The 231,720-nt window shown below is 31.0% G+C and overlaps 25 protein-coding genes across 41 annotated transcripts; 12 read left to right on the top strand and 13 right to left on the bottom strand.

Annotated features, from left to right (window-relative positions):
- Positions 1-11,550: 11,550 nt before the first annotated feature.
- LOC125065734 (28S ribosomal protein S7, mitochondrial) lies at positions 11,551-13,205 on the bottom strand. Its single transcript, XM_047673521.1, has 4 exons — positions 12,944-13,205; positions 12,651-12,845; positions 12,079-12,313; positions 11,551-11,971 (listed from the first exon to the last, which is right to left on the bottom strand). Exons 1-4 carry the CDS (start codon positions 13,015-13,017, stop codon positions 11,753-11,755), a joined length of 723 nt encoding a protein of 240 aa, XP_047529477.1. The 5' UTR covers positions 13,018-13,205; the 3' UTR covers positions 11,551-11,752.
- Positions 13,206-13,814: 609 nt separating this feature from the next.
- On the top strand, positions 13,815-15,538 carry LOC125065750 (DNA-directed RNA polymerase I subunit RPA43). Its single transcript, XM_047673547.1, has 4 exons — positions 13,815-14,075; positions 14,385-14,576; positions 14,902-15,054; positions 15,133-15,538. The coding sequence occupies exons 1-4, from the start codon at positions 13,897-13,899 to the stop codon at positions 15,434-15,436; spliced, it is 828 nt and encodes a 275-aa protein (XP_047529503.1). The 5' UTR covers positions 13,815-13,896; the 3' UTR covers positions 15,437-15,538.
- Positions 15,539-18,489: 2,951 nt separating this feature from the next.
- Positions 18,490-23,139, top strand: LOC125065858 (dual specificity mitogen-activated protein kinase kinase 4-like). Its single transcript, XM_047673706.1, has 8 exons — positions 18,490-18,731; positions 18,810-19,002; positions 19,485-19,637; positions 20,406-20,550; positions 20,635-20,804; positions 20,874-21,003; positions 21,089-21,309; positions 22,054-23,139. The coding sequence occupies exons 1-8, from the start codon at positions 18,698-18,700 to the stop codon at positions 22,235-22,237; spliced, it is 1,230 nt and encodes a 409-aa protein (XP_047529662.1). The 5' UTR covers positions 18,490-18,697; the 3' UTR covers positions 22,238-23,139.
- A 28-nt stretch (positions 23,140-23,167) lies between these two features.
- Positions 23,168-24,653, bottom strand: LOC125065857. Its single transcript, XM_047673705.1, has 2 exons — positions 24,323-24,653; positions 23,168-23,526 (listed from the first exon to the last, which is right to left on the bottom strand). The coding sequence occupies exons 1-2, from the start codon at positions 24,600-24,602 to the stop codon at positions 23,231-23,233; spliced, it is 576 nt and encodes a 191-aa protein (XP_047529661.1). The 5' UTR covers positions 24,603-24,653; the 3' UTR covers positions 23,168-23,230.
- Positions 24,654-25,025: 372 nt separating this feature from the next.
- LOC125065969 (transducin beta-like protein 3) lies at positions 25,026-27,804 on the top strand. The gene is made up of 2 exons (XM_047673834.1): positions 25,026-25,163; positions 25,422-27,804. The coding sequence occupies exons 1-2, from the start codon at positions 25,141-25,143 to the stop codon at positions 27,790-27,792; spliced, it is 2,394 nt and encodes a 797-aa protein (XP_047529790.1). The 5' UTR covers positions 25,026-25,140; the 3' UTR covers positions 27,793-27,804.
- A 188-nt stretch (positions 27,805-27,992) lies between these two features.
- On the top strand, positions 27,993-44,105 carry LOC125065933 (pH-sensitive chloride channel 2-like). 2 transcript variants are annotated; one of them, XM_047673793.1, is made up of 8 exons: positions 27,993-28,192; positions 39,371-39,563; positions 40,087-40,399; positions 40,545-40,697; positions 40,787-40,942; positions 41,485-41,650; positions 42,646-42,847; positions 43,268-44,105. In XM_047673793.1, the coding sequence occupies exons 1-8, from the start codon at positions 28,122-28,124 to the stop codon at positions 43,514-43,516; spliced, it is 1,503 nt and encodes a 500-aa protein (XP_047529749.1). In that variant the 5' UTR covers positions 27,993-28,121; the 3' UTR covers positions 43,517-44,105. The 2 variants fall into 2 exon arrangements, with proteins under 2 accessions (XP_047529749.1, XP_047529748.1); XM_047673792.1 differs by having other exon boundaries at positions 27,994-28,192; positions 40,545-40,703; positions 43,268-44,104.
- A 514-nt stretch (positions 44,106-44,619) lies between these two features.
- Positions 44,620-66,354, bottom strand: LOC125065721 (kinesin-like protein KIF19). The gene is made up of 15 exons (XM_047673501.1): positions 66,283-66,354; positions 65,059-65,127; positions 64,175-64,285; positions 63,135-63,320; positions 52,699-52,824; positions 51,284-51,399; positions 50,915-51,088; positions 49,976-50,141; positions 49,478-49,589; positions 49,070-49,367; positions 48,185-48,377; positions 47,758-47,971; positions 47,128-47,257; positions 45,405-45,527; positions 44,620-44,915 (listed from the first exon to the last, which is right to left on the bottom strand). The coding sequence occupies exons 1-15, from the start codon at positions 66,352-66,354 to the stop codon at positions 44,825-44,827; spliced, it is 2,181 nt and encodes a 726-aa protein (XP_047529457.1). The 3' UTR covers positions 44,620-44,824.
- Positions 64,291-73,667, top strand: LOC125065722 (mitochondrial dicarboxylate carrier). 3 transcript variants are annotated; one of them, XM_047673504.1, is made up of 6 exons: positions 64,291-64,306; positions 70,579-70,751; positions 70,847-70,959; positions 71,379-71,518; positions 72,474-72,681; positions 72,783-73,667. In XM_047673504.1, the coding sequence occupies exons 2-6, from the start codon at positions 70,580-70,582 to the stop codon at positions 73,026-73,028; spliced, it is 879 nt and encodes a 292-aa protein (XP_047529460.1). In that variant the 5' UTR covers positions 64,291-64,306; position 70,579; the 3' UTR covers positions 73,029-73,667. The 3 variants fall into 3 exon arrangements, with proteins under 3 accessions (XP_047529460.1, XP_047529459.1, XP_047529458.1); XM_047673503.1 differs by lacking the exon at positions 64,291-64,306 and adding an exon at positions 68,379-68,474 and having other exon boundaries at positions 72,783-73,666; XM_047673502.1 differs by lacking the exon at positions 64,291-64,306 and adding an exon at positions 69,616-69,740 and having other exon boundaries at positions 72,783-73,666.
- On the bottom strand, positions 68,612-75,319 carry LOC125065723. Of its 5 annotated transcripts, none has more exons than XM_047673508.1 (2): positions 75,139-75,319; positions 68,612-69,432 (listed from the first exon to the last, which is right to left on the bottom strand). In XM_047673508.1, exon 2 carries the CDS (start codon positions 69,429-69,431, stop codon positions 68,685-68,687), a length of 747 nt encoding a protein of 248 aa, XP_047529464.1. In that variant the 5' UTR covers position 69,432; positions 75,139-75,319; the 3' UTR covers positions 68,612-68,684. The 5 variants fall into 5 exon arrangements, with proteins under 5 accessions (XP_047529464.1, XP_047529462.1, XP_047529461.1 ...); XM_047673506.1 differs by lacking the exon at positions 75,139-75,319 and adding an exon at positions 70,122-70,265; XM_047673505.1 differs by lacking the exon at positions 75,139-75,319 and adding an exon at positions 69,749-69,965.
- An 808-nt stretch (positions 75,320-76,127) lies between these two features.
- Positions 76,128-80,981, bottom strand: LOC125065703 (diacylglycerol kinase epsilon). Its single transcript, XM_047673476.1, has 12 exons — positions 80,660-80,981; positions 80,421-80,583; positions 80,225-80,346; positions 79,964-80,087; positions 79,812-79,885; positions 79,476-79,610; positions 79,212-79,348; positions 78,873-79,044; positions 78,059-78,236; positions 77,695-77,750; positions 76,754-76,843; positions 76,128-76,568 (listed from the first exon to the last, which is right to left on the bottom strand). Exons 1-12 carry the CDS (start codon positions 80,855-80,857, stop codon positions 76,443-76,445), a joined length of 1,575 nt encoding a protein of 524 aa, XP_047529432.1. The 5' UTR covers positions 80,858-80,981; the 3' UTR covers positions 76,128-76,442.
- Positions 80,982-81,550: 569 nt separating this feature from the next.
- On the top strand, positions 81,551-82,925 carry LOC125065782 (26S proteasome non-ATPase regulatory subunit 10-like). Its single transcript, XM_047673600.1, has 4 exons — positions 81,551-81,930; positions 82,001-82,246; positions 82,362-82,531; positions 82,754-82,925. Exons 1-4 carry the CDS (start codon positions 81,829-81,831, stop codon positions 82,902-82,904), a joined length of 669 nt encoding a protein of 222 aa, XP_047529556.1. The 5' UTR covers positions 81,551-81,828; the 3' UTR covers positions 82,905-82,925.
- A 1,299-nt stretch (positions 82,926-84,224) lies between these two features.
- On the top strand, positions 84,225-92,591 carry LOC125065848 (lysophospholipid acyltransferase 6). 2 transcript variants are annotated; one of them, XM_047673694.1, is made up of 10 exons: positions 84,225-84,659; positions 85,955-86,094; positions 86,381-86,458; positions 86,614-86,705; positions 88,063-88,301; positions 88,403-88,535; positions 90,426-90,646; positions 91,278-91,478; positions 91,832-91,983; positions 92,228-92,591. In XM_047673694.1, the coding sequence occupies exons 1-10, from the start codon at positions 84,576-84,578 to the stop codon at positions 92,400-92,402; spliced, it is 1,515 nt and encodes a 504-aa protein (XP_047529650.1). In that variant the 5' UTR covers positions 84,225-84,575; the 3' UTR covers positions 92,403-92,591. The 2 variants fall into 2 exon arrangements, with proteins under 2 accessions (XP_047529650.1, XP_047529651.1); XM_047673695.1 differs by lacking the exon at positions 85,955-86,094 and having other exon boundaries at positions 84,226-84,659; positions 92,228-92,590.
- Positions 92,592-95,326: 2,735 nt separating this feature from the next.
- Positions 95,327-96,550, bottom strand: LOC125065863. Its single transcript, XM_047673712.1, has 4 exons — positions 96,453-96,550; positions 96,008-96,408; positions 95,625-95,840; positions 95,327-95,536 (listed from the first exon to the last, which is right to left on the bottom strand). Exons 2-4 carry the CDS (start codon positions 96,309-96,311, stop codon positions 95,403-95,405), a joined length of 654 nt encoding a protein of 217 aa, XP_047529668.1. The 5' UTR covers positions 96,312-96,408; positions 96,453-96,550; the 3' UTR covers positions 95,327-95,402.
- A 1,895-nt stretch (positions 96,551-98,445) lies between these two features.
- Positions 98,446-100,778, top strand: LOC125066067 (DCN1-like protein 3). Of its 2 annotated transcripts, XM_047673974.1 has the most exons (4): positions 98,446-98,475; positions 98,571-98,657; positions 98,754-98,972; positions 99,098-100,778. In XM_047673974.1, the coding sequence occupies exons 3-4, from the start codon at positions 98,900-98,902 to the stop codon at positions 100,006-100,008; spliced, it is 984 nt and encodes a 327-aa protein (XP_047529930.1). In that variant the 5' UTR covers positions 98,446-98,475; positions 98,571-98,657; positions 98,754-98,899; the 3' UTR covers positions 100,009-100,778. The 2 variants fall into 2 exon arrangements, with proteins under 2 accessions (XP_047529930.1, XP_047529929.1); XM_047673973.1 differs by lacking the exon at positions 98,446-98,475 and having other exon boundaries at positions 98,487-98,657.
- Positions 100,779-102,794: 2,016 nt separating this feature from the next.
- On the bottom strand, positions 102,795-112,165 carry LOC125066066 (eukaryotic peptide chain release factor GTP-binding subunit ERF3A). The gene is made up of 12 exons (XM_047673972.1): positions 111,808-112,165; positions 111,005-111,285; positions 110,556-110,661; positions 110,328-110,474; positions 109,056-109,201; positions 108,329-108,483; positions 107,637-107,754; positions 107,324-107,527; positions 107,070-107,228; positions 106,075-106,179; positions 105,583-105,751; positions 102,795-105,231 (listed from the first exon to the last, which is right to left on the bottom strand). The coding sequence occupies exons 1-12, from the start codon at positions 112,037-112,039 to the stop codon at positions 105,188-105,190; spliced, it is 1,866 nt and encodes a 621-aa protein (XP_047529928.1). The 5' UTR covers positions 112,040-112,165; the 3' UTR covers positions 102,795-105,187.
- A 659-nt stretch (positions 112,166-112,824) lies between these two features.
- On the top strand, positions 112,825-139,535 carry LOC125066096 (E3 ubiquitin-protein ligase RBBP6). 2 transcript variants are annotated; one of them, XM_047674028.1, is made up of 18 exons: positions 112,825-113,259; positions 113,493-113,727; positions 114,367-114,478; positions 114,988-115,115; positions 115,207-115,373; positions 115,575-115,665; positions 117,717-117,808; positions 118,167-118,232; positions 118,505-118,762; positions 119,156-119,205; positions 119,365-119,436; positions 119,832-119,896; positions 120,895-120,984; positions 121,131-121,382; positions 121,534-121,623; positions 121,859-122,059; positions 122,383-122,451; positions 136,583-139,535. In XM_047674028.1, exons 1-18 carry the CDS (start codon positions 113,094-113,096, stop codon positions 139,353-139,355), a joined length of 4,977 nt encoding a protein of 1,658 aa, XP_047529984.1. In that variant the 5' UTR covers positions 112,825-113,093; the 3' UTR covers positions 139,356-139,535. The 2 variants fall into 2 exon arrangements, with proteins under 2 accessions (XP_047529984.1, XP_047529985.1); XM_047674029.1 differs by lacking the exon at positions 118,505-118,762.
- A 2,175-nt stretch (positions 139,536-141,710) lies between these two features.
- LOC125065733 (sodium-dependent nutrient amino acid transporter 1-like) lies at positions 141,711-150,923 on the bottom strand. Its single transcript, XM_047673520.1, has 14 exons — positions 150,879-150,923; positions 150,690-150,800; positions 148,306-148,567; positions 147,863-148,079; positions 147,639-147,682; positions 147,388-147,535; positions 146,679-146,757; positions 143,961-144,064; positions 143,536-143,728; positions 142,735-142,911; positions 142,528-142,627; positions 142,250-142,429; positions 142,007-142,101; positions 141,711-141,913 (listed from the first exon to the last, which is right to left on the bottom strand). Exons 1-14 carry the CDS (start codon positions 150,879-150,881, stop codon positions 141,746-141,748), a joined length of 1,881 nt encoding a protein of 626 aa, XP_047529476.1. The 5' UTR covers positions 150,882-150,923; the 3' UTR covers positions 141,711-141,745.
- Positions 150,924-163,068: 12,145 nt separating this feature from the next.
- LOC125065645 (sodium-dependent nutrient amino acid transporter 1-like) lies at positions 163,069-172,681 on the bottom strand. Its single transcript, XM_047673383.1, has 14 exons — positions 172,583-172,681; positions 169,396-169,578; positions 168,931-169,204; positions 168,530-168,743; positions 168,413-168,456; positions 167,857-168,004; positions 166,689-166,767; positions 165,860-165,963; positions 165,592-165,778; positions 165,276-165,452; positions 164,697-164,796; positions 164,261-164,440; positions 164,080-164,177; positions 163,069-163,666 (listed from the first exon to the last, which is right to left on the bottom strand). Exons 1-14 carry the CDS (start codon positions 172,583-172,585, stop codon positions 163,493-163,495), a joined length of 1,965 nt encoding a protein of 654 aa, XP_047529339.1. The 5' UTR covers positions 172,586-172,681; the 3' UTR covers positions 163,069-163,492.
- A 6,440-nt stretch (positions 172,682-179,121) lies between these two features.
- On the bottom strand, positions 179,122-188,121 carry LOC125065907 (mast cell carboxypeptidase A-like). Its single transcript, XM_047673765.1, has 13 exons — positions 188,009-188,121; positions 187,595-187,933; positions 187,333-187,514; positions 186,796-187,019; positions 186,459-186,576; positions 186,050-186,218; positions 185,630-185,793; positions 183,584-183,737; positions 183,038-183,189; positions 182,399-182,455; positions 181,717-181,801; positions 179,519-179,634; positions 179,122-179,356 (listed from the first exon to the last, which is right to left on the bottom strand). Exons 1-13 carry the CDS (start codon positions 188,112-188,114, stop codon positions 179,183-179,185), a joined length of 2,040 nt encoding a protein of 679 aa, XP_047529721.1. The 5' UTR covers positions 188,115-188,121; the 3' UTR covers positions 179,122-179,182.
- A 357-nt stretch (positions 188,122-188,478) lies between these two features.
- LOC125065811 (zinc carboxypeptidase-like) lies at positions 188,479-192,822 on the top strand. The gene is made up of 8 exons (XM_047673645.1): positions 188,479-188,570; positions 188,662-188,891; positions 189,021-189,126; positions 189,672-189,883; positions 190,266-190,423; positions 191,345-191,464; positions 191,757-191,895; positions 192,574-192,822. The coding sequence occupies exons 1-8, from the start codon at positions 188,479-188,481 to the stop codon at positions 192,681-192,683; spliced, it is 1,167 nt and encodes a 388-aa protein (XP_047529601.1). The 3' UTR covers positions 192,684-192,822.
- A 150-nt stretch (positions 192,823-192,972) lies between these two features.
- On the bottom strand, positions 192,973-199,335 carry LOC125065810 (thioredoxin domain-containing protein 11). Its single transcript, XM_047673644.1, has 12 exons — positions 198,919-199,335; positions 198,630-198,840; positions 198,279-198,402; positions 198,080-198,186; positions 197,775-197,972; positions 196,920-197,126; positions 196,372-196,844; positions 195,769-196,069; positions 195,264-195,503; positions 194,989-195,179; positions 194,467-194,602; positions 192,973-193,440 (listed from the first exon to the last, which is right to left on the bottom strand). The coding sequence occupies exons 1-12, from the start codon at positions 199,125-199,127 to the stop codon at positions 193,138-193,140; spliced, it is 2,700 nt and encodes an 899-aa protein (XP_047529600.1). The 5' UTR covers positions 199,128-199,335; the 3' UTR covers positions 192,973-193,137.
- A 773-nt stretch (positions 199,336-200,108) lies between these two features.
- On the top strand, positions 200,109-206,569 carry LOC125065710 (nuclear distribution protein nudE-like 1). 2 transcript variants are annotated; one of them, XM_047673483.1, is made up of 7 exons: positions 200,109-200,406; positions 200,487-200,640; positions 200,748-200,884; positions 201,156-201,292; positions 202,000-202,143; positions 202,400-202,482; positions 204,303-206,569. In XM_047673483.1, exons 1-7 carry the CDS (start codon positions 200,333-200,335, stop codon positions 204,726-204,728), a joined length of 1,155 nt encoding a protein of 384 aa, XP_047529439.1. In that variant the 5' UTR covers positions 200,109-200,332; the 3' UTR covers positions 204,729-206,569. The 2 variants fall into 2 exon arrangements, with proteins under 2 accessions (XP_047529439.1, XP_047529440.1); XM_047673484.1 differs by having other exon boundaries at positions 205,871-206,566.
- A 1,104-nt stretch (positions 206,570-207,673) lies between these two features.
- LOC125065896 (phosphatidylinositol N-acetylglucosaminyltransferase subunit Q) lies at positions 207,674-210,590 on the bottom strand. The gene is made up of 7 exons (XM_047673752.1): positions 209,803-210,590; positions 209,216-209,341; positions 209,012-209,147; positions 208,558-208,702; positions 208,186-208,378; positions 207,983-208,097; positions 207,674-207,902 (listed from the first exon to the last, which is right to left on the bottom strand). Exons 1-7 carry the CDS (start codon positions 210,346-210,348, stop codon positions 207,718-207,720), a joined length of 1,446 nt encoding a protein of 481 aa, XP_047529708.1. The 5' UTR covers positions 210,349-210,590; the 3' UTR covers positions 207,674-207,717.
- A 600-nt stretch (positions 210,591-211,190) lies between these two features.
- On the top strand, positions 211,191-217,269 carry LOC125065557 (putative RNA-binding protein Luc7-like 1). 3 transcript variants are annotated; one of them, XM_047673234.1, is made up of 8 exons: positions 211,443-211,460; positions 211,553-211,647; positions 212,016-212,094; positions 213,619-213,717; positions 213,980-214,198; positions 214,327-214,539; positions 214,627-214,808; positions 215,481-217,269. In XM_047673234.1, exons 4-8 carry the CDS (start codon positions 213,622-213,624, stop codon positions 215,614-215,616), a joined length of 846 nt encoding a protein of 281 aa, XP_047529190.1. In that variant the 5' UTR covers positions 211,443-211,460; positions 211,553-211,647; positions 212,016-212,094; positions 213,619-213,621; the 3' UTR covers positions 215,617-217,269. The 3 variants fall into 3 exon arrangements, with proteins under 3 accessions (XP_047529189.1, XP_047529190.1, XP_047529191.1); XM_047673235.1 differs by having other exon boundaries at positions 212,016-212,108; XM_047673233.1 differs by lacking the exon at positions 212,016-212,094 and having other exon boundaries at positions 211,191-211,460.
- Positions 217,270-217,315: 46 nt separating this feature from the next.
- LOC125065556 (protein PHTF1) lies at positions 217,316-231,379 on the bottom strand. Of its 4 annotated transcripts, none has more exons than XM_047673232.1 (15): positions 230,607-230,822; positions 230,241-230,306; positions 229,441-229,586; positions 228,569-228,777; positions 228,126-228,265; positions 227,909-228,055; positions 226,859-227,537; positions 226,691-226,727; positions 225,577-225,693; positions 224,843-225,021; positions 224,354-224,493; positions 221,671-221,899; positions 220,627-220,722; positions 220,186-220,428; positions 217,316-220,105 (listed from the first exon to the last, which is right to left on the bottom strand). In XM_047673232.1, exons 2-15 carry the CDS (start codon positions 230,258-230,260, stop codon positions 219,956-219,958), a joined length of 2,532 nt encoding a protein of 843 aa, XP_047529188.1. In that variant the 5' UTR covers positions 230,261-230,306; positions 230,607-230,822; the 3' UTR covers positions 217,316-219,955. The 4 variants fall into 4 exon arrangements, with proteins under 4 accessions (XP_047529188.1, XP_047529186.1, XP_047529185.1 ...); XM_047673230.1 differs by lacking the exons at positions 226,691-226,727; positions 230,607-230,822 and adding exons at positions 226,474-226,588; positions 231,234-231,379 and having other exon boundaries at positions 217,317-220,105; XM_047673229.1 differs by lacking the exon at positions 226,691-226,727 and adding an exon at positions 226,474-226,588 and having other exon boundaries at positions 217,317-220,105.
- Between the last annotated feature and the right edge of the window lie 341 nt (positions 231,380-231,720).

Below are 231,720 nucleotides of genomic sequence, written 5' to 3'. Positions count from 1 at the left end.
AATATATACTTTTTCATCGGTGGAGGAAGCTGCTTTTGGTTTTTGAAAAATGTAAAAAAAAACTGTTTTATGGACATTCTCGAGCGCGTCAGATATTGATATCATCCATGTCCTATGTATTTTTAAAAATGTATGTATAGTAATCTGATTGTTTTCTTGAAAATTAAAAAAGTAATTTAATCGAGCGCTTCAGATTTGCGAATGTTAAGTGAACCTAAAAAAAGCTCTTATATGTGACTTGGACGTGACGCAAACTCGCGTAGAATGCGCAAAAAAAATCGTCATATTGAAATACTCAAGTGCGTCAGATTAAGATATATATGGTTCGTCACACCACCGTGCCTGAGGACGTCCTACACTACGTTTGCCGAGACGCGGTCTCCACTCTAGAACACTTTTCCCCAACGGTTATCGGTTCTACGACAAATATGGCCGGCCCACTGCCACTTCAACTTACTAAGAAGGTGGACTTTGGTTCTCTGACGGATCACCTCATTTCTGATGCGATCCCTCAGAGATACTCCGAGCATAGCCCTTTCCATAGCACGCTGAGCGACTTTAACCCGGTGGACCAGCTTTGTCGTGAGTGTCCACGTTTCGGGTCCGTATGTCATGACGGGTAGGACGCACTGGTTGAAGACTTTCGTCTTAAGGCACTGTGGGATCGATGATGTGAAGATTCGTCGTAACTTCCCAAATGCTGCCCAACCTAGCTGAATTCTTCTATTCAACTCATCCTCAAAGTTGTTTCTACCTAATCGCAATGTCTGCCCGAGGTAGACATATTTTTGAACAACTTCGAGGACGGTACCGAGCATCGCAATCGGTTCCGGTAGGACATGTTCATTGAACCTTGGTTTTATCCAAGTTCATCCGTAGGCCGATGCGCATAGAAGAATCAGCCAGCTCATTTAGCACCTGTTGTAGGTCCTGCAGCGTTTCTGCCATGATGACGATGACGTCTGCGAATCACAAGTGAGAGATGTATTCGCCATTGATGTTGATGCCACGTCCTTTCCAGTTCCGCGTCTTGAACATATCCTCCATTGCATTAGTGAACAATTTGGGGGTAATACCCTCCATACGTCCCCTTGTCTCACTCCTCGATGCAATGTTATGGGATTTGTTTGCTGATTTTGTACTTGGACGGGCATGGTGGCAGCTTTGTAGAGACATCTCATCACTTGGATGTATCGCCAAACAACTTGGCAACGTTGCAGGGACTCCAGAACAGCCCAGATTTCAACCTAGTCAAATGCCTCAACTCATAGTTCACGAATACAAGACACAAGGGCTGATTATACTCATGGGACTTCTGTATAATCTGCCGCACTGTGTGGATGTGGTCTATGGTGCCGTATCCGCTCCGAAACCCGGCCTGTTACGGGGGTTGGAATTCGTCGAAGACGGTTCGTGATCACTCTTGAAAACAGCTTATAGACGTGGCTTATTAGGGATATGGGTCGATAGTTCTTCAGCAGGGTCTTGTCTCCCTTTTTGAAGAACAGGACGACCACACTCCTACTCCACGCCTCCGGATTTCTCCCTTCGAAGAGGACAAAGTTATAAAGCTTCTGGAGCTCCCTCAGTACGGGTTTACCTCCTGCTTTCATTAGCTCTGTTGTAACGCTATCCTCTCCAGAGGCTTTTCCATTTTTAAGCTGTTTAAGAGCAATCTCGATTTCGCCAATACTGACTTCTGACAGGTCTTCGGTGAAATGGCGTGTTAATGTAGCTCTAGGATCCTCATTTTCGGGATCAGGTCGAGATGCATGCGATGCGTGTAACCGGCCGTTGAAGTCCTCTACTTCCGAAAGAACTGCCGGCTTGAAAGAAACGACTTCTCCACTTGCTGTAATCAACTTCGTCAGGTGGCTCCTTCCAAGGATTGTACGAGCACTTTAGACCCCCCATTCTGCTCGATGGCTCTTTCAATCGTAAGAGTATTGGAGCACCGGAGGTGCCGCTACTGTGTCGTACGCGCTTGCTGATCTCTTGGTTTAATTGTCGTTTCTCTGACGAAGAAGGTGACGCTGCTGTCCGTCACCGGCCTATGGTATTTAGCTATGCCTATTTTTGATGGTTATACCGCCATCAGTCGGTCGCCAGAGCCTCGTTTGCTGGTCGGCAGGATGCACCACTGGCAGGTGAGGTTGGCTTGGGGCGCTAAGGTGTAGTTTGAATTAACTAACTAACTCATGAACTAGTACTGACTTATCAGTCTTGTTAAAAGAACTATATATATGACACAGTGATAACGGCATAGGAGTTATAGGGAAACAAAGTACTTTATCCAGGTCTATACTTGTGTCAAAAGATAGAGCTAATGACCGACCAAATAAATCCCGCTGCAATTTAGTTTCTGTCAAGTTCTTCACTAGTAAGTACATGAGATATGATTTTTGTTTGCGCCCCATGATTTTTAGTCCAACGTTGTCTAGCAGCAATTGAATTTGTAAGGTTAACAATTCCAGTCAGACGACGAGCAGCATCACCATATATCGTCTGCTCTAACGTTAAATTAACAGGCATCCGTTAGAAAGGTCATGGTCTTGGTCATTCTTCTGATTCCAAACGAACCTTTAGCCATTTCAGTTCGGAGGCCTGGATGTGTGTTATCTCCCCGTTGCAATAAATTAATATAGTACACTAGCCTTCGACTTTAGTTGGGTTGATTATAATAAAAGAAGAAGCTGACGATTTTCGCCATGGTGTATAGATACAAATCTGAATCTCCAATTTTAATACTTTTAATGAACCACTAAGTAAAGATTTACAAAATCGATGTACATTGCGTAAATTGCGTTGTTTTTCCCTGCTTGTCGTCTAATGTGTCTTCTGTATATTCGTCATAAGATCGAATGAGATGTCGTGTTTCTGCATGCTGAGCTTATGAAGAGATATCTTTATGAGCCAAAAATGTGGAGCGATATTCTAACACTGATTCCCCAATTGTCAATTGTTTGTTTTCTATGAAATAAAGGAATATAAATGCTTCGAAATGTAATAGTTGCAATGCCAATATCACGATAGAATGTAACCGTTTACATCTGTTGTAATTTTTTCAGCTAGTAAAACCTGCAACTGAACGATTAGCGATCAATTCACATTCAGTCATGATATTACTCAGTCCACAATCTTCAATAAAAGTGCCAAATGAAATTGCCTTGAAAAAAGGCAATTTCAGTTTAAGTAGTTTCAAAGGCCCCTAAATGAATAAATATTTTGTCAAATCTTGGAGATTATTGTGCTTGAATACAATAACTAGTGCAAGCAATAGCTAGATCACAGGTGACCTGTATTTAGAGAGCTTGACATTCATTTACAATATCCTGACTCAATCTAGAGTTTTCAAGACAGTTGAATTGTTGGTGGGAGATTAATTTATGGGTATGAAACTTTTTGAATTCGTGAATTGTCTATGAAAATCTTTGAAATCCAACCCACATTGGAACATACGATATCTTATACTTATTTAATAACATCCACGTAACGTCCAGCTGTTTCGACATACTCAAATTGTCTGAAGCTTTATTAAGCTTTGAAATTTCTAGCTGACTCTAGGTGGTAATTTTTAATTTCTTGTTGCTGTATTCTCCCGCTCTGCAAATTTTTTAACAATAATGTAAAAAAGCTGATGATATCAACATGAAATTGAAAGATTGTTTGATTGAAGAAGTAAAAAATCAGATTCATTCATAATTTTTAAGAGTGTTAAGAGGCCTATCACAAAATTCCATTCTTTAAAATTAGGTATTTACGCACGACGACGATTCGATCGGGCTCTTGAGTTCACGACATTGTACTGTCGCTTAACCAACTTAACCTCTGGCATTGTGGTATACACCGCGGGATTGTTGGTGGTGGAGTCGAATGCGACGTGAAAAGAGGGCCTAATAGATTAGCTTTCTCCTTCGCGGTGTGAGCCATTGACTCACCATCTATGTGCAGAGATGAAAGGGAGAGCTGACAGAAATTCCTGAAGACAACCTTAACAAGAGACCAGAACGCACAGCTCCTGAAGGCAGGCTCACCAGTCTCTCGCCAATTCTACCAATGTATTCTGTCTTCGCCTTAGAAATGACGTTTTTGAACGCCTAGAGGCAGAGTTATATTCCTTTTTGAATGCACTGGTATTTCCATCACGAGACATCGATGCCTTAGCCCAGGCTTGCTTGATAATAAAAGAATTTATCAGTTTCGTAAAAAAGACACAAACACATACTCTTAAAATACTCAACCTACATTCTAGCTTAGTCGGATAATAAAACAAATAGTTTGTTTATCGTATGTTTTTCGGGATTTTCGGTGCACCGGTTTGCTACTACGATATTCTAAAATGTTTATACACTTTTGTAATGTTTCTAATATAAATTCAATTGTTTTTTGCAAAGAAGATTCACCACAAAATACACACTTTACATTAATATCACTCATAGTGAATATTTATAAACTTTCATTCGCATAACTAAAATAAAAATCATAAAATGAGCAAAAACGTTGGAAATACGTTATAAACAACACCATGCCACGAACGAGTCTGTGCGATCAGCTGTCATGCAACAGAAATCAGAGGGGGGACGGAGACGGAGAAGTAAAAGATAGTTTTGTATTTTGTAGGTATTTTTTTTACAACTTTGTAGCCCTACCTCTTCTTTACGTCACCCTCAAATTGTCAAATTAGTGGAATATACACGTGATAGCATGCAACTAACTCACACTACCTTATTCTGACGCGCTCGAGCATTTCAGATGATCAATTTTTTTTTACTAATCTGATCCTTTATCCTTGACAGGCGGCCATCTATATGGGGCTAATAATTGGTGGGAGTACATAACCGGGTATCCCCCTGCATATTAATCTGCCACGCTTTAGTAAATTCCAAAATCCCCGCTTGGGCTCCCCTACTTATATTTTTCATATAAGTAATTACGGCAATTTATTTCAAATAAATATGAAATAGCGAAAGTTATCAATAGAAAACTTGTCCTGCTATTTATTGATCTAGTGGCTGGCTTATGAGGTGTAGGTCGGGTAAATAAAAAGCGTTATTATGTTTTTTTTATCGAGAAATTCTCAGTAGCAATGTTGAGTCCAAAAGATGGTAGTGGTTACTGTAATCTTTATCACTATTGAGTTCTTGAATATTACTTAACTATTTATTCATTATAGTCAAATGATTATTGCAAAGTCTGTTCTTTTTCACGCAATGGAATCCTTCAGAAAAGTACCCACTAAAACCACTGCGATTGCCGTCTTCTGCACGGATCGAAAGGGTACAGGATCGTGTCCGTGCTCGTAGCTCGGCTAAGATCTACTCTGGTGGCAAAGGTGGCGCCCTTAATCACCTCCTCACTAATCCAAACGGCAGCGCGTGACCATTCCAGCTGCTTTCCTCAGGGCCGTCTGAAACAAGACACGCGAAGTCCCCACCACATGCGTCTATAGCTGGAGTCACGCCGGCATCCATCATCTAATATTGCCTACTGGCGTACTGTAAAATATAATAGGTACTCAAGACAATGAAATTTACAATTTTTTCAATTGTTTTATATATTCCTAACAGTTAAACTTCCTTAAAATGTACATTGTTGTAACGAGTCTTGCAATTATTTTAGACTTCTAATACAAAAAAATAGCTAGTATATAGTCAAAGAGGCGATTTGAATTGAAGCATTGAATAAGCCTTTGGTGTTTATTTAAATATTTATTCAAACTTCTTTTTTTGCTTTAAAAAAATAGTGTACGTTCAATTTTGCAATAGATTTACTGTAGGTATATCTGCCAAACTGAAGAGATATACAGTGATATATGTTCAAATATTATTGGTATTATTTGTATTCAAATACTTTCGTAAATAACACTCCGTGATCCTAGTACTGGATAATAATCAGATCCTCTGAAAGATGTCTAATCAGTTCTTCATCTACTTTAAAGTTAGAACATATAACCATTAAACTAATTTACTGCTATGTTTTATAGACCCACCGAAATATAAATTATAAAAATTAATAATAAATTGCTATATTGTTTAAAAAGTTATGCTTTATAATGTGTATAATGCTAATCGTCCCAATGGACGATTACAACTCATTTTTATGGATAAAACAGTTATATATAAATTACCCTGAATTATGTTTTTTTAACAAGTAATTAATAAATTTTAAAAAAACAATAGGACTGTTACAACAGCTCCTATGAAATCTTTTTAATAGAATCTGTTAGACTTTTGTTTAAGTAACTAATAAATACTTGGCTCATAATTCCTTTAAAATTCGGCTAATCTGGCAAAAACGCTCTTAATACCGTAATGTTAGCTTTTCGTTTCGTGAAACAAAAACGTTTTGTGCTCTACACAATCAAATAATTTGGATAAATCACAAAACACACAAATAGCATTCTGTGATTTCTCCCATGCATCGTACAGGTATAGGTATGTGTAATTAGTTTTGCCACTTCAACATCAGTTGTAGTGTAATAGTATTTATACTAAAGTGAACTAGTAGTTGATTTAACATAATTGTTTCAAATATTTTATTCAACGACAGAAGTATATAAACAGGCCTATAATTCCAAGTATCGCTGTTGTCTCCACTCTTAAAAAATAGTAATAGCTTACTACTTTTTAATAAATCAGGAAATGCATCCGAGCACTTGTTAAAAATTAAGACTATATACAGAGCTACATTATAAATAAAAGGTACTATGCACAGAAAGACTCTATAGGTCTTTATTTCATTTATCATTGAAAATTTTTTTTGAAAATTTATCATTGTTTTTCGTGGCACCGACTCGGATTTCTTGGATATTTTTAAATTGGTTATAAAAAAGATTTTCGTTGAGACGATATGTTAATGATAACCTGTATCAAAATAACCTCCTGATTAATTATTTGTATTATAAATTTAATATTCATTTATGTACTTACTAGATAAAACGTGATAATAATTTTAAAGACGGTTTTGTTATTCATTAATTGTTGTTCATAATGAATCATCGGTAGATAAAACTAAAATTCAAATGCTGACGATTAGCCTATTCTCTTTCTATACTAAGTGTAAAAGTGCTTTAGAATTTTGCATTATCCACATAACACATATTTATTGTGGGTACTATTAACAAACCTTGCAAGCTTAAATTAATCCTGTACACGAAAAACATTAATCTACAATAAATTAATAAATTTGATCGGGGCCGTGGCGTATAAGATCAGATTATAACCGGAAATTCTATACCATTAACGGCTGTAACAGCTCGTTAAGTTTTGAATAGACCTAACTGGTGTTTAACTTACATAATTTATATTCCAAAATAAAACATTATAATATGCATAGTTATGTAGATTAAGTAATATTATTTGATGCAATAATTAAATAGCGTGGATCAAAGGTTGCAGAGGGATAAGATAACCCTTTTCTGAGGAAATCCCTCTTTCTCCTATGCTGTCCTCCACCGATTAGACTAAAGGATGGGCCGCTGATATGATCGATCTTCACCCTCGATCAGTGTTTTATTGGGTGGTGGTATTGTTTTACGTTTTATTGGGTACGAAACTCACATAACTCCTTTCCCGCGCAGGGCTCCGGGTGCCTATGTGAAGATTTCGGCTGCCTAAAATCGAAAGAGTATCATCTACATCAGGACAGATTTTTTTTATGATAGTGCGGTAATACAAGTAATCTACTACCAAGAAAAGATTCACTACACGGATTATAATATATTGAATCGCACACTAAGAAGTCATACGTAGTAAAAAAAGGAAATAGATAAAATTGTTTTATAATTATGTTATGATAAAACTATATTGATAAAAAACATTGTTTTTTTAGAATATGAAGTATCTACAAAAAAGTATAAATGATTACTTTGACTTTTATTACGATCGACAAAATCATACATTACCTCTTTAAAATATATAAATTTATCAAATTAGTACATTAGTATTTACGCAACGTATTTTTTTTTTGTTTTACGATAATTACCATCAACCAAAGTAATACATATTTGCAATTTAGTTAAGCTGTAGGTATAAAGTGCCCGCTATTTTTACATCAAATAAAATGTTTTCAGCGACCAATGATAGTGCGTCGGCAAAAAGACATACTGTAATACTTGCTTCTGCCCGCGACTTCGTCCGCGTAGATTTCGGATTTGTGACAGGATTGCGTATCTCAAACGGAAATCAAAATAACCCATAAATATTCAAAATCATTTTTTTTTTTAATAAATAGAAGATGATTTTTTTAAACTTTACGAAAATTATGAAAACTTTATAACACTATACAGATCATGGATGTGATGTAAATAGTTATATTATGACTTGATTTTTGATTTTTGATTTTGTAAACTTATTTACCGACAATATTTTTCTATACATATAATTAAAATGTAAATTGACCGAATCTGTAGGTGTACATTGAATATTTTTTGAAAATTCAAAGCTTATTATATTTTTATACATTTAATAGCGGTCGCCCGCGATACCGCCCGCGTGGATATCGGTTACCGCGGCAAAAAGCCTACCCATGAAAGACACGGTCAGCAAAATGATTCCCAGATTAATTCACAGACACCGACACTAGCATCGACGACGCTGTCATTATCCGTAGGCTGCATACATTGTATTTATGTGGATGTTAAAGTTGTTAATGATGAAAATATTTAAATGTAATTAATACTAAGTTTTCACTTCTGCCGGCAGTCCCGGAGTGCAACCCGTTGTTTTAGAATAGATAACTAAACAACATTGACGTTAAATTATTTTCAGGTAACAAAATATACTGATGGTCGGGAGCCCCAACCCGTGATAGGACAACGTAAAGTTGCGCATGCGTAAAAAATTCTTTTCATAAATCAATTCCTAATTTAAATGTTTGGCCCTGGGATTTTTTTATCGTTAGTGAGTGAAGAATTTTTACTGGAAATTGGAGCCTTTTGAAGGGTATAGGCAAATCAGTAGGAATCATGGATATTCTTGGTATATGAGCTAATTCACCAGCTGCAGGACCGGTGATAAAAATCTTCGCTACTATTAAATTATCTTTTAGCTCCTTTATTAGAAGTCTCGTGTTGTAAATTTCTGAGAAGCATTATCGGCGTGCCAAGTTTTAACGATGTTTATGAGATGGTAGTCCAGCGGGGTTCAGAGAATTTAAAAATTCCTGGGTGCACTGGGTTCTCGATGTTAGTGACGGTGTCTATGGATTTATACTTAACTTCACCCGGTACTTTCTGCATAATTAAATTGTTTATTTCCTTGACTGTTTCATTCCTGGGAGTAATTATTTTGTTAAGGATTAATAGCATGAGTAAAATAAATGCGTTTAAATGTAGTCCAAAAAAATTCAACAGTTTAAAATAAAAAAATGGTTGTTGTGCCTCACTCGACATAGATGGGTATAGTGTGTCGCGGAGTTTTTTGTAGATATTTATAAAATCTACAATTAATTTGAACATTTTATGGTTCTATCTTTTATAGTTTAGGCAGCGTACGCAAAATAAGTACCTTTTTTGGTTGTTTTTTACACCTTGTGTCCGAAAAACCCAAATATTTTATGGAACCTTATTTTCTCCAAAATAAAATTTAATGTAGCGTCGATAATGTAGCTTTTGAATGGTGAAAGAATTTTTTAAATTGGTCCAGTAGTTTTTGAGCCTATTCATTACAACCAAACAAAGTTTTCCTTTTTATAATATTAAGTATAGATTTTGTTACTGTCTAACTACGCCAAGGCAAATACAAGTATTACCTATAATCAAAACAATAATAGGCGCAAAGTTTGGAACAAATAAGTTTGGTTATTTTATAATATTACTAATATATAATATTATTGTATTCTTTTCAAATTCCGAAAGTAGTCGTGACAATTGGTGGGTCATGTTTGCGTTCGACTCACTCCTTTATCGCAGGACGATTGCCCCACGAGTGCACCACTAGCTCCCAGGATTCCCAGCCTCTCCGACCACCTACAAAAGAGGTTTTCGCGTGCCATTTCCCGCGACTGCCAAACCTCACGAGGCTGGGGCCTGTTCTCATCTGCTCTTGCTGCTCTTCTTGCAATATATGAATCGGCAAAGTTAAAAATGTCTGCGGAATTTTATTATACAATGGAAACCTTGCCCCAAGAAGGATTTATTGACTTGGCGGAGTCGGAAACTTGTCGTTATAAGCTTATCCTTACTTCTCGTGCACATAAAATGATTATCACTGATTCTATCAAAGTGTTGTAATTATATTGTGACGCAACAGTGAGTATTCCTACTTTGTTAAAAATATCCCAACGGGAGTCTCTAACTCCAAGATTATAAATAGACCGGAAGTGTTTAGAAGAACCATCCCAAAGATGCGAGCAAAACTCAACGCAAGACCGCATCTGCGTTTTGTACAACAGGAGCTGTTGTTCAGGACCTCGAGTTTCCGTTAGGCGGTTTTCATAACAGTCTCGATATAATCCCTTAGATTAAGATCGCAGCTAAGTTCCATACCCAGTACGGCAATTTTGCTGTGTATCACAAGCGTAGTATTACAGAGGGATGGAACCAGGGAAAATGATGACTTTTTCACTATGAAAGCTCATGTCTGCGTCTTGGCATTAAACACGACAAGATTATCAGAGCCCCATTTAGCAATGAGTTCTAACATAATTTCGACTTCAACTAAAGCTACGGGAGTCATGTCCAATCTGCACAATGCGTTGTGCATCCGCTCTTACAGGACTTGGATTCTTTGTTTGGAATTGCTCTCAATGAGTCAATTTTCATTTGTCAATAATGATGAGATCTGAGTTAGAAATGTAGTTTTGGAAAACTACATTTCTAACTCAGACAAATATGGATACCCAAGATACTGATCTCACTAGCAACAGCAGCTGTGCTAGATGTCGGGTTCTTACATTGGGCAAGGCAAACAGAACGCATTTTCTATTTTTAGCATTTAGATTTATTAATTTTTGTATTATTATCATCATAATAAAAAAATTAACCATTATTGGTCCTTGTAGAATGCCAATTCTTAGTATAGATCCATTAAATTTTATTCTATTAATAGACTCCTGTTGAATTTTTTGTCAAATGAGATCAAGAGCTTTACCATTAACACCGTGATTTTTTAGTTTGGACAAAAGCATTTCAAGCTCAATACAACACAATCAAATGCTATCAAATGTATAAATCACACAACACGCCAATCGCACTCTCTGATTACTCCTTAACCCAAGCCCCAAGCCGTAGTAGCCGTAGTCTCGCTAGACTCGAGTTTGACTCAAATTGACCATGCGTATCTTGCAAATCAAGTAGTATTCCAGAAGGATGATCCGAAGCACATATCGATAGTAATAAAGAATTGACTAAATAAGCAAGAGTTTCAAGAGGCAACAGACTTAAGAATTTGGTGTGATGCAGACATAAGTAGATTTAAATATATAAAACTTAACAAACACAGTATAAATTTAATGTTTGATACAACCTTTCCTGATATAATCCAATATTTTTAACATTTTCAACAACAACAATAAAAAATTATAACTTATATTTAAAAATAAATATTTATAAAAGTATCAATTTTTATTTGAATGAATTACATGTTTACTTGAAATCAGGAATATGTAGTAGAGCATATTTCCAGCTGATAATGAATGTAATACTCAGTATCAGTATCAGAATCAGAAAACAAATCAAATTCCAATTTAATGTTTACTTAATTTATATTATTAATCTACAATTTAATTACAACTTTTTAAACAATATCTTAAACTACTGCCATCTGTAATGTGCATATGCTCTGTTAGCTTCACACTGACGATGTATGTCTTGTTTTCTCTTTACAACTTTGCCAGTGTTATTAGCAGCATCAAGAAGTTCCCACGCAAATTGCTCAGGGAAATGTATTGTTCTCTCCTTATCATTTGTAGCTTCTAAAAGCCATTTTATAGCTAAAAAAAGTGATCTCTTTTCTGTTATGGGACCAGGAACCTGCAAAATAAATATAATGCTAAGCAAAAAAATCAAATTAATGAATAAGTTATTATATAGTTATATATCTAAGCAGAAATATATTTTTAAGGAGTTTAATTGTATACCTGATAAGTGATACCTCCTCTTTTTATTGGTAGAAGTTGTAATAATGGTTTTGAATTTTCGACAGCTTTATGTAGAATATCTTTGGGATTGAGTACTACTTTTGCTTTCTCTTCGGGTGTTGTTGCTAAATGATACCTCTCTATTTGTATTCTTTTAATATTTTCAAATGCTTTTTCAACCAGATTACGGGCCAATTTTTTATTGCCCATTTTCATGACATGATTTATAAGTTTACTGAAAACACACAATTATCTTTTTTTTTTCACAAAGATGTCATCATGAGTACATGTACATTTAACCTATTTCCATTTTATATTTGGTAGAAATTCAGCAACAAAAACTTTTTAACATTTCTTTATAAATAAATAGATGATATGACATATCATATTTCATATTAAATTAAATTATGATATTTCATGTTCAAAAGTTTTAATTTATGTTTAAAAGTTTATATTTAAGATGAGACTAATGTGTATCAGAATCTATATACAGTGGAGTAGCTCAAATATAAACTACATTTAATAGCAAATATCTATATTTTATTTTTATTAACAATAGTATATCAACTCACCTAACAAGGGGATCGTGGTAGACTGAAGATGTCTCATAAGCCGCAGGTGGTTTTACGGGTAAAGCAGCTAGTTTCGTTAATTCATTACTCTCAATCAGTTTAGCTTGGTCCTCTTTCCTAAATATTGGATTTTGAAAGTAGTCAGGAAAACTAGTCGGCCTAGGATAAAATCTGTACTGCATTAAAGTAGACCATCTGTAACACATTAGAAAACCAATCAGTATAGAAAAAGATTAAAAGATGTAAATATATTGAAATGAAATCTTTTAGGTTACTAAATATGGAATACTTACAAATTAGATCTTGGACTTTGAGTTTGAAAAACACATTTTGCTATTGGCCCTACTTTATATCTGAAATTGCTCATTTTGTAATTTATAAATTACGTGCTATTATTTAAAAGTTATTATTTGAATGTAAAATAAAAACAAAACTACAGAATCCAGATTATCTCAATCAATTCCCATTCGTTGTTATAAACGTCACGACAATTTCTTTTAATCTGTTGTTTATAGGTATTAGGTAGTAGGAACCTCGTCAATAAATTTAACATTACATAACTTGTATTTTTTTTTGAACAATTAAATTTACTATTTATTGCTATTTCAATTTGAAGGTTCTGAAAGGCTCAAAAGTCCTGAAAAGACATTCCCAAATACTCTACCTAACAACTGAATACATATACATATATGTAATTCTTGAATATATAGTTCTCTTGCACATTGTATGTTTAAAATTAATTAAATCTTTAATATATTTTTTTCTTTTTTTTCTGCGCTTAAAATCTTCAAGGAACGTAACATATAATAATTTTATTTACATGTTTGTCAACGATAATTAAAAATATATTATCGTATATTATAATTATTATAGAATGAATATAATTATAAGTCTTTTTGGTTATGGTAGTAGTTCAATTATACATAATTGAAGTAATTACTAAAATAAATATTTTTTGAAAGACATAATAAATCGAGGAGTGGTGAAAAACTTCTAACTAACTTCTAACTTCTTAGATCCATTCAGGCTGTCTAGCTCTAATAGAATCAATCTATCTAAATTCTTTCGGCAATATAATTTAATTTATTAATTAGGCTATAAATACTAGTATCCAGAGCCGTAAAATAAATTAAAAAAAAAAAAAACAAAATCACATTATTTTCGATCTGTCATAATTCCAAATGTTATTTACTTTTATTGAATTTCTAAATAAAATGAACTTAAATTTGATAATGCGATTTTAAAAATGTCAACCATAATAAAGTTTGACCTAAAGGAACTTAGAAAGTTAGCCAGTGACAAAAATTCTTGTATCATTGAAAAAAAAGTGACGCAAAACCTAGCATTACAACCATGGTGTCTCGGAAATCTTACAGATTCTATTAAAAATTTATTAGATTATAAAATAGGCAAATTCGATAAAGAGTAAGTAAAGATCCCTAGAGAAATTATTTTTTTCAAGCACTAGTTACGACATTGCTAACGGTATAAACCTCTTATACACAATTGTTTTCGTGCGTGGTATATATTCATTATTTAATAAGTAACGATTCTATCGTTACTTTAAGTGTTTGTAAATATATAACAATTTCTTAAGAAATCGTTTAAAACGTTACTAACTTACCCAGTAAGATTTTGAGTCTGTACCTAGTCAATACAATTTTTTTTCTTTATTATATTGGCTTTAGTTTTTTGTTTCAAGTAAGCATACGATAAATAATTTTGTATTTACAGATTTGATGGGATTCTTTTGAGTTACAAGAATCTTCGAGTTTTACAAAATGTAGGTGCAATACATAATGATAATGCCGACATCCATTTTCAAGTACAGGCTGACTATTTTATATTTCGTCCATATGTGGGCGCGACACTTAAAGGCATTGTTAATAAAAAGAGTACAACACACCTCGGTATACTCATCCATAGGTAATAGATTCTTTGTACAGCTAGCAGTGGATATAATTATAATCAAAATTATTTAAGTATAGTTATATCATATTAAATACAGATTGAATATAGATATAAATAAACCTAAAATTTACAGGTTCTTATTTTGCTACTTTATGCAAGACAAATTGTTATTGATTAATATGTTTTTAATTCTAATGTCACAATATTCCACTTAATTACTTATATCCACTTCAATTTGAGTTCTAATAACAACTTTGCCGACATTCAAAATGGCAATTCAAATCCTAATATGTCCATTCTTACTTATATTCAAACATAAAATTTAATTGATTACTTTTAGAGTTTTTAATGTAGTCATTCCAAGACCTACAGAAGAACCTGGTTATAACTGGATTGGTAATAATATTAATGAAGGGCAAGAAGTACTGTTTCAAATAGTTGTATTAGATCTCTACGGAGCTTTACCATATATTCGAGGAAAATTAGATGAAAGGTAATATTGAAATAGCATGAAGATAGATATACAATCTTGTTTGGTGTTAATTTTATCATATTAAAAATTTTATTTTAGGTGGATCAAAGTAGGTCTAGATGGAGAGGATGAAGCAATTGAAGCGAAATCAGCCAACTCAATAAATGTTTCATATATTAATTTTGACAAAACAAAACCAAATCAAAAACAAGATGTGGACAAGAAACCTACCTCATCATCAAAAAAGAAATCAAGAACTAGCAATATAACAAAAGACTGCAATGAACAAGTTAATGATGAAATTTTAAATCATATATCTGAAAAGAACAAAAGTAAAAGACACAAAGCACATGATATGGAAGTTAAACAATCAATAACAAAGAAAATTAAGAAGATTGGGTAGAAAATTGAATATCTTATCACATCATTTGCCTTAATTATATTTTACAATTGTGTTTTTTACTTATATTAAATACCATAATAGAATGTTGACTATGAATTTTGACATAGGATTTTATTTTTAATAATATACATATTTCACAATAACAATAGTCTATATTGGTGAAGTGTTCTATTTCCTGGCAGTTTGATTGATATTCCCCAATATAAAGGTACTTCATGATGCTGAATATTTGCCACAAGTCATGATATGGCAAGCCTTTATCAGTCACGTGTAGATCGGGTTACAGCACAGACACTTCATAACTTGTAAAATTGACGCGATATTACTTAGATTGAAAAACAAAACCTATTAAGGCATAAGAGCCGAGATGGCCCAGTGGTTAGAACGCCTTCATCTTAACCGATGATTTCGGGTTCAAACCCAAGCAGGCACAATTCTGCCACATGTGTATTCCGCCAACCCGCATTGGAGCAGCGTCGTGGAATATGCTCCAAAACCTTCTCCTCAAAGGGAGAGGAAGCCTTTAGCCCAGCAGTGGAAAAATTTACAGGTTGCTAATGCTAATAATGCTAAAATTAAGGCATAAGTATTACGATTGTTATTTTAACAATGTTGGTATTTAAAAATATATATATAATAAAAAAGTTATTTACTCGCAAGATTGAGATAATTTACTCACGCAGTTGATATTTACTTGCGCATAATTTTCGCATAAGAACATGATCGTAATGAATAAACAATACACCATCTCGGTACCTACCTTTCAGGAAACGGATATACATCCGATTACATATATTTATTTTTGTTTATGAAAAATCAAATCAATGTATTTTATTTAACTAAACTTTATAATGAAGCATTTTTGAAATGTCAATATTTCAACTCTACCGCCGTTTCGGAAAGTATCCTCTGACCTCTAGCGAAAATAAACGCTTAGAAACTCAAATAGTTCTAACTCTTTAAGAAAAAAGAAAAAGATTGATTCACATTTTTTTAATCAGTACCCAGTACTGTACAGTAGAACTGTACAGTACAGGGTACCCGAGTCTATATCCAGGCGTTTTATCCAAATAGTATTCTTTCAAGATTTATTGATTAAATTAATCTTAAGTATTATTTTAATGAATAATAAGATTCATTGATTTATTTAAAATCTATACCGAGATGTTCTTCATAATTTTCTTTTTTGTAATTAAGACTTGAACTCGTAAGGGTGAAGTTCTTTTATCGATGATAATGATAAAGGAACGGCCGGAATTGACACTTCTGTTCCTGATACAGCAGTGTTTCCATGAACTAGTGATGGAAATTAGTTGATGCTATAGAAATACTTTTATAACCACAGCGACTACTTAAATCCGCAATGCTTAAAAATCGAAAATTAATAAAGCTAACCGAGCTTCCAGTACCTACTAGTTAACGCGTGAGTGCGAATTCCTTTTATATAGGCAGAAAAGCCTGTCTTTCTTAAAGAGATTGGAAAAGCAGCCACAACGCATGCATATGATTCAAATTGTTTCATCAAATATTTTACTACGACAAACATTAGCGAAATGGTCTTTCCACACATTTGGCAAGTTACATCTAGTGTAATAATATTTTGTTCACATATGAACGCGATCACCGCCTCGAGTAAATGTCTCAAAAGAGAGAGGAGGCCTTTGACCAGCAGTGGGACGTTAATAGGCTGCTACTTTTTTTTACTGCTTGAAGAACTCTTTTTCTACCATATTCAGATGATTCTGCTTTTACATAAATAGTATCTTGAAGTTTATTATATATTATACTGTTTAGGATTAACTTCAGCTATCTCTAGAGACAAGGTTTGATTGTGTCATCGAGTGATATATTTAAATAGAGGTTGTCTTATTTTTTAAAGATTGAATTCCAAAATGAAATGCATCGCGTGTACTATCATTACATTCATTTCATTCGTATCTGCATCAACATATTTAAAATAACATTATATTGCTAATTGTTTTAAAACCTGTAAAAAAATGTCTCATCGACTCTGCAATTAGCTGTTTCCTTGTTGCTAAATGTGTCTGGCAAAAATAATATTTTTATGTTTTTATAAAAAGGAGTATAGTTGTGGCTATTTCGTACGTAGAACTTTCGCTGGTATGTATGGTATTTTTGGAATATTCGATGATACACGGCTTATCAGTATTTTTTTTTATGAATTTTCTTTTAAGAAATGTAGGTATACCTTTTCAGATATGTGTGAAAAATTATAAATAAAAAGCTTTCGAGTGATCTTTCTCAATGTTTCGCTGCGGAACGGATAAAAACCTACCAAGTTTATCGCTTTCTATTAATGAAAAACGTATCAAAATCCATCGAGGGACTTAATAGACAAAAGTGTGATACAGACAGAAATAGAAAGCGACTTTGTTTTATATTATGTTTGTGTATATAGTAATAAAATGGAAAAGGTTTAATAATCATGATACGAATATCGACATTTTATATCGTACTTATATTTTAACGGACTAATAAGAAACAAAAGTGGATTATTGTTGGCCAACTATAATAGTGAGGCATACAGTATCATAGACATACAACAATGTAGCTTTCTTAATTAATAAGAACTTTTAAAATTGGTTAAAAATAAATTAAGTTCAGCTGCTATAAACAGTGAAATATTTTCACTTTATAATATTAATATAGATGTAAATAAAAAGCAAGGAGGCTAAATATCACTACAGGCATATTGCGTCACAACAATATTACAACGTTTTAACGTTTTCTCTACTCATGTACACTGAAATATCTTATTAATATTTATTCTTTAAATACGATTATTATAATAATAAGTATGTATTAATTTGGTAAATATTATTTATAACTGCATAATTAATAAAAAAAAATGTTATGAGTTTATATTTGAATACCTAGTACCTACACGCTTACAAATAGCTCGAACTCGCGTATAAACTTTCGAACTTTAAGACGAATTATAATGTTAGAGTCTAGTTATTAAACGTAAAATGCATTCTATCATAATTAATAGCCGATGCTCAATGGCAACACTGACTGCAAATTGTCAAATCCTACCGTGTGTTGTGCTGTTGTGTACTGTGTGTGATTATGTTATTGAAAATCCTTAGCATCTACGATGCATAATCTGAAAGAGACATCTTATCGTTTCTTGTTATGAAAACATATTTTTATTGTTATTTTCTAATGGAGAATTTAGTACTAAATACTTAAATAAAAGGAGCGAATACCTTGCTGATTACTTCGCCTTAATCGTTAAAAATGTCGAAGAATGGCGAAGTGTCGTCAAATCAAGGTAAAAACCAAATGATAAAACATTGTTGATGAATAGGAATGTGAAATTATTACTAAGACTTTTCTAATTATGTTTCAGGTCCAAGTAGGCCAAATATGCCGAAACCTGATCTGAGCTTATTTGGTACAGAGAAACGTAAAATATTAAATCTTCAGCTCGGTGGGCCATCAAGTGATACTGCTGCATTTATGCCTTTTACTTCTAATTCGTCGACGCAAAAAGCACGTATACCATCACGAACAATTCGAGATGTGTTACCAGAAAATGCAAGGTATAGTTGGTTTTTGATTCAAATCTGTTCACATAAAAACTATAAAATACATAAATAAAAAATAGACGTCTTCTTACGAATGATAATAATCATATTATGCTTTTTATGTTTTGTATTATATAGGAATCATTTATTATTTATTGAAAAATAGTACTACATTTACTGACAAGACTTAATAATTATCTGCCTTATATTATTATCAACCTTAATCTTTTAGTATTCTTATAGATTAAAAGCTTTAAAATGAATGAAACATATTTTTCTTTGGATCTAATTATATTGATATTGTATAAATCAATTTCACATAGAGATTTTAGGTTTAATATCTTTAAGCTGCTGAACAGAGTTCAAACATTGCCCACTAACTCGAGTTTAGCTGGAGATTGATTATCTTCAATCGTTAATGATATATTTGGAGAGTCCAAATATATAATTAATGATTGAATTATTACATTATTTAAATAAGAATATTTTATTTTCAGAGATAGATGTAGGATTTATCCATCAATGCAATCGTCAGGAAAATTACAATTATCTGCTACTGACATATATGACTTTACATCAGATGATTTGCAAGATCTTGGTGAAATAGGCAGAGGGGCATTTGGAGCAGTCAACAAAATGGTACACAGAAAGTAAGCCATACAAAATTAATGATTATTTTTAAAATAAATGATATTGTTTAAAAACTAACTGTAGCAAAGGTACAATAATGAATCAAAAATTTTAAAATATAATATCTACACCCTATTCCCATAATAAACAAAACTAAGGAGCAATATTAAACTAAACTTAGTTTTATTCTTCTAATTACTTATTTAAACACAACCATTTGAACACAACTTGAAAAAGGCAATTTTTATATCACCAGCAAGAAAAAGGCAATTTTTTCACATATCCATAATTAATACCATTTTTTAGGTCTCAACCTATTGTTTACTCAACTAAGGTAATATTATTACCTTAGTTTTTGTTTTTACTCTTCCTGTGATTGAAATCTATACTAATATTATAAATGTGAAAGTAACTCTGTTACCTCTTCACACTTAAACTGCTAAACTGGTTTAGATGAATTTTGGTATGTAGATAAGTTGAGTCCTGGGGAAGGACATAGGCTATCCATTTTTAATTCCCCCCTCATGGGGGGTACAAGTGGGTGATGATTTGTGTGCTTTAGGTAAAGTTATATAAATTTCACATGGGTAAAGCTGCAAGGTCAGCTAGTAAATTGTTGTTGTTGTATAAATGTTAAACCAACATATTTTTTACATTGAGTCGATAAGTGTTTACTAAATTGTTATTTCAATTCAGTTCTTTGGTAGTATTCTATGTTAAACTATATAATAAAAATTAAAAATACTAATATCTAGTAGTATGTTATGATAAGTATTCAATTATTTTAGGACCAATAAAGTAATGGCTGTTAAACGCATTCGTTCAACGGTAGATGAAAAGGAACAGAAACAATTACTAATGGATCTGGAAGTAGTAATGAAGAGTAATGAGTGTCTTTACATTGTACAGTTTTATGGAGCACTGTTCAAGGAGGTGCGTCATATGTATATTATCATAAACTTATGTTATAGTAATATATCAATATAACAAATAATTCCTAAGTAACTCATATTACAGGGAGATTGCTGGATTTGTATGGAGTTAATGGATACCTCATTAGACAAATTTTATAAATTCATATGTGAAAGGATGCAAACACGAATACCTGAAAACATAATGGCTAAAATAACTTTAGCAACTGTCAAAGCGTTAAATTATTTGAAGGAAAAATTAAAAATAATTCATAGGTAAGTATTATATTAAAAGATGAATATCATATATTTTGTATATATAATTAATATTTTTTAAATGAACAGGGATGTCAAGCCTTCAAACATATTGTTGGACAGACGAGGCAATATAAAGCTATGTGACTTTGGTATATCTGGTAAGCTTGTTGATTCAATAGCGCGAACACGAGATGCAGGCTGTAGACCTTATATGGCAGTAAGTTAATAAATTTCTTCATTTTTGATAGATGATTCAAAAAAATATTGCCACTTATTGTAATTCATACAATTGTACCTTTTAGCCTGAAAGAATTGATCCAGGACGTGCTAGAGGTTATGATGTCAGATCAGATGTTTGGTCACTCGGTATAACATTGATGGAGGTGGCTACGGGATCATTCCCCTATCCTCGATGGGGATCAGTTTTTGAACAGCTACAACAAGTGGTTCAAGGAGACCCACCTCGTCTGACTAACAAAAATAACATATTTTCAAACAATTTTGTCAATTTTGTTAATACTTGGTATGTTGAATTTTCTTTTATATTATTTTGTAAGAAACATGTTTAAGAGTTATAACACTTTTTCAATAATATTTTTATTTCCATTTAACTTTATGTATGATAAAATATTAGACCTTTCCAAAAATGGGCTGAGGTTTCGGCCGCAGCCATAAGTGGCGGTTATTGACCTTTGGTCTGAAACCAAGAATAACAAAAAACTATTTGTCTGATTTTTAAAACTTATGTAGTAGTGAAGTACTTATTTGCTGATAGATATCAATGGATATAATAAATATTATGGATTTTTTATTAAATGAATTTTCAACTTTCGTTAATAAATAACTATTTTTAAACTCATAATATATATATTATTATACTAATTACATTAATTGACACTTTATTTTTCGCATTGTCAAATAGCCTATTCTACAAAATCTGTTAGTTTCACCTAATCTGAGACTTATGCTGTATAAACATTGCGTTAACAACATTAAAACTTTGCTTAAGGAGACAGATTGTGTGTTTCAAATTATGACTAATAATAAATTACTCACAATGATATAATTGTACAAAAAATTTTGATTGATAATATATATATTTGCAATAAGCAAATATATATGCTTTACTTATTCCAAGATCATTATGGATATTGGAATTCTATCTATCTAGATTTATTTTATGCTCTACAGCATAATACTAATACTAATAGCCTTTTTTAGTATATTTCACTTACTACAATTTATATTATATTATCTTTGTTTACAGCCTCATTAAAGAAGAAACGCAAAGACCGAAATACAATAGATTATTAGAGCATCCATTTATTAAAGGTATTGACCAGAGCAGAGTAGATGTAGCTGCATATGTGTGTGAAATTCTGGATGCTATGGAACGTAATGGTGTCAGTCCTTTTACTACAGACCAACCAGCTCAGGCATGGATAGACTAATATTAAGTTACACCAGTTTCATGTAGAAGTACTTGCAAGTGTAACTTATCGACACCTGGTTTTATGCACTTTCCAATTTCAATCATCACATTTATTACCCACAATTGTTTCTTTTTTAATGAAAACTTTTTCAAATTAGCTTGCCTAATAAATGGTATATAAACCATTATGATAGATGCGAAGTTCAAATTATTGTATATTTTATATAATTTTAAATAATAGTTTATAAATACTATTAGGAAAAGTAGAAAAATTCTCATATAGTATCTGTCTGATAACTTATTTGCACTAATATGAAATATTTCATGTTTAAAGTTGGCAATTTAATTATATGGTCTTACACTTAAACTTCTGGGTTCCCATTTTATAAAGTGATATTTACTGATTTAATTTTAACAAAATGTATGTTTATTGTTTAGTGATTATTTATCATGATGTAATTTTGTTCAACTCCAAAGATATATAATCATTGTTAATTAGTTTACAGCGCATTTCAAACAATGTTTTATTATAATTGTAACAGAATTGTGGAAAAAAATGATCTAATAAATGATATACGTTTTTCTGTTAATTATTATATGTGACTTAATTAAGAAATAACTAAATTGTAAATTGCTTAAAAGGGGACCTAGCATTGTTTTGTGACTGTAAATTATTTTTAGATTGTGTTTGTGAATTGCTTGTAGCTAATAAACAAAATATGTATAGATGTAATTTTGTAATAAATTTGTATATACAGACAGATAATAATTAAACGTAAGTAATTAAATTCATAGCAACCATTTTTATATGGCAGCAACACACCTTATAAATTGTTTGATAATACATGCAATTGATAATTTCAATTTTCATGTAATTTGGCTCACTATAATGAATACTGTTTGGTTAAGAAATAGAATGACTAAAAAAAAATCTGCAGTTTTTTTTAAATATATATTTCTTCAATAACTATTTTAAACTATCATATTAACTACTTTATTAGGTATACATCAGTTACTCCAGTATTTGACCCATTCTCTTTGAATCTCTAACAATGCCAAACTTTACAAATAATTTGTATTTAGTTCCATCAGTGAGTTCTGGTCTGAGATAAATAGCATCCATTGTTCTTGGTTTTAAATCTAAAATTGGGATCCAGTCATTTACATCCACAATTCTATCTATTCTCTTTCCTGAAAATCCTACTGAAGATATTTTGACTAATTTATTATCCTCGCTTAAATATAGTTGACCAATTACATTTTTAAAAGGGAGTGTACCTAATGATAAGACTGCTCCTCCTGTGATACCTGAAAATTTTAATATTTTAGCAAAGTTACCACAAAAACTTACACCACAATAATGCCTTTTTTCTCAAGTCTGTTTTAAGTCAATTCTTTTTAAGTAAAAAATATAATCAGATCATTGTATATATATATATAGCAAGTAATTTTTTTTATTTCTATCTAGATATATATATATTGGACAACATCACATATATTACTTTGATCCCAATGTAAGTTGCTAAAGCACTTGAGTTATGGAAAATCAGAAGTAACCACGGTACCACATACACCTGGGTGTATGTGGTACCATAGTTACTTCTGATATTCCTGAGAGTTGGGTCTGGACCCAAGACTACATAGAAAACTAATGAACTTTTTCTATATTGATTTGGCCGGGAATCGAACCCGGGACCTCAGAGTGGCGTACCCATGAAAACCGGTGTACACACTACTCGACCACGGAGGTCATCAATAATATTTTTATGTCAGTAATATAAAGTTTTCGAAAATAAATTGACTACTACAAACCTATAAGATTTAAATTGGATAATACATATTTTTTATTAAATTAATAGTTACTATTAATTAAAATCAATATTTATCTATATACATATATATATAATAAAATTGTAACTGATAGTATTCTTAAATTTAATTTAATATTATTTTATTAAGATGAAAATGTTGAGTTGTTGTCAATTAGATGAACAGATAGATTTCACAATTAACACAAGAATACTGTAATAATCATAGATTTACGTTGATACAGATGATATGACTATAAGATCGAAATTATACATCAAATGTTTAATATTCTTACCAATATATGAAGCAATAAAAAATGTATTTTCTGAGGCAAAATTTAGAAGTTCCATTAAGCCACTGCTAGGTATTACAATACACGATCCATATAAGTGATATACTTTGAGCCTACTTATTAAAGCAATATATTTAACGAAAGGAAATGAGAAAACCGAATCAAACTTAATTGGTTCTGATTCATTTTTTACTGTAGATGAAAACTTTCGGAATAAACAGGGTAGTCTAGTAAGCGACATAGTGAAATCCCTCGTCGATCTAAAATTTAGTCTTCCAAACATGATTTAGTTAAGACTTAAAAATTAAAATCACAATTGTTATTGTTTAATAAAATAACCTTAGTTATTTATGTCATAATAATATGCGTTCAGAAACAATACATTTCGAACTTCTATTATTTTATTATATTACTATTAATACAAGTGCAAGAAAAATATTTTATGTAAAAATTATTTTATTTATTTAAAATAATGCGTTCAATCCAATGTTGCTTAAAATTGACAATTTATTAATCGTGACAAACTGCTGTGTGTTTGATAATATATTTAATAATGATACGTTGACGATGAATGAAAACATTAAAAACCTGCACGATCAGTGAAAGAAGCCTTGACAAGTTATATTCTGTGGCATTTATTTGTGCCGGGAGGAGACAGATTATTTCAACAAATCATTCATCAATTGTCATATGTACTGATTTTCGTTGTCAAAATGACAGTTTTAAAATACACAGGCAACATGTTATATATTTACATCTGACCCACGTGCTATTAATATTACAATATTATATTAAAATACGATAATAGAGGTGCTATAAATATGACTAGCGCATTAAAAGAAATGTAAGTAAATCTAAATCAGTGGTTTTTTATCGGGTCAGTATTATACATTGTTTAGAAACACATTGGTTCTGTTAATGATATCATTTTCTTGGATTTTCTAAAGAAGTATTTTCAGATTAGCTGAAATTATAATACAGAAACACTCTCAAATATAAAACAAAAGGATTTCGTTTAATTATTTTACGAATTATGTATATAAAAAAAGGAAAAATTATAATATCTAACCTAAATAATTGAGTAATATTAACTATATTGCAGATATGAGAAAACAGGCGAATATGAAGCGTTCTACACCGGCGGTGGTATTCAGTGGACAACTGATGGTGGGCATTTCCTATGCCAGTGTGATGACATTATAAAAGTTATTGATGTAAACACACTGTGTAATACTCTTACAATTGGAGAAACAGCAGACGAAAAAGATGACAGTGATCAGATATATACTTTCCAAATGTCTCATGACAATCAAACTGTTGTAACTGTCCATAAAAGTGGATTGTTAAAACTCTGGGATAGAGAAACGGGACAACAACAAAAAGTATGGCGGTGTGGTCACAAAGGAGCAGTTGCAAAGCTAGCATTTGATTCTAATGATGCCAATATTGCATCAGGTGGAACTGATGGTAATATAAGACTATGGGATATTAATTATCATACTTGTACAAGTAGCTTAAAAGGTGCAATGGGTGTGTTCACTGTTCTTAAATATCACCCAGATATTTCAAAACAACTTATTTTTGGAGCTGCTGATGATACAAAAATAAGATCATGGAACTCTAAATCTGGTAAAGAGGATTTGATTTATACTGGTCATTTTAGCAAAGTAACCTCATTACAATTTACCCCAGATAATGAGTACATGATAAGTTCTGGAAGGGATAGAGTTTTGATTCTTTGGAAACTTGGTGAAAGTAAGCCCGTTAGAGTTTTACCTGTTTATGAAAGTATAGAAGCAACAATACTTATGCCACCTTCTTTTAGAATACCTAATTTTAAAAAGAAATTAGACACTGAAGGAATTTTTGTTGCATGTGCTGGTGAAAAGGGTATTATAAAAATATGGAATATACAAATGAGCTGCCTTATGTTTGAGCAATCCAATAGTCTTGTATCTTCATCTACTGAAGAAGGTGGACTTGCAATCACAAATTTATTATTCAATACAGCAAGAAATATGATATCAGTGGTTACAGCTGACCATAATATTATAGTTCATGACTTGGAAACATTTACATGTATGAAACAGATAATTGGATTTACAGATGAAATATTAGATATTATATTTGTGGGGAAAGATGAGTCACATATTGTTGTAGCTACTAATAGTAGAGATTTGAAGTATTATGAACTGGGAAGCATGGATTGCAAATTATTAAAAGGGCATACAGATATTGTTTTAGCCCTAGCTAACTTTCCTACTAGACCTGATATGTTTGTGTCGTCTAGTAAAGACAATACAGTCAGAATATGGGCTCAAGTAACTAACCAAGAAATAAAATGTTTTGGTGTTGGGGCAAGGCATACTGCCTCCGTAGGCTCTGTGTTCACTTCACAATTATCTGATACATTTTTTACTTCTGTAAGCCAAGATAACTGCTTAAAGATTTGGACAGTTCCAAAAGACCTTGATACTGTTGATCAAAAAATTATACCAAGTCATACTGAATTAGCTCATACCATGGATATCAATTGTGTTGCTGTGTCACCCAATGATAAAATAATAGCTACAGGGTCACAAGACAAAACAGCAAAACTATGGAATGATGAATTGTCTTTGTTAGGAGTATTGAAGGGACATAGGAGAGGCATATGGTGTGTGAGATTTTCACCAGTTGATCAAGTAATTTTAACATCTTCAGCTGACAGTACATTAAAGTTGTGGTCTATAGCAGATTTAAGTTGCTTGAAAACTTTTGAAGGTCATGAAAGTTCCGTTCTTAAAGTAGACTTTTTAAGTAAAGGACAGCAAATTGTGTCAAGTGGAGCAGATGGTCTTCTTAAACTATGGAATATAAAATCTTCTGAATGTAAAATGTCTCTTGATAACCATGATGGAAAGGTCTGGTCCATGGTAGTTAGTAAAAGTGAGGAGCAAATAATAACTGGAGGATCTGATTCAAAACTGGTCACTTTAAAGGATGTATCTGCAGAAAGAAGAGAAAAGTTAGCTAAAGAAAGGGAGGAACAAATTATACAAGAACAAGAATTAATGAATTTACTACATGACAAAAAATTAGTTAAAGCTCTGAAATTAGCCTTGCGTATGGAAAGACCTTTTCATGTATTAAAAATTGTAAATGAAGTTTTAAAATTTGGTCATGAAAAATTAACAGATACTCTGAAAGAAATTAACAATACACAAAAAGAAACTTTGTTAAAATTTGCAGCAGAATGGAATACAAACAATAAAAACTGTCATGCAGCTCAACTTGTTTTTAATATATTAGCACCAGAAATTATATCGGGTAATTTAAAAGTACCATCATTATCCAACTTTATTGAAGGTGCATTGCCTTACACTGAGAGACATTTTGAAAGATTAACTAATTTGTTACAAGACCTCAATTTTATTTCATACACTGTTAATTGTATGCAACCTCATCCTGTCAAAAGTATAGACCAAAATTAAAAGCTAAAATTATTACATAGTTTTATTGAATTATAATTTATAATTTTAATCTCTAGAATTAACAATGTCAATAAACCACTTATCTATGGCGCACGTTTGCTCTGACGCACAAAAAACTGTGTCATTATAACTTATACTTGCGAAATGCAAATTTACGTAGCGTGTGTAAAAGCTCATAAACGATAGATGTTTCCGTCGCCTGCGCAACCTTTATAGGCTTTCCGTGAAAACTGCTTCCTAATATGCAGTAGTGGTGAATCGATAACGCGAAGCAGACGCGTCGATTTTCGTGCGCGCTGTAATCGTCGTATTATGTAAACAGATTCATCATGAGCTCAAAAACTGTATTATTTAGTGTTATGATCTTTATTTTAAATAGTGCAAGAGGACAAAAATCATCGTAAGTATATTTATATTCTAAATAATGTAATAAAATTACGTGAAATGTTTTAATCAAAAATATTTAAAAAAAATAGTGCTAAAAAATAGGTAATTGTGAAATAATTGAAATGATTAAGAAAAAGACAATAATTAAACAAAATGTATCTATCTTCTGTATCTAGTAGCCATGAACGAATCTGTGGGTACACACGTTTTAAGCTAGTATTCAAAGATGTCTAAAATTCTGTACAAATATATATCTGTAGAATAATATAATTTTATGGAGAATCCAATTATGTGATTGTATATATATATATTTTATGGATATAGTTTTAACAAAGTAAACAATATCTGGTTATATCATATGAGCATTTATTCATTACTTTCAACACAATTATTATTTTTTAATCCATGAAAACATGGGCGTATATAATTTACTTTTTATTAAAATGTGCGAACGCTATTTTAATGTCAATAATTTTGTGTACCCAATACAGATCATTTACAACACGTACTTAGGTGTTATTAAACAATAGGTTGTAGAGCGACGCAAATGTACGTTTGATGGGTGTAGGACCTAACACAAGGCGTAATACAAAATATTAATAGATATCACGATCAGTTTTAATATTTTGATGTATCAATCTATCGTTAACTACGATTAAACATTTCTTTGAGTAAAAATAAATGTAAATAACATTTACCTCAACCTCAGTTTTGTAATAAGTTCTTAAAGAATACCAAAATATAACAATTTTTATTTCAAAGTCTTTACTCAATGGCGTAACTAAAATCATTATTCATCATAATTAGAGCGATAGCTACCTATTTATGCAAAATCACGTTACCCATATGTTTCTACATCGCTTTAAAGGCGAGAAGATTCTTGTATACCTAATTTTGTGTAATATAAAAGTATAAGTAATTTAATATAATATACATAATATTACTTTTATTATTTGTAGGTATAATCTCTCTCTTTCCACTACCTTGTCGGTGTAGAATCTAGCATACCCACTGCACGGCTATATATCATGATATGCCGGGTTATAAAAATATATCAATGTAAAGAAATATCATGAAATTGTCAGTAACTATTCAGAGTTAGGAAATTAGCAGTGTTACACTTGTCTTGATTTTGTCCGAACGGACTTTGACTGAACGTAAAATAATTTATTCCCTAGATCAAGAACATCTCTAGAGCAAACCCGTGTTGCTCGTGGGCTATAATATACTCCGCAGTTGGCTATTCTTGTTTAGCCTCGCTAAGCCGTAATTCGGCCCATTTCGGTCAGCCAATTCCATCATCATCATGCATTTCTTTTTAACAAATTACGTGTTTTTATTTGTTTCAATCAATTGAACTTTTTTTTTGATTGATTGTAAATTATTAAAAATCTTTAATTACCCATGTCATTTCAATCTGTGAACATTCCAAAATTGGGTAAATCATTTCATATATAATCTTATTGAACAGCCTTCAGGCAGTTTAATTTTTTATTTTGTTTTGCATAAAATAAAAGAGGTGCACGTCTTCCGTCACGCTGTTTTAAGTATCATTGATGCTATTGTGACAATAATGAGGTATGGTCACGAGCTAACTCATTAACAGTTTCATAATTAACGATTGTTAAAGCTAAAAATCAATATTAAGTTTGTTATACAAACGGAATAATTGCTCTATCATGAAAACGTTGTTGATATTATTTTAAACTAATAATAAGTTAGTTTTCAATTATTGTGGGTGGCAAAATATTTGCATTAAATTAATTTATATTTTTCATAATAAATAAAATTGTTATATACCCATATTATAAGAAATAATATGTATTATATATAAACTAACAAAAAGTATGTTTCCTCAAAAACTTGAAATATTAAAAACGCTTTGTATTAGTGTCTTTATTTTATATATATATATATTTTTAAATAATGTACTGAATAAGTTTTTGATAAAAAACAAACACAAGGAAATAAATTAAATTAAACATTGATAGAAATGTAAAACTTAAATATTAGATGTCCCTAAACAATATGTCATGTACTAAATTTTTACAGCAAACCCAAGGATTAAGATCATCACATGCTTATCAGATTATCTTTCGTGAGATACTAATCTGTTAATTAGGTTGATAAGGCCAGTGGCGTCTGGCATTTAAATTTATCATAAACTTATTTTGTCATGTACATTAAAGTAATTAACTGTAACGAAAACTAGCAAGAACAAGCGAGACCAGCTAATTTATAAGTACATAATTATTTTATTAAGATGTTAGTGGAAGTAAGATTAGATACTTAAGAATATTTAATCGATATCGATAAACTAGGACCTATCTAGTTCTGACTAGTATAAAGTAGACACATTGATAATTATTTAAGTAGTTTTAGGTTGAAAGCGAAATGGTTGATAGTATACGTGAAACTTAAGTGAAAATTGTCAGTTTGATTCAGATTCAGATTCTGGTCAGTATTATTTGATGCCAAGTATTGAATGCACGGTGTAGTGTCATGTTTCCACTTCTAAAACAGCATCTTCGTAGATACGCTAAAAACTTGTTTCCTAAATGCTTACTCCCAGAAGTAGAATATGTACAATCTATAATTTTACTTCCAGTCGATTTTACTGTATTTAGCACCTAATTTTTATTTCAACTTAGGAAGTTATAATTTATTGTAAAATTCTTGTGTTAATTCTTATATGTAACTTTAATAGTATTTATTTATTTCCGTAATTGTTAATGCACTTTATTAATAAATTTATAGTCGTTAATATATTTCCTCGAACACTGCAATATTTTTGTTGCTATGGTAATTTGCGAGTTATATATGGCGTCCATCAGGTGATTTAAAATAGTGTAGCGGCAGTTTTCAAGTTCGCACGCAATATTATCACTGTCCTGGTCCAAAGTCACTTTCCTGTGTGATCTGTGTGGCTGTGGTGTGGTGGTGTGACATCATGTCAAAATGTATTTGTATGTGTTTTAAATAAATGAGCGTTTACCTGGCTTACTGAATATCAATCAATGGTTGGAGGATAAGCACTTCAATCCTGAGAAGAACCGAAAATGTATAAGGCACTGTATCTGAACATGATTTAACATTTCAACTATCTCATAAACATGTAGCCTCAAACAAAATACTTATTATAGCGTAATTTGTTTTTAAATGTTTGTTATTTACACTAATTATTTTATTTATTGAAAGGATATTATAGTAATGATGAACGATAAATCAAATACAAATACATGCAGACGGAATGTTATGACGTAAGATATACAAATACTATCCTAGTTATAAATTATCTATGCTGTGTTACATATCACAGGCTATGTTCGAAACTTTTACGTAGATTGGATGTTTAAAATTTGGTAATAGCAAGTTTCGTTGGTCTAGTGGCCGCAGATTGCGAGGTCCTAGTTTCAAACCTCAAGTCAGGCCTATAAAAAGTTATTGGGATACTCTATCGAAACATTCTCACTAACAGCCCGGAGTCTGGAAGTTGGAAGTGTGTACACTACCGTGCCTTGCAAAGTATGTAAAACCATTGCGCCTAAACTCTTTTCGATAGTGTCGGATTTGCCGTTCCATCGGATTATAATAGCGGGGGAACATAAAGTGCACCTGTGTTTGCGCACACACTTGAACAGTCGCCCACGTTTAAAAAAAATAAATAGAAATGGTCTTTTTAAGAATTTATCCCTCCAATTAAGAGTAAAGCTTATAGTAATAAACAGTGGATAGTACTCCATATAAAAGGCGTGACTTGTGAGCGCTCGTGTCAAATATTTATTTCAGCTTCGTTTATGTTATTTTCTATGTGCGTCTCTCTGTCTCTCTCTCTCTCTCTGGATAAGAAATATAGCTAAAAACGGTCTAATTATCTAGCTTGATAACAAATGCCTTCCTAAAATATTATCGAAAATACTGAATTTAATTCATTTAATAAAATCACTGGAATTAATTTAAGCTTAAACAATGAAATTGGAATAAATGTTAAAGTAGTTTGCGATTAGAAATAGCAAAATACGATCGTACGTATATCTAATTCGAAAGGTAGAATAGCAATGGATGGCACTATTTACGTTTATATAACAGTTCTTACGAGTTCCAAATGCAAATTCCTATTAGGTATTGTACTTACTATTTGTCAACAAGTAACCTTTTTAAACCAGGATTAAAGCCAAGCGGAAATCCTTGTAAAATACCGGAAAATGTTTGAAATTAAAAGAAGACTCTTTTTGCGATTTATAACATTTTATCACCTAAATCAGTGGGCCATCATAAGATAGTATTGGAATGAACCATAAGTCAGACCCCTAATTGTAATTATAGGACTATTACTAAAATGTCAAAAGAAAGTTTTAAGACACGGTCCGATAAATCTCTGTAATTGTTAGACACTACATTACAACATTTCGTACTTTACGTCAATGTTAAGTCTCTAAAAATGTTTAACTGTATCATAATATAACCTACAATCTACATTAGATAACTTATAAATATATTATTAGGAATTATTGTTTACTTTTATTTAAATGAATAATAAAAATAATTATATACATTTCCCTATGTTTAAAAACATAAATACTTTTTTTAATCTGTCGTTATTTTTTAAAACTCATACCTCATATCATCGTGTCCTAACGTGCATGAAATTGTTAACTTTTTAACGATCCATGTACATTATAAGATAAACTAAATAATTACTTACTAAAAAAGTTCTTTTGTTAATTAAAACGTTGCAGTAGGAAGCTTGGTTGACCTTATTGTTACTTTTTCACAAAAGACATTTCTAGGTGGTAGACTAGAATTGGTCCATGTTTGTTTGTAATGAATAGCTATTTATCTCTTAGTAGGTATAGGTACATATCTCCAATATAATTTAAGTGCACGAAAACGTTCATTAACCATGAATTAAATTTCAGACTCGATAAGGTAAATTAAATCAAACTGAATAGATCATTTTTAAACATTACAAACAAATAAATCTTGGAAACTGTAAGAGGTGTGGGGGATGGAAATACTACAAGGAAATTTGTAAAATATAAAAAAAAAATCAACTAGTGTGAAGGTTTAAGTCATTTGTAATTTTCATTATTTCGAAGGGGCAAAATCATTATTACGTTGGTTTTTTTATTATTTTATTTTTAAGTGTTATAATATATGTCCCTACTGTAATTACATTCCTTCACATCTTTACTTTTATTCCTTCACATTTCATAATAGCGTACCTAGTGTATGTGTCATTAACCATCACAGTTTTGATACCTAACATCATATTTAGTCGCTCAAGTGTAAACTAATCGAAATCCAGCATTTCGTTAAATAAATTTTATTACATTGAATAAAATAAAATAAATAGTAATAAAGAGTTAAGAGAAAAATAACTTTTATCCACAAAATTAATTAAGATCAGATTGACACTGAGGATAAAATTGTTATTAAAGCCGTTCTTTGGCCTCTCGATTGGTTAGATTAATTGAGAATCTGCGACGTCGTCGATCACATGACTGAGGTGCGCCGTAGTCACAACACAACCAGGGTCAAGGTAGACCGACCATCGCCTCTTGCTAATAGTGTTTCGATTAGTGGTAGTAGGTAGGTAATCGAATTTTTTACAATGTAGTTGAACTTGAAATACTTATATCTAGACAGTTAGTTAATTCAAATTTTTTTTTTGTTAATTTCGCTAAAAAAAACCTCAATACTTTTTATGATAAAAATATCTTATTTCCATTTATTTTAGAATTTTTAATTTTATAAACTTTGTAATGCCTCTAAACTTTGGTTAGGTTTCTTGCATAAATAATAAATAGACTTAATTATTAATCGTTATAAAAGAATTTGAGTTCTTTTTTTACTTATTTTAAATAAAACTCTCAAAGACTTTTTAATATTAGAATGTTTAATAATAGTCTGCATTCGACTTTTTTTTTCTTTCGTTCAATGTTATATTTGTCCTTAGACTTATCTACTCTTGATTAGTAGTCGTAACGTTATGTGATATATGTCTTGTATCCTTGTCAAAGTATCACGAAATAAAAAGTAGCCATCAAGCTAAGTAGATGTGTAAGTACCTACTTGTATTTATCGCAGTTTTATTGTGTCGTTTTGTTCCAAGAACCAGAAACTTGATGACAATAAATGTGAACTAAATGGATTCCATAAACTATACTTAAGTTAGCACATAATGAAGACACATAACCAAAACAAACGTGATTTAAAAAAAATATCACAATGTGATTATTTTTAGATTTAATTAATAAATTTAATATATTAGTTACTTAACTTGATTATTATTTGGTTTCACTTCCAAAAACATTTAAAGATACCTATGCTATGTCTTAATTCAATGGCGTCTTTTTATTATCACGGATAGGTACTATATTGATATTAATGACAAAAAGCAAGGACGATAGTTTTGTTTTAAATGCTATAAGACAATAGTTTATGCATATCAGGCAAGTCGTATAACAAGTGAATAGTGTCAGCGTAACAATATATTTTCAAAGAAAAGAGCGTTAATCTATTTTGATGCAGATGGCTGCGCGTGCTTCGTCAAGTGATCTCGACCTTATTTAACATGAAGGATGATCGATTGAAATCAAAACTCACTATACCCAAATTCGATTTCCTGAATCAATGACCTAGTGATTAAGGTAAAGGCTTCGATATTTTTGCGATAGGAATACTAAATAGTTAGGACCCTCGATACAACGATGTGGGTTGTATTCTAATACCTTATGCATACTTATATGATTTTTAGGAAAAACTTCGCTAATATATAAAAATCAATATGATAAATACAAATGTATAAAAAAAATATTAGTATCAATCAGTCGGGCACGCTTCTCCGACGATACAATAAAATATGGCACTAACATTTTAATTTTTTATATAAACTACTTAAAGTAGCATGATATGTTATTAATTTAGGTAGGTACGTATTATGTTAGGTACATTTTTTAAATTAATTTCAAATCAGTATAATATTGAAAAGGTCCTTAAATGAATTTACTGATAGGTTATTATAATGTGTACCTAATATTATAAAAAACTATATGTGAAATAAATATTTTAACCTTAAACTATCAATAAAATTCTATTTGTTTCTAAATTTGTTAAGTAAATCTTGATGATTATTTTTATTTCATAACTTTGATTACAGGAATAACTAGTCAGATTACCCTAATTTATATAAATTCCCTCAATAGAATAGTGCGCATGTACAATTACAAATTTATTATATCTACCTAGAAAAACCTAAACACAACCTATTTTATAGTAATTACTTTAAATATGTTAGATGAAAAGGATTTACTAATTTTCTTAGAACAAATCACGCTTAGACCAATCTTCTAACATTAAAATTAATTACCTTTTTAAGTTTATTTAGTGTATAGGTTATATATGAGTATATATGTGTTTTTAGTGTAACCGAGTGTGAAAATAGCATATATTAATAAACTGTAATTAGTTTAATAAATTAAAAGACACTTAAAATTTCGAAACAAATATGTTTGAAAAATTAAACGGTTTATCATACCTACTTTAATTATAATATGTGATGACAAATTTTGTAGTATCCTTTTTCATGAGATAAACTTAACTAGAGCAAATTTGCGCGTGCGTGTGAAATTAAGATAGATCGGCAATCATAAATATTGAATGTCATCTATTAAAATAAACCTATCAACGATGTGTTTTTTATCCCCACACCGTAAAGTCAGGTAAGATTACATACTTAAGATGACAAAATATATTTATATAATTAAAATATAAACTAAATTGAATTTGGTTATTCATTATTGAGAATGAACTATTCCGTAGTAGATTTAATACCTAATGTAAAAAATTGTGCGCTGTTCATTCCTCACTCTGATAGTCTAAGAGATCAGATTCAGGACTTTGAATCTGATCTCTTAGACTGATTTCCGAAGCATGGGAGTGTAATATTGATAACTCTTGACCCCGAACTGTCACTTTATAATATTCCTAATCCCAACCTGTATCCGAACTCAAGACCTTATATACCGCGGCCGTACAAGCTAGCCACTAGACCAACGAAGCAGTTGCAAAATTTTTACTCGGTTCTTTAGTCACATGCACTTAAAGATAATTCATATCAGGTTCTACATTTTATGATTATCTTACTAGGTACTTTAATCGTGTTAGTAAATATAGGGTAAGTCAATAAATTATAAATAGCAACAGAACTAACAATAATTTATACACCACACTTAAGATATTTTTTTATACAATTTGAAACAAATAATACGTCATACATGATCAAATTAAATGTAAGGTTGCTAGAGCTACGGAATGTAGATTCTAAATTAACGAGAAAATTCGGGAAATTTAGTTAATCTTCATTCGTACACAAATAATTTATTTTCAATTACAAATACTAATTCTACGTTTTATAATTTATTAATATGACATTTTTTTATAAATTTTGTAAAATCTTTTGAGTCGACATCTAAATTAACCGAAGCCCAATTCAATTCATTTTATTAAATTTCCAGTTATAGATAGGTATATATACATTATATTACATTACAGGTTGAAATGATATATCAGAATCTTTTATTATTATAATTTTACCAAAACAAATGAAATAATAAAGATTAAATTAAAAGCTGTTCTTTATTCTAAGATCGAAAACTCGGTTTTAAAAGCAGTCGACAAATTCTAAGCAAATCTTGATAACAAAAATAGTTAAGGCTTACAACAAATACGGTACAGTGATTCATTAAAACAATTTATGGTAATGAGTCAACTTTATGTATTTACTTGCAAAAAAATACTATCTTCTGAAAGTTTAAATTTATACGTGTGTTTGGATTAAATATTGTGTATATATGATTTAAATATGATACCATGTTATCAGAAACAATGAGGTAGGTAGATTCAAAGTGTTTAAATATAAACACGGTTACAGTAGTGCAGTAATGAACTTAGTTTAAACAATACCTACATTGTACCATATTAAACCTACAATTAAATAATTTCAAATCATCCTATATTTATAATTGTCCCGATAATATAATTTTATTTATAATTGTAACCTCGATTAATGATCTTAATCAATATACAGCATCATCCTAATTTTGGAAAATTAACACAATAAATACGTATTTAAAACCACCAGTTAACACGATGTAACCTTTAACTCTCTGTCAATCTCTTAGAAATGTTTTAAAAAAACGTATACACTATATATTTTTGAGAAAATATGTAGTTACAATTGGCTTCTTCATCCAAACAGTATTAATAAAAAAAGAAAACAGTACCAATTCGATTAAAAAGGATAACCAATCGTATGTACTATTTGCATTATGACGATCAACTGTCAATTTACAATGCTTATAAGACAAGGCACCTACTAATTAATAATTATTAACCTATTTGAATTCGTAGTAGCAATCACAGTATAGATATCGTCATATCTATACTGTGATTGCTACTATGATTATCGTCATAATCTAGAAATTTTATTGTATGTTGGGATTTTCAGTTGTTTTTGCTTTATTCGAAAACTTAAAATTAGAAATATTTTTTATTTGATAATAGGCTTATTTCAGTATTTTACTGCCTCGTTGGTCTAATGCCGGAGAATCAGATGTATTGTGTTCCAGACTTGCTAAAAAAAAATAATTTCGAAATATTCTTAATAGGAGCACGGAATTTGAAATTTGAAAAGTGTGTAACACTCCCGTGCCACGGAAAAAGAAACCAGTTGGTCCACCTGAGCTCTTTCCGGTCATGTCGCCTTTGCCGTAGCATTAGATTATGAATCTGATAGAATCGATGAATGAATGCACCTGTGCAGTATAATATTATGATTTGCGTAGTTATCTTTTCATGAGATTGGTCACCGTGGGTAAAACCGATTAAAAGCTCGACACTATTTAAATTTTGATTTTATACGAATGAAGATGTGTCATATTATAAGTACAATATGTGTTAATTGATTATAAGTTCGAAGCTATAATACTTAGTTTTCTTTCAAGAGAACTATCCGACTTTACAGACTTATAGTCGCACTATATCTCAAGTTATTTCAATTACCGTACCTACGGTTAAGGTTCATAGATCAGTAGAAACCATCTTTTCTGAGATAAACCAATAATGAAGTTCCCACACTCGTTTTTATGCAAAACAACTAAAATACATAATTATAAAAAAGTTACGTGGTAATCCGATTAAATCTTTCTCTTGAGTCTTTAAAAATAACTGTAATCAATTCCAGTTACATTAATAACTTGTAAGGGTTTCAATATTTACAAGTTTTTTAAACTGGCAAAAGCAGATACTGCGGTCAATGTCTACTTCGCTGTAATATAAATACGTAAGAAGATAGTACACATGTAGCAAGCAGCTTAACGATTAATCTTAGAGCAAATCTCGTTGATATCTCAGTTAATTCGTTCACAATGTTATCTAGAACGACAAATATTAGCATAGTTGCCGCTAGTAGTAGGTTCCCTCGACCTTGCAGCTCCATGAATCCATATATTCACTTAGAATAACATCTTTCTTTAAACACTGAGGTATTGTATTAGAATAAGTACTTAATAACCGAATAGCTACCGTGATAAAGCATATTATGTCAATATTAAGATACAACGTCACAAATATTTGCTTTGTGCTCGTGAAGAGTCTGTTATTTCCGTATATATTTAATATTTCTATGCAGTAAAAATAGCTGGAAGTTTGATACTGTTTAGTAGCTGATGCATTTGCGTTGCTTCTGCTTCTTTATTTATTTACTTTTAAATATCCAACACGATTTACGCGCTATACATTCTTCGTTGAGAACACGATGCCAGAAACCTTCTTGCATGTGTCAATAATGACTATATAAAGTTTTAACTAAATTGAATAATTATATAAAAAGCTTATTGGAGGATCAGGAATAATATTTTTAATACTAAATTTTTATTTCTTAGGCTCATAGCAGTCCACAACCTGTTGTTGTTTTTCAACATATTGCGTAATATGTGTTACGGCTCTTGTAAAAAACATAGGCGCATCATTAATATTTATATTTAAACATATTTAATATTTATTTAAGATTTATATTTAGACATTTAATTAATATAATCTTTCCTGTTCCAACCACTAACCTATCGGGTGACCATTACCAAACTGCCTGTTTACTTTAAATAAAAGTATTATTATTTATAAATTTCAGACAGAATGCTTTGTTGGAATGTCCATCACTCGACAAGGGCGATAGCTACACGCAGTCGGAGTTTCTATCACGCCTGGCCCACGAGTGTCGCTACGACCGACTGCTCCTCCCTACTTATCAGACAGGGGAAGTGGTGTATGTACATGCCAGCGCTTACGTATACTTTATACAACCCGCTGAAGCACACGATTTGGTAAAGAAAAACATTATATATTTTAGGCAAATAATATAATTACATGTAATTAGAAAGCTATTGCACTTCTATGTACAGATTAAATTTATTGATGGCGAATCAGACTAATTTATTATAAAAAGGAATTGTTAAGTTTCGTTTGTTCATATATTTTTTCGGATTTCACTAAATAACAGATTTACAAAAACATTGTGTAAGATTTGTAGGTCTTTTTAATATCGACGATGAACTTCTTGAAATCGGAGAATCCAATAACTTTTGTTATTGTTTTTTTGTCACACTATATTAACTGTTATCAAGAGTAACAGTATTAACTGTAAACATTCTATAAATATAAATGACCGATGTACCGCTTTGTAATTTGTATCAATACTGTAAATATTTTTTTGCAAAAATACGTCTCTTTTTAAGCACATTATATTCATTATTAATTAATTGTCGTTAATTTTATTGGGTCTTGTATATTAATTATAATATAAACATTTTTAAATTTAAATTAATTGATTACAATGTATATTTACAGAATTTCAAATTGCATTTCCTTCTACAATTAAGATGGACGGACGCGCGGCTTGCATACACCTTATATTCACCTGAACGCACGAAAATTATCGGAGAGAGCGATCTCCGACAGCGAATTTGGGTTCCTCATTTGTACATGTCCAACGAACAATCGTCAAGTCTCATGGGAACCGACAGTAAGGATGTGCTAATCTCAATAGCACCTGATGGAGAGGTTTTGTTCAGTCGTCGAATGCAAGCAGTTCTATACTGTTGGATGAATCTCCAGAAATTTCCGTTTGACGACCAAAAGTGCTCAATGAACCTAGAGAGTTGTGAGTTTACTTATTTACAATACAAACATAACGATTTTTTAAAATGTAATAAATTATGGATATACTTTTATTTTTTGAAATTACAAACTATAATTAATATTACATAATATTTAGTATTCTGATAAAATTGTAAACATTATTTCAGGGAAATACAACGCTTCTATTTTACGTTTAATGTGGGAAAAGGAAAATCCAGTCCGACTTTCTTCTGAACTACATTTAACTGAATACTCTCTCCTAGACTTTTGGACGAACGAGTCTGTTGTCAGAGGCGATATAGTCAATATGCGCCTAGGAGGTAGATGTAATGTCGTTTTATATGTTTGTGGATGTAATTTAATGATGTACTTTTATTAGGAAATTCTTAAAAAATATAATTATTTACAGCTGGTAACTACAGTGCATTGAAATTTACCTTTAAATTGGGCCGAGAAGTGGGTTACTACCTTATGGATTATTTCATTCCTTCAATGATGATAGTTGCTATGTCATGGGTTACATTTTGGTTACAAGCTGATGCTTCTGCACCGAGAATCACATTAGGTAAGTCAAAACAAAATTATTTAAGATGAAAACCTTAATTATTTCTTTTCGAAAAAATGTATAAATGAAACTTTTATCATCATACTAATATGACATTAACAGCCTGTAAATTTCCCACTGCTGGGCTAAGGCCTCCTCTTTCTTTGAGGAGAAAGCTTAGAGCCTATTCCACTATTCTGCTCCAATGCGGGTTGGTGGATATACATGTGGCAGAATTTCGTTGAAATTAGACACATGCAGGTTTCTTTTTTTATTAACGATTCAAAAACGCGTCATTGTGAAGTTTACTTGAATCAAATTGATTTATTCAGATTTCAATCGTGGGTATTATTTAAAACTCATTTTTAATGTTATGAAAATGCCTTTCAAAATTTAATTAAATCACAATGGATTTAAATAAGGATCAAATAATACTATGCATAACCTCAAAGACATTGACTTATTTGTATCGAAAAATAGTGACTAGTGTTTTACTCGGAAAACTATCCTGTCGGTCCCATACAATTGTTTATAATTTTTTTATATATATTATTACGTTATAGGAACAAGTACGATGCTATCATTTATCACACTTGCGTCGTCACAAGCGAAGACTTTGCCTAAAGTTTCTTACATCAAAGCCAGTGAAATCTGGTTCCTTGGTTGCATTGGCTTCATCTTCTCAGCCTTGGTGGAGTTCGCTTTTGTTAACACAATTTGGCGCAGAAAGTAAGTTACTATTAATTTTATTAAGATGATGATTTTGTATAAAAAACATTTCTTTTAACACATTTTTACTTGGTGGTAGGGCTTTGCATCATATATTATACCGCTAAGTAACAGTACTCTGTATTGTTGTGTTCCGGTTAGAATGGTGAGTGAGCCAGTGTAATCACAGGCACAAGGGACATAACAACTTAGTTCCCAAGGTTGGTGACGCATAGGTGATGTAAGGAATCGTTAATATTTCTTATAGCGCCTTTGTCTATGGGCGGTGGTGACCACTTATCATCAGGTAGCCCATATGCTCGTCCGCCAATCAATGTCATAAAAAAAATAAGGCATATATTTTCATCAGAACACTCACGTTACATTTAGAACTTAGTACTTAAATACTGTCAGTGTTATATTTGAAGATTATGTATAGGACATATATAACCATCAATTATTGTTAGAATAATTAAAAAACTTATGTGATCTACTATATTCCAGGAAGCTGGTTAGTAACTTATTAACTCAAGTGCGTTTAAATTGTCAACGAACCTTGTACTTGTTTTTATCGCATACATGGGCGGACCTTAAAATGGACCACTTGATGGTAAATTTATTGATGTAGATTGCCCATGGACATTAGCGCTGTAAAAAAATAAACATACGTTACATTGCCAATGCGCCACCAAGCATGGGAACTGAAATGTTGTCTCCCTTGTGCCTGTAGTTGCACTGTGTTTCTCACCCTTCAACACGAATCTCTAACTGTAGGTTTGTAAGTAGCAAATAAGAGGTTTTTTTACGTCTCAAAAGCCTGGTCCCAGGAAACCATCCTATCAAATACATTCACAAGGAGGGAATATTTCTCACGGGCTAAGGGCACGGAAATGACGATTATGATCATTAATAGTCAGAAAAGTTTAAGGTTACATCGCAATGATAAAAAAACAACAACACCTAAAATAAGATTTACTTTTTATAATTATAATTTTATTTTTATTTCTTATTTATAGGAAAGTGGTGAATTTGAAGAAAGTGAACAGCAAGTATATTCTTAAGAGCACGCTTACGCCTCGACTGGCGCGCAAGGAGCTGCAGAAGGAGTTGCGGGAGTCGTCGCCGCAGCTCAGCAAGTCGCGCTCATGCTCCTCGCTGCAGCAGGAGACCAGCAGCGACCCCGCCGGACCCGGATATAACAATTACCTTACTGTACATGTGAGTTATATGACGAATCATATTACGTAAAACATCATACTAAACGGTAATCACTTAATACTCAAAAGTTCGCACACTCTCCTATTCAATATAATACTTTTGTTTAGTTAGTGTATTTTAATGAATGTCGATTACTGTTCTTAAGTATTACATGGCTAACCAGAACATTGACTACAAAACATACTTAATGTTCCAAATTGTTTTTCCATAATAATATTCATAAAATACTTGTGTTTATTTCATTTTTCTTGAACTTCTTACCTTAAACATTTTAATTGTTTTATGCAACCACTGCATTGGAAGAGGTAAATAAAGACAGTAACTATATTTATTTATAGTTGAAAAAAAAACAAAATGTAAATGATTTATAACTGTGTTATGAAATGAGGTATTTATATATAATTGTATTTAATAAAACAGAGCTTCCCATCTGCCCTCAACTTGCCAACAATCACAACACAGAGCTACGACGACCTAATAGCTTCGGGCGGCAGGCAACCTCGCAACAACGGCAGCGAGGGTTCTGACGAACCCCCCCAACACCACACTTGGACTCAGATGACCCCGCAAGAGATCGCAACTTGGATAGACAAGCGATCTCGTCTCTTGTTTCCTCTCCTTTTTATATTCTTCAACATTGTCTACTGGACTTTCGTCTATTGTCTATGATTCATTAATTATTTTGTCTTGACTAATGTAGTAATAATGACGATGGAATTTTGTTCCTATAATGTATTATCATTATAAATTATGTTTATCTGTTAAACATGTTTAATTATTTCATGTGTTAAAGATATCATTGTTATTTTTTTATATCTAGTTTTAGTCTTATAGAATCTACTCTCGAATCTTTTAGAAAGTTTTTCGTAAATAGGCATGTTTTTTTATTTAACTTTTTATCGTCTTCGAAGGTCTAGTAACTAGTTGAATTTAAGTAGAAAAAGTCATTTTTTTATTATATTATTGCTAGCTGTTGTTTTTATCTCGTAAAGTAATCTGAGGGCTAAGTAGCTTGAGTGTAAAAAAGTGTAAGTTCAAGGAGGAACAATAAAAACGATAACATTCTCTGAACACATTTTTAACTATCTAGTTCTGTTAATATAACTTGAATATATCTAGTTTTACAAATATTATTCAGAATCTTGTTTAAAATGTGGTCCAAACTTATATTATTTTATATAGTTGTTGAGTTTAATGAAACTCATCGAGTAAAAAATAGTCATATTACTTAGAATAGGTATTTATTATATTAATATTAAAAAATATATGTTGTAAAAGTTGCATTTGTTATGGAATGTATTTAATTAATTATATTGAATTATTATCAATCTGCAGTGCTTAGAAATATGATTTAGCATTCGTTTTATGTTAGATTAGATGTTAGATTCAAAAGAGATTATTTGAAATTAAGTTACCAGTTTAGAGTTTAATAAATAATATTTATACCTAAACATTGTTACAATTAAAGTTAAATAAAAGTGATCTAAATCTCAGTTTTTGTTTTGTTTTTTATTTTCGCTTTTATTTGAGTGTAAAATAAAACATAAATATATTTTTCGCAGTACTTTTATTAACGTAACAGAATAAAGCTTTAACACCAAAAAACACAATAATTTATTACAATAAACTATTCTTCTTCTATAATATTTGATAATGTTTATATAAATTACTACTAAAAGTTTCATAATAAGTCGTCTTTAAATGATATTTGTACAACAATATGCAATTAAAGTCGGTGAAAACTCAAAACTCTACATGCATGGTCGCTAATAGTCACAAATAACACTTTTATAACTAGGATAAAATTTAAGGTTAATTTGTAAAGATTATATCATTTACCGGTTTATAGAAAATAATGGATTTCATCGTTCATACACACGAATGAAAAAAACCACCTTCAAACCATGGTCGATTTGAACATTACAAGTCATAGTTGCCATACCAATGATACGAGAAGGCTCCGCATGTGGATGCAGTTCAAGGCGCGGCGCGGTCGCTCGCGCGCGGGGCGGTGATCACCAAACTGTCGTCGCTCGAGTAACGCTTAAGGGTGGTTGCGCTTGCTTGACTACAACGAATGAGTATATATAGAAGAGATACAAACCATCTACTCTGGATGTATTATAGTGCACAATTTGTATGCAAACAAAAGGACCTTTATTAACGTTCACTGCGACTTCAGGCGCAAGATCAACGGTTTTATAGTGCCATTTCGGGTTCACTGCACCCAGAGTTTAGTCAAGGTTGTCAGTTCATAAAATTTTAGTATTAGTAGTCATTTGTAGCATAATTCTTAGTATAACAAGTAATTTCGATTTTGCTACATTTATTAATTAATATCATTATGATGTTATAATGATATTAATTAATAAATGTATTGCTTCTCAATATATTTTCCCTAAAGAACGTTCGGAAAATGATTTAGACTTATAGTTGATCATTATTGTCATTTTGCGTTCGGAAACAATCTTTATATGTATTCTGTAGTCTTCTTAGTTAGTGTTGGGTTGTAAGTGATTTGTGATATATGTATAATAATTATTGTTAAAATAACTACCTATATCTCGTTCGTGGGCGCGGCGTGGGCGCGAGTTGCGGCAGACGACGGTCTCCACCCGAGCCCGAGCTCGAGCCTCGTCCAGACCCGCTCGAGCTCTCCGACCACGCCAACTCTGACATGCTATATTGTAAAGCAGAAAAAATGGTTATCAGAAACATGCACCATCCGTTCTAATCTAGCGAAAGACTATAGATCAGACATCTATAAACCGTTGACATATCACTACTAAACGTCCCAATGAAAAAGATCTCTCCGTTACTTTTCGTTAGTAGGTTTGCATCTTCTGCCACTACTTGCTCCACCGTGATTTGGTATATATTGTTACTAAGTTCGCTGAATGATAAAAAATAACTGATAATACGGAAATGAGCTTGACCTATTTAAGGTCTTACTTCAACACACTACTGAATACTGATGTAAAATCGTTTCGGTAGTAGAAACTTTGAATTATGTCTAGACGATCGGGCTTTAGAATTGCGTCATCTCAAAACAATATAACTGCTATAATAAACCTTAAAAAATATAGTCATATGTCAAATTTAAGTACAACATTTCATTCCTCGGTTTTTAATTGTATAATTTATTGTACACCATCATTGCTATCTCTTTCAGACAACACAATCTAAAAGAGATCAAAGATAAAAACATAATCCTTGTAGAACCATAAACTTTTAACGTATAGAAGTAGGAAAAAAAATAAACAAACCTTAGATTGACGTATTTCATGCGATTTGCTAAAAACTCAGCTGTATTGTGCGCTACTATTCTACTTAACTTCTTATTTCCACTTTAATTTTACTTCCAAAATTCCGATAAAATAAAAGGCCATTTTTTCGCAAATCCATAGTGAGTATCATAGATTAATAAAGCTCTCGACCAATGATATCGCGTCAATTTGCTGTCAAATGTTGTTTATTTGGCTTTACTGCTCTTATGGATGGAATAGAGTATACATACAAATATTTACACACTAATACTTATACTTGACGGCGTTTCCGTCCTATATCAGGTTGACAAGCTGTCAACCTAGCGAAGCGTCATTGTCGATGTTGAGGCGAGCAGCCATCTTGAACGACACGATCGAACGAGACGGCGCCCGTTTAACACACTTATGACGAATCGCTGTGATTGCCGCCATATTGCCGTTTTGTTTAAAATATCTTATTTGATTTTTGTGTGAAAGTGTTGTGTATTCGAACTATTCCTGTGACTACAGTGATTATTAAATTGTAATTAACATCTTGGACTGGATAGTTTATTTTACCACGCCCATCTACCCGCTCTAAATAAAAATGAGTTCTGGTGAAGGCCCTTCTGAGTTTTCATACTTAATACATATATAAATATTTATATTATATATGACTATTATACACTAATCAATATTTTAACGTAATATAATGTTACAATACAAGGATATTAATGTAAGTCGTATAAATTACCTATTATATACACAAATTCATTTAGATTTTTTTATGTTTTCTGGAAAGGCAATTCGATAAATTTTAGCCTGTACAGTAAAAGAGTTACTGAAAAATTACACAGAGTTACACAGGCATTTTGAGCATAAGGTACCGCGAAGATCTTAATAAGGAAAGGTACCCAAGAAACCCAAATGTTTCCTTTAAATAGATACAAAAACTAACGTTAAATAGTATTATATTTGTATTGTGTTTACGTGAAAAAATATTAATATTATTATAATATCTGTAATAAATTTTACCTCAATGAAATAGGTGGCAAACGATATGGAGTGTAATAATCATTACTGTCAGTGTAAGTAGACGCATGAATTTCTTGTTGATATAATTCGTAGAGTTGAGCTAAATCTTGTTGGACACCGATGCCATATTCTGTAAATAAAAAATAAATGATGATAATCTAATTTAGAATTATAATACAAAAAATGAACATAACGGCGAAAGTAACTGTGTCGGTCTATTGAGCTTTTACAGCCTTACTACTGAATCGATTTTGATGAAATTTGGTACAATACAAACTTTTACCCCAAAAACGGACGTATGAAACTTTTTTCATCCTTTGAGGAATAATGTTTGGGATAAACGATTATAAAAACTTCTGGAAGCATTTAAATCACAAACTGCATTCCAAACGGGCGAAACCTGCTGATTTTTAATTACTTGATGATTATTTACTAATAATTAAGGTATTTTACTTACATGCCAAAAATAAAATTAGTACTTTTAATTCTTTGGATGTCAAATCCATGGATGGAAAAAATCCAGTCAAAAATATATTTGTAAGTATAAGAGATTGTAGTGTAAACATTTATTTGAAATCAGTTCATCGCATAATTCACATTACCATGAATTATTAAAGCACATTAATAGACCTTCGAGTGCGCGTCGCTGTCTCGTGATGATTTCGTCAGTGAGTCGTCGCTGCGCGTCGTGTCGCTGCAACGCGAGGTCCCGCCGGCGAAGCTCGTGCGCCCGTGCCGCGCGCTCGCCCTGCAGCGCCAGCTTGTCCGCCTCCAGCTCATGCACGCGACACACCAGCGACAGCACCTCCCGCTCCGGACCACTCTCAATGTGCGCCGGCAGCTCCTGCAGCAAGCTTAGCGATCATCGTACTGCACGCTGATCGTCCCCGGACGGACAGGAGAGATAAGAAGAGAGACAGTAGAAGATGCCGAAGGGGAAAATCGAGACCGTTTACTTATTGACAGTTAAAATAGCAGTAATCGCGCTTAAACAGAATATATAACATTAAATCTTTACATTACCAAAAAGACGATGAAAATTTTGCTTCCGCCTCACCTGTTCGAGCTGTGCGCCCCGCAGCCGCACCTGCTCCAACTGTCGCTCGATGCGCAGACGCTCTGCGCGCGCAGTCTCCTGCTCACGCTCGACGGCTGCCAGCTCTGCCCACGCCTGCTCCACGGCCACCTCCGCCTCAGCGCGCTCGGAGCCGCTTCCGCCGCTAGCGGTGCTCGAAGCGCCTGTGCCTCCTCTGGGATGATAAATACCGTAAAGTAACGCAAAATAATAATCGGGAAATAGATCAAAACTATTGTTATAACGTAATTTATTCTTCTTATTATTTAGACTTCGTAAAGAAAATGTGAAGTACTCATAGCAATAAAATATTTTATGGTTTTATTTATGTTATAATGTTTATTTATTTATATAAGAAAAAATATTTTATCGTAACACATAGATTTAATTGTATCTACGGCCAATAGAAAATTGGATAATGTCATCTGCCAAGGTCGAAATTTTAATGTTACAGCAAGTTATCTAACTAGCTTTTGATTTATCTTCTAAAGATTAGCCAATGTTAGCCACGTAGGAGTACGAAATCAGTTTTTCGGATGAAAGATCGTCCCAGTTCAGCTATTTCGTACAGAATATTTACAAATTATATATACAAATTACGAACCTTCCTCGCATACCGTTCATTATATGATAGAATTTTATTTGATTTGATCAAAATCTGCTTAGATAAAAAAGCGAACATACATACAGAAACAGAAAGCATCTTTGTTTTATACCATTTACTTTACTTTTTTGTGTATAGTAAATATAGGTACAAATGTCAACCTATGATGTTTCAAAACTAAAAATATATTAGCCAGACAGTGTTTCCTAACAATTACCTTATATACAAAAAGTGTATCTTATACAAAGACAACGTATAGATACCTATAACTTTGCTGCGTGCTTAGCCTTGAGCCAGTGAAACTAATGGGCTTGTAGAGTCTGTTGAAACGAGCTTCCCAGTGTGAGATAGCCGCATGCTGTCTCTCCGCGTCCAGCGCGAGTCCCAACAAGTGACTGTCCAACTCCATTAATCGCCTCCTTAGTCTCATCTGTTGCTTGAACGTAGACACGATCGATTCGCGAAGAGATTTTAAATGGGCTGATTTCTCTTCGGATTCTTCTTTAGATAACACTTCGTTGATTTTTTGTTGTTCATCTCTACTTCTGTTGAAAAAATTTGGGCCCGATGTATACATCCATCAACAAGTATACTTATTAAATTAAGTTAAAATAATTAAGTAACTAATTTTATATAAAACTACTTTAATAATTGTACCAGAACCTACTTTGAACGATCATCTTTCATCTTAGTTTTAAGTCGTGCGATTTCGTCCCTCAGCTCATGAATAACATTACGATATTGTGATAAATGCATCGGAGTTTCAATTAGTTCACGTTCAACCTGAAAATAATTTGTTTACAATTTACGAAAGGTAAAAACTCTAAAGTGAATATGAGTATAGTACATATATTTATAATTTATATCTCGCAACTCAATATGTTATGGCTAGAATATTCACGAAGACAAAATGAACAGCCGATATTTTTTAATCCTGAATAGAGATTTCCCCTCCTCTTGGGAAAGGAGATAAATGAGCAAACAAAAACATTGTGTTTTTTGAAGCATTATTTTATTACGCTACTGGCAAAACTTTATTCGAATCATGCCATTTCCCGCACGATGTTTACTTTCATCGTCGAGCACGACTTGATTTATTCACTGAAATTAGGTCATTGAACCTAGTAAAAAACGTATTATTTACTTATACTTTACAAAATGTTACAAACCTTGTTAGTGATCGCAGAGGCGCGTTGTGCATAATGCAGCGTGGACCGCGTGGTGTCGCGGTGCGTTGCTGCGGGGGACACGTGCGCCACCATGGCTGTGCGACAGCGCCCGCCCAACACTTCGCGCAGCAACCGCGTCAGCTTCGAATCTCGGTAATTTACGTACCTGACAAAGATATTAATATATCGTCACCCTGAAATTCTACAGAAGGTCTTCTTTTTATTTCGACCATAATGGCATATAATAATGTTAGGAAAATAACAATTATTTAGAAGTAGTAAAAAAGTCTCTCATGGTTCTCTTTGATTAGTTATATTTGACAGTACGCCAGAATCTTAGGGTCTATGTCGGAGAACTCTGCAGTATTAGTAATCAGGATATATGTAATGTACCTAATTAGTATTAAACATGACAATAAGTCCTTAGTGATTTGTGGAATTATTTTATTAGAATAAAACTAGTTTTTAACGGATTTAATCGCGGACAGTCTGCCCGTGACCACGAACACTGCAAAGTGCTCGAAACGTCGGGATGTTAAAATAATTAATATACGCGATTAAATCCGTTAAAAACTAGTTTTATTTCAATGTGTAATAATCGCGAAAATCTAAGACAACATTATTTTATTAGAACTTTTATGCATAAGTCATATTCATGTAAATAAGTAAAATGTATACATGATATTACTTATTCTCGTGTATGTGGCAAGATGACAAAAAAATATATATTTATGTATCCGATAAAAAAGGTTAAACCATATTCAGTTATAGTCATATCCTAGAGTGCAAATATAAGTCCGCTCCTGAGTTAATAAATATGATCAAATCCTGGCTGGATTTTTTTTTATGAAATACTTATTGAGAAATTAGTTATGCTTGTCTAAGCCCTTCTTAAAACTAAACAAAATTATAGAGCTTACTATTTAAGTAATCTATTACCTGGCACCGCCAGAGAGCGCCATAATGCAGTTGCCAAGCGCAAGCAGTGACCGATTGATGTGAGCGCCCTCAAGACGTCGCGCTCTTAAACCAGCACGTTCGGATCCCGCTAGATCGATGAGGAACAACCGCCCACGTTGAATACCATTTGAAACTGTTTTGGTCACCGATACGCTAATAAAACAAACGAATAGGAACAATTATGACGTATTTCTATTTTACATCATCATCTAGCTTGTATCAGGTAGAAAATATATACACAAAATACATAATAATAATAGAATTATCCAAAATATACGTGTAATTGACATAACGCTCCATTACTTGAAAAGGTAGAAAAAATATTTAGTACTGTATGCCGATGCCTACCTGAGTAAAGCATGTCCTCTCGACGAATGCTGATTTGCGTAAGTTGCTTCCGCTGTTCTTGAACGATCGCCTCTGGCAAGAAGTTCGGCAACATGAGATGCATCAAGAGCACGTACCTGGGTTATATAAAGGTAGGAAACAGACTTATTTTAGGAAAAAGATAAAGTATTTAAATCGTATCAAAGCACAATCAGAATAAATATTTCATATATATATATATATATATATATATATATATATATATATATATATTTAACGTACTTATCTTAGATAGATACAAATCGGATGCAATCTACCTATAATCATAAACTTAACCTGAACTCAAATTACTATTAAGATCGGCAAGAGTGACCTAAGCTCTCAATAGAAATGATAAAAAATTAAAGACATATTTTCCAGATAAAATGATTTTGATCGTTGACAATAAATGGTGGTAATTGATTAAAAAAACTGTTTTCATACTTATGATGTTATGTGATTTCATTTCTTCATTTTGATTAAATTTTATTTCTGTGAGAAATAAAATTTGACGGCTTATAAATAAGTTTTCTTGCAACTTAATAGGTACGCTGTAGGGCTATCCCTACCTACTTGAGGTAGCGTTTACGCCATTTATCGGTAACTAACGTGTGACTACAGAGCGGGACAAAATATACTCGCTCGAAAAACATAACCCCTTTCTGGGTCAGACGAGTAAAAATTTGTTTATCAACACACAATAAAATTGTTTTAGAAAATAATCCAATCACTGTGTGTGACGTGATCGTAATTTACACGATGCACAAATATTCTACAACACGCGACTCACATCACGCTATCTATCATTTATCCAATACCCAGAATCATTAGATAGCACATTTATTTATTTATATAATTTATATACATGATTATTGATAATTCGACTTATTCCCGTTAAGAGATGACGGAGGTGCGCATGATGCAAAAGTGAACCATTTTTGTCCATTTTTGTTTTTCTTTCTCTCTTAGTCTTCTTAGCTTTCCAAATATGTATAACATCTAGGAACATTATTTATCAAATCAACTGAAAAAAATGACCACAAAGGAAGCTGATGGAAATTCGTATTCGAACAAAACTTAAATTCGCTCTTTAAATGTCTCGCAAATAGTTCTAATGCATACTTAATCAATGCAAGCTTTATTATCATTTTGCGCGTGCATTTAGTGGTCAACTGTTTCTACTGCCTTGCCACTATTATTTCTTATAGTTTCAACAGTCTATCTAGAAACGTACCTAAATAATTAAAAGTTTGGTATTTTTCATATTGATTAAAGCAAGACTGAGTGATTTAGTACTCATTCGAATTCCCAGTATATTTTAAATACAAGCTACACCATAGTAGGTATCAACACTTACATATTAAATGAAATCTCTCATTAATTAATTCAGTACTTACCTCGCTCAATCCTGCAACAACAGGCGGTCCGCTGCCACCTTCATCGCGTAACTCAAGAGGTCCCGCGCCGGGATTCAATAAATCGCGAATATTTTCATTGTAGATCTCGATGTAGGATAGTTTTACCTATAAATATAATATTCGTAGATAATCGTGTCATCTATTTTGTTGTAATAGAATTTTATTGATTTGACAAAACTACCAAAAAATGTTTATGACCTTGGTTTGTTAAGTTATTGTTTATTATTTCACGTTTATGATAAATTCGATTAAAATGAAATGCCACCGCCATTAATTATTAAATCACCCGGTCTCCCTCACCCCTCTTTTCTGAAGATGGAGGTGTGGCTACTGTTAATTTCTATACAAAAAAATATTATTTTAATTGAATGAGTACAAGGCCAAAGTGCGGTTTAAAAAAATAGTAATCAACTCGTAACGATGGTTGAACAGAGTTCATGTAATTATTATACATTTTTAATGTTCTTGCTACAAAAATTTAACAATTGTATTTTATTTTTATTGTATTGTTGAAATGCTTTATATGCATAGATGCGTACGGCATATGAGAAAAGCAGTGCAACTGACCTGATCCTGTTTAATAATTTTCAACCAATTTTAAATAGTTACTATATAACAGATGCAGTTTAAAATACCACCAGTTTAAATGACAACAGTGACCTAATAGACGAAGCCCTTTCCGACGTCGTAGATTAATTTAATTGTTATATTCAATAAAACCTATAACCTCTAAATAACATTAAAAAACCTGTATATTATATCTCAAAAACTCTCATCTAAAAGTTAATTTAAAAGTTCATGACAAAAGTATGTATATTTTGACAATATTTTTATATACACACACTTCTATAGGTATATACACTTTATACATATAAAATGATTGTCTCTATGTATCAAAAAGAAAAAAAATACGTCCTAATTTATTTCCCCGTAAACATACGACTGGTATACTTACGACAAATGTTTATAATTCAAGGAATCCCATTTTTTATACCTAAAATTAATGTTTGCTTCAGCTACAATAAAAAAAGGTAAATCAATATGTGAATGGCTTATGTGGTGGCTCGCAGGCATAAAAATGTTGACTAAAGACCGATGACTAATGATCCCTCTAGCCTTGTCTTTGAAATATCAATGGAACATGTCTGTATTGTCAGTCGAATTTTAAGCTTAAGGTCTAAGATATGTTTTTCCATAATCAGTTTATTTCTTTACGATATTTTCTTACTTAAAAAACTTCTCTTTCTTCCAAAAAATATAAGCTAAGAAAAAAGAGCTAAGCATTTGTTTTAATTAGATTTTATTTTTGTCTGAAGGCTGAAGCTACGTATATTTGTACTATAACTATTTAAAACCTGCATATATTCAAAACATGAATTAAGTATTTAATTCCAATAGATACTAGGTCATGTGTTATACCTTAAATTTCTAATTATGAAAAAACATTACAAACATACTTAGTAAAGTTGAAGCATTCTGCAGTTGGTTATTTAATATTGCGGAGTAGTTTTGAACTGTGGCGTAAACCAGCAAAACCTTATCAGATAGAAATTATGCCGCCCCTTAGCACTATAAAGTTAGCGAGCGGTATCAAAGCACGTTGACCATTCCTTCCATTCCATTATTTCTTGTAAAGATAAAAGTGTAAATTATATATTTTTCTTAACTTTAAATTTATATAATACAATACACATATAATATGTTTAGAATATCCACGAGTAAAAGTACAAAAAATGAATATCAAATAATCTAATCATAACCACTTCTAATATAACAAGATAACATCACAACAATCAATTACTAATAGTGCTTTCCTACATCCGCCATGTTTTATATCACAAACTTTGTGTGAGTTTTTAAGCCAAATTAAAAAAGGCAGTCAGATGCATTTCAAATATTTATACAAGATGAAAGTATTTCTTTATCTAAAATGTAAGAGAAATTTTAATAGTTTTCAAATTGAAAATAACGAAACTAATATTTCTTTTCGTCCAATAATATATAGATATTATTTATTTTTATTTAGCATTAGCAGCCCGTAAATGTCCCACTGCTGGGATAAAGGCCTCCTCTCCCTTTGAGGAGAAGGTTTGGAGCATATTCCACCACGCTGCTCCAATGCGGGTTGGCGGAATACATATGTGGCAGAATTTCGTTGAAATTAGACACATGCAGGTTTCCTCACGATGTTTTCCTTCACCGCCGAGCACGAGATGAATTATAAACACAAATTAAGCACATGAAAATTCAGTGGTGCCTGCCTGGGTTTGAACCCGAGATCATCGGTTAAGATGCACGCGTTCTAACCACTGGGCCATCTCGGCCATTTTTATTTATTACTTTGTTTTATACTATGTATATAGATACATAGTATAAAACAAAGTCGCTTTCCGCCGTCTTTATGCTTAGATCTTTTAAACTACCTACGCAATGGATTTTAATGTGGTTTTCATCAATGATCACGCGACAAGCTTTTATGATCATATAAATTGTGAATAATGAGGTTATAAGTTTTAGAAAATTTTAGAGAAACATTTTATTTTTTCTTTTTAGAGCATTTAAATAAAAGCTTTTTTTTTTAAATAAAGGGTTTTTTGCTTTTGATTTATTGATGAATAAATATAGTTTATACCTATGCTGCAACGTTACCCTAAGTTATTTATAGTTAGACTTAATAATAATGTACATATAAGTATAAGAAAACAATTTATGGTCACAAATGAAAATATGTAATCAACAAGTGTTTTGAATTAATTAATATGCAATTTGCACCGTACGAAATAAATCACTAGTTAATCGCATGTGTTCTGTTACAATTAAAGTAACAAGTGTACTCGTTACATACACTAGATCGATTCCAGTGACTAGTTTAAATTATATTTATACTAGTTGTCGGCTGCGGCATCGCTCGCTTTTTAGGGGGTTGGTTGTCATTTGATAGACAAAAAACTAACCTATGTAACCTTCCTTGGAGTTCAAGTTAACTTTTTATCATATATCATCAAATTCAGTTCATTGTTTTGGTAGAGAAAGAGCGACAGACAGACAAAGTTACTTTCACATTTATAGATATAGATTTGTCTTTCCGAGTTTTCAGTCTTCCATCGATGATATGATGAGAAAACAAACCGATTATATCTTATTTCCGAGTGCCAAGGCCAAAAATTGTCGAATAATTAAAAGATTCTAACGATATTAGATAATTCTTCATCTGAGGATCTCTAATCGATTGCTAAATAACGTCTCCACCGTAGGCCGTAGCACCCTTCGTTGACCTACGCGCAATAGCTTCGATGTATATTTAATATGTGTTGCGTTTGGCATATTAACGAGTCACAAGCGACGTTTGTGTAAAAAATAGAAACTTTTCGGCTACGACAATAGAAGATGAGAAAAAAGTCAACAAAACAAATATGGATAAACATAATTTACTCATATTTAGGAGAAAAGATAAATACAGTAAATGTTCCGTGATAGAAAATAAATTTATAAAAAGCGAAATTAGAGAAATAAGTACCGACCGATACTTAAAAATTTAATAAACCCGAAGATAAACACCAAACATCTGTTAAATTTGCATTTTCATACTCTACCAAACACGAATATAAAACTCAAACAATTATTATTTTTCTTAATTGTGTGTAACGTTTATGTTACCACTTAACGATAAAATAAACATTTAGGTGCACATTAGTTATTAAGTGATCTATAAATCTTATCTATAGAATAATAACATAGGTCTCGAGGCTCTGACTCTGGTTGTGTACTCTCTTTTCCCTCCCCTCCAAGTCCAATACAATATTACATGGAGGTGACAAACCGATAGGATCCCTGAAGGCAAGGCAACCCATAGGATCCCTGTAGTAAGCCAACAATATTTTGTCTTTTCTCTATTCAATTTTATTTAATCTAGCTATTAAGGATATATAAGCAAAAAGCGGTTTTTGTTCCTCAGACTAGTTAGTGAGACTCACTTACGGCCTCTCCGATTGCGGGAGAGAGCTATTCTTACTATTCCTTCCCATTTTGTCCATTCCAAGTATATGAATGTATTTAATGTATTTTTAATATTATATTATATAGTGATATGTCAATTTATATGTAATGCGTAATTTTGTTTATTTATTGTTCCCTTCCAACATATTTCTTTTTTTACAATTGGTATTTGGCCAAGAGATCGATACTTTAGCCACACGGCCGCCTGTTACACCTAATGCAACTTGGTAACTTCCGTAAATTATTGTGTACCTATGTAAATATTTACTACACAAGCGCGGGTGTGTAGTAATCGAATAGTAAGGTTAGATTTTTATACTTCTATTAGATTACTATATATTCCAAAATTATTACTAATGTTTGAAAAAGGCTTAAGGTTGAAATTAGTTAACAGCATGTAAGTAATGCACGCGTTAACTATTTCAATTTCTAAGATAAATTAAAATAACTTTATTAAAAAAATATACCTTTTTTAAACAGTCAACTCTATGGCATACGTATGATGTTATATTCATTGCCTCTGTAATAACACTTGCTCACCTTTTAAACCGCAATATATTATTACAAACTATTGACATTTGTCACTAGAATAACTGATAAGTAGGTGGTTCCAACCCATGGGGGCTTGTACAAAGTCCAACCCTTCGTGTAACCTATTACATTTAAATAAACGTGTGTTCAGAAAATATAAGTTTAAATTACCTCTCAATCATGTGTGACACGTATACCTTAAATGAATGATTGATCTACCATAACATTCTTAACCTTTGAAATATTAAAAAGCTTATATAGCCATTAGACCTGCCAAACATGTTTGATTAAATATTAACGACTACTAACGTATACACTACACACAATTATCGTAAAACTATTACCTTGAAAGTAAAAGTAATAGGCGGTAAATGTCCTACAGCTCGTCTCTACTATCCTAAAGGCGTGGATAAATGTGAAATGGCTTCATTACATTGATGTCATTGATTTCGTTTTACTTTTAAATCATATAATTAACGTCACGTAATAAATTCTTCATAAAAATTTGAAGTAATAGAAAAAATATGTAAAATATCCTCTTTTACTAAGCATAACAAAATTTTTTTATTTACATTGGAATATTAAGTAATACAAAAGCAAAGGAACCGATTTTTCTGCCGAATATCTCTCTAAACATTTTTTTTTACGTAATAAATAAGCGCAAATTGGTGATTTCATCAGTGCGACACGTGAAGTGAGTCATCTTTTTACCCGCTGAAAAACTCATTTACGCCATTTCCACGCAAGTCGCAAGGGATACTGGGGCTCACCGGCAACCAAGTACCCGAATACAGACTAAAAACCGGCGGTATCGTCTCCGTCCCTTCTAAGAGCGCAGGATGAGAAGTTCTGCTGACCGGATGTGTGTCACTACTACACAAATACAGGATGCAGAGAGTTCGAGTTCTCTGCGCGGTATATTTATTGACAACAACCAGTCGCTCTAGGTCAAGGATAAGTGTACCCACCACTTAAGGATAAAGTTTGGTTCTTACTTCATTAGTTGATATGGTCACATTGAATCCGACACGTGCAAGTTTACCTCTCGTTGTTTTCCTTCGCTAACGAGCTAGAGATTAATTAAAAACTCAAATTAAGCACAAAAGACCGCCGTGCTTTGCTTGCCCAGATTTGCACCCGAATATATGTCGTATTCAGGATCATATTGGAAAAAATGTAGTTTTATTTTTTAAATTAGACACCTACTATCTAAATTATGTCTAATTTTATAGGTTCATCCTTGACCTTGAATTTCTATAAAATAAAATAACATTATAAAAACGTAAGTGAAAATCATATAGGTATCTATTATAAAAAAGTGAGAACGTTTAATTATAAGTAATTAATAAAAGCGTCATTGACATTAATAAGTCTTTTAAAAGAAATGCTTTAAATTAAACAACAATAAATTATCAAATTTAAAAAAAAAGCTTTTATGTTATGTTAAAGTATTGTAAGTTGTGTTAAATGTTGAATTTAAAAAAGCTAAAGTAACAAAATCAACCGAGGGGCTATTATCAATAACAAAGTGCATTTGGAAAAAATCTAAAATCAAATATTTTTTTATTTAACCTCAAAGAAAATGTTTTTAGTACCTAATACTTCATCGTTCGTGTTAAACATAAATGGACTAGCTCGTGTAGAGAAAATGGCCCTGAATATTTAACGTAGCCTCCTGACTCCGTTTGGCCTATATGACGTCATAAGATTTCACCAAATAAGACTTTACTTATCGTGTAGTAAATAAATAGCCACAAATTATATGTAATAAGAAGATTTCATTAAATAAATATAGTAAGAAGGATATTTTTGTTACACAAAATTTTATTTTTTGCGGTCACAACGATTACGAAAGTGATAATAGTTATTATTATAGAATTAAATATAAACGAGCTGTTAAAAGCAATGACGTAAAATTTCAAGAAATAACTTATCAAGTTATTGCTAGAAATATCAACTCATTGCTTTCTAAAATTGCGTCTCTGACAAACGAAAATATGGTAACTCTAGTTTTATCAACATGATTTAGTGACTAATGCGTATACACCTACTAATATTTAGTTTTAGAATCAAATTTTATTTTGAATGAATGGAAGTTTATGAAGAAAAAGTTACAATCTATTAATAGGTACACTAAAAATCTATAATTCCAGTGAAGTTGCTTCATAGAATACTCAATTAAAAACAAAATATATAACAATCTAACAAAATGGCGGTGGTAGACATGACGAATGAGTTACTAATATAGCTTAATGTATTGTATATAATTCATTACATACGAGTTACAAGTAAAATAAATTAAGCAGCAATTAAATTATTAACCATAAATATTGCTTGCCCTTATACCGTTATTATTCCGTGGTCTTTCTATTCTAATCTGCCGAACCGTACATGTTAAAAACTGAAACTTATTCTTAATCGTCAAATCTTACTAAATTTGAATGTTAATAAACGGTCATATCAGATTTGCAACAATATCTTTTTATATATACGAGTATTTATTGTATGTATCTATAAGGTTTTAATGAATATCAGTATAAGGCGTATAAGTCACGTCACGTCACGTTGTCACGCTTTAACTTATTTACGTACTTTCAAGTGTCAATCACACAGGTAACCTATGTGGCAATGACCTTGAACCTGTGGGTGGTACGGTTGTTAGAGGGTTGTTACCCGAACGTGGCCAACAGAACACACACTAACCGTTATGAATCATGATATCAAAGCTTATATTAAATGTATCGATTAACACTTTAGATGAGTTATGGAATGGAATTAATATATATAAAATCGTATATATTAAAACATTGGCTTTTGAACAACTATATAAAATTATAAAATTTCGTAGCATTTTTTATCCCAGCTTCGCACGGGTGCAATTTATTACAAAAGAAAATGGCATGATAATATAATTTATACTCTGCTAGCGACCTGCCACGGCTCCGCACGAGTGCAATGCTGATATTAAATACAGAATGTCTTCATATACAAAATTCACAGCTTTTTCAGTCAGTTCAGTGCCATATTGAACAATATTAAATGTACAATGTATTTAAGGTTCTTAATTGAATAAGGATTAAAGCTGTATTGTTAAATCGCTTGGTAAATAAACCATTATTACTCGTTAAAGGTAAAGGAAAAAAAATGATTGTTGTGGGTTATCCCTTAGAGATAGACATAGACATCGACTTTTTTGTAGACCATTTTAAGGTGTATGATTCTGTAGTACATTATTTTGATCTATCTGGTAGGGTTAAGCCAGCGTTTGCAATGTATGTACAAAAAATTTGTTTATTTACATCACATTAGAAACCTCTGAAATTATCAGTGTTTCTCTACTATATTTTGCATATTTTATACATATAAATCTTGCTCTTGAACCACTCTGTCTATTAAAAAAAACGCATCAAAATCTGTTGTGCAGATTTTAACATCTAAGCATACTTAGGGAGAGACAGACAGCGGTAATCGACTTTGTTTTATACTATGTATTGATAGCACTCAGGAGTACTTTGTACCAGTGTAAAACAAATTAGAATTGTTACATTATTTTTAAATAAACATATTACATAAAGAAACACCCTCAGTATTATAAATTAGTTAATGTAGGGTAACATTATATCGTAAGCAGTTATGAAGTAGCGATGCTAGTATTTCCGGAAGTTCAAGGTTCGACATTCTATGATTTACATAAAACTACATTAATATTGTGTAACAGACGCTTATACAATTGGTACTATGTAAGTGGTAGTAAAAATGTTTCCGATGGGATATCCCATCAGAAACCCAATGAATTTTCTTAAGTATTAGTTTTATTGGATGACCAGCATTTTACTTCGGTTACCTAAGGGCCATATTTCTAATTGTAAATGAATAGTAACTTTCATTGTCTATTTGTCATATTGAGATTCAAAACGCTGTGAGAATAGTCTTTTGAATGAGTTTTCAAAAGTGCTTTATAGAGTGACTTTTATTAAGAAACACAAGACATATTTCTCTAAGACTAAAAAAGGCGACTCTATAAACATTTTAACCCGAATTTTACCCTCAAGAGTAATGATTTATTAAAAACAACTGCCTAAACACTGATTTTCAAATTTCTTACTTCCAAAAACTAGTTAACTAGTTTAAGTTCCTCTGATCTTTTGCTCATTAACATAAAACTAAAAACTGGTTTCCAGAATTCTAACATCAAAAATGACGATATTCCATGCAAGCTTCAATCCCCCATTTTACCCTATTTTTAAAATTTGAATCTTTAAAAATCTATCTATTGTGCTCTCAGAACCTTACATTCAGTAGATTTTTTTTTGCAAAAACATCATGCCGTTAGTTTTATGACAGTCAGTATTTTTATAGATCTAGTTCCTATTTTTGCATAATTATTTGAACAGTAGGTTAAATAATTCAGCATGCCAATAACTACGTAACTAAACTAATATTTTAAGCAAATACAAACATTTTACGTGTTGGCGAAATTATTTTTAGCATACATGAATGCAGCTAAACTATGTCTCACGATTCATAAATTTCCAACCTAAACATTACATAGTAAAATAATGTACTAGGTATACTTTACTTCAAAAAACCTAAATTCATCAAAGTATTGATTATATTGTTCCAACATTTTTATGTCAATACAATACGCCATATTGTTTTTTTTAAATTATATACTTTACTAATATTTATAATAGATAAACATAACAAAGAAACAATTAAATAGAAAAATCATATATGTAGAGTCAAAAGGCCGATTCGAGGCTACCGTAGTATTAATAACAGTGGCACGGAGTAGAACGACCTCGCTTTGCAAATAATGACAACGTGCGAAAATTACGTACTCGTATATTAAAAAGTCTCTCTTATTAGTTATGTATTAATAATATCTGTAAAATATAACACAATTGACATTATTCGTCATATGACTGTAGGTTAAAAACTCGAGTTTCAATTTCAGGTATCATTTTCAAAGAATTTCAATTCTGGAGCCTATGAAAACTATGAAACGAAGTAGTAAACGAAATGTCTATTACTCATGTAATTCGCATTTATCCTAATTATGTTTTAAAACATAATAGAAGTAATCTATTTTTTAACTATTTTACATAATTATTATAAATACTATATTTAATTCAACTAGGTGCAACTTTGTATACAAAATAGTTACCGATCGAGTTCCGCGATATTCTTTATTTTTTTTGAATAAACAGTATAACCGAATGTTATAGCAGTATCAATATCCGGTCAATTAAAATCCTATATATAACTATAGGCTATATATTTATATATATACAAATACCCATAAATAATCTATATAAATACTCAGGAACTAAATTCCCTTGTACTGTAGTCCACCCTGTAACTACTATAAATATAATATAAGAATTCGACATGAATCGAAACTATAAGTTTTTATGACATTGCAGAACAATCAGGGCTGTCATAGTCTAGTGCAAAAAATTCGTTTACCGCGTGTTAGTAGCACCTCACCTATGATCAAATCTTGGGACATCCGGTGTAGCGGCCCAGATTTTTTTTGGGATGAGAGGGGATCTCCAGAAATCTGCTTGAACTCGGGTGTTTGTTGTGCATATATATCATACGGGAACAATAAAACAAACAAAACAATGAGAGAGTCCCATTGTTTTGTTCATTCGATTTTATGAATCAAATCATTTTTCTTAATTGTTTCGTTGCATATTTAATTAAGCAAAAGAATTGTTTTAAGAATAAAATCAGAACAATATATAATACTATTTGTGCTTTAAAAATATGTTTAAATCACATATTTCGGTAATCATATAACGAAATCTGACTGTTAAAATCAGTAGGTATATAATATACCATAGTTCTATATCAAGACAAACAACAAGGTTAAATAAACTCACATCGAAAGAATCGGGGTCATCGCTTTCCGAAATGGATGTAAAGAGATGATTAAGGGCTCTAGACATGAGACCGCTCATCGTGTGTGTTTTCCCAGCTCCTGTTGCTCCATAGGCGAAAATCGCTCCTGCTATTCCTTTAAGGGTATCGCCAACCAGAGGTGCACATATAACTTCATAAACATCCTCCTTTTAAAAGAAATAAACATTATTAAAACATAGTTTACATAAAATACGTTAATATTATATATATTTTTCAAAAACATTTTTTTTTTCATATAGTGTAAGTTTCCTTGGTGGTTACTATGTGCAAGCCCTAACAGCAATACATACTTCTTTCAAGTTTGAAGGTCGAGTGAGCCAGTGTAACTAACTGCAGGCACAAGGGACATAATATCTTAGCATCCACGGTTGGCAGCGCATTGGTATGATATAAGGTATGGTTAATATTTTTACAACGCTAATTTCTATGAGCGTTGGAGAAAACTTACCATCAGGTGACCCATTTCTCATTCTTCCTATCTATCCTCCTATCTATTACATAAAAAAGCAAACTTAGTTCGGATAATGTCGTGGTTATATGATTTATTACCCAGTGAAAGTAGAGCAGTCGAAACTTTAAACTAATACATTTTTAACAATTGTAAGTCATATAATGTCTATTTTTTATTAATCTATAAATTGAAAATTCTTATAAGAATACATTTAATAATTTACAAACAAACAAATAAAAACCAATTTTATTCAAATTATATTTGGTGGTGCGGCTTTGTGCAAGTCCGTTTGAGCAGTCACCACCGTCTCATCAGATATTCTACCGCAATCCTTAGGATTGTTGTATTCCGGTTTCAGGTGAGTCAGCCAGTGTAACTAAAGGTACGAGATATTGACTTGATTGACCGTCCGTCTACCTAACGCATAAAAAAAACATTCATACAAATTCTACGTTTTGCTATTTTTTATTTCATTCTCGAATACATATATGTATATACTAAAAATATACTACGTATATTTATATAGTAACGAATATGAAATAAACATACTTGAGTACTATCCTCCCCGAAGACGCGGTCGTAAACGTAATGTTTGTCATTGACGCGACGTTGTCGTAGAACATCACGGCGCACATCAGCCTCTTCTTCTAGGACTAGCATCTGTGTTTATCAACGAATTAAGTAAGTAACTTGGCATTATGTTGTAGGAATTATTTATATAATTTATTAAATGAGATAAATAAAATTAATTTAATGTATTTATTAATTGCACCAAAAATATTTTCATGTAAAATGTTGCCAAGACGAGACTTGCGCTGTCAACAAGTTATCAGATCTTATGTAGAGCCAAGCTTCTAATTGTACTCGTCCTAACTCTCCAAGGCTTAACTTCACAAACTCTACACCTAACAATTCTGTAATACTAAACGGCCAAGCCACATATTTTGACTAAGGCGTAAAGTTTGGGACTTTTTATATATCTATAAAATCAAAAATATTAGAGATATGCAATTAATTTTTTATATTTTTAATAAGTCCACTATTGACATATACCAAGAATTTTGTTTATCTGGTATAATCCAAACGCAAGTTATAAGGATTCAATATACGACGAAGTGTTTCGGAAAAAGGTAGGTAGTGTCCTTGCGGTTCGCTTGGCTGGAGCATTACAGTGCCATACAGATATCTTCTCCTCATAAAGATAATATTTAGAGCTTATTTCACCAATCTGCTCTACTGTGGTTAGATGGACATGCATGTATTTCTGTTTATGTATTGCGCACGAAACATGCAAATTTTACTATGTTTTAATTTCAACGCCAACCACAAATTAAGCACGTGAAAATTCAGTAGTAAATCATGTTTTATAATAAAATAAATTACTAATTGCATATTATATAAATTATAAATGTAAGTATAAATAAGGCGGTCACCTTATCGCTGACCACGTGGACGATACGGGGACCTTCATCACCGCGTAGCGGTCGTACTCGCACCGCCACCTAAGCATATGAGATTACTTATTAATAAGTAATACTTTAATAAAAGTGCATAAGGAAATATATTCTTTATTTTATATCTTGGCCGTGACACCACAGTGGCTAATAATATAAAATAATTTCAAAAATAAAATTTAATTCAATTTGAAAACAATCTCTTTTAACCAACTCTGAAAAGTCCCTCTATTTTAGAGATTGTTTTTAAACGGTTGTAGATACTAACATAGTGTTATTATTATATTAATATTACAAGTTATGTAAAATGTGTACAAAAAGTATGTATATTATTTTATTTATTTCTAACAGCTTAGTATATTTATTGATTACCTAAAATATTTGTCTTTGCTGTACGTACAATATCTGAACAAGTGTGACATATTTTACACTTAATTTTTAGATGTCCGTTAATAATTTTAATTTGTCAATTGACAAAAGTATTTAAGTCAAAATTAGAGCCAACTAGCTGGATTTATAGATAGATAGCTTTCGATTTAAATCGAATTTCATTTTTTCGACCAAAATAAATACTCAACACGCCAAAGAAAATTGAAATTAGCTTTTTTTAAAACAAATAACTTTAATATCGAAACAAAATAAGAAACGTAGAAAATAAAATTAACTAAAACTTTTAACTTTTATAGCTACTTGTCTTATAAGCCAAGCTAAATAAACTTTTCATTCTTATTTTTGCAGCAACTCAGACTGAATGTTAAGAAAGGAAAACAAAAGCAATGAATGATTACCCTTCAAATTTTATGACTTTACTGCATTTAAATGTCATTAATCATCTTAAAAAAAGGCACATAAGATTAATATCTAGGTTTGTGGCCTTTTTGACCGATTTTTTCGGATTTCGGCCACGGATTCTCTATGCAGATCCGTACGTTCCGGAATGCTAAAAACAGGAATGCTACTGACAAATCTAACTAGAGACTTCTGAGAATTTCAGGATAAAAAGACCAATATTATTTTAATGACCCGTCTAGGGATTTATCCAGTATTAAATAATAGGCCAAACAATCAAATGCCATGCAATCTAATTATTTACTAGTATAATACATGATAGTGTAAGTCAGTAGGCTTTGGATACATATTTTACCTAATTCGGTATATGTCCGTAGATTATTTAAAAAAAAAAAAAATTATTAGATATATTACCATTAGTTTCTCTTCACTAACAGAGCGACCACTGCTGTGAAATTTGTCCGGGTTCAAGATGCTCTGAGTCATGATCTTTAAGTTCTATTTAACTCCACTCCTCTACTTTTTACACGTTTTTAATATTATAACTGCAATGCACAGCACTAACCGTAATCAGATTAATATATCCGATAATCAATTACATAAGTTATTATCACAATTAGAAAACAGAGTAATTTCTAACTTGTAATCATAAATTGTCACATTACATATACCTACAATACAATTCAAACGCAGTATTTACTCCGGCATGCCTCCACATGGACTGAAAGCTGGTCAAAATATAGCCTTCGCTTTGAACGGTCGCTGGGGTAACAGCTAATAACCACAAATGAAATTTTATGCGCCATTACCCCTCGTGGATTTTGGATATGGATTCAGAAGTAGTCAGTCCAATGCATCTAATAACTTGACAAATTTATTTTAACATAATTAGTAGCTTATTTATACATTACATTGGATTAGTTTCATATTTTTTTGTTATTATTTCTCAATTATATACGACGGTGATAAAATATGTATTAAGTAATAACAAAAACATTGTAACTGGTATTTGAGGTCTTTAGTTTCAATAATATCAAAAGCAAGAAATAATCAAAATGGTAAATTAATAAGTCGAACTTTGTAAATACCGACTTACTTATACTACTAAACTACCAAATTGGACACACTTTGGACATAATACTCAAACACAACATTACGTAGTCATTTTATAGTTATCATAAAAGTTTATTTTTACCTAATATTTAGAGTTTGAGGTGAAAACATTTAACATACCTATAGAAAATTTATAATTTTGGAACCAATTAACAAAAAATAATTAGTGAACTGGTTCAAGGTTTCTAGCATTCTCCATATACCAATGTAATAATAGTATAAATATATATTCAAGTAAGCGCAAGCATTAGCTGTCTTTGTCTGATTACAGACTTCAATTAAACAACATGAAGAAACCAATAAGAAACTTAAAAAATAGTCTTTAAGATCTACGAGAAGAGGTAGTACTGATTATCTAAATAGGCTAGCTGTTGCTGTGTCGTCGTGGGTTCACATATTTTAATTAATTCATATATTACAGAAATATTTAGATACGTTTGTTGGGTACTTGTATATCTAATTTGATTATACCTAGTTTTAGTCTTGTAAGAATATTTAACTAGGCAGCGATTTGAAATTGGCAGTGGAAAATTTCTAAAAAGGCTGGCTAGGCTTAATTAGCCATCTGCATCAAATTTTTATTTCCGCGGCCATTGATTTCAATAAATTTTGTAGGTATATGTGTACTGTGGGATACCACAGAGGGCTTTGTAGCATTTTATGTAATTCTGTTAATCGTTTTCATAAGTTTCGTATTTTCTGTATAAAATAAGTATTATATTACTTTATTTTTTCAAAAAAATTACGATTTTTTTGTAAATCCACCTCTTAGGAAATTGATTTATTTTTATGAAATGCCCAATTAGGTTGCTGCTTTTAATAGGATAAGAATAAGGAAGATACAAGTTACATCATTACTCATAATTGTAAACTACGACTGTTACGAATATATCAGTCTTATTAAGAACTAGTAATATAAGCCTAAATCTCATTGTATTTGATTAGTAGGACTGGATTATCCATTAGACAAAGTAGGCCTGCCTATAATCTATAAGGTCCCGCTTCGACAAGGAGCCCAAAATTTGGAAAATACGGTATTATAATTCAATATTAATGAAATCATTGAAGAAAAATATATCTCCTTTTTAAATAGAGTTATTGCATGATTTCGTAGCATATTAGAAACATCTTAATTTTAAAAATAAATATTGACAATGATTTGGAGGAATTACATTGGAGTTCGATTAGATTGCGCAAGTCACTAGCTTACATGCCGGCGAACTCACATGCTGCTGCTAGTAAACTCGACAAATATAATCATGTTCGCTGACGAACTAGCCGATTGTAAGCAATCTTAAATAGGAAGTCTTGTAACCCTGACTGATTTACATAATGTCGCTGGCATGTAATAACTTTTATAATCATGTCCTATATCTGAAACTGACTAGCTAGTAAACTAGTCGCGTGTCATCGTCACTATCGTTATTAGTATCAATATCTTAACAGTTCAATACTAATTCCTTCTCATCTGCTTTTACATGTTCTAGGAGCAGGTAAGCAAGCTAAATGTTATCTAGCTTTTACGCTTTTTTTAAAACATTGGTATAACATTCTAATATCTAACTTGAATAAAAAAAAAAACAAAAACAGGATTTAGGTTTAAAAGAAAACATAGCTTATAAAACTTTTTATATAAAATTTATTTATATTTTCCTCTTAGCTTAATTAATTATTATTTTATTTTCATGCATAGTAGACAAATTTTAAACTGTTCCAGGTGCCAGTAATTTAACTCCTCTATCAAATAATTTAAAAAGGTATTGAGCTGATCTTGGTTCAAAGATGTACCTGTGTTCATTTTCATACTTATTACTTAGGTACTTTATATTTAAATGACCCGATACATCTGCACTTAAGCCTGATGATAAACTTTCTACCTCTGCTAAAGTATTTGCTTTATGTGACAGTAAATTTGCTAAAACATATGTTATATCATCATCACATGCTACATTGCACTGTAGTATTAAGTATGAATTGCTCAAACTTCTTATAAGATCAATTAGTTCTTTGCAAATTTCATTAACTTGTCTAATATTTAATTGTAAGTCAAATAAGTGAGACACTCCATCAAAAATTACATTCACAGAATTGAATTTTTTGTGCATTTCCAATAAAATTTCTTTTATTTTCAACCAAATTTCTTGTGATGTTAAACATTTATTGTCCAATGTAGAGCTTGTTATCACTTCACCCACATCATAAAAATTAATAATACCAGAGTCTACAGATTTTTGTAAATTATAATTCATTTTGAGACCTACATTATGATAATGTTGTAATGAGTGATGCGCTGATATAACAAATACAGCATTTTTATTTTTTACACAGTGTCCAAGCACACAGCTTGTGATAAAAGAACTATCGCAACCATTTAATTCTTTCACAACAATTATTCTGCTTGAATCAAAAGTTTTGTCCAACTGCAAACTTGTCAGTAAATCTGAAGTCATTCTGAAATAAAATTACAATTATTGTTAAGAATCTGTACATATAATTATAACATTAAAAAAATTACGCAACTAAAACAATTTTTAATTTACGTTTTTTAAAGTAATCTATTAATATAACGTGTACACAAAAACGTAAGTGCTGACGAAATATGGTCTGTTATAGCGGAACTAATTGAATTCTGTACCGGTAACACTGTTATATAACTAAAGACATTAATCATATAATAAATTAAAACAAGATCATTCTTATCAAAGTTGCTGTGATTACAGTAGAATATATTTAATATTGTGCGAAGACAGTGATTGAAAGTAAGTACCTCCTTAAATATATGTCGTTCCAAGACGCTAAATGAAAACAAACGATTAATAAAAAAGGGTATTATGTTCTTCTTACTCGTATAAAATAATTTACATTATCGATGTTAATTAAATTTGTAATCAAAATCGTGTTTTTAACAATAACATGACAGGACAGACTTAAATTTTTAGGTTATGTTTATTTTAGTACTATGAATTTAATGATAGACCAAGAGACAACATCATGACGTAATATAAAAAAAGAAAAGTCAACCCCATAAATATTTAATAGTTTTATGCAATCCATACAAAATAATAATTCGTGTAATTATTAAATTATTTTATACCAAAGTGAAATTTTAATTATATTGGTGACTTAAAAGAATTCAATACCTGTAAATTTTGTTATTGAAGGTATAATTATATAATCCAGTAATATTTGTAACGATAAAATATGCTACAATATACTTAATGAATACTTAGTATAATTGAAATTGAACGCAAACTTGCGTGCCAAACGTCCTCAGCCCACCGCGCTGACATTTATCGTTATGATTTGTCATTTGACAGATAAAATTAAATGACTTATGACAGATGGACTTGAATCGAATAGGGAAAGAGTAGGCATTTATAATAATGTATTCATATTTTGTATGTATTATCTATTTTGGCTTAACACAGTGCTAATGACCAGTATAATGCCTTATAAATAACTACAACTGCTGAAAATGTTACATAACAAGCGACGGAAATTAATATAAATTACTCTTCACAAAGTTCCAGATCATGAAACATTAAATTGCACTGAAAAGTAGTAATTGGTAGAATTGATTAATTAATACATTTTTAGAATGGGAAAGGGAAAAGAAATTCGTGTATCGCAATGGTATTTTGGAGGTCTAGCTTCTGCTGGAGCTGCTTGTATAACTCACCCTCTGGACTTATTGAAAGTTCAAATGCAGACTCAAAAAGGAAAAAACATTTCGATGCTTCAGCTTACTGGAATAGTTTTAAAAAATCAAGGTACATATTTTATAATATTCATTTAATTTTAATAAACATTTCTATGAGTATACTAAGTTTAATCTCGAATAAATTAAAATATATCCTGCTAATAGGTGTCATGGGGCTTTACAATGGTATCTCAGCATCTCTGTTACGTCAACTCACATATTCCACAGCCAGATTTGGAATTTATGAAGTAGCAAAACAACAACTTACACCCAAAGATGTAAGTAATTATATATAATATATATATAACATCAGTTATGGAAAATGTTACTTTATTGAAATAATTATTGATGCTTCTCAAGGGAAAAATGCTGTATTATTTTCTCTTTTGAACCTATTTAATTGACATTGTCCTGACATCTGCTGCTATCTTCAATTGATCTGCATATTAATTTCTAAACTGTACATATTGCTATTGCCATATGACCTATGTAATCTCTTTCTTTTTAAGAAAATCAATGACACCCATAAAATGTATTTGTATCCTGAACAACAATAAATGAAAAAAAAACATTAATGTTAAACACATAATTCAGATACTCTATATGCTCATTGACTAACACACTGTCAAAATATGCATACTCATAAATATAGGTACCATGTACTCTATTCAATATTGACATTTCTTTTGTCTCACAGGGCACTGCAATACCATTCTATATGTCAGCATTTTTAGCTGGCTTAGGAGGTTTTGCTGGAGGCTTTGTTGGTAACCCAGCAGACTTAGTCAATGTGCGCATGCAAAATGATGTTAAACTTCCACCAGAGCAAAGAAGGAAGTATGTATTTTTCTTATTTAGTCTTAAGTAGAAAAGTTATTGTTATATAAGTATTTCAATGCTTATCTCTATTCACCGCTATTTTTAAATGATATAAAATATAAACAAAACCTTGAAACTAATCTCTCGTTTGCAGTGGAAATCACATTTTATGTGCTAATTATTATCACAAGAACATGATTTTTTATGTGAAATTTGAGCATTAAAATGGTATTAAACTGAACAACTGTCAGATCATAGATTTAAATTTTTAACAGTATTGTCATTATATGGCTTTGGATTAAAATTCTGAGACACATCCACTTTTAATGACTTATTATTACTATTAAAAGTGGATAGATAAATATTTCTTTGCATATATTCTTAATATGAGATTCACTTGCATGTCAGTTGTTTAATGTAATTAAAAATGTCAGTATATACTGAAATTTTTCAAGTGATAATGGTGTAAAGTTGTGTTGTCTTTATCATACCTTACTGTTGTGAAACATAGACAAAATTTAATTAATGAACCATATGCTAATTTTGAAACAAATGTATACACCTGTAAACTCTTGAGCCTATTCCAAAAAAATCCTTAAAAAAAGAATAAAAATAAACAAACCTTAGTCTTACGTTTTTAATGCAATTTTATAAGAGCACTAACAATACTTAATAAATAATTTTTTTTAAATAGTACTAGTATATTTACTTTAATTTTACTTCTAAAGTTCCGACAATAGCTTCATCGACGTTCTAAACCCTATTTTTTCGCAAATCCATACTGAATATTTAATGGTAAATTATTCAAGTTCTCGAACAATGATATGGCATCTTAATCTCAAATGTTGTTTATTTCGCTTTGTCCTCTTATGTTTGATTGGAATAGACGAAATAGTTTAATCCAATATGGTATTTGAATATTGTGTACATAAACTAAGTAAAACAAACCTAAAGGTATTATAATAATTTTCAGCTATAAGAATGCAATTCATGGGATATATCGTGTAGCAGCACAGGAAGGTATCCTGCGTTTGTGGGCTGGGGCTTCAATGACATGCAGCAGAGCAGCCTTAATGACTATTGGCCAATTGTCATTTTATGACCAAATTAAGACAATATTGCTAGCATCGCCTTATTTCGGTGATAATGTGGCAACACATGTGATGTCAAGTTTGCTAGCTGTAAGTGTCAAAAATATAATTTAACACAAATGTATTTCTTAATACAAATGTTACTAAGGTATCATGAAAAACATATTTTCTTACAATTTTATTTGTTTCAGGGAGCCATTGCAACTACACTTACCCAACCAGTAGATGTCTTAAAGACAAGAGCAATGAATGCAAAACCAGGTGAGGTTAAAAGCATTTTTAAACTGATTCAGAACACTGCCACTGAGGGACCTCTAGCATTTTTCAAAGGCTACATTCCAGCGTTTGTAAGACTCGCCCCGCACACTATCCTAACATTTGTTTTCTTAGAACAGCTAAGAATGAACTTTGGCTATATTAAGAACATAGATGTTTAATTAAAAGTTTTCTTTTATACTAACAAAACTTTAAATAACTATACTAAATGGCCTTGTTATATCATATTCTTAATTTTGAATTGTTAAGGGTATAACCGCAACAAAGTTTTTATTGTTATATTGTGGTGATTAAGTTTTTTATACAATGATAGTATACAATTTTCTGATAAAGAGATAATATATCTTTTAGGAAAATAAAATTAGAATTGAGTGTTCAAACACCTAATGGGTGATGCTTTATAGATTTCACTTTTGGCTGAATTTTATATTTGTAGCTGCATTTAGATTGTCTATATCTTAGGTAAATTCTAAGAGATCTGTGTTGCACTATATTCGATAATATTAATATATTATCACATTTTTATTTTTTACATGCTAAATATTATTTTTTTATTTTGTTACTTTTTTATATAATATAAAAGTTACCATAAATATAGAAGTTTCAACGAAAGTAATGTATGTATCATATTTATTTGGCTGTAAGTCAATAGTGTCTCAAAGAGAACAGATAAAAGCAGAATATGAAGTTTGTTATATTTGATATTGTTTTCACTTTATTAGTACATATTTTTATTATAAACATCTAGTGTATTAATTTTTATACTTTTATTGAATTTTGAAATTAATTTTACAAGAAAATTTACAGAATCTTTTTAATTATTAGTAATTGAATACAAATTATGTATTTAACCTTAATATATAATATGTTATAAATAGACATTCTGCAAGAGAATCATATATTTTTTTGTGAGATGTATGAGTTAGACGTAAATATATACACAAAATTATTTATAACTCAAACCTGCCAAACCATGGCCTATGAAAGTAGAATGTTGTTTTATAATTGGATATCTCATATAGAGACATGACATATTGGTAAAAATATTAGAGAATTTAATCTATTTTTTAAACTACCAATGTAATTTATATTAATCATGTATTAATAAAAATATACCAAATAATTATCATGAAATCTTCTGAAATTTTATGATCCAGAGTATGATAAACATTTGAAATAATGTGTAATGATAGAAATATAATTAAAAATACATGCACTCCAGTGCCAAACTTGTTGTTAAATTTAATAGCAAAATTATGACTACCATTTTTTTCCATTAAACTTATTATTTAATATATTTTGTGCATATTGTGATCTTATATTTTTTGACAGTCATTTTACATTCCTGCATAACTTTTATAGAACATAAAGTATTATATTAATTATATTATTAATTTATCTAAATATGAAGAAGCAGTACAATCATTTATTTATTTATAAATAAACAACACAATTATTTTTTTATATATAAAATAATGCAATCATATATGTTCAAGTGTAACGTAATGCGTAGCATGTTTTTTTATTTATTTTTGAATTGAATGCATGTATTTTTGTACAAACAACAAAATATATTTATACATTATGATATCTATTATGTGAATTTGCCAATAATGTGACTACGAATCCCAAATGTAAATCACGATACCTTAAAATTTATCTTCCAATTTTAAATTTGAAAGAGAATATGAATTTTTATGTCTTTATGTAAGCAAATGTATAAACAATCAATTTTGTTTTGATAGCCGTAGTATATTGTTACAGATTTTGACAAACGGTCCTTGTTGTTAGTCGTTGTGCATTAAAATGTTAAACATTGACATTATTGTTTTATTATCCCAATACCTTTATTTGATGACGTAGATATTTTTATACCCGCACAATAAACTTTAAATAACGAAGTCTACCCCAACATAATAATAAAATTGTGACTCTTGCGGGAACTGAAATACCGGTAAAATACAATAACATTATCTTTGAAGTGTGTAATAACGTTATGTTTTAGAGAAACGATACATAAAAACGATTATTATACAAAGTTTCGTACGTGTATAAAGCTATAATTACGTTACGATACATTTGTAAACTAAACGGTCCAGAAATATTTGTAATGAAAATATTAACGTTACTCTGTATTGTTCTATACCATCTCTTAATCAATACTGTTTACTCTATTTTTCATATGTTATCGAACACATTTAAAATCACTATGCGAATGACGTAAACTTTATGGGTTAGTTGTATTTAATTAAATAAACTGTCACCACAAACCTTTTAACCGACTTCAAAAAAGGAGATTATCAATTCGACCTGCATGTTTGTAATATTGTTGAAATTGCTTAAGAATGGTTATTCCAAATGCCGCATCTGAGTCAGGCATTTTTTAAGCATTTGGGCGTGTATAAGCGCAACTACCTACTATATTTTTGTCACTTGATTGTCACTCATAGTAACCGTAAATTTTACAATGCTTGAGAATTCTACAATTCCTTGAGAAATTTTCCCGTCAAAACTTGTAGTCCAACTGTTGTAAAATACGAAAATACGACAAAAAATATATATTAACCTATCCATTAATTTTAATGGTTACGAAGGCCGGCTCGACTGTTACTTGATTTGGATTAATACTGCATAGTCCAGTCATTATATACAAACACAGGCCGAGAAATACAAATGAACTGAGGAGGCTGATTAACTAAGTAATCTTATATCTTTTGCTAGTACATACTTTTTTCCTATTTCTTATTTAAACATCAGAAGCAGTAATAGTTTCGATAATAGTTTCGTCAAAATTGAAAACGCTAGTTTTTCGCAAATCCATAGTGAATATCATAGATTAATAAAGTACTCAACCAATAATATCGCATCAATTTGCTGTCAAATGTTGTTTATTTGGCTTTTCTCCTATTATATTTGGAATAGAGTATACATAGTAAATTTTCTGAAATTCTTTTCTAAAACCACCTACATTAACCAACAATAATGTATGTAAATGATCTTTAGTGGTAACTAATTAGTTATTAGTCTATTTGATCAAAAAAATATCGAATAAACCTTAGGACCGGCCAATTATTCCATTTATTTCTCATCACTCATACTATCTGAAATAAATATTTTCAAAATTCGAAAATTAATTAATTAAATATATATGTAGTTGGTAAAAGTTTAAGACAAGCTTAAAATAAAATATGTAATAATATCATTAAGATATTTTATTTTCACAAAACATTTATTATCTTTTAACAAATATCTTTGGATAGAGAGTATCTTACACCATGTACACAAACACCAATACAGATAAGATATTTTAAATATTACACACATTAAATATTTATTCAATTATAAATGCGTCACAGATAAATTACTGGACTTAATATATTTCAATATAGGTATTGTATACTTTATCATAATATTATAAATTTCATTATAAAATTTATTTAACAATATTTTTTTTGGCATGAATTAATTAAAATTTATATAATTAGTAAATATACGAAAAAAATCAATTGGAATGAGTATTCGAGTATTTTATCAATAGTGTTGAATTTAAAGTTTCAAGAATGATGTTTACTTGACTATGTATTATTGGTATGTGGTCGAAGCATGGTGCTCTGGCCAGCAGGTTCTACAAATATGGTGGCAGAACCTTGCATCCACGGTTCGCCGTCCACTTGCATAGCGCAACTGCCCTCCAACTCAATCTTTAAAAAATAATTTGCATTTAAAAATACATTTAAGAATTCTGAATACTTATGACAATATCGGTGCATTTAAAAAAATATGGTGGAAAGCCAACATTCCCACTGGATATGACTTTTTAAAGATACATTGTGGTTTTTTTTTAATAACACTAAAATGTTGTTAAATGAACAGTATAAATACGTACTTGTACATGAGATGTCTGTGTAAACCGATATGGTTCTGCTAAGCCGCACTGAAGTCGAGCTATATGGAATGACGACGATACGCCTACCACCTATAAAACAATAGAATATAAGGCAAGTAAAAATATTTTTTACGTTTCAAACGTTCTATTTACAAAGTTATACACTCTGTAGCGAGATATTGGAGCTGAGGTTACCTTCACAATAGCTTTTTAACCGACTTAAAAAAAGAGGTTATCACTTCGACATGTATGTGTGAAACATTGTTAGAATTGAATTATATTTGAATGTAATGATCCATTTAGCCTTTCAAGCACGTGTGCTTAATTTCGTAAGTGTATGTTTTTTTGTCCCCGAATTTCTAGAAAACTAAAAGTCGTATCAAGGTGATCATTTTTTACTTAAGTTAGGTACACTTTAACTTAGGGATCAGTGTAAATTTCATTAAAATCGGTCCAGTAGTTTCAGAGGTATAGGTAAATTATTCGTTAGAAAATATGGGTAGGTAGTATTTTTATGTAATTCCATGAAGTTGATGCAAAAGTCCAAAAGAGTGTGTTTGGTACTACTACTTTACGAACTACTGAAGGGATAAATTAGAAATTTTGTACTCTTTGTCCCAAAATTCCTGCAATAAAATAATTTATAAAAAAAATAATCCGACTTCAAAATTAGAAACTAATTCTAAAATATACCTAATTCAGTACACGTCGAAAATTTTTTTCAGGTCAATGCCTCCATTGCCAGCCAGCAACAGACGTGTGTTAATATTGAGCATGAATATTTGTTACTTATTAAGTACATTTTAAATTTGTGTTTGTTGTGCTTTCTTCTAGGAAACTACAACTTAGACCCAACTACAGTTCTGTTAATTCTCGACGTCTACACACAACTCGTACTTCCATAATCTATTAATTCAAAACAAAAAAATTAAAACAATTACCTCCAATTTTCCATCATCTACGTATTGCTCGCCAACATCATCTTCACTGCCTAAACCTATAATAATAAATGTAATATAAATTATACATATATGTACTTATTTACCGTCCATTTAAAAAAAAAATAGATATACATCATACATATATATTTTAATATACTTTATCTTTACAAAGAGACGGCAACCTAAGTCTCTCGAGAGGGATCAGGGGAAAGAGCAATACAGCCTTAGGTTTTTAGAACCGGGTAATGTAACACTGCAAACTCCGGATTGCTACTGTTAATTACCTGTTTTCCGAAAAAACGACTCGGAATTCAATAAATAATCAATGAAATGTCAGTAGCACATAATATATATAATGTCTCACTCCAGAGATCCACGCCGGCGCCCCAGGAGGGGATGTTGAGCACGACGAGCGCCTGCAGCGGCGGCAGCGCCAGCGCGCGCGCGGCGTGCGGCCCCACGCGCACGCGCAGGCGCCGCTCCAGCCCGCCGCAGCCGCCGTCGTCCAGCGCGCGCCCCACGCCCAGCAACGCGTACGCCAGCTGCCGGCGCGGCCACGAGGGCTCATTCAAATGTAAACTTGCTCGAAACTAGCGTGAATTACTATCACTTCCGACGAAGGCACTTGCAAGCGATAAGCGTGCTGGTGATGTGTATATCCCTAGATTAAAACGAAGCAAACCCGTTCAGATGCAATCAGAGCGCGCCACGCCTCGGGTAGCACATCAAAAAGCAAATAAAATTGTTGATTATTCAGTGCAATCATAATGAGCGTGCTTATTAGTAGTAATAGTACAAGAAAGTACTTAGTCACAATGAGCATAGAAATATATATTATATCTGTTATGTAGCCAACGCACATTAATTTCGATTATAGTATTATAGATCAGAGATATGTTTCGTAGGTAGACGCTTTTCTGTTCACTAGTAAATGTACACATGTGTTAGGGAATCCTGAAAGAATAACATCTGGATGAAATTTTTCAAGATTGAGGAGGCATAGTAAAAATATAATTGAGGATCTACTATTTAGTCGAAGGGTCAAACAGCACAACGGGGTTGAAATAGAATTGTTTACAGATGCTTTATCTTGTATGATTTCAGTCTGTGTGAGTCACTTTGGACGTACACCAAAAAGGAGCTGTAACGTAATACTTGTATTATTCTGCAAAACTTACGTAGTTCAGGTACCGGCTCGCGTACCGATAGAGGAACTGCGAGCGCGCGCGGTGGAAGTCGAGCGCGACCTGCGCGTCCACGCCCACGCTCGCGTAGTTGTACGCGAACAGCACGCGCTCGGGGCGCAGCCGGCCCAGCCGACCGCGCTTCGGCCTTATGGTTATCTTCCATCTAATTTAATTAAGCCATATTTCAAAAATCCGGACTAAATGGAACAGACCCCGAGCAGGAAGTATTTTTATTTTATTAAAAAGACAGAGATGTGAGATTAATAATTTGGATTAATAAAATATGTTTATAATAGTCTTGAAATAGAATTGTTATTATGCCATATATACCTGTCCAATATCTGAAGTTTTGCTTGTTTTAATGAACTTATTATAGAATGTGCATTTAAATTTGAGCATCCAGCGCCCCATCCAAGAGCTCGTGCTAGATCATTGCCAGTTCCCATGGGTAGAATTCCAACAGATGCCTGATTTCGAGAGTAAAATTGATAAAAGTATTGAATAAGGAAAATATAAATACAAAACAGTTCTAATAATACCAAAATAAATAAATTAATAGGGAAAAATAACAGTATGGCCCTATAAATTACTTACCTTAATATGTGGAGCTGAATGAAGTGTATTTAGCACCCAAGCAACAGTACCATCTCCACCTGCGACAAGGATTTTGCAGCGATCTGGTAACCACCTTATTACTTGTTCAGGCCCCATTAAACTGATGTCAATTATCTATAATCAGAGAAAATAATTTTCAGGAAAAGCTCTAATCTTCTTCATTTAGGCTCTATCTAACTTAATCTACCTGTATGCTAAATATATATTTAATGCATAGTTATTTTGCTTAATGATGTAAAAAATATACAAACTTGGAATTTTATCATAATAATAACAAATTATACACCAAACTTAATTTCATAAGTAATCATTAACCTGCAGAGGATTCAGAAGGCCTCGAAAAATTGATAGTACTTCATCACTTCTATTACTTCCCGACTTTCGGTTGGCTAGAAAAATTGAATTTTTTTTAAGAATCTCTTCATAGAACAAATTTGTTTAATTCTATTTACTTATTAGATACTAACCAAAAATTATTAATGGTTCCCAATCATTATCACTTTGTGGTTTTATACTAATAATTTTTCCCTTCTCAATGCGAACACTGGTTGGAGGAATAATTATGTCTCTATATTTAAAAAAATCACATTCCTGAAACAAAAACAAAAATAAAAAATATATCACAGATTGGATTTTATAATTGCTTACAAAATTACCTTTGATTTAATTTAAATATATATATATGTTTAAAATAAAACTATTATATTATTAGTTTACTGTATTATCACCTCTGTATCGCATAATACATTTTCCTGGGTCAATTTTGTTCTTTGACACCAGGAGCAAAAGTATTTTTTTATATTTTCTCCTTCTTCATGATGATCAGCAGTACTTCTTGAAACAGAGCCCACTAAAAGAATCAATAATTTTTATTTTATTTTAAAGATATAATACATGTATGCATTGTAACAAAAAGAAACTTACCATTAACCCACAGATGACAAAAAGGTTTTTCACAGGGCCATGTTATTTGTTTGCATCGAAACTTTTTATCTAATTCGCGATGGCATTTCTTGCAAGCACTCACTGCACAGCATTCACAAAAGAGACCAACTACAGGGAGCATGAGCTTACCACAAACTGTGCACTGAAATAATAATAATAATAACAACATTTATGTAAACAACAAAAGTTCTACCTATTAAATACAGCAAGTAACTTACGTAAATATTATATGGAATAGATTTATTGCATTCTATACTTCTCCATGTATGCCCACGCACTCGATATTTTGTTTGAATAAAAAGGTTATCGCCAGAGAGCGAACAAAAAATTCGGTAAACCAAGTAACTGAGAAATAAACCTCCGATCAAAAAATAATAATTAAAGTTAATATGATTTATACTTGCAATTGTGTTCATCGTTAATAATTTAAAGTCAATTTGCCAAATGGTCAAAAATTATACGTTTTATATTTCAAACATTGTCAAAACTAGCACGGAATATATTATATTTTAATTTTACTCATTAATAAACAAGAATTCAAATGAGTTTAAGGCAATAATAATAAAAACATTTAAATTTTTTTATTTAAAAATATTGACATTCCACAGATAAAAAATATTTTTAAAGTAATGTACAATAACATGTTATTAGCGATTTTTAATAGCTAAAGAGTAATAATAATTAGAAATTAAAGAGAATAATAATCATTATTATTATACAGCAAATATAATATTAAAAAAAATATTTTTTGTATTTTATTATTTGTATAGTTAGTGATAACTAGGGGCTTTTTATTAATAATAACTAATTACGAATCAAAAAATTAATTCAACCGAACAATGAAAAATAATTAAGAATGGATGAAATAGCTAATTCGACCGATGAATCTAAAAAAAACTAGTAGACCCCGTGGCAAAATTCTTAAGGATCTTGCATACAACTTTTAATATATAAATTTACCTCCATTAGGTTCAAGGTTTGCTTCGTATCAAATTTCATCAGTATTGGTTCAGTGGTCAGACAAACAGACAGAAAGTCAGAGTTACTTTCATATTTATACTATTAAGTATAAAGTATAGATTTATTTTCCCCAATTACCTTAAGTTAATTACATTTTAATTTCCTTCTGTTCCGGCGTGAATGTACGCAAGTTAAGCGCAAAATAAGGGAAATAATTATGTGAATACTTTAGTCATAGTAATTAGATTTTTATTTCTAGCGTAAAATATGTTTTAAGTTTTTAAGGACATTGACAGTTGTCAACTTGTCAATTTGCAAGTCACTGACAATAATTCCTCAATTATACATCTAAATAACAACAAACCCAATATCATACTTGTATGATAATACTTATTTTGTATAAAATTTAAAATCCTATTACATCATAATGTCTATTGGTACCGTTTACGAGAGAGCATATAAAGGAGATTTTAATCAAGTTAAAGTCAAAATAGATGAAGATGCATCCTTGGTAACAGTTCCGGATTCGGTAAGTTCAGTGAAATATATAGAATTTTGTTAAATATAATTTTACAATATTATTTTATTTTTTGTTTCAGAATAATCGTCTCCTTATACATTGGACAGCTTTAGGTGGTAATGAAAATCTATTAGATTATTTAATTGATGTAGGAAGCCCCGTTGACTGTGTTGATGACACAAACTGCACACCATTAATATTAGCATCTTCAGCGGGAAGATTACATGTGGTTAGGCTATTAATTGGTAACGGAGCTAATGTAAATCATAAAACAAATCGTGGACAATCATCTTTACATTATGCTTGTTCAAAGGGACACAAAGAAGTAAGTAGTACAATTATTATTATTCTTTTAATTATATTTCAGTTATTACAAAATTTAAAGTTAAATAAAAATTTCCAAATTGTATATAAATATACTGTTGTGCAAAACATTTCAGGTAGCAAAATATTTGATAGAATCTGATGCAAATATAAATGAAGCTGATATTTTAGGTGCTACACCACTTCATAGAGCTGCAGCTCAAGGCAGAACAGAAATAGTAGAACTTCTTTTAAAATCTCCAGATATTAAAGTAAATCTGTGTGATTCGACTGGTTGCACTGCATTGTAAGTCGTAATTTAATCTTATCTTTTATTGTAGTTGGATATTTTCAAAATGAGAGAGGATAATATATTAAAATTTAAGCAATAGTAAAAACTGTGAAACATTTTTGTAATAAGTAATAATGTATTATTTCATTATTCAAAGAATATATTTGTCCATTGGTAATAGAACCCCAATGGAATGTTTTTGGTACTAATAAAAACTCATGAAATAATTTTTTGCAGACATTTATCATGTGAAGAAGATAGAGAGGGAGCAGCCTGTATGTTGGTTAAATCAGGAGCAAGTATAGACATCAAAAACAAAGAAGGGAAAACTCCTTTAGATATTTACACTAATATGTTAAAAAAAACTCTTATTAACTTACTGGATTAAATGAAAAATTATGAAAAAAAACAATTGAATATCTTTTTCTAATAATGATATAACCCCTACCCACATTTATAAATATAATTGAAAAAAATATTTAAATTAGTGCATATATTGTAAATCAGGTAAAAGATGAAGACAGCATTTTGTTTTACAATTTTTAATATTTTTTTCTATTATGTACTTGACCACCAAGTGTTTTATAATAATAATATATTTTAACACTTTGGCTTTACTTAGTAGCCATGTAAAAAAAATAGTTGACAGACCAAATTAGTTATTAGGTTAAATTTTATAGTTTCTAATTGCATAATGATCTGTTAATAAAAAATATTCCCTTTGACATCAATCGGTATTTGTAATATTCCTATGAAATTGTTTTATATTTTACAATCGGCTCTGTATCAAATTTGCGCCAGTTAGTTTGACTAGGGCTCGTAGTCGTCGACATCTAAAACTAGAGATATTTTAATGCTTAAAAAATATGCCTTATTATTTAAGACCTCGAATAACTTTATGAAACATCGCACAACAACCTACTGGTCATCAGGTGCGCGATAATGTCTACCTTTTCCATTGCTTCGTGAGTTTAGTGTATTGATCTTCCTGTACAAATAAGTAGATGTAAGAAGGAAAGTTATATGGCCTTTATACTAATTCGGTATAGCTATTTTCAGATCTATTGTCAATTTAATCAGTTCAAATTCAATCAATTTATAAAAAAAAAAACAAATTTGCAATCCGAGAGGACCACCTTTTAACTTCTTTCTGAAAAATATTTTTCTATGCAACATTTCCTTCTAACCGTTTTTTCACTGCTTTGAAAGCTTTTAAATAAGCCGAACTTTGTAGCATAGAAACTAGAATTCGGCTTCGTTAAGGTGATTCTGATTATAAATTTAAAAGTGTCTGTTCTGCAACAAAATTAGTCAAATCATTTTGAATCATATGTCTATATATATAAATGCCTCTCCGCCGAATACCAAGTATAAACAGGCGCTTAAAGGTTCCTTTTCTCGAACACATATTGTTGTATTTTTTAAAATGTATGTGCAAATACTAAAAGGTAATATAAAAACATTTATTTTCAACTAGTGAGTATTTTATTATATTTTCTGAAGCATCTACTTATTTCTTAAGAAGATTATCTACGAAAATAATACTTGAAAATGTAAATTAAAAAATATAACCAAAGTGTTCGTATTAAAATCTTCGGTGAAATAAGAAAATTTATTGTGAAGTACCTACTCACTACTCAGTACTGAACTGAACTCCGGAGTGCTGACAATGGCAATGACGTTTGACAGTACTAAATTGTCTAAATAAATAAATCGTCAATTTGTCACTTGTTGGATTGTTGGTTGTGTTGTGTATATATACTAGACTTCTAGTTGTCCAAGACTACATTGAAGATTGATCATTGAATCAGTTTAATAAATGAAGTGATGTTACGTATTGTGTTCAATTTGCGCAACGGTCAATAATTGAAACCAAGTTAATATTCAGTTTATCGATGTAACATTCGCTGAAGCACAAGTGTATTTTATGTCATGTAAAATAATTTTAGCTTACAGTTACATTAAATTGAAAGAAAAGTAATTGTGGTATAAATTCTTAAGGATAATGGTTAAATTTCTGTGACATCTTGTTTTGTATTGTTGTTCAAACTGAATTACAATGACGGCGACTTATAATGATTATTATGATGGAAGCAAATTATTTTTGTTTTTATCCAATAGAATCGGTCTTCCAATTGATCTGGTAAGTGAAAAAAAAATATTTGAGCCAATTGTTTTTTTTTTTGTCATTGTCAATAAATTTAATAATTTATTAGTCTAACTAGTGTGTAAGAGTCATCATGAGAGAAATAGAATCTCTACGTAATCTCTGAAACAATTTAAAATTATGATATAGTTCCAATATCTGAAAGTGATATCATCTTAAACTATATGTTCAAAATATCGAATTTTTTCACTTTTAAAATTTGTTATTAGGATTGTGTAGTGATTAAATGTATTTATTGTAATTAAAATCTAACTTAACATGCAAATATATTATTTTTAATTTTCTATGAAAATCTATATTTGAAATATATACAATTTTATAAATAAGTCTAAAGAAAACAGAAACAAAATCTAACAGAATTGTTAATTCTAGAACAATTTTACAATACAATGAGTATGGTACATTAAAATTTTATTATTTAATATATTATAATAGCCAAGTCTAATAAATTATTAAGAAGAATGCTTTATGAGAGTTTTATTGAAATTTATCTTTTATTAATCTATAATATTTTAAAAAGAGTGTTTGTAAAATTTCACTTCATTACGCCCTTATTCATGGTTAGGGAGTTGGTACTCATTTTGGTACATGATTTGCTCATTAAATAACAATTTATTGATTATTTCTTACATTATTTAGAAATATTAGATAAGAAGCTTACATAAGCAGATATAACATACATATATATATTTGAAGCACAGTAATTGACAATCAAAAGACAACTTAATGTCCATTTTTTATGGTCTTTCACAAAATATCATTAATCTAACAGTTCAGGTCCGTCAAGTGTGCACTTTGTGTAAATTATTGTAAATCACTACAAAAACCTATAAGATAAATGACTACAAAAGTCATAGCCTATGTCTCCTCTCCGATTGTTGCTGTTCGAAAGGTTTCTGAACAACAGCACCATAGGCAATAATTAGTAAATAATATAGTACTAAATAGTATATTACTATATAGTAGTATTAAATAGTATTTCATTCGCATAGCCAATAATATTTTAGTTTTTGATTGCCAATTCGCTTATCATATTCATAAACAGCCTTAAAATTATGGAATAATAATTTTATTAAGCTTAACTCAGACACACTCAAATAATTATGCACATCATATACATAACTGTTTGAGTACACATGACATTGTAGCCCTGTATAGATTTTATGAATACTTGCAAAGTTTATTAATTTTTTTATTGTTTTGTTTTCATCACTGTATTATTTCTGTATAGCACTTTTTATTTTATAATGTTATCTTTTCTTTTCCATTAGGTTAATTTTTTCATTTCACAAATAGCTGCATTATGTGTGGCCAGATTTTTTCGAAAACCATTAAAGCTAGCCTCGCCTGAATTTCGACATTCATTGTGCCTTGTTATAGGGTTGCTTATGGGATATTTCTGCTTTGGAAAGTAAGTTTTATTATTTTTTAAATAGTTGTATTTAGTATATTTTAACTTAAGTATGTTATCCATGGGATTCATTTCAAATTCAGTATAGTCCAATACTCTAGTCTGGATTGAACTGATTACTATTTATACTGTCATCAATCTACCCTCTTCCGATATTAGATTAGAATTATCTTAAAAAAATTACTTTCTGTTCTACAAATGAAGAACAAAATGACAAATACTACTTTAAAAATCCCAAGATGTGTTAATGACATACTGATATTGAATGATTTTATAACTTTTATAGACAAGCAGTTCATTTATCAGTACTCCCTATGCTGAGTTACATGTTGCTGAAGACTGTGCCACAGCGTCTTACAGGAAAGTGCGTATTAAAACCTGTTCCATTCATAAATACAAAAATAATATAAGATCACTTAGATTCTATAATGTAATAATGTTAAAAAACAATAAAATATGTTTTTTTATAACAATCATTTTTAAAGTAAAACTAAGATAATCCTTTTATTTTATTTTCAGTATAATTTTGGCTGCCTCGATGATATACTTATCATGTCTTCATTTGCACCGGCAAATATATCACACAGCCAATTACAATTTAGATATTACAGGTAGCAATTATTTTAAAAATTCCAATATTTATTAAATAATTGTACTCTTTCATAATGATAATATGTACCGTTATAAACATATATATATGTAAAGATGTGGTGTTCCATTGCAAATGTTTTTGTTTTTTTTAACGGTGCCTATGCAAATGTACACTAAAAATTTAAACACTTATTGATTTTTAAGGAAATTGTCTTTTATACTATTTAATAAAAACCTGATTTTCTAAAAGCAGCATGTTATTTAGGTATGTCAAAATCATATATATGTTATCAAATTAATGTTTCATCCAAATCTATCTTAAGTGTCTAGACGTTTTTCACATCTACATAAAAATGTTTGAAATACGCGTCTACATAACCTCCCTTTGTTCTATGAAGTGAAAATGAGTAAAATTATATGAATAGACATCTTTGTCAGCTTTTATTTTTAACAACATTTCAATACTGTGCATAATGTATTCGTATTCAACCTGTTGCAAACTTCATAATCAAGCGTAACTTTACAGTAACCGGTGTCTTATTGCTCAATTCGGAATAAAGCATATCTTGTGCGTTAAAATTAATTTCAATAAATGCACATATAGTCTATTCCAACCACAAGACGACAAAAGACGAATAAACAACATTTTACAGCGAATTTACACGATAGCTTGATTAATCTATGATCATTATGGATTTGCGTAAAAATTGCGTTTTAAACGACGGGGAAAATTAAAAAAAAAAATAATTAAGTAGATTAAAGTAGTTCTTTTTATGGCATTGGTTGGCGGACGAGCATATGGGCCACCTGATGGTAAGTGGTCACCACCGCCCATAGACAAAGGCGCTGTAAGAAATATTAACCATTGCTTACACCACCTATGCACCACCAACCCTGGGAACCAAGATGTCCCTTGTGCCTGTGATTACACTGGTTACTACCGCCAAATAACAATACAGAGTATTGTTATTTGGCGGTAGAATATCTGATGAGTGGGTGGTACCTACCCAGAGGGGCTTGCACAAAGCCCTACCATCAAGTAAAGTTAAGTGTAATAGTGTTGTATTATAAAAAAAGATATATTAATCAAAAACTCTTGGTAGTGTAATATATAGCTGAGCTATTAGCGAATCGCATGGAATACGTAAATCTAAGGTTTTTATCTTTTGTAGGTTTCTTTATTCCTATTGCGATTGGAATAGGCTATATATCTACGCCACACTAATCTTAGTTCTTTGTTTTGGATTGGAAAAAGTTATTTGGGATTTGTGTTGCATACATTATAATTATTAATAGAAATATATGTGTGACACATTCTTGATCATCACTGGTAATGTATCTTTGATACCTAAACATTAAATTGGATTTTAATTGCAGGTCCTTTAATGGTCATAACACAGAGGGTTACGTCACTGGCGTATTCGTTTCAAGATAATTTAAAGAGAAAAGAAATTAATGCGAACTCTACAAAACAAACAGAGAAGGAAGCATGCCGAGTAGACAAGATTCCGTCGCCACTCGAATATTTTGCTTATACTTTAGCATTCCAAACTTTGATGTGTGGACCAGTTGTGTTTTATTCAGATTATATAAGCTTCATTGAGGGAGATAATGGAGTTAGTTTTTAATATTTTTACTATCTGTAATGCAATTACTGTGGCAGTATATATGGCGTATACACAATATAAAAAAATATGTATTAATATTAATGTTTTAGAAAGACAATAGTAAATCATTTGGAAATGAGCCTTCTCCTCGACTTGCTGTGTTATACAAGGTTGCTGGCTCTGTGGCTGCGGCTCTCCTTTACTTGTCTCTGGCAGAGAAATACCCCTTGAATGTACTTGAAGGTAATATAATTATTCACATATAGTATGTAGCAGTAAAAACTAAAAATAAAAAACGAACTGTTTTTAATTTTCATCGTATAATTATATTTTTATTTATAAGTGGGACACTTTTACATACTTATGTTTATTCATAGTATATTTATCATGTTGACAACGAACGATTATGATATATGTTAAATATTACTATAAAATGTATACTTAGTAATATTTTATAATTTATGGTATAAATTGTAATATTTATGATTACCTATTTAAAATTCAATCGTATAATGCACTCCCTATAAAATAGGACAAAAACAACTATGTTTAAATCCATTCAAATAACTTAAAATGAATATTATGCTAATTTAATTATTGTTCACTTATAATGAATTGGAAGTCGATACTAATTATTATGCTCGTAAACGTGTTTTACGGGTTAATATAACCTCAAAAACGAACGTAAAACAATTGTATGACCTCATGACCTGAATGATGATCGAAGCGATCTCTGAAAATAACAAAAAATGTTAACAATAATTTTCTCAGGATTTTTTAAAATTAATTAAATTCATATTTAAAAATAATACGAGCTTATTTTCTTATCTGAAAGATGATAAGACTTCATTACGATACCACAAGAGTTTATTGATCTACAACTTACGACATTATTTTGATATGAGTAGGTACGTTCAATCTATTTATTCGCATAGTACTTTGATGCAGTCTTCATATGAACAACGCAATACGTATATTAGTTCTTTGTCCTATTTTATTGTTTCGAAATATATTTAAAATAAACCGTTGAGAAACTTCGGACTATTGGACTATATAATACAATAGTTTAAATTATTTAAAAATGTAATCTAAATCTTTACGCTTTAAAAATAAAACCAATAATTCCTACATTAAAAATATTATATCGCAAAACTGGTACTGGCATTCGCAGCCACGAATCGACTTTGTTCATTGAAATGAAGTTCAAAACAGTTGAATTTTTGAAATCTCGATATTTATATTATATATTCAAAGACAAAGCCCAGTATATGATGTAGTGAAGCTGTAATTTTAACATAAAATATCAGTTCGGTAATAAATACGTTTGAATCATATAGATATGTATATAAATTCACACAACGGCTGATGTGATTATCTAGCTCATTAAGAATATGAAGCCTTTGATTGTATCCAAAATGAAACTTTAGTGGAGAAATGATCCTACTATGGAATTAGAGAACGCTCGAGCTTTTGATTTATTATCTTAACAATAGAAATCAAAGAGATTGACAAAACAGGGAAAGCGATCTCCTGGGATATAAGTGTCACTCAAGGATTCATAATTTGCAATTTTCTGTTTGTCTTGGTGTGATGTGATTCGAGATGGCCCAGTGATTAGAACGCGTGCATCTTAACCGATGATTTCGGGTTCAAACCCAGGCAGGCACCACTGAAATTTCATGTGCTTAATTTGTGTTTATAATTCATCTCGTGCTCGGCGGTGAAGGAAAACATCGTGAGCAAACCTGCATGTGTCTAATTTCAACGAAATTCTGCCACATGTGTATTCCGCCAACCCGCATTGGAGCAGCGTGGTGGAATATGCTCCAAACCTTCTCCTCAAAGGAGAGGAGGCCTTTATCCCAGCAGTGGGACATTTACGGGCTGCTAATGCTAAAATGTTTGTCTTGCACATAAATTACTTGCTCTTATTATAAAGGAAAAAAGAAAAAATTATACGATGTCACAAAAAGTTGCCAGAAATGGAAAATATTATCAGGTATACAGGACTAATTTTGTGAAAACTGTTCCCGTTATCCGGTCATACTCCAACCGTAATTATTTACATGTAGGTATGTATTACTTACTTAGTATGAAAGGTACTCTCAATAAAGAAACTTTTTATATTTACAGAGTTAAAAGATCCTACTTCTGAAGTATCACGATCGTGGTCCGCGTTATATCTCCTGTGGTACGCGTATCTCTCCACTCTCGTAGTGAGATGCAAGTACTACCACGCGTGGTTATTGTCTGAAGCCATATGCAACAATTCAGGAATGGGCTTCAACGGCTACGACAACAACGGTAGCCCAAAATGGGATAAAATGTCTAATATAGACGTTTTCGGATTCGAGGTACGTAATATTTTTTAAGAATACTGATTTCATCAAGGTTACCCTTCCATTTCATTAGAGTGGACCCCCGGTAATCCGACAGACGTTTTGCAGGGTAATGTCGGATTATAGAGTACCCTACTGCCTAAGAGTATACCCCTAATAGTCCGGATTTTTTTTATAAAAGAGTATCTTGTAATCCAACAAATTACATATCCAATGATAAGATTCTATATGCTATACTCTATAAGTATAAAGAAGTGATAGCTATCACATGTAGTCAAATTTAAACTAAGCAATCAGAATCGCGAAGATTGTCAAAAAAATAATCAATAATAACAGACGTATCGGATTACAGGGGTGCCGGATTAGCCAGGGGCCGGATTACCGGGAGACCACTGTAATAAGATATTGTTATTTATTGTCTAACTTTTGTGGCTTGTCGGCATTTGACAAAAAAGATATTACTGAATATGACCAGAGAACTTAAGAGTTTAAGTAAAATTATTTTTTATTAAATGAAAAAGATTGTCAAAATTCTGTTTAATAAAAATTATGTTAGATTTGCTTAGCACATTTAGAGTGCGACATTACCAGTCCGGCTGGTTCCTGTGGTCATGTCAGTGCTTCGGGTAACGTTTGTGGTGCGCAGTTCGCGCAGAACTTCCGCACGGCAGTGTCCAGTTGGAACAAGAACACGAACGCGTGGCTGCGCGTGGCGGCGTACGAGCGCGGCGGCGCGGCGTGGCGCACGGCGCGCGTGTACGCGCTGTCGGCGCTGTGGCACGGCTTTCACCCCGGGTACTACCTCACCTTCTTCGCGGGCGGGCTCTTCACCGTCGCCGCTAAGAAGGTATTCCCTCGCTACTGTGTATTAAAAAAGTAATTGTCTGTAAATAGCCTACCGTTGGGCTCACGCATCCTCTACTTTTTGATGAGAACTTTTGGAGCTTATTCCACCACGCTGCTCCAAAGCGAAGTGATTGTCTGTGCATTGTGATATTTTAAGTATATCGATTGGTTATTCGAATGAGAAAAAAAATATTTGATATTTTATTTCAATACCTTTCTAATTAATATGTTAAATCGATGCATTTTCTAAATATATTCAACTACCAAGGCACTCGAAGAATGTTTCTGAAGTAGTGTGTTGTTATTCTGAGGCAAACAGACGTTTTGTTAGAATTCACATTATATTTATTTCAGATCCGCGCGTTTGCTCGTCCGATGTTTTTGGAGAGTCGTCCGAAAAAACTCTTGTATGATGCCTTAACATTCGTAACTACCAGAGTTGCTATGACGTACGCGACCGTCCCATTCGTGCTGTTACATCTTTCACCGAGCCTTGCATTTTATGGGTTAGTATATTTTTTTCAAAGTTTTCACGATTTGAATATGATTTTTATTTAATTCATTTTGTCCCACTTTGTTTTTATTCATTTTTTAATGTCGTTTTATATATTAGGATTCAAAAGATGCAAGAATTATTTCAATAGTCAATTTATTTCGCTTATAAACATAGATATTATTTATATACGTGTGTATTTCGATTTGTTCAAACAATATCATACAAATATATCTAAAATAAATAACTTGTTCCAGGAAATTTTACTACTCCTTGCATTTTATTGCTTTAGGAGCAATGTTTTTACCGTCTAAATCTAAGTTGCATGGACTTACTCAAAATTCGGATCTATCAATCACTTCTACATTTACAAAAGATATAACAGCGAGCGAAAACAAAGGAGAGGCGAATGGAAAACTCAAATTACCTTAACAAAAATAACCCAGCATATTTTAATTAAGTTTGCATCAGACAAGATGGAATAAGATTCTTTATACAATTTGTAAGATAACATTCAAGATATAAAACACAATAAGCATTTATTTATGACACACAACAAGAAAATGTAATATTTATAGTTATTTTTCTACAGTATACATAACTATTTACAATGTTATTATTATTATAGAAACTTACTTTTAATGTAGAAATAGTAAGACATTAAAAAATATTATTTTTCTAACAATATAATTATATTTTTATGTTACAGAATTATATAACATATAAAAGTACATTTATGTGGTAGAATTTTATTAACATATTTTATATCTATGTCATGTTATTATTAGTTTTTAAATATAAATGGAGTTAATTATTTTTATGCATTAATTTGTTATGTTCTATGACTTACGGATGCACACTCACTAGATGTAATTTGTTTTATAAATCTAAGTCCAAAATGTTCCGTTTACATAAGGGGCATTCATTTATTACGTAAGACGATTTAGGGGGGAGTTGCATCGACCATGTCTTATGTTTTCTTACATGGGGGTGGGAAGGAGTTTTGATCATTCTTACGTAAGATCAAAAAAATTCAAATTATTTGAAAAAACGCGCGATTGCTGAAGTTCGCTCAGATATCTTTAGAACCTTTGAAATTATAAATAAACACATTTCAAAAAGTTGTTACTTTTAAAAAAAAACATGTAAATTAACCAAACATGTATTCATTTTCTCCTTTACATTCTTACGTAATATATATTAAACAGGCAGGGTGGGCGTCGGCCAGTTCTTATTTCTTCTTATACCTAATATAAGGGGGAGGGGGTCAAAACCTAGCGAAACTAGTCTTACGTAATAAATCAATGGTCCCATATAAATGATGAAATTATACATTGTATGCCATTAAGGTATAAATTGTTATCTTTAAAAAAAATCGGATAAAAATATATCTGCATTTTTATTATCACTAATATAATAATATAAGTATTTTAAATTAATGATAACATTACAGTATTATTTTTAAGTTATTTATATTTTTCATAAGTAATGATAATTCTATAAATATACCTCAAGAAAATGCAACATTTGATATATTTTTAAGACAAAAGTAAATAATTACTTCTGTCTTAAAAATTATCAACTTATTTATTGCAGTTTTATATAACGGAAAAAAGGATCCATTTAAATTACTAACTCAAACTCTTTAAACAAATAATCTTGATTTTAAAGAACTCTTAGATTAGCCCTTGTTATAATTATCACAATCTGTATATAGATACAGATTGCAACAATATTTGGTATTACTTTGATAAATATAAAAATTGAGTTTCTTATTCATAATTTATTATTTAATCAAAGTTGAACAACTTGCTTTAAAGGTTAATGTGTTTTAGTAAAGTTATACATGTGTGTACCTTATAAGTTCTGACAAGAGAAAATTATGCAAACAAATTTTGTTGACATGAAAAATATTTTTTTCAGATATTTTTTGTTTCTATAATTTGTTATACAGTAGTTTTAATATCATATTATACAGAATCCATAACATCAAAAAACCAATGTTGGGGGAATTTCAACAATATACTGAAAATATTGTGTTAATTATAATTACCTATTTACATACACTCAAACATTTTTGTTAAAATTGGTAATTTTTTGTTAAACTAAACTTATATTAAAGTTTATTGAAATAAGCACTAAACAGTAGCTTGAAATACATGGAGCATTCCATAATAATGAAATTATAAATATTTGCAATTTTTACCTATTATGAAAATAATTCAAAACAAACAGACAAAAATATTGGTTTTGTCTTTTGTGACTTGCAAATATTCTTAATATGACCCTTAACAAAGATTACTTTAAATTTCAGAACAATTTTAATTTAATTTTAATTGGTATTTGTTTAGATTTAAAATGGTGATTAGTTATTTTAAACATTTAAAATAAGCATGTTGAGGTGATGTGTCAACATATTTAACACTTTTAAAAGTATACATTCTTTAATCTGTTAAAATAACAGCCAATACATAAAAAATCATGAACTATAATAAAAAAAGATGCTTCACCTCATTAAAATATTGAATCATTATTACCTTAATAAAATTTATAATTACTGACAGATTAAAAATTCAATATAATTTTTGGATAATTGCTGCTATAAAATTTTCGAATCTATTTCACCTATTTTAAGAAAAATTAGCTTACAAAATATTTGCTATTTACAATTTAAGATTTTTATTATTATATCTTTGAGAAATTAAGACCTCTTTGTTTGTTATTAACAAATAAATATATTTAACATAGAAATGTTCTGGTATTCTGGTGACCTCTTGGTGATGCCATAGTTTTTATAAAATCTACCGGTTGGACCTGACTTTTTGTTATTTGTAACATCATTTGTAAATGGTTAAATTATCAAGCAACATTTATTCAAAATAGTAATGACAGAAAATTCGTTAAAACAAATAGCGACAATAATTTATTAAATAACACTTTTGATACATTTCGGTTTTAAATAATACTATTGTTTGAATTTTAATAAGATAATATAGTATTAATATTGTATTAACATTCTTATGCAAAAACAAAATGATCCTATTGATTAGTTACTGAATGTTAAAAATATGCAACAATTCATTTATTAAGAATTTCTATATATCCAATAATTGTTATTAACATGTAAAACAAACAGTTTAATTCATAAAATGTGAGTTTTCCATTTACAACTAATGTTATTTTTTTTTAAATATGCAACATTTTCACCCATGTTAACATTATATTGTTAATCATTAGAAGAACATATTTAAAAAATAATATGTATCATTATTTTTTAAATATGTTTTTGTTGATAAAATAGAGAGCAATAGTAATATTGTATCAATTTGATATCTCACATTACAAATTGTAATTTATATGCTATGGTTGCTATGTTGTGATGTTTATAAAATAAAAGTATATTTTAATAAACTGCTTTTCAATGTTATAATATTACTTTTTTTTAGCATCTTTTAATAATATAAATGCTTGTCTCAAACAGCACAGCACTCCAGGGACATCATTTGTTTCTTTTAACTTTCTTTGGAGATCCTTAAATGTTTTGAGTTTTGGGTAGATGCTCTGCACTAAAATACATAATGGTTATTGTTATATTTCAAAGAATCTGATCTACTTAAGTTTCTAATGTCATTTTACAATACTTGAAATACTTACATTCATATTTTCCTGATTCTATGTTGCGTAACAATCTAACAGAATAGTTTTCTGTATCTTTTTTGGCTTCAGTGAAAAATTGCACAAAAATAACCTGTGTATTGCCACTTCTAGATTCTATTGAATAATATATCTTTAAAAACTTTTTATAGCATTTTTTTGCCATTAAAAATGCTTCATGTGTTTCTTTTATTTCTTGCGTGAGAAGTTTTTGATCTGTAACAATTAAAATAAATTCAAAATTTAAATCAAATATACATTTAATATTAAGTTTAAGTTAAGTTTCATAAATTGAATTAACTGGAAAAATGGGTTTAATTTATAAAATTAGTCATTTTCAGTAGCAAAAACTATGAATTTATCTTTACAAAAACACAACCAACCTTGCTTGTAGTTCTCATACTGGGTTTGCTGCCTTGTTATTTCATTAAGTTGTAATGCAATTTCTTGTCTTAGTTCTTTATTATTCTCAATGATTAATTTCAATTCTTCGTCGTATGTTTGAGCTATATTTGCTTGGTAATTAATACTTTCTATTAAAAAACCGTCTTCCAGAGCTTTAAGGACATTTTCGCATATATTATTTAATTGTAACTCGAAATTGCTATAAAAGCTGTCTTCAATTTCACTTAAACTTATTTTATAATTCCATTTTGCTTCAATTACGCTCATTTTAAAAATCTGCATAGAATTATAACATGTAGTTATTTCGATTTTTGAATATTATTGTAAGAACTTATACTTAATTGCCCTCTTCTTCGAAAGTTATAACTGTTCTTCATAAACATTAACAAAACAAAACTGCAAAAAGTAAAGCCACTGGTTGAATATAACGTTTATTATTCAAAGTTTAAACCAATTTGAAACTTCTGACAAACTGACGTTTTGTTGTGCGGTCAATGTATTGCTAGATTGCTACTTGCCAGTTAATATGCAATCTTTGAATGAAGCGGTTTTGTATTCAATTTATTAAAATACAAATTTTAAAAGTTGTAGGTATATTAATATAAGCTTAAAAGTTATAGGTGTATTGTACAGTGAAAAAAAATCGATTATAAACATTTGATAACAATGCATAAAAGTTTGTTCTCAACTCAATAAACCCACAACAAAGCAAAAAATATCAAATAACAAATATAATAAATAATTTAAATTGTTGCAAGGCTGACGAAGCAATAAAAATGAAAAATATTTATTTTTATACATGGAATAACAGACCACTTTAACTCTATCTAATGTTAGTAAAAAAAACTTACATTTTAGGCAATTAAAGTAAAAAAAATCATATAAGACAACGTTAAAACAACGACATTTCACATTACCGGCACTCTTAATGTCTATAAATGAATGTAGGCTGTCTATAAATATTTTCATAGGTCTTACTGAATTGATTTTGCTTTTTATAATTTTATTGTAGATATAATATTAATAATAACAAATAATTTACATCGGTTCCTCGGCATCAGTGGGGTTACTACGGTTAGAGCATAGCAACTGTTTCTATCTAATATTTGTTGCGGATTGATAAATGTTGCAGTCGATAAATTATTATTATGGAGTATTATGCTACTCCGTCCATAATACTGATTTATATTTTTTTGATTTGATTTGATATCAATAGTTGCTATGCTCTAACCGTAATAGCCCATCCCACAGGTTACTAATAACTTTTGGTTTCAGTCATAATTTACTCGGTTGATTACGCACAAAGATCCATCTAGTGATTGTACAAGTAATTCCTTGCACTCCTTACAAGTTAATTTGCTCGAGATTTTATGTTGGCTTAGATGACGAGGTGGTAAAGTTTTATCTCTTTATAAATAATATATAAATAACAATATGGTTTTACTAAGAGTCACTCCACGACAGAAGCGGGAACCGCAATACCTAGACGTAATATATACTACACATGGGAAAAATCAAGGTACTCTGCAATTTTTCTAGGGCATTCGATTGTGTAGCACAATTGGTCATAATATTTTTGAAGTTTGTGTTTATTACAAACTTCAACAATATTATAACCAATTTATATAAGTTAAGCTTGAAGGATTGAACCTTTTATGTTGGTTCAAGACAATTTCGTCATTTTTTTCTTATATGTACAATTCTTATAAAGCACCAAATTATATAGAAATTCCGCAAAAGATGTCGGAAAGCTTCAAGTTCACAATGACTTGGACTATTTTCTGATCTGTAAATTATACTGAGTACCAGGGAGAGAGCCTACACCAGGACCACTACGATGAACGACAGGTATCGAGGCTAGTGCCCTTAGAAAGAGAGTCTCAAAATAATATACAAATTAAACAGTTTTCTCTGATGTACAACAATATTTTTGCTCTTTTTACGTCTAAACAAAACATAAAAAAGTTTTTATAGAATAGACTTGTTTTTTCTTTCCCAAATTCACATTCTTCAGTGTATTATGAAATAAAAAATTTTAATTCAATTATTAATATAAAAAAAATTTAAAAGCTTTTCCACATTTTCTTATACTTTATAGCCTTTTATTGATCTCTTCACTCATGATAGAATAGGCCCAGTCCTCTACCTTATTATCATACATGAGACGACTAATAATAAAGACAACAAAAAATATAAATTCGATTTTATTTGATAAGTTTATTTTCTTAAAAGGTTCAAATAATGTTTTTTTTATATATATTATTAATCGAGATTTATGTAGTCTTTTTATGGTTATATTTTGTATCCATTGATACACAAATTATGCGATAAGTCTATTTTTTTAAATAATATGAACGCAGATTCTATTATAAAATAGGCTATTTGTCATAATGACAGTAAATCTATCTTTCATAGTCTGTTTTGGTTTTTTATTCTATTCTCGTAGGTAATAAAAGATTAGAGAATCACCTCAAGCTAAATGGTTTTTGTTTTATTTTTCATATAAAAGTATTATTTATTAAGCGTACGATTTATTTACAGGTACTTACTATGTCTATTAAGGATTTTCTGATGCGGAAATTTGTGATTTACACCTGACCCCTTGTTTCTTCACGGAAGGAGAGGATGGTTCGTAAATGTTGTTATTAACAAATTTACTGCTTGTTTAGTTTAGATTTTTTAATTTTACAGAAAAACTTTAAATATACTCTAATTATTTTCTAGGTTCTAATGAAAAAGTTACAATTTAATAGAACGCTGATTTTTGGTCATTATGTTGCATAGAACAACATTTGAAATATTGAGTAAGGCTGCTGGTGTATTAGACCAACAATTTATGTTTTGGAAACCTTTGTATTATATCTTATCAAATGGGCCATTGTCTTAGTTGCTTCAATAATCAAGCAAATGCTGATGTGGAAACATCACAAAGACAGAAAGATGGTAAGTTTTAATGATGTTTTTCTAGTGCTATATTATATTATGATAATCACCAATTCATATAAAAAATATTAATATAATATTGCAACAACTCAATTATTTTTTATCCATTTTTATTTTTTTTACAGAGATGACAGAAATTGTCACTAGTAATCAAGTTCCTACTGTCATGATATCAGATTATCCTCAAGAGGAACCGTTACTGCATAACAATGATAATAGTATAAACTGTTACAGAAATAGCAGCCATATAACGAATACAAATGCATTAAATTCTTTAAATGAATATTGCTCTAGTGATACAGTTCATAAAATGCATGTAAATAATGATAAAACCCCTAAACCATTTTATCAGAAATTGCCTTCTATACCTCGGAGCATGTCTTCAATTGGTTCAAGTGAATCTCGGATTTCTGAATCAAAAATTAATCAATTATTTGACCAATACAAAGATTCTTTAGAAGATGCTATTCTTGCAGAGGGTATTGAAAATTTATGTAATGATCTGCAATTAAATCCAGATGATTTTAAAGTGTTAATACTTGCTTGGAAATTAAATGCTAGTCAAATGTGTAGATTTACAAAAACTGAATTTGTTCAAGGATTAAAAAGTATGAAATCAGATTCAATAAAGAGCATACAACAAAAGTTAAATGACATAATCAATGAATTAAAAAGAGATTCCGAACAGTTCAAAGATTTGTACCGATTTACTTTTAAGTTTGGCTTAGATGTTACATCTGGCCAAAGAATACTACCAGCAGATATAGCTGTGCTGTTATGGCGCCTAGTCTTCACAAATGATGAACCTCCTATATTAGATAGATGGCTTAGTTATCTTGAGAAAAATCCTCACATCAGAGGAATACCCAAGGATACTTGGTACATGTTTCTCAACTTTTGTGAGTATGTTGGTGATGATCTAAGCAGTTATGATGACACGGAAGCATGGCCAAGTTTGTTTGATGACTTTGTGGAATTTGAAAACGATCAAATGAATCAAAATGTAACTAAGAATAACACCAAAATTCAGGATTAACCTCCTATGTTTGCCAAATTAAAGCTACTATAGGTACTTAAACATTGAGACTGATAATCTGATAATGATTTCATAGTGATGGTCATGTCCTAACTAGGAATTAAACATTAAATGATTGATGGAAATGTTACATATTTTACTGATGAGTGAAATGTAAATATTAGTAGTAAATATTATAATAAGTATTGTAAAACTAATAAGCCCATTTAAATTTTAATCTTATAAATAATTGACATTCCAGTAATGGAATTAGCCAAAATTTGTAAATATTTCATTCTGTAGCCTCAATTGCTTAGATTTTTAAAAGCAGAATAATTAAATATTAGGAATAAGGTCGTTATTCCTCTTTAATGCTTAACAGCCTAATTGAATACCACTTAACATGCCTCATACATAGCATAATAATAAAGAAATGTTTATTTTTTCTAATCATTCAAGGTAAATTATTTGTGTAAATAGAATATTAACAAATTTTCCAATATATTTTTCTGCAAAATTCCATTTTTATTATTGTGTAATAACATTTTATCATTTATTACATATTAGCTATCAATTAATTAATGGCATTGCTGATAAAAAATCATGAAATACAAAAGTCTGAATATTGCTGTTAATTTTGTTATATTTTCGTAATGGATGTGAATGCAAGACTGTGCTATTGTAAATATTGGTGACCAATGGTGAGTTCAACGAAAGGAAGAAAGCAGTTGACTCATATACAATCTATGTATTAACTATGCTAATGCAATAAATACAAAACATTTTTCTTACTAAAATCATTTTATTTCAACCTTATTATGTAACCGCCTTTGCTTGAACGTTCGATAAAACCAGTGCAAAATCTGATGAAAATGGCTAAAGAAACAAGCAAGCATTTTTCACATACTACTCAAAATACAGAACCGTGGTGCCTTTTGTGCATTTTTGTCGTTATTCAAAACTCGCGAAAAAAAAACACTATCGTCGACTAGGCTAAGGCGCCCATACATTTTGACGTGAGCACCCATTACTGCCCAGAGCGCTTACTTTATCCTGTCCCTAATAAGTTAAATAAAACTTATTGAATTAACTCCACATTAAATAATGTACTAGGTTGTCAATATGTCTGTCTGTTCCTCATGCGAAGTTTTTTAAAATAATTGCTCTCACCATACCTACATGAAAACGTCTGAACTACCTATCCACCAATATCTCACATATATTTAGCGCATGATAAGCCTTTTATCTTCTATTAGTTCTATTTTTATGTTGATTTAAATTGATTAAATATTAGACATAATTATCGGCGAATAATTTTTTTAGTTTAGCATTTAGTTGTTTCTTAAATTATGCTGTCTTTATTGGAAGCCCAACATCGTGAAAAATTCGCTGGTACAGTTAAAGTGGGACATCAACTGGTTTAGTGTCACTGGTAACATCCAGCATCTTAAACATACCAACTAATGCAAGCCTTTGTGCTCCAACCCGATAAAGATTTTTAAGAGACCTTCTGAGGCGTCTCATTGATGATTCAAGACTTGAGCATCATCCGCGACGCGACCCCGTACGCGTGTGTAGTGCTAGATTTTTTTCCACCTACACCCCTGCACCCTGGATTAAGACTGATATGGTGATATCATTGTGCTATAACTAAATACTCTGTCGCGATTTTTATAAGCATGACATTCCATATATGGAAATGAAAAAAACAATAAATTCAATAATGAATGATGACCAATTTTCGGACAATGATTGCTATTAGGCGATAAGGTACGCCAAGGGATCATGAGATACATAAATGTACATTAACAAAGTTCATCTACAGCATTTTACCTAATATAAGACTGATACTATCATATACCTGGAAATATCTGTATAGACTTCTCTGGCTACTTACCTAAACAACAACCACTCACCAGATATAATGTAGTTAACTAACAATATTTTACGTTGCCGTGTAAAATAAGCTAGTGGAATAAGACGTTACAAATATATCAAGTTTCGTCGTTACTAGCACATCAGTACGACGTTTTTCCTATGTAAGTATATTTAATGATTTGCCATAAATGACCCAACAATGATTTTATTTTTTTAGTGTAACTTTTTAGTAGGCAATAATTTAATAAAAATGTGCGAGTCAAATAATTTTAATAATATATAATAGACCTGTACTTTATGTTAAGAACCGTTAGGAATCTAACTTCAATATACAAATACTTTTATTATTTCTATTTTATAAATCTTATCCACACATATAAGTTAAATTATCTCTCAATATAACTGACTGGAGAACGAAGTTTACAATGAGCCAATGACAAAATCAAATAATAGAGTTTGATCCCAGTTAAGAGACTGGAAGAGTGCCGCCATCAACGCAGGTATCCATGTCAAATCTGCGGTCGAGTTTCATCATTGATGCAATCATTTTCGAAGAGATGATCAGTTCAGGCCGTTCTATGTAGCGTACGTTAGAGTACAAAACATTTTACCTGAGATTTAATTACAATTTATAACCAAACCAAAAATTTGTTGAGACAGTTGCAGTAATAAATATATTTAGTGACACGATTTCTCAATCTTGTCAATAAATACACTCCGCCAATAACAAACCCATATAGTTGAAATTTTAATTTGAAAAAAAAAAAAGAGTATTCATGCATGTTTTTCAATATTGCATAAGCAAAAAATTTTGATGTCCAGTTTATGAGTATGTAGTCTATGCTCTCATATAGTGATTCAACTTCGTTTCTTTTGTACAGTTAAAATAAAATAGTGTCTTCTTGTGTGTAAGAACCAAAAAACCGAAAGTTATAATAAAATTTTATTTTATTTTAAACAAAATAATATACTTGCAGACAACCGATAAGCTGTCGTTCGGCTTAAGAGGCACGTAAGACGGACGCGGCCCCCTCGCGGGAACAAAGGCACTACGACACGCGAACCGACCTCGCGTCCTACTCACCCTCACTAAAAGCATCGTCGACAAAAAATCTATAGCGTGGGAGGTGAACATGAATGGAGGACTACGTTCGTCTCACGGTCTGTCCACTGATATACACAAAATATTAATAGTAACATATACTTTCGCCTCAATTGTAAAAAAAACTGATTATATTAATAAGCAGATAATTTTATACTCCACCTTATACACAACGTTACGCTGGATGAGTCGATTATTTATTTTCAACATATGAACTATAACGCTTTACTAAGTACCTCATGTTCTCACAAAAAACTTGAAATAAACATTACAATATAACTAGGTTTATACAGCCAGTGCTCGATGTCTGGCATAATATCGCATTTTTGAGTGCTGATCGTGATTCAAAATAAAGTGGTGGTTAGAACTAAACAAAAGAAATAAAAAGAAGTTTTTTCGCAATAGAAACACCTCTTTAGACCTTGGCCCATATATTGGTCATTGATCAGAGCAATAAAATTTAATCTATCACTATAAATTTATAAAAATATTGCAAGTAATATAATTAGCGTCATTAATATATAATATTACGTGTTTTGATCTGTGTTTCATCAGTTAAATGCTGAAATAAAACAGCTATATTAATATTTATAAAGTATAGCAAATTATTTAAAATAAACATAATCTAGCTTTACAATAGGTATCAGTAACATATTCATTACTAATAATTCATAATATGTGAAAATATAAGTATCAGAGATGATAGTCAGGATGATCATTGCAGAATGTTCTAGTTGAGCGCAGCTCATGTAGCAAGATTGTTAGAACGAGAAAATATATTATTTCATAATACTTGTTTTATTCAAAGTAAATACACTATGCCATGATCATCCCGACGATTACATGAGAGCTTCATCCACCATATGAACAATCTGGTATTTAAAATACTTCTTGGTGCTTATTTTATTTCATATATCAAATTTTTCACTAATCTTTACATTTTTAAATTAAAATGGATGACTGTTAGTATAGAAAAAGGTCTTCAGGTCTAGCTTGTGCTCATCAAACGAAAACGAAGTACAACATATATATGTTAATGCAGTTAATTATCCTAAGTCTTGTTGTGATGTTATAAATATTTTTATGTATCGTTTTTGAATTAAAATCGATAAGATATTCTTTACTATGATGGTGTTAAACCCATATTTGAAATGAAAGTTATGGCTCGGATTTACTATCAAAGCAAATTTAAAATATTGATAACATTTCACGATGAGAATAACTTTTTCAATGTGGTTGGGACATTAAATATGAGCACATAGAATACATAAACACTAGTGATGCACGATTGCCAATCAATGTGACTATCATTTAGTAGTCGATTTATATTAACGACTACTAAATGTTTCACTATTTGAATATCATATTATTCCATATTTAAAATTGAACTTAATTAAAAAAAATTACTCATATAAATTTTTGACTGTTCTTTTATCAGAAAGATAATTAATTTTCAGTTATGAGTTTTCCAAAATAAACACGGAAGTTGTGAAACCGTTCGCCATAATATAAAAAAATAATCGAATTATACGACGTCGTCCATCACTAGTTTAGATAATAAATATAAACCAAATTAATTAAAAATTGGACTAAATTTTGCCTTAGCGATAGCAACGCTCAATTTGTTGTAGGGCCTTGTTTTAAAATAATCATCAGTCGTATTAAAATATACATATTTTAAAGAATTTAAATTAAAAATAGACATAAAATTAAACATAAATAATATTAAATATTGTTTCTCCGTTAATTGAAACATAACTAATTACAAAGTTTACACAAAATTAACTGTAACCAATCACAATATTTATTGTATATATAATTATATGAGAACAATTTTGAGCTCTGAACTAAAAAATTGTTTAGGCACTAACTAGGTCCTAGACTCACAAAATGTTAAGTGAAATCTATTCAACGTTGCTAGCGAAAGTTCCCATGTGTTTCCATTAACATTTCAAATTAAAATAAAGAGCATTTAACATCATTATTGCGATTGTTATGCCGTACAAATGTTTTTTTTTGCTCAATGGCAGTGGCTGTGAAACAGTAAATAATGTTCCGCAAGGACTAGCTTTTCTATAATTCAAAACACCGATGATAAAGCAATACACTCTAGCTCTCACATAGATCCCACAAGTCAGAATTACATAATACATGCATTCTCTGATGATACAGGTTTTAGAAAGGCCTATCCTAACTAAATTACGAATCGTAGTGCCGTATTTACTCAATCACTTTTAGGACTTTACCGATTGCGATAGTTTTATCTGAAACAAAACACAACCATTAATTTTAAATCACGAGAATTGTGGCAAAATGTATCGTGTGGTTTTGGCTCATTCTATCTTAACCCGTCGGCCATGTGCTTTTTTGTTAAGGATCAATACTACCAGCACTTCGCGGCCTGCAAGCCGGGAACCAACTCATCAGGAAACGCATTTTACAGAGTTAGTTTCCGGCTATAGTCAAAAATCTGCCAATTTCTTATTTTTAATACCAAACAAATAGTAAAAAGGCAAGAAGCTTTGACGACAAAGAAAGAAATATTTTGTTTTATGAATATAAATATGATTTTACATTTAGATTCATTACTCAAAGTTATAAAATGAGCAACTTACTTTCATCTCTTAATGTGAATCTGCCCATTTGAGCAAATTTCTTAAATGGTTCTAAGCAAATGATTCCCGCGCAATCTATCCTCATGATAGCCACTTGGTCCTGCTTCACGAATCGCGGCCGTGTTTTAGATTTTTCTCCAGTCTTCTTATCTACCAAGCAGATAAGTGCCTGCAAGGAAATAATATGTCATCATCGTAAAATGTATTCGGAGATATGATTATAATATATTAAATAATTCGTTGCTTCTATATAGTATTTTATAATTAATAGTAACACTCCATAAGTGTTATTAGAAGTAAAATAAATACTCCATAAAAAAAATTTAAATTGAGTATCTATTTTACTCCTTATTTTTTATTAAACTAATCGTAAATTTTTTTTATAAATAACCCTTTACTTCAATGTTTCACATCGCGCGTTTCTGAGGCCACTTTTTATAGCTGAATATTTTAGCGAAAACACATCGAGACTAATAATATACTAATAATTACCTTAACAGTTACTTCTTCAGCTGCACAATGTATGTGCATAACAGCAGAGTATCCTGCACAAATTATAGATTTGTGCTCCAAAATGACTACTTGGGCATCAAAAACCTTTAATTATAAAAAAATATCAGTTAATCAATTGTTACACCACAATTATTGAAATATATACAACATTTTTTTATGAATAAGTCCTTAAACTTTATGAAAGGTCATGTTTTATTACATTCGAATGTAATATTATTAAAAAAATATTTAAGTTACTTTACTCTTGTTTTAGCTTATAATATACCATAAGATGTTGTGCTTCTTGTAAATACACTGGCCCCTTCAAACTACAATTGTAAAGTAAATTAATACAATTTAGTTGTAGGAAGTTGTTCAGTAAACAGATGAAATTGAATTAAGTATGATTATCAACTTTTATAAAAACTTTCCAGGTGTAAAATATAAATATACTAGTATTCCAAAACTGGCCTTTTATAATAATTTTTAAAGTTCTTTAAAAATTACAAATCGGTAGCTTATTCCAACCGCAAGAGGAAAAAAGTCAAATAAACAACATTTGACATTGAATCCATATCAGTGGTTGAGAGCTTAAACAATCTATGACATTCCTTAGGGATAAGCATTTAAATAAAAATTGCGTTTTGAATATCGACGAAGATGTTTCTGGAACTTTGGAAGTAATAAAGTTGATACAAGTAATTAAGTCTAATAGTGTTGTATTATTATAAATACGGATATATTAATCAAGAACTTTCAGTACTGTACAAAATAGTTGCACTATTAGCAAAATGCATGGAATACCTAAATCTATAGTTTATAGACTTGGAATAGCCTATGGGTATATTTTGCTTAAGTTATGTTATTTCCGAAGTTAAAATATATATAAAAGATAATTATTACTTAACTCATAATTATGAGCATTGTGACTTATTTTTTACATTTTAATATTTAAAAAAAAACACAAAACAAAATATATAAATGAATGAACTTACTTTCCCAGTAGTGATAGGTTCTGCAATATCACAAAGAACAAAGCCAGGGGAAACATCTTCTTCTTCAATGCCTTTGAGTTTCACTTTTACATTTTCACCAGGACCAATAGAAGTTACTTCAATATCATCCGACCATAACTGATCAACTGTTACTTGAACCTGAGGTTAAACAAAGCAATATGTTGTAATAATTATTCCCCATATAAATTTAATCTTTGATTGTAAACTGTAATATTGTTACTATATAAACATACCCTATTAGGCATAAGGAACAAGGTACTGCCTTTGCGAGTGGTTCCAGCTTCAACTTTGCCCATGAGCACTGTACCCATATCCTTGTATTTGTCAACAACAGGCATAATAAATGGCCCATCCATCTTGCGATTAAGAGATGGTAAATCATCAATAAGTTGAATAAATGATGGTCCCTGGTACCATGTACAGATTTCTTCTGATACCTTTAATAAAATTATGATTAACATACATCTTAAACCATACTAAATTATAGTAAAAACAATTTTGTTACTTAAAATAATAATATTATGAATAGCAATTTTTAGAGCTCACCTTCTCCAACAATCCTTGACCTGTTTGGCCAGACACGGGTAGGAATGACAAATCCTTAGCTGGATTGAAACCAAGTTTTTTAAGATATGGCAGGATTTTGTCTCGACATTCATTGTATCTGAAAAACGTTTAAAAGTTGTAGGTATTACCTATTTTTCAAATAAATGTTCATATAATGTTAATAATAAACAATTGGATTAATTGTTGGCTTTTGTTGATTTAAAATAAATAAAACTTCCATTCAAAGATTTTGTGATGTATCAAAAATTAGCATACTTTTAACATCACAAAATATAAACTTTTATAAACTCAAGGTTATTGGCAAAACTGTGAAAACTAAACGGCGAAGGTCTTCACTATTATACTTGCAGGTATAACTCATTTATATTAATATTGGTATGCTATATGTATTAGAAAAAAAAAACACGATATATAGACATGCTAATGAGTTGCTGAGTTAATTCTGAAGTGTGAGAAAACCTACAGCAACCAATCCCTACAGTCTACTTCTTCTAATGAGAATGTTGTAGTTTTAAGGATGTTTTACAAAACAATTTTATAGCAAAGAATTTATATTACTTCAAACAAAGCTTATTTGACAAAGACCCCTTGGAAGACATTAACTTAGCAAATAAATAATATTATCAAATTCTGATGTGTTTATTTTGGTAAAAGTGGTTTAATAAAGTAACCTTTTTTCATCCCAGTTAACAGTTGGATCATCCATTTTATTAACAAGGGCAACTAAATGTTTAACACCGGCAGTCTTAGCCAACATAGCATGCTCTCGTGTTTGTCCCCCTCGATCGAATCCAGTTTCAAATTCACCTTTTCTCGCAGATATTACCTGAAAAATATGAATAAAAAAATTACCATTACTTCGAAATTATTTTTTGAAAAGTTCTTTTAATAATTATTATTGTTATGTATTTATAATATAAGATGTTGTAAAAATGTGGTGGCCTTGTCTGTTTCTAATAAGGACTTTTGAAGATGACATTTATGATTGATAATACATTTGCAAACATCAGATGAATGATAGTACTTTATAAAAATTTAATACTTGTAATCCTTCTTAGTGTTTTATTAATTATACCTGTTGAAACTAAAATAAGAGCTGGTAATAATAATGTTATTGCTAAAAAATTTCATAGTATAAAATGAAGATGTATTTGCTTGACCAATAAATGTAAAACAAAAAGGCACAGTATATAGGTGGTTGATATTTTTTTTGCCATGATAGCACCATTTAATTTCAACCCATCTGTTGCATGGATGATAACATCAAATAATGTTTAAATTTTTAATCAAGCTAATTCACAAGTTGTTCAAAAATAAACTTAATGAGAAATTGATATTTTGTCAAATTTAATTAATATATAAAAGTCAAATTAACAATAACATATTAAAAAATCATACCAGCACGGCAAGGTCAGCCTGCGCCGCACCTCCAATCATATTGGGCACAAAACTCTTGTGTCCAGGCGCATCGAGAATTGTAAAATGCTTTTTTTCAGTCTCAAAATATGCTCTACCAACTTCTACAGTCTTTCCTTTGTCTCGTTCTACAAAAAATAAAATATAGCATTAAAATAATTCTTAACATATGCATAAATAAGTTACTTATTACCAATATTTATTTGTGTTTATATATGTATTGGTAAAGGGTAACAAAATATATTGGCAAATATTAACTTATTTCCTAAAAAAGTTCTTAGTTGAGGATTCTCACTCTGATTAGTCGACAGTAAGAAAAGAGGCAGCACCATGAGGTGGTGCTCTAGTCTGTTTGTTTACAGATACATTTAATATACCACTTATATGCTGACAATCTCCTGAATTATAATACAAATTTAAAAGTTAATTCTGTTATATGCCTACTCATTATTATTAACAGTTTAAACTCATACAAAACACTAAACTCCCTACTATCCAAAATAGTAGCATTCATTAGTCTTTCTTTGACCTGGTGAAAATCAAATTTTTAAAACTTCCACTCATTTGTCTACTTTTTATACAAATACTGTCTATGAAATACATTTATGAGACTCATTACCAATTAACATGACATTTTACTCCAAATTTATTAATAGATTAAGCTAAAATAATATAATTGTTATGTTTATTATTTAAACTTTCTGAATATCTCTGGTGACTTGACTGTTTTACTGGCATTGAATTTTGTTTACTCTTTTATTTTATTGTATTTTTATATTCTGCCCATATGTAGGAATACTTATTTTAAATAATATTCCGTATGTTACAGAAAATTTTAGGTAATTAATAAATCTTTTAAAAATCAGATTGTCAAGCTAGCTGGCTAGTTTTTGGATGATATATGCCAAAATGCTGTTTTAGCATAATTGCTGTAAGTCATTATTTTAGGAAGTTGCTCTAAAATTTGAAAAACTGAGAGATACAATGTTGTCTTAGTATAGATGACAATAAAGTAGCTAAATATTATGTAAAAATAATTGGATGAAGTTATATTCTTTTTCCAGAAAGTGACTTTACCTTTCTTTTTTCTCAATCAAACTATGTTGTGAATACTAGTTGGGTTGATTAATGAGTTAAATACATAAAGGATCAGTTATAATATTTAGAATCAATTATTACCATTGAAAGTAATCAACTGTTATGGAATGCAATGACAATTTGTTGCAGTAGGCTAATTATAATAAAATAGAATACCTTCTTGGTTAGTGTCAAGAGCCCAGGATAAATACCATGACTCTCTTGATTTCTCTCTTGCTTCTCTTTCATATTTGTCCAATGTTCTTTTATCCACCATGCCCGTTAATGACATTATTTGACCACCAATAGTTGATTTTCCAGCATCTTTAAATTGATAGTATATTTATTATGTTTTAGAAAAGCAATTTTAATAATTTATTTAGAATATTATGAGTATATACTGACCTACATGTCCAATAAATACTACATTGACATGTTCTTTCTTGCTACGCGTATCCTCAACTCGAATGGGCTTCTTTTTTGGAATTTTCTTTGCAGTTTCTTCATCCTCCTAATTATAATTTAAATATATTAAATAAAAAATAAATATGAATAAAATAGGCTTATATTACTGAAGTACAGGGAACAAAAGTATAGTACACAAATCTATTAATTCTGATAGATTTATAATCAACTAATATTGATTAATAAATTTATAATTTTATATTAAAACCTTGTTACTTAAATAATTCTATTCATTTAAAATAGTGAAATTTTGTTCTTCGAAAATATCTAAATATGATTTTGGTGCCTACATACATTATAATATGATTAAGGCTTTTTAAAAGCTATCACCATCAGATGGTTTGATCACTTACATACCTAGTATATACACTAATAAAATAAGCCCTGACCTGTTGCTCTGATTCTTCTTCGTCATTATTATCTTCAGGTGTGAGTAGTGGATCATCAGCTTCAGCTTCCCAGCTGTCAGCCGTAGGAGATACGTCAGGTGGGACGGGCAGAGGCGCGATGTCGGAAGCAGCAAGGGCTTGAGTACCGGCTTGATCATCTGCAGGATCGTCGGTAGAAGCATCTGCAGGAGCGACGGCTGGCGGTACGGGAGGTGGTTCCTCAACACGGGGTGATGCGGATGCCGCTCTACCGTCACCACTTTCGGCTCCATCACCACATCCTTTAACGCATTGGCGTCAAAATTTATTAAAAATAAAGGAGAAAAATGCTACAAAATACACAGCATTTAGTATTATTATGTAGTGGATATTGTTTTCAGAATTTAAATGAAAAATTTTAACACTAAAACTAAACACAAAACGTATGTATTAACATTTAAGCGAAACGTATACATATTGTCGGAAAAATACCTTTAATAGTGAAAGAAAGATCCATTACACATCAAAATCCAAAATAACAATCGATCCAATACTTTTTCACAGTGATAGTAACTATTTAAAGAGAAAGTTAACCCAGAATTAGTAAAGTCATGCCGCGTGTCCCGACGTAACCCGTTAGAACTGGATTCAGAAAAAAAAAATAAGACCGCAAATACGCTTAGATACCGCTAAGCAGATTATAAAGGTTTTTTTAAGTTTGATATGTACTGAAATTTAAATTAAAGAGTGTTCTAAGTTATATTCAAGAGAATAATAGATATAATAGTAAGTAAAGTAAGTTACATTGACAAGACGTGACTTACCGTTTAAGACAGGACTTTCAGTGGAATTTGTAGATCTACTTTCAGATTTTTGTGGCGAATTAGGTGTATCGCTATTGTCATTATCTTGGGAAGGCTTACAAAAAGAAGGCACGAATTCCACGGCATTTACATTCAACGTGGAAAATTTTGTAGACACATCATCTTTTGCACCTTGTTCACCATTAACATCAGCTTGACTTTCCCAAGAGTCCGAAGCACCGTTATTGGACATTTTTAAAAAGGAGGCAATGTAAAATTAATAAATAAGTCTTTTCTTTCTAGATATTTTTATAATTATTCGCGTTCTTTTCTCGATAGATCCGCGTGTGTCTTTATCTTACACCGGAAGTTCATGGCAATTTGCCAAATATGTAGTCATAAGTAACTATTTCATTATAACTTTCTATAATCTTAAATAAATAACTTTTTTTATTGAATTATTCTTTAAAAAAAATTTGTTTTAATATAATTGAAAATTTAGGAGATAATTATGTCTTAATGAGATTTTATTTAATAAATGTATCATTTATGATTACACACTTCCTGTTATTTTATATTGCCAGTTTTCAATTTAAGAAAATGTAAAAATATACATTTTAATGCTAAATCTAAAAGAATTATAGTTAAAAACACTTTAATAAGCCGTTATCCATTAATCTTACCAATAACTTACATAACTTTTACTTGAAATTATAATTAATGTACAATACATCACATAATTTCAACCAAATAATTATTGATATCAAAAATATATTGTAAATTATATATGTACATTCCTTTTGAAATAATAAAATATATTTTTGACATTTTGGTTTTATTTATGAATTAGGTGTTTTGTGCTAAACATAAATTTCAATACATTTTGCAGATAAAATGAACACATGAAAACTGATAGTGTACATTATCTTTAGAAAACCTTCAATATTTTAGCTTATGGTCGGCATTTTGTATCTATATTTAAGATGATAACATGCAATACCTACTTGCAATAGCTTGTAGCCTTGTACATAAGTTTTTAAATGGCGGTGCAAGCATTTGAAAGGCTAAGCGAAATATTGATTATTTTCTGTAATTAAGTACCCGAGAATAAATGTACAAAACCAAATAGTTATTATAATAGGTCTTAGTGTTTGTATTGAATCGTATTTGAGTGATTAATAAAGAATTTTTTTTGCATTTCTTTGGACTCTTCATAAAGCTTATAGCTCGTTAAAACAGTTCAATTTAAACACGTGAATATATATTGTCATGTTACATAAAATATTAATGTACTGCTGTTTACGGAAATGTCTGTGCACTACAAATTCAAAAGTGCACTGGATTATGACACCGTTACTTTTGATGGACTGCATATTTCAGTAGGAGATTTAAAAGCTGCAATTTCACAGCAAAAGCGCATAGGAAAAACTTCTGACTTTGATCTTCAGATAACTAATGCGCAGACAAAAGAAGGTTGGTAATAAAAAATATGCCATAAATGAATTCTTTACACCTGGAAATTTGTCTAAATGAATATATTTTTAATCTTAACCACAAAAGTTATAGTATTTTCTAATACGAATTATGTAAATATAGGTCAAGCTATTTATTTTACATACAATGTGACATTATAAATACTTTCATAATTCTTAGAGTATTGCAAAATTGTGCTGTTTATATGCTTATAAGTTGTAATTATATTTCAGTTTATGTGGATGACAATACTTTAATTCCAAAGAACACATCACTTCTCGTGGCCAGAGTACCTCTTTCTCAGCAGCCAAAGAAACAGTGGGAAGGGTCAAATAATAGTCAGTCAGCACTTCAGAAAGATGTCTCAGTTAATAAGGGATTGGCCGATTTGTCTCGCATGGAAGGTAGCGAGCAGGATAAAATTAATGCAATGATAACTCAGTCAACATTTGATTATGATCCCAGCAAGTAAGAAGTTTTTTACAATATACTAATCCTGGATTATTTCCAACAGTTACAGTGCATTAGCACTAAAAATAAATATAAAAAAATCCTCCAAAACTGTCATTTTGATCATTTTAAACTTTTTATAAATATTACTAACTTTATTTTAAATTTCTACTTATTAACAATAATTCTTATGCCAATTTGTATAAAATTACCCACCAATAAATAATGATTAAATGGTAAGAATCATGGTGAAAAACAGTTATTTCTATATCTATTTTCTATCTTAGTTAATATGTGATGTGAACTTAGCAAATTGTGTTGCTGCTGAGCATCAAAATGTTCTCTTCATTTGCAGTTCAAATACATTCCTCTTACCTCAAATTTTTATTTTCCTTTTGTGAGACTAGAATATCTAGTCTACAAAAAAAGCTGAGAAAACTATTTTGTGAGAATAAAAAAAAATTAATCTCTAAATAGCAATTTTACTTGAACTGTGTTATTTGAAAATTGGTTGTAATTGGGTTAGTTTGTCTTAATAAAAATTGAAGGTTAATATATACTTAATATTCATTTGAATATGAAAATTTATTTAAACTTCGGCCTATGTATACTAGGTAGTTAAGGTATCATAAAAATTGTTTTTTTTTTCCATTCTAGTTATCAAAAAATTAGAGGACAGAACCAAAGAGGAGCTGTTCCATCCAATTATATTTGCTATAAATGCCAGAAGAAGGGACATTGGATCAAAGATTGTCCAGCTGCCAACTCCGTAAGATTTATCTAAGATTCTTATTATATCCTATTTATTAGTCCTTCTAAAACATAATTTTAATATTATTATTGGGGCAAATGAATACAATATAATTGTTTAATCCACTTCTTTAACAGGCTGTCAACTGAAATGTAAATAAATATTAATAAAAGAGTTTGAATGACAGTTTATTATTGGAATGTGAATATGATAGGTATATAATAAATTTATAAGCTTATAAATTTATTTGGTTTAACAAATAAATAATACTATTTTGTAATTCAAATGAAATCAATGTCAAATCTATAGCTGGTGGTATCAAAATGAATAATGTTTAGTTGCCTAAAGATTTTTTATTATAATTCTATTATATTGCAGAAAAACTTTTTTGTTGCCACCTAAACACTATAATGAATGGTTTTAATTATACAATAATACAGTATTACAATATTTTTTGTCATAATTTATTTAATACATTTTTCATTAAAAATTATATACCAACTTTTTAACTTTGATATAATTTTTAGGGTGATCCAATAGAGATAAGGAGAAGTACAGGAATACCTCGTAGTTTTATGGTACCAGTGGATGGACCAAAAGCACCAGGAGCCATGATGACTCCAAGTGGTACTTTTGCTGTTCCAGCTGTAGATCAGTAAGCATTGTTTTATTTTACATTCAATGAATGATAAATCTATATTAATTATTAATGTTTAATTAATTTTTACCTATATATTTTATTTTAGTGAGGCTTACTTGGCTTCTGAAAATGCAGGAGGGGCAGACACACCTACAAATGCGCCAGTTGCTCCTGAGCCAACTATTCCAGATGAGCTTTTATGTAGCCTCTGCAGAGATCTGCTCACAGATGCTGTCATGATTCCCTGCTGTGGAAACTCTTTTTGTGATGAATGTTTGTAAAATTTACTGTCACTATTTTTACAATATTACATATTAGCTGCCCAATATAAGTACACACTCATCAACAAGACATGTAAACAAAGATTGTTTTAAGTAAATAGGTGTTTTGATGTGATAAATAGCTTAATTATATATTGAAATAGCAGATTTAAAAGACAAATAAATATTTGGATATTTATTTTGCTCATTTCAGGTATCCGTGGAGCTCTGTTAGAGTCTGAAGATCATGAATGTCCAGATTGTCGGGAAAAGGAAATTGCACCAACGACTTTAATACCTAACAGGTAATAATATTTTTTACTATTACCAGCAATTTCCAAAAAAAGAAAGTTCACAGATCTAGTGGTAAAGTATATCAAATGAGATGTACGGAACATCTCATCGGGCTCACTCGTTTTGGACGGCTATAAATAAGTTAAATACAAGACAGGCTATTCTTGTGTGTGTCGATGGCGTGATTGGTCCGGGAGAAATAGCTGATCTCTATAGGAATCACTTTACAGTCAGATCACCTCTGGGTCGCTCGCAATCGATGCTTAATGCTCAGCCTGGTCAAAAGGTGGGTATTAGTTGCATTGCTAAAGAAGTGAGCTTGATAATAAAATAGATGACTAGAGGCAAATCTAGCCACGACAGTCTGAGCATTGGGCATCTGCAACACGCAGGACCCCAATTAACTGGGGTCTTAACTGCTAGCTATGCTCTTAAATTTTTGTCTAAGTCACTCATATTTGCCTAAAGATATGATAAATAAGTAGTGATACTAGTTGTTAATAATAAGACGGCTGATATTTCAGTCGGAAGTAATTATGGTCCTATCTCGTTGGCTACAGTTATTTCAAAGGTAATTGATAGAGTGCTCAATTCACAACTGGAACATCATATTCAGCCTCAACATAATCAGTTCGGCTTTCGAGTTGGGTTTCAAATGAAAACGCTGTGTTGTGTGTTAAGCACACTGTCAGATATTATATTAGCCATGAGACTTCTGTCCACACATGTTTTCTAGACGTCGTATTTCGTCGTAAGCCTTTTGACCTATTGCCTATGAGATTCTTTAAAAATAATTAGAAGACATTAAATTACCATCAGAACTCATTAATATCTGTAAGTACTGGTACGGAAATCAGATCAATTGCGTGCGATGGTCGGGAACCATATAGATCCGGTCGTAGCTATATAGATTAGAATGTGGGGTAAGACGGTGATCCCCAATTCTGTTTAACCTTTACATCAACGTCCTGATTGTCGCGCTCAGTGGCATTTGTATCGGTTGTCGTATAAATGGAGTGAGTGTCAACAATATAAGTTATGCTGATGACATGGTGCTGCTGAGTGGGTCGATATGTGGATTTAAAAAACTTGTCGCCGCTTGTGAGCTGAACGTCATGACCTAAGGACTAAAATACAATGCGAGTAAAAGTGAACTCATGGTCTTTGAGGCCAAAGGTAAGAGTGCGGTTAACTTTCCGGAAGTTAAATTAAATGGAACGGTACTACAAAGGGTACAGAAATTTAAATACCTAGGACACCTATTGACCTCTGACCTCAGGGACGATGATGACATAGAACGGGAACAAAGGGCGCTGGCTGTAAATGTTAATGATAGCCCGCAGGTGTGCACGATGTTAAAACTACTCTGTTCAGATCACACTATACTGCTTTTATTCGTGTAGCCTGTGGGCTCATTATACCTAAAAGTCGTACAACGCCCTTCGCAATATAACAATGCGTTCAGGGTGCTGATGGGACTGCCGCGATACTGTAGGGTATCGGGAATGTTTGCAGAATGTCGGGTCTATTGTTTTTATGCCACAATGCATAAAAACAACACTGCCATATTTTGGCAGTGCCATAGCATGATCGCCAGCAGAATTGACTGCTTGTATATTATTCACTGTCGTGCAATCTCTATGGGAATGGTGCAGCAGTGATTATTAACAGTTTTTCTTTTTAGTCTTATTTACTATACTAACACTAGGATACGAAAATTGTTACTAACAAAATGGACATATAGTCAGAAAATGAATGATTTATTATAATTAAAGCTTACCTACCATATTAAATTTTATATTTCATATATAAAATAAATTGGTTAATTAAAACCACGTAGGCGATAGGCGAGAAAATATATTATTCAAATGTATCCTCTGTATATGATGTAACATGTCAGTTTGCTCAACAGTTGAATCGTCACGTAGCAAAATTGTTTACATTATTGTGTAGACATTATCAAGATTCATACTTAGTACAAGATTTATAGATAGTAATTAGTAATAATTTATATGGTTGTCTCATACCTCTTAATCCTTAATTACATGCATCCTATTTTCAGGTTTCTAAGGAATTCGGTGTCTGCATTTCGCAACCAGACTGGATACTGTAGGCGAGCGCCACACAGGCCATCCGCCGCGCCACCAGTCATAGGTAAATTATATTATTGTATTATACAATTGCATACTTACACAACACACATGTCAAAAATTTCCTTTTTAAAAAATACTATATTTAAAAACCTCAATTTAATTTTTATGGTTCGCCTATCCATCCGCTAAAATGCTATTTTTTAATGTCGAGTTTTACTTATGATACATAACCTTATTTATATATGTTGTTTTTATTGAGAGCATCTATTTAAAGATAAATCAAACCATCTTTCTATTTTATCCAAATGGGTTCCCAAAAGTAAAAAGTGATAATAAGTACACTATAATATATCTTAAACATACTTAATATACATTATGTATTGATAGTTACTATTTATAATGATTTTTGGTATTTTCAGAACCACCGGCTCCTGTACCCGCCCAACCGGTGAATGGACCAGTGCAACCAGCTCCCCCAAATAATGGTTAGTACATAATCAAAACTTTAATTGTCAGATGTTTTTCCAGCCTATCCTCATTTCTCCTTTACAGGTTTATAAATACATCGACACTGAGAAAAATAAGTTGAATAGACATTTAAGCATAAGGTACTTTAAAGCAAACAACACAGCATATGTAAATAAACACAAAACGTATCTATTGGTCACGGTAGGATTCAGTAGAAAACATTCATGAAATGGAACGAAATCGATCGGGCGCAATTCGTACGAGTCGTGTAATGCGTGGCCTGTGGTAGATTCGGGCGCGTCGGGCAGTGCGGGCGACGCTCGGGAGCCGCGCGAGGGCCGAGCGCGGGCCGACGACTCGGACGGGTCGGCCGATGACAACATCACCGTGACGGTGCCGCCGGCGCACGCGCACCACGCGCCGCACGGGCCGCACGCGCCGCACGCGCCCTACTCGGCGCTCGGCCCCCCCGCGCCGCCCGCCCCGCACGCGCCCCTCGGCCCGCACCGCGACCGACACGCGACCGTACACCGCTCGTCGCGCTACGGTATTCATAGCAACCGCTACACAGCTATGCATGCTAATCATTGAATGTTGGATGTATATTACAAATAGCTCATACGTTATACGTTTTCGTTTATTAGTAGTGATCGATTGTTTGATCGAGACGTTGTCTTGTCGTTTAAACGACGAATCGTTACCTGTTCAAATAAAAAGTGCCGTAGTTTTATGCTTTTATTATTATCACTCTCAATAATGTATTCTGCACTCGTAAATGTTTTTGAATTATTTTAAGTTATTCTTTACGATAGCTTTAAGAACGACTTGATACTGGTGATGGGTTTTCCTTATATTGATGTAACATTGTCTTTCTGTGTTGAGCGAAATAATTGCTAAATATTAGGAACTTTTGATTACAATTGTATTTGTTTTGTTTCAGGGCCACCACCTACTATGAAGCTACCTGGTATCGACGGACCTCCTATAAATGTAAGTATTAGGGGTTTAATTTCCGAAATTAATGTATAGCATACTATTAATTAAAAGTATTAACAATCAGTGAAGGCGAAATTCGTCAACTACATCGTTAAATTCGCTTTAATTGTTGTGCTCAAGATGTAGTCATATATAGTAATTTTTTGTTATTAGATGCCGAGAATCGATGAGCAACGTGCCAGTACACCGACTATCGATGAACGCAGAGATCCGATGTCGTCACAAGTTAGTCTAATCTATTAATAAGTTTTGACCATTTATTTAGTTTTGCTGCTATTCATTCATTACCAGGTAATTTTTTAGAAGGCATAATTATAGACTTTATAACATCTCGCTACGACCCATTGAGTCAGAGAAGTAATATTAAAACAAATATAATCGCCAGTGGCTTGTAAACTATGGAAATACTTCTGTACTTGGTATTCGTACCCCTAACATATCCGATTCCCTGTTAGGAAAATAGATCTGACGATGATTTTAGCTTTTAATAAAATCGGCCTTAAGACATCCTTCAGTATTTTTCGATATTTTTTATAGTTTTGGTTTTAGCATCTTACTTTAAATTTAAATTTAATTTTTGTATTTTATTATAAGGAATATAATTTTATTATTAATTATAGGTGATGTATAATCGCGGTCCGCCTCCTTACATGCCAGCAGTTCCGCCGCCATCGCATTATAACAAGTAAGTTTTGTAGTTCCGTTAAATAAAAAAAAAATGGCTTATAAGTTGGTCGTTTTCTACTCATTTTGTTATATTGCTGTTCGGCTACATCTACTTTTTATACAGTTATTATTTTAAGATGTGATTCGTTCAGTTTAAAAAATAATAAATGTTATTGGTACACGAAACCACCAACTCTTAAACAGCTTTTTTTACAATTTGGTTTCCTTGTCAGAATTATTGGTTGTCAACTTATCGTGATATTAAGAAACCTTAAATTGTAATAATACACAAAATAACAGACCAGGAAGGAAGTAAATTCGAGATTAAGCCAAAAAAAAACTCAAATTGCCAAAGCTGTAATGTACAAGCGGACGCGAGTTTGCCAGGCTAGGTGTTTTCCCTCAATCAAGGGATTTTCCCCCACCATACTTGACATCTAATTCGTTGAAACAATTACTTAAAATGATAGACGTCTTCGAAATGTGGTATTGGAGATACATCTCCGCTACGCTAGGAGTACAGTGCATGATAAAAAGAATAAACAAATCTATCCTGAAAACACCCCATATTTAGTTAAGACTGTCAACGATTTACAATTTTTTTTAAATATATAATTTATGATATGATAATCTTGACAAACTGATTGTTTGTCAAGATTATCATGTGACACTTTTGAACGTCCGCCTATATATTTTATAAAAATATGATTTCTAGTCCAGTGTTTACTGTGTTAGCAAAACAGCGACATATCAGCAATCAAAACACAAGTCAATTAAAATTATAATCTTGAATTCTCGACTGTGATGTTGCTTGGAAATAATAATAAATAAACACATTAAACAACAACAATAAAATAATTGAACTAAAAATATACTACTACTTCCCCTATGTTGATATTATCAAGCGTATAAATGAAAATTCTAATATCAATAAATGCTTAACGCAAACGAAAAAAAAATAAAAAATTTCTGATCGAGTTTTTAATTGTTCTCTTAAAAGTATTATTTATTTGACAGTCCTGCGTACGGGCGCGCAGGCGCGTACGAGCGTTTCCCGCCAGAGCCCTACCAGCCGCCGCCACCCGGTATCAAGGACTCGCCTAACGGGTAAATACTTTAACCGACATACAAAGTTATTTTCACATGACATATACGTTTTCATGTTTCAAGTATAGATAAAATCGATGTGTTTTTATTAGGTTATTTCATAGAATTGTAGATATAAGAAGTACTCATAGTGTCATATTTCGTAGGCATGAGGACCCGCTGGAGGCATTCAATAGAATGATACGTGAGAAAGAGATGCGAGCCAAGAGGCGGGAAGAACGTCGGCGCGCACACTCGGGCTCCCGCAGCCCTTCCCGCTCGCGCACTCCTCGCTCCCCGCGCTCCCCGCGCTCTCCCCGCTCGCCGCGCTCGCCGCGCTCTCAGCGCTCACCGCGCTCTCCGCGCTCGCCGCGCGCTCGTCCTCGCAGTCGTGCTACGAGCAGGCTCCGATATTCTAGGTTAGATTATTCGACTTTTGTGATCATCTTGTTCTATATTTTTAAAGTTCCCTAATCGAATCTTACGATTTTTATTTTTTATTTTTGTTCTATTCTTGCATACAGGGTATCATAAAATTAAATAAATAAATGTTGTATTATTTAATTTTAGATCGAGGTCGATTTCACGTGGGCGCTTGCGTCGTTCGCCTTGGTCACCTCGACGACGGCGTACTCGAGATAGAACTCTATCATTAACACGGTATGTTTAGCATTTAGCGTTTTGTATCTATAAAAAAAGACTAGAAAGAATGACACAGATTGTGACGATGTTTACGACATTACGTATAGACTTGAAACGAAAGTGAACACAAACATTAAGTAATCATGCAGATAATTATTAAGATAGTAGTCAAAATTCGATACATTTTGGCGTGGCGTGGCGAATATTTGGAGCAACATGAAAGTTAAAAGTAAGGAATGCTCCGTTTGTCCAGGTCCCCGTCGCCGCGGCGCCGCCACCGCTCGCCGCTGCGCTACCGCACGCCGCTGCGCTCGCCGGCGCGCTCCCCGCTGCGCTCGCCGCTGCGGCCGCTGCCGGCGCTCGGGCCGCTGGCGCCGCACGCGCCGCACTCGCCGCCCCGCTCGCCGCGCCGCCCCGACTTGCGCTCGTCGCCGCGCCCTCTGTCGCCGCACAGGTATATATGTCTATTCCGATCGAAAAAATAATAAATATAAAAAACCCTCATATTGACGTAAGCCGTGCCAGCTGTATTGTGCCCTACTAGCAGTTCCGGTCCTTATATATATATTTATTTATCTTTACCGAACTATTCTACTAAATTACTTATATCCATATGTAAGTTTACTTTCAAATTTCCGATAACAGTTCGTTCAAAAAGCAATTTTTTCGCAAATCCATAATGAGTATCATAGATGATTCGAGCTCTCGAGCTTTGAGTTAACGATAACACTACACGACAATTAAACAGACATTCATGACTTGACACATTGTTAACAGGTATGCTGGAGTATACGATGAACTTTTGTCGCCACCACGTCGAAGTGTTGAGCCACCGTTCGGAGCCAGGTACGATTGTAAAAGATTAAATAGCGTCTCCACGTGCCTTAAATCTGCGCCTACGACAAAGCGTTTATTCTTTGAAATTAGGAATTTGCCGAACGGATTGAACCTGTGCTTGAGATCAGTGCTTTTAATGGTATAATCGCGGACTTCTATTTTTGATATTTACGTGATTTTTAAAGAATAATTATAAGATTTTCGATATTGTATTCCTCGTTATTATTTTTTTAATAAACGATGGTAAATAATATGTTCACCATTAAAATTTGTGTGGTGAGTATTAACCAGTGCTGTACAGCAAGCGCATTATGCTGAAGTTTGAACATCGACATCGACTTGTCTTCGAGGCTGTGCTGTGTTCTTCCTGAAGTATTAATATATAAGATCTATTTAATATATTTTGTAGTATTAAAAATATAAGACTGAATACTGTTAGATATACATATTATATAATTATATTTAAACATTCTTTAAATTATTAATATTGAATAATATGCGTTGTCTCTTAAATCAAGAGACAAAACATACTTTAATTTAAATGTATTCAAAGTTTTCTTAAAATCGTTCACTTCGAAATGGCCCTTACCCCCTGCCGCGCTCCCCCCCCGCACTGCTCCTCGATTCAGACCTGCTTAGTATGGTTCGCATAATTTTCACGTTGTCCAAGCAAATAATGATGTTAAAATGTCCACTTCATTTCATTGTTAGTGCCTTTAACTTTATGGTACTGTACCTAACTAAACTCCTATAAATATATATATTTTTTTCTGTCAATAGTACCCAATAGTACCATAGGTAAACCACCGTAAACTTAGGCCTCCAGATGGTCTGCGGCATGACCGCTGTCAGTCACAGTAAAGGCTTACGTAAGGGCTAATCCGCGCGTGATATTTCTCATAGCGTTCGCTTCATACGGATTTTTTTTTTAAATCTTGCGATATGCGTACTTAGTCAAATCTATGTCACGAAAACAAAATATTATTGTACATCATCGAATCTCTAAATAAAGAATGTTGAAGTGTTGAAGAAAGTTTAGATTAATAAAAATATACATCTTTCTATTTCCTTTTTACACTGAACGAAGTACATGATTAATGAGTAAAATAGTAAAATACATTGTTCATTTTAATTCATTATTACATAATTCTACCAGAAATAAATATTTACTACCTTGTAGTAGTATCATCTTTGTATCATCTCAGTAGTATCTTTGATTTTTGTATGTTATTTACACACTATGTTATTACACGGGTAATTTATTTACTAATATATTTATTTGCAATACATTTAAAACAAATTGAATAAAAATACTTCCAAGAAAAACACAGCCATTTATAAAAATTATATGTCTGTATAATCTTATTGCTAGTTGATATAAATATGTATCAACATTTCGAGTCGTAACAAGCACTTCGCCCGCTCTGCCCGCCGGTGGCTGTCAGGGTCAAACTTACGGTGGTTTACCTATAGTAGTTGTACTGATGACGTATTTTTTTAACAGTCGACGACGGCCATCCCCCAATGAAAACTAAGTAGTTTATGCATTGAGATATTAATAATATAATGATATTGACAGTCGTTTAAGTAGTGCTTTGTATACTATTAAGGATTTACTTAAAAAAGCTACAAAATAAATAATATTATTTTAGATCATATATTGACGGTATGTAACCTTGTAAATGAAAACATATTGTGTGTCTGTACCTCATCCTTAAAATCCTACAGCTTACTGCCATTACAGTTTTCGTGTAAAGGCTACCAAAGAAATTCTGAACAAGATATCCAACTCTTGTAAAGCTAAAAGGAGGTTAAGCCTTCAGCAGAATATCTTTGTATAGTAGTAATGGTATTTTATGTTGTATGTAATTGTAAATGTGCTTGTATTAAACTGCTAAAAATATGTCAGGTGATTGACTTTGAACAATGTTTTCCCATTCTATTAATCTAATCAATAAAATAATCATACAGCCATAAATCTCTAAATAATGTAGTAAAAAATCCACACAAACAAATATCGCGAGCTTGGAAAATTGTTGACCCTACCGCTTGTTCGAACAACGGTTATTTCAGTCGTAAAAGTCCCATTCGGTTCTCATCTCAATTGACGGCGCGGTGTTACAACATCGATATTTGGGGTTGCAACGTACGTGCTTCCGATCTGATGAAACTTATGATATTAGTATACACGATAATAATGATAAAAAGATTATATTTACATAAGTCGATTTGTTGCCATTCAGAGATTGTTTCAAAGGGTTAGTTGTCGCATAGTGGACCATGTTACTTATATTCGATAAAAGTTTAGAGCAACTTCTCCTTGGGTAATCTTATTTTATTATTACGTTACGTGTCAGTTGTCTATTTTCTTCTCGATCATTGTTTTTTTGGTATCTTTATTCTTTGTATCCCTTTTACACTCCCTGTATTGAATTTCTTAAAAAGAATATTTGTGTGGTACCGTCATGTCTTTGCAAATAACGTTCTTGCGATTAAGGCAATCTTTATTATATTATATCTCTATTATGTAATCTGTTGATTTACATAACTAAAGTTTGACTTTCTTTTACATGAAGTATATTTACTTTACTTACTCTCAATAAGTATTGCAATAGATAAGAATCAGGTATAGGCCTACGTATGACTATCATCGATTGGACAATAGCCTAAGACTTTCAAACATAATGCAACTGATTTGAATTATGGTATTTTCATAATATTTTTTATTGACTCTACAAGATATCTTATTGGTTTGACGGTTGCATTTGTTTTTATATTGTTTATCGAATGCTTGTCCTGATCATTCAGCATCGCTATTAAAATTAGGGCCATGAAATTTTGTGAGTAGGATTGTTTTATTGAGTAGATACACACTAAGGAAGGAACTTTGAAAATTCTATCCCTAAGGGGGTGAAATAGGGGTTGAAAGGTTGTAGGGAAGTTTTTAAGTTAGAAAAATGAAGCTTTGCTTTTGGGATACTGATTAAAAATGAGTAGATACATATTTAAGCGTTTCTGGATATTCTATCCTAAGGGGCGAAGTACACCCCAAAATGATAAACAAAGAGGGCTTAAATTAACGTAATATTTTAGGTTAATCTGTAAATATATTACTCTTCCACGCGAAGCAAGCCGCGGGCAACAGCTAGTCTAATATATGAAAGTGATGTACCAAGTATTTAGACCCGGTCGTACAGAATTTTACTAAACAACTGAAGCACTAATTGTAGTTGTTAGGATTTATGGGATAAAAGTGCGATGCTCTATATTTAATTCTTAATATTTCTAACAGTGTTTCTGTAATACTTTTTCCATTTTCCATTGGCCCATTTTACAGTCTGCCTAATACAAATAAATCAAATAATCCTCACTTATGAATCTCATTGATTTAAATAATGCTATAGGTTGGACTCATTATTCGTGTATAGATTTTAATTTTATGTAAGTCTTTTTTTTATGGTTTCATCTTATTAAGACAGTCACGTCCTTATTGGTTAACCGTGTTAGTTTGTAATTAACATTGAAATGGATAAACTTTTTGATCTCTTCAGATGTATTTAGTAAATATCTACGCTACGCATCTAGCGCAGATGAAATTTATTATAAAACTTCTTTATATTGAGATAAATCTATTTTCAGGTTTTTGTTGGGTGATATATACATTAGTTTCTATTATTATTTTGTTATAAAGTTCAGGTGTAAAAATAATCGAAGCATCTTATATATTTTTATATATAGTTATCATCTTATATAGTTTTAGTAATTTTGTAATTCAGCATATTTTTAAATCAGTCTTGTTCCGCGTTCCAATAAAGGAAAGGTATTTTGTGTATCCACTTAGCCGACTAAGTGAGAAAATAACCATTTTCAATACAACACAATCAATCTAATTTTTTGATAATATTTTTGAGTTTTGTTAAATAGTATTGTTGCAATGACATTGATGCAAATGACGATGATTTCCATTATGAAATAAAATACATTTTAAACTCTTCTTGAAACTATCATGAAGAGATATGTATTTTTTTATAAACTTATGTCTAGAAGTAACTTCGCAATAATATTACAGAAGACGAAAAAATGGTAATATTTTACTTTCCCTTTTTCTATATGCTGTCGTAGTTACTTTTGGCTCCGATTTGTTTCATTTGTCTCAATGGAAGATATTTTGCTGCTCAATTTGTTATATTTAGATTTCGTTAAAAGACTGAGCTAGTTGAGAAAGCAACCGTGGAGTTGATGATCTACTTCACATTAACTTTCAGTTGTAGATTGTATTGACCGCTGGAAGTGTTTGGTGAGGTCATATGAATTACTTTGAGATTTGAATGTGTACGAGGAAGATCTTCACTGTGCAAAATAAGATATTTGTATCGAAACCATAAAGATTACGTTGCAATTAAATACGTTGTGTTGTCATTGTTACTCTTTCTTCGTCTCGCTTGCTCTTTCATTATTCTCTCACATTTTGTCTCCGTCATTACTACACTCGCTCTTACATTGTAAATCGTACTCTCACACCCAAGATTCCAACATTCCATCCTTTAAACATGTTTGACCCTAGATATTCCCTCCATACACAGCCATTCAACTTCAATACTACATTTATATACTTAACCTATCTAATAAACAATGAATATATCCGTAATTACATCTATATATCCAAAATTTTTACCATCAAATACCAAGCAAATCTACAGTTCAAATGACCCGGTGGTTCCCTATTCTAGGTCCAAATATTTATAATACCTTTTCATTTCGTCAGCTAAACTATAAGTTTTATTAGAGCCCTCCATGTTAGTGTCCACTTTTTCTACCTGATATCGATCATAACATTTAACCTTTATCACCCGATATCAAGGTACCAAGTCGGATCAAGGTACAGTATGCTTTAATTTAGACTTGTCCCTAATTGAATCTCTTTAATAGCCACAAGCCCCTTTCCGTATATATAGAACTTGGTTTTCTATTCTTATTATAGTTTCGTCTATTATTCTCTTTTACTTTGAGAATTAACTGCTTCACTTTAATTCTTAGCTCTTGTCTTATCTTACACATGACTTTGTTAACACTGATATGGTGGTTCTATGAACTCTCTCTACTTGCTCATTTCCTCGGGGGATTTCAATAGTTATGGAAATATGCAAAATGTTTTTACCTGGCAAAATTTGCTTGAGTTCATTGGTAGTAAATACAGTAGTTCCTCGGTAAGTAATTATTATCAGACTTGTAAAAATGTCTTCTTGCTTTCTTGTATTTCTTAGCTTCTAAAACGTAGCTACTAAATATGGTATACAAGTAATGTTAAATTCTTCCAGTTTCTTCAGATTGTTCTTTCTCCTGATTCTTTATATTTTCAAATTACATATTTATTTATGATTTCCTTAATGTTTTTATGCGAAATATCCTTTGTTTGAACCTGTTTAATAATTTTTTCTCTAAGATCTTCTTTGTGACAAGAAGATTTTACAGGGGTTATTCTTAAATATCTTACATGACCTTCAACCCTTTATCATTTTGTTAAACGGTCTTGATTTGATCTTGCTGACTGTTTGTTAACATGACATAATAGGGATGTTTGGTCAGCGCATCAGCGTGCCTCTTTTTTACCCTGACCGTTGTTTCAATTTATAATCAAATTGATCCAATAGTATCTATTGAGCAGCATAGCAGACAGGCCCTTTTTCTAAGGTTGATTTAAATGCCTGGCAGTCTGTGACAATCTTGAAATGAATTCCATACGAATAAGGGCGAAATATCTTCATCCCTTCAATGATGACTAAAGCCTCCAGCTTATAATTAAATAAAATATTTAGATTCAGTTTCACTTGTTCTTTGACTTATAAAATACACTGGATGCAACCGATATGGGTAACAAAATAGCATTCTGCTATTGCTATATGCAATGGATGAGTCATCAGTATGAAGTTTCGATGGTAAGTTTGAATTATAAATTTCTAAAACAGGACTTTTCCCCCAACTTTGTTTCAATATATTCAATGCAATATTTTCTTCCTCGCTGAACTTTAATTTCACATCTTTCCGCAGCAAGTCTGTGCAAGGGCTTATCAAGTGCATTGTGTGTACTTCCTGGAGTAAGAAGTTAATCACACAAAATTGTGGACTTGCTTTTTAGTAGTTGGTATCACTGCATCTGTGTTCTTCAGAGCGAGGCTCATTTCTCCATTCTTGATTGGGTGTCCTAAATACTCAATTTTATGACAAACGAGGATGGCTTTCTTCCAGTTTACCTTTAGTCCATATTGTTGTGCTATTTCTAATACAGCCTTTAAATTCATAACTGCCTCTTCCTCATCTCTTGCTGGATTTAATAGATTATCGATAAGTATCAATACTTATTCATTAGGGAATCTCTGATTGTTATTGAGATAAATCTCATAAAATATTTAGGACAGATTGATAATCTGAAAGGAGCCCGTAGGAATCGCCCATGCTGACTTACGAATGTATATAGACTCTTGGCTCAAACTATAATGGAAAAACCCATTTCTTAAATCAAACACACCGTTAATTCAGGCTTAAGGCAAGTTAATCAGGAAGCTAATAATACTATATTTAGAGCCGAGATGGCCCAGTGGTTAGAACGCGTGCATCTTAATTGATGATTTCGGGTTCAAGCCTAGGCATGCACCACTAAATTTTCAAGTGCTTAATTTGTGTTTATAATTCACCTCGTGCTCGGCGGTGAAGGAAAACATCGTCAGGAAACCTGCATGTGTCTAATTTCAACGAAATTCCGCCACATGTGAATTCCACCAACCCGCATTGAAGCAGCGTGGTGGAATATGCTCAAAACCTTCTCCTCAAAGGGAGAGGAGGCCTTAGCCCAGCAGGTTTACAGGTTGCTAATGTAATACGTCTTTCAAACCAATCGAATAATTAACCTTTCTTTCTCCGCAATTTCTTGTTCTTTAAGTGTCAAACGAAGTGTCATCTTTAAGGTAAATTTTTCATTGCAATTATGTCGCTATTTTGGGAAAACGCGAAAATATTGTCAATATAAATTGAAAACTGTTTATTGTGGCGGCAAACGTGAAGAGCTGCAGGGCTATGGAACAATTTTATTACGACGGTTTAACTTCCAACGATTATCTCCTAACGATTGTCGTAATGTAATGTAACATTTGACACAAACATCACGTTCGATAATATGTGTGCTTGCGCCGAATCACGTGCCAGTCTGGACTAATTTTTTTTAGAAACATTTATTTCAGTTTTATCTATACCTGGACACTTTTTCTTACATGTAGATACGGTATACTTTATTATACATTGTAAAAAAAATACGAATAAATACATTTCAGCCATTAAATTGTAAATGAATGATAGAAAAAGAAAAATATAGGAATTACATTTGTTTTCAGATTAAATAAAATAAAATTAACATTCGATCAAAAGCATTAAGAAAATACTGATAAATCTTAAAAAAAACACACACACAATATAACGTATGAAATTATATTAGGTGTCGCTAGTAGTTCAAACTTTTGTATATTTATTTTGTCATCTAATAATCTGTTTATTGTTGTCTGTAATAAAGCATATGCGGGCTGTGAATAAAAATAATAAATTTTTACCTTCTTTGAATGAAATTACCTTCAACTTCCTTCAATAAATTTAGTCACAGTCTTACATACACATCTTGCAACTCTGGCTTCCACGTGGGCCTGATATATTTTACCAAGACGCTAGAGTCGCTGCGATTGAGAGTAACTGGTCCGACAAGATCCGCTTTTTATGAAAAAAAAAAGTGTACAATGGCTTAATTTGAAAAATGTAGGTTATTTAGATGCATCCATCGATCGCAGAGCAATCTGGACTTTCGTCGACATTGGTCACTTCCTACTCTTGGAATTCTGCTGAATTGCAGTATTTGTATGTAGAGGCCGTGTATTTAATAATTTATTATATTAGACGTATAAAACGACGAACGACATTCTAAATTGTACGATAAATCTGTATATTCTGTCATAGTTAGGTAATATATACCAATTAGTGTAGAGTTTCGACAAAAGCATTTCTGTAATTCTTTTCTGTTTATTATACAGTTGTATTTTTTGTAATGCCGAACTAAAAATCTACTAAATCAATATACCTTAAACTTATACTACAAGATACAGCGCGATTATGGGAAGGGTTTCAGTAAAATGTATTACTACATAGGCTGTACGCGTTTTAAATTTAAACTATTGACGTGACATGAGTGAATTTCGTGTTCTTGTAGAACATATAAATTTTAAGGATACAAAAAACATGAACAGAATTGCTAATGCTATAATGTTAACGTTGTTTTCTGTAATTGTCTAAATGTGAGGATAACGAAAGTTTTTTTTAAGTCCATATTTGTTCAGAAAAATATATATATTGAAAAAAAATTTTACCGGTCTATACTATATTATTACATACCTAATTTTTGTGAGCCTTGTCATTAATTTGTTTCTCTTATTTCTCTTATATTTGACTACTGAAAAAATTACTGTGTGTGTTAGTGAAATAAAACTAGTTTTTAAGCACTTTGCAGTGTTCGTGGTCACGGGCAGACTAGACTGCAAAGTGCTCGAAACGTCGGGATGTTAAAATAATTAATATACGCGATTAAATCCGTTAAAAACTAGTTTTATTTCAATGTGTAATAATCGCGAAAATCTAAGACAACATTATGTGTGTGTTAGTGTTTTTTTTGTCTTATTTACAATTTCATATCCATATAAAATCCTTTTTTAAAGATAATTTCTAGAGATTTTTAAGACTATATACTAACATCGTATTATAAAATTACATAAATATTATTTGTAATAACTATGTTTAATAAAAATGTAATTTTTGTTGATTGTATATTTTTTATTAATTATATATTAAAAAACGTAAAGGTGGTTCCTATAATTGATAAAATAAATTAATTTAAAAATACCTCGACCCTAGCTTTTTTCATACTATTATTTTAATGTGAGTTTTATAGTATAATGGGTGATCGGAACCGCCTCTTACTGGTTAAAGCTGTATAATAACTTTTAATTATGTAAAAATCGTTTCTAATATAATGATAAAGACAATAATTAATTAAAAAACCTAGTTAGGTTGGCAATAAGAATTGATTAATTGTTGTCATAATTATTAGACTATTTTTTAATAATATGACAGATTATATATATATATATATATATTTCTACATACCTACTAAATGTGTCGTAAGTGCTTATAATTCTGTTAATAATAAATATTCCTGTTATTTGTCTAGATATGGTACCAAACATGTCGAACATGTTCTTACCTAATGTTCCTGAAACATGTACGTTAAGTACTGAAACGTTTTATAATAATAATTTTATTTATAAATGTTTACATAACACAAACACTTAACGGTTTGTAGTACATTATTATTATGATATATAATTTAAATAAAATGTGTTTCCTCCGTGTTTTTCTTTGTCTTATCAGTAGTAAATGTTTGTAATAAAAATGCAATTATAATGTGTATTAATCAATATTTACAAAATGTTACTTAATCCCGTGTAATCATTAATTAAATGATATATTCAATATTAATTATGTTATAATATTTCTGGTATATTGAAATAAAAAATATTATCTGTTAATTGCGATGATGTTTTATAATGAAATTATAATAGAACATTCTTTATAAAATTAGTTTTTTCCAATTTCATTGAAATTATCTGCATCATGTCAATCATAAAAATAAAGAAAGCATAATTGTAATTATAATTTTATAAGCTATATTTATAAAATAATTAGTTGATAAAATTATAAATATATCTAATTTTATAACTGTAGTCATCTACGTATGTAGAATGGCGTTTTGTACGGGAGGAATATACAGTATTTTTTTTTTGTAGAATACTTTAAATTAATCAAAGTATGCACCGTTGTTATCTATGCACTTTTGTCATATTATAAGCAAATTTAGTAAATGGATCAATATCCGTTTACTAAAAAACCATTGGGGCGAGAATCAATAAATTTTTTGAAGGTGGTGAGTAGACAAAACGTTAATTTCATAAGTAAGGACCTAATAATACTATGACTTAGCCGAGGTTTTACTTTTTTTTTAATTAATTATGTAATTATAATTATATAGTACAATACAATCTCAAAAGTACACTTATAGAATGTTAAAAAGCAGTCAAAATAACTTGAATTGTTTTCATACTTTTTATAAATTCTTTTATAACAATGCAGAAACGTTTATTGTGAATTATAAAGTGTGGTATTTTGAAAATTGTGTATAACGTGGTGAATATTTATAAAATATTTGTAGTGTTTAGTAACTCTATAAATAATTGATGATAACATTATTGAGTGTGTACTTGTGGTTTACGAGTCATCATTACTACGTTATAAGAATAAAACAAAATTAGACCAAGATCAGTGTCTCATGAATATCTAGTCCTGTCATTAGACCGAGAAAAATGGCATGGAAATCATGTTATCAGTTCATCTTCAAATAGAGAAACCTCTATCGAGAGGTTTCTTATTAGCGTTCTTGTAAAAAGAAAATATAACTGCCTTTATTGAAATCTAGTAGAGCTTTTTTGTTTATTAGTAATTTATTTTCTAAGTATAATGAGAAGTCAATTTGTACATATTGCTTTTACTATTTCTAATTTTGCTAAATTAAATGGGTGCGAATGAAATATTGTTTATTGTATATATTTTTTCACTATAAGTTAATCTAAGTGTTCTGAATATGCTTGCTATGTATTACATGAGTTGTCGGACTTCTGAAATTCAACATATTCGCGATCTAGGCAACTGTCATATAGAGGTAAGATAGATGATAATAATTTGACGAAATACATTTAATTGTATATTTTTTATGAACAGATAAATATACATAATTAATGTAATGTAATAAATTAATTAATTAAAACAAGATTTTGAATGAATGTCGACAAATTTGCTATAGAAATTTTCGTAGAAAGATGATATTTATATTTAAGAACTTAATGAAAATTTTGTTCTATTTAAAGTATATATTAATAAAGAACTGTTTATAGTGCATAATATAGCAGAGTAAATAGCAAATAGCATGGAGTAAATTGAATTTAGGATTTGTTTTTGTTTAGTCCTTCTTTGATTGGAATTGGCGATAGTAAAAAAGAAACAGCCTATTCTCATGAGAAGAATATTTGGAGCTTATTCAATCGCGCTACTCCAGTGCAGGTTAGTGGATCCATGTGACATTTCCTTAGGATATTTTACTCACTGAACCCAAAATGAATAATTAAAACGGGCAAGCACGTGTAAGAAACTTATTCGTGCTTGTCCGGATTGATCACGATCTTTATTAACTTTTTATTTTTCTATTAAATTTGATAAATTTTTCCAAATTTGTGTCACTGTATGGAGTTTTGCTTACTCTCAAGGATTTAGTGATAGACGTTTTATCTGAAATATAATTCGATCGTGAATCTTTAATACACCGTTAAATAATTATAAAGGGCATAACTAAGTGGTTGAACACTCGTTCCATTTTGCTCTATCATTGGTTTATTGTTAAATGCTTACCGTTGTGGACGGAAGCTTATATATTCAATAACAAAAGGTGCCTTTTTATTAGTAGAAGCGGGGTACATATGTTTAAATTCCATATTGACAATAATTGTCAATATTTATTATAATATTGACTGTAACGAATGATTCATGATTTATTTTTGGTCCGAAGTAAATCACTTTTAATGAGTCAACAGCAGGAGCATAGAAATTTTTATTAATCTTTGAACTTCAGTATTCTCTTTTCTCTGACTTTCAGCATCACAGACATTTACTTTTTTAATCTAACTCTGATACTAATTGAACTGATATTCAACGATAAGTTTCTCATTGTTAGTGTCTAATTTTTCATAATTGATGCACTAAGCAATTAAATTAATTTTTAATTTAATTTCTTAGTGCATGCTTTAATTGAGCTTTTTGGTTATTGTTAATACTGTTATTATTTTTTACGACAATAGCTATTATCTATATCATTACTATTATTTCCCACTTGATTTATCAGTTAAACAGATTAATAGATTTGAACGTCTACATATTTAAATGTATAAATCCTCATCAACACATATTTTCTTTCACTTACGATCCTAAGGAATTTGAATGCTTTGTACAAACAAAGGTATGCTTTTTTACATTTTTTTAAAATGCTCTTCGTAATCAATCAATACACTCCAGACATTTTTTTGTCAATTTTCGGTCTTATAATAGGAACAATGTTTAATGGGCATAATATTTTTATTTTGCACAGAAATTATTAACCTTAGAAATTCGTAGGCTTAACATGATTGTCAATAGCAAATTTAAAACATGTACCACTTGTACTACTATACTAAAATCACCTCTAGCGGATGTTTTTGGATTGGCAGAGGAAACAGGCTATAATTAATAATAAAATAAATTGTTTGTTGCCTAACAAAGTCTCTATTTGTGTTATATTTTTAACAGAAAATATGCTGTTTTATTATTGTATCATAAATGTAAATTAAAAATCCATTTTTAATTACTTAAAAAATTATCCACTGGTTCTAATTAAACTTACTACTACTACTACTTTGTATTTTATTAACGAATAAAATAATAGTTAAAGCGAGCGAGGCTAATAGAGAGCTTTTATACTTATATGTTCACATAGTAAATTCATTTTCGATTTCATTCTAAAATTTATCCACGCACCTTCTTAAAACACTTTTACAGGTTGCATGTATTTTTTTTTCACATTCACTATATATTTTTTTTTAATTGAGTAGTTTTGGATCTGGACAAAGAAAGTGAAGTTGCCGATATCTTCACTATACTGTTTTTCATTTTCCTTAGTTATAAGAAATTAATCACAACTGCATGAAATTTTATTGGTCTGGTAAAATATAGTATAAATATATAATCGCCACAATACTATTAATAGATTGAATGTCAATATCTTTTGTCTGAAAGAGTTATAAGCACGTTGTATGTAATCCATTGTATAATATCATTTGTATTGTACATTTTATTTTTAAAATGAATAATAATTTTAAGCATATGTTATTATTATTATTTTAAGATTTAAAATCAATTCAATAAAAGTGAATTACTAAGGATTTGTTATATACGAAAAAGGTTATATATTTGAGCTTTTCACTTATTATGTACCTGTTACCAGTGTAGTATAACTTGTGATAAAATACTTTATTTTGATAGTGGTATATAATATTTACTTGTTGTTAAATAATGGAACTTTCTAAATATATTAATAATTATGATTGAATTTGTTTTTTTATTTATTTTTCTTTGATAGTGAAATAGGTGGTTTAATTTTATTATTTGTCAAATTTACAAAAAATTGAAAATCTAGGGTGCAGGGGTGTTAAAAACCCGAACGCTTGGGGGGGTGCCTCGCCGATGATGGTCAAATAATAGACCATCGGTGAGACGTCCCAGAAGGCGCCCTAATAACTAGACTGTCTCTAATAACTAAAATAAACATATACAATGATAATGTTTTGTGTCGAAAACAAAAACTCGAGCTTGTTTTGCTTAAGATCGGCAGATCCAGTGAAACAAAATAAACGACTACCTCAAATGTGTAAAACTATTATTTGCTTTCATTAGATACGTTCGGTATTTTCTAAACACGTAATTAAGCGAGTAAAGAATCTGGATTGGGATTTATTTGCTCCGTAGATAATTGTGTTTAAAGTTTTTTAGTAGATACAAATTGAAAACAAATCAGCATCTTCTAATATCGTACATAATTTAGAAATAATTTATTTAAAATTTAATTTATTTGTCAATTTTATAAACACGATTTTAATTGAGTTAAGAATCTGGTAAATATTATGATCAGGTTCCTTCCGTAAGGCAAATATTGCATTTATTTCTGTCTATCTAATTTATAGCATGAAATTTTAAAATCATACATTTTGTTTAATTACTAGTAATTGAAAAGAACAGGAAATATTTCCTGATTACATTCAAGTTAAAATAAGATATTTCTTTCCTTTTACACACTATTTTTGTTGTTTTAAACTTACTTCAAAGGTACTTATTTGGTTAGTGATAAGTTGTGCACTTCATCAATCTTATAAAACTATTTATAATAATAAAATCATGTTATATCTTCATATTTCAGGTACCCTCCAAGAAATAATGCTCCACCACCCGGATACCCACCACTCGGTAAACCACTTCCGTTGGGTAACATCCCTCCATCGAATGAACCTCCTCCAGGATATAGGGGACGATATGATGGCCCGCCATTTGAAGACATACCCCCAGGTGTAGAACCACCAGTTCCAGGGTTTGAACCATCACCATTTGAAAAACCTACTTTCGGTCCGTCGGGGCCAATCGAGCGCGACAGAATACCACCACCTAATTATAGAGATCCATACAGAGCTCCATTTGTTGAAGGTCCACCCGGGTACAGAGATGTTCCAAGTCTTCCTGCAGTTTCTAATGAAATACCTGTTCATGTACCAGACCACCCGCCGCGATATAGAGATAATTTTAGACCACCGGGTCACTCCTATCGCGATCAAAGCGCTGTTTCCTACAGAGATGGACAACCATATCGAGATCCTGGACCTCAACCTCCATATCGGGATGGTAATTTTAGAGGTGGACCTCCTCCTTTATTCAGAGATAATAACTTTAGGAATAATTTATACCGAGAAAGCAACTTTCGAGAAAATATGCCTCATAATTTCCGCGATAACGCTGTACCTTATCGACCACCTAGTGCCGATCCTAGAGAACCGACTTCAGTTGCTTTTAATGATTCCAATTATAGAGAAAATTACAGAGATGATAGTAATTCGAATAGAGAGATGCGATCGGGATATCGGTCTAATCCCCGTAATCGAGGAAGCTCGAGACGTAACCCTAACACGGATAATGATAGACATAGGGAAAGGGACGGCCGAGATAGGGAACGTTTCAATGATAATCGGGAACCAACTGATCGTACCGATAGAATTCGAGAAGTCGATAAAAGACCGGGGTACGAGAAAAGTAGAGAAATTCGAGATGATCGCATACGGGATTATGAAAGAAATCGAGATAACGATAAAGAACGGGAACGAGGTCACGAGAAATCTTCTCCGGAAAAGAAAGTACGTCTGTCACCTAAGCGTGGCCGAGAACCTCGTGATAATAAACGTGGTGACTCTAGGGGACGATCACGTGATCATGATAGAAAGGAAAAGAAAGAAGAAAGAACTCGCGATAAGTCATCTGCTGATAGGAATCGAGAGCACAAAGATAAGGACAAGAAAATAAAAGATAGAAAAAAGAAAAAGAGGGAAAAAGAAAAAGACGTAGAAAAGAAAAAGAAACGTGATAAAAAAGAAAAAAAAGAAAAGGATACTTCTAAAAAGGACGATGATCAAGAAAAATCTGAACAAGGAGTCTTAGAAGAGTCTAAGGAAGAATCTATTCAGCAGACTGTTGAGAAAATGGAGGCAACAGATCAGGAAAAACTTAAAAGTGCTTACGATGAAAAGAAATCTGACTGTAACGAAAAAGTGCCAGATGACCTATATGGTGATGAAGCTGCAGAAGCGGTCGATAAAAAAATTATTGAAAATTACGTAAAAACGGAAGACGTTGAAGAATCTGTTAATTCTAAAATTATCGATAGTAACAATAAGGAGGAACCATTCGATGGCATAGAACTTCAAGCTGCAACAGATGAATTAGAGGTTGACATTGAAGGAACCAATAACGGTAAAGAAATGTTAGCACCTCTACCAGCCTTATCAAAGTGGGAAGTAGATGAAGAAAATGTAGAAAAATCAAAAGAACCAGGTGAAATAACATCTCCTGAGGAAGAGGAAGATGGAGGAAAAGTGACGTCAGAAGTTTTAAAACGCGCTGAAAATGCTATATTTGCAAAAGCTATTAATTCCTTAAGACCAATTGAAATTAAAAAAATAAGTAGCGATCGTCTTAAATTATACGGCGATGATGTTCAATCAAAAGGTTCCTTAAATAATATCCAAATCACTGTGCCTGTAACAGATCAGGAGCAAAGAGCCGCAGACACGAATGAAAAGAAAAAAAGATTTTCTAAAACGCCGCCTCCTCGACTCTCTGTTAAAGAAAGGCTCGGCGGAAAAGTTGACGATATTCGTAGGTCAAGAGAACCGCGACTTGTTCAAAGTACCGTTGAACGTGTAAAATCTCGATCAAAAACGCCAAAACGAGAACAGGCACCATACCGACGAGTTACAGTGGAAAGAGATAGAGCTCGTAAACATGAACATTTAAGTAGAGTCGATGTACCAAAATCTGAAAGAAGACATGTAATTGATAACTCTAAATCAGATCAAAGCTATCAAAGCAATGAGTTCAAAAAAAGGGATAGCGGAAAATCTAAGGATGAAAAGAAGGGTTTCATTCATGAAAGAAATAATTCTAGAAGTCGAGAAGAACGAGCTGCTTTAGAAGCAAAGAACTTACTCGAAAGAGAGATAAAAAAATCTACATTAGATGAAGCCCATTTTGAACCAGATTATGATGAAAATGTAGAATCTGATAATGATACAAAAGAAGAGTCTAAAAAACGTGAACGTTCAAGGGATGAGTCTCCTGTAGGAATAAGTGAATCCAAAAAAGCCAAATTAGATAATGAGACTATTAAACTCGATCTGACAAATGTTAAAAAGAAACCAGACTCTGACAGCGAGTCATCAAGCGATTCAGAAGAATCATCATCTTCTTCATCATCAGATGCTCGCAAGCGAAAGAAGAAGAAAAAACGAAACAAGAAAAAGAAGAAACGCGCTGCTAGTGACAGCGAAAGCGAATCTGATTCAAGTTCTGACGAACACAAAAAGAAAAAGAAGAAGCGCAAGCATAAGAAGAAGTCAAGTAAGAAGAAGAAGAAATATAAACATAAGTAGTTTGTTTTAAACTTGTCTGCGTTCTTTTATTTACTTTGGTTTTCAAGTCTCTGTCAAACTATTACCTAATTATTCTTGTTATTAAATAAATAGATATCTAAAATCTAAAGTTCAGGTAATAACGTTTTAGTGCACTGCATTATTATTCTTATTATAGTCATATATTTAACAAATAAAGATTAAAATTGAAACGCGGTGGTTTTTTTCCTATACCTATTATACCAATAGTTCTGTTTGTAAATGCATTTGACGCCATAATATTAAAAAGCCAATAGTAATTATAATAAATAACACAGTTTTAGTCGAAATGTAACATTAATACTAATTAATAATTGATGATGATGGGGTTGAATTTATACTTTTTATTTAATGGTCTGCCTAAGCTATCTACCCGGCTCCGCAAGTAAAATGATAATAATCAAATATCAGCCAAAACCGTAATGGATTATAAATATAAATCTTTCCTTCCTCATGAATCAATCCGTTCCTTGGTGAAAACCGTATGCATACGTTGGGTATGTATTGAGCCTATTATACGTGTCCTTAGTTACATTAATTTGAGATATAAGTGATTAAATGAAAAAGCCAACTTTACATGAATCTAGTTCATGTAACCGAGAATTATGATATTTAACTTTATTCTAGGGACTAAAATACTAATACCAATTTCGTCTCGATTATGGTTTTGTTGCATAGGCTATTTATAAAAAACCGAGGTACACTAACTATGACTTGTTCCGACTCTGAAACAATTGGCTCCTTTTACCTCTCTTTTTTAAAATATCTTTATGGAATATATTAAACTTACAATGTTATTAATACAACTTTAAAAATCATTTTTTTTATGTATCGCATTTCACTTTTTTATTTAAACTTTACCTTTCCCTCTCCTCACCACTTCTCACCTCACCGCATCATTACTGTTGATGATGATCGCTGTTTACAAACTCTGCTTAACGCATAATATTAACTGTGTTACCCATCTCACCGTTACTTTCTCAAATAGGTACACTCTTATACAATAATTCAACCACTCAAACTCCAGCTTTGATCTTCTCAAATACTATCACCCATCCCGGTTTCTAGCAGATGAAATTAGTATAAATATAATGACAGCAATAGATATGGATATCTTGTGACACAAACATTATAGGATATATTTCAGTAAGGGTCATTCCGATTTAGTGGTCGGTCTTGTAACATTTTTAATCAAATCTTTTAATCAAAATAATCTGCAAATCATCTGAGATATCCAAAGATAAACTTGAAAAATTATATTTGTATACTACCGTGACGCTGTGACGGTTGGCCTGTCTATGCGAGAACTCTCAGGGAAAATAGCTAGACCCAGCGATACTTACGACGGGGAATGTTGAAAGAAATTCCCCCAGGTCTTTCGGTACTACATTGTGATAATTATTTTTATGTTAGTAATAGGTATAATGTTTTCGAAAATAAATTGACTACTCAAACCTATAAGATTTAAATTGGATAATACATATTTTTCATGAAAGTAATAGCTAGTATTAATTAAAATTAATATTTATCTATTCTATACATACATATAATAAAATTGTAACTGATTGAAATCTGTACAATTAAGATATTTGAGAAAAAGATATTTATATTTTGTTTGTTTGAGCCGCTTAACCGTTTTGAATACGGTTTTCACTGATGTACTTTAGAAAACTTAACTGGGGTAACATAAAGTTTTATTAAAATCTATTCAAAAATAAATGAATCTCATCTCAATATTTGTTGCAAAAATGTCATCAATTTGATTTTTTGAAACTTTGGTTAACTATATTACATATATACATATATATATATATATATATATATATATATATATATATATATATATATATATATATATATATATATATATTGTATCAATCACCCTGCCAGTGGTACTAGCCCAAACGGGCTTGCACAAAGCCTTTCCACCAAGGTTATGCTTTGGTTGTAGTATTTTGGTCGCGCGAACGGAGTCTCGGTCACCAGTTAGTTAATAGTTACTATCTTTTAATCATTTCTTTGTTAGTGAAGCTACTTCTTTAGGTCATTTTTGACTAATAATAATAATAGTCTTTGAACTCGCACATGACGTTGACCTTATAAGTTGAAAGCAGTTTATAAAGCTGCAAGTTCCGAAGTCTCCACTTTCAATTCGTGGTTGAGCTCCTTCTTCGAATTAACGAGAAAAGATGAAAAATATAGGTAGTTATTTGATCTAGCAAATAATACTTTACATGAATTTCAATAATGCAAAATAAAAATTAAAAGTGTTATACTTATGTATTTTATTTTTATAAGAATAACTTATATACTATATATTTACATAATTGTATATGGGTATTATTTTTATAATAATAATAATTAAATACTTCCTATCTTCTGTAACCTCTAAACAATATGATTATCATGTCATAAAACCAATTTTTACGCTTCATTTGACGATTTAATTTAGCTTCACGCCTGAACTGCTTCCATTCCTCTCGTTTGTCTTCGTCTCTAGGACCATAAGTTGGCTTTTTACGGAAAGCAGCTTTAACAGTCTGTAATAAGAGAAATAAACAATTAGTCATTATGAAAAATAAAAAAAATAAAATAAGTTTTGATTCTTATGTATATTCTTATGTATAACATACCTCAATAATGCTTTTAGATCTGTATTTCCACAAAGTGATCAAAATAAATAAGGGAATAAGTGACATTCCTATATATTGTAAACAATAGCCAGCAACTGAAAAGTAAATTAAAAAATGAAATAATTACAACAGTAGGTATATATTCATTGGATGATTTCTTATCATGTCTGTTTAATACATATAAGTATATATATAAATCTTCGTATTAAATTTAAATATTATCTACTTAATAAAATAACTTACTATAAGCTCCCGCAGGGTATTCGTAAGTTCCACCGAAAAGTAATTGCTCCGTAGTGATCAATGCGTAAAAGAATACAGTTATCATAAGTAATGGCGTCACCAGAGTCCAACATATTCGCCAAAAGAAAGAAGTTTTCCTACCAAGCATGTATTCGATATCTATGCATAAATTTTCAAGACCTGAAATGAGCATACTTTGAGTTATGGAATGAACATATTGTGTATAAAAACATTAAACAGTCTACATTTATATATCGATAACACATTGAATTGCTTACCGTAAATCCAGAATATACCGATCGTTTCAGTGATGGCTGCGAATAGTCTCATGAAAGTTCCCCCGTAATGGTCAACTATTTCCAGTACATATTGACCACCCTGAAAATAGTGTTGCTATAATACACAGTTGTATTTTTAACTATATTTGCTTACTTTATAGGTTATAAAACTTGCAATATTTGGTATTGTTTTAAATATTCACTCACGGGTGTAACGTAAACAAGCCCAAGAAGGAAAATAGAGGTGCAAACTCCTCCAGACATGAAATGTACGGGTACGGAGGGGAATGTGTCCAGCAGTACAGTGTTGATGGTAGACAGCAACGCCACGCCTGATCCCACGCCAAGCGTCGCCATCATCAAGAAGAACAGCACGGCAAAGAGCTGCACATATAACCGGTTGCTTTTAATTAATCGTAATATCATCGTAATAGAAAAACTTATGTAGTAGGTCCTTACGATAATGATACAATATATTTGAAATTTAATAATATCATTGTCCAAAAACATTTTTATCCCTATATAGGAATAGTATACATTAGAATGATGTCGTAAGATTAAATGAATTTATAATTCAGGTCAATCAATCAGACAAACAATCGAATGTTTTAAAATAACGTATTGATATTTTTTATAAAATTAATTTAGGACTTTTTTAATCGTACGTTTTTGGGTAATTTATATTATTTTATAGAAGTTAGTTAGAACAAAATAAAATAAACGATAAGAAAACTATTTACGCACATTTGATTCTTTAGATTGTTGATGCTTTTGTATTGTACATTTGTGTGGCGGTATATATGTATATTTATGTCCTTATAAAAATCAATTCGGTAGTATTTACATCATAAAAGAGCATTAAACTCAAGAGCATAATAAGAACCTAAATATGGACATTAATTTTAAAATTGTCAAATAGGAAGTTGATAGTGTGTATTTTATAAATATTCCCTTTTTATTGTATAGCTTCTTATTTAATCGTCAGTTTATATTCAGTTAAATAGCTACCTGAGGTACAACTGGTGACTTTGCGATGGCATCTGGATACGATATAAATGCTAAGCTTGTACCGCCCGTGCCGACCACCTGGCTCACATCATCATAATTCAACTCATAAGCCAGGTTACCCAACACGCCGAAAATTGTTATTCCAGAAATCAGACTAGTGAAGGTGTCTAAAGTTGTTACGATCATTGAATCTCTGAAAAGTAAAAATACATTTCATTATATCTAATATTATTTGATTAAATATAAGTACATTGAATATATAAATATATAGGGAGCCTTTTTATCGATTCAGAAGCTAAAATAAACACTTAAAATTAAATTCTACACGAGTTCAATTACGAGAATCGTTTTGAACTGATATGTCGTCAGCTCTCAATTTATTTTACAAATAACACGAAAGTGAAAAAGTATATACAGGTAATTACCTGTAAACGTTCTGTCTAAATCCATTATATGAAGAAAACATAATCAATGTACCCGAACAAACTGATAAGGAGAAGAACACTTGGGTAATAGCGGCATACCAGACCTAAAAGGATGTAAGCACAATTAATTATCTATCCATAATAGGACTCTAAAATCGTTGTTTTATTACATCACTAATACTTTAAAGCAAAAATTATAATAAATAGTATTATTTAACCAGGACATAATGCGTTTCTTTATGTTTAGCCTTTAATTTAGTTAATCTCTGTATTTTTTTATAAATTACTAGTTCCACATCTATACTTTGTCCGAGTAACACCAGAATTTTATTTACTTTCCAATCACAGCGCGACCTAGCACGTCCAATCTAAGCTCAGAAGAGTTCATTTACATAGTACACGTACAAGTGATTTTTGAAATGTATTGGTACCTACTCGTATTTGAACCTCCAATTCAAATTTTATGTCTGAATAATAATCTTCAATAAGAGTGATAAAAATATTATTATTAAGTATTTATTTGTTAGAGTCATTCAGGGAAGTAAAATTTTTACGCTCATTTATCATAATAAAGATGATTTAAGTTTTTAATCATAAATTAATCATAAACGTATAAGGGATTATATATTATATCTTATTTTGCTTGATAAAGCATATCCAACGTAATTCACCGTAAATTTGATTATCATTTTATTTAGAATATTTATCACAAAATAGGAAAACTTGCGATTATAGTAATAGTTGAATGATTTATTATATGTATTATAAAGCGTCTTACAGATTAGATATAAAGAATAGAAGATATAGAATATAAAGGAAAGAAATAACTTTATAATGTACCATACTTATAAAGGAATTAAAAGCTTATGAAAATGCATTCACTGCATTTTATTTTTATCATTTATGTTGTAATGTTTATTTCTTTATCAAGTTAAATACATAATATTCATTTATAGTGTTACGATGTGCCACTTTAAGGCAATTCAACGGATTCTTTTAGTTTTGCCGATCAATAAAATTAGGTCTAGGTTATAAAAAGAAAAGCCTCATAAATAATGCGGTTATATAGATTATAAAAATTGGTAAGTTAGTGATTGTTTTATGCAGGATAAGTAAAACCTTATCAAAATCTACCGGCATACAGTAGGCATCTTTCGATTTTGACTATAATTTAATATACTTAATAGTAAAATTAGGTTATTATTTTATTTGCTGGAAACAAGATATTAAGTACATAACACATAATTGCAAACTATCCACAAAATACTATAGCCATATCAAGTTACATTAAAATTTTTATGATTACAAAACAGTATTGTGGTAAAAAAATGTTTTTTTTTGTTAAGTTCATGTCTTAACAAATCCAGTAATCATTAAAAAAAATACGTACTTGTTGCCAGAGGTACTACCTTAACTACCCTCCCCTTATAAAAGAAGCCGCGGGCAGAAACAATTTACCATTCATTAAAAATTAATGGTAAAAAAAACATTTTATAGTAAGTTTTATTCAAATGATCTGGGAAATCTGGGAATGATATGGAAAAAAATAAACGTCGAAGTAAATGAAAACCGTTATTTTGTTATTATTTTATATGATAATAGCCGTGTTCCCGTTGAGATACCATCGGGAACATACTGAAACCCACAGAAGGTTTTTTGGACCTGCACTGTCCATAGACCAATTTCCAATTTCATAACATCCAAAATGAAAACTTCCTAAATTTCATATCTTTCGTGATCATTTTTCAATAAAACTTTATCGACTGTCTTTAACTAGTTGACGGAAGCTCATCAAATGTTTAATCGTCATAGATTATAAATTAAAAAAAAAATCAGTGCTCACCTACCGTTTCGCAATGAATTTCAGTGAAAATATTCATTCCGTTAGATCCACCGGTTTAAGTTGTGCGTATGTTTGCCAGTCGGTCATTTTATATTTTTGTTAAGATGAAAGCTTGTCGCGAGTTTTCCTTATCTTTTTTTTACAGCAAAATTATATTTATGCTTAGAATTTTGTGGCAAGTTGTAATATGTGTTTGTTATATGATGTAATAAAATGATGGATTTGATTCACTTCAAAGTTTACTCTCCCCTTTTTAGAATATTTAAATTAAAGATAATTTTAATTATTCTTTTTACTATTAATTTATATATTTGTTTTTTAGTTTTAGCTGGATATCTTTTAAAATGTACATCTTTTAATTAATGCATCATTGTGTCAGGCCGCTTGCCTCTTAATTTAAAACAATTTAGATCTCCAATAAGAAGACTTTCTAGTGACGTTCCTACTTAAAGCAATGTTGGATTAGCACCGAAGAGTTTTAGTCTAAATAGACAACGGCATCAACGGTCAACAACATAATATAATATGCAACATTATACGCACAGAAGTGACTATATTTTGCCGATAATTGTAGAAATAGACTATATAACGTGACCAATGTATTATGCCGGATTTTAGAACGAGCTGTCACAATTGAGTCTTTATAGAAAATTTCTTGTCTGTGTTCTTAAACGTTGAGGAGTTCCTTCCGTTCCTTCGTCTTAAGTTAATCTTGGGCATAGTTCAAGCTTACCATAATAATACCATACCAACGGATCAGATCCGTGGGATAAGTAGAATCTAATTCAGCTAGCAAGATTTCAGCAACAAACTGACCAGCAAACATTGCAAGTTAAACAAAAGCTTTTAATAAAACAATATTGTTATGTACTTACTCGAACTTCTAAAATTTTGCTCCAAACTGGTGTAACAAAAAATAAAATTCCATTAACTGCACCGGGTAGAGTTACAGCTCTGTAAATTGCAAGATCGTTAATTCATATTTCCTGTAGCCTATAGGCTATAAACCTATGGTTGCTACAGTTATGGTGGCTACAAAATCACACTATAATAAATAATTGTGTATTATGAACTATTTTTAATAAGCCCCAAAATAAAAATAATTGCTTTGTTTTTCAGCAAAACTACATTATTTGCATTTAGCAAATAATGTATTTTAATTTTTAATTTAAACTTTTTAATTTTATAAAAATATTTTAAAATGTCTTGGTTTGTGAGGGTTAAAATACAAAAAAAAAACTACGAATCGGTCCGACAAGAAATCGGAGCGCAGAGTTGCGACGTTATTTACGAATTTTTTTGCAACATTTGTAGATATTTATTTGAAATTATCTTTAAAAATCTACATATTTGTTCAGACACCAATATAGCTGTTAATTAATTTATACAGATTTTAACATTTTACCTTTTTTATGATATAGGTAATGCGCCACCAACCTTGGGAACTAAGATGTTAAGTCCCTTGTGAGTGTAGTTACACTGGCACACTCACCCTTCAAACCGGAACACAACATTACTGGGTACTGCTGTTTAGCGGTAGAATATCTGCTTTGCTTTGCTTAGTAGTTAAAAAAATAACCTTACCTAATCAGTAGGATGATCATGACGACATATGGAAAGAGTGCAAGGAAGTACGCCGCTTTGCCGGAACTTTTTACTCCCCGAGCCACGATCAAAAATATTATGAGCCAAGATATAAAAAGGCAAAGTGTCAGATCCCACAACGGCAAACCTGTAATATAATACATACTCTGTAATTACAAGAATTTTTGATTTGAATATTTTTATTTGTGTATTGATTTGGATATTTGAATATTATATATAGCAATATTTACCAATTCCATCATGTATTCCGTCTGATTGGCGAAGAACAGTTTGACTGCAATTTTAAATGATTAGATACTTTAAGGAAGGGCATAAAAATATAAATTAACATACTTAAATAATAAAAATAATAATTAAGAAAGTTGAAGTAAGTGGTAAAGTTTTTTATAGATATTATAAATTTATATAATAATAGATACAAATAAAATGTTTCTACAATTTAAATTTAACTTACGAGAAATACAATTCGGCGCTACTAGTTGCATTTCCTTGAATGGAAGATATGTTCACTGATTCTCCAGAAGGTACACAATTCAACCAACTTTGATCACATACTGCCCACGGCAGCGGATCTTGGAAACTCATCGCCAGGTAATATAAACATAGAGCGATGAGCGACACGTAGTATGATACTAAATAAATAGCGCCCAGCGTTTGCACATATCCTGTACCTAAACGTAAACATAGATGATATATATTTAATGCACCACTACTAAATATTTAATTCTACTGTTATAAAAGTTTTTTGTGTAGAATTTATTCTAGATGTTAGAGCTTTAAAGCGGAAAGCGTTAGTGGAAAAAAATATATTTTTGGTTCACTTGTATATACAATTTTATTTTAATGTGATAAATTAAAAAAAAAAAAAAAACGTTTGCTTTCAATGATTTATCTTACCCTTCATTGCCGGTGAAAGTGCCCAAATTCTGACACAGTTGCTACTACTGAACTGTCCCATTACAGTCTCTAGATAGTACATAGGCTTGCCTATGATTATGAGAACTATAACATATGGAATGAGGAAAGCACCACCGCCGTTTTGATAAGCTACGAATGGAAAACGCCATACATTTCCCAAACCCACTGATGTGGCTATGCATGACATAAGGAACTCAATTTGATTATCCCATTGTGGTCGTTCTTGTGCAGATCGTTTATCCTATAAAAAAACATAGCTTATAAATGTTCTGCTTATACGTAAATAAACTTGACTCTATTTTACAAATTAAGTTTAAATAGGAATTGAAATAGTGTTGTCAGGTCTAAAGCGACATCACAATTTCTTTTGAAAAATTTCATTTGGGAAATTTGTACCCAACATTATTATTGGGTATTGGATCCAAATACTTTAATATTGTTTTTTGGTAGATAAGTATAAAATAAAACAATAGATAAGATAAGCAAAGCCGTCTTTGAAGGTAATTCATGCGGTACAGAATCATTTCAATTGTACATATCGCACGTGTCCTATGTCAATTGTATATTAGCTTAGTATTCAAAAGAAAATTATTGTTTAGTCTGTATTCTTGAAGCTTATTACGGATAGTCCGTTTTGAGGATTTAATCACAGTTGTTTGACTATTCAATACAATATAGTTTCATTTCTAGCCTCTATAAAAAACACGTTTTTTTTTTTCAAACAAATTATATGGACACTCTTGGTATATTGTCACGTATTTATCAAAATGTCTTAAATAACTATCATACAATAAAAGAAAATATTTTATTAACGACAGTCAAATTCGCGGGACGAACTATAGCAATATTATTTAGCGCTTTCATGAGTACACTCCTTATTATCTCACTTTTATAATTCGATGTGACGGTAAATCCGAAACGATCGGAAATGATCGTTTTAAGTGCTTTTCGAGGCACGAGAGTGGAAACACTGCAAACTTCCAGATTGAAATTTCTCGTCTCAAAAAAACTCAATATTTTACTTAGCTCCAGGTGAAGTTCGTTCTAGAGATTTACAGCTCAATAACTAGCTACTAGACCAACGAAACATTTAAATAAAAAAACTGGGTACTACCTTAACTGTATCATCATATCTATATTACTACAACTAGTGCAAATTAATTGATTTTACTCGTAAAGTATATCATTAAATGTATGAACTTTGTCGGTAACTTAGTAAGATAAGCAATTAAATATTATCTTAATGACTTTGTAATAATCCTATTAAAAATATATTAAACTAAAAAAATACTAGTAAAATTTTCTGTCTAATTCTTATTATCTTTAATTAGGTTTTTCCTGAGAAAGCTGTAAGAGTAGAGCGTATGTCGAACAACTTTGTTATAATAATACATATACTAATAACTGTTCTTTATTTTTCTTCATTAACTGTATGTAGTTAGTTATAAAACTGATACCCCTTGGTCAAACGTTTTACAACAACAATAAAATATGCAGGTAATAAAGATGTACGTTTTTATTATTGTTGTAAAGCGATAAATTGCCTATTTATACCAAAAACAAATGTTTTTGGCAATAAAATTAAATGGGTACTTAATAATGAATACACAAAAAAGCTTTAAATGTCAGACTGTTACGCAAACCTTTCACTTCTTCCCCTCTCAAAGGAAAGGGATTGTAGCTGATTTCACGCAGCGAAAGTAACACATTTAAATTTCATTGCAAACAGGTTTGCAGGTTTTTTCACAATAGTTTCCTTCAAAATCGAACACTATATGAATTATTAACACAAATGATAAGTGCATTAATTAGAGGTTTAGATGAGTGGATTTTAATCCTCTAGGTAAAATCCACGTATTTTCGTAAATGCACTTTTCAGAGTCGGATTTTAATTACTTTACGTAATTTATGTAATTCGATTAGCTGGATGCCCCAAATTAATTAAGGAATTACTAATATTTCTATTTACCTGTCCTTTTAAGCTTATCAAGGGGAAGGGATCGATACTGCGACTTTTTTCTTTAAATATAATAACCATGACAAAATATTTATTGTGATAGTAATAATATTTTTCCGTGATTCACGTTTAAAATAATCAGCAATATTTTTAAAAATATGAGTTATATTCAAATTTCGGTTTGTTTATAGTTCATAATTATTTCGGGCAGTTTGAGTGTGTTTAAAAGGGTAAGTTCTTTTTATATTAACCATTTCGATAGTAACCTGCATTTAATCTATATTTAGTATTTTTTGTTTTGTACAAATGATGACTGGCAATATTGCTTTACTTTAACCAGTTGTAAATCATTATATATTAAAAAATAACTTTGCAGTTTACTATAAATAATTATAATACCACTGACCTTTTTCTTTTCATATAACTCTAAGTCGTCCACGTTCGCCGAGGGAAAACGTTCGGGACTTGGATCAAAAGCTTTGTTAACCCGTTCCTCATTTTTATCTGTTGTTGGGTCCTAAAAATAAGTTTTTTTTTTTAAATATTTCAGTAAGGGAAAGGTTAGCCCATATTAATATATATTATTATTATTTACCATCACAACTAGAATTGACTGCGCACCGCACAGCGCGCTATGAGAAAGGGTTTATGTGTTTTACGGCGTATTTATTATAACCAATAATAATAAATTGGAAGATAAAAATATATCAAATGATTATATTTTTGATATCAAGATACGCCGCGTTTCTTTTGCGACGGCAGCTTAAATAGTTTTGTCACGTTTCCTAGGCAAAAAAAGATTTTTACTATTCGATGATCGAACTTGAAAGAAAAAATATTGTATTTTATATTTAAAAAAAAACGTAACAATAGAGCGATAATTTTCAAAAAGAAGAAAAATCATCAACATATATAAAATAAGTATCTATCAGAAATAGGTATTTAAAATATTATGCTCGAATTATGGCAGTTCGATATGCTTTAGATAGCAGAATTGTAAATATTACAACATATATTCTTCGATTAGTGCAGTACCTATAAGACACTGTAGTAAATAGTAATCAATATTTAAACACGTGTTCATTAAATTCTTCTTCCGCTAATTTTTGCTACTATCAACATTAATATTTAAATATCTCCGTGAAGTCGTCTGAACGTGTTTGTTCAAAAACGTTACTATTTTTATTTGAGCATAAAATCTTAAATCTACTAAGAGAAACACAGCACTCATTACTTTTTAGCTTTCTTATTTTATTAAATTTATACAATGAAAATCATCGAACAAAGCGTGTGTACAGCATTATACCATATTTATAATTGTTAAATTAATTGTTTAATTATAAATATGTATATTATGGCAGCTAACATAAATTTTAATCATCAGGACAAACTTTGAAAACTGCTGGCGTCGATCTGAGAAAAGATTGGTTTTCACATGGGCGGTTATATGTAGCAGTGTCTCGAGTAAGCTTATCTGTAAATTTATATGTATTATCGCCCCAACGGAACAAAACGAAATTTCGTTCATTCAATGCCTCGGCATTTAACTGAAATTGAAAAAAATATATAATAAAAAATATATTTTGTGAATACTAAAATCAAAAAAAAATGAATAACGAGTTTCATTTCTAACCAATAAAAATGAAAGACTATCATTGAAACAAAAGAAGTCAAACGAACGTCATACTGAACGACTAACCAATAAAAGTAAGAATCATTGAAATAAGCAATTGAGCGCCTGTTTAAAATATTATTAAGAAGAAAAACACAGGTGGCAGCAAAAAATTTAACTTTACAAAATTTGTGTATGTTCGCTGTTCGTGTATTTGGATGCGAGAATTGGTCACATACGATCAATAGACAAACCATAATAACAACCAAATAAGGTCCGACGTCCTTCATTTTATCGGCAAGGAGCATCTTATTCGTATGTGTAAATGTTTTCTTGAATTATTATTTATATCTTAGTGTAATTAATAAAATATTTTTGAATAACAGATTTTTTTGTCGAGTTGTTAATGTTCAAGTTGAAAATTCAAGTTCTTTTTTAATTAAAAATAACAGGGACACTGTTATTCATTTTATTACTTTCAGTATTAATTATTATTTTATTGTCTTATATGTTTAATAAATATATTCACAATAAAAAAATAACTTTATTTTTAATAATAATAATTATTAATATAAATAACTAATTTTAAAACACCCAGCGTCGCAGGCGGGTAACGCTAATATATTATAAATACGATTACGAACAAATTGTTGTTTTTGCTCAGTCACGATATGTTTAAAGTATTAATTAATGTTTATGATTTTAATCATATCATTACCTAATAATCATATCAGTTTAAATTTTTTAACTTAAATGATCTTTCAAGTTCTACATTTTAATAAGTGCATAAGTACTTTGCTGTAAAGGTAAAAATGTTGTCGACTCTCAACTCGACAATCGACTTGTTCTGTAACAAGTCACAATTATTGGAGCAGATTTAGTTCCGAGACATCTCCTTTAAAATTTTGGAAATTTAATCCCTTTAAGTTTAACTCGGTAAATATTAGAAATATTATGAGTGAGTTGAAAGTGTGTTTTAGTATTTAAATTTTTTTCTATATAATATCTTGTTACTTTTCCAACATGTTATAAAAAAATCTTGAAGAGATATTTAAGAGGTAATCTCGTTGCCACATTTAAAACCGTAAATAGCTAATATAATGTTATAAATATGTTTAATGTAACAAATAAATTCTAATAAGCTATATTAAAAAGTTTATTTATTTTTAATACAAAACTGTATAATACATATAATTACAGGACATGATTGTCCTAATTCGATATTACAGCACGTTTATTAACAATATTTATATTTAAGTAACAGTTTTCTAATCATGTAGGTATTGAAACTAACTTTATAAAATTCTTCTATCAATCTATTAATATATTTAGCAATAGAAGAAGTTTTTAATTAATACTTAAAGTATCTAAGTATGATACATAAACGATATGTATCATAATTATTACTTCTTAGTATCATAGATATTCCTAGATTCCCAAAATCTATAAATAGAATTTAGTGGGTTAGACGTTTTCGTGTACAGTAGTTTGTAATGAATCCAAAGAAAACTATTTGGTGTTTCCATAGACAGCATTATGATAATGATATTTAATTTATTTGATAGGGTGAGATAATATCTTTCTAACTACGTATGTATATAATTATTTGATAAGCATTCAATATAATTAGCGTGGTATTCTAATTGGGGTATAATCTACAAATATAATAAGGTACATAGATATGTCTGCAATAGATTATGATTTCAAGATAATATTAATATTTTTGACCGCCTTTTTCGTTGACAAGTTTGAAAATTACGCACTACATTCTATGTTGATATTTAAAATTTAATATTTTCAATTAATATAAATTTATCAGTAAAATTATTTAAATTTTTAATCAGTGTAAATATTTTGTCTCACATTTATTCGAGCTAATCTTCGAAATAGTCGGACCGATTGTAACATTTAAATATGCAAATGTATATATGTATATCAAGTGAGAAATGATAAAGGCGAATTTACGTACCTACATACATTAGTAGGTACCGAAGCAATATCGAAAATATCTATGAAGAAATCTATCAGAAAATGCTGAATTTTGCTATTAATATTAAACTGATATGTAAATCATAAATTAAAAGCGTTTACTAAACGTAAAAAACGAAATCAATAGCGATAATATATAGTATAATAAATGTTAAGAATCATTTTTATGCGTAGTCTGTTAGTCATAAAACATCAAATAAAACGCAAATAGGGTCATGATCAATTGGCTTCATTTTAAAGGACAGCAATATTATAAATTCGATCTTAAATTGGTCTTTCCGTTTGTTACATGATCGTCGAAACCACTCAACCGATCGGAACAAAATTTTACTTTACATGGTAGCGTGGGACCTGGATAATGTTTTTGCAGCTAGTGCAGTATACAAAAGTTGATTTCACGTATTGTCACTTAACATCTCTGTTGAAAAAAAAAAAATACAAATTGTCAGCGCCATAAATATACATAAGTAATAAAAAATGGTAGAGGTGCCCTTTAAGTAGGACTTTAATTTACTAGATCAAATCATCAGCTCATGTCACGAGAACTTTAATTGATAAGAAACATGAGCAAATCGTACACATATTAAAACGCCGGATATCTCCATAATTAATAGACAAACACATAATTAAGTTTCTTAAGAGGATTCTTTTCAGTAATGGGTAATTCCCAAACTGGTGGTAGGTTTTACTTTGTATCGATCAAAAGTAATGCATTACAAAAAATAATAATTTTACAACTATATAGCAATAATTTGGTGTGCTGTGGTGTTATTATATAGGAACATAATATGTAATTAGAACCCGTAGTATTCTGCACATCCGATAAAAAAGTGGGATGTAACTTTTAAGAGCCTATATATATGGGTGAAGATGAGACATCATTTTTTGCACGCACGCCTTTGTGAATACACACATACACTTCTACACACACAGATACTTTCCATAAAACTTCTAAAAAATGTAAAAGTCAGGCAAAATCTAAACATTTTGCGATTAAAACAAAAGTGCTGTTCTAATCGAGGAGGAGCAGGTATCTCTCGCTAGTTCTGGATGACCATATTAGTAATAAGATTACGACTATCTATGTGTTCACATATATCGGTAAAATACGTAGTATCATTGTTTTAAAACGATGCGGTGCGATGACGGCTACTGATATCAAATTTGAAACTATCCAACTAGATTTACCAAATATAACATGTAAAAGAATATTGAATCAGAACATGAATGCAGCAGAAATTTAGTATGCATTATTTAAATGAAAATTATAAAAAAATGTTAATTCTACCTATTCTCAATATTATTTTACCCATATCCTTGATGATTTTTTTTGTCATGAATTCCGTAACAAAATAACGATAATGTATTTCGTACTTTGCTAGATTTTAACAATATAAATTATATTATGCTGACTACCGTACTTTTAACATATCTCTATCCTGCTAGGATGTTTTCAAAGTTATCTTGGAGTCATCAGCAAAGAATCAAACATGATGAAATTCAAAAATATATCTTATTTTTACCAAATGTATGCCGGAGATTGCAAAACTTATACTCGATCGACTCATGATGCAGTTATCAGCGAAAAAACTATAAGTTTGTTATTATATCTACTCGTTTTTCGGTTAGAATAGGCTATAATAATTACATTACATGACATACTTTTATTTATAATATGTAGATACACGGTCGGGCCACCTGATTCTAAGTAGAAAAATACCACTTATAGATTTAGTAGATATGGCATAGATATAACGCTGTAAGAAAAAAATACTATTGCTCAAATCGCCAATGCACCTTACATACCTGTAGTTACATTGGATAACTTACTCTTTATACCGGATACCGGATACCTATCATGACAAAGATGAAGATATCTAAAAATCGATGTACCTACGCTATTCTATATTGTGATTTTGTTGTTTATAAACTGTAACTTTAGATTTGAAAAGAATGGAAATTTCCGTTTTAATTCACGTATAGCGTCCTGGTGCCTCACCTGACATTTTCCGTGGACATCTGCAATAAAGGGTGGCTTGCAAGTGCGTTGCTGGCCTTTGAGGAGTAAGAGGGCTCTCTTTTTGAAGGTTCCCAAGTTATATCGGCTTGGAAAAACTGCAGTGAAGGTTAGTTCCATTTTCTTTAAAAATTTGACATATTGAGATGGTCTAGATTCTAACGCGATAGCTTTTGGTGAAATTCAGCGCAAGAGATTAATCCAAACAATTCCGTGCAACAATCTTCGTGAAAAATGTTGTGAATAATGCATTTTCCATATCATAAAATGGCAAAAATCTGCACATAAATCTCGAATAAGATCTGGTCACGACAAATTTGTATAAGTGTCGTATTCAAAAATAGTGGCATCCCCGGGCACTGTATAAATGCCGCCCCATAATCAATATTTTGCACAAAAGTGAAGTTTCGATATTGCTAATTATTAAATGAATATAAAACTGAAGAAATTCATAGTAGATTTGTTTTATGTGTAAATTATATTTTGGAAGATAATAAAGCATTTTCTTTAACGCGAAGTTTTTTTCTTTTCATCATTCTAATTTTGCCGTCCTGGGCACTTGCTCCGAGTGCCCCTAGTATAAATCCAGCCCTACGTGAACACTAGTTCTTGCTATTTTTATTATTTTACTTGTTATTTAGTATTTACTTTGTTGTAGATTCATTGTTTATAAAATCAGGTAGTACTATTGACCCCAATAATTACTGGAATTACTAACTATCAGCAAGATTTGAGCACTCGCCTAGTAATACTGACTTTGAGCTTATTAAAAATATTTTTGCAGCTTAGAATGAGTCGCACAATGAAATTTTTATGACTATTTACGCAATTTATAATTCGGGCCCTAATCTTCCATAAGAAGTAAATTGAAGGAAATAATAGTATCAACTGTCGCTTCTCAATATAGGGGAAGGTTGCTTTAGTCGTACCCCCTAAGGAAATTACACTGTAAAATTCACTGTAATTGAAATAAAATGAAATCTTCTATATAAACTTAACATTTATTTAATTGGCTTTTAATTAACAACCATAGAAACTTTAATATCTTTAATAAAAATAAGTACTTAACGTTTTTCAAAAACATGTCTTCGGTACGATTAAGGCACCTAGTTGCCTTAATCGTACCACCTATAGCCTTAGTCGTACTTAGAAAATAAATCTTACTAAACATATTAAAAACTATAAAGAAAAACACTTAATAATCAGAGATCACATAAACAACTAAAAACTACAAATAATTTAAACTGAGATCAATTTTTTTTTGTTATGTATAAAGTCGAAGCTAAAAGAAAATAAAAAGATCAAAATCTTTTAAAACCAAAATAATGCTTTACAAGAACATTATTGAACGCAGATGTCACAAATATATTTTTTTATTTTGCTTTCAACGCCAGCACATAGATCATGTATCCAACCTCTACATTTTGTACACTACATCATGTTTTCTTCATGATCTTCCTTACATAGCACCATATATACCACGATTGTTTAATTCTTTTGTTTTTCTCTTGATTTTTTTTTTCTGTTTTGGCTTTTTTTAAATCTAGTTTAGCATTTTTCTTTTTATTTATGTTTTCTTTGGCTTCTATTTCATATTTGTAGGGACTGGAAGTTAATAATTTTGTTGGCTTAGTACCTTTATTCATTTTTCTAATTACTGATTTTATGCAAGGCACACAAGATACAATATTCAATTGAGACTTGATAAGTTGATGGTTATTGTGTGGAGAGACTTGTGATATTGTGGTAGGTATAGGTTGAATAATGGGTGGTGTTGAAACTCTAGGTAATAGAGGTGGCGTTGTAATTTTTGGTAGTACTGCGATGAACCTTTTGGTGGAGATACAACCGGTATTGGTGACCTTAATATCGATGATGTCATAGTTGAGTCAGTTTGATCACCGACTTCTTGATTCGATGGATAAGAGATGTTTAAAGACGCTACAAAATCCTCTTCTTTAATAACATTCCTATCTTATTATTCCTAATAAGAACGTAAATTGTACAAAAAAATCTCTTAATACCTAAGTCGTACCGGTACGACTAAGGACTTGTGTACAGGTACGACTTAAGCAGTGAGGACTTGTTAGTTTAAAACTAAAACACTGACATAACCTCAAAAAGTTCGACCGTTTGAAAACGCCTAAACGATGGCCAAATAAGTATTACAAATTAATGTAAATAAAGAAAAAAAGATTAATATCACAATTCTGTCATAAAAAGCTTACAAATGAATCAAAAAAATTAATGAAAACTGTATAAAAAACTTATTTTTTAAGTATTTTTGCTTCACGAGGGCAGCCGGCGATCTATGTGTTTATGTTTGCTGACTCGACTGAAATGTTAACACTGACAATACTAGATGGCACTATTTAAAATGATCAAACGAGATATTGCCGGGGTACGACTTAGGCTGTGGTACGACTAAAGCAACCTTACCCTACATATAGTTACACATACCTTTTAAAAAATAAACAATTAATTTTCATTGTAAAAATTGATTTCTGACAAAAAAATCATAATGAGTTTCTTTCGCCGGCTTATTTCAGGTCTGAAGTGATCTTTTCTGATCCAGTGGCAGAATTTCGACAATCAATAAGAAAGAATGCTTTCTGTTGAATAAATATTTGAATTTCGAATTAGATGATTAGTTTTGATAAAAAGTCATTCCGATATACAATTACATCAATTACTTTTTAAATATTTACTTTAATCAAATCGAATCGTTGAAATAGTTAATTATTAGACGTAAAGATTTTTTAAAAAGTCATTCTGACGAAAAATCTGATTATAATGTAATTATGATTAGCTACTACGTCCCTAGACGATAATTATCTATATCATGAGTGTGTTAAAAATTAGAATAGTGTAAATTACCCTTCTATTATTCGATTATTAATATCTATTTATTTTAATAATATTTGTATTTTCCTACATTTTAGGATACACTATATTATGTTATTAAATTCTATACTTAGGATACATTTATTATCTTTATTATTTTTTATTTATGAATATATTATAATATGTAACTAAATGTTGAATAATAAATATGCAATAACTAAACAATGTGATATTCTAGAAAACTAAAATTGTGATTGATTTAAAATGGTGCATAAATCTGTAGTACGTATATTGACAAACAGTCATAAAAATAATAAATAAAATACAAAAGAAACAAAAGATAAAGAAAATTCAAACGTATACGATAAATAAAAACTCGTCAGCGTGAAAGATAGATTCAACAATCAATCAATCTTGAATGTTGTAATATATACCTATACATGAGGATAATCAAGGTCGTGAAGACTATTTACGTAATACCTATACATCTCTTTATTCCTACATTTACGCCATCAATCAGAGAGAGTATGTATATACATACAGGATTATGGGTATTCGACGTATTCCCGTTAGGAAGTAATAGGGGCGTCGAATTATCAATAACCCTGTACATAGGATCATGGTTGTTTTAATGTATTTGTTGTTTAAGGTCAGATCAGAAAAATATGGAACAATTTCTGAAAAAAGTATCATCTGTATATCCTGTATATATAGTATGTCCTGTTGTACATTACAAACAGGACATGAATTTATTAAAATTCATTGATGAATCTGTGCATATAAGCAATACATAACTTAACCACTCAAAAATGAACCGTGGTCTATTGTTCAAATATGTTTACCATTATATCATTAACGTATCAATTTTCTCCAGTAAATTTCCTAATGCATGAAACTATGCACGGTCATTCGGGTTAAAATCGAAGTATATAAAAATAGATGTTTTATAACACTTACTTATTGGTGATCAGTATGTCTATCAACGGTTTGGAAAGACCACATACCAGACTGAGAGGAGTAAAACCGGCGAAAGAAACTCAGCGGGATATTTTTTGATTTTATAATTATTTTACTTATATGTATTTGTATTTGTACCGGCCTGGGCGATCATTTTCAACCCATGGTGTGTAATTTTTATATATTATATGTTATATAAAAATGACGTATTTTGTCAGTTTAAGCAGACAAACGTTCCTATAGTCCGTTCACAGTTATTTTACCTCTGGCTATTAAGTTGGCTATCTTGTGCAATGTGTTGCAATAGCTAGTTTCCTAAAATCCTTTGTATGAAATTAGGAAATAGTGGTAGGTGAGGGAATATTTGGTGGTAGTGGCAAAATGATATGAAGCTGTCCTTCATATAAAATATCTATTTATTCTATCTGAGCCAATTGGAGAAATATATTTTTAACCCGTATACAGTGGTGGTCATAATTCGGTGGAACCGATGGTAGCTAGAGACAGGCCCGTAGATAGATAAGGCGTGCCATGCGAGTTATACATATAATTATATCTTTACTAATGCTCCGGACTGTAGAATAGAGTCCTTGTATAAACATATTATTGTATCTGTATAATTGTTTTTTTGGTAAAAATAAAAACAAGTACGGATTAGTCAAAGCTTTTATTTATAATAATAATGACCTAAATTGACTTCATCCGAAGAGAACGAATAATCAGAAGTGACTCAGTATCCGAGCCATTGTTTAATTGTATAATATATTTTTCAATATCATCCTCTACGTATTCATCTGTTTCTTGAATATGATGAACATGTTTACATTGTTTTTGCCATTCCACCTTTGCCACCTTTAAAGTCAGTATCGATACTTAACTGCTGAAAGTTTCGTTAAGGTTGGAACCTCTTTCCTGACTACGTATTTTATTTCTAACTTCATAAAGATCAAAATCATCTATCTGTATTATTTTTTATTAAATGTGTTTTTTTTTCGGTGTAGAGATTTTTCGAGACGTGGAAGCAGTAATTTCACCTTCTTTAATAATGGTGCTGATGATTTTCTGAGACAGATCTGAAATTTAAAAAGACTTAATTAATAAACTTACAAAATTTAATTTACACTTACACATAATGGTACCGTTCACCATTAAATTAACGATTTCATTTGTACGCACTTAGAAAACACTTTTACTGTGTGTCGTGGATGGAAGGTGAATAATACCATGACCCATATTGGTACAAATCTATTCATTTAAAAGAATTGTTATTTCATGTAATAATCATTAAACTTAAATTTTAGCGTTTCACTGAAGTAGAAAATTATTTTTTAACATACGGGAATTGTTTAATAGTAGGTAACAGTATTTTCATACCTGTCATGACAGCTACCCGTTTCATAAGGAATTACAAGAACTTTACTAACTATTTCCTTTTAACAAAATTCACACACAGCTAGCACGATCTTTCTTCCTCTACTCTGAATTCATTTTGGCAAGATTAAATGTAATTAATCACTGAATTTATCATATAAATCGAGGAGCTCTGAGCAATTAGACAGTCAGTAATGCCAACCTAACGCGCAGCCTCTTTGATAGATGTCAAAGGTAAAATAACTGTGAACGGAATAGACGATTACTGTAAATTTTAGTCTTCTCGCTTAATTTTTTAGTGTATTTTATATAAGGTTGAATGTTAAACAATTACATAGTTTAAAATTGTAGTTATGAATTTGTCACATTTAGCCTTTTGACACTAAATTTTATTGTCAGAATGTACTATTTCCCAGAAAGCATTCTTCTTTAAATATTGAAATATTGTTTGGTGTTTTATGAAATAATAAAAATAAAAAAGAGTCAATAGGAAATCTTACTTATGCTTATCATCGAAACTACAAAGGAGGTCATTTATATAAATGATGAAGAGAAATTTGGACTCCCATATTTACTGGAGCGCCAGGAGATCTTTTCCATTTACATACACCCTCTTAATTATTTAGTGTATTAAATAATGCTTTTCCGATCATTACCGTCCTTTTTTACCGTTTTTCAGTAAAATCAGATAAATTCCTTCACTTAAATCTCCTCAATGGGGGTGTCAATTGTATGATATCATGGTAACCTATCATTCAGTTTCATGTTCTGTTTATTCTGAGCCGATAACAATGACAGAGATATTAAAATAAAATACAAGAAAGTAATTGCACTCTAACCAAATATTTAGTAGTAAGAGAGACAAAATATGTTCTCCCCTGAAATTTTCTATAAAAATAAAACAATTGTACAGTTTTTAGGCTTGAAAATCAGTAGAACGAAGACTAAATACATGTTCTGCGATTTCGGCGGTCTCTCCGGTCCTGAAGCCATAGTGCTTGATGGCGCGGCCCTTCCAGTCTGCTCCGACTTCCGGTATCTCGGTTCACTCATTCAAGGCGATGGCGAAATAGATCAAACGGTAAAGCACAGGATTAACAAAGGTTGGATGAAATGGCGGCAGGTTACGGGAACAATTTGTGACCCCCGTATTCCCCTTAGACTTAAGGGGAAGATCTATAAGACCATGGTCAGACCTGCTGTTCTATATGGATTAGAGTGTTGGGCTATAAAAGGGATGACTGAAAGACAATTGCATGTGGCAGAGATGAGAATGCTGAGAGCAATGTGTGGTGTAAGGAATGATTACATAAGAGGAAGTTTGAAAGTAGCACCGGTAACCGAGAAGCTATCCGGAAACCGGCTGTCTTGGTATAGGCATGTTATGCGGAGGAATGAGGACCATGTTGTGAGAAAGGTTTTGAGAATGGATGTGGATGGATATAGAGGTAGGGGACGACCCAAGAAACGATGGATGGATTGTGTGAAAGACGATATGGTTAGAAAGAATGTTACTTGTGAGATGACGTCTGACAGAGAAGTATGGAAGAGGAGACATGCTGCGCCGACCCCAAGTAAAATTGGGATAAGGGCAGGAGGATGATGACAATTGTACAGTTTTTTTTTTGTGAACGAATAATGACATTTATAAATCAAAAAATTCTGCATACGTTCGATTATATTGCGTTAAAATGACAATTTGTTAGTAGAATTGCACCCTGCGATTAAAAACTAGCCGTATATTACGTATTTAAAATAAAATGCACCATTTTTTTTATTTTTAATCATTTATTTACAAATTTTAAAAAAGTTTATCAATTTTTAACTTATCTTCTAACAAATGTTATAATTAAGACACAGCCATCAAAACATACGTAGAAGTATTTATTACACATTACTTACTATATTTATATGCTATATATTTATTTGAATTATTTTCAATACACTTTATATTTTTATAATTTGAACAGTAAATTTCCGTTATTCCTAAATTTAAATGAACAAAATTCAAGTTAAACTTTCTGACAATTAGTTATACTTAATTGTCAGAAAATCATTCAAATTAAGGATTGTTTAAATGTACTGCTATTGAAAATACTTTCTATGAAAAGGAATATTAAGGCTCCTTACTAATTAAATAAATGTTCGATAAATATACATAAATGAAATATAACCTACATAATACGGCTGAACTATTCAAGTAATTGTGCGTCTACTGTTATGTAGTCGAAACTACTTACAACAATAATGACGAGATTAATAAAACTACGTGTTTTGACCTTTACGTAAAAGTAACCTTACATATCGTATTATTAAATATTTTCATACCTAGCTCCAGATCATCTAGTACATGCTTCAATATTTCTAATCTATAATAATTTATGAATTACGAATACATAAGCTGACAAATCATTACAAATCACTTTCCACGTCTGTATCCACCCGTTAAACTGAACCAAAGGTGTTTAAACCAAGAGGTTCTCTTTATTTGTTGCTCCATTTCAGCATTTTCTTTGAACAGCTGCCATTCTCTTCGAGTCTTCATTGATCGTGGACCCCACGATGATTTTGAACTAAAAGATTTCTTTAGTATCTGGTGAACAATAAAAACATGAATTAAAAACAAGTTTCTTGGTTAGTTGTCCATGAACATTTTGTGATTAGTATTCAATTTACGAGTTGAGTCGATATTAGTCAAGTTAAAAATGAGACGAAATAGCTCAGTGGACAGAACTTGTAGACATATATGTGTTTAGTTTGCATAATGCATTACGTGCGCAGCAATGAAGAAAGACTCGTCAAGAAACCAACAGGTGTCGGAAAAAATTTGAGTGTCGGAAAAAAGATGATGCGTCAATCTCTACGAACCCGAATAGAAACAGCGTGTTGGAATACGCTTCTCCTTACAATGAGAGACGCCTTTCAGTGGAAAATTTATGTGCAGTTATGTTTTACTTTTTATACTTAACATAAATATATAAATATTTCTTAATTTGATTTACTTACATCGATAAATCCACCAGCGCTTCTGTATTTATACATGGTTGTAAGGATGAATAGAGGAACCAGCAAAATGCCCGTGAATAAAATTATATATCCGGCAACTGTAACAAATTAGTTAGGCAATTAATATTTCATACTTAGCTTATAATCATTTAAAGATGCCTTTATATGAAAGTTTACGTACCATATCCCAGTGTTGGATAATAATAATATCCTCCAAACACTAAAGCTTCAAATGATAAAAGAGCGTAAACGAATACAATCATCATCATAGCTGGCGTTATGAAACCCCAGCAGAAACGCCAATAAATAGATGTCTTAAGACCCAACATAAATTCTATATCGAGACAAATATTTTCAAGACCTGAAACAATAACATTATGCTTTTGTAAAATATAAACAATAATTATATAATATAAAATATGTTTTTTTTAATATATAAAAAGGAAGCCGAACGGGCTAACGGGCCAACTGTTACTACTATGAAGTAAAATGGTACAGTGATTAATTTCATTTTGTAACAATATTTATTTTATGTTGTAGTAGATATTATTTATGTTATAATTATGATACAACTATCAAATTCCCATCAAATACACTATTTAATTGTATATATTTACCATAAATCCAAAATACGCCAATAATTTCAACGATACCACAGAAGAGTACAAAGAAAGTTCCACCATAGTGATCAACAAGCTCTAATATGTATTGACCGCCCTGGAAATAATTAAATGAACAATACATTATACTTAAAAAAAGGAAATTATACGCCTTATATTTTTACAGACACCTCTGCGTGAAAGCAAAAACTTGTTGATAAACAGTTACTACCCGACATATAAAATAACTCTAGTCTGAAGTACAAGCGGGAATGTCTTTGATGCTTGTGATAAAATTCAACTATGACATAACATCGTATAAAACGTCATATACATTATATAAAATATATTATTATTTACTATTTTAGTTGCAGTGAATGTCGCTAAAAGTTTGAAATGGCATAAAATTCACATTCAGATTACGTTCTTACGCTATCATATTTTTTAAGAACAACAATTGTGTAGCAATAGTAATACTTATATATACAACAAGACGATATTATCGACAATCATGACTCCTCAATTTTAGGACTGACTGACATTTTGGACTGATAAATAATTAGTCCATTAAGTAATAAGAATGATGTAAATACTTACAGGTGTAACATATATAAGTCCGACGCCAAAACCACCAACACAAGAAAGTGCTGACATGTAGATAGTGGGTACGCGAGGAAAAGCGTCCAGCAGGATAGTATTCACGGCAGTAAGCAACGCCACAGCAGATCCTATTCCTAAAACTGCCATCATCAAGAAGAAGAGAACTGAGAATAACTGAAAAAAAAGAAACGAACTTAGAATATCATCAAAAATCAAAAGTATCAAATACATTATTTGTGTACTTTTAAAGCTTTAGAAATGTAAATCTGTATTCAAAATAGTAATAAGGGCTACATTTAAATAATAAATATACCTGTGGTTGGAAAGTTTTAGCGATGGCGTCAGGATAGGAAATGAAAGCAAGACCGGTGCCTCCAGATCCGACTACGTCCATAACTTCTCTATCCAAAACATACGCTAAGTTACCGAGGATACCGAAAATCGTGATACCAGAGAGCAAACTTGTAAACGTGTCTAGAGTTGTAACGATCATGGCGTCCCTAAAATGAAAATAATCATATTTTTACATTATATTTGAAGATAATATTACTTGTAAACGTTTCGTATATTGTAAACATTACCTGTAAACGTTTTGCTTGAAACCATTATATGAAGAGAACATGATGATTGGTCCTGTACATACTGTCAACGAGAAGAACACCTGCGTCACGGCTGCATACCACACCTAAAACAATTAAGCCACGTTTAATTTTATAGATCCTCAATTTTAATAATACTGCTTTGTTATGTTATTTAGTATAGTAATTCAGACAGCAATGGGGTATTCTAAATGTAAGTCTTCACATGTCTACAATAAGTTCGAACCAGTCATTCCACCGCCAATGCAACTATGAGATCTAATCTTCTAATACATTGTAAAATGTATATACCACAAAAAATATATAACTTTTGAACTTTTTTATATTGTAGGTAGTCGGGCAAATGGCCACCTGATGGTAAGTATTCACCTCCGCTCATAGACGGTAAGAGATATTAATTATCTCTTCAATAAAAATATTCTTGGTTGGCTAAGATGTTATCTCCCTTGTGGATGCAGTTACACTGGTTCATTCACCCTTTAAACCGAAACACAAAAAAAAAAACTAAGTATTGCTTTGAGGCGGTAGAATATCTGATGAGTGGGTGGTACCTACCTAGAGGGGCTTAACGAGTGACATATATATTTAAAATAATTTACAATTTTATCTAAGTTTGCGCATAAGGAAATTACACACAGATGTAATTTCACTGCTTTTAATCCCTATTTTATCAAATTTATCTTTGAGATTTACATTAAGTAAATCAGTAGATTAATTTTATTATAAACCTTGAGATTAATTTACATTAAATACAAGAAATTCGAAATAAAAAATACGTAATTATTTTAAAATAGATCTATTAGAAACTTACGCTAAGTTCAAGTAACTTGTCCCACTGTGGTGTTATGAAGAAAAGAATACCTTGGCCAGATCCTGGTAGGATAACCGTACTATAATAGAAAGAATAAATATTACAAATAAATTAATGAATAAAGTTTTATAACTAATTACGTCTTAGTCTACTATATTATATAAATCATATTCTTACATGCATTGTGACATCTGAACATGTTGGATACTTCTAATAATAATTAATAATTTATATGTGACAGTCAAAATTTTTGCAAGTGGATTTAATTAATAAGCAGATTTTGTAGAATATAGTTTAGATATTAAACTACTAGCAAACTCATACAATAATCTAAAACATTTGATTTTTTATATTATATATCTAGATAGATTGTCAAAGCGGAAAACACGTAGAAAAAAATAGTGCCCAAAAGTAGTATGACGTTCGGCGAGTGTCAAGCGTAGCTGTAGATAAGAAAGTTGGTCCGTTTGTTTAAGTCCTTTTGTACGACCTTCTATCTAGATACACATATAAATAATCTAAGTATAAAGCTAAGACTATTTAAAGAAAGTTAATTTTTAACTTTGCGATTAAGATCAACGTTCGTCATAAAATTATCCGTAATGCATTGTAGATTATCTCCGTCATGATTATGATATATGTGGATTAATGCAAATAATGTATGTGGAGATTAGCAACACACGTGACTCAGGGTGAGTACGGGCACTGTACGGATAATATTATTGCTTGACAGAATTTATAAATTGATGTTTTATGTGAGATTAAATTTAGAATGCAAATGTTATAAACATATTTTTTATTTGAGTTTACTGGCTGTGTAAGTATGCAACTATTACTAAATATACAATACTAAAACATTTTCATCCTACCGATTTGTAAGCTGAAATATTTGTTCACACCTTTTTGGCTAGAAACAGCACAATACAGCATGTAAACTAAGTTGAATTTGTTTTAGGGAGTAGTATAAAATTTTATTTTAAAAATTATTTTTAAAACATTTTTTTCATGATTAGAAAATCACATTAATTTGAATGAACTTCGAATGATTAAAAAGCTTAATCAATTAAACAACGACACCTCTTATACCAGTGAAGTATTTATATGTGAATTATACAAAAAGAACTCTGCCGTATTTAGAATTAAAAAAAAATAGAAGAATATATTATACCTGATAAGAAGAATGATCATGATCACATAAGGAAAGATCGCGAGGAAGTAAGAAGCTTTTCCCGAACTTTTGACACCTCTGGATACGATGATGAAGATTAAAAGCCATGAAGCTAGTAGACAGACGGTTAAGTACCATATAGGCAATCCTGAATAGAAAAAAATAATTGATTATTATTACATTTTAATTATTAGAACATTCTGTATAATGTATTTTTTCTCATTCATAGCAATACGTACTTATTTTAAGTTTCATATAATGTGCTTGTTTAAGTTGTCGTATGTATTTATGTATATGGCATATATAAAACATTTCTTGACGATTAAAAGATTAACGATATCTCACGTGCTCAAATATTTGTTATTTTTGCATTAAACTCGAATTAATTGAGGGATTGATTGATTGAGCAAAAGTCAATTAATTATGCACTTGTTTGATAAACCTAAACTATGAAGTATGAAGTTGTTATTACTATGAATACTACTAGAAGTATAGTAGTGCTACTTAATCTAGTGTAATGTAACGAACATTACTAATATTATTATTATAGACTTACCCAGACCACCTTCAATTCCATCGCTTTGTTGTAGTACCGTTCGTCTACAAACAAAAAAAATATAATTAATATTTAAACAAGACATTTATTGAAATCAATCAATTAGTTTCAACTTACACGAAATATAGTTCAGCACTACTAGTCGAATTTTCAGTTAGGGTGATATTTTCTGTCGCTCCAGAAGGCACACAATTATTCCAGTCGGGTTCGCAAACAGCCCATGGCAATGTTGACTGGAAGCTCATAGCCAAATAGTATAGACATAAGGCAATGATAGATACGTAATAGGAAAGAATATATCCACATGCCAACGACTGTGCATACCCGGTTCCTGAAACGATGAACAGATAAAAATCGTAACAACTGATTTTACTTTTTTACTTTAAATTATGCAGGATACACGTGCACGTTTTATTTTGGATGTTTTTCACTCATCATTCATTATTAAGATGCGATTTAAAAAATAGGTTGTTAAGATGATTGAATTAGTAATAGAAGAAACATAATCATTAATTTACCTTTCATCGCAGGAGCCATCGACCAGACTTTCACTGTGTTTCTACTACTGAATTGTCCAAGTACCCCTTCGATATAATACATAGGTTTTCCTATTAATATAAGTACTATAAGGTATGGAATAAGAAAAGCTCCACCGCCGTTTTGATAGGCAATAAAGGGAAATCGCCACACATTACCGAGACCCACTGATGTGGCTATACAGGACATAAGGAACTCGATTTGATTTCCCCACATAACCCTTTCAGGCTCATCATTTTCCGGATCGTCATTTTTCTAAAAAATAACCTTCTAATTAATTTTATTTATACACGAATATAAAAAATTACAAATTCGTTAAACTACGGGTCATGAAACTTATATCACTCGACAGTAACTAATTTCATTAAAAAAAACTGAGCAAATTTGAACACTCGATCCAAGTTGTAATAATTTATAAAATTGACGTATTTGCATATTTAAATTACCAATTTTTCTTTTGTTTCTTCTATTGGCACTTTAAGTACGGGTGGCAGAGAGCCATGTTCCTTAGAGCGCTTAGGTTCCGGAGATCCATTATTTAATTCACCAAAGTTTGCTGGACTCAAAGGTGGCGGTTCTGTGTTTACAAAACCTGAATTTATTTCACCACCCTTGCTTGTAGTGTCAGCCTGAAACCAATTGTTTGTTTGTTATTCGTAAAACGGTAAATTCAATTCAATATTGTTCCTGAGGGGAAAATTATTTAAAAATTATCCTAATTTCGAAAAGAAGTTATTTCGAAATTCAATATTTTAATTTTAATTATTTACTTATTCTTACAAGCTATCATTTATTAATTGGTAATCTCAAATAATAACAAAAACAACAAAAAAACGATAACAATGTTATAAGTTATAGAGATAAGGGACTAATAAATTAATCCACATTTTTATTGATTTGGCATAACTAAAACATTAGGTATAGTTGTTTATGTCATCATCCTCCTGCCCTTATCCCAATGTTATTTGGAGTCGGCGCAGCAATTCTTCTTTTTCCATACTTCTCTGTCTGACGTCATCTCACAAGTAACATTATTTCCAGCCATATCGTCTATCACACAATCCATCCATCGTTTGGTCGTCCCCTACATCTTTATCCAGCCACGTCCATGCTCAAGACCTTCCTCACAACTTGGTCCTCATTCATCCTTCAATCCATACTTAGCAGCAAGGATGTATTTGTTAAACTATATTTAAGTATTCTGCCTTGAATTGCTCTGCCGTACTGCTACTACCATTCCAACAAAGTAGAACAGTTATCTTACTCAAACTGTGTTCTTAAAGGGACGACTTTTTTAAGCCCATCCTTCAGGAGTCCTTGTACTATTCTTTTTACTTCTATCAATAATTACGATAAATTTGATTCTAATCATCATAGATATATCGATCAGCGATAAAATGTATGGCAATATTTTATAATAACAAATTATTTCCTGATTAGGACCGATAACTATAATTTTATTAGTAATTACATAAGGTAGTATAGTTTATGTGATAATTGAATAATTATATTATTAAAACTTGTTTAAAATAAAATAATAATACTATTTTTACTTGAACAAATCGAATTTGGAATTAAAAACGAAAGTGATTTGATTTTTATCTGAGTAAAAGCTTTATCATTTCTCCCTTTCCACTGATGATATATGTACTTATAAAAATGCTAGCACTGCAATGCTAGCATTGCTAGCAGCACTATGATGATAAAAGCGAAGTAATAAGACGGGATATATTAATATTTTTGTACTATTACTCGAAGTGTTTCTAATTGCGAATATTTGCACTGTTTGTTCATTTCTTCATTTTCCGCTGCGGATCCGGAGATTCATATTGATTACCTTGTCTCAACGCATTTAGTGTCCCTTAAAAGGCCTGTTAAAGCAGTAGCAGTTCATCGTGTCTTTTGCCAATATTACGAATAAGCTGAGAATTCAATAAAAGTAAAAACATCGATTGGCTAGAATTCTCTTCATCATTATATGATTAAAAAAACATGATTGAAATTCTTACTTAAACTCTTAGGGCAAGGAAGACCGTTTAAGCCATATAAATTCCAATCTGGCATCCCAAATCAAAGCGGTGCCTTGAGTTTAGTTTTGTTATAATAAGTGTATTTCTTATTGCAGAGTAATCTTTTGAAATCGAACATTATGTCCGTTTATATGCCAATGTCGTGATGGACTCTATATAGCAACTGTCATGAAGCCGATATGTATACAATTGTTATTGTTCTTACGTTACAAAGGTTTCGTAATAGTTATTTCTTATGTAAATTAGAATATTATTATTTTGTGCTATTTATCAAAACTGAATGTTAATTATTATTAGATAAATAATCATTTCCAATTTGAACGTATAATTTAGGAAATACATTGTACTCTTAGAATTGTTAACCTTACTTGAATTTTTTTAATTCAATGTAATAATGTTAAACACGTTCTGAATTAGATATACCTACATAAGTAAAACAGTTTATAGTAACATTATTATCAAAAAATTTTATAACATACATCCTTGCTTCGCTTTCAGATAAAGTAAATAATCATAGGTATATTATAAATGACTAATAATTAATTAGTTACAAAATATTCAGGTGATGGTTTTTCGCTATCTGTAAAAGATATTATCTAACCTTGTTATTACGATGATAAAGTATATTATTGTTATTAATTTTTTAAAGACTTATTCAGTAAATAGTTAAAAATGGGTATCTATAATAAAATAAAATAAGTAGCTATAACTTATTAAAAATTGTAACGCTATATGCTAAACCAAGCCAAGCCAAGCCAAGTCAGGCCAAGCCAAGCCTTAGAATTGAATACCCGACCCGTCCGACCGACCGTCCGACCGTCTTTTCTTTTCTGTTATCGGTTGCCTTGGGCGACAATCCCTTTTGCATAATTGTTAATGAGTAACGTTCGGAAAAGACTGGGTCGGTATAGCAACGAGGCGGTAAAATATAACTGAGTGTAAAAATATAAACGATGGATAATAAATATATATATAACATAGTTGTTGTTATTGCCTTTCGTTTCAAAATATATTTTAAGTTCGATATTATAAATACGAAAGTGTGATATGTGTATAAGTACTTAATAATAACACATTAAGCGATAAAATTGTTGAGAGAATCAACATATTTTTTACGATAGCTTTATTGCGTTTAACTTTTATAATCGCGTACTTATAAATCAAATAAGCCGTTTAGGCTTTTCCATTACCTTCAATTAGTTGAACATTTTTTCTTCATTTTTTTTTCTTTATTAATCATTGTAATTTACTTTTCTAGATAATATATGAAATACGGAACGATACTTGCCACAATTTAGTTTAATATTTATTGCTAAATTTAAAATGTAATATTAAATTTATTTTTTATTTTCTCGAACGCTATTGTGATCGTATATATATCGCTTAAAATATATATACATACAATAAGTGTTTATGTATTTATTTATATATATACATTTTATTATTTGTTTTAATTTTATCCAGGCTTAGGTTAAAAAATATTCCTATTAAAATCAAAGAAATTAAGAAACGCACTAAAGCTGACAACAATTACAATACCATAAACTTTAATAAAATAAATAAAATAATAATAATATTTTTAAAATTTTAATAAATATCTTACCATTTTAGGTAAATCCCACCGCGCCTCGAACTTCACTAGTTTTCATGCGGAGGTGTTAGCGACTCTACACAAAGCTACTAATAACATTGGAGTGGGGCGACGCGCCTCTTTTCAATGATTTATAATAATTCCTATCATCGTCTGCTCGACTCTTTGGTTCCCATTGCAATCTATATCGAATGGTTTTAAATATTGTCGAAATTGATTTATGTTATTTTATTTATTTGATTGTCAAATTTTTGGTACTTTAAGATTTTTTTGTATGAATACTTCTTTTTGTCTTTCTTATTTTTTATTACAATAGCAATGTTATTTGATTTTATTATATTAGCATTCAAATTTTTTTTTTTTTTAGCATTAGCAGCCTGTAAATTTCCCACTGCTGGGCTAAAGGCCTCCTCTCCCTTTGAGGAGAAGGTATGGAGCATATTCCACCATGCTGCTCCGATGCGGATTGGTGGAATACACATGTGGCAGAATTTCGTTGAAATTAGACACATGCAGGTTTCACGAGATGAATTATAAACACAAATTAAGCACATGACAATTCAGTGGTGCCTGTCTGGGTTTAAACCCGAAATCATTGGTTAAGATGCACGCGCTCTAACCACTGGGCCATCTCGGCAAATTATTAAAGATTAAGTCGTCCTAATTCTTAATCATTGAATTTAATTATATTCCAAAAATAAATAAAATCATTAAAATATATAAAAACATAACATATATATTTTTAAAGTAGCTACTATTAACACAACAACAAGTGTTAATTTGTAACCTTTGTTCCTCGATTTTATAGGTTAAGTAAAAATAATTACTTGATGGTAGAGCTTTGTGCAAGCCTGTCTAGGTAGGTACCGGCCACACATTATATATTCGACGTAGACGTTATTGTTGTTCCGCGTTAAAGGGTAATTGAACCAGTGTAACTACAGGCATAATATAGGCTTTCCATACCTTCCTGAAATTCAAGGATCATGTAGGTGAATGGTATATATATAAAAAATTTATAAACGCAGACAGAACTTAAAAACGAATTATATATTTCTAGTAAAAATATAATGTTATTCATTTTATTATAATATCGATTATAATCGATAACGAAAAACCCGTTGAGTTTTCGGCGGTTCTTTTGAGGCCTGAGTTATTGTTATCGAAAAATCTGATACATATATTTTAAACAGAATAAAGATTTTATGTTCGAATTAGAATAGAATAGAATAGAATTTCACTTAAAATATATATATATATTTATTGTTTGATGCTTAGAAGGAACATTACATCATTAAGAGATTTGTTAATTGATTTACGTCTTGAAAAAAATCGTGGCTATTTATCTTGTCATGTTAGTATTAGTTATTATAGTTATAACTATATATTTTTTTCATTGAATTGTAGCAAGTATCATATTTAATATGTTGTGTCTTTATTTCATTCAACAAGTGTCAAGACCAATGCGGTGTCCATTTGTTGTAGCTCCGTCCAAGTAATACATACGTAGCTCTACAAAACGGAAAAAATATGTATGGGAGCGTGCATCGCACCGTCCCACCGTTCGTAAATTTAACATAACATAGACATAAAACAACAACTTAAAATTAAATAAGGTAATTTTTATATAATTTAATACGGAATTAACAAATTGACAGTACCTATGCTATTCCGGAAATATTTCCGGTACTACAAAAAGATTAAATGCAAATTCGAATAAATAACCTTGTGGCATAACTCTTTTCTCAAATCCAAGGTCAGATAACGACTACATGTTTTTTTTTTACGTAGTCGATGTCAAGTGTTTTTAAAACAGTTTTAGCACATGATACGAAATGTAGTGATTATTATCGTAATTAAAATATTCCAGAAATGTTTAAATTACTTAAAATTCATCTAATTTCATGTTTTTTAAATATAGTTTAGTTAACATTTTTTGCAACAATAATTATTTTTCCAAATATTTTATATATACTAAGACAATGTGGAAGTATCGTTAATACTTCAAGTCAGCAATCAACTGGGCGTGAATGCTCCAAAGTCCGAAGCTATGAGAAATTGGTAAAAATTTGTCAAAGGAGTCTTGGACCCGGTTTCAATAAAAACTTTATCATTGGATTTTTGGAAAATCAATAATTGTAGCTAAAATATTGAAAAAAAACACACATTGTGTTTCCGGGAAATTCTAGGAAGTAGTTACACACACCAAACTCAAGGAAAATGTTGGATTTTAATAAATTGAATCATATTTTAAAGTAATGACTTTGATTCATAAATTACTCGTTCCTTACCTCGTTCGAAATGTTTTTTTTTTGTTTACTCTTGCCGCTTGTTTTCACCACAACATTATGTTCCTGTTTCAAATATTTAATACTAGCTGCTACTCGCGGCTATGCCCACGTAGAATATGAATATAATTACAAATTGAACTATTTTTCCCTTTAGGCCTTTAATATCAAGAAACGCTTATATACGTATCTACGCACTTTAAATAGGTAGCTCAAAAATAACATATATAAACAAAAAAAAAACAAAATGACTGAAATGTCAAACTCTATTTCCCTTTCGGCGTAAAATATCCAGAAACTCTTAATTACATGTCAACTAATTTTTAATCGGTGGTCCAAAAATAAAATTTAATTGTACTAACTTCAAAAAAGACGGATTTCCAGACTATCCTATATACGAAATGTATACCCAATTTCTCTCCTTAGGCGTAAAATATCCAAAAACGCTTAAAAGGGAATCAACTATTTTTTTATCGGTATCCCAAAAATAAAGTTTCCTGCTTCTAACTTCAAAATTGACGGACTTCCAGACTAACCAATATAAGAAATATCAACCAAAAATTAAGATATTAGTTTTTCAGAAGTAAAATATCTAAAAACGTTTAAATACGTATTTACTCATTTTTAATTAGTGTCACAAAAATAGTTTCATATTTTTAACTTAAAAAATGATTGACTCTTATAAAAACTCTCAATCCTTATTTCAACCCCTCAGAGGTAGAATATCAAGAAACGCTTAAATACGTATCTACTCATTTTAATCAGTAGGTAGCCTATAAATAAAGTTTCATGCGTCTGACTTAAAAAATGACAGACTCCCAGACTAACCTATATCAGAAATATCAATCCGTATTAAACAACTTATAGGTAGAATATTTAGAAACATTTAAATACGTATTTAATCATTTTTAATCAGTATCTCAAAAATAAAGTTTCTAATTTTTAACTTAAAAATGACGGACTTCCATAAATACTTTCAACCCTTATTTCACCCCCTTAGTGGTAGAATATCAAAAAAACACTTAAATACCTTTTCAATTATTTTATATCAGTATTCCAAAAACAAAGTTTTATGATTTTAAGTTAAAAATTACTGACACTGAACTTTCAACAACCCCCCCCCCCCCCCCCTAAGGGGTAGAATATGCAGAATCACTTAAATAAGTATCTACTCCTTTTTAATTAGTATCCCAAAATTAAAGTTTTATATTTAAAAAATTACGGACATCTATACAAACGTTCAACGTTCGCCTATGTCCTTTCTCAGGCTCTAGACTATTTGTGTACCAAATTTATATCGGTCCAGTGGTTTTGGCGTGAAAGCGAGACAGACAGACAGAGCTACTTTCGCATTTATAATATTAGTATAGAAGTGTGGATAGTATGGATTATTGTAAAAACAGTAAACATAATAAGTATAAACAGTAAACAGTGACATAACTATTTTTTACGGATAACCGAAAAGCATAAGCAAATTAGGATGCTCGAGTTTTTTATTTAATTGATAATCTCGCATTTTCGTCTTAGATTCAATTGTTTTTACTGACTATTTAAAAAAGTAATTAAGGCATATCAGCAAATCTACAATATCACAAAGACCACTCATAAAAAAGGATATTATTTTTGCATTAAAAAATAAAAACTTTTCAAAATGTATCCTATAGCATTCTATGAATTCTCCAATGCATAGTTTATATGTATGTCTGCGAAGCGCCCTTTCGGCATCAGTTGTCGAGCCATCGCTCGTAAAGCCAAAATTAACATATTTTTTTTAATTATTGCACAACGTCGAGTTTCGGTATAGCTTAGCAAAACTGTATAATTACATATGTAAACACATGTACTTTTGTTCATTTATCATCAATTACTTCCAATAGTTTTTATAACTTTGTTAAACGAATAGGAAATGCCATAAATGTTTTAATGCAACTCAAAAACATCCATGATAAGAATGGTTAAAAGTTTCTGTATTTATTATTTGACGCCTCATTCCTGGGTAGCTGTAAAAAAAAATTGCCAAATTTTATGAGGATATACGGTCTTACATAAGACACCAAATACCTTCAATCATTCAATGTTGCCAGATGTCGCTAAAAAAGAAACAATAATATGTTTTACTGTGTTTTATTAGATTTTTCAGTCAAAAACTTTTTAGTAGCAACACGAATATTGAAAATTAACACTTTTGTGCCTCGAAAACTCGTAATGCTATTCGTCCGGTCTTACCTCTCTCCCGACGAGTTGGATGATGAAACTAAAAGAATAGACAGTGCATCTGCATTTGCGCACATACATATATAGTAATATCTCCTTATCGTCTTTGAGACGTCTTTAAGATTGACTACGGTAGCCAAAATTTAGTACGTTGCTCATATTAAATTTTATTATTTTTTTATCTTCCTAACATAGAATTAATATATTACCAATATCCCATAGTAGGAGAAACGCCAGAACTCAGATATTTTTCAGAAGTCAAGGCAAGAAACTTTAACTAACTCCTCCACGATACATTTATAGACAAAATCTTATCTGTCTCAGATTATCATGATTATTATTAATGCAATTGAAAATGTTACCAAAACAGTAACTTATACATTATTCGACATTAATCTACATATCATTGATTTTACTATCTTTCTCTTCATCTTATCTGAATATAATTAATTGAAAATATTATCATACTGTATCTATGTGGTACCTATATAATAGATATGTATAAAACGATAAATATATGCAACGTAAATACATAGAAGTGACTCATACACTTAAAGACACAAAGACTTGGACTTGACTTTTGAAATAAAGCTAATTGTTACTTATTTTTTTGTATGCCATATATATAAGAGGAGTCTGAGAAACGTAGCAAGCTACATTTCCTCTTTTAATACATATATTCTTTTAAAAACTCTTTCCATTTTAATCTTTTTTTGAGGACTCAAGTATTCTATTTGAAGGTATATATCTAAAAACCTTAAAAATATTCGATTCGATAAAAAACATATAAATTATTTCACGTTTAAAATCAATGTAATTACATGTAGGGCAGGTCAAGAAAAAAATTGTTTTCGTAACTTGATGAGCACTTCTAAGCATATTTACCTACCTGATATACCTCCATATGAAGCTCATTGCTTGTTTCCCTAAAATAAAAAAAATAAAAATAATATCTCCATCGGACGTACAGATTAGGCGTCACGAGAGCTACATCTCTACGCCCCTACGTCATCGAGATTCAACTCATTCACATGAAGCGTTTTTCTTCTTCATTTTTCATTGCGTTAAGTCAAATTGAGTATATTCTTCCATTTAACTAAAAATACAGATCGGTGGTTCAGGAATAGACCAATCCAATCCAAGTATCTAAGCGTAAATAAGCATTTTTTACGCTTTCCAACTTAAGACTAAATGAGTACTTTTAAACTTAATTAAAACGTACACCCAAGGTTAATTGGAAGAAATTATTTTTAACATTATGTTTGCACTTTGTCCAATATAGTCCTTAAGATCGCGTTGCATTTTAGGTAGTGTTTTACGCCAATCGCTTGTTATTTTCTTTGATAGTTCTGGTATAATTAGTTAGTAAACTAAGCGTCAGCTAACGCCTCTTTGATCAATGTGGGTGTGCGGAAGTGCTTACAAATAATAATAATAATAAAGATATACTACTAGTGATTTTAGTACGCCGGTTAAAGTTTTCTTATAAGTAGTTGACACAAAGGGTTGAAAAAAATATCGTCAGCGAAATCCTATCAAAGGGATCATGCGTCATCGTCATGTGTCACTTGAACAGTGCACTGAATAATTCTACGATATCAACTGTCGATATCAAAATACTACAACTTTTTATTTTACGATCCTATTCTAGGATTATTATTGTTTTATGCTACATTGAAGTATATATATATATATATATATATATATATATATATATATGAAATATATACATAATAATAAACTATAAAGGTTTCAAATTTGACTTACGTGACCACAACTTTTTTCCTGATAAAACTTTACTGACTGCAGATTGAACTGCGTATTTGTTATTTCTTACTGACGATTTTTTTTATTGTTTATAAATATTTAATGAGAAAAAAACTATTAAAGCGACATATCGTATTATGATCTAAAATATTTATTAAACAATTCAGTTCCAGGCAAATACTATCGGACTTTCGTATACATAAACTTTAATTATTCAAGTTTAATTTATTTATGATAATGAATATACATAATCAGTCCTATAATTGCCCAAGACAACAAATAAGAAGGCAAACTCTTAGTTCCTAGCTGATATCACAACCACAATCGGGATTCAGCAACCTTTTTAACCATATCTAATGTATCGAATAGCGAAAATTACTATGATAGCACAGCCTTTTAAAGGGACAACCGATTGTGAGGCCTTAGATCTAGTCAGTGTGACATGAGGCGGAGCGACTGGCTCTATGCTTTGCAGGAGTAAGGTGTCTACGGCTGCGTAGGCTTCGTGAACGACACGCTGTAAGAAAGATTATTTTATTATTAAAACTGCTTACGAAGACCGATCATCAATGACATAATTTGTTATCAAATTCTATAATTAATAATTACGAATGTTAAAAAAATACTATATCTGAAGTGTAAACGTTTGTAAATTTAAGATAGACGAATAATAATTTACCTCCATCGCAAGTTTAGAGTTTTGAACATCGATGGGTCGAAACATCATTACTGTGTAGGTATTGTCTATTCCTAAATGTCCATCCACCCAATCTTCAATGCCGCCCGCATAAAGCGCTAGACAAAAAATCACGTTTAATGGTTTCATTGTAAACGGGCTTTACAAGCTAATCCTTTTGTTGTAAAACATATATTCATTAAAAGAATAGTTTTTGATGTAAATTTATAAATGAAATTGATTAGTTTGTTTGTTTGAATGAGTTTTGAAATGTTTATGTTTTAGTTTAAATCATTTATTGAGAAAGATTGTGGACTACGCAATACACGCTATGACCCGCAACTGAAATAAACTGCGTGGAGCAGCTGTATTTAATGTAACTACTAAAGATTACATCAGTTAATGAATTATAATAATAGATAAAGAAATGGCTGAAAACAGTTACATTTAAATAAAAGAAAGCAGAGCACCATAATATCCCAAGTGATGCTTAATCTGAATGACTTAATTTTACAATGTTTATCTAAATCTGATTACTTTGTGGGTAATGGACTTTAACTTTACAATATTCGTTTAATCGTTTTTGTGCTGAAGTAATTAGAAAGATTATAAGATAATATTAGTGTAATACCTAATTATCATTTATAGTCACGGACAAATATTTTGTTTCAAATCAAAATCTGTATCATAAACCGGTAAAGTTTATAAGTGTAGTAAGTAACAGCGGAGGCCTTAGGGGGTGGCGAACAGGGCAATCGCCCGGGGCCTCGCTCTTGCAGGGGCCTCGCGAAAACCCAAGCAAAATTAAAATAGATTTTTTATTTAAAACTTTGTTTTTGATCCCTAATAATTTATTGAGGTTATAAAATAACAGTAAATTTAAATAAAGTTAATTAACTAATTCATTTATACAGATCATATATCGCATAGTACACGGCCCATGCTTTAATTAAAGATTTTAGTCTAAGCAAGACGCCAAAAACACAATTTAAAAAAAAATAATTTTTTTATTTGTTAACTTTGTAATTATTTAAATGTAAAATATTTTAAAAGTACACAAATTTTATATATTTGTATAACTTTACCATCACTCGTCAAACATAACATGATCATCAATCAATCATCAAACATACCTAAACCAAACAACCAGACCTACTTTCGAATCACATACATACTTTTCACCGAGGACAGGGGGCCTCGCAAAGACCTACCGCCCGGAGCCTAGCAATGGGTAAGGCCGCCGCTGGTAAGTAACTCCCAAGCTACTTATCCCACTTAAAAAAATAATTGAAGGCTATTTATAATGAATCTTCAGGATAAACATACTTTATATATTATACATTTAGAATTAAATAGATTTTTGTGGAGATTATCTTCAAATTTCGAAAAATTGATAATCGATTGCGTTTCTTACAAACGCTGTCTTCAAGGTTATAGCAGTAGCGTAAGGCGACAGACCACTATGGCATGTATTTGTAAATATAAATATAGATTATAATTCCCTATATAATACCAATGTGATATTAAAAGTAAGGGAAACCGCCGATTGCAAAGAAAATATTATTCACAATTTCTGCCCCTTTTGTTTAAAACAAATTTTAATTTAGTATTCGTCATTCATTCGTTGAGTTTTCGTGTAGAAGTCATATATTTAAGTACTTATAAATTTACGCTAATGCATTTGGAATGGGCTGTAATGTATGGAATGGTGTTGTAATGAGAAAAACCTAAGGTTTTTCTCATTACAACACAATTTTGATTTGAGCCTTTATCCGTATGCAGATTATAAACTTCAGAGCTTAAAAAATTGTCCGTGACGACGACATTGCAGTTGATTTACATACAAATTCATAATATATGACTTAAACATACATTTAAATTTCATTTAAATGTAATTAATTGCAATACATACATTAAACATTTTAAAAAGTAAGTACTACGCATTTATAATTGTATTATTATATCAACTTATGCATAAAATGTACTCAAATATATGTATATGTATAATGAAATGTTATATTCGTCGTTAAAAGTTTATCGTGATTAGATGACAAAACAAGATAAGGTGTCGCAGCTGAATTTTACGTTGCTATTTAAATATGCATGTAAGGACATATTTTATATCATTTTAGGTGACCTACTCTAGAACTGTTTTTTATTTCTTTAATAAAAATTAAAATACTATTATTAACATAACTCACGTAAAAATTCCGACGTTTGTCCTGCAACGTACATACGACCGCTTATACTGAAAGCGGCGGAAGCAGCTCGTGAAGCACGTGGTCTCTATAATATATGCGTTATAGGAAACATTTGATATAAATGTACTATCATTTCCAGGGACAATTTTTTTGTATATTTTTCGGGCAAACGATCTGATGGTAATTACTAATTAGCCTTTATCAATAGACACTGGCACGGCAAAAATTAATAACCAATATATACACGATCAATATAGTTGCTGTCATGGGATAAAGATGTAACATCCCCATCAATATCTGTAAAAGCACTGTAAAATAGTGTAATTACAGGTTATATTGTAATAAAATTACATTATAAAGGGTGAGTGAGCCACTGCAACTACGGAGACAATGGACATAACGTATTTGTTTGTAAAGGTTTGTGGCGCATTGGCGATGTAAGGAATGGCTATTGTCTATGGGTAGTGGTGAAAACTTACATCAGGTGGCTTATTTGCTCGTCCTCCTATACCTATATAATAAAATAGTACAAGGAAAAAAAAGAGTTCATTCTTTTAACCGGTAAAAAACAAACCAGTGCAGAGGTGGTAGAGTATTGGTTGGTTACTGTCCTATCCAAAGCACCACCGGTGCCTTGCGTGAGGTAAAATACATAGATTAATAACCTAAAAAAAATACTTACGTGAATATGGTCCAGCGCTCGTCTTTTATTAGTATGCGAATAAGGATACAATATACCCTAGAAAAAAAGAAATAAATTAATATACATTTAGTAATTATAAAAAACTGCTAGTTTGACATAGGGTTTGACATTTTGACTGAGCAGCTTAGATGACCGAATATAAATAATAGTTATAATATGAGAGGCTTGCTTGGAAGACGAAGGGAGTAACATAGGAAAATAGAACCAGAAACCTAACACCTGCAGCCGGACTTACAAGAGCATTGTGTTCCTATTTAATGCTACATTGTTAATATTTAAAAAAATATTTCGACATAAAAGCTTAACGCTACCCCAACCGTTGAGATATGTCAAAGCGGATTAATTTCTTTTAAATATTAGAGTATTCCGTAAATAAATCTCTAAGAAGTATTAAATGTAGAAATGTAAGTAAACCATAACATAATAACAACTATAATCATATTATATTTTGTATATTAAAAAAAAATACGTACAACATCTATAGATTTAACATAGGTAATTTATTTTATTAATTCGTATTTAAAAAAAATTAAGTGAATGTTTTTTTTTGTTACCACAAAAGTTTTTGCACTTTTATTGATTTTACAAAGACGATATAGTGATATAAGAAAGTCTCACAAGAACATCGCCCTCCTTAAATGCAATGAAAGCGTAAAGCGGTGACCGTTGGTCGTGAAGAAAGTGCGTTAAGGCGTATGTCTCCGTTTCACTCAGTTGCCGAGGGCCCGCGTACAGCGACCCACACGGGTGCTCAGCGCGCAACTCTTCTGCTGTAATGCAATTTACAAACATTTATCGATGTTTTTTTAATTAATACCATAGTTAGCTATATCTTTATGCCCTTTTAATGTTATCGGTTTAGTGTTTTAGAAATAGTATGGCTGATTTTTATAGCCTCCTGTCGTCAACTTTTTTTGCGAACTCTTCCACTGGTTACTTTCCTGCCAACTTAATGGTTGTTGAAGTGTAGCGGTTACGTTAATTAAGTGCTTATGGTATTCATTTTCTTAACATAAAAAAGTATGTCATCTTTAGAATTCTATTGGAAACCATACGACGAATAAATACTTACCTATATATCCTATTTTTCATAATTCTCTTTTGATTATGTGGTAAAATACTTAAGAATAATAATAATAGTTTTTTGCGTAAGGAATTGCTTACGGGGTATCCATTGGTATTCAAAATTGCGATCGAGATTAACACCATAACAGGGCTGTATCGTGCATCTAAGACCAAAATCTTCACACGCTTGACACGATTCACGTCCTTTGCAAGAATCCCAAGACTGCCGTAAATTCTTGGACCATTCTCTTCGCTACGGAGGAAAAATAAGAGAAAGGCAAAATTTTAAATTTAATCGATCTCCAACCGATGTTACTTGAATACAGAATTACATTAGGTATCAATACTTATAATAATATTTGTGTAACTTCTCTTTTTTAATTTCCGCATTTTTTTATATAATACCATCACTGCCATATTCACATTCGCTCTAGAAAAATATAGAAGACGCGTACAGTTCAAATTCGATTATTACAATGTTAAACCTAGCAAACTTCGCGTATTTTGAAATAAATAAAGTGACACCAACATCGTTTCTTCTGCTTTTTTTCACTTAAATAACATAATTGATTCAATATGATCGCTTCATCCTACTTTGTAAAAACAACTGACTCGACTGCTTAAAATCGAATCGTAAATTGTTACTTTACAAGCGAGTTCAGCCAGTGAGAGATCACCCTTTATACATTAATATACAATAATTTAATGCTGTGAGTCCATTGAAATGTTACATTTTTTTAGGTCCTTACCTTGCATTTCATTGTGGTAAAATTAAAAAAAAAACTGTAGAGGAGAATCTTTGTCAACAGACCCTCTACAAATTTTATCTGATGTTATTTTTTTGTAAAATGAAAACCAAAAATATATACCAAAAAGGAAAATTCTTAAAGAAATTTTTGCACTTGAATGCGTATAAATTCTCTATTTTTAATTTTACAGTGAAAAGTAATATAAACATAATTGTAGACAAAGCGATTTGCTACAAATTATGTCTATGCAATTTTTCTGTAAGATCAGTAGTTACAGAGAAATAGTGAAAAAGCTGCCGCGGGGCCAGTCCAGCAGCACCACAAACTTGGGGTTAAGCTTCTACTGACGCCCCCACATATTCCTAAAATAAAATTGCGTCCTCTGAGGGACGCAAGGTGAAATGTAACATTTCAATGGACTATGCTATTTAATTATTGTAAATAGATAGGCGGACCGACAAATGGGCGACCTGATGGAAAGTGGTCACCACATAGACATTAGAAATAAATTTTAACCATTCCTTACTTTGTCAATGCGCCACCACCCTTCGAATGTAAAAATTTTATTTATTTATTTTCCAAATATTATTTATTGTAACTTTCATTAAGATAATATGAAAAATAATGAAAGAAATTGCTGCGAACCGTTGTCATAACCCTCGCACGCAAATTATTCTCTAAGAGTCCATAATATTCATTTATAAGAGCACTTTTTTCTTAACATTACATTCGACATTTGCTCAGTAATGGGATATTGTAAATAACCTAAATAATAAAATAAATTAACTGTACTACAATGATTCGCTTGTTAAAAATTTAATTTGTTAGCAGAATTATAGCATATACTTATGCCAGTTGAAGTATTAAAATTAACACAACAAAAAAAAAATAACAAAAAAGTTTATCACAATCATTTACCGCTGACATAACATTTTTACCTATAGCAATAATTAATGGTATCTTTCTTAATAATTATCCAATTTGAATAATCTATATTTTATCAGTATCGTCATGGTAAGAATGTTGTTATCAAGGCTATACGTAAGATAAATGATTTTATGGTAATTTTTAGATAAGTATTATTTTTTATCACAGTAAAATTCAATAATTTCAATATCACACTTATCATTAGTGTTAATAATTTTATAAGTACGCACACGCATACCATACTTATCATCAGTATATTCAGGCTACGTCCTTTATAAGATTATAGGACGTAGTAGGTAATAAAAAAGATATCGATTTTCTATGAACGCAAACTTCCAACGATGTGCTCCTGAATGATTTAACTGATTATAAAAGTAAGTAGTAGTTTTTGTTGTATAATGAACATACGCTTTTGTTATAAAGTCAAGATTTTAAAATGTTCTATAAAAAAACATGCTAGATATCTTACGTGTGGAAATGTCATCGAATAGTCATATCCATCAGGATTAAAAACAGGAATAATCCAGAAACGAAATTTTGTCAGTAGATCGGCGCGAGCTTCACTACGTTCAATGAGTTGATATAAAACATACATTGCAGCCGTTACTGCATGGTGATCTCTTCCCTGAATCCCTGTAACAATCTTATTATTGCAGTCAATTTTTTATCAACAAGTTTTTAAATCAGGGTTCAAGCTTGTTTCATAGCAAAATTCATTAAATTCTGATTAATAGTTTGGTGGTGAGAGAGAAACAGACAGTCAGACAGCTTTTTCGCATTTATAATATTAGTATAAATAGTTTAGATCAAGTCTTACAAAGTAACTATTTTATTTAAATCTAAAATAACATTAGTTTATTTATACATATGTATATAATTTCACCAATACCTGCAACAATCATGACTGTTTTTTTAGCAGAAACAATTTGGCCGCTAGTTGGATCGTCAACTATCATCATATATATTGGATTTTCCATAACGGTAAAATTTCCGTTTGTAATATCTAGCCGTTTAGCAATAGGACTTTCCTCCGCCCATTGTTTTAATTGCAATACTATCTGATGAAAAGTAAATAATCAAAATGCTATGATGCTTTTAAACTAGTAAATAGAGTATTTGACCTAAATAAGAAATTGGTACAATGTTTAAAAACAAATTAATGGGTTTCTAACGAAATATCCGATCGATCAATTAAAAAAGGGTACCTCATGTAAAGATAGTGGTGAACTAAAAGAAAGGGGATTCGATCTTAAGACGCTGCAAATTGGACGTTTTTTTTCAATGGAAATATTTTTTACGCTATCCGAAACTTTTATAGTTGCAACTCCAAATATCGATTTAGCAGTTATATTAACTACTTCATTCTCTAATTCATCTTCTTCTTCATAATTCCTGCCTCCACCGTCTTTATCGTTACTATTAGTTGAAATATCGGAGTACATAATATTTTCTGATGCTTCTTTGACAGATTTGACTAAGTTAATATTATCTTTACTTTTCTGACTTTTAGAGCTTTCTGTTTCATCATCGCCATTATAAAATAAATCATTGTAAAATAACTGATTTTCTTTTTCAATAGTCTTATTGGTTGAATAAATATGTTGATTAGTTTTCATTTTATCTTCAGTATCAAACGTTTTAGAATCTTCATTATCATCTACTTCTTCGTGGGCTCTTAAAGATGTGCGATGAGGATTTATTTGAGTCGATGGAGTAGTTCGCGACGGCTTTGAATTATCAAATAATTCTGAGGTATATTCAAAAGTAAACAAATTCCTAAATGATGACGTTCTCGTAGGCATTACAATATCTGGATAAGAGAACGTCCTTGTAGGGCTCAAAGTTGTTTTATGCAATATCTATAACCATACAAAACTATCATTAGGTAACAAATATAAAATATATTTAATTAAAAAAATGGAAACTATGTATAATCTTATCTTTATGAATATGGATTTGCTACTTACTACATATTAACATAGTAAGTAGCAATAATTCTCTCTCCTTTGTAGTATGTCATAAATTGTGAGAACCGAGATCTAATAACCAGATACTTTATCGTGTAAAATAAATGATTGATATCGTCGAGCTCGACCGTGCAAGAACTAATACGTTACTATTTATTATTTACTATTTTATCAATATAATATACGTATGTATATGTTTACTTACGAAATTATCCACCGTACGTGGAGTAAGCGGACCAATTGTATGACGACGCGTAAAGGATACCGGTGCTATAGGCGCATATTGTCGTCCTATATGTGTTTGAGACCTTGGTAGAAATTTAGGACTAGCGGGAGGACTTTCATCACGCTGTGGATGTCGCCCAGAGCCATGTTTAATTTCAATACCTTATAAGGTAATAAACGTAATAATTACCTAAGACATTATATAATTAAAATAATTTAATTTGAAATTAATATTAGTGTACCTTTTGGTCGTATTGGTGGTATTACTTTACTATATGGTTTTATTGGTGCTAATATAATGCTACCATCAATTTTTGTTACAGAAAGAGTAGTCGGAGGAATGAATCGTGTATATTCTTTTGAAGGATCTAAAGTAATTTCAGTAGTTGGCGATGGAACTACAGCTCCACCAATAATAATTTTTTCTTGAGCTTTTGTTAATGGTTGGATATTCACAGCCGCAATTGGTTTATTGGCGGTAGATACATCATCGTCTAAAACTTTAACGATAAACTCTTGTGTTGTTTCTAAATTAGAGTACCACCTCGTATACTCTGAGATTGCTCGTTTACGACGAAAATCTATAAAAGATTTAAAAATGTTTGCACACACACACATGTAAATGAAACACAAAATTCACATTTACTAAGCCTTACATGATAGGGTACAAACGTGGCAAGAATCATCTTTCGTACTATTAACGCTTGAACTAAATACCAATTCTGTAAAGCCTAATATTATCAAAAATATACTCAAATTCATTATAAGAAAAAATAGTCTTCCATCATATTTTGACAGTACAAGCTGTTGTCTTGTCAGAGGCCATATTAGAAAAAGAATACTATGAACTAAAGAACGTTACCAGAAAAATGATTTGTATATGATTAACGTAACATATTTATATAATTGAAAGACATATTTTACCATAATCACGTAATTTACAGGCAATTTCTTTCCTTTGTGAAATTAAAATACAAAGACAAAGTTACGATTTATAAATTGTTTTTGCAAATGGAAACATTTTTTTTAAACATATTTGCAAAAAAACGTGGTTGATATGTACGAAGCTCATATACTCTTTGATTGATGTGTATGACTTGATAAATACTGTTGATATTTTTGTACAATGTTTTTGCATATAAAAGTGTATATAGTTGGATTTATATATTTTCTGGGAATTTTGTTCATGTTTTTATTTCCACCACGAAACTTCGAACAGTACGTTATCATTTTTTTTTAAATTAATTTAATGCTACTATACTATTTTTTCCATTAATATACTACATAGTTAATATTTTTTTAAATATAGATCGGGTACTAAAATGAGAAGGATTAGAAGTATCGGTAATAAATTGAAATATGAGGGGTATATTGATTACGAGACTATGCTGAATGTAGTGCAACACATGGCCATGGAAGACCCTGAAATGGTAGAAGTGGTGCATTTGACTCCACACACTGCTGCCAATAATAGTCTTATAGCTATTGAATTGCACAGTGACACGCTCAGCAAGAAACCTGGAATACTCATAATTGGAAGTAATATATCATTAATCGCTTGCAAATATACTTAGACCGACAATCAAACTTTAACAAGACTGAATACTGGTTGGTTATACTTTTTTAGAACATAATATGGAATGTTAAACTTTTTAACGAATTTTTCAGCAATAAATGGAATGGTGTGGGCTGGATCAAATAGTATACTTGAATTAGCTGACAAACTTATTTATGACACAACGTTCCAAACACCGTTTTTTAACGATTATGACTGGTAAAATGAATAATTAAATAATTATTAAGAATAAGTCTTCAAACTATTATAGGTACGTAGGATTCAAATTTATATGGCTAAGATCTCATTGACAGTAATGTTTGAAAAACATTACTTGGTCTGGGTAGGTACTACCAATATTACTTTCTCATCGAATATTATACTGCCAAACCGTATATTTGTGGTTTGAAGGCTGAAAGAGCCAGTATAACAACAGGCACTAGGGTGGTTAGAGAAGACGATGTGTTAGTACATCCTAGAGCCCCAAATCCCATCGACAAAAGTGACTACTAACTAAATACCTATTACAAAGAAAAAATTAAAATTACTTCCGGAATATATTATGAACGTGACTAGTTTATCATTAAATAATATGTTTCCCCGAAGTTAGTTTCATTATCAGATTACAATTTCTGATAACAAACTAGATTCACAGAGCTTAAACGTGGCGGCCCTTAAAAATATAGAGAATGCGAAAAAATACAACAGTATCTGGCACAAAGCAGATTAATAAAGCGTAATATTTATAAAATCGTTTATTATAGGTATTTAATTCCGATAGCGAACCCAGACGGACTTAATTTTACGACGAGTCTTCGTGATTATACGTCAATAGACGCTATAGAGTGGTCACGCAACATCTCCGTTAGAACTAAAACGAAACCAGCCGAATGGCATAAGAATGTTGACAAGGAATCAGGAGAGCAACTATGCTTCGGAACTAACATTAATCGTAACTTTGCATATCACTGGCAAGGTGATTTTTTTCTAAAATAATTGGACTTTGTTGGATTTCTCCACAGCACGGTAGATTATAGAAGTTGATTTTCCTTAGTAAATATGTAATCTATTCATATTAGGGAAATTGTGTCACAAGCTCGTTAATTAAGTCAAGAATATTTTAAGTGAAGTATAGGTTAGGCTTAGCGTGTTTTTAAAATTATTATTTTAGTATTTTAGTGTCACTAGAATTTTTATTACTTAAATAAAGTGCATGTGATACAAATTTATTGTTTTACAATAAAAACGATAAACATAATAGTATCATCAATGTCAATAACACAAATATCAATATATCAGTAAGATATCGTTTTATACGGGCAATAAAGCAGCGATAAAATCAAATTTTTATATTGCAGATGACGTACGCAAAACACCGATTCGTTGCTCGCAATACTACCCGGGTATAAAGCCCTTCTCTACGGCAGAAGCACAGGCGATACGGGAATACGTGCACAAGCTTGCCGACATATTGCATCTAGCCATACATTTGCATGCCAGTTTCGTACCTAAAAAAGTAACTGTAACATTCTATTTATAAATATGTATTGTATCTTACCCTCCAAGAAAAGACTAGGTGAACGATATAAACAATTTATTTCTCAATATGACTTATTTTACAATATTTAATTCAACATTCAAATCTTACAACGAAATCGAATCAAACGGATTATCGTACCACCTACCAAATTACCGTCATTTTCTCAAGTCCCCGCCATTCCTCTTTTTTTAAATCATAGTTTAAACCTAGTTAGGTAGTGAAGAAAATTTTAAGTACCATTTATCCACAGAAATAATTATTAAAATAGTTTTCATATTTGTTATTCGAATACTAAAACTTATAGTATATGGATTAAAAAATATATATAGAGAGATACTTATAGTTATTATTTTAATCCATATTTGAAAAAGAGACATTAAGTAGGTACATTATAGATGGTAATTTATCACTAAACTCTATCCTTAATAGTTTTTATTTAAAATAGCATGCTTGAATGGGGCTACAAATCTAGAATTAATAATTAGTCACATACCAATTTGGTCTGAGTAAATATATGATTTAACTTTTTACAAATTTTGCGTGATTTATCCTAAAGAGGCAGTTGAGATGTGTAAGAAATGTAGATAATTTTTATCTCTATAGAATTTCGTCTCAGTATCTCTTTGATATCGTCTTGGTCTTTAAAATCTGTTCTAAAATCTAAATACATATAATTTTCTATCGACTATATTTTTTTTAAGTTAAATTACGTTAGTCACTGGAATAAAAGCGCAAAAAAAAGTACAGTTATTATAGTCTGAATGAAAATTACTCGCAGGACTCATGAGCTATTGATAGTGAAAAAAGAACATGTGTTATACTATAGGGTAACTTCGACCTGATGCTAAAATTATAAATATATATACATAATATCAAGAACACTCTTTATATTTACAGGAATTTATTTTGTACCCTTGGCGATACACTTTACGTCAGCCAAGTAATTATCATACGTTACAAGAAATCGGAGAATACGCAGCAAGACACGCAAGACTCCCCGATGGCAGGCTTTATGAGGTTTCAGATTTTAAAACACTTAGTTAGAAACTGATGCAAATTTGTCCCAACATATTCGTATGACTTTTATTACATATTCTCGATAAAATTCCAAGAAATGACGAGATTTTTTTTTAGGCAATATATAATATAATTGAAGAAGCATGACCACCTGCTATTCAATTAATTTATTTATTCAGAAGATCCAACGGAAGTAACAATAGTTATAATACATAAAATGAAAGATCCGGGTCATCATATTATGTATTTAGAAGAATATGATTAATTTATATAATGAAACTAAATTTTAAAGGTTCATCAAGGCAGCAGTGACGAGCGCGTCGCTGGTTCTTTGAGCGATTATATCTCGGGAGTCGTTGGAACCGACTTGGTTTTTGTCGTTAAACCTTATCATGAAGTATTTCCTAACTATACAGACTCTACTATAATGGGTTAAATGTCTTTAATTTTCATTATTTTTAGTTTTATTTATTCTACCATCACGTAGCAATATTTTCAGTACTACAGTAGTATGTTTCCGCTTGAAGGGTGCGTCAGACAGTATAACTACAGGTACAAGGGACATAACATATGCAGAGGTGACACTTGCACATCAGGTGGTCATGTTCGCCTCTCTAAGCCATAAAATAAAAAATAAAAAATCATTAACGCTACTCAAACATAGTCCATCAAGATGATCCCATAGACAATTACTACTTTTTTTCTAGTTTGACGTATGTATTTCTAACACGGAAACAAAAATATGGTGTTCAAATTTATTCAACCATCATTAAATAATATTATAAATTAAAGTTGCTATCATTCAAGTGTCTGTATATTTAATTGAGCTAAAGGAAACAATTTCATTATTTCTACTACTAGACATTTATTTCCAACGTCTTCAGAAACTACTCAATCAAGACGATGTTATTTAAATTAAGTTATATAAAAAGTATGTTATTTAAGTGTGAAGTCAAAGCGAATCGTTGTCTTAATTATGTCGTATAAAATATTTTCATAATTGAAATAAATAATGCAACTATTTAACGTAATATACGTTTAATTGGTATATAGGTTAAAAATATATGTTGTGGTTTGCAATGCTTTTTACATATATTTTTTTATTTCAGAAACCTACGTCCAGAAATCGATATCAGTAATACTCAGTTTAGTCAGAGGTTGGAGAAGTAGCACTAAACAAAATACACTGTCATTTTTTGGTAAAGATATTGAGTTTTGAGATAAACAATTTTATTGGTTATTCATATAATAATGTATTTTTATTTACAATTGTTAAAAACTATTTACATAATCTTTATGCGGACAAATAAAAATACACTTTTTACGCTATTTTATGTATAATAACAATTTTACGCCTTAATAAAATGTTATATTATTCTTTTAATATATACAGTATGAAAAATCAACAATTGCAAATATTTACATTGCTCATAATAATTATCTATGGAATAAAAAAAAACAATGCATAGGTATGTTATACTCTATAAGCTAATAAATAATATGTACTTATAGGATATTCATTAAAAAGTAATAATAATGGAAATTAAAAAAAAACTATATTCGTTTTCTGCAACACTTTTATACCACTTTGGTTTCTAAAAATAAGCAACGTGTTTACACAAATATGTAATGAGCAATATAATAAATAAATTATTTACAGGATACTGCTAGTATCATCTATTTATTGGTGATGGAATGACACTTTTTCTTAAAATAGACTCATCGATGTCCCAAACCTTGGACATATTGTTAAGGGATCGTAGGAGTAACTGCTGCAGTTGATTATTATCATTGAGATCCGTGATATGAAGCAGGTTCATATACAATGACACTTGGTGCAAATGTTGCAGTCTCTTTAAAAGTGCGGCTTTGAGATCTACGACGTCGGTTCGGCGCCAGTATTTCAAATTTCTACCGATCACACTGTTTATGTGTTCTCTCATATCTTTCAGGCAAGCTTTTTTCTCATCTATCATCTGAAAAAATATAATAATACTAATTATGTAATGGAATAGGAAAAAATTACAACCTATGTATGTACAACAACACAGTTCGAAGTCAAATGACTAAAATATATAATAGTAAATAATTGAAGATTATATAGTACATACATATAGTACATATTAATAGGTATAATCGTGGGATTATGACGATTGGTGAGAGATGAGATGTTACAGTGTCAACAATGTTATTTTTTCGTTGATTCAGAATAATATCATCAGTCAATTGTTTTTCCATACATGAAATAATGGATCAGAGGAAAGAAATTTGTCAAATTATGAAGTAACTAAATTGAGCGCTTATTTTTAATTTTATATTATGTTTTAAAGAGTGAGCATCAATGGACGGAACTTAAAGTATTCTGTTTATCGTTTATTCATAAAAGTTATCCTTCTATTCTTATAGAATGTGGCTGTGACGTCAACGCATTAAATAATACTCCTAATAAGATTGGTGTTTAAGACCCAAAAACAAAAACAAAAAAACAATCGAATATATTCATTCAAATTATTAACCTAAAGTAATGCCGATAGACTACGGGGTAGGTACGGGGAGCGGGTGAGCGGAGCGTCCAGCGCTAGTGTTGCTGCCCGGCGTTGCCGTTTTTACGGGTTATTGAACTAATTTTGCAAATGTCGTTTTACTTTATTTAAATTTCCGTGTGAATTATTTTCGAAAATTCCACGTTTTTATTATTCGTCTATTCGTTTTTTCGATCGAATTTTATCAGCCTTAACGGAGTGTATATAATAAACGAGTACTAATCGTCGTTTAACTTAATGTGATAACTACTGCGATATATATTTAAGACAAAACTTTAAGGTTTTAATTTTTGTGTTACGATTATTAGTTACAATTACTTAGTTTTAATAATTTCAAAATATGGTACTTACAATAAAAAAATATAGCATCAATCACCACAAGTTAGTGATTTTGAATTCGGTCAGTATTTGATAAAGATTAAAATTTCGTTATACATAATAAATAAAATGCCGCCCCACCTGGGCCTGCTGGCAGAGCGCGAGGCGCACCCGCAGCTGCCGCGGCGCGCCCAGCGAGCGCAGCGCCAGCGCCAGCACGGCGCCGCCCGACACGCGCTCGGCGCCGGGGAACGCGCGGCTCTCCGCCTCGCCGCCGCTGCGCACACGAGACGGCGGACCAAGGCTTAGTTTACCTTTCTCATTTCGATCGTGAATTTAGTATTATCACACCAATTATATAAATAGAAATCAAATCATGTGACACGTACACACACACACGCACACAGCTACGTAAAGCTTTACCTACTGCGTACTCTCCGAGGGACTACCACTCCTGCCAATTTCGAAATTCTTGAGATTTTATTGACAGCCTTCCAGGATTTCATCCTGCTCTTCGGGGTTTGAAGGCTATATGCTAACCGACCCACAAGGCAGGAAACATATATAATATAATTATGATGTAAGCATGTCTGATTTTAGAAAAAAATAACAGAATTGCCCATAATCATCGGAAATGTTAAAAATGTTTTAAAAAAAAATTACCCGTTGGCGGGAAAGACGAGTATAGTGGGATAGGCGTGCGCGGTGTAGTGCCACGGCAGGTCGTGTCGCAGCGCATCGATACGTGCGCACTGCACGCGTACGCCGCACGCGCTCAGCACGCGCCCGGCGTGCGCCAGCGCGCGTGACGTCAGCGCCCCGCAGCCGCCGCCGCACACCGCCACTAGCGTCACCTGCCCCGCGTTTACGGTGTTTAATCTAACTCTCTTGGATGTTATTAAAATTATATAAAAAAAAGAGCTCCGTATTTAACTCACCGTGCCTGGAGTTCTGATGACCTTTTTGAATGTGCGTGTGGTCAGGTCCAATATCTGAACCATGCTCTCATTTTTTTTATTAATATGAGTGTTCATATTGGAACCAAAAAAATGAGTATATTTAGCGTTCTCCACGTAAGTGCGTAAAGTGCGCTTCAAGTTCTTGTGAGTAAAATTATAAATAAATTCTCTCAGTGATTTAGCGCTGTAGTCCTCTGACATGACATACTGGGATTCGTACTGAAAGAATAGCGTTACATGTAATCGTAGCATATACAAATATTATACTAATCACAGAAACAAAAATTATAATGGAGTATTTGTCATAATAAATAAATTGCTAATTCATAACCTATTTGACGGTACAACTGAATAATTAATACAAAAATCATAATTATATTCGGACGTTCAACTGTACTGACGGTATTTCTGAACTGAAATGTCTTGTAGTAATCTTTTTGTGTACAATTACTATACAAATTTTAATTATTAATGAATTACTTACCTTACTATCCAAAATAACTACAGCGGTCATGTCCTTTTTATTTTTTATATTAATACCAAGTGCCTCTGCAAAATGGTAATTCCGGACGCTATCAATAGCTGCCATATATAAAGTGTTATTTGTTTTACATGCTAGTCCATGGATATGTGTTATATTTCCACTTGTGACTCTCGACGGAGATACAGGCGGACTCAGTTTATTAGCAAATTTCATAAGTCGGCAAAAATGTTTCACATTATCTTGAATAAGATTTTCAGCAGACAAGGGATCATCTTCAAACGGCAACATTGTTGTTTCTACACTGAAATAAGTTTTAATTGTCTTTTTAAGTTCCGATAACAACTTCGCCAATATCCAAAAAGGTATTTTTTCGCGAATTCATATTAAATTTAATAGATTATTCAAGATTTCGACCAATGATATCAGTTCAATGTCAAAGTCGTTTATTTGTCTGTAGTTAGAAAAGGCTATCTATATGGTGGGGAACCAAACCCGCATTAAAAGTATTGCCCTTCTGTCAGCGCCAGTAGGTTAATTATTATATATCTTAAAAACAAATACTTTACAGTTTTAATAGTTTATAAATAAAACAAAATTACTTACTCTTGTTCTTCCATTTCCGCGTTCTCCTTCTCTTCTCTCAATTGGTCTTCAATTGACTGGCATTTTTCATAATTTTCATAGAAACTTTTTTCAGCGGGTAACGATTTGGCTGTGCTCATTCCACATTGATCCAAAAACCCCAATTTGGACCACAAATTATCATTTGAACCATCAGCCTCTTTTGAGGTAACCAGTGCATGGTTAATTAGGAAATTAAATATACCACTCTTCTGAGTTTTCTGTGTCAAGTTATTCCATAGATATTTATTATTTTGAGATATGAAAACATCTCTCTTTGAAAGTGCATTCACTTTTTTCACAGGCTTTTTGAATTTGTATTCTTGACAAAACTTCAAAAAGTTCTTCTGTTGGTATAGCAACCTTTGTACTTGTTGCAGTTTTATTAACTCAGCTGTCCATTGATTACTTTCATTGTTTTTACAATTATAATATTCCATTGCCACTTCACGTAACTAAAATTTATTTATGAAATAAATGGATAGATATAATCATATTATCAATTATAATATAATTATAATATCACTTACCAGAGCATATGATGGTAATTGTTCATAAAGCGGGTTGAGTGGTGTAAAAAGAATCAACATTGGTTGACCGTCTGCAAATCTCTCAAAACTGTAACTCTTTTGCCACATTGGAATAATCCTTGCGACTGGTTGGGCAAAATTTTGCAGCACCCAGTGCATTATAAATGTTTCATTCCATGATTGATTGCTATCCTCTGGTTTGTATTCCTAACAAAACAAGCAAAACATAAATACTATATATACAATAATACTTATCTAATTTACAATGATGCATAGAAATATAATATGTTTGTTTCTTAGACATTAAACTTGAAGAATCTTCTGGATCAAATTATCTCATTGTCATTGCCAAAACTAACAAAGTAGAATATAATAGTAAAAAATATATATATAAATAAAGGTAAAATTCTTGTCTACACTAGAAAATCTCTATAGACAGTTTGTTGTTATCTATAGTGTTGTTGTCTGTAGTATATCTCTCTATGATTCTGATTACTTTTTATATTATAATATCTCAGCACTACAGTGGACTATGTTACCCACAATACCTCTACTATATTAATGACATTATTATACTACAAAGTTGTTATCTATTTGAACACTTGTATTCTTCAAACACATGGCCCTATTTACACTTTTCTATTTTGTTCATATTTTATTTTTTCATCAATTAAACTATATAAAGATGTAATAGAAGTTCAGTAAATTGAATATAGGTTTGAAATATACACATAAATACTTATAAGTCATTATTTGAATGTGTTAACATACACCTAAATAATTTAGACTAGAATGCTTGATAGAAATTCGACGACTGGCCACTGGTGAGGTTAATAGAAGCCTTCAGAATATTACCTTTGTGTCATTCCATAGCATAAGCCTTAAATTTGGAACTCTCTCCACACCTAAATCCATTGCTAGCTCCTTAGAAGTAACAGTGGCAAAACATATTTCACCGACAGTATCAAATTCCCGAGATTTTAGTGCCACATTGTACCATATATTATAATATCTGGATGTGTCTGTCAATGGAGTGAAACCTAATGCTACAGCCTGAAACACAAAATTTACAGTATAATAAAGTAGTGTTAATGATATTAATAGCAATATATTCATTTGATCATAAATAATGTATTTATTCATTGGAAAATATAACTTACATCACAGATAGATAGCAAGTTGACTAGATCTTCTGTGTTAGAAATTTTTTCAAGAGGCCTCATTAGCATCTCCAAAAAGTTAACCATACTTTCGGCATTTCTTGGTCCTATTAATATAAATTCATTTTAATTTAATTATGTTATAATAGTGGATATTACACAGTCTTCAAATAAAGCATGTAAATGTATTAATACTAACCTTTGTATAAGACACCTCTCGATGTGACAGTATATGCCATCAATATTGGCCATGATGGTATTTTATTATGCTGTAATCTACATTCACTACCAGGATTCCAACAGTTAATGGCAGAAAAATGTACCTGAAAATTATTAAAAGAAACATATAATTTACGTATAGGTGCATCTCATCAATTACTTAAACATATTCTTTTGTCAGAAAAAAATAGCCTTATTAGTCAAGCAGCGTTTAAAGATCTCACAGCTTGTAATGCTACACTTTTTTATTACATAAAAAAGCATACTTGACTCATTCAATATAACATATTATTCTTATTGGATAAATAATTTTTAGTATTTTAATACTTACCCTATCTCTTAAAATATGTGCAGCCTTTTCAAATTCTCCTCTAACATACTGTGATTCTGCATCCCAAGGAGCATAATACATAACAAATGATAAGTCTTCAGTATTAATAGTAGCCAAAGCATTACTCAACTGGCCTTTGTACCAGTCTGCCACAACAGAATCAGAGTAGAAGAATCTCACAGCTCGAGGAACTTTAGATATTTTTGCAGGCCTAAAATATTAATATAAAAATGATAGTGGTAATTTCTTATCAATGGTATATATTTCAGTGATATATCAAATAACTCACGTATTATGTAAAGCTCCGTAGGTTGTTAAAGCTAGAGCGATACAAAACACAAGTTCTTTGATCAACATATTGAGGGTTAACTCCCTATTATTGTTTTGCTTTGCCACTTGAGAACTTTCAGTGGAATCTCGCTCATTGCTAGAGAAACTCGATTTTCTTTTTAATGACGTGACCCGTGAAATATCTTCAGTGTCCGCCGTTGGAAACATTACACGTCATTCATAAACATAAAGGCTAATAAAGTTTGTATTCTATTTGTATTTTGCATTATATCTTATAATTTTATATAGACTTGTATAACATTACATTGTCATAAATGCTGACTCAAATTATTTATTTATTAAACTTTACTAGTTTCTTTCTCATAACTTTTTACAGTTAAAAATTCCATCAAATGAAAATCAATTTTGTATTGACTTAAAACATCCAAATGCTATGACACTTGACATTTGACAATTGACATTGCCAAATTGCTAATTGTTTTAGTGTAGTAAAATTATTTATTGACCATTTAAAACCTGGAACAGCTGAAACTGTAACTGTCCTTGTATAAATGCCCTATTGCTGCAAAGGCGAACTCTACTTTAAGAGGGCTTAAAACTCATTTTACAACGCCGCTGAAGGGTTTGTAAAAACCACTGTTAGAATATAATTTTAACAATATAATGTGTTTATTTCTAAATAAATATCAGATTTAATTAAACATTTTAGGGTAAGGACGCAAAAAATAACATAGAGTAACTAACACCAAGACCAAACGACAGTTGGAAGCTAGAATGTATTATTTTCTATTTTTTTATATTACATTTACAAACCTCTACGTTAAAAATATATACATTTCAAACGCAATAACTCTTGTTTTAATTTGTAAACTAGAAAGTTATTATTGAATAGTTTTCATTAAATACTTTATTAATCGAATATTTAAGTATTCAACTAACACATAATTTACATATTGCTTTATTGTGTCTTACTTTTAATAATAACTTCAAAATTTTATATTTTCCAATTTCTTATTTTTAATAATTAGAATTTAATTATTTTGGTTCTATAATATTGGGATCTTTATTTTTAGTCATACGTTGTTATGGTATCCCTATTTGTCTATTACAATTTACAATATATTTAAAATTTATTTAATCTGTTTAATGAAACTATTGAATTCATGTGTTTGTAAATTTAATCTGTATTTGCCTTGTTTTGAAGGACTGTGTTAAGGAAGTTGTGTCACAATTTGCGTTTCAACTAATATAATGGCTGATTCGTAGTAATATAACAAAAGAAATCTACTGATTTCGAGCATACGATAAATATTTTGCATAAAATATTCAATACCATATGTACAATATTAATCATAAAACATTAAGCCATAGAAAAGTGTGAACAGCATATTCTCAAAATTTAGTCCTAAAATATGGAATCTCCAAAACAGTTAGAGCAGGAATCAGTGGAATATTGGAAGGAACAAGCAAAACATTATGAACAAAAGTAGAATCAGCTTCTAATTTACTATTTATTTATCTTAATCGGTGATAATGTTTGTATTAAATATTGATTTTATTGTGTAGGGCAAGAGACATACAGCAGGAATTAGATGAATACACAGAAAACTCAGCACAACTTGAAAAGGAATTAGAGGCTTCATTAGAGCAAGTTGAAAAACAAAATAGAGATTTGGACCATCAAAATCAACGGCTTCAAAATAAAATTGATGATCTCAAGGTTTGACATTAATTTGTAATATTGTGTCATGGGTTAAAAGCGACGCTGATGAGGTCATTTACTGGCCGTAACGAGTTTTATTTGAATATTATGTATGTATTTTTCAGAATAAACTAGACAGAAGTCAACATGAAACAAATGCTTTAGAAAATGAATTAAAGGCACTCAACATAGAAAAAGAAAAACAAGCAATATATATTAGAGAGTTAGAACAAAAAAATGATGATCTGGAAAGGGGGCAAAGGTAATTATTTATTTATTACATGCAAAAAAATATTTTTGAATACAAGTTTATCTCCAAAATTATTTTAACTTTCACCATTTGCTCACCCATATATCACTTGGAGTCAGTTTTTTCTTTTCTACTCATTTCTATAATGTAACCATTTTCTTGGTCTTCTCTCATTATAGCTTTTGTCTTAATTAAATTCTTCTACCTGCTGCATGATTGATGTCTTCTTTCAGCATTTATATAATGGGAAGCAATTACAATAATAAATATATCTCATTTTTAGAATCATATCAGAGTCAGTGTCTTGTATAGAAACCCTATTAAATCAAGCATATGAACGCAATGCAGTTTTAGAAAGCGAAGTAGATGAAATGGAGAATTTGAGGGTGAGATTGCAAAGAGCGACAGATGAAGCCAGAGGTATGCTTTTTTAAAATATTTTATAATAATAATGGGATGCAATTCAATTTTTGCAGACAATTTTATTATTTCTTTAGAAACATTTCATGTTTTCTTGATATAGAACATATAGTGTATATGACTAATGACTGCTATACTAAAAAATGTATAACTGATAGAAGTATTATTATTATCGTAATATGTATGAGTTTTATTGTTAATTAATATGAACTTTCACCAATATTATATAACTTTTGCATGTTATATTCTATTTTGCTTTGTTTATTTGATTCCTATACCATGCATACTTTAGAGTCTAGCCTCATATATACACACACTCATTTGAAGGTTCTGATAGAGTATCTTGTACATACAATAAATATACAATATATAGAGGTATTGCGAAGAATGTCAGGCATAGTTAGTCAAAAACTTGGTTTGTCAAATACTGTATTAAATTTTGATGTGAATTTAAGGTTAATTTTGATGTGAATTTAAAATTACAATAAAATTGGTTACTTTTCGAAAAATATTGATTGAAAAAAATTAAATATTTTTTCGTACTTAAATATATCTTTATTTATATGGAAAATTTCTATTAAATTACAATTGCAAATAAACCTTGTAAAATATATGACTAAAGGTAGAAGATTAAATTAATTTGACAATATTAATAATTCAGTCAAATTGTTTTTTTTTTCTTAAATCACACAAACCATGTGTTCCAGATCTCAAACAAGAATTAAAAGTGATAGAAAAAATTCCAATATTAAAAAAAGAGGATTCCAGTACAAATGAAAATATATGTAATGGCCTCTCAACTAGGTCACAAGTAGAAATAGAAACACAAACTTCTATAACATCACCAAGACGTAAGTTCTTTTTTTTGTATATGTGTCAAAAGCCATGCAATTATATTTCATTAGTGAGCAACACGAGTGAAATATAAGATATATATAATACATAAGATTTTTTTCTCATTATATTGTATAAGCAGTGCTTAAAGAGCTCTTTGATAGAATTATTTATTATAATATTTTATAGCTTTTAATGTTTGTAATGTTTATTTAAGTTCATTTTTCTCTTCATCGGCATAGTCTAGATGATTTATTTTTGTTATTTCATTAGGTGAAGTTAACGGTAACGCAATGACACCATCTTCTCGGGTATCTGCCATAAATATAGTTGGTGATCTTCTTCGGAAAGTTGGGGTAAGTTACAAGAGTCTTTATTCAATTGTACTTAGAATTATATTTACTTGTATAGCAGTTCTAGTAGTAGTTAGTCTAGGTGTAGTTCAATTAAAGTGATGTTTTGTTAGAATTTGTAGCCAATTAATATAACTGTTTAACCCTTTGACTGCTACAATTTTAGTAGTAAATCTAACATGACCATCAGTGGCACAATTTATTCCTATTATTTTTTAGCACAATACTGTAGTGATGGATATAAAACACTATAAATTATAACTAACATATAAATTATAATATATTTAAGTTTATTGACGACTTTACTACATGTAATGTTACTAATGTCATGTCATGTAAACCATATCATAATAGAATATTAAGCTATTATCACAATACATTATTTTAATAAGTTTTCTAAATTTGGTAACTATTCGACGCTTTAAGACGTCAACGGCGTCAGTAACATGAAATTTAAATTTAAGCTTAATATTTTCGGATAAGCCGGTTCAATTTATTTCACTCCATTCACATGTCCATGTGTGTGACTATTACGTCACACGCGTGTGACCTAAAGCCAAGTTATTTTTCGGTGTATATTTGTTATTACTGTATGAAATAGTTCGTTTCGAGCGATGATTATTATTACTTTCTACAAAAATCAAGTTACAACTACAATATGGTGTTTCAATTACTAGAGCACTGTATATATCTTTTAATGCATGTGATTGACAAATTTTCGCTGAATTAGAAAAACATTCGAGCAAGTAGGTGTTATTTTTGTCCTCTGTAAATATTTGTAAATATTATTTTCGTCCTACATATTATTTGTATTTATAATTCGAATATTCACGTTTGTAATTTTACTCTTGTTAATTTTTTTCACATAACTTTTCTTTTAATTATTTTTTTTTTTGCAATAATTAGGCTTAGGTGTAGTTTTTACGTAAAATTAAGTAAAATCTTCTTTTAAAAGTTGTAATACTCTGACAACTATTAGGTTAAAAATGACCACCGAATGATGCCTCGGAGTTTGGACGCTTTAATTCAATATTAGCAGTCAAAGGGTTGAACTAATTCAAATAGTTTATACACTAAATATGTATCGAAAACTTAATGCAGTTAACTTTACATAAATACCTATATATCATTAAAATATAAACATATGTAACATAATTGAACCAAATATAGTTATTATGTATTTGTTATTTACATTGTAGTAATATTGGTGATAATATACATAGTATGTATCTTATTTATGTATTTAATCTATTTTCATCACACACTAGTATTTTTATTTATTATACATATTAATATTTCTTTATATTCCTCTTAAAACCAATAAAATTATAAAATAAAAATGTATCAATAAAAATATAAAACACGATTTAAAGTCGTTCAAATTGAATATACTAAATAATTTATCAATTATATAATTAGTTTGCAATTATTTTTATTAATATTTAATTAAATATTTCCTATATATTTTAAGGATTTGTAAATGAATTTGAAAACTATATATCTACAAATAACATAAGTATGTATTGTATTATAATGTATTATATATAATACCAATATAATGATATTTTAGTTGTAATTAGAAAAATTGCACTGGCCTAGTTCTGTAAATTTGCAACCATGTCGATTAAAATTAGATTTTTCTTTCAAATTGTTTTACTTGTTTATTTTTTTAAATTAGGATTGTAGATTTATTTATATAATAGATCTATAACTTATGTAAATCATAAGTAAGTCAAAGTTAGTTATGTTAGATATTATTGCATGCTTTTTTTTTGCATGGTTGGCTTGTATTTTGTAGTATGCACGATGTTTATTGCTTGCAGCTTGAAAGATTTCTTTGCCGTGAATGTGGTAAGGTCAAATGTTCGTGTGACCTGGAAACCAATGGCGAACAAGCCATTGTCCAAAATCATCCACCGTTGGATAGTAACATTGAAAATGAAAGCACCATGACCGTACAAAATAATGACTTGGATGATCCTATCGAGTATCGTAAGCCAGCTGAGCTTACACGTCAATATTCAAGATCTGAGCAATTAAGGAATAATTCACAAAAGGCCCTCCCACTATCGACACATAGGTCTTCCGAGCAACCTTTTGTAAGATCTTATCAAGCCGATCATGGCAAACTGAGGAGGTCTTTCATCGTCAGGTCTAGGGAGAGTCTCGAGAATTTTCTTAATTTCACATCCACTAGAAAAGGACCGGACCAAAGCAAAGGAAAACAAATGTTGCGGCAGCAGTTTTAGTAGTTCTTAATGTTTCCCGTGTAGATAGATGTTCTAAAACGCCATACAATAAGGGTTGCTTACACTTATATCTAACACTACGTTATGTTACCATAATGTATGTTTACGTAATGATTAATTTCATTTCTTTTATTATACAGACAGCTTTTGTATCACCTGTGAGTATTTTATTGCAATACTTCTTTGAAAGCATGTTTTTCTTAGCATGACGCGGATTTTACTTCCGTGAATCCCGATATAGATATTTTTAAAACCCTTTAAATAATGAAAATTTAATACAAATTAAATAGAATAAATATTAAACTAGAAGGTATAACGAAGCAGCCCTTATTGCTAGATATAAAACTATTAATAATGCTAGTATGTAATATAAAATACAATTGAGTATCGTAGAATTATAGTTGTTTAATTGTTTGATGTTTAGTACAAATTTAGAATTATATATTGTACATATGAACATAATGCATAGATTAACAAAATTGCATATTTAATAACACTCTGACATCAGACTCCATAACTTTGACGTCAACGAGTATTATCGAATGTGCGAGATACATTAATAAGTCTCGACTCTTAGTAATGTTTTGTAAAACTTAGCATTTATTTGTTTAGATGTCTGGCTTTTTAGGTTTTTGTTATGGCTTTATAGTGTATTCCAACGGCAAAAGGGGAACAGATAAACAAACCTTAAATTTACATATTTTGCGCGATTTATCAATAATTCCGCTATGTATTATGCACTATGGGCTGTATATCTTTACTTATAATACATCGCAATACCATTTAACTAGAACGTATTCCAAATTGTAAATTCAGTTTGATTTGCATTCAGCTCTACCGTATTCATTTCTATTACAGCAGCACCCACCTCATATTCTATGAGTTATCCTAACCTATATCGTTGGTTGCCTGGAAGAGATTTGTAGCGATAAGGTCGCCAAATTTGTACCCCTCTTGTTTCCATGTATCCGTGTTCTATTCATTTATTTTTTCTTTGTGGTGTACAAAATTAATTAAATCTTTACTACTTCAGCCATTGGAATAGACTATGCACATTTCGGTGGAGGTATTACTCGCACACAATTACTTCGTAATCACCTACTAATATTAACATCATTCATGTTCGATTTTCTTCATTGTAGGCTTTGGAATCAAAGTTAGCATCGTGTCGTGGTACAGTTAGACCTAAAGAGCATTCACCAAATCCAAGCTCGGACGTGAATAAGGACTACAGGTGTGTACTCAAGAACTAAGACTTGCCGAATAATTTCCCACGATTTTCTTTAGCTTTTATAGTAATAATACTATAAACGAAAACATTGCTTCATGTTCATGTACTCCCCACTTGTTTATTGTCATCTAATGTACTGTGATCGGAATCACACTTTCCTAATATTACTAATATCTGTGATGATAAAGAAAAATAGTTTAGAAATGTATGTAAATGATGATTTGATTTTGGCCTACCCACCGGAGACGAACAGTGAGACACGGCACATACTGCCTTGCATCGTGCACTGAGTTTCTCTTAGTTAACTTCTAAAAAAAGGAAGCAATTTAACACGTAACAGATTACTTACCAGCCCAGTTTATAAAGTTATTAATGCCTCACGATTGGCTTTACAAGCTATGCCCAAGAATGAAAGTAAACTGCTAATAACAATAACAGTCTGAGCGAGCAAACAATTTTCGATGTAAGTAAAGCCCATAAAATAATTAGAGTCGCATTTATCTTTGTCGTATAACATAATATGAATATATTATATATTTTTGAGCATTTTATTTTTTGTAAATAATATCTAAATGTAGAGAAATCGTTAATATTACAAAATTTTATGGACTTTTTAACATTTATAGTATTTTAATATAAAGTATGCTCTTATTTATATATATATATATTCCTAATTATATTTTTTCACTAATTTTTATTTACGAAAATAATTTTGGCAAAATCTTAAAATAACAGTTTAATATTTCTAGTCTTCTTGTTTAAAATCAAATTGTGACTAACGTAACAAGAATTTGTGTTATATAATGAAGTTTAGCTGTTTGGTAGCGATGTAATATAGCGTTTGTCTTATCTATGTTTTTGGATTAATATCAAAATAGAATTAATTAGCAACTAATAAGTCTTAGATACATTTGTACCTACTACATCTCATGTTTACATTCCTATGGCTTTCAACTTAAATGAAATGAATATAATATATTTTAAAGTATTATACAACACAATACAATAATGATAATTTGTACACATGTTAATTAAAGTTGAGTTCAACACATTTTTCTAAAGCGCAGATGCAAGTCTCAAGACTCAGGAGTGTGCGGTACAAATGTAAACAAATCTAACGGTCTTGCCCTAGAAATTAATCAGATGTGTTAAATGTACAAAATCACATTAGTATATTTTTTATACTTTTCGATGTTTGTAAATGTGCTCAATACGCCTCTAAGAAACTATAAGTCTTAAAATTTTAGATAATACTGTAACCATTTAACCAGTTAGAACTTAGAATTCAATGTTTTTAATTTGAGTGTTAAATAGTTTATTGGATTCTATGTGTCTGTCTGTCATAAAAGGCAGTAGTTAATTACATATAAAATATCGTTGAAAAATATCTTCTCTTTTATAATCAGGCGTCTCCTCTAAATATTTATAAATAATTAATCTATTTGTGCAGTAGTTTGTGATTACAGCAATAATTATAGCCACTGTGACGTACATGAGCAGAGTGTCCATGTTAGCCGTGTATATGTCGAAAATTGTTTGAGTGGGTTGACTTGGCCTTCATACAACAAATAAGATGTATATTGTTATTTAATAATTATACGATAGAAATGCCCAGTCTGCTGCATATAGTTTAAGTAACTAAGCATTTATACATTCACATGTGTGGTGACCAGACAATTTTTATTTTTGTGCGCAATAAAAAAATACGTCGAGGCAACTTTATGTTTTATTTCAACAATTCTCAAGTCAAATAAATCTTTATACAATCTGTTTCCCTGTAAATATATTTGATACAATATTTCTCCATTCAATATGTTTTGACACATAAACTGGTGGTCTGAAGTTTTTCATTAGATCTTGAAAAGATTTATTATACAATTTTACTTTGAGAATTAATGATGATGTATTTTTATCTCCTTTGACCTCTTCAATAAATATATTTCCTGGAAAATATAAATTTATAATAAGAAAAATATATTAAAAGTAGCTTTAAACACAAATAAATTCGAACAAAATAATTTACCTGCTAACTTAGGTGACTGTGATACCCAAAGAACTATTATATAAAAAGGAAGAGTTTGTATGGTGTATATTATTTTTGCTAGCACATACTGCACTGCGAGAGATAAAACTCTAAACTGAAATTAACCATAGGTGAGCACAATTCAAAATATATAGTGTCAACTATACAGTAAACCAACATTAAATTTAACAATAATTACTTACCATAGTAAAAACAATGTAATACATCACTGTTGTTGGTAATAACAAAAGCAATATTGTAAATGCCACTGTACCCACAAATAACTCTTGATTAGTATATTCACAGGAATCAATACCACCTCTCAGTGGATTATACTTTCTTCCTACGAATAGTCGCAACAAGGCTTTAAGCCCTGATATTTGTATGTTAAAAAGTCTAAAAACAGAACAGGTATTTTTAATTTTATGGTGAAAAATTAACTACTTGATTTTGCCTCCTTTGAATTAGATGTATATCAAGGCACTTAAATGAAAAGCAAATTATTGATTTTTTAATATGTAATTTATATGTAATCTAAGACATTGAGTTAGTGTGAAAAATAGTAATAATTGTACCTGGCTGCATACACATATATGCAATATGAGTGGAATGTAGCCAAGCAGATCATATCTGATATTATAGCTGCTTGGAAAGTGAATCCCAAATAACCGAGGTATTGATATAAATGCAATATAACATCCAACTTTTCACCAGATACATCTGTAAAATGCCTCATTCATCTGTAATTTGCCATCATTATTTGAAATATACATATACTTAATAGGGATTAAGGAAAATGTTTTGTCATGTATTTGAAATCCTGACTAATGTTAAACATGCAAAAGTGAGTTTGTTTGTTACACTCTTACATTTTAACTACTCAATAGATCATAATAAAATTTAGCATACACACGGTCAGGGTTCAGAAATGGAGAAAGAGTGTCCAAAACTGTCATCCCCTGTCACCCAGACATGAACAAGGAGGTATATAATCATGATTGTTTACTAAATTTATTAACTTGTTCTTACCTATAAACAGCCACCATAATTCGACATGGTACAAAAAATACTTTCCCAACATTTTATTGAAAGCATTATTTAATTTTAACCCAGCCGGAGCGCCCATCAGCCATTTAAGTAAAGAATACATTAAATTGACTAAATTCTGCAAAAGAGGTATTTATAAAATAATGTGAATATTTTTGAATATATAAGTAATATTCATTTTAATACCTCCAAAACACCCATTAATAACACACCCAGGTCTTTTTTACTGGAAATGACCAGTTGTAGAAATAAATATCCTAATATTACGTCAACCAATATAGCCGATAATAAATTTCCCTGTTTTATTGAAACCTGAAATAGTTAAAAGTAAAACATTATGATAACACTTATAGTTGTTATTTAATTATATCTAATAGGCAATTAAAAGATTGCTTGAAGATTTAGTAACCCATCTCGTTCTACTGTTGATAAACATAAATTTTATTATACTAATATAATAAATGCATAAGCAATTTTATGTCTGTATTGCAACAAAACAACTCAAATAATTGTAATTAAGTTTGACATGGTTTAGGCTTGGGACTTGGCCAATATCATAAATATTACAGAAAATATATGTTTGACATGATTAGAAGGTAATTGTTAGTTTTAATCCAAAAAAGTTTTGCTTTTGTTAAAAAAAAAAAACATAAAATAAAGTTATTTCACATTTGGACAACACTACCACTTTCCTACAGGTAGAGTGGAGTCATATACCTACCCGGATTGTATAAAAAAATATATACCTAAACCCAAACATTATATAAACTTACTCTTTTTTTATTCCTCACTGATTTCCAAAGCCATTTCAGTAAGTAAATGTAATTATAAACATGTTGGACAAGCATGGATGAAGTGAACCAATTATTATTTTTAAAAGAAGATTCACAGACATTGTTATAATGGTCACCAGCATCTTTATGGATCAAACCTTGTAATGTTGAAAAGTAGTCATCACTGTTACTTATTGTTTCTGAATTTCGAACTTTATTATAATCGTATAACATTAATATACAATCTGCATCAGTCTTTGGTTTACCTTTGATAATTAAACTGTTGATTTGGGGATATTCATTTCTGTTTGTTATCAACCAATTTTCAATTTTCATGTGCTTTTTATCGAAAACATTGTCAGAGCTGCATCCATAAATAATATTCTCCTTTAGGGGTTTAGTTTTAAATATTTTTGGACTGTTTGCATATGTAGTAATAAATATCGTTACACAATTATGATCACTGTTATCAATGTATCCCTTATAAAAAAAATCTTTATTGTCATTTGGCAGCACAGGCAATAGTATTCTGATGAGTTCAGGCATTTTATTAATTTATTTTATTTAATACAAAAATAAATAAAAAGCTATGCATTATATGTCTTATTATAAATGTCTTCTCTTGTAAAATTATTTAGAACAACTCTCAACGTCTATCACTGAAGCTATATTTTACGTAAATAGGATCTTTATTTTAAACTGGATCCCTTAAAATTACAATAACATTAATTTATTTTTTCATTTGTATAAGGTGTAATTATAAGCCATTCATTAATCTATTAATCTGTTATGACATCAAAGAAATTGTAGTCATAATATTTTGTAAATGTCAAAATAAAATTGACTGTCAATGTCAAAGTATCAAAAGTTGTCAATTATTTCAATAGAGACTAGGCGCAGTCTATAACCATTAATCTACGTTTAAAGAAATAAAGGACTTCTATATATAAACTGGATCAAAAAGAAAACTTTTTTTATTTCTTGTGTATATATATATAAATGAAATAATATGAGTCAAATAATTGCTATAAATGTTTTTTTACTGGTGATAAGAGGGCGGCTTAATTAATTGTTTAGATAATCGGAATAGCTATTCTATCAGAATAGGTTAGCTGCTTCTGTATTTTGGCAACCATTCCAAGCTATAAATTGTGCAGTAAAATTATTTCGTACATAATTAAGCCCTTCATGTTAATTATTCTAATTTTAATAAATACATTAATCTATAAATAGGTTTTTTAAAGTTATTATTAAAAATAGCAATTAGAAATTTAAACAATATATATTTTTTTTAAATGGAATATTTTACTGTTATATATTTATATACTCTGTATTATTTTTTATCTGTATTTTCTATCTTATTCATTCCTTCCTTTCTGTTTCTTCACGAACGATTCACATTTCAATTGTTGTCACTTTTCGATCGCCATTTTCTCGGACTCTTTTATTGGCATCATACATCGCTAATTGAGTCAGATTTCCCTTGGTGTTTAATCGGCTTTCGCTTAGCTTGATCGTAAATTTGTTTTTTTTTTTTTAATTTAGTATGCTGTAATAAAATATTTGTTCATATTCAATAAACAACCAATACGTGACCATGTCTGCTCACGAGCAAATGAGGGCAATGTTAGATCAATTAATGGGCACTGCTCGAAATGGTATTATTTTCATTCTACATTCTTCATTATATATTTGTATTTCATTTTTAAATTTCATGTTATATTTCTTCATTACAATAAAATCGTTTCAGGTGAATCCGATCGGCACGGAGTTAAATTTTATGATGATACGGTTTGCAAATCGTTTTTACTGCAGTGCTGTCCACATGAAATTTTATCATCGACCGTAAGTGTTTAATTTTTTTGGAGGGTTAAATGGTATTTTGAATATCTGAGATTTTTATGTATATTTATTAGATACACAACAAAATACTTGGTGTGCAAATTTCGTATTAAGCAAGCAAGCAAAGATATATGTTTGGTTTTGTCTCAGAAATTCTAATATGGGTATTGCTGTTTCAAATCATTTATGTTAGGATATTGCATTAATTGTTCATTTATTATGTATTCTAAATTATTTAAATTATTTTTCAAATAAAATTATATCCTAATATATATGAGTTCTTCATATTGTCATATCTTGTATTATAATCCGTAGTCTTAGGACGATATTACATCAGAGTGGCATTAACTGTGGTGAAATATGCTTTTCAGAAAATGCCCAACACTAGTCTTTATTGTTCATCACAATACTTAACAGATGAGGGATAGATTGTAAGAGTTAGGCTGTTCTGTAAGTACCAAGATGTACGTATAACATTTCTAGTTAGCTGATTGTACTCTTACTGCTATGCAGGAATTAATTTAAAACTCTCTCTCAGGCTTAAAAAAAAAATTAATTTGTTCTTCGGTTTCTAATGCTGCTTTGGTGAGTACATGTAAAAATTATTCAAAAAATTTAAGCTGGGGAGAACAATTTGCTGATTGATTGTAACTACATTGGGTACGTACTATGCTGTTTACGTGGCTAGATAAAGAAGATATAGAAAAGATGCATGCATCAGATGTAACACAAATATACAATAAATTTACAAATGAGAGTAAAATACTATTAAAATAGGATTTAAAATAGCAATTGTTAAATTGATACTAGGTATTTATCATTATTTAGACAAAAATATCTGATTTGAAGGACTAATTCTTGCTTATAGTTTTCCCTATATACTCTGCACAGTTTAAAAAAAAGATGGTTTCATTTTTCCCGTTTAATTTTTTACAGTATGCTAATTGTATATTTTTTATTTGATTAATAAGTTATTACTGTAATAGAGTTTTATGGGCTCACAACATCTTACATTATAACTTTTTTCTATTTGAGTCTAATTTGAATCAATATTTGGTTTTTAATTAGGACCTAGTCATATATATATTATATAGTACATTACAACTCATTTATCTTGCAAAACATGCAATTTAGAACAATATTTTCTAAATTAATGAAATATCAATATACATTGTAAAAGTTTAACTTATTATTGATAGTTAAATATTTTACATAACAACACCTTGAATGCATAACAAAGATATAAGGAACAGATATTTAAAACCTAGTGTTCAAACATCCATCTTGACGATACAATTGTTTATGAAAATGTGAGATTGTTTTAAGGCTGGTTAGGCTAATCGAGAGGGTGTTGCCAGATGTTTGTAAGTATAATAAGTATGGCAAAATATATGGGCTGGTGATACAGGATGAGCTGTGTTGGTGACATTGTATGTATTTTCTTGCAACAATTTATTTAAACTATTTTGGGGTTAATTTTAAATGTCTGTTTTTATACTGTTTACATGCACGCGCATTTTGCTATACAATTATTGTTTAATTAATTTTTAAAAAGCAAAATTATAGCAGTAGAAATAATTTGTTGCAATAAAGGCGTTTGTGTAAACAGAAATGATTTTATATCATGCAAAATAGAGAACAGATAATGTTAAATATTGATGATAATTAATGTTTGTTAATATTCTATGGTAAATATATAAAATTGGAAGATTCACACATTTCTGAAATGAGTAAATGGGTTTCACAAAATCTTCACTGTAATTGTTAAAAAATTTGATTGATGTCTTAATTATTTTATCAGTTTAAATTGAATAATGTGTAACAACTTATTATGAAAGCTTGTTCAAACTATTTGCTTCCAACTGTTTTGTGTACAATTATTATTTTCTTATAAGAATAACTTCTTGTCCTCTGTCCGTTTGTTTGTTAGATATTTGAAAAATACTTTTCATGTTATTGTTATTTTAATTGCAGCGTATGGATTTAGGTGAGTGTCCTAAAATACATGATCTGGCTCTACGCGCGGACTATGAATTAGCCTCGAAAACCAAAGATTATTTCTATGACATTGATGTGAGTATAAACAGGGTATTTTTTATTTATTTTCTTTGTTAGTGGCATTTCAAATTGAGCTATGTAGGGTGAGTTAAAGTTGTCTTTTTATCTGGGTTAAGAGTGGTAGTACATAAGTAAAGTTGACATTCTTTCATTCATAGAAAAAAAATTCACAAGCTTTAACCTTTCTTTTTTCATTTCATAAATTTTAAGTAAGTTATTGATAAATATTTAATTTATATGTCAACACCAGTAATAAATATTATATTTAATTGTAAAGGCCACAGAACATTTGGAGGCATTCATCGCTGATTGCGATCGTCGTACCACCGCCGCCAAGCAGAGGTTGGCAGAGACACAGGAGGAATTATCGGCAGAAGTGACAGAGAAGGCAAATGCTGTCCACGAATTGGCAGAACAGATTGGTCAAAAGCTGGCACGCGCGGAAGCCCTTGGTGAGGAGGGTATGGTCGAAGACAGTGTCAAACTTATGGGAGAGGTACAAATATCATTAATATATTTCCTCTACTATAATGTAATAGTTACCATTATAATATAATTATAATTTAATTTTCGAAAAATATGCGTTGTAATGAGGTGTCAATTGAAACTAGTTTTTTTCTCCAGATAGATGAATTGCGCAAGAAAAAAGCAGTAGCAGAACAAGAGTATCGTAATTCTATGCCGGCGTCGTCATACCAACAGCAGAAATTACGTGTTTGTGAGGTTTGCTCTGCCTATCTGGGCATACACGACAACGACCGACGTCTCGCCGACCACTTCGGTGGAAAGCTGCATCTCGGCTTCATCACAATCCGTGAAAAGCTATCCGACCTTAAAGTGAGTTCAGAAAAGATAATGAAGTATAACATTGAATCATTATTGAGTGATTTTATTCGCATCCATTGTGGCATTCGTTTTTATTAGAAAACAGTAGAGAAGCGTCGCGAGGAGCGCGGAGCGAGTGAACGTGAACGCAGCGGCGGGCGGCGGCACTACGTGGGCGGGCGCGAGCTGGACCGGCGCGCGCGCAGGCACCGCGAGGCGGGGCGCGAGCGCGACCGCGACCGCGGCAAGGAGCGCGAGCGTGACCGCGAACGTGACAGGAGGTTAGGGAGATTTCAGTTTGTCACTGTATATAGTACCATTGATTTATTTAGTTCCCAGCGAGATAGGGTGATTTTGATAATGGACTTGTATTGAATAAAAATATACATCACATATTTATCAGGCCATGTGACTGATATAACCTTGTAAATATATAAAATAAGGCAAAATTATGTCCAAAAGACTTCCGTTTTTATTCATCTATACTTATAAAATAACATGTCCTGACTGACTGATTCATCATCGCCGAGCGTAAACTATTCTATTCTCTAAATTCTATCCCAAAGTGGGTGAAATAGGGGTTGAAAGTTTTTATGGAAATCGTCAATTTTGGAGCTAGAAACATAAAATTATATTTTTGTGATACTAATTAAAAGTAAGTAGATACGTATTTAAGCATTTCTGGATATTTTAACCTGAGGGGTGAACACACCATGATGTACACCAATGTTGGTATACAAAGAGGTCATAAATTAACGTAATATTTATTTTAATCTATAAATATTATTTTCAATTATATTCAACTTCCACGCTAGCAAAGCCGCGGGAGACAGCTAGTTGTAAATATTATAGTAGCCGTCACCCTCGGCTTCGTTTCAGACAATTACACTTTCGCATTTATAATATTAGTAAAGGTTTATGGACTAATTGAATGACCGCGAATTTTATTGCAGGCGCAGTCGTTCGCGTAGCAAGAGCAAACGTGAAGGGTCGCGTGAAAAATCCCGTGGACGTGATCGGGAACGTGAACGTGAATCGCGTCGCAGTAGATCTCATCGTTCTTCGTCTCGGGAACGGAAGCGTGACTGATATCGCATAAGGAAATAACATGCCAGGGTCCAGTTTTTTCAGAATTCCAGAGCCGAAACATTTATTTATCGGTATTCATGACCAAATTACGTTTTAAAATAATTTCTCATAATTTTATATTCATTAGTCACGAGAATTATATCAACTTACACTTGAATACTTAACACATTTTAAACGATATTCAAAAAACTTCTCAAACAACTAAATATATAAGAACCTGGCTATTATACAAGATTTTAAGTAGTTTGTAATTTCTCCAGTCATCAAGGTTTTTGATAATTAATGAAATATCAGTGTGATGATTTAATAGTATCAAAAACAGCCTAGAGGAAGCAAATAGCTTTAGTAGGGTCATGGTACTACCACCAAAATAATTATGACAATACAGTAAAAAAAATGGATGTAGTATCCTATAAGTAGTATCTTAGAACTGGATCCTATAAGAAGTATCTTAAAACTGGAATTGTATTGAATAGCAGTTATAAATAGTGACTGGACCTACAAAGTCCAATAAAATCAGTTGAAATTTCTCATTTTTGATTGTTATGAGTAGATAAAAGAGTAACTTGTATTAGTTCATATTATTTTGAGTGAATTTGATAATATATATTGTTAGTTGGTTGAATGGATGTTATAAATTAGATGAAGAATTTCAATGCCTTGTTCTGGATAATTAAAAAAAACACGATATTTTTATCTCATACATACATATGTATTTATTATTTTAAAAAGGGAAAATTAAATTAAATTTATTTTACGTTTGAAAAGTTTTCCAGAATGGGGTTCCAGTTTACTATGTGTAACATTTTATATCTAGTAGGAGAATAGAATAAAATTTGTCTTGTATTGTTTTAAAATAAAGTTATGGAATAAAGTTTAAGTTAACTTATTCCTAAACTTAAGCTATGTTTATAGTTTATTTTTAATAATTTTATTTGTGCCTAAGTGAAATACACAATGCTTAATTTCTATATTTATTAGCATTTGCTATTAGGCACGCCAGGGAAGTTATTATAAGTAAATAAAAAACACAAAAATGTAAACATAGCCTTACATGCAATTTAGAGGTAAATATTAAAACATCATAGTTATATAGAAATGTTTTAAATAGAAAATAGAATGGAGTGTGAATAGAATTGTAGGTTAATTTTATAAAATTAATATTGGATTTTGGCATTGAGAAACTAAATAATATCTACACATGTGTAAGAAATACGTAATATACGAGAAAACGCTTTAACGCATGATTTTAAATATTTGAAAGTGTGATTGGTGTTTTTTTATACACAGATTGACAATAGATTGATTTTGACATTTAAATATAGCGTTTGAATCTTCACTTGTTAAAGACTAAGGATATCAATGTAATATCTTTCCAATCTAATTATTCACACGTGATGTAGTGTCTTATTACTATCCTGTACAACTATGTCAACACTCAATATATATAAATATATCTGCCCGACTTCCATTTAAACTATAATAATTCAATATTGGTTGCTTGGACATAGTATCACAAAAATGATTAGTTCGGGGCGAAATATTTTTATTAATATTGTCAACTTGACGCCAGTTTCCTTTGGATTTCAAAAAAAATTCAAAGGTGTTTATTTAATTATAATTTTTTGTTAAAATAAAATATGAATGCAAGTACTATTTGTTTAATTGAAAGTTTTTTTAATGACAATGGATTTACGTTACAGAAAGAATATAATCATAAGATCACAGCTACAGTGTGTTTTTAATATAAAAACCATAGTTACAATATTAATTGCTTGTATTCAGATAATATTCTAAGCCGAGACTACCAAGCAAGATAAACACATCAACTATAAGATGTTGTTTACCAATTGGACAATATCATGAATAGTATGAGACAATTTTTTTTTCAACAAAATTTAAGGTAACTATAACCTAACATAAAACTTAAATCTACAAAGAAATACAAGTGTTATTAACACAAATAATTATTTTTACAAATTAACCTAAATTTGTGAAAACAATTATGTATATTTGTATTTTTTAGAGTACAAATTATAATTATGTGTTGACAATCTTCGATCAAGTTGGAGATTTATCATATTTAACCCTTTAACCGCCATGGATAAAATAAGGGGTGGCGTGCCCCCAGTGCCGCGCCGGCAACGTTAAGCCTAATATTGTAAATCATATATTGTTATCGATATATTGATGAATTAAATTCATTTGCAAAATTTTAATCAAAGATTTACTAATACTACTAAGTTTATAGTGTTCATAATATTTATAATCCTGCGGAGCTGAATCCTCCTTCGTGTTTTTTGCGTCGTACATCAGTAAAGGCGTTCATGGATAGCCTGCACTAGTAATGTTTCAGTATATATTATATTCTATTTTCATTTATTTCTACACCACTAATTGCATTAGTGGTGATGATGCAGGTAGCTGTATTTTGCACTGAGAAACCCCATTTATTTATGTTCATTTGTTAAAAATTCGTATGTGCAATATGAGTGTTGCGCAATGTGGCACCTTGTAATTTTTTTTAAAACCTGTTCTATACTGAGCTGGCGGTTAAAGGGATAATTTTAAATTCCTGTACAGGTTATATTAAACAAAACATAGGACTTACAATATTATAATTCAACTACAAAAACATAACTACAGTACAAAATAGGTACTTACATTTATAAAAAAAAAATATCAACTATTGAATCAGTATTTTATTAAGATTAAAGTACGTAACATTTGAAAATAGCCCCAATTTCTGCTTTATAAATAAAAAATTGAGATAAACATGTATGTCATTTTACATGTTTTAATTTTTATATCCACCAATTCTTACTAGTAAACGAAAATACACAACGACGTTTTTATAGTCGAATTGTTGTTGTAGTTTTATTTTTATTTTCTGTTTTTATAGTCCAATTATTGTACAAACAATACATACCATTTGAAATCGGCGTGAAATTGGAATCGGATGTATATTATACAGCATGAAGCATATGTTTTTATGTATCAGTGCAATTAGTTCAAAAAGTAAATTAAATTAGATGACGCGTATTGTACTTTACACATATAAAATTGGACACGTTTTTCAAATAAAATTCTACTAAAAATATAATTGACTATTTTTATTAAAAAATAAGTTATCAGTTAGCTTTAGCGTTTATTGCTTGAGTAGATGAAATATGTTAAAACTGAGTTTGTTATTATAGGAACGTTAGGATAAATTCTAACTTTTATCTATGACTTTAATGTTTTTATTTAAAAATAATATCACAACGTACTAAACAAGAAACTTAAGCTCATATGTATATTTTCCTAAAATTTCTCAGTTATTTGTAAAGGTCTTTATTGCATTGTCAAAATTAAGGAGTGTGTACACATATGTGTATTTAAAGTAAAACAATAAAAAATACAGAACTCATTTAGTACATAATAGCATCGCGTTCTTGACATTTGACTATTCTTTAAATTATTTGAGATCAAAATAAACATTTAAAATGTTACTGACCAAAATGTCTTAATTACCTGACGAGTTTTCTTTAATTCCATCCCGTCCATATAACAAGTATATATAAATTTATTTTAAAGTATAAACAGTCTGATAAAATATAATATCTAATACTACTGTATTATTTTATATATATTTTCAATTAGATCATTATTTAATATAAAAAAATACAGATTATTTGAGAACAGATAATATAATGGCAAGAAATTAGGACGCCACTTGTTGCCACTGTTGAATATTATGCAAGTATTTTTTGGTGTAATTACTTAGATATTCACTTTTAATCACTAATAGTAATTATAAATCGTTGTTTTAAGAAATATTTTGTTCCTGTCAATTATATTTTTAAATCCATTTTTGTAAGGATTTTGATTGCACGATTTTAAACTAAAATAAATGAAAATTTGATTAAATAATTAATATGAACATCACTAAATTTTGAGATCTAACAAAAAATATCTAGATAGCTAATTGAAATAATGCCCTTTGCAAGTCAAGATATAAATTCAGATTTTTAATTCACACCTACTTAATATTCAGGTAAATTAAAAAAAAAAAACATTGACAATTATTAGAATGATTTTTACATCAATATTGAAACTACCGTCAATAATAATTATTTTCTTAACCTATTTCCTATTGTCTTTTGTGACACTTATAACTAAATCGACATATGGTGTCTTAATAAATTTGAAAGAAGCGTCTTTAGTAGGTGGGCTTTGCCTACAAGGAAGTAAAGTATTCATGAATGTAGATAAAACATTATTTCATTTTATGTAATTTGTACATAATTATATCAGATTAAAAAAGGCCATTCCTAAATGGTTATCTTATATCTAAAGTTTATTTTATTTTTATTTTGTGAAGTTTCAATTTAAATCCTAACATTTCCGAGAGTACTCCAGAAAGTGCTGATAATATGACGACCTTAGTGATCGTATACAGATAATGATTGGCACATATACCAGATATTTTAAAAGGTGAATCCAGCTCCTGGAAAAATTAATGGAATTTATTCGAAATTCGATGAACACAAATATATATTATAACATGATTATATTATTATTTCTTACCTTGAGCAAGTCCGCAGCTAGTTTGAGTACGTTATTGGCAACTATGAGTTGTTCCTTGCTCTCGGGTCGCTGTTCGATCGCTAAATGTAAGTTTATTTGCTCTGTCAGTATAGCGGAGAGACATCCACGATATTTACGATTTACATTGCTGCCCAAAGTCAGGAGACGTAATAGATAAATACCAAGGCAACAACTCCAAACCATAGCCTCGAGCAGCCAGCCTCTTTCAAGGGTTACAGAATCCTGAAATGATATATAGATTGAGCTATTTTTAGATAAACTTGTTTGTTTGCTATTCCATTAAAAAATATTAAAAATACATGAGTTTTTACTTGCCAACAATGATAAATAGTTTAGGAGCATAATATATATAGTAAAACATAAAGTTCTTTGAGATGTTTTTTTGGAAAAAATTCGCTAGCGTCACAATTCAGAACTTACCCGCAGTAATTGAGCGCTCACACAAGCTAGTAAAGTAAGGGTAAGCATAAATGCAGCTGACACGATTACATCTACAGATCGCTGAGGCCCTCGTCTCTGAAATATTTAAAATTAACATTAGATTATCTATAAATAATATTATAAATGTGAAAGTAACTTTCTGTCTGTCTGTTACTATTTGACGGCCAAACCATTGAATTGAATTTGATAAAATTTGGTATGAAGCAAGCTTGAACTGCAAGGAAGGAGGCTACTTCTTATGGTTAACACCTAACGACCAACTCATTAACGCAAGTGACGCCGTGGGTGGCAACTAGTAAGCTAGTTAAAGTTAGATAGAGTTTCTAGCAATTGCGTAAAACCGATGCCTGTACCCAGTCTGACTTAGGCCAGAGAAGAAGACCTCTACACACTAAAGTGCTATTTATTTTACAAATAAGTGTTCATGGTCGAGATATAAAATAGTTATTAACCCTTTAGGTCTGACCATCGACTGCGTCGTTAATCTAAAAAATCTATTTCTTATTGTCCCCGTTAAACATATTCTAAAGTGGAACAATGCAATAACAATTAATGTATCATTCAATGTTAATAGAGAGCGACAATGTACTGATTTCTACACTTAGCTTATAAATTATATGTACAAGTGTATACTTGCATTATATTATTTACTAGCTGAACCTGCGGCTTTACCAGCGCGAAATCTAAAAAACATAAACCTCCAACTCGCGTATTACATATTAGGGGTAGAGTTTTGTAAAAACCTAGCGGATATCTATACCCTATAAGGAGCCAAATTTCAGTTTGTGTACAAGTATTACAGTTTCTCAGATTTCGTGATTAATCAGTAAGTGGTATTTCGCAATTATATATATAGATTTAGAATGATAGTAGAAAAAGCCCAAGCCTTCTATTTAAGAAAAAACAAGGCTTTTGTCTGACATTTATGAACTACTATTTAACTTATAGTGTGGCACGACGCTTATATTTATTAAGGTAATAAATCGAAAATCAACGATCATTATAATTGATATAAGTTCTTACCCGTAAATATGATCTCGTTGACAGCCACGTCTTGATATTCCTGACTGTGTTAAGTCTGAAATGCGGCAATTCCGATTTCCGCGCCCTCCTCGCTGACGTCAGATGCGAGAACAGTTTCGCATACAGGAACCTCTGTTTGTACGCACGTTCTGCCACAGCAAGGAGAAAAAACACGAGACCGCTTAATGTGAATCGTAGAATGCTAGATAGAATGTTTGATGTGACTTCCCTGTATAGAACAATGGAAGCAAATACGTTACATATTTATAAAGTAGAATGTACTTGTTTTATATGATACATGTATGAAGGCGGACTGGCGAATGGTAAGTTTTCATCACCGCCTATAGACATAAGCAGCGTAAGAAATATGAACCGTAATTTGGATCAACCTTGGGAACTAAGATGTTACGTCCCTTTTGCCTGAAAAATATAATACACTGGCTCTCGTTGTTGTTTGGTGGTAGAAGATGTGATGAGTAATTTTTTTAAACCATAATTGAAGATATTTTTTTAATGGTATGGTCAGTTCAATCCACGAAGACGCGCCCCACTATTTTCAGCGAGGTGAAAGAGCGTGGAGTGAGAAGTTCGGTGTTCATAGCTAGTTCACGTACCCAATGCCTAATCAATTTGTTTCTCAATTTTTTTGTTCTATGTTTTATTTTTAAATTAGCAAAAATTAATGATTGAAAAATGGATAAACTTGTACCCAATCTTTGCAGTATTGGATATTGGCAAATAATATTACATTAGAAACAAGTTCTAAAGAGAACTATACGATATGACAATAAAAAAAGACATATTCAGACGAGTTATTAAATGGTCATGGTTTTAATGGTCATGCAATAGGCTTGCCCAACTAAATCCAATCGAAAAAATATGGAGTATAGCAAAACTTCTATGGTTATATAATCAAAATAATACTTTAAGAACTGCGGTATAAATGAAGCCTTTTTATTTCCATATAAACAGTAAAGTTTGAGCCAATACATGACCAAGACGAAAGCCAAAATAAAAGACAATTATTTGAAATATTATGATTTAGAAACTAAATCAAAATTTTTTTTTTACTGTGAATGACGATTCATGTTTCTTATTCATATTAATAATATAGGAATAAACGTTAAGCAAACATAAGTGAATTTATTCACGCATATACTTTCCTGAAATGATTCAATATTTTTATCATTTTCCGAGCATGGCAAGGGCTTCACGATACTAAATTATGTATTTAAAAAAAACTTTTATTTAAAAATAATAATATTATTGATTTATTATTTATTGGAAAACAATAATACTGTATATTGATTTTGATTTGCATATTACCTCGTTATTTGAAATCAGAAATATGTGGTAGAGCTTATTTTCAGTACAGTATGAATCTCTTCTGACATAAAGCTTAGTGTGAGTGTTCGCACATTGATACTCTGACCGTAGCGATAGAACTCACACTGTAGCATATTTGTACTTAACACATTTGCACTGTATCAATTGTTAAAAGTGGGACGCTTTATCGTGGATTGAACTATCTATATTTCCAAGGCCGCCTTAAACTATTTCGGGGCCGTAAGGGCACACGAAAATATGGGGACCTGGTGAATGACTCTTTTTTTCTCTTCTTCACTTAACATATAAATACTGATATAATAAATATACATTATTATATATATTATAATGCCTGTTGCGAGAGCCCACCCCCTACATCGCGTCACCGTACTTGGTACGTATATATAATGTTTGTTCATGTTGCATATCGATTTGTCATAATAGTTCTTAGTAGTTTATGTAATAGTTATGAAAGAAAATAAACCTCTTCAAATAAAAACTTAACGATGTCCAATACTTTTGAAATTGAGATGTGACCTTGAAACATATACAATACAAGTGTTCATAAACAACAAAATTCAAATGAAGCTAAACATAACATATAAATACAAAGGATTTTGTAAAACTTCTAAAAAAATTAAAGTCGTTTAAAAATAAAGTAAAGTAGGTAATTACGCAGAATTTATGTTAGTTTTGAAGTTTGCTTTGTAGAAACAATACAACTAGTTCAGATAATAATAATATAGATAAGATACCTTTGTATTGTTTAAAGTAGTAATAAGTAGTTTATGAACGTCTAGAAATTAAATCTATTCAATATATATTTTACTCAAGTAGATTATTACAAGCTTTTCGAATTAACCACAAAAGCAAAAACCTTAAAAATGACTATTATTAATCGACTTCTAAAAGTATTATCAGTTTGATGATTCTACTAAATTGGTTTCATTTCCCTTCACATGTAAATTTTTTATTTCACATATATACTATCCCAACCAAAAGAGGAAACTCAAACAACATTTGACATTGAATCTATTCATTATGAATTTGCGAAAAAATGGCGTTTCGAACGTCAACGAAACTGTTATCGGAACTTTAGAAGTGAAATTAAAGAGGACATAAGTAGTGAAGTGGAATTATAGCATAATTTAAATAAAGTGAGAATCGAGAACTGTTAGAAGTGCACAATATAGCTGAGCTATTACACAATTTTATAGTAATATGTTAATATAAGGTTTGTCTATTTTTATTACGCCTTCGATTGGAATACACTACAACCATTTTATTTATATATTTATCGATTAATATAGTTTATAATATATATTTTATTCAAGTATAGGTATGAATGTGAGCTTACCAAATGTTATTACCAAATGCGGCGTTGAGCGTGCAATACACAGAACCCTGCGTGTAGTTCACAACGAGTGACGGTATGTAGCTTATGAGAGATAATGTTTGCAGTTCCTCTTCGCTCCTATTGTCTTGTTCTATAGCCACCTGGAAACGAAATCAACACTTACGAAAATTGTACGAAAAAGTGCTAAGAAAATTAAAATCGATCCAATAAAATAAATCAATTAGTCTTGCCTGAGTTTTTATTCGATAAAATATACCATGATCAAACCTTAATTTCGCTCGTAGAAAAGGCCAAAATTTACGACAATGACTAACTGTATTCTATTCGTGGACTACAATCATAGTCGAATGCTCCTTGTTTTACTTAGAGGTAGGGAAATGTGCAAGCCGGTCTCGGTAGATACCGCCCACTCGTAAGATATCCTACCACCGAACAGCAATACATTGTATTGTTCTGATTCGAAGGGCGAGGCACATGAGGTCGCGCTACCTGCAGCAGGCGCGCGGCGGGCGCCACGAGCGCGACGAGCGCGGCCAGCAGCAGGCCGGCCCACGCGCAGCCCTCGGCCGCCATGGCCCGCTCGGCGCGCGCCACCACGCACCAGCTGATGTCCACGGCCGACAGCTCGGCGCGCAGCGTGGACCCGCGCTCCCACATCGTGCACTTCACTGCGGGCGCCACTTACGCTTACTACTCGTCAACTAGATTGCGATAGTTCATTTTTTCCTTAGATTTGATATTCAGTTCAAATTCAAGGACATGTAAACTTTAGTTTCGTATAGTACGGCAGTGATTCTCAAACTTTTTGAAAGCGGAGAACACTACGTTTTGATTAAATAAATAATTGATGACGATATCTCCACTAGTTGAATGTGATATTTTAAGGACTTATATTATTGTTGTTTTAAGATGTGGTCTGCTGGAACAATCTTCTCCCAGAACTCGATTTGCGAAAATGACATCTAGAAACACTTCTGTATATAGGGTATCAATATTTCTAATGTCATATTTTTCGATTGTCATAAATAGCAACCAAATTTTAATAATAAATTGTGAAATTTCATTTGAATGTGATGAATGCGCTGAAGACATCTTAACTAGATAGACTATTTCACTAACATTCACTCAAATAAAACCAGAAAGGAAAGAATCTTTAACTTATTAAAAGTTATCTTAAATTTTCTACTAAGCGAAAGGGACTTATAAAACTGTTGCCTTTGTACCTGTGTCACTCGAAGGATCCAAAATGGCAAACGGGTCCCACGAACTGTCGCCGGTGTAGTGGAAACCCACATCCGAGTGTCCAGCTTCTGATTGCGATTCGTAGCTGCTCTCCTCACCTTATACGAAAAAATACATTCAAAACACCACCGATGTAATTCAACATCACGATATACTGACGTACAAACGATGTATCGATTATGAATAAGAAATAGTCTTACTCATTGAAATAAAACTAGTTTTTAACGGATTTAATCGCGTATATTAATTATTTTAACATCCCGACGTTTCGAGCACTTTGCAGTGTTCGTGGTCACGGGCAGACTAAGGTGACATTTGTCTGTTCGAATTAAAAAGAAATATTATTTACAACTACCGCCAACGATTTCTTAATTGGTATCTTGAGTAGCGTTCCGGTTGCACGCAGAAGACACTAACTGTATCTTTAGGTCTTGCAGTCTGTTGGATTTGGGATTTTAAATTTTTAATAAGTGGATCCCAAGTGTTAGAAAGTCTCCAACCATCTTCTCTATTGAAGTTCGGATGTTTTTGAATTTCAATAGCCTCGCGTATCATTCTAGGAATGAATCTGTGTTCTCTAGCGAGGATCTGTGGTTTATCAAATCGAATAAAATGGTTAGGTTTATCCAGAGCATGTTCACAGACTGCAGACTTTGAAGAACGTCTATTTTTGACATCTCCTATATGTTCCTTGACCCTAGTACCGATACTTCTCTTTGTTTGGCCTATGTAAGATAAACCACACTCACATTCGAGTTTATATACTCCCGCAGTTTGTAATTCGTAAAATAATTAATATACGCGATTAAATCCGTTAAAAACTAGTTTTATTTCAATGTGTAATAATCGCGAAAATCTAAGACAACAAATAGTCTTACTGTTAGTGATTTGCCCGACCCAGTCTGACATGGTATGGTGCGAAGGTAATGCGATTGATGGCGCGGAAGCTGAACATTCACCATCGGATGTCGAACTCTGGTAGTTCTCTAATTTCTAAAGAAATTATTGCATTTAAAACAACGTTAACTATAAAAGCAGATGAATGTTTCACACAAACACGAATCATGCAATCGGAACAGTCTGAAGAGCCAATACCTGATTTATTGCGTTGTAAATTCCTTCCATCTATCACCTAGTGTTATAGAAATTGTACGAGTTAATAAAAAAAAAATCATGTACCGTTATTATTATTTGATAAATTAGAATAAGTTTTAGAAATAATAAACCAGAATTATATTTTATTCATTATGAAATATCTCTAACCTTTTGTTTACGTTTGACAGTCGTGAAATCTTCATCGCTCGTTTCGGGTGGAGGCGCGTCTTTGGCCCAGGAATTCCGAAACCTTACACCAGTCCTTTTGACCGTGGGATGTGTCGCTGTTACTGCGCTATCAGAGTCGGGATCGAATGACTTCTCTTCTTGTTTGTTTTCTTTCATAGACGTACTTACACCTTCACATTGAACCTTCTCTTCGGCGGTATCTTTACTATCATCGATAAATACTTTCAAAGGTGGTTGAACTTTGGCCTGTTGACTTTCGCTAGTCGTCTTTGCTTTGACAGTACTCGGCTTGCTCTGAGAAGCTAAATCTTTGTTACGAGTCTCTCCATCGCTACAGTTCGAATTATATCCATTGAGACTTTCAAACCCATCGTCACCATCAGCGAATATTGGTTTGTTATTGTCGCTTTGTCTTACGTTAAATATCTCCAAGTATTTCTTTGTTAATATATTAGGTTTGTAGCGAAATGAGGAGCTCGGTGTCGCGTCTTCTGGGGGTGGGGTGAATGTTACTATGGGAGCGGTCGCGTCAGGTTTTTTCCAAGACATATAGTCTTCGTCGTCGGAATCTTTCACTTTGGTTTTGGGTATAGTTTTGGCTTTAAGTTTAGATTTTAAGTCTGGTCCTGTGTCATTAATTAAATCTTTTTTACGCTTTCTGGAAAATATAAAAAATATTGGTCATGCGTTTTACAAAATAATATGGAAGATATTGAAATTTAGTCAGTTTGTTATTACGCAATGAATATTATTGTTGTTAATTGTTATTGCAAAAAAATGTTGCAAAGTTAAACAAACCTTTCTATTTAAAGATTATTAAAATTATATTTTATACTAAAATCAGCAATTAACCACTGCATTTTATGTGGCGTATTTCAGACATATATTCCATTTGAAACAAAAAGAAAAATCAGTAAAGCTAGTTCATTCAATGTTCTCGTTTGTTTAATATATGACTGAACGTCGAAGAAATGTCGCAATGTCTAATTGATAGATACATTTGAATACATTGTTAATAATATTAATCACCTGAGACCTGTGTCTGTGGAGTCAGAGCGAGAGAGTCGCCGTCTAAATTTCGATGGCTTAGTAAAAGTACTTTTGCTTTGGCTCGACGTTGCTCCACTTTCAGCGGAACAACCACCGCTGCCACCATCACAATCCGACCTAGCTTTCCTTTAAAAAAATACCTTATTTAGACTACAGAGTATTGCAACGCATTCTATCTATAGCGCCACTCGTATACCTGAAATACCTCGGCAATTTTCTTCTATATGTCGACCTAGGTCGCACTCTGGCTAGTTCCATCTCAGTTGTGCTCACTATTTGCGAATGTACTATACTCAGTACAAGCATTAGGCCCACTGGTACAATCCAACAGTTTGACTAAAACGTAATTTAAATCTAATAAATATAATGTCCCAAGAAAGTGATATAGAAAAAAGTAAATTAACAGTAGATGTCCAACAGCTCAGCAGACTCTCCTGGGTAAGCCTACTCAGGTGAGTCAAGACAATGATTGAGAGCTTAACCATTACATTATTATTCTAGTTGGGGGGTATAAATGATCCTTCCAAGATTCCTCAAACTATTTTATCGTCAAGTATGAGATAACAATTATTAATTTAAAAGCAGATGGAAAAGTTATAAGATAAATGAATTTGTTATTCAGGTGTAAATTTAACTTACATCAATTTCAATAGAGGCAGGAGCGATGAACATTATAGATATATTAATAACTTGCAGCATCCATACAGCCAATAGGAACTTGGCGCAAGCTGGGGACGTTTGTTGCGCCCACCACTGATACAATGCTGGTAGGAATACAAGGCGCACTAATGCAAACCATACTACTCTTCGCATGCCAAGAGTTGGCTTTGCTTTAGGGAACGATGAACCTGTATAAATATATAAGACAATATTAGTTTGTTGAAGGTATAACTGATTATTTTATTTATAATATGTAGGCGACTGAGTCACCTGATGGTTAGTGGTCATATACATTGATGCTTTAAGAAATAAAACCACTCTTTATGTAGCAAATGGGCCACCAAACTTGGGAACTAAGAAGTTATGTGCACAGAGGGTGCCTGTAATTACCCTAGCTTACTCAGCCTTCAAAGAGGAACACAACAAGTAATCCTCTTTTTGTAATAATCACCCTTAATTTCTTTTGAAATAATATTCATTAGGAAATATAAGAAATTCATACAAGTGGATAGTAACTACAAGAATTGTCTTCCTTTTCATATTTTTGGGCTTTTTTTTATATAGAGATGCAAGTCTTGTTATGATTTCATTGATCATTTTCAGATTTAAAGCCTATTATATACAAAGACATTAGACTGTTTACACAAGTGTTTGATGTGTCAAGAATGTAATATCGAGAATGGTGTCATTATCCACTCAATATTAAAATTATGATAAAAGTAAAATAGGTTATAGGTATTTTTTTAATCCTGTGGGATAACATAGATTATCCACAAAAGATAAATATAGATATATAAGCATCTATCTAGTACAGAATGATACCCTTAAAGATTGTAAAAATGTTATTGTACCTCGGACTAAGTCCACATCTATTAGGTAAGATCTTGCATGTGATGAAAAATCAACTATACGGCGACGGTATGTGCCTCGCATCAACAGCTGTTCCACCATTGTCTCCCATTCTTCTTTGTCATATGAACTAATTTTCTTTTGGTACCTTAAGAAAGAGTTTTTACTTGATGTAATTTATACTAAACACAACACAACTTCGATAAGATTTCAAAGCATATTGTTGTTGTACTTATAATAAAGTACAACAGTTAAATTCATTGATTACATTTTAATTTGAATAAAAAGATTATTTAATTTATTACATAGGAATTATTTTTATTAAGGCCTTAACATGTATATATAAATCAAAAATACCTTATACATAGTTATATGCATTTAGTTACATTTGTAATAAAGCTATTTATTTAAATGTAAGAGTCATGTTTGAAAATATTTAAATAACAGAAAGGATCTAATAGAATAGTATTTACAACTTGGCAAAAAGGCTTATTCTATTTATAAAGCAAACAAAACTATATTCATTCCTAAATATAGTCTGGTACTGCCATAAAGTAATTATTTAAATATTTATTCTGGTACTGACATAAAGTAATTATTTTATTATTTAATACATTAGTTGTTATATAAGAAATTAACTTACTTAAACTATCACATGTTACTATAAAATACTCTTTTTTTTTTCAAATAAACTTTATAAAATCAAGATGGATACTTGGAATAATATGCTTTTTTTAGTAATTATTTTGATAGAACTCAGGTTTATTAATACATGCAATATTAGTATTATAATTAGACTTACCAAGCTGCCAGGTGTTTCATGTTGGATGAAACAATTATTTATTTGAATCTTTTAATTTTCCCTACCCTGAAACAATGCATGTGTTGGTGGTTTGCATGGTTTATTGAAGCTATACAGTTGAGCAGTATATCCTTATTGTTCATTAATTTATTTTAAGCTCATTTAACTCGATTACTTTCGAAGACTGATAAGTAAAAATAACGAATGGACAAAGCCAATGATTTAAACAGTAATAATTTTACTTGACATTTTATAACATATTAAATCGTTTTTTATATATTCTTCTTTTGTTATAGACCCAAAATTAACTGCACATTCCGTATTTTTTGATATTTTTTAACCGTTATTGTGAGATGCGCTACTTACCAATTATAATTTTTATATTAGGTATGTTCTACCGATAACAACGTTTGTGTATATTATATTTATAAACGTAATATTCATTTGTATCATATAACAAATATTAATCATTCTTTCACCTTAACTAATCAAAAAAATTAATACATAACTCGGTCAACATTTTTAGAAATACAAACACTTCTTTCGCCTATATATTTTTGACAACTGCTGATGCCTGACAGTCTGATCTGATGGTGAGTTAAAAGACGACTGACGTTTTAAAATATTTGACATTTAGCGCTATACCGGTAATAAATCATTCTAAGCATTACCTACTTGACAAGATAATCCATTATTTTGTAAATAATATTATTTATCTAGATACTGACTATATTTTATGGAATATATGTTTGTAACTTTTAAAAATATTCAGAGTCACCAAATATGACTAACTAAACATAATATACCTACTTAACATTGTTTTTATTGCATGTTGAAAACACAAAAAAAAACCTATTTTCTTTGGTCGAGACGAAGCTTTTAGCGGCTACAAGAAAATAATATCCCAGATTTAGATCTTATAAAAGTGGATTCGTTAATGCATCTAGCAGTCTGATGAATTGATTCTGAGACTTATAGAATAAAGATACCTACCCTGTGTTTTTACATAAACTTTTACGTTGTAATATCCCCTGCACTCTTCAAAGACAACCTCGAAGTCAATGAAGAAGTCTTCGACATAAATTATTTATAATCCAAAAACTCAGATTGTGTTGGTGTCTGGCAATAAAATAAAGGCACATTAGAATAACATAGTTCAAATTATAAATAATATGATATAACAACAGCACGAAGAGCACGTCTGTGAAGACCTTGAGATTAACCGCTAGTCGCTGTACGGAGCTGTTGGGACGGATAGCAAGTATTTGTTTTTATTATAAACTAGCGATCCGCCCCTGCGTCGCACGGTTTCAATGCTGATAATAAATATACTACAGAATGTCTTACAACGTTCACAGTTTTTCAGTCGAAAGACAATAAAAACCGCGATGTCCCTGCGTTTTAAATTTGTAGTATCTTCATTTAAATAACATGCTGTAAATGTATTTAATGTATGTACTTAATTGAATAAGAATTAATG

The sequence above is a fragment of the Vanessa atalanta genome, chromosome 8 (genome assembly GCF_905147765.1).
Source record: "Vanessa atalanta chromosome 8, ilVanAtal1.2, whole genome shotgun sequence".
Taxonomy (NCBI): Eukaryota; Metazoa; Arthropoda; class Insecta; order Lepidoptera; family Nymphalidae; genus Vanessa; species Vanessa atalanta.
The sequence above is the reverse complement of the archived record's forward strand: the minus strand, read 5'-3'. Positions and strand labels throughout refer to the sequence as shown.

Coding starts and splice junctions, on each gene's coding strand:
- LOC125066067 (XM_047673974.1), top strand. CDS start 98,900: ATGGGCCATTGTCTTAGTTGCTTCAATAATCAAGCAAATGCTGATGTG. Junction 98,973..99,097: donor ATCACAAAGACAGAAAGATG/GTAAGTTTTAAT, acceptor TTTTTTTTACAG/AGATGACAGAAATTGTCACT.
- LOC125065710 (XM_047673483.1), top strand. CDS start 200,333: ATGGAATCTCCAAAACAGTTAGAGCAGGAATCAGTGGAATATTGGAAG. Junction 200,885..201,155: donor GATCTGGAAAGGGGGCAAAG/GTAATTATTTAT, acceptor TCTCATTTTTAG/AATCATATCAGAGTCAGTGT. Junction 201,293..201,999: donor AGCGACAGATGAAGCCAGAG/GTATGCTTTTTT, acceptor CATGTGTTCCAG/ATCTCAAACAAGAATTAAAA.
- LOC125065969 (XM_047673834.1), top strand. CDS start 25,141: ATGACTAGCGCATTAAAAGAAAT. Junction 25,164..25,421: donor ACTAGCGCATTAAAAGAAAT/GTAAGTAAATCT, acceptor ACTATATTGCAG/ATATGAGAAAACAGGCGAAT.
- LOC125065782 (XM_047673600.1), top strand. CDS start 81,829: ATGTCTATTGGTACCGTTTACGAGAGAGCATATAAAGGAGATTTTAAT. Junction 81,931..82,000: donor TGGTAACAGTTCCGGATTCG/GTAAGTTCAGTG, acceptor TTTTTGTTTCAG/AATAATCGTCTCCTTATACA. Junction 82,532..82,753: donor TCGACTGGTTGCACTGCATT/GTAAGTCGTAAT, acceptor AATTTTTTGCAG/ACATTTATCATGTGAAGAAG.
- LOC125065811 (XM_047673645.1), top strand. CDS start 188,479: ATGTTTTTGCATATAAAAGTGTATATAGTTGGATTTATATATTTTCTG. Junction 190,424..191,344: donor CCAGTTTCGTACCTAAAAAA/GTAACTGTAACA, acceptor TTATATTTACAG/GAATTTATTTTGTACCCTTG. Junction 191,465..191,756: donor CCGATGGCAGGCTTTATGAG/GTTTCAGATTTT, acceptor TAAATTTTAAAG/GTTCATCAAGGCAGCAGTGA.
- LOC125065645 (XM_047673383.1), bottom strand. Junction 168,457..168,529: donor AGTGCTGAACTATATTTCGT/GTAAGTTGAAAC, acceptor TTTTGTTTGTAG/ACGAACGGTACTACAACAAA. Junction 165,779..165,859: donor TTCAAGCAAAACGTTTACAG/GTAATGTTTACA, acceptor TTTTCATTTTAG/GGACGCCATGATCGTTACAA.
- LOC125065557 (XM_047673233.1), top strand. CDS start 211,400: ATGTCTGCTCACGAGCAAATGAGGGCAATGTTAGATCAATTAATGGGC. Junction 211,461..211,552: donor AATGGGCACTGCTCGAAATG/GTATTATTTTCA, acceptor AAATCGTTTCAG/GTGAATCCGATCGGCACGGA. Junction 214,809..215,480: donor GACCGCGAACGTGACAGGAG/GTTAGGGAGATT, acceptor ATTTTATTGCAG/GCGCAGTCGTTCGCGTAGCA.
- LOC125065848 (XM_047673694.1), top strand. CDS start 84,576: ATGACGGCGACTTATAATGATTATTATGATGGAAGCAAATTATTTTTG. Junction 88,536..90,425: donor CCCCTTGAATGTACTTGAAG/GTAATATAATTA, acceptor TTATATTTACAG/AGTTAAAAGATCCTACTTCT. Junction 91,984..92,227: donor CCGAGCCTTGCATTTTATGG/GTTAGTATATTT, acceptor AACTTGTTCCAG/GAAATTTTACTACTCCTTGC.
- LOC125065722 (XM_047673504.1), top strand. CDS start 70,580: ATGGGAAAGGGAAAAGAAATTCGTGTATCGCAATGGTATTTTGGAGGT. Junction 70,752..70,846: donor AATAGTTTTAAAAAATCAAG/GTACATATTTTA, acceptor TCCTGCTAATAG/GTGTCATGGGGCTTTACAAT. Junction 72,682..72,782: donor TGATGTCAAGTTTGCTAGCT/GTAAGTGTCAAA, acceptor TATTTGTTTCAG/GGAGCCATTGCAACTACACT.
- LOC125065750 (XM_047673547.1), top strand. CDS start 13,897: ATGTCAACCATAATAAAGTTTGACCTAAAGGAACTTAGAAAGTTAGCC. Junction 14,076..14,384: donor ATAGGCAAATTCGATAAAGA/GTAAGTAAAGAT, acceptor TTGTATTTACAG/ATTTGATGGGATTCTTTTGA. Junction 15,055..15,132: donor CGAGGAAAATTAGATGAAAG/GTAATATTGAAA, acceptor ATTTTATTTTAG/GTGGATCAAAGTAGGTCTAG.
- LOC125065556 (XM_047673230.1), bottom strand. CDS start 230,260: ATGAAACACCTGGCAGCTTG. Junction 226,589..226,858: donor CTGTCAAACGTAAACAAAAG/GTTAGAGATATT, acceptor TAATTTCTTTAG/AAATTAGAGAACTACCAGAG. Junction 225,694..226,473: donor GGTCGGGCAAATCACTAACA/GTAAGACTATTT, acceptor TTTTCGTATAAG/GTGAGGAGAGCAGCTACGAA.
- LOC125065896 (XM_047673752.1), bottom strand. CDS start 210,348: ATGCCTGAACTCATCAGAATACTATTGCCTGTGCTGCCAAATGACAAT. Junction 208,703..209,011: donor ATTATGGTGGCTGTTTATAG/GTAAGAACAAGT, acceptor GGCATTTTACAG/ATGTATCTGGTGAAAAGTTG. Junction 208,379..208,557: donor ATATATGTGTATGCAGCCAG/GTACAATTATTA, acceptor TTCTGTTTTTAG/ACTTTTTAACATACAAATAT.
- LOC125065858 (XM_047673706.1), top strand. CDS start 18,698: ATGTCGAAGAATGGCGAAGTGTCGTCAAATCAAG. Junction 19,003..19,484: donor GTGTTACCAGAAAATGCAAG/GTATAGTTGGTT, acceptor TTTTATTTTCAG/AGATAGATGTAGGATTTATC. Junction 19,638..20,405: donor AACAAAATGGTACACAGAAA/GTAAGCCATACA, acceptor CAATTATTTTAG/GACCAATAAAGTAATGGCTG.
- LOC125065863 (XM_047673712.1), bottom strand. CDS start 96,311: ATGCAGATTTTTAAAATGAGCGTAATTGAAGCAAAATGGAATTATAAA. Junction 95,841..96,007: donor GTATGAGAACTACAAGCAAG/GTTGGTTGTGTT, acceptor TAATTGTTACAG/ATCAAAAACTTCTCACGCAA. Junction 95,537..95,624: donor AGAATCAGGAAAATATGAAT/GTAAGTATTTCA, acceptor TATGTATTTTAG/TGCAGAGCATCTACCCAAAA.
- LOC125066066 (XM_047673972.1), bottom strand. CDS start 112,039: ATGTCCAATAACGGTGCTTCGGACTCTTGGGAAAGTCAAGCTGATGTT. Junction 109,202..110,327: donor TCTTGACACTAACCAAGAAG/GTATTCTATTTT, acceptor TATTTTTTGTAG/AACGAGACAAAGGAAAGACT. Junction 108,484..109,055: donor AGGCTGACCTTGCCGTGCTG/GTATGATTTTTT, acceptor CATATTTTTCAG/GTAATATCTGCGAGAAAAGG.
- LOC125065857 (XM_047673705.1), bottom strand. CDS start 24,602: ATGTTTGGAAGACTAAATTTTAGATCGACGAGGGATTTCACTATGTCG. Junction 23,527..24,322: donor TTTTATTGCTTCATATATTG/GTAAGAATATTA, acceptor TAAAATTTTCAG/GTATCACAGGAGGAGCAGTC.
- LOC125066096 (XM_047674028.1), top strand. CDS start 113,094: ATGTCTGTGCACTACAAATTCAAAAGTGCACTGGATTATGACACCGTT. Junction 115,374..115,574: donor AAACTCTTTTTGTGATGAAT/GTTTGTAAAATT, acceptor TGCTCATTTCAG/GTATCCGTGGAGCTCTGTTA. Junction 119,897..120,894: donor CCGCCATCGCATTATAACAA/GTAAGTTTTGTA, acceptor TTTATTTGACAG/TCCTGCGTACGGGCGCGCAG.
- LOC125065703 (XM_047673476.1), bottom strand. CDS start 80,857: ATGAACACAATTGCAAGTATAAATCATATTAACTTTAATTATTATTTT. Junction 79,886..79,963: donor GGAACCATTAATAATTTTTG/GTTAGTATCTAA, acceptor CAATTTTTCTAG/CCAACCGAAAGTCGGGAAGT. Junction 76,569..76,753: donor CACAGACATCTCATGTACAA/GTACGTATTTAT, acceptor TATTTTTTAAAG/ATTGAGTTGGAGGGCAGTTG.
- LOC125065733 (XM_047673520.1), bottom strand. Junction 148,568..150,689: donor AGTTATATGAAAAGAAAAAG/GTCAGTGGTATT, acceptor GTTTTTTTATAG/GATAAACGATCTGCACAAGA. Junction 144,065..146,678: donor GCAAAATTTTAGAAGTTCGA/GTAAGTACATAA, acceptor ACATCCTTTTAG/GTCTGGTATGCCGCTATTAC.
- LOC125065734 (XM_047673521.1), bottom strand. CDS start 13,017: ATGAGCAATTTCAGATATAAAGTAGGGCCAATAGCAAAATGTGTTTTT. Junction 12,314..12,650: donor TACCACGATCCCCTTGTTAG/GTGAGTTGATAT, acceptor GTGTGTTTTCAG/TAAACTTATAAATCATGTCA. Junction 11,972..12,078: donor GAGGAGGTATCACTTATCAG/GTATACAATTAA, acceptor TTTATTTTGCAG/GTTCCTGGTCCCATAACAGA.
- LOC125065907 (XM_047673765.1), bottom strand. CDS start 188,114: ATGAATTTGAGTATATTTTTGATAATATTAGGCTTTACAGAATTGGTA. Junction 187,020..187,332: donor CACGTACGGTGGATAATTTC/GTAAGTAAACAT, acceptor GTATGGTTATAG/ATATTGCATAAAACAACTTT. Junction 186,219..186,458: donor CTATAAAAGTTTCGGATAGC/GTAAAAAATATT, acceptor ACTTTTCATCAG/ATAGTATTGCAATTAAAACA.
- LOC125065721 (XM_047673501.1), bottom strand. CDS start 66,354: ATGACTCAGAGCATCTTGAACCCGGACAAATTTCACAGCAGTGGTCGC. Junction 63,321..64,174: donor TCGGGGAGGATAGTACTCAA/GTATGTTTATTT, acceptor TTCTTTTAAAAG/GAGGATGTTTATGAAGTTAT. Junction 48,378..49,069: donor AGCACGCAGCAAAGTTATAG/GTATCTATACGT, acceptor TTATCATCCCAG/AGGAGGCACAGGCGCTTCGA.
- LOC125065810 (XM_047673644.1), bottom strand. CDS start 199,127: ATGTTTCCAACGGCGGACACTGAAGATATTTCACGGGTCACGTCATTA. Junction 198,187..198,278: donor GAGAGGTGTCTTATACAAAG/GTTAGTATTAAT, acceptor TTATATTAATAG/GACCAAGAAATGCCGAAAGT. Junction 195,180..195,263: donor TCATCAGAACTCCAGGCACG/GTGAGTTAAATA, acceptor AACGCGGGGCAG/GTGACGCTAGTGGCGGTGTG.
- LOC125065933 (XM_047673792.1), top strand. CDS start 28,122: ATGAGCTCAAAAACTGTATTATTTAGTGTTATGATCTTTATTTTAAAT. Junction 39,564..40,086: donor CCGCTGAAGCACACGATTTG/GTAAAGAAAAAC, acceptor GTATATTTACAG/AATTTCAAATTGCATTTCCT. Junction 40,704..40,786: donor TATGCGCCTAGGAGGTAGAT/GTAATGTCGTTT, acceptor AATTATTTACAG/CTGGTAACTACAGTGCATTG.
- LOC125065723 (XM_047673508.1), bottom strand. CDS start 69,431: ATGACTTCAGATTTACTGACAAGTTTGCAGTTGGACAAAACTTTTGAT.